The 282,856-nt window shown below is 44.3% G+C and overlaps 2 protein-coding genes, 1 long non-coding RNA gene and 1 pseudogene across 41 annotated transcripts; 1 reads left to right on the forward strand and 3 right to left on the reverse strand.

The window, feature by feature from the left end:
• Positions 1 to 20,047: 20,047 nt before the first annotated feature.
• LOC140708987 (uncharacterized) lies at positions 20,048 to 24,448 on the reverse strand. The gene is made up of 2 exons (XR_012089292.1): positions 24,316 to 24,448; positions 20,048 to 23,072 (listed from the first exon to the last, which is right to left on the reverse strand). It is a non-coding gene; the product is annotated as an uncharacterized lncRNA (long non-coding RNA).
• Positions 24,449 to 26,525: 2,077 nt separating this feature from the next.
• LOC103244205 (O-acyltransferase like protein) lies at positions 26,526 to 102,358 on the reverse strand. 9 transcript variants are annotated; one of them, XM_073006260.1, is made up of 17 exons: positions 102,084 to 102,193; positions 100,587 to 100,662; positions 97,481 to 97,597; positions 78,874 to 79,013; positions 77,186 to 77,264; positions 70,308 to 70,449; positions 67,842 to 68,068; positions 62,132 to 62,311; positions 60,920 to 61,022; positions 53,552 to 53,653; positions 45,777 to 45,942; positions 44,221 to 44,300; positions 40,288 to 40,401; positions 37,877 to 38,009; positions 34,475 to 34,661; positions 28,554 to 28,696; positions 26,526 to 28,192 (listed from the first exon to the last, which is right to left on the reverse strand). In XM_073006260.1, exons 3-17 carry the CDS (start codon positions 97,539 to 97,541, stop codon positions 28,070 to 28,072), a joined length of 1,980 nt encoding a protein of 659 aa, XP_072862361.1. In that variant the 5' UTR covers positions 97,542 to 97,597; positions 100,587 to 100,662; positions 102,084 to 102,193; the 3' UTR covers positions 26,526 to 28,069. The 9 variants fall into 9 exon arrangements, with proteins under 9 accessions (XP_072862361.1, XP_037843883.2, XP_008012119.3 ...); XM_037987955.2 differs by lacking the exon at positions 97,481 to 97,597; XM_008013928.3 differs by lacking the exons at positions 97,481 to 97,597; positions 100,587 to 100,662 and having other exon boundaries at positions 102,084 to 102,358.
• Positions 102,359 to 113,593: 11,235 nt separating this feature from the next.
• ZNF532 (zinc finger protein 532) lies at positions 113,594 to 239,190 on the reverse strand. Of its 31 annotated transcripts, none has more exons than XM_073006263.1 (12): positions 238,168 to 238,359; positions 236,467 to 236,548; positions 236,273 to 236,382; positions 204,356 to 204,553; positions 180,105 to 182,467; positions 165,829 to 166,010; positions 161,014 to 161,190; positions 152,203 to 152,365; positions 146,538 to 146,819; positions 120,164 to 120,276; positions 117,649 to 117,796; positions 113,594 to 115,560 (listed from the first exon to the last, which is right to left on the reverse strand). In XM_073006263.1, the coding sequence occupies exons 4-12, from the start codon at positions 204,423 to 204,425 to the stop codon at positions 115,066 to 115,068; spliced, it is 3,993 nt and encodes a 1,330-aa protein (XP_072862364.1). In that variant the 5' UTR covers positions 204,426 to 204,553; positions 236,273 to 236,382; positions 236,467 to 236,548; positions 238,168 to 238,359; the 3' UTR covers positions 113,594 to 115,065. The 31 variants fall into 31 exon arrangements, with proteins under 31 accessions (XP_072862364.1, XP_072862365.1, XP_072862362.1 ...); XM_073006264.1 differs by having other exon boundaries at positions 120,176 to 120,276; positions 238,104 to 238,359; XM_073006261.1 differs by having other exon boundaries at positions 238,104 to 238,359.
• Positions 174,530 to 174,699, forward strand: LOC119620541 (U2 spliceosomal RNA; annotated as a pseudogene).
• Positions 239,191 to 282,856: the final 43,666 nt, after the last annotated feature.

The raw sequence follows: 282,856 nt of genomic DNA on the forward strand, positions 1-282,856 counted from the left end.
GACATCAATTGTGTTGAAATTGGGCCCACACTACTCCAGTATGAACTTGTCTTAACGAATTTCATCTTCCATGACCCTATTTCTAAATATGGTCAAATTTTGAGGTATTGGGGGTTAGCTGTCAACATCTGAGCTTTGAGGGAAACACAAGTCACTTTGTGATATGGTTTGGCTCTGTCCCCACCCAAATCTCTTCTTGAATTGCAGCTTCTATGATTCCCACATGTTGTGGGAGGGACCTGGTGGGAGGAAACTGAATTATGGGATCAATTTCCTTTATATTGTTCTTGTGGTAGTGAATTTCACAAGATCTGATTTTTTTTGGTTTTGGCCCATGATGGTTTCACTTACCAGATTCTACTTCTGTTTTTAGAAAATGTTCTGCTGCTTAAACACAAACAAAACAAACCACTGGTCTAAGAAGTACTGATCTAAGAAGATCTAAGAAATACTGCTCTAAGAAAAGCAGCACTTTTCTGACATTAGCACTTGTCCCTGTCCCTCGCTTCAATATTCCCGCTCAGTACAACATTCCAGAATGACTCTTCTGAGTGATGGGATGATCAGAACTAGATTAACAACCAGGACTCTAGGACTGCAGAGTCCTACACAAGGTAAGAAGAGCAGGAGCCAGTCTCAACCAGCTCGGTTCTAACCAGCAGGGTGACTGAGTTTCAGGGTCCTCCTGTGTGAAGTGGGATAATTCTACCAGCCCTCTCTGCTCTATGGAAGAGCAAGCAAAAGAATTTATGTAAAAGCCCACTGTGAAGTGTATACTGTGAACAAGAATGGAACGTTCTGTCTTGCCAGGCTCTGTGATCAGAAATATGAGAAGGATTCACTCCACATGCATGCCGCTTCTCCACTATTTGTCAATTCCATGTTGTATTGATCCCAACAGCCACTAAATCCATTGCTTCACACGGATTTACAGGCTAGGAGGAGACCCATATAGCCGATATCATTCATTATACCTTATTCCACCACAAAATCAATATAAATGTGTCATAAAAGATCAAAACTCTTCTGAGTCTGCATCATACCCATAAACTAAGCAGAGTTTTGGGGTTTCTGATTTAATTTAGCCGTAAGTATCAGGAAATAGAGAACAGGAAATTGAGTAAAAAGAAACAGAACAAAATCAAAAGAAGTCAGAATCTGAACGAAACACAAGGCCTAGGGATTTCACTGCTCAGCAGTGGGTCCTGGGTGTGATAGGCTGCTGGGTTTGTGAGTCCAGTGAACCATACCTCCTGATTCATACCTTGCTTGGTTCCCTCCACTTCAGTCTCAGCTGGGCCTGTGACTAGTCGGCTTGAACCAACAAAGTGGCAGAAACGACGCTGTGTGGTTTGGAGCCTAAGCCTTAGGAGGACTTGGCAGCTTCTACTTCTGTGTACCTGGGAGCCCTGGGGTACCACATTAGAACATGGACGTCCTGCTAGAGAGGCCACATGGAGAGCACAAGCCCTGAGACTACCAGCAGAAAAACCAAAGAACCCAGGCAGTGGGAAGAACTGAGATCCCAAAGACATGACCTCAAGAGAGCCATTCCAGCCACCCCCAGCCATTTGTGCCATCCTTGCTGGGGCACTGGACATGGGGTGAAGATGCCACCCTGAACCTCCCTGTCCCAGCAGACACCACTTGGAGCAGAGAGAAGCTCAGAGGGCCTCTGAGTTACGTAGCGATGGCTCACAGAACAAGGGTTGAAGAAGCCAGGACAGGCGGTCCAGCTGAGGTCAGCTGTGCTCTGCCTCTCACAATTCCTAGTTGGAGCTGAAGGCAAGTATGGGCAAATTAAAACCCTCAAGGGGAAAGTTAGGAAGCAAAAAGAGGAGTTACTTGGGACAAAATAGAGAATTCCTAGATGCTGTACGTACAAATAGAAGAAGGAAAGATGAGGAGAGGGACTTAGAAGGAAGGAACTGAGATGCTCTAATGGGGAATTTGGTTAATTTCTTCTTCTACATTATCTCAGGAAACTTTCAATACTGTTATCCATTTCTTGTGAACACATCGTAAAGGTAGATGTTTGAGAGATGCACCTGAGAGCTGGGTGATACACTCAGGTGACACCTGCTCCTCGAAAGTTGTGTGCAAAAGCCCAGGGAACTAAGGATTTTCCTATTTGATTGGCTAAACCGTGTTAATAAACTTTTGTGATTCAAAGATTTTCCTGTTCAAAGCATCCACGTAACCCCAAAGATGCTGCAGGAAGAGGCAATCCAGTTCTAACACAACTTACCTAAATCATTTTGCATCGATAAGGCCAACCCCTCAGGTAATGTAAATCCAATGCCTTTTTCAGTGATGACCAAGGTAAGGCAGGCCCCAAAAGAGCCCTGGGAAGAGAAAGCCAAGGCAGATGTAGTCTTCAGGAGCCCATGGAATGGTCCAGAATTACAGGCAATTATTGCTCAAGAGGTCAGTATGGGTCAAACACCACGCTGCACCTTCAGAATCCACTAACTTCAGCCAGATTCAATACACATGATTTCTTACTCATATCGACACCAGCAGCAGCTATCTCTGGTCTTGGGTTTTCTTGGGGTTTTGCCATTTATTTGGCTCAGATTTTACCACTGACTGCTGGCACTCCACTACTGATCCAGGCCCTTCCATACTCATGCCCTGCTGTCCTTCAGTCCATCTGTCCAGGGCTGACATCAGCATGGGTCCCCGTCCCTAGCTTCAATATTCCCACTCAGTATAAACATTCCAGAATGACTCTTCTGAGGGATGGGATGATGAAAACCAGATTAGCAACCAGGACTCCAAGAAAGTGAGAGGGTTTGAAGCAAGCCAAGCAAGCAGTTAAGAGATAGACCCTCCAGAAGAACATGGACATTGAAGAGGAAGGTAGGGCAACCAGGAATCTGAAAAACAGCAGGAATCCCAGGCAAGCAGGAATCCAGCCATCCTTCTCTAAAGATCCAAGAGGAGCAAGTCAAGAAACGGGGGGAGAAGGCTGGCCGCAGCCCAATGCAATATCATGTGCACTGTTGTTGAAGAAAAAAATGACCCTGGAAGTGAAAAGCGAAAAACAAGAAGTCCTTGACCCTAAGGCATACATTTAAACATCAGAGGATCTTTTCCATAACTCTGTCTCAGGGACGGGAAAACAATCGAAAGAGGAGATGGGTGGCTGCACCTGCTGCATTGGGATGAAGGCAGGTTGGGGACATCACTCTTTACTTTGGTCCCTACGTTCCTTGATATTCAGTCAGGCCACATGAGTGGTACTTGAAGCAGCCTCCTATGCCCAAGGGAATGCCCAGCCTTACTCCAAACGTGGCCTCTGTGCCATCCACAGAGCCCCACATCTCCTCATCATCTCTCCTTAGACCTGAATAGTTATTTGATTGGATTTTTAGAAAGGGGTCAGTGGTGAGAACAGGAAGTTCACAATTCCCATGATATGCTGAACAGGACAAGCAAAAGGAAATGTCACTATCCTCAAAAGACAAGTCACACACCAACCCTTCCAATCAAAAATACAAGAGAGTGGCAGCTTGTCCTTTGCATGTGATCCTCAGACTCACCTTGCAGTGCATCAAGCTGAGTCACATTTGGCCATCGTTGAGGGGTGGCTGTAAAAATTGCCCATCCATGGCCCTCCAATTATGCCATGCCACAGGCCTGCCCAGTGCCATTCAGCTGCAGGGCCACTGTGTCTTCAAAGACCACACAAATAACAGACTGTCAGAAATCTGCATAAGACTGGGAGAGACTGTGAGGCCAAGCAAGAATGACTCCCTCTGCAGAACCCTGCTGCAAACCGCCCCTTAGTTGATCTGAAAGGAAGATAAGCTCCATCTATGTGGGAGGAAGAGCAAAGTGTTTTCCTTCTGGTGTCTCTGAGCAGATAATTGGAGCCAGAGTGACGGGGAGAAAGCAAATTCACACCAGAGCAGCTGTTTCTTCTGCCTGTTTTGAAACTCATTGCAAAAATATAGACTTCAAGGATGGAAGTGCAGTGAGTTTCCATGCCCAAGATGGTGGTGTCATCTCGCATAGCAAATGGAATGGTGTTCTCCCTGGCCAATTTTGCATTTTAATGCCTTGAGAGGCAGCTGTCTTGTAGACAGCAGTTTCACTGTGTTTTAAGAGAGTTTCTTTCATATATCTCCCCATTCACAGTGAAAATATTGTCTCAGAGAGCTCCTAGAAGTGCTTTATTAGAAACCTAAAGTTTTAGGCCAGGCGCAGTGGCTCACACCTGTAATCCCAGCACTTTGGCAGGCCAAGATGGGCAGATCACTTGAACCCAGGAGTTCAAGACCAGATGGGGCAATGTAATAAGACTTCATCTCTACAAAAAATAAACAAAATTAACCACATGTGGTGGCGTGCACCTGTGGTCCCAGCTACTTGGGAGGCTGAACTGGGTGGATTGCTTGAGCCTAGGAGGTTGAGGCTGCAGTGAGCCAAAATCACACCAATGCACTCCAGCCTGGGAGACAGAGCAAGACCCTGTCTCAAAAAAGGAAAAGAAACCTAAAGTTTTGAAAGGTGTTATAGATTGAATTGTGTTCCCCTCAAATTCATATTCTGAAGCCCTTACCCCCCAGTACCTCAGGATTGCGACCTTATTTGGAAAGAGGGTCATTGCAAATGTATGTAGTTAAGATGAGGCCATACTGGTGTAGGGTGGGCTTCTACTCAAACATGACAAGTATTCTTATAAATAGGGAAAATGTGGCCACAGATAGTGGGAACATGCCACATAAAGATGAAGGCAGAGATCAGGGCGGTGCTTCTGCAAGCTGAGGAGCCCTGAAGATTGCTTGCAAACCATGGACGCCGGTGGAGAGCATGGAACGGGTGCAAACCACGGACGCTGGGGGAGAGCATGGAATGGGTGCAAACCACGGACGCTGGGGGAGAGCATGGAACGGGTGCAAACCACGGACGCTGGGGGAGAGTATGGAATGGGTGCAAACCACGGACGCTGGGGGAGAGTATGGAACGGGTGCAAACCACAGATGCTGGGGGAGAGCATGGAACGGGTGCAAACCACGGATGCTGAGGGAAGAGCATAGAACTGGTGCAAACCACAGATGCTGGGGGAGAGCATGGAATGGGTGCAAACCACGGACGCTGGGGGAGAGCATGGAATGGGTTTGCTCTTGCAGCCCACAAAAGCCACCCCTGCTGACACCTTGCTCTTAGACTTTGGACCTCCCAACTGTGAGACATTACATTTCTATGGTTTAAGCCACCCTCTTTTTAGTACTTTGTCCCTGTAGCTCTAAGAAACTAATGCAAAAGACATTGCTGTATATTGATGAAAGAAAAGGACAAGTCGAATGAAGCTGATGCTACTTAAGGAATTAGGTAGATCCTAAGTGTTGAAAGGGGTTAAAGAGTACATAATTCAAGAGAAAAATATTTCACCTTCCAGGAATGTATTTTCTCACTGGAAAAACAAGATATGTATTCAGGAATCAAGCCTTGGGTTTTTTGTTTGTTTGTTTGTTTGCTTGTTTTTCAAGACGGAGTCCTGCTCTGTCGCCCAAGCTGGAATGCAGTGGTGTGATCTTGGCTCACTCCAACCTCCGCCTCCCAGGTTCAAGCAATTCTCTTGCCTCAGCCTCCTGAGTAGCTGGGATTACAGGCACACGCCACCATGCCTGGCTAATTTTTTTGTATTTTTAGTAGAGATGGGGTTTCACCATTTTGGCCGGGTTGGTCTCGAACTCCTGACATCAAGTGATCCACCCACCTCGGCCTCCCAAAGTGCTGGAATTACAGGCATGAGCCACCACACCTGGCCTCTTACTTCCTTTTTGAAAAATAGCATCACTCATGATGTGATCTCAAGTCTTATAGTCCTAGTTCCTAGTTCTTTCTTACGTGTGGGCTAAGTCTCCTGGTCCAGGAACTGTGGCCAGAGGTCCCAGGCCTGAGCTGAGGGGAAGTCCCTGGGCCTACAGCACGGAAAGCTCTGGCCCTTCCTGTACCCCCCACCCCAACCCCTTAGAGAGGTTGCAGAGAAAGGAGGGTTCAAGGACTTGTGGCATGTCTACTGGCCAAACAGGTGCCAGGGCTCTCATCACCCACTAGTCACCAGCACGGAGCCTTCTCCATGAGACGCCAATTAGAGGAAAGGGCTGGAAGGGCTGGGAGAGCCCAGTGAGCCTACCAATGAAGGACGTGAGGGAGGATCATACCCTGTAGTCAAAGGGCAGGTATCAGAAGAGGACAAAAGCAAGTGGCAAGGAGGTGCCTGATGGGCCACAGCCTCTGGTCATTGCAAAGCTTCCTTGAGCATCTCTGTTCCTACAGTCTGGAATCTCCTGTCCCAAGGACTGCCATGTAGTCTTCATCAGAGTGCTGGTTAAGGGCAGAAGCCAGGGAATCAGCTGGCCTTGGTTCAAACCCTTCTCTGTCAGTTACTAGCTGTGTGACCTTGAAAAAGTGACTTAATGTCTCTCAGTCTCCCTTTTTTCAACCATAGTATAGAAATAATAGTAGAGACTTTGGGATAGATTAAGTTAATAACCCATCTAAAGGGTTTAGTACATCATCAGCTACATGGTAAGTCCTCAATCCATGTTAACTCATTAATAAACTCACTTTTACACCTGACAAAAGCATTACCTCCTTGAAGCCCATGTGGAAAATGTCCATCTTGCTTAATCAAACCCTCTCTCTTTATTCACAGCAGCAAGTGTAGGCTTTCTCTGTTTTTTTAAGAGACAGGCTCTTGCCCTGTCACCCAGGCTTGGAGTGCAGTGGCACGATCATAGCTCATTGCAACCTCAATAAGTTCTCTTTTTGTTGTGGAAGATCAGAGCAGAGCCCATTAGATAGTGATGACTGGCTGTTGATGAGACTCATTTCTACTGTGGGATGAAAAGAAATCACATTTCTGTCTCACCGCAACCAAGTTCCAAGCTCAGCTCCCTGACAGTCTAGGGGTTAGGGAATTAGGCAGTGTGTTCCTCTGCACATGCAGAGAGAGCTTTTATTTTTATTTATTTGTTATTTATGAGATGGAGTCTCCCTCTGTTGCCCAGGCTGGAGTGCAATGGTGCAATCTCAGCTCACTGCAGCATCCACCTCCCGGCTTCAAGTGATTCTCCCACCTCAGCCTCCTGAGTACCTGGGACTACGGGCGGGCGCCACCCTGTCATAGAGACAGGGTTTCGTCATGCTAGCAAGGTTGGTCTTGAACGCCTGACATCAGGTAATCCACCCATCTCAGCCTCCCAAAGTGCTGGGATTACAGGTGTGAGCCACGGTGCCCAGCCCAGGGAGAGCATTTTTGTGCTTTAACAAAGCATGATATCAAAGTAATATGAGTAAGCTAGATGGGCAGAGAGAGAAACACTGGCAAGCTGCATTCTTTCAAAGGCAGACTGCACCTGAATTGGGAGGAGCAGACTGAGCAAGAGCAGATGAATTCAGCGATACTGAGTTCAAGTGTGGCCAGCACATCTCTGCTCACAGCACACAGCCAGCTGTCTGGTGAACTAGATTATATATAAGTAAACACATGTCTCTAATTGTTGAGTCAGGGGATATGAAGTCACATGGCTATGCCTGCAAGGGAGGCTGGGAAATAGCGCTCAGCTGGGCAACCATGTGCCTAGCTATGGTCTGCTGTTATGAAAGGAGAAGTCAGATGTTGGGGAACACACAGCAGTCTCTCTCACAAGCGGGGAAAAAGAGAGAAGATTGAGGAGGGGAGCCAGGCACAGCAGCTCAGCCCTGTAACAAGCCTCCCAAGTTGTGGCCAGGAGTTAGAGACTGTAGTGAGCTATGGTGGCACCACTGCCCTCCAGCCTAGACAACAGAGCAAGACCCCCATCTCTAAAAAACAGAGGAGGCAATTAGAAAGTGAGAACAGAGCTGAGAATGGAAAAGAAGAGTTAATTATAAGTAGAAGAAAAAATTCCAGTTGCTGAGGCAAAGCCCTGGGGTTAGATTCCAATCAGTGCCAACAGCATCATAGCAGTTGCTGAGTTGTTATTCTGGGGTTTAGGAAGAGGGTGTCTATGACTACAGTAAGGAAGGGGGGCCTATTCCATCTCCTGAGCCTCACCAGCCTCCACTTCAGGCTCATCTTGTTTCTGTTGTGATTTTGTGCTTCCGACTCTTAAAATTGTTCTGCATTTTGTTCCCTTTTATTTGCCCACTGTGGTTAAACAACTCAAGCAGACAACTTGAACAAGAGCTATGACTGAACAGGGATCAAGAAAAGAGGGGGTCCCCTAGTTCCACTATGAATGGAAAAGTAAGCACGCTTCCTTCCCTTTGCATAGTGGGCATGTTTTTTCAAAAGCTTCTTGTAGATGTCTCAATTCCTTCTGTAACAAAACTGCAAGTCAGGGACAGGCACTGTTAATAATAAGTAGTGAGGGTGCAGTCTCTGGGGTCAGACTGCCTGATTGAAATCCCAGCTCTGCCATTTATGAGCTGTGTGATCTTGGGGAACTCAACTCCTCTGAGCTTCATTTCTCTCAAGTATAAAATGGGAAGCACATGGCAAGCACTTTACAGGTAGGGAAACTGAGATTCAACTAAAGGGATTTGCTTAAAGATTCAAAATCTGGTTTTCTAACTTCCAATTCTACTCTGCCTGAAAGCATAGATTTTGTGGAGCTCAAAGCAGGTGAGTGACTTGTGGCATGAAATCAAAATTAATGTAAAATTATGAAACAGTACAAAATATATAGATCAGAGAAAAGAAACCCAAGGAATGGTGATGTAACACGGAGAAGAGCCAGGGAGGTAATGAGAGAAAAAGAATAGAGCTAGGCAGAGGGGAATCATGGCTGCCAGAAGCATGAAGAGCTGAAGCTGTCGTTTTCCAGAAAAGGAAACCGAGGCATGTGGCAGTCACATACAACTCCAGCAGACAGGACTGCAGCAATGTGGAAGGAATTACATCCCCTGAATGTCAGAGAACTTTCTCATTCTGGTGATTCAGCCTCCTGAGTTTCCGGGGAAATTCTCTGGAAGGACTTTGGAATCTTCCCACTGGCTGCCCATCACAGAGGTCAGACAAGCACAGCCAGTTGAGTGAGGAAAGCACACATCACAATGTGTTCTTCTTGCTTTTGTTTTACTTTAATCCCTCTAGGAACAGGAGACAGATAACCTTTCAATAATCTGAAATATCAATAAAAAGAAACTCTCTCTGAAAAGTACACAGTGTTTGGGAAGGCTTCAGTATTTAGTAGACTTTAAAGATTTTCATCAGCCCTCCAATTTCTCTGTGTGCTTTGGAGGCATTGAGGGGAGTAACATTAGCTGAATAAAAGGTCACCACCACAAGAATTGTTTTTAGCTAAATAAATGTGACATGGCAGGGTTGAAAGCTCTAGATAGATATTAAATTGCTGGTAATACTTGTGAGTAGGTGCAACTATCATTTTCCACACCCCCAGGCAGCAGGGGAAGCTCTTTCACTCTATGATGGCTTGTAAGTTTTTTTCCTCTCTGTTTTTGGTCTTTTTCTACATTCTTGTCCTCATTTCCTCTATGATTTTTTTCAAGCTTCACCTGGCTTTGCAGCTATAAACATTTCCACTTAAATGCTGTGTTGTTGGTTCTCAAACTTGAATCAGAATGATCTTGGGGCCTTTGGAGACACTGATTGCTGGGCCCCAGCCCCAGAGTTTCTGATGCAAGACATCTGCGTGGGAACTGAGAACCAGTGTTTCTAACAAGCTCCCAGGTGACGCCATTGCACATGGTCCAGGACACACACTAGGAGAATGGCTGGCTTAGATCACCCTCCCTTGGCTGCACCCTGGACTCTGTCCTAGCCAAGATCAGCAAATCGCTCTGCACTTTTGTCTTCCTGTGGTTCCAAGGAGACTTTCCTTGTCAATATTGTAGCACTCCATTCAAGACCCAAAAATGTACTGATGAAGCTTCCGGGGGGTGCTGTGGAAGTCAGTCTGAGAGCTGAGCAATGCCAGGGGGCACTAAGTCTTGGGCGTCTCATCCCAAAGCCATCCCAGAAAGCACCCTGCTTGTTCTTTACTCCCAAGGCAGGTGTAGATTCCACCTTAGTCCTTAAGGTTTGCGATATCTCTGGCTGGTCCCCAGGGTTGGCTTTGATCAGAGGCCCTGAAACCTGGAGCTGAGCAGTCCTCCCAGCTATCCGCTGACCCAGAAATGCCAGAGACCTCCACAGGGACCTCCCTCACCAGAAAGCCAGCACCGACCCTTAGCTGAGGGTGGGAGGACCTAGCAGGACATTTGTCTGATGCGTTGGGTCTTAAGGATCCAGGAACTTTGAAGTCCAGTCTGACCAGCAGTCTTTACCTTAAAAATTGAAAAATAAATAAAACATAAGATTCATTTCAAGTTCCTCAGAAAGAAAGCAGTGAGTCACTGAAAAAAAAAAATACTGTTTTCCATTGAAAATGATAAATTAGGGCCGGGCGCGGTGGCTCAAGCCTGTAATCCCAGCACTTTGGGAGGCCGAGACGGGCGGATCACGAGGTCAGGAGATGGAGACCATCCTGGCTAACACAGTGAAACCCCGTCTCTACTAAAAAATACAAAAAAATAGCCGGGTGAGGTGGCGAGTGCCTGTAGCCCCAGCTACTCGGGAGGCTGAGGCAGGAAAATGGCGTGAACCAGGAGGCGGAGCTTGCAATGAGCTGAGATCCGGCCACTGCACTCCAGTCTGGGCGACAGAACGAGACTCCGTCTCAAAAAAAGAAAAGAAAAGAAAAGAAAATGATAAATTAGATTAGAAATATTAGATGTATTTCCCAAAGGATTAAGTGAAAACCTTATTTGGGCATTCTAAATTCCTTAGTAGGCTGGTCATTTAAAAGGAAGCAGTGAAGGCCCTTTGATTCCTCCACTTTGCAGTCTGACAAAGACTACAGTTTTCCTAGGAGGCTTCCGGTGTGTTCAAGAAGGCAGCGGGGCCGACACTGGTCTCTTACGTGCTGCCCTCTCGTGGTCTCCCAAACACATGCAGCTAAAGTTTTCTTCAGATCCCGCTCATCTATTTGTTCAAATCAACAGGAACAGAGCTCAGGATAAAGGGGAACAGGTGATGGAGGTCGGTTACAGCACAGCTGATTCCACGGGTCTGAAACTGTTGCTATGGCTGGCGCTTTGTCAATGTGTGGGGTTCAGAGGAGCTCAAAAAAATCATAGAGGCAAGTAACAGTGATTATTCTTTAGACTTTGTTAAGACGAAATTTGGAAAGAAAACGTGTGTATGAGTGTGTGTGTGTGTGTGTGTGTGTGTGTGTTATGCATATGAATACAGGGGTGGAGAAGGAGACACACAGAGGAGAGAGAATCTGATAGAGAGAGAGAGATTTTGTTCCAGTGCGCTGCCCACGTGGTCTGGTAGAAAGAGCAGGTGGGTGAACTTGGGCAGGAGACAAAGCAGTTGCCTCACTACAAAATGATGTCCTTGAATAGATTATCTCTAAAGTCCCTTCCTATCCCAATTATGATTCTACTTAAAACAAAACAGAAAAGAAACTCCTTTCTTTCCCTGCTCATTTCACCCACCCGAGCTGATGGTTCTGGCCGCCCTGCTGCCCGCATGCTCTCTTGCTTCTCTTTCCCTGTTTTCTAGCAAAGAACTCCTTATGCCGTCACTTTGTCTCATGTACATGCTGCTTTCTTTTTGCATCCATGGGATTTTCAATATGATGTACTGAAAGTTGCATTTTTCTTTTTGAGTCTCAGTCAAGGGTATTCCAATTGTCTTGTCTCTGAGTTGTTTTCCTTCTTTTCATGCTCCCCTAAAACTTTCATGTGTATCTTACCCTGTCCTTTGTTGTTGGGAAAGATAAGTTCCTGGCCGAAAGCTGTCAGTGTCGGTCTTCAGCACAGAATCCCTCTTTTAGGTAGGAAATACACCACGGTTATTCATTCCATTGATCTGTGTATTGGCTTAGAGCGGTGATTCTCAAAGTATGATCTGGGTACCCTCCAGGAGTTTCCAAGAGACTTCCAAGGAATCCATAAGGTCTACGCTATTTTCAGAATAAAACTAAGATGCTTGCTTTTTTCCCTTCTCATTCCTTTATGAGTGAGTATATGCTGGAGTTTTCCAGAAGCCACATGATATGTGATACTGCAACAGACTGACAGCAGTGGCAGATGTAAGATCAACTATGTCTTCTATTTAGCCAGCCATTAAAGAGATTTGTGAAACTGTAGCACAATGACAATCTTCTCACTAGCACTTTTTGTTTTGAAAATATATGCACTACCCTGAGCTTAAAAAAAATTAAAAAGCCGGGCGTGGTGGCTCACGCCTGTAATCCCAGCACTTTGGGAGGCCGAGGCGGGCAGATCACGAGGTCAGCGGATCGAGACCATCCTGGTTAACACAGTGAAACCCCGTCTCTACTGAAAATACAAAAAATTAGGCGGACGTGGTGGTGGGCGCCTGTAGTCCCAGCTACTCAGGAGGCTGAGGCAGGAGAATGGTGTGAACCTGGGAGGCGGAGCTTGCAGTGAGCTGAGATCACACCACTGCACTCCAGCCTAGGACACAGAGCGAGACTTCGTCTCAAAAAAATAAATAAATAAATAAATAAAAATAGGCCAGGCATGGTGGTTCATACCTGTAATCCCAGCACTTTTGGGAGGCTGAAGCGGGCTGATCACCTGAGCTGAGGAGTTCAAGACCAACCTGACCAACATGGCGAAAACCTGTGTCCACTAAAAATATAAAAATTAGCCAGGCACAGTGATTCACGCCTGTAATCCCAACACTTTAGGAGGCCAAGGTGAGCGGATCACAAAGTCAGGAGTTCAAGACCAGCCTGGCCAATATAGTGAAACCCCATCTCTTAAAAATACAAAAACTAGCCAGGTGTGATGGCACATGCCTGTAGTCCCAGCTACTTGGGCAGCTGAGGCAGGAGAATTGCGTGAACCCAGGAGGCGGAGGTTGCAGTGAGCCGAGATCACACCACTGCACTACAGCCTGGGCAACAGAGGGATACTCTGTCTCAAAAATATATATATATATAAATTAGCTGGGCACGGTGGCATGTGCCTGTAATCTCAGCTACTCGGAAGGCTGAGGCACGAGAATCGCTTGAACCCAGGAGATGGAGGTTGTAGTGAGACAAGATTGCACCACTGCACTCCAGCCTGGGCGACAGAGCGAGACTCTGTCTCAAAATAAATAATTGGTATTTTTCCATAAAAATGTTAGCATGAAATGTATAATTTATTATATTTAAAGGAATTTATAAATATTGTCCAATTTTTTCCATTTCTAATTTCTAGCATAGTAAATATCAATAGATATATCGCACATAATAAACAAAGGCTCTTCAGGTCCCAGATAATGTTGAAGGTATAAAGAAATCTTGAGTCCAGATAGTTTCAGAATCACTGATGTAGAGGCACCGTGGGATTGTGAGATGGCTCCAAAGCTCAGTTTGCACATGTGTCCTGGGCCCTGATGTAACATGAGGAGGGATTTAGGGTGGGTACCAGTTCACTAGTTACCTGATTTTAAAGAGTGGAGGAAGGAGTGTTAGGTTCAACACCGTTCCCCAGGAATAACCTATTCTCAGGTTGCATTCAACTTTCCCTGAGCCCAGGAAAAGTGAGGCTCCTTTGCATGGCACCTGTGCTGCGCCAAAAGGATCAGTGGCCCCAGCGGAACGTGTGCTGCTATGTGATGCTAGGCAAGCTTGTTTCCTGGTGCCACTGCAGAGTCTGTGGCTGAAGATTCTAATAGGCTGGTCCTTGCAGCAGCTGTGGGTTCCATATAGGGAATGGCCTGAAACAGATCCCCACAGCTTCTCACTACTGTACTGTAGAGACCGGAAAGCTAAATGTTACATTTTTAAAAACACATTTGCAGCTAAGATACTGTTATCAGATACTCTAAATTGTGTTCCAGAAAAGCATATAGAAACTCTAATCTTGACCGGGCACGGTGGCTCACACCTGTAATCCCAGCACTTTGGGAGGCCAAGGTGGGCAGATCACGAGGTCAGGAGTTCGAGACCAGCCTGACCAACATGGTGAAACCCCATCTCTACTAAAAATACAAAAATTAGTTGGGTGTGGTGGTGGGTGCCTGTAATCCCAGCTTCTCAGGAGGCTGAGACAGGAGAATTGATTGAACCCGGGAGGCAAAGGTTGCAGTGAGCCGAAATCACACCATTGCACTCCAGCCTGGGCAACAGAGTGAGACTCCATCGAAGGAAGGAAGGAAGGAAGGAAGGAAGGAAGGAAGGAAGGAAGGAAGGAAGGAAGGAAGGAAGGAAGGAAGGAAGGGAGGGAGGGAGGGAGGGAGGGAGGGAGGGAGGGAGGGAGGGAGGGAGGGGAAGGAACTCTAACCCCCAATTTGACCTTTTTTAGAGATAAGGCCTTCAGAGAGGCAATTAAGATTAAACGAGGCCATAAGGGTGGGTCCCTAATGCGATAGGACTGATGTCTTGGTAAGAAGAGGAAGAGACACCAGTGAAGCAAGCACACAGAGAGGCTATTTGGGAACACAGCAGGAAGGTGGCTGGCTACAAGCCTCGGGAGAAACCAAGCCTGCCAGCACCCGGATCTTGGACTTCCAGCCTCCAAAACTGTGAGAAAATACATTCCTGTTGTTTAAGCCACTCTGTTGGTGATATTTTAACATGACAGTCACAGCAAACTAACACAGGCAGTGACTGAGATTTAGATTCTGCCAAGCAGGCATTCACATGGGATTTGGAAGGTAGAAGTGAGATACACACAAAACCTCTGCTGCTTCTGCTGGAAAACATCTTGCACATGTCTGGTTTTTCTGTGGCTGCTTCCTGGTCATGGCAGTGTCTGATTATATGGGCTTCCTGATCATGGTAGCTTCCTGATTATACTCCAAGTATCCGTGGCACCTCAAGTAGCTCTATGAAACCTATGACAACTCTTAAATGTCTCTGGGGTCGTGGATCAAAGCCAAGCCCTCTTTGGCTATTAATATTCTTCTAAGTAAAAGTTTCTAACTTGCGACCAGGTGCAGTGGCTCATGCCTATAATCCCAGCACTTTGGGAGGCTGAGGTGGGGGATCACCTGAGGTCAGGAGTTCAAGACCAGCCTGGCCAACATGGTGAAACCCCGTCTCTACCAGAAGTACAAAAAAAACAGCTGGGCATGGTTGTGGGTGCCTATAATCCCAGCCACTCAGGAGGCTGAGACAGGCAGAATTGCTTGAACCCAGAAGGCAGAGGGTGCAGTGAGCTGAGATCGTGTCACTGCATGGAGTCTCTCTATTGCCTGGGCAACAGAGCGACTCCATCTTAAAAAAAAAAAAAAAAAGTTTCTAACTTGCCGTTGGGCCCTTGTGAAAACAGACTACCTGGCCATGGGAAAGTAGTGGTCATGTGACTTAAGCTGTCCATAATGAATTGTTATCTAATCCAGCGAGTCTTAAGTTTGGATGCCTGCAGTGGTCTCCATCATAAGTGGTTATGGAATATGGGGGCAGGTCCTGAAAGTGCCCGTACATCACTGGAGTGGAGGCTGTACAGTCTCAGTGTACCGCCTCCTCCTGCTACAATGCCGTCTACCATGACCTCACGGCTGGTTTCCTGGGATCAGTTGACTAAGAAAACATTGAGCCTGGTTTACAGAAGGTGCCACACAATCATCTGAAAGTTGATACAATATTATGGCCCCATTCAGGGGTAGCTGTGGCAGGACAGAGAAATCCCTGTAATGGGTAGAATTTTGAATTCCTGGAAGAAGAGATGGCCAAATATATAGATCTTCCCTAATTCCCAGGCAGCAGCTAACCATTTAGCTGGATGACTAACAGCTTGGAAGAAGTGAGACTGGAGGGATTCTTGAGAAGGCCTGGGGAAAGTTGTATGGAAGGCCTTCTCAGAATAAGCCCCGAGTGTGGCAATAACTGTGTCCCTCGTTACTGTCATGGAAGAGCTCCACACATAAGCCCCAAGTGTGGCAATAACTGTGTCCCTCGTTACTGTCATAGAAGAGCTCCACACATAAGCCCCAAGTGTGGCAATCATTGTATCCCTCGTTACTGTCATGGAGGAGCTCCACACATAAGGCTCTTACTACTCAGGTGAGCAGGGTGAGCGTGATTCTTTGGCTGTGAGCCAGCATCTCCCCATGCAGCCAGCATGCCACCTTGCTGATAATCCCGCTGAGCAAGCACAGGGTGGCTGGATAAAGAGACAGAAGCAAGGCAGGCAGCAACTTTTGCTGCTTTTCTTGCTCTGGAGCAGGCACCGCCCATGGAAGTATCTGACCTTAGCAGCATCCTCATCCTCATGGCTCCCTTCTCCACATTCTGCTCCACACGATGGTACTGCTTTCATATCCTCTACCTCTAGGAGCATATTTTGGGACATCCAGGCCCTTAATGTCAATATCAGTGTTTCTTGAAGTGTAGGCATCAGAATCGCTTACTTATGTTTGTTAGTATGTAGGAGTCAGAAAATGGATTTTTATCAGAATCCCCAAGTAATCCTTGTCTTCACTAAATTTTGTAACAATCTAATCTTGAACAAAAAGAAAGTAGTTCTCTTTTTTATTCTCTCTCTGTCTCTCTCAACTATCCACAGCCTGCCCTCTTAGTTCAGTTTCGTAGGCCAAGGACTTCCTCTTCCTTAGTGTCTGGCCCCAGGAACCATCTCTTTTTAGTGGCCATAGCCACCATACCTGCAAGATGGAGCTTTAAACCTCATAAAACTCTACAGAAGAACCATATGCCAGTTCAGTGTAACCTTGGTGTTCATGTGAGAAATCTTCCCTTCCAAGAATGGAGTGGGTTGGGTCTTCCTTTTTCGCCCTGCCAGAAGTCGTCATGATGAAGAAGGCTGACAGCTGGAGAACAGAAAGCTGAAGATCATGGGTTTATCAGTCCACTCCTCACTGAGGAGGGGTTGAGATTGAGAACTCCTAAAAGGGGTGCAACTCCTAGACTGCCAGCTGGGAAGGCACAATCTGGGGCCAGAGAAGCTCCCCACTGCAGATCCATTTCCAGGGTGGAGAAAGCGTCCTCCTGTTTCCTCCAGTCTCAGCCCGTCCAGTGGTTCTCTGCAGCCTTTCAGGCAAATACAGACAATGGCATTCCCATCTGCCCTGGCCCCTCTGTTCCCACCATGCCACTTCCCCTCAGCAGAGTCCTGCTGATGTTCACCTAAGCCTCCACCCTCCCAACCCCTTTATCCTCATCATCATAGTCATCACAACCTGCTTACTTTATTCATACCAAGTAGCAACTGAAAAGTCCAATTTCTGGAGCTGGGCATGCTTAGCTTCACCAACAAAATGTCTACATGTCAGACCACAATGGAGCACAGTAGTTTGAACTTCTAAAATGTAATTAACAGCTAGATAGTGTTTCTCCAAACTCCCAATCTAGTAAGCACTGAAGTGTAGGGTATCTAAAACCTGAACAGACTTCCCCTGTTTCTTGCAGGGGTTTTATAAAAGGATATCAAGGAGAATGACTGCCCTTCTAGCCCAGAGACTGTAGTAGGGGATTTGTTTAGGGTTAAAGAAAATCTCTCATGGCACTTGGGTTCTGTTGGGTTCTGGATGCTGATTTGTTGTGTCCAACAAGACCAGATTTGCTGATTCACTTGAAGCCCATTGGTCTCAGGTTCATTCTCTGTAAAACAAGACATTTCCCAAGAAGGAGTCTCTACACGTCTCAGAAGCTTTTATGAGGCTGTGAGCCTCATCTGATACCAGAGAAAGACATCACCAGCTCACTGTTCACAAGTCCACCCCATTCCCAGTGTGGATCTGAAAACCACAGAGTGCCAGTCTCTGTAAGTGTCCTCTATTGTCTCTGGTCCAGCTCCATGAACATCCTGAACATGTTTGCATAACCAGAGGGAACAAGGGGGCCTCCTGGGGAGATACAGGGAGACTGTGTGACAATGGGGAAAAAGCAGCACATTTGGAGGAGCGCTGGGTCCCCCGGGTCTGGTTGTAAGGCCCTCTCTTAAGCTTCCTTAGTCCTCATCTTCCTTCAAGCATTGAGGAAACACAAAATACCTCACAGAATCCTCAAGCAGTGCAAACGCCCTAAGTCTTTCCCATCTTCCAAGCCCACATCACACTCCAGCTTCCAGTGATCTCTCTCCTGCTTTTCACAGTCAAACTTCTGGAAAGAATTGCTCATAAACCCCCCTGCCTGGCTAACCCATCAGGACATGGTGGCTGAGCATATGGGCTCTGGATTCAAACTGCTTGGATTTATATCCTGGTGCCCCCACCTGGCTGTGTGGCCTTGCACCAATGATGTATCTCTGTGCCTTAGTTTCTCCATGTGTAGATGAGGATGATAATAGTGCTTATGTGAGTGCTCTATTAGGAATAAATGCCTTGGTTTCTGTCAAGTGCTTAGGATGGTACCTGGCATATAATGAGCCCTCAATAAATACTAGGTATTACTGTTTTACAAATCTCAATTTAAGGCTAACTTCTCAGAAATTCCACTAGGCCTCCTAGTTAGAGTCAGGCTTTCATAGTTCTCACCTAAGTTGAAATTAGGTATTTTTGGTGTGATCGTCATGACCCTCACACAGGGCACACACTATAAGGTCAAAGGGAGCAGAAATTGCACCTGTGTTTCTCTACATTGTATGCCTACTGCTTAGCTCAATAACTGGCCCACAGCAGGAACAAATAAGTATTTCTTGAACATACAAAGGAATGAGTGAGTGCTGGTACTGGCCTAAGTCCATTTAATGAATGGAGGTTGCTGTCAGAGAGCAAGTGCCCCAAGCTCCTGGATGAACCCAAAATGAAAGACATCTTTGGCCAAAGGGTACCTAACTGCTTGAAAGAATGACTATGGCTCCCAAAAGGGGGCTATTAGGGAAGCCCTTTGGGCATAAGAAAGCTGACTTTGGGCCAAAGACTGTGCATGTCTTGGAGAAGTTGCTATTTGCATGTGAATGTCATCAATTGAGACTGTGATGTAGAACAAATCGTGTCACTCATTGAGTCCTGTGGCTCATTGAAATCCTTTTGGAAGTTTTGAAAAAATGAGTACGGATTCCTAAGCCCCACTCCAATCTGGAAATCTCCAGGAGTAGATCCTGGGAACCCAGATTTTTAAAAAGCTCTTCGGGTGATTCTGTTGCCACCAGCCTGTACAGACCAACAGGCTCTAATCTGGCCACGTTTTATCTTTTTACAAAGGAGGAAACAGAAACACACTTTTGCCCTACATCAGTAAAGACGGCATGAAGTTTTTAATAAACACGGAAATTAGCTGATAATTTGTTAGGGACTAGAAAATATGGTGTGTGCCCCTGGAAATAGCACGTAATACAAATCATTCATGGTAGGGGTCATTAGCATGGAAATGAGGTCTGATTAAAAAGCACTGACAGCACTTCCTCCTCCTCCTATTGTGATTAGAGCAAATATTAGACTGTTTGGCACACTCGGTCAAGTTTCCTCCAATAGACTCGTCTGTCTTGGCCAGGGTATGTTTGCCAAGTTTAACACAGGATGGCCCAGTGTTACTTATCTAAGAGCTAACAGCTCTTCACACCTGAGTGTTCCTGGCTGGTGTGGACTCAGCGATCCAATCATCACCATCATTCTCTAACCCAGGGTTTCTCAACTTGGGCACTATTGACATTTTTCATTGGACATTTTTTTTGCAAGGAGTGGGGGGGGTGCACTACCCTCTGCACTGTAGGATGTTTAGTAGTCTCCATGGCCTATGGTGTCTACCCAAAGAACAATAAAACATGTCCCTTGGACATTGCCAATTCTCCCCTAGGGAGGGAAAAAAGCCTCCCCTTCTCCCACCTCCACATTGAGAACTGCTTTAACCTTACAAATTCACTTAATAGAGAACTCGAAGGACCGCAGCACGACATCAGGAATTTTCACTGGAGCCTTTTTCCCCAATAGAAAAAATATAAAAGAATATTTCTATGGATTTCATGGACAAGACCCAAAAAAGGACAAAACCAGAAAGAAAGGATTGATAATTTTGCCTACATTAAACTGTAAAACTTTCATATGAAAAACATCATATATGAAGTTGCCACAGAGGAGAAAATACTTACAATACAAATAATCGATGAAAGGTTAATGTTCAGAATACACAATTTTATTAGTTCCTTCTCAAACTGCTATAAAGGACTGCCAAAGACTGAGTAATTTATAAAGAAAAGAGGTTTAATTGACTCACAGTTCCACATGGCTAGGAGGACCTTGGGAAACTTACAATCATGGCAGAAGGGGAAGCAAACATATCTTTCTTCATATCATGACAGGAAGGAGAAGTGCCAAGCAAAAAAAGGGGAAAGCCCCTTATAAAACCGTCAGATCTCGTGAGATCTCACTCACTATCACGAGAATAGCATGAAGGTAACTGCCCCCATGATTAAATTACCTCCCACTGGGTCTTTCCCATGAACTACAATTCAAGAAGAGATTTGGGTGGGGACACAGCCAAACCATATCAATAAGGGATGTCTCAGAATCAATAACAAAAAGAAAAACATCCAATAAAAAAATGGGCAAAGGATATGGTAGGCAGTCTGTGAAGAGGAAACTCTGAATGGACAATACACTTGGAAACTGGTCAACCCCATGAGTAGACAGGAAATGCAAATTGAAATGATCACATCCTACCTTACACTCATCAGAGGCAGTAAATGAACAAGTTGATAATACCAAGTATTGGGGAGCGGGCACTGAAGTGATAGTATCTACTCCCATACACCACTAGTAGAGGCACAAATTGGCAAACATCACTTTAGAAAACTGTCTAGCATTATCAGGTAAGATTGACTCTGCCATTACTCTCCCCAACAAACACCCTAAAAAACTAACACATCTCCACAAGGAAACACCATCAAAGGGTGTTTACAATAATGTTTGTAATAGTGAAAAATGAAACAAACCAAGTATCTACCAATTGGGGAATGGATAAACATTTAAGATACATGTGCACACGATAGGATATCATTAGCATTAAAAATTAATGGACTGTATGTGTAATGGGAAAATCATATTTTAAAGGATACTACAGTATGGACCCAATTATATAAAGGCTTAAAAACAGAGAGTATACCATTTATAGACACAAGCATATTGGTTTAAAAAAAAAGGTGAAACTTGGATAAAAGGGAGGAAGTAAATGGGATGCAGGGAGGTCTGCAATTGAGTTTACAATGTTTTATTTTTTAACCAAACAAAAAGAAGTACATCTGAAGGAAAAATGGCAAAATGTTAACCTGTGTTTAATTGGGATTGTGGATATGTGGGGTATGAATTGTTTCATTCTCTAGACTTGTTTGAAATTTTTAGTTTTTTAAATTAAACATTTTTAAATAAATACATCTGGAAAAGGCAAAACTATAGGGATTGAAAACAGATAGGTGGTTGCTAAGGGCCAGGGATGGGGGTAGGGGTTGACTACAAAGGGGCCCCAGGAATCTTCAGGAGTGATGGAACTGTTCTATATCCTGCTTATGGTGGTGGTTATACAACTGTATTCATCTGTCAAACCTCACAGACATGTACACTTCTTAAAAGGTGAATTTTATTGTATGAAAATTATACATTAATGAAAAAATAAAAATGAAAAAATATCTGCTAATAATGGTAGGAACAAAAGGTGCAGAATTAGACATTAATTATTTTAAGTTTCTTACCTAACAAAAAGGAAATATTATATAAAATTGGGTTGTTACTTGGAAGCATATATCAATGCATTCCTAGGTATAATCAATACATTTTAAAAATTCAATCAACATTTGAATTAATAATAATAAATGCATTTATATCACAGAATCTGCTGAAATACCCAGCACTTTACCCCTTTCTTAAACAAGAGCAAAATGCAACTTCAGCTCATTCTCCCCGCTCTGGGTGCCGGAACAGAACAGGATTTCTGACATTCATATTAATATTCTTGACGTTCTTATAATAAGTAGCTGTCAGAAATATTTGGTTATCGAATGAATGACTGAGTCAATAACCAAATGAGTGAAAGAAAGAAGAATCACTTCTCTGTCTTAACATCCTGTTTCTATTTTACTGGGGCAAGATCTTCTCTTACCTCTACAAGGATAGTGATAGTTTCATTAAGTTTTCTTCTCTCTGCATAATCTCCTGTCTCGAAATTCCTTTTTCTGTGGATTCCTTTTAGTCTTTTTTTTTTTTTTTTTTTTTTTTTTTTTTTTTGAGACGGAGTCTCGCTCTGTCGCCCAGGCTGGAGTGCAGTGGCGCAATCTGGGCTCACTGCAAGCTCCGCCTTCCGGGTTCACGCCATTCTCCTGGCTCAGCCTTCCGAGTAGCTGGGACTACAGGCGCCCGCCACAGCGCCCGGCTAATTTTTTTCTATTTTTTAGTAGAGACGGGGTTTCACCATGGTCTCGATCTCCTGACCTTGTGATCCGCCCGCCTCGGCCTCCCAAAGTGCTGGGATTCCTTTTAGTCTTACCCCTTCCAGACATCAAAGGCTTTTCTCAGGTTTGTGGTAACCCTGGTTGTGCTCATGATTAAGGATGAGGGACTTAGAAGCTGAATGGAAGCTTTGAGTCAGGGTGACCAACACTGAGGGGTGACCCGGAATGTGGGAGTTTCAGCACTAAAACCAAAAAAGTCCCAGGCAAGCCAGACTGAGTCGATCACCCTACTCTGAGCCCATGGTGTGAGCTTCACGGGAGGGGATCAGGCTGAGACTTTTCTGGAAGAGCCTTTAATGTCAATATTTTTAGGGATTTCATCTTGGGCCAGTCAGAATCCCCAAAGAAGCAGTTTCCAACCTTCTGCCTGGAGGGTCAAGGCCTGTCTGGCGGGGATCGGGCAGCCTCCAGGATGCAGTATTCACACAGCTCTCACTCCTCTGATCTCTTCTGATCTGAGCGTAGAATCCCCATCCTCCTGGCTTCCCTCAGCCTAGAGATCCTGCTCTGTCAGCCTCTGGGCATCAGCCTTGTCCTTCTTCACATTTACAGATCTAGAAGTGTGACAAGGCTGAAGGTGGTAAGGACAAGGACTTTCTCCATGATGCCACCCCCACTTCAGCCATGCCCATCTTTCCCAGAAGTCCCCAGGGCACTTCTCCTTGTGTATCATTGCTCAGAGTTGGGTCACGTGACCAAACCTGCACCAATCACAGGGAAAGAAAAAGAGGAGGAACATTATTGGTTTCTATCAAATATGATGATTTCCCTTAGTGTGGGCACATTGATAAGGGAACAACATCAGGGTTTGTGTAGTGAAAGAGGAGGGGGTGCAAATGTGAGTAGGCCACCAAAAGTGGCCACCTCTCAGCATGTACACAGTGTTGATTTAAATCCCACTTGGGGTCTAGGGACTAAAGTTCTAAAGGTTTCTCATCCTTTCAAAGGCCCTGGGGCCTCTCAACTTTAAGCTTCACTAGAAGTGTTACCAGTGCAGAGTGTCCAGGTTCTTGGTGTTTTGAACAAAGAATTGAACAAAATGCACAAAGCAAGGAAAGAATGAAGCAACAAAAGCAGCGATTTATTGAAAGCGAAAGTAGACGCTCCAAGGTGGGAGTGGCCTGAGCATAGGGCTTCAAGAGTCCCTTTACAGAATTTTCTGGGGTTTAAATACCTGTTCTAGAGGTTTCCCATTGGTTACTTGGTATACACCCTATGTAAATGAACTAATAGCACTCAATCAGTCTGATTGGTTGTGGAAAGTGAAGTTACAAAGGTTACACCCTGTGCAAGCATCTAATTGGCTGTGGAAAGCAACCAATCAGAGATACTTTCAATTTTCCATCTGCCACACAGAAAATGGCAGGTGGGGGTGGTTTGCAAAGGGACTAGCCACTGATCCTTTTGTTGCTTAGATGTGGAAAATTGGGATTTTCCTTTTGATTTAGTTCTAGGAAGTCAGTGTGAATTGGCCTTAAGTTCCCTGACTCCAGACCCTATTCTCCTGCCTCAGAAGGGGGACTGATTGGGCGGTTTGAGGGTATGATTCTTGTAAAATTGAGCATCTCTGAGACCTGATTGAGAGGAGCCTGCCCAACTGTACGAGAAGCCTCCTGGAAAAGAAATCATCTAAAGAAAGAAGGAGTCATTTCCAACATTAGTGTCAACTAATAACACCCACTGTGTATCAGTCATAGTGCAAAGAACTAGAGACATAGTGGTGAAAAGGACAAATGCAAAAGGAAAGCAATTGTCACTCCATCCAGTCACCCTCCATCTTAGCGCCCACAGACTCATACTGCATCCAAGGGAGATGAATCTATATTGGAATGAGTGAAAATTGTAAGAGCAGTTTCAATGAAAACGTGACGAGCACCCCGTGTACTGCTTCAAAGCCTGAATGAGAAAGTATAGATAGCCCAAGCGGAAGCAGAAGGGACTTACCTGCTTGTGGCATTTGTGGAGGACATTTGTGCACTGAATGGACAACATGGTCTGGGCAGGTGGCTGTCCCAGCCCACGCGGTTTCAAGCTTTGAGAGTGGAGTGGGGATGTCAGCAGGTGCTGGAAGCACCCCCACCCCACCCCCACCCCCGCCGCCTCCACCTGCAGCTCTGGGTAGCTCTGAGAGCAGAGCAGGGGTAGGGGCAGCGCTGAAGGGAGCCAGATCCAGAACGAGGAAAGAGCAGAATTCAGGTGTTCACAAGACAAGCAAGATGTCTCTGGAATCCCCCAAAATGAGTCCGGAGGAATGTAAGGAGGGTTGAAGTTCCTTTCAATCTGCTGTGGTGATTGTTTACAGTTAATGTAACCTATTTTTATCCACAGTTGATACATGGGTATAAAACATGGATTTCAGAATCTAGAAGACTTAGAGGAGGTACCCATCAACTATACTCTGAAACTGCTCTTTCTATAAATTTGTTTTCTCTTTATTATTATATGATTTTCAAACATATACAAAAGTAGAAGGCTGGGCATGGTGGCTCATGCCTGTAATCCTAGCAATTTGGGAGGCCAAGGCAGAAGAATCCCTTGAGGCCAGGAGTTGGAGACCAGCCTAGGCAACATAGTAAGACCCCATCTCTACAAAGAACTTTAAAAAATTAGCTGGGAGGTCAGGTGCAGTGGCTCACAACCTGTAATCCTAGCACTTTGGGAGGCTGAGGTGGGTGGATTGCTTGAGCCCAGGAGTTCAAGACCAGCCTGAGCAACATGACGAAACCCCATCTCTACAAAAAATACAGAAATCAGCCAAGCATGGTGGCACTTGCCTGTAATCCTAGCTACTTGGGAGGCTGAGGCAGGAGGATTGCTTGAGTCTGGTCACAGAGGTTGCAGTGAGCTGTGATCATGCCACTACACTCCAGCACTCCAGCCTGGGCGACAGAGCCAGACCTTGTCTCAAAAAAAAAAAAAAAAAAAAAAAAAAAAAAAAAATTAGCTGGGTATGTCAGCACTCACCTATAGTCCCAGCTACTTGAGAGGCTGAGGCAGGAGGATCACTTGAGCCCAGGAGTTTGAGGCTGCAGTGTGATATTGCACTGCACCCCAGCCTGGGCAACAGAGCAAGATGCTGTCTCTAAAAAAATAAAAATGAAAATAGAGAAAAAGTATAATGAGGTTCCATGGATCCATCACCCAGCTTCAAACATTAACCAAATGGCCAGTTTTATTTCATCTATGCCAGGTCCTCCCCATATTGTTTTGAGGCAAATATCAGATTTTACATCATTTTGTTTATAAATATTTTAGTATGCAACTAAAAGATAAGGGATATAAATGTATGCATATATATGTAGTAGTCTATAACTATAATACCATTATTACATAAAAAGTGCAATCAGTCCTTAGTATCATCAAATGCCTTATCAGTATTTAAATTTCCAGTCTTATAAACATCATAATTTTTACAATTTGTTTCAGGATCCAAATAAGGTACACACAATCTATAAATCTGAAACTTCGAGGGAATTCTAGATTGAAACAAGCCTAGAACAAAACTGGATTTCTCTAACCCTACCTTATGTTATATAAAATTACAACAGTGGGAGGTTTGGGTTTTTTCCCTTATTAAAAAGTCTTTCCAATGCTGTGCCAGTCATTAGCTAGCTACTTCCACGGGTCCCAGATTTCTGGTCTCATCACTGGAAGCATTTGGCAATTTGGCTGCAGAACGATGTTGGCAGGTGAGTCATTTCCCACCGGAGCCCACCCATGTGGCAGTGTTACCCTGAAAATGCCACTGGTCCTCAACAGCTCCTCGGAGGCCTAAGGAAGTGAGAGGGTTCAGGTGCCAAAGCAGCCACCAGGGGGCTCCCGAGGAACTCGATGAACTTCGGCGTTCACTGAAAAGCCAATTTGGCTGCTTTCTTAGGGCATGTCTGTTGAGCCTTGGCGCCCCACTCCCTCAGGTTGGCTTCCGCAGCAGAGGGACCAGACCTCAGGGAGATGAGGCTTGTCCCCTGTGGCTGGCTGGCAAAGCCAAGGTTAGCTGTCCATGGCCATCACAGTGTTTGAAACGTTCAGCCCTCCCCTCCCCACCCACTTCGGTCATCTTTGCAAACGCACTGGACAGCAAAGAGCACCCCCTAATGTGGTGCGTCCCACGCTAACAAGGACCCTGTAGCCTGTGGTTGTTAATACTTTAATGATTAAGTAAACAAAGAACTTTATTATAAGCGATGGAATGGACTTAATTAATCCGTAAGTATAGACAGCTAATGTGAAATTATACACCGAGAAAAAACACACACCTGAGAACCGGGATCCCAGCTTCTCTATTTGGCCTTGTGAGTCTCTCCTCATCTCTAGGTCTCATCGCTGGAAATTGAGGGGGTTGGGCTAGAAGCCACAGGCTGAGGTCTCGTCCTTCTCTGTTAGTTTTTGTTGGGGCCTTATCTTGGTGCATAGGGATATCCATCTATCTAGGGCTGCTGCTACAAAGTACCAAAAACTGGGTGGCTTGAAACAACAGACGTGAATTATCTCACAGTTCTGGAGGCCAGAAATCCAAAATCGAGGTGTGCCATGGGGCCGTGCTGTCTCGGGCAGCTCCAGGGCAGACTCTGTCCTTACCTCCCCCCACTTCTGGGGTTTGCCTTGGTGTTCCTGGGTTTGCATGTGACTGTCTTCTCCCTGGGTCTTCACCTCGTCTTCCCTGTGTGCATGCCTGTCTCCGTGACCAAACTTCTGATTATACCAGTCATATTGGATTAGAGTCTCCATCCCCAGTGACTCCATTGGACTTCATTACCTCTGTAAAGACCCTGGCTCCAAATAACGCCACATTCTGAGGCACTGGGAGTTAGGACTTCAACAGATCTTTTGTGGGAGGGGATACAATTCAGTCCAAAACAGGGACTATGGTGAAGAATAGGTGATATTTGAAAGGCCCTATAATGAAAGACCCATGAAGTATGCATGCTAGCGGGTCACACCACTGAGGTTCTACGATAAAGTTACAAGTCTGCAAAGATGCCATAATAACATATTGACAGTTATGTCGTGGGAAAGTACATACTGTAATTTTACAGAGAAAAGTGAAGAGCATAACCGAAATGAGCTTCATAACCCAAATTACATTAAATTCATATTTAGGGCCGGGCGCAGTGGCTCATCCCAGCACTTTGGGAGGCCGAGGTGGGCGGATCATCTGAGGTCTAAAGTTCGAGATCAGCCTGACCAAGATGGAGAAACCCCGTCTCTACTAAAAATACAAAATTAGCCGGGTGTGGTGGTGCATGCCTGTAATCCCAGCTACTCAGGAAGGCTGAGGCAGGAGAATCGCCTGAATTCCAGGAGGCAGAGGTTGCAGTGAGCCGAGATCGCTCCATTGCACTCCAGCCTGGGCAACAAAAAAAAAGCGAAACTCCATCTCAAAAAAAAAAATTCATATTTAATCATTTCCTGTGATAATATAGACCATCAAATACAGATTAAACCAAAAAGAAATGCAGTTTTTTTTTTTTTGCTAAAATGGTACAACAAAAGTTTATTATTGTGCTACTAAAAATTTATAGAACATCATAAGCACTAAGAACTCTTTCACATATTAAATACAAAGAACACGTATATATTAAACTTTCACAAAATGAGATTCACACCCCTTCTTAGGAACGCAAGCATTCATTGCATAAACAAGGCCACCTCATCTTTGCTCGTCATTACCAATAAGGTCCATCCATTCTTTTGTGTTTTAACCAGAACATTCGTGGCCCAGCAGGCACTGCTTCAGTTCCTGACATGGTTTCTCAATGAACAGCGTCAGGGCCAGCCCAGTGACGAAGGTCAGCACACAGTGTCCAGAGAAAAGATAGAACTGGAGACAAAGTGGGCAGGGTGAACAGAGTTTTACTCTGGGATTCCTATTGTGTTCAGATCTAAAGTGTACCATCCTAGCTCTATGAAATTTATCTGTAGGACAATCAGTGCTACATATTAAAAATAAAATAAATAAAATAAAAGATATTATCCTGTGCTGAAGCCCTCCCTCTTTCTCCCACAAATAAAGCAAAGAACAATGAAGCTCTTAAAAAAAAAAAAAAAAGCCTTCCATAAAAGCCTTCCATTTAAAAAAAGCCTTCCATAAAAGCAAATAGGTTGCCTTGTTGCTCAAGAAGAGAACAAGCTATGGTACCATAACATACCATAACAGAACTAGGAGCTGCGTGCTAACTCACCATGTTTGCGTCAGTGTAGTGAATCAGTGTTTCCTGAAGGCCATTGTAAAGGATGATCAGAATCGGATGCACCAAGTAGCAAGCATAACTGATGCTGGACAGGAAACTCCAGATGTCCCAAGAAAGCACACGGTTCACCAGACCTGGAGGGAACAAGCACTGATGCATGAAGCCACAGCCTGTCTCTGGGCTGGTGAAGATGCCCCGTTGTCCCGTTGATGATCCCGTTGCATTCTGCACCTAAGTCTGTGAACTTTTCCTAAGAAAGTCTTTATGCGTCATAATTTTAAGACAATGTACCAAACCAAAAACCACCTTTCCGTTGCAAGAATGATGATAACACAAGAGAGATACATGGTTTCAGCCCCTGAGCATAAAACATTCCATGTATAAAACAAGGTATACATTCCTCATACTCACCTGGGTTCTGGATCAAGATGTAGCCACAGGGGGGCCTTGGGATAAGGCATTTAACATTGCCAGGCCTCCAACTCTTCATCTGTCAGTGAGAGCCTTGCATTTGATCACCCTTTAGGTGCCTTTCAGGACAAATATTCTGTAACTTGGTATATATTCTAGAACTGTGTTGTCCCAGGCAATAGCCCCTAGCCACTTGTGGCTATTTAACTTAATTAAAATTAGATACAATGAAAACTTCCTTTCTGAATAGGACTTATTGCTAACCTTATTTGGAATAAGGGTCTTTGCAGATGTCATTAAGATAAGGAACCAGAGATGAAATCATCCTGGATTAGGGTAGACCCTAAACCCAGTGACAAATGTCCTTATAAGAGACAGAAAAGGAGTCACAAAAGCAGAGGAGAGATGCAAGGAAGAGAACCATGTGATGACGAAGACAGAGACTGGAGTGAAGAGTCCACGAGTCAAGGAATGCCAAGGCTTGCCAGCAGCTACCAGAGGCTAGGAGAGGGGATGGGACAGATTCTCCTTCAGAAAATCCAGAGGGAACCAATCCTGCTGACACTTGGATTTTGAACAGCTAGCCTCCAGAACTGTGAGAGAATAAATTTCTGTTGTTTTAAGCCACAGAAATAAAATATAACTTTTGTTTCTCCTCTGCCTCCTCCTCATTTAAAGTGCTCAGTAGTGCATCACAATTTGCTCATGATAAATCTTTGGAGCCATCCTAGACTCCTTTCATTCCAGACTCCATAGAGTGCTTCCAAAAATGTGTCTCAAATCAGACCACTGCTCCTCACCTCCATGGCTAACACCCTCTTGAATCTTCCATCACCTCCTGTGTGGGCCTCCGTGGGAGCTTCCTGGTGGATCTGTTGGTCTCTGCTCTTGTTCTTGCCACCCTATAGTCCCCATACCACATCCAGAGTAATCTTTTAAAATCACATATCAGGGAGAAATGGGGAAGGGGAAGATATTGATCAAAGAGTACAAAGTTTCAGTTAAACTGTTGGAGTAAGTTTTAGTAATCTATTGCACTGCAGTGACCACAGTTAATAATAATGTACTGGATATTTTTCAGTGGCTAAAAGAAAAGATTCTTAACATTCTCACCAGAGAAAAAGAGATAACTTGGCGAAGTGATACATATGTTAATTAACTTGATTTCATCTTTCTACTATGTACACATATACCAAAACATCATGTTGTACTCCATAAATACATACAGTTATTATTTGTAAATTTGAAAATAAATTTTACAAATCCACAAATCAAATCATGAGCTATGATCTGAATGTTTACATTCCCCCAAAATTCATATGTTGAGATCCTAATCCCCAAGGCGATAGTATTAAGAGGTGGAGTCTTTGGAGAGGCAATTAGTGGGATTAGTGCTCTTATAAAAGTGACCCCAGAGCCAGGTGCGGTGGCTGTAATCCCAGCACTTTGGGAGGCGGAGGCGGGCGGATCACCTGAGGTTGGGAGTTCGAGACCAGCCTGACCAACATGGAGAAACCCCGTCTCCACTAAAAATACAAAATTGGCCAGGCATGGTGGCACATGCCTATAATCCCAGCTACTATGGAGGCTGAGGCAGGACAATCGCTTGAACCCAGGAGGTGGAGGTTGCAGTGAGCCGTGATCGTGCCATTGCACTCCAGCCTGGGCAAACAAGAGTAAAACTCTGCCTAAAAAAAAAAAAAAGTGACCCCAGAGAGACCGCTCTACCCTTCCACCATGTGAGGACACATCTAGAAAATTCCATCTAAGAACCAGAAAGCAGGCCTTCCCCAAACACTAAATCTGCTGGTGCCTTGATCTTAGATCTCCCAGCTCCAGAACTGTGAGATATAAATTTCTGTTCTTTTTAAGCCACCTCATTTATGGGATTTTTGTTATAGCAGCTGAAATGGACTAAGACTTCATGTGACGTGGCATTTAAAATAAAATCCAAACTCTTCCCATGGCCTTGAAAGCTCTGCCTAACCTGGGTCCTAAATTCCTCTCTGAGTTCCCTTCCCACCTCTCTCTCCCCCTTGACCCTTGATTCCTCTCTCACTAGTCATTTTGCTCTTCCTCCAAGTCACTAAGCTCGTTTCAGTCTAGAGACCTCTGCCTTCACATTCCATCTGCCCAGAATGCTTTTGTAACACATCTATGCAAATGTACCCCTAGTCCAGTTAGTTACCCACTAATCCCTGCTTTATTTTTATTCACTGTATTTAAACTTCCCCCGACCCCACAGTAATCTCTCACAAGGATGGGATTTTTCTGATCTATTGCTGTATCCCCAGATTCTAGAACAGTACCTGGCATAGAATAAGCATTCAAGAAGTATTTTATGTAATTAAGTGAAAAAACACAGATGGACTTACAGACAAAAGACACATTTCCCCCAAGTGAAGGCTATAAAGGTAAACCACAATTTCACGGTAGAAAAAAACCAAGTAATTGTAGAAAAATGAAGTCAGCAAAGAACCCAGGCTCATGCAGATAAGCCAGACACAAAAGAATGCGCCCTAAAGCAAATAATACCGTGTTCGTGTTACGAGCCACAAGTGATTCCAGCAACTATTCATCATATCATATTAATGTTGCTAATGCGAATTTTATTGGTTTTATAGTTTTATGATTACTTCATAAATTTGCTTTGGCTTTCTGAATGCATGTGCTATAAACATAAAATTTTGTATCTAGGTTTATGTTTGTTCATGTTTAGGCAAAATTGGAACAAAAATAAGAGCATATAGTCAGGGTAACTTGAATCTATGTACCCAGGGAAACAAAATGTATTGAATAAAAAAGAATACAAATAATTTGGGCCAACACCAAGAAGCCAAAAGAATTCTTATTTCTTTGGAATAGACCCACATATACTTAAGTTTGAGGACGAAAACTGTAGGTGACAAACCACCACTGAAGGACTTTAACTGAAGGAGTAATGTGATCAGATGACTCTGGCAGCTCAACAGAAGACAACTTTGAGCATAACAAGACCAGCATGGTCTACACTGCTACCAAGCAAAGACGGTTAAAGATTCATTGAATCATCAAGATCCCTTCTAGTCCTGAGAATCTCAACTAAACATTTCTTCTTATTCAAACTTCTTATTTTTTTTTCTAAAGCGCATCAGCTAGAAACTTTTTTTTTTTTTTTTTTTTTTTTTTTTTGGAGATAGGGTCTCACTCTGTTGCCTAGGCTAGAGTGCAGTGGCACGATCTCAGCTCACTGCAACCTCCGCCTCCCAGGTTCAAGCAATTCTCCTGCCTCAGCATCCCAAGGAGTTGAGATTACAAATGCGTGCTGCCATGCCCAGTTAATTTTTGTATTTTTAATAGAGACGGGGTTTTGCCTTGTTGCCCAGGCTGGTCTTGAAATCCCAGGCTCAAGCAATCCACCTGCCTCCTCGGCCTCTCAAAGTGCTGGGATTACAGGTCAGGTAGACACATATTTTCCAAAAATGTATTTAAGCTATCACCTCCTACATTCACCTACTAATCAATCTTGATATCTCGTAGATAGTTTTGGAGATACAAATCTAGGACATCAGGTGCCCCTACAGTTGTGGATTGGCTAATGACAACACACTTTTGAATGATAAATTGTTCAAGAATAAGTAAACTGGCTTGCTCATCACCTGGGTGACGAGATCGCACCCTTTCTCAGACTAATGACGGAGAGCATTGACTTGTTCCACTGTAATAATAATGCTGCAGGCTGGACGTGGTGGCTCACGCCTATAATCCCAGCACTTTGGAAGGCCGAAGCAGGTGGATCACAAGGTCACAAGTTCGAGACCAGCCTGGGTAATATGGCAAAACCCCATCTCTACTGAAAATACAAAAATTAGCTCGGCGTGGTGGCAGGTGCCTGTAATCCCAGCTAATCAGGAGGCTGAGGCAGGAGAATCAATTGAACCCAGGAGGCGGAGGTTGCTGTGAGCCGAGATCATGCCATTTACACTCCAGCCTGGGTGACAAGAGCAACAGTCCGTCTCAAAAATAATAATAATAATGCAAATTTGTTTAATCTTCTAACTTAACCTAAGTCATTGCTCTCTAATATCATTTATGTTAGCCAGTTATTTTTGATAAACAGCAGCACCTCTCACAGTAGAGAAGAATACTGTGATGTTTGCAACATTAGAAATGACCTGTGCCAGGCCACGGGGAGCAGTTGTTTATGAGGCTCTATGACAGCACAGGGACATGATCATGGGGTGAGGTGGCAAGGTTGTGGTAATGTATCCCAGAATTTCCCATAAATGCAAATACATCCGTCAGAGAGAACGCAGTCCATTTCCTCTTTAATATCACTTTTCCATATAAGGGAAAGCTTTTAAAATTAAAATATGAAAGATCATTAAGGCTCATTTTAAAATTAAAATATTAAAGAGCATCGCTATATTAAAATACTTCTAACATTTAGGAACCGTTTTAATTAACATCCGGGAGAAGTGCTATCACTCAGGCGTGAAGAGCACTGGCTTTGGACTTCGTGCTGAGACCTGGGTTCATTTTCTAGTTCGACCACTCACCAGCTGTGGGACTTTCACTGTGTCGCTTTCTCTCCAGACACGGTTGTTCTCATTGCTAATTATAGGTCTTCCTCCCAGGGGTGTGGTCAGTGCTACTGGGGATCTGGGTGGTGTTTCCCACAAGGTCTAGTATACACCATGTGCCCAGTCAGCTGGAATTGGTTATCACGCCACTGTGTTTCTCTTTCAGTCATTATTTCCCACCACCTACCTTTGCTGAGGCTGACTGGCATGGGTTTACAGGCTAAGTTTAAACTCTTCCTGATGGGTTATTTCCCTAGAGTATGAAGTGGGCATGCCTCCTCCCAGATCCACTGCTCCTGTTCCAGGGCTTTGGGTAGCTTGAGGCCAGAACCTCTTCTGGGAGCTTCCTGCCAGCCTTGTCCTGTTGTTTGCTGACATCCCAAGCACACAGTTCCTACCTCTCGCCAAATAGAGAGGAGAGGCAGGAAAGCATCAGGTGACTTGGATACACCTTTCTAACCTGGAGAAGATTCTTTTCCATTGAAGCGTTTTATCTGCTTGGCTCTCTGCATGTTGAAAGCCAACTCAGTTATCAAAGGGGATCTTGGCAAGCATTTAGTCTACACCTTCAGGTGGGGAAACCAAGGCTCAAGGTGCTGTGACTGGAAGTCTTGCTCCTAAGCACTAATTTTTTTTTTTTTCGTGACATTACTCTGCCTGAATTCCCTTTCCAACTTCTAAACTAGCTTCATCGGAGGGGCTGCATCTTTTTCTTTCAGAACCCGCACTTGTGTATACATCCATGTAAAAATCTTATACTTAAATTCTCTGCCTTTTCCAAGGACAGAGATAAATTGATATTTTTGAATCAATATCAGTCATTCATCAACCACCCCAGAAAACAGAAGACCCTCTGGTACACTCCTTGTGTGTTCAATTTGTCACCTTTAAAGGAACAGGGTGTGAACCCAACAGCAAAGTCCGGAGCCGCTTCCATACCTCCATATCCTCCCTGGCACGCAAAAAGGACCCAGCCCACGGCCGCCGCCCACAGGGTCCGGTGGAGGGCTTGGTAGAGAGCTGCAGCTACTGGAAAGGAAGCAGAGGCGTCGTCCACCACGTATGCCAGAGCGGCCACCGCAAATAGGGTGGCCAGGGAGCAGCTCCACCCCAGCAGGACCTGCATCTGCGGGGAGAGGAGAGGTGGGGCCCAGCCCTTTTTAGCCATTGTATAATTCCCTCCTCCTACACAAACTTATTTTTTGGTGTTATTACTGTCACTTAGGTCTTTATTGGCAAACCTCAGTCAGTGCATAGATTTGACTAAAATGGAAGGTTGTAATTTAAAAGGGGTGGCCAGGCGATCTTTGTGGTGACAGAGAGTTCAGTACCTTGACTGTGGGGGCAGGGGTTGCACAAATTTGCACATGGGACAAAATTACCCAGAACCATACAGATGTACGCAGATGAGTACGTGTACAGTTGGTGGATCTGAGGTCTATTGTGCCAATGTCCATTTTCTGGCTGTGGTCAGGTACCATAGTTAGGTCACACGTTGCCTGCTGGGGAGCCGGAGCACACAGCACCTCTCTGTACTAGTTTTGCAACTTTTGGGGCATCTATAATCATTTCAAAATGAAAGTGAAAAGAAAATCAATAAGTAATGTTCTAACCCACTCCTAATCTCCCATTTTGTCCCTTAACCAAATTAAGGCTCCTTGATGGCTTCTGCCTTCACCATAAATGTGAGGGCCTCAGCGCACAGCCCCGGCCTGGGCAGCAGCCTAGTCAAGTGGAAGGAATGGGAGGATGAGAAGTCTTCAGCTCAAAGAATAGCCCCAAGAGTTAAATCCTAACACCTGACTCAGTTCAAGATCTTGACCTTGCGTCACCTGACTTGACCTTTTTAGACCCAGACCTGTCTCCCAAGTAGCTCTCTTGCTTCTCTGTGCTGTACTCAAGCTGCTGTGATGATGTCTACACTGCACTGAACCAACATCGGATCAGTCCACCGTCTTGTCTCTGAGACCTGCTTAGGCCTCAGGTTCCTGGCTGCGGGAGAGGAAAGGTACATACTCAGGGGCACTCTACTCTTTTAGCCTGGGATCTCCCTCACCCCTTTGCTACTTCCCTGGCCCAAATGGGCCTGCAGTCTCTCAAAATGCATCTTGGGTATCATGTTCTGTTTCTGTACTTGTCTGCTTATCTTTATTATGGTGCATCCTGCCTTATCTCACTCTTGGCAGCTTCCTCCAGCTTAGACCCTGTGTCTTTATTTTCTAGCTTCTAAAGCTTTGAGTTTGGTCTACCCAACTGTTTGCATTGTTTCTCCAGGTTAACGTGGCTTGTATTCCGGCTCCGGGCTTCCTGGTCCTGACCCTGGCCCTTGAAGTCATTCCCAAATGCTCTCTCTTCATGTTAAGTTTGGCCCTTTGCTGACACACATTTTCTCCCTGGGCCCCCATGTAACCTGGACTATGTTGAAGCCTCTCTTTAAAGGCATTCTGTTATAATCTACAAATGAATTATGCATTTCCTGGAAAATATCGTAACTCCAACCAAAAAAAAAAAAAAAAAAAAAAATCACATAGCTTCTGTATATTCATTCCTTTCGGTAAAATCTTATCTCCTCTTCCTCCCATGGGCAACACAAGGTTTTCCAAGGACCAGGGTCTCTTCTCTGGAACATCTAGGTAAGGTACCCACAAAGCCTAGGCAAACAAAGGTAGGACCTGGCAGAGGGGTTTGGGGCAGGAGTTGTATCCTAATTCCTGGCCCTTCTTCCATTGAGAAGAAAATTCTCTTTCATTCATTCATGTGTTGAGTACTACCTTCAGTGAGTCAGGTTCTCAGAACCAGATGCTGGTGATTCAGAGGTGAGACAAGTAGTGAACTCCAGGAGCTCACCGTCTATGGGGTGAATAAATGCTTTATCATGCGGTACAAAGCAGGGCCCAGGAATGCACAGTGCACAGAGGAACCCAAAAGAAGGACATAGCCTGGCCTGGAGGGATAAGGAAAGACTTCCTGGAGGTGAAAACTCTAGGTGAGCCCTCTAGGCAAAGCAGGAGTTAAGTCAGATGAAAGGGAGAGGTGAGTAGGGGGAAGGGGTAAGAGGCAGATTCCAGACAGAGAAGGAGACATGAGCAACTGCACAGATGCCACGAACAGCTTGTGTGTGTCAGTGGCAGCAGTCAAGGGCACTGTGAGCAGGTTGGTATCACTGACGTGCAAAGGGCAAGGCAGGGAGTGGTGAGAGAGATGACGCTAGAGAGACAGGCAGAGTGATGTCATGGGGACTCTGAAGGCCTTGTTGAACAGATCAAGCCTTATCATGGATGTCAAAGGAAGTCATTGAGAGATTTTGCATCGTTCAAGGGTATAGCCAAGGTGGTGTCTCACATAGATCACCATCTGTTTAAGACATTTAACTTAGCATGAAGAGGGAGCATTTGGAAATGACTTCAAGGGCCAGGGTCAAATCTACTCATCAAGAGTAGAGTTGAGATCAATAAGACTGGAGGCAAGGAAACAAGTGACAACATCCAGGCAAGAGCTGAGAAAAGCTTTAAGGTCAGTTCAAAAGGCTGAGAGAGGATGGCAGGAGAAACCACCGGCAGGGTGTAGGGAATGATTGACTGAGAGCGGTGGTCAGTGAGGAGGAGGCATCCAAGATGAACCCAGGTTTCCAGCTTGAGTAACGAGATTGGATGGTGAACCAGAATGATTGCCCACAAAAGAGCCAGAGAAGAAAATGAGTGTTGGGGTACATCTGGAAAAGCAAAGTAACAGCTTCTTCCCCTCTAGACACTTCATGTCCTGATTCCCACACACAACCATCAAATCTGACCAAGAATCTTGTGTATAGAAACCATTGAGAGTGTGCTGTTAAAAATCCAACCCAACTCAGTATCCTCTTCCAGAAGACAGTCTTGCCATTGTAATCTCACTGGGTAGTTTTCTCACATTGGTGGTTTCTTTGGGTCAGTACCAAGGCTCCTACTGATGGGACCACGCTGGGTTCCAAATCTGGAGCATCATAAGGAGAGCTCAGTGAAGAAAGCAGAGATTCAAGCTCTGGCAGGAAGATAAAGGCCTTCTTATCTTAAAAAAAAAAATGAAGACAGGGGTCTCAGCATGTTGCCTGAGCTGGTCCTGAACTGGACTCAGGGATCCTCCTACCTCAGCCTCCCAAAGTGCTGGGATTACAGGTGTTAACCACTGCACCTGGCCAATTCGTTCTTATTCTTTAGCATGGAGAGACATCAGTAACACGCTACAGCGCAATACAGTACCCCGCAGGCTGACTCCTTCATCCACAGCTTTGGAAGAGCCTGGCCAGGGGGGCCACACAGTCCCAGCCAGACCCATGCCCATAAAGTGAGGCACGGGAAATCATACCTTGGTTCTGAGAATGTTTTCCTGGTTGTTTTGGTGCATGTAAATGCTCAGAAAGAGGCCCACAAGAAATGGTCCGAATCGGCAGTAGGGCTTTGTGTAGTACTCCACAAAATACGATACAGTCGCCTCTTCACTGAAACATACAAGGAAATAAGGCAAAATGTTATGTTTAATCTGGACATGGCAAAGGGAATCCAAATCCCTGATGGCCATTGGGATAATCAGCAAGCCCAAAGGTACATTTAGGGCACACTTGTTCATTTCCTCAGTCATGGTGTGCAAACAGTACCTCATGGTCCCGTCTCAGCCAAAGCTGTCTTGTTTAGGTTCCATATTCCCTCAGGCCCCTCCACCCCAGATTCCAAGGAAATATGATGAGTGTGTTCATTTTAAATAGCTGTGTCTGGTGGCCAATATGTCAGAATGCTCTAAAAATGCAGCACCCAGATGTGAACCCAAGGGTCCCAAGGACAGAGACTGTCCTGAGAGAGAAGTGATGAGAGGTCCAGGCCAGGCCTTTAAAAGGATACCAGAAACTATTCTCTGAAGCTGTGTTTTTCAAGGTGTGGTCCCTTGACATCAACAGCTGCATCAGGCCAGACATGGTGGCTCACACATGTAATTCCAGCACTTTGGGAAGCCAAGGCAAGATGATCGCTTGAGCCCAGGAGTTTGAGACCAATCTGGGCAACATAGGGAGACCCCATCTCTACCAAAAAAAAAAAAATTAGCCAGGCCTGGTGGCACATGCCTACAGTCCCAGCTTCTCAGGAGGCTGAAGCAGGAGGTTTGCTTGAACTCAGGAGGTTGAGGCTGCAGTGAGCTGTGATCATGCCACTGTACTCCAGCTTGGGTGACAGAGTGAGACTCTGTTGCAATAGAATAAAAAACACATGAATGAAAACAAAACACCTGCATTACCTGAGAACTTATTAGGAACCCAGACTCATGGGCCCCACCCAGACCTACTGGCAGTGGACCCAACCATCTGTGTGTTAAGAAGCCCTGCAGGTGACCCTGGCCCCCTCAAGGCTGAGAAGCATTGCCTAAACAGTGCCCTTCACAGGAGACGTCCAGGTTATACCCAAGACCATGGAATCATCATCTCTGCATGTGGGATCCAGGGACTAGAAATTGTAAAACTCTCCTGAGCTTCCTAAATGCAGATTGAGAACCCCTGCTCTAAATTTATCACCATTAAAATTATCACCGTTCCCCACTGAAGCTAGGCACACTCTCAGCACCTAACTGCCCATGCAGGGACTGCTGGAGAAAGGGCAGGTGTTTGAGGACTAGACGTATGGTTCTTTGACTGTGGCTGCACATCTGAATACCCTGGGAGTGCTTACAAAAGTCAGCTGCCTGGGCCCCATGCCCAGAGATTCTGATTCAATTGTTTGGAGGTGGGGCTGGAAGCATCAGTGGATTTAGAAGCTCCCAAGTGACTCTAATATATGGCCAGGGTTGGAAAACGCTGGACTAGACATGAGGGAGCCTCCTCCTCGATCACTTGGCCATGCCATGAAATGGGAAGGGCATGATAGTCTCCTGGTCAGGAGGCTTGGGATGTCATCATCAATTCGTTCATTTATTCTCACATGCCACCCACTCACGGATTCACATGGAGCACTCACATGCCAGGAACGGTTCTGGCCATTTTATTTTGGAAGGTCAGCAGAGGCTGCTCTGAGAAGGTGACATTTGCACAGACACCTGAAAGATGTGAAGGAGAAACCCTGCCAAAATCTTAGATTTTAACAGAAGAGTAATTCAGGCTGAACAGCAAGTGCTGAGGCCCCGGGTTGGGGAGGGTGGGGAAGGGGGTTCGGAGAGCATGCTTGGTGTGGCTGGTCCAGTGTCAGCAGGTAGGAGGTTGACCAATGAGGCCACTGGAGGAATTCGAGCAGATGACTGACGTGATCTGATTTTCATTTGTGTCACTGCATTGAGAAAAGATTATCAGGTAATCATACCAGTTTTTCCTGTGTCATTGTCATACATGCCTCATTGGGGAGGCGAAATACCACTGTGGATTGGCTCCTAGGTTCAGATCACATTGTGCCACCTACTAGCTGTGTGACCTTGGAGAGGTAGGTTCAGTCTCTCCATCCAACAGAGCCCCCAAGCAGCAATTGGCTGCTGGAGGAGAAACACAGTGGAGCCACATGGGGGCGCTCCTTTCCTCTGAGAAGCGTTTCAGTGGGCAACGTGAGCTCAGAGAGGACCTACCAGTGCAGGCTGAAAGGTTCAGAAGTTTGGAAGCCAAGAAGGCAATCAGCTTTCCCATCCAGACCGAAAGTTTCATACCCACTTTTTCCATGAACCAAAGGGCACAGGGTGAGCAGCCTGGCATTCAGCAGCCCTCCCCGGAAGTCCTGGCCAGAGAGGGGCAGGCTGGGGAACCACGTTACCTGGCTTCTGATGGAGCCACCACAGGAAGTTTATATGCCAATGTGATCAGAGCAGTGGCTGTGAAAGATGCCAAGAACAGCATGGCTCCAAGGAGGATGAGGATTTGTGTACTCCTGCAAAGAAGAGAGGACACAGAGAGGAGTGTCCTTCAGTTTCTTGCCCCACAGATGCATTTCCTGTGGCACAAAAGGCTGGAAATCCTGACTGTCAGAGGAACTTCCTGCTGGACCTGCTTTTGAGAGGCTGATGAGGGGCAGGGAGAGCTGGGCTGGGGCTGGAGGACCTGAGGCAGCCTCGGTCTTGACCATCCATTAGCCGTGCCACACAGGGCAGAGCCTTGAACTTGAGTTTCCTGGTCTAGACAGGAACAGTAATCACATCGCTGCCTGACCACCCTGAGGCTTACAGTGTAGCTCAAAAGGAGTCCATGCCTGGGAATGCCCCTTGTCCCTTGTACGATATGGATACAAGTGGTGGTGGGTTTGGGAGAGAGGACTGTCAAAGACAGGATGGGACACAGAGTGGACCCACTCCAAGCACAGGGGAGAGAGGATCGAGAAGGAGGATAGTATGGTTTGGATCTTTGTCCCTGCCCAAATCTCATGTGGAATTGTAATCCCCAGTGTTGGAAGTGGGGCCTGATAAGAGGTGACTGGATCATGGGGGTGGATTTCCCCCTTGCTGTTCTTGTGATAGTGAGTGAATTCTCACGAGATCTGGTTGTTTATAAGTATGTAGCACCTCCCCACTTTGCTCTCTTCCTCCTGCTCCCACCATATAAGATGTGCCTGCTTCCCATTCTGCCCTGATTGTAAGTTTCCTGAGGCCTCCCCAGAAGCAGAAGCCTGTACAGCCTGCAGAACCATGAGTCAATTAAACCTCTTTTCTTTATAAATTACCCAGTCTTGGGTAGTTCTTTATAGCAGTGTGAAAATAGACTAATACAGAGGGGGAACCAGGCATGCCTTCAACTGAGGAGCAGAGCCTGAGACAAATGTCTGGGTGCAGGTAGTTCACATGGGAGTAGGAATGAGGGATAGGGTAGGAGAATAGGGAAGCAGGGAAAACCAATACCAGGATGTGCTATCAAGGTAGCCAATGCTCAATTCTTCCAGAATATTCCACAGGGCCTTATGAAATGTACCTTAAAACTGTCCTGTGAGATGAAACAGAGAAGCATTTTCCCACTGTCTTCTGTCTCACATGGGTTAAGGATGGTCCCACACAAATTAATACCTCCACACTTTGGGATCATGCATGTATAAAACTAGGATGTTCCCTGAAGCACCCAGAGTGAGGCACTGTCTGGTTGTACCTGCTCGGAAGTGTGAGAGTTGGCATTTAGAGGATCTACAGTGGGGTGGAAGAAATGCTAAACACAGGTGCAAGACCATCCAGGCACAGCCTCACCTGGAAAATGCCTTTGACAATGCAATTCTGCTAGTGGAATTTGCCATGGCGGCTCATGAGGAAGGGATAAGATAGATACTATTCAGTTATCACCACAGTGATACAGGGAGAAAATTATTTTCAGCCAGAGTACCAATGTTAGTATAATGTTTGGAAAGAAGGATGAATTCTAGCTCCATGGTGCTATGATTGATTAGTAATGTCTGCTATGAGGGTAGGCAGGGGGTTATGGTAATAATGCTGTATGTATATTTATTGTGACTTCTGCCAGACCCCTTAGCTCTTCGCTCCTTGAATTACTGAGCTCCAGAAAGACCTGATTCCACTGGCATTCCATGGAATTATATTCTCTAAAGGAAGAAAAGCCCTACTTTTATACTTCCCTCCACTTATAAGCTAAATCTTGTTGCATAGTCACAAGCTTGGACAGTGTGGGCTTTCAGCTGAAGGACTGAAATTCACCTTCTACCACAGCCTTTAGGAAAGATGTTGACATTGGGGCCAGGGCTTCTCAGTCATAAGGACACTCACATGGGTTCCCAGGGAAGTCTAGAGTGGGCAGGCATAAGAACTCAGTGTCCTAGGTAAGTGGTAGTCAGGCCATCCAATAAAAACCCACAGCCACCCAAGTAAATATGTGTTTAACTCCCTGGGGGACTTAAGACCAGTCCGTGGCACCTACTTCCAAGATCAGTATCTCCACCACAGACTCCACAACTCTCTTCCAGCTAGCACCATGTCAACTAAACTCATACATCTTCCTGACATTGAATGTTATGGGCTGAATTATATCCCCAACAAAGTCCTATCTTGAAATCCTAACCCCTAGTAATTCAGAATGTGACTGTATTTGAAGATGGAGTCTCTAAAGCAATAATTAACATTAAATGAGGTCATTGGGGTGGGCCTTAATCCAATATGACTGTGTCCTTATAAGAAGAGGAAACTTGGAAACAGAAGGAAGAACATGTAAAGACTCAGATGTTTTGTTTTATTATTAATATTCCACTCTGACAACAGTTAAATTGGATGACTAGAGGACTGAATATTGATGTTCCCTCTAAGGAAAGTGATTTATCATTATGATTCAAGAGTGCAAAAGACATTCATGCCCTTTGACCTAGTAATTCCCCTCAAAGATATATATTATACAGAAAGTTGGACACAAATCCAGGCACTGATAAATATTTCCATGAAAATATTTATCAAACCATTATTTACAAAAGCATAACATTGGAATAATCCCAGTATTAAACAATAGAAGGTATACATAAATTATATATTTTATTCATGGAATGGAATGTTATGCAGACATTTAAATTATGTTGCTTTAAAAATAAAATAATATAAGGAAATGCGTGTGTCATAAAACTATTGAAAGAAAGATACTAAGGTGTATATACAGAATGCTTTCCTGTATTAAAAGCTGGGCAGAGCCTGGGCAACATAGCAAGATCTCATCTCTTTAGAGAAGTTAAAAAATTAGCAAAGTGCAGTGGTTCATGCCCTTAAGTCCCAACCACTTGAGAGATTGAGGCAGGAAGGTCGTTTGAGCCCAGGAGTTGGAGGCTGCAGTGAGCTATGATGGCACCACTGCACTATAGCAGCCTGGGTGACAGAGTGAGACCCTCATCTTTTAAAAACAAACAAACAAACAAACAAACAAAAAACTGGGCAGAAAAAATATCAGAAGAATAAGCCCCAAAATATTAGCAGCAAATTCTCCTTCCCTTGACTGACAAAGTGGAACTGGGGTGATTTTCTCCCCCTCTCTGAACTCCTAATGTTTTCCAATGTTTCTCAAATTGAAGATATATTTTAACAAAAAAGAACAATAAATTTTTTAAATATGGCATGAATAATCCACAACTATAAGTCTCTCCATGAATTACTGAGGCCTTAAGGTGTTTCTAAAACTAACAAAAATTAAGGTGATAAATATCCAATGTGGGAAAGCCGGTGCAGCGATACATTGCTGAGGGTGTTGTAAATTACTTCACTCTTTCTGGTGGGCAATCTCACAATATGTGACAAGTGCCACAAAACTGTTCCTACCCTTTGACCTAGCAATTCCACTTGGAAGTCTGCCCCCATGGAAGTAACTAAGAGAAAAAGTAGTGTGTTCAAAGGCATGCATTGCAGTGACATTTATAATCATGAAAAATTGACCACAATCTAGACACCCAACCATAAAAATGGTAGATAAACCCTAAAACTGACAAGTATGCAGGTTATGTCAATATGTGGCAATGTTTATAAGAACAGTTAAATGGAAAAAGCTGAGCACTAGATATTACATGCACACAATGATTGTAACTCTGCAAAACACACACTGACTGGAGCAGGATCAATGTTGGAGGAGAATGCGGAAGGAGGCAAACAGTAGAGGATTTGGTATTTACTTTTCTGTAAAGTTAGTTTCCTACATTTTAAAAAGTGGCTCTGCACAGAACTGGGACACTTTCTGAGGGTTTTGTGAAAGAGGCCACATGAGGACAAAAGCTTGTCCCAATCAGACTCACTTTGCATGGATGAAGATAATCACTGGTGTGGTGAGGTGGAACTGGAAGTCATTGGCAAGGTACCAGGTCCAGCCATTGCACTGAAAAGAGAGCAGCAAAGTTCACTCTTCCTTCATTTACCAGTTCTGCTCCACACTCTCCACCTGCCTGGACTAGGAGGCAGAATTCAGTAGGGTGGGGCAAATTTCCACGGGAAGACAAAGGAAATTGAGTTAGAGATACTCATATTTCACATCCCTCATCTTGAGCCTTCTACCAAGCCTGGATGGCAGGTATTATTGCTGCCATTTTACAAAATGGAGATTCAGACACATTTTCTCTTTTCTTTAAAAAAGAAAAATGATCATAGCCCATCTCCTATGACAGTTGTGGGACATGAACTCTGTCACGTTATAGGAATGTAAGAGTTTCTCATCATTATGGTGCAGTTGGAAGTCAGAGGGGTCAACGTTTTTCTCTTTTCCTTGCCGCTCCCCATGCCCCAACTCTAGGTGGAAAGAACAGGTTCATTTAGAACCAGGGCTTGGCTCCAGATGATGTTTTGTGGAGAACCCCAGAGTTCCCATGGATGACTGACATGGGATCGCCTGGCCAAAATGAGTTCCACAGACGGTCTGCGCTTGTGCCAGATGAGATGGTTACCAGTGTTTTTTTCTTCAGTGTGAGGAAGTCCCTGAGGGCAATTCTCTCCAAAGGGCCCTGGCACTTCTGCTTTCAAGGATCAAAGGTGGACTGTACCTCAAAAAGGCCACTGGCTAGTATCCTTGCCACTGCTTCCTGCAAATGGCCCAAATCAGTTTGCATTGGGGAAAACAGCCCAGATTATCCCCCAGGGACCCCATCACAGCCAGGCGGCCCCCACCTGTGGGCAGGTAGATGGTGATGCAAGCCTGTCCATATGGCTGGGCCTTTGCAAACGGAAGGCAGCCATCTAGTTAGTGAGTTGCTATATGCAATGATTAGGGCCCTGCCACGCTTTAGCGATTCCGTTTTCAGCCTTGATTTCAAGGCATATGTGGAACTGGTGATATAATTTCATTACAGCTATTTCACTTTCACTTGCTTCAAATTCATTATGAGGAAACTGGAGCTTTGGAGAAGCCAAGACATACATAGATCTTGTTGCTCCAAAGCAACTCAGTCAGGTCTACTTTGAACTTGAGTAGAATCCAACATAGTAAGGGTGTGATGCAATGTCCCATTGCAGTATAGACAACAGACGGAGGTGAGGAATCTGTCCTTTCCCGGTTGGGCAACATGGGCTGGCACAGGAACAGTGATGGGCAGGGTCAGCTGCCTCCGGGACATGTGCCAGGATGACTGGCCCCTTGCTGGCCACTGCTATGCCCCCCTCCCTCTGCTGTTCACAGCGGCTGCCCCTGCATAGCCTGGCAGGGTTACACCCACCCCATGACCAGAAGCCATCCCCCACTCACACAGCCCACCTTCCTACAGCATCACCAGTACTCCAGAGAAAACACCAGAATCAGGCTGAAGAAATGAGACGCCAGGTTTGCACCCTTCTGCCTTTCCAAAGCCAGCAACTCGAGACTCACCGCATTCTTGACCGACACAAAGTTGTTTAGTAACAGCAGATTTGTCCACCATGCTTGCCGGCAGTTATCCCAGTGGAATTTGGGCACTTCCCAGACAGGTCCCCAGGGAACAAGAGAGAACAGTCCAACCAACAAGCACACTGAATACAGGTGAAGAGGCTGCAACCTGGCAGGAGAGAGCCGGGAGAAAGAAGGTGACTTTCCACTGGAGTCCCTCCAGTCCCCTCAGTGGGCACGTGGCGGGTGGGGCATAAGGTGCTCTAAAACAGATTGTACTGTGGGCAGCTGCCACCCAGCCACACCTCAAACGCTCAAGCATCCACAAGTTCAAGATCACTTACTGAGCACCGATCATGTACTGGCTCAGGTGCTACTGCTGCAAAAATACTGCTGTTTATTTCTTTTTTTTTAGAGACAGGGTCTCACTCACTACGGCCCTGACTTCCACCTCCTGGGCTCGAGTAATCCTCTCACCTCAACCTCCCAAGTAGCTAGAACTGCAGGCGCATGCCACCATGTTCCACTAAAAATACTGTTATTTATTGAGCAAGTCATATAGGCGAGCCACTGTGGGAGGAGCCTGCTAGAGATTTCTAAACCTCAGAACAATCCTGCAAGGTAGCTGTGACCTCCCTTTTATGAAGAAATTATAGCTAAGAGAAGTTAGGGTGACTTACCCAAGGCCACCAATCATAGCGCAGTAGACACCGGTTCATGTTCTTTGCACATGGCCTCACAAGATGAAAAACTCTTTCTCCTTCCCTCCCTCCCTCGCTTGCTTCATTTCTCCCCTCCTCACACCCTACCTCCTCCAAGCAAGATCTGAAGCAGCTACAAAGGGGAAAAATCAGGAGTAAGGTGTCTAGACCAGCACTGTTCAATAGAAACAGGATGCAAGCATGGCTGCCCCCAATTTTACACTTTCCAGTAGCCACAACTTAAAAAGAAATAGGTACAACTCATTTTACTATTATTTATTTAGACCAATATATCCAAAATATTATCACTACAAACATGTACCCAATATGAAACATTGTTAAGAAGCTATTTGACATTCTTTTCCCTTTTACTGAGTCTTCAGAGTCCAATGTGGGCTTTGCACACATAGCACATCTCAACTGGCCACTTATCTGGTGGCTATTTGCTGGACAGTGTGGGTTTAGAGTTCAGAAGTGAGATGGCAGCCTGGAGGCGCATACAATTCTGGCATGGATTCTGGATGGGCTGGGCTCAGAGCCCTCTTCTAAAAGAATATAACTAACAATCCAGGGTGGTTTTGGCTCAACTAGGGCAGAACAACGGCCCAGCAGTACCTCCAAACATCTGGGTGAGATGGGGGCTGGGGTGGCGTTGACAGATGGGAAGTGGCAGGACTTGGAGCGTCTCCACTTAGAGGCGCACCCCCAGCAGAGAGGGGCTCAGCACCAAGCCTCTGGTCTGCACCCGGGGACGGGGACCACTGATTCCCCTGTTCTCCCCACAATGACAGCGTCCTACATAGAGAGTGTCCGGTGGGTGAGAGGGTGGTCAGCATTCCAGGAGAGGGAGTGGAATTGTTGATCAATGTGATAGAGAAAAGGCAGGCAACTCTGTCAAGACACGGCTTCCCAGATCAGCTCGCCTGCACGTTTGCTCAGGCGACAACCTCCCTGGGTCCTAGGCACTGGGTCCTGCCATGTTTGCCATCTGACCGTGCTGCCCTGCAGCTGCCCCTACAAGCCTCCGGCCTCGCCTTTCTGATCATCCTTCCCACCATCTGTCGCCTCCCCTCCCTGGGGAAAGTAGTCAGCGCTGCTCCCTTCAGAAGCAGAGCAGAAGGGAGCGTTCCCCTGGCCCCCGCTCCAGGCAGCATCCCTCACCTCTGCCAAGTCCCCCCTCCCCAGGGTGCTTGTTAAAATGCAGACTTGGAGTCTGCAGGCTGTTGGGTGGGCCACGCCTTGAGTATCAAGCTTGTCTAAACTTTTCACACTAAGAAAATCATGTAATGTCTCCTCTTTCCTCTTGTCTAAAAGGGAAACGGGGGTTTCTGCTTTCTAAGATTTTTTGAAAATCGAATGAGATAAACAAGAAAACAGTTGGAAACATCTAAACCACCCTAAAATGTACACGTGCTACATTTTTGTCCAAGTTTCCAAGAGAATAAAAGTCAAAGTGGGTTTTCAAAGATTAAAATGTGGGATACTGGCCAGTGTGGTGGAGGGGTGAGAAGCAGGGATTCTCATACCTGGTGGGTGGGAAGGTAAATTGGAAAATGCACATTAAGATGTTAAATGCCCAAAACCCCTAATTCCACCTGTAGGCATTTAGCCCACAAAATGTCTACACACGTGCACAAAAATATATACAGATTGTCCCATCGTCTAAGACAGCAAAGAATTACCTCCATGCCCACTAATGCAGACAAGTTAAATACATAATGGTACACCCCACTGTGCCGTACTGATAACCTTTAACATCAGGGATGTGGGTCCTTGTGTGCTAATAGAGAAATAGGCCAATTCTGTATTATAAATGAACACATCACATGCAAACAGTGAAGTATACAGTGCAATCCTACGCGTGCAGAAGAACAGTGCTTATACACACATGGAAACTTTCTGCAAGAATTCCTAAGAAACTTAAATACAGGTGTCCTGCGGGGAGTGAGACTGGAAGGGGGACCGTTTGTTTTAGCTATAACCTTGTGTTATAATTAGACATTTTTATCACAAGGTATAAAAAAAAACACCCTAATTTTAAAAATGTAGCTGCTAGTTGACATAACCAGGCAGTTCTACGGTTCTAGAGCTTTATTCTCTTCCTTTCCTGTTAGATAATCTCTGTCCTGCCGGGCGCGGTGGCTCACGCCTGTAATCCCAGCACTTTGGGAGGTCGGATCACAAGGTCAGGAGATCGAGATCACAGTGAAACCCCGTCTCTACTAAAAATACAAAAAATTAGCCAGGCGCGGTGGTGGGCGCCTGTAGTTCCAGCTACTCGGGAGGCTGAGCCAGGAGAATGGCGTGAACCCGGGAGGCGGAGCTTGCAGTGAGCTGAGATCCGGCCACTGCACTCCAGCCTGGGCGACAGAGCGAGACTCCGTCTGAAAAAAAAAAAAAAAAAAGATAATCTCTGTCCTGACTTACCCCTAGAAGTTAAGTTTGGGGATTTTCTTATCACTTGCAATAGCTCCCAAATGGTCTCCCCGTATCTGGCCCCTACAGCCATTCTCTGCCCTGCAGCCAGAGTGAGTCTTGCAAGATGTAAATCTCCCCATGCCACTCCCTTGCTGGGATCCTTCAAAGCTTTCTGTCTCAGAACAACAGGGAGCGTCCTTAGGGCAGCCCCCGCCCATCTCTGACCTCATTCCTCCCACTGTCCACGTGGCTCGCTTCACTCCACAGAGCACCTTTGGGCTCTTTGAGGCTCTTCAGACACTGCGACGCCCCTCCTTTCCCAGGATCTTTGTGATTCGGTTTTCCCAGAATGGACCATTCTTCCCCCACAGGATTTTCTTTGCTTAGAACATTCCTTTACTTTCTTCTAGGCTCTGGCCAAAAGTCACCTCCCATGACTGCCCTTACAGAGAAAGCCTCCACCTTGCTTACTTCTATTGATTGACTGATTGATTGATTGATTGATTGAGGCAAAGTCTCATTCTATCACCTAGGCTGGAAGGCAGTGATGCAATCACAGCTGACTGAAGCGTCCACCTCCTGGGCTCAAGCACCTCCTACGGAGCTGGGACCACAGGCACGCGCCACCACACTGGGCTAATTGTTTGTATGTTTTGTAGAGATGAGGTCTCACTATGTTGGCCAGGCTGGTCTCAAACTCCTGAGCTCAAGGGATCATCCCACCTTTGCCTCCTGAAGTGCTGGGATTGTGAGGCATAAGCCACTGCAGCCTCCTCTTCTCCAAATGATCACTTTGTAGCAGCCATCCTCCCTGGCCTAGCATACATTTATTTGCATGCTGCAACTTCAAATTGCATATTCATTTATTTATTGTCTGCCTGTATTCACTGGAACGTAACCTGTGGGCTGGAAGGCACCTTTGCATGGCTTATTGAAACTCTATTCTCAGGGATTAGGACAGTGCCTGGCACAAAATGGGCCTCCAGTGAACACAGAATGAGTGAGTAAACAGATGGTCTGACCCCGTCCTCCTGGAGATAAGCAGACAAGTGATAAATGCTAACCAGGTAGCATCAGTGAGTTATACCAGCACACGTAAGAACCTCAAAATGGCCAGGAGCATGACTCTTTTGTCACTGGGGTTACCTTAGTGAGGGTGAGTTTGAGTTGTGGGTTGGTGACAGTTCCCTCCATTTTCAACACAGTTTTTTCCCAGGTTGGACTGATTGTCTCCCTAGCTGCCACTCTGACCTGCCTTCCTTCCAGAGTTCCCCAGCTCAAGAATGCCAGCACCACCTGCCATGTTGCTCAAGCCAGAAAATTCCTGAGTCCTTGATTTCTCCTCTCTCCATTCCCACTGCCAATTGCCAGTGAAAACCCTGCTCTCCTGCCCAGATACTGCAGTAATGTACTCACTGGGGTCCTTGCCTTACAAGGCCTCACTACCACCTCACTCTCACCCCGTGCTCCTCCTGCCCCCACCGCTGCTCTATCCACCTTGGAAAGAACCCCTCTCTCCTCAATCCCCAGCTCCAGACTTTTACTCTGCAGTAGGTTTCCCAAGGCTGGACGCAGTAGCTCACACCTGTAATCCCAGCACTTTGGGAGGCCAAGGTGGGCCTGAGGTCAGGCAGATTATCTGAGGTCAGGAGTTTGAGACCAGCCTGGCTAAGACAAGAAACCCTGTCTCTACTAAAAATACAAAAATGAGCCAGGTGTGGTGGTGGAACCCTGTGATCCCAGCTACTCGGGAGGCTGAGGCAGAAGAATCGCTTGAACCCAGGAGGAGGAGGAGGTTGCAGTAAGCCAAGATCATGCCACTGTACTCTAGCCTGGGCGACAGAGAAAGACTCCATCTCAAAAAATAAATAAATAGGCTGGGCATGGTGACTCACGCCTGTAATCCCAGCACTTTGGGAGGCCAAGGTGGGCCTGAGGTCAGGAGTTCAAGACCAGCCTGACCAATATGATGAAATCCCGTCTCTACTAAAAATACAAAAATTAGCTGGGCATGGTAGCGGGCGCCTGTAATCCCAGCTACTCGGGAGTCTGAGACAGGAGAATTGCTTGAACCTGGGAGGCAGAGGTTGCAGTGAGCCGAGATTGCACCGTTGCACTCCAGCAAGAGCAAAACTCTGTCTCAAAAAACAAATAAAAAAAATAAAGTTGGTTTCCCAAGCAGAACCCACCATGCCATTAGATCCCCTGCCCCAACCCCTACCTAACCCCTCTTAGTATTCATCACCATGACCCCTCAGCCTGTATGCCAGCCTCACCCCCAGAAAACCTCAGGGCAGGAGAGGCTGCTTACCCCAGTGCCACACACCCAAAATATTATTGAAATCATAAGGCTTCTGTCCTTCCCTGGAGGAGGGTTAGATTTTATAAAGCTTGGAAGAAACCACAAAGACCGTGGTGAAAAGAAACCAACAAAGGTCTATGCCTTAGCTTGTCCCCATTCTTCACCTATTTGATGGAAAGCTTAAAAGGTATAAATAACAACCACACTAATAATGATAGCTCTTACTTATTGAGGGCCTACTTAGCTTGTCCCCATTCTTCACCTATTTGATGGAAAGCTTAAAAGGTATAAATAACAACCACACTAATAATGATAGCTCTTACTTATTGAGGGCCTACTATGTGTAAAGCACGCTTCCAAGTTATTTACATACATTATCTCACTGAATCCTCACAAGAGTCCTATGACGTGTCACTATTCTTCCCATTTTAGAGAGGAGCAAACTCAAGCACAGAAAGACTGAGACACTTACTCAAGGTCACTCAGCTGCTGTGTGACTGAGCCAGAATACACGCTCAGCCGTCCAACTACAGAGTCTGCACTTGCCCACTGCATTTCACTAGCTCCAAATATTATGACAACACGCCTCTTCCTATTTTGTGACAGTGTGGAAACAAGATGAACGTGAACCGGGAGTCAGGAGTGCTGGCTTCCAGCTCAGCAAATAACCACAACGTAGAAAATATATCAATGGCAGGTTTGGATGACATGAGCTGAAGTTTCCTTTTGTCCCTTAACTTTGTTGTTTTGTTTGTTTGTTTGTTTGTTTGCTTGTTTTGAGACAGGGTCTCACTCTGTTGCCCACGCTGGAGTGCAGTGGCACAATCTTGGCTCACTGCAACCTCCACCTGTGGGGTTCAAGTGATTCTCCCACTTCAACCTCCCGAGTAGCTGGGATTACAGGCGTGTGCCACCACGCTCAGCTAATTTTTTGTATTTTTGGTAGAGAAAGGGTTTCACCATGTTAGCTAGGCTGGTCTCAAATTCCTAACCTCAAGTGATATGCCCCCCTCGGCCTCCCAAGGGCCTCCCCAAAACGCCTGGGATTACAGGCATGAGCCACTGTGCCCGGCCCTTCTGCCCTTAACTTTGGTTGTCTCATTCCATCACTGCCACTCTGCTACCACTGATTCCGTATTCTGCCCCAGTGTTGGAATCCCTTCTGCATCAACCAACTACACATTCCTAAAGAAGACCATTGATCACGTGCGGTGGCTCACGCCTGTGATCCCAGCACTTTGGGAGGCCAGGACGGGAAGATCACGAGGTCAGCAGTTCAAGACCAGCCTGGCCAACAAAGTGAAACCCCGTCTCTACTAAAAATATTATATATATATATCTCTCTTAGCCAGGCATGGTGGTGGGTGCCTGTAATCCCACCTACTTGGGAGGCTGAGGCAGGAGAATTGCTTGAACCCAGGAGGCGAAGGTTGCAGTGAGCGGAGATGGCGCCACTGCACTCCAGCCTGGGTGACACTGCGAGACTCCGTCTCAAAAAAAAAAAAAAAAGAAATCGTCATTCTTCTTGCCTCCCTCCCAGCAGAATGGCCATGGCCCAGAGCTTCGACCAAGTTCCTCTCGTGGTCATGTATCGTTTTATTTTTATCATTACCATTAGCACTCTGATTTACAGGATCCAATTACTACTAATTTGCAGACAAACAAATTTTCCTGTTGAATACAGATTCCATGGAAATCTGACAGTGCATTTATTGAACTCTGCTGCCCATCAGCTGAGGACTAAGGATGTTTTTGCCAGTGGAACATACCAGTTTTCATGGTATTTGTCCCAACAGAATTTGAACCATATTAAACCAGCTTAAATCAACTGTATTTAGGGAACAAAACTATTTCAGTTTACTTTTCTTTGGAAATTCTTTTAAAAGAAGGTTAAAGACAGAAAACTAATAAATTATTACATAGCAATGAGGAATTGAGAAATTATGTAAATAAACCTACTGTCAGGCCTCTGAGCCCAAGCTAAGCCATCATATCCCCTGTGATGACATTCCACCATTGTGATTTGTTTCTGCCCCACCCTAACTGATCAATGTACTTTGTCATCTCCCCCACCCTTAAGAAGGTTCTTTGTAATCTCCCCACCCTGTAGAAGGTTCTTTGTAATTCTCCCCACCCTTGAGAATGTACTTTGTGAGATCCACCCCTTGCCCACAAAACATTGCTCCTAACTCCACCGCCTATCCCCAAACCTATAAGAACTAATGATAATCCCACCACCCCTTGCTGACTCTGTTTCCGGACTCAGCCCACCTGCACCCAGGTGAAATAAACAGCCTTGTTGCTCACACAAAGCCCGTTCGGTGGACTCTCTTCACACGGACACACGTGACACCTACCTTGCCAGGCGACTGAGAAAGTATCTGAGTATGACTTTAGGGGTTATTCCTTTGTCTAAATTCTGATGCATCTTTAAAAACGACCTTGCACTTAACCAACCACTAAAAGAGAAAGAAGAATTGTCACAGGAATTACTTATCAATAATACAGTTCACTGATTGATTCATTTGGTTGTCCCAATCTGGATAGAATAAATTATGATGCATTAACAAAGCACCTCCAAGTCTTAAAATAATTTTTTTTTTTTTTAGATGGTGTCTAGCACTGTCACCCAGGCTGAAGTGCAGTGGTGTAATCTCGGCTCACTGCAACCTCCGCCTCTCGGGTTCAAGCAATTCTCCTGCCTCAGCTGGGATTAGAGGTGCCTACCACCACACCTAGCTAATTTTTGTATTTTTATTAGAGACGGTGTTTCACCATGTTGGCCACACTGGTCTTGAACTCCTGACCTCATGATCCGCCCGCCTCAGCCTCCCAAAGTGCTGGGATTACAAGTGTGAGTCACCGCACCCAGCCAAAAACAATTGGTTTATTCTTGCTCATGCTGCATGCCCAGGTTGACAGAGCAGCCACCGTCTGAAACCTCACCAGTGACCATGGAAGATGACAACAGCCTTCTGGAGGGCCACAAACTAGCAATGAAACTGTCTAATCTAAAAGTGTCACGTTTAAAGCTCTTAGCATAAGAGTTTAAAGCACTTAGCGTAATGGCAATATCAGGTACCACTTGGTCAGAACTAATGATGTGGCCCAACCAATCACAATGGGGCCAGGAAGTGGAATGTTGCCAGGTGCCTAAAAGGGAGGGAGACAGACAGATGTGTTGACCACTATTAACAACCACCACTGGGTCTTTTGAAATAATAACACCAAGACTTTCCATTTGTGTAGAAGCACATGACTTTCAAAGTACTTTCGCTAATAAGATTGCTTTTCCTTCTCCAGTCGTACCAAACTACTTTGCAAAAAACGTTTGTTGGCCAGACCCAGTGACTCACACCTATAATCCTAGCACTTTGGGAGATGGGTGGATCACCTGAGGTCAAGAGTTCAAGACCAGGCTGGCCAACATGGCAAAACACCACGTCTAATAAAAATATAAAAATTTGCTGAGCGTGGTGGCATATGCCTGTAGTCCCAGCTACTTAGGGGGCTGAGGCAGGAGAATCGTTTGAACCTAGGAGGCGGAGGTTGCAGTGAGCTAAGATCATGCCACTATACTCCAGCCTGGATGACATAGCGAGACTCCATCTCAAAAAAATAAATAAATAGTTGTTTGTTGAGTGAATGATTGAATAGATGAATAAACAGCTCTATTAGGTAAAAAGGAAGATACTATCATTCCTGCTTCTCTGATGGGAAAAGTGAGACCTACAGATTATTAAGAGGGTTGCCCAAGATCGCAGAATTCTTAACCAACATACCCTGATGACAAATTCATTACCCAGAATGTGCAGCTAAAGAAACCAAAGTGATGCCTTTTAATTGCAACTGGATGATAAGCAAGTATGTGAGTTTCTCAACCTTTTGATATTTGTACCAGCGATCCTTGTGGGTGTTTCCCTAAGGAGCTAATGTATTTCCTATTGCGAAACAAAGCCGTGGGTTGAGTGGGACTTGGAAGGGATCAGGCAGGGTTGGAGAATGTCTCTATTCTCTGCCTGCCACATTTTCCTTTGAAAGGCAGCAACTTGGACTCATTAAATAGGAACAAAATTTATAGAGACATCTAAAAGACAGTGCTAAGAGGGGGAAGCAGGGCAGCCAATTCTGATTCCGGCCTCCTCTTAATTTCAGGAAAGGATAAATCAGGGCAATTCTTTCTTTTCAGAGTGACTGGCTCCCGCTCTGCCAGCACGGTTGCTAAGCAAAACCTGGGCCTCGTTGTGTGTGTGGGCACGCACCTCCCGGCTTGCAAGTTCATCAAGAGAGGGCTACAGGAAAGGCTGGCAGGAAAACAGGCTGTAAGCAAGATAACTAGCTCCACGGGGCTAAGACCCAAAGACCTGAACACACTGCAACGGAGACAAGCACGCACTAGTGATAGATGAAGCCAGCCCGAGAGGTAGGAGAGGATTACAAAACAGTCGCCAACTAATTATTCTTCAGGAGAGGATTACAAAACAGTTGCCAACTAATTATTCTTCAGGATAATCAGAAGGCTTTCGTTTTGCTGTGTAAATATCAGTGACAAAGTGAGTAAGACATGGTTTCCTTGTGAAACAAGCTACACTTAAGCTCTAATTCTAACCTTACTAGCTGTGTAGACTTGGACAAATCACCTCATTACTGAACATCAAGAAGTTTCTCATCTGTAAAAATGGGGATGATATTGTACCAGCTTTATAGGTTTATTGTGAGAATTGCATGGGATAAAAGATTTCAAGCTCTTAGCATAATGGCAATACTAGGTATCACTCTTAATAATGGTTCCATTGTTCAAAAGAAAATGTGAACCTTTGAAAGTAATACAATAAAAACTGAAGGAAAAGGAGAAAAAGACAGTCACGGAGACTGATGGTGAGAAATGAAAGCAAACAGAGATAAAGAGAAAAGAAATGTACTTCTCCGTCTCTAGGCTGCTGTCAGAATCTGCCCGGCTTCCACCACCTCTGTTGGCCTCAGCTCTTCCTGCCTGGGCTCACACAGAGCTTTTCAGGCTTCAGCAGGCACAACCCGGAGAGCTTCTGACAGTCCAGACTGCTGGACCCATCCCCCCAGAAAGTCTGATTCAGTGGATCTGGGGTGGTGCCCAAGAATTTGCACTTCTACCAATTCCAGGTGATGCTGGTGAATTTGCAGTGGGATGGCTGTCTGAGGACCACTGACATAAGGCAAGGCATGGCCCTCCCTGACCCCAGACCAATCCAGGTGGCAGATACGTCATCTTTATATATTTGTAGTTTTCTGGGCTGTTTGGTATCTCAATAGCCTTGGCCTGTGCTTTAGATATCTCAGGACTGGCCTGGTGGCTTCTCTGGTGTCTCCGATTCCCACTGATGATCCAGAGATGACCAGTGGACTTTCGTGCCCTCCATCTTTCCATCCTAGTGACAGCTTTTCTAGTCTCCAGATTGAGTTTGGCTTTGGTGCCTGCCATCCTAATCTGTCTGTGCCGGTGTCCCTCCCAGGGCTTGGACCCTGCCAGTCAGTCCCATCCCAGCATACAGTCGTTTTTGCCTGGCTTATAGGGAACAGAGGTCTGGTCTTTGCCTGCTGCCCTGTGGGCAGACCTCCCCGTTCTCCAGGGGCCCACTCCCGGTCTTCTGCAGCTGGGCTTCCTCTGCCAGGTGAGACCCAGTGCTGCCCTCTTGGAAAGTCTGGAGCCCAGGGGTTCCCCTATCACTGCTGGTTTGCTGCATACTGTGGACCCTGAGCCTGGCCTGTCTGGGCTACTTGCCACCTCCTAGCATGATCCTTAATGGATAGGTCTGAGCTCATTCTGCATCCCTCTTTCTCAGCATTACCGCAAGAAACGATCACACCAGATTCTGGAGATAAGACAAGAAATCATTCATTTCAACAATGACTTATTGAACATACTCTGTGGCTAGCACTGCCTCAGTGACCTGGTGACACAGCAGTACACAAAACAGAAAAACAAACTTTATGCCTTACATTCTACCGAAAGGACACAGACAATTAATCAATCAAAAATGGCAGCTATAGTACGTGGATCAATAGAAAAAATGAAGTCTAGAAGGCTGGGTAGTTGCACTTCAAAGAGAGGGGACGAGGAAGGCTTTGCTGTGTAGAAACTTGAGGGAGAAGAGGAATCAAGCAACCAGGCTGTTAGGGAGGTGGGTGGCCCAGAAGGTGGCTGGTGATTAGTAATCCCTTACCGTTGTTCTGTGCAGCATGGGAGCTAGTTCTCCCCTAACTGGGTGGGTCACACACATTTGAATTTAATGACTTTTTTTTTTTTCCAAGACAGAGTCTCACTATTGCACAGGCTAGAGTGCGGTGGCACGATCTCGGCTCACTGTAACCTCCGCCTCCTGGGTTCAACCAATTCTCTTGCCTCAGCCTCCTGAGTAGCTGGGATTACCACACCCACCTAATTTCTATATTTTTAGCAGAAACATGGCTCCGTCATGTCGTCCAGGCTGATCTTGAACTCCTGGCCTCAAGCGATTCGCCTGCCTTGGGCTCCCAAAGTGCTGAGATTACAGGTGTGAGCCACCATGCCTGGCCTTAGTGGCCTTTTTTTTAAATAATGGGGGCACTTATGAAAACATTGCTCTGTGGCTGTTGTAGTTTGGCCAACAATAGCATCTCCAGCAGCCATCAGTTTGCCCCTTTCTCCTCAGTCATTCTCAACATACCACAGGTATGGCTTGGGTCCCTTCTCTTTTAACAGCCTTTCTTTGTGCCCCGTACAGAGTCCAGCTCCACTCCATTTCTTTGCTCCCTAAAACAGCAAAACATCTTGAAAGAGTTGTCCAAAGTCATTGTGTCTACATCCTCCCATCCTCACCCCACTCCCCAGACTTCCATGTCCACCACACCACTGACCCTGCTCCTGACAATGTCACCAAAAGGCTTCTGGTTGCCAGAGTCAAAGATTGTTTCTTTACACAATGAACTCCCGGAGCGTTGGGCCCCGCTGACCACAGCATTCCTTCTTGAGGCGCTTTCTTTTCTTGGCTTCCTGGTCCCCACAGTGTCTGACTTGTGCCCCCTTTCACTAGTCACTCATTCTCAGACTCCTTTGTGGGTTCTTCTCAGCTTTTAAAGGTTGGAACACCAGAGGTCCTGGCCTTCAGTCCCCATCGGTCATTCCATTCTCCTCTTAATGTGATCAGATTCAATACTGTGGCTTTAAATGCCTCCTATATCCCAAGGACTCCAAAATTTATGTCTCCAGCCTTGATGTTTCCACTGATCTCCCGACTTACGAATGTCAGCTACCATATCACAGTTATGATATGACTTATGAATGTCAACTACCATATCACGAGTTATGATATGACTTAAAAATGTCAGCAGTCATATCACAAGTTATAATATGACTTACGAATGTCAGCTACCATATCACGAGTTATAATATGACTTATGAATATCAGTTACCATATCACAAGTTACGATATGACTTACGAATGTCAGTTATATCATGAGTTATGATATGACTTATGAACGTCAGCTATATCACGAGTTGCGATATGACTTACGAATGTCAGCTACCATATCACAAGTTACAATATGACTTATGAATGTCGGCTACCATATCACGAGTTATGATATGACTTAGGAATGTCAGTTACCATATCACGAGTTATGATATGACTTATGAATGTCAGCTACCATATCATGAGTTATGATATGACTTACAAATAAATGTCAGCTATCATATCACAAGTTATAATATGACTTACGAATGTCAGTTACCATATCACAAGTTATAATATGACTTATGAATGTCAGTTACCATATCACAAGTTATAATATGACTTACGAATGTCAGTTACCATATCACAAGTTATAATATGACTTATGAATGTCAGTTACCATATCGCAAGTTATGATATGACTTACAAATGTCAGCTATATCACGAGTTACGATATGACTTATGAATGTCAGCTACCATATCACAAGTTACAATATGACTTATGAATGTCGGCTACCATATCACGAGTTATGATATGACTTATGAATATCAGCTATCATATCACAAGTTATGATATGATTTATGATACATCAGCTGCTCACCTGACATTTCTACATGGCTGTCTAAAAGGCCTCTTCATCTTAATTCATCCAAAACAGAAAGCTCAGTTTTCCCTCCAGACCCAGCTTCTCCTCCGATCTTTCCCATCTTAATGAATGCCATCACCATCGACTCAGACACTGAAACCAAAATCTAGAAATCATCCTCAACTCGTCTCTTTTCTCACACGTCACATCTGATGCATCAACAAGCCTCAGCAATTCCTCATCTTAAACACATCCTGAATGTGACCTTCTTTCTTGATTCCAGCCACCACCACCCCAGCCTTACCATTTCTTATCTAAAATAGGGCAAAGGTTGCCTCCTCGATCCTGCTTCCACTCTTGCCCTTCTTAGGCGCATTACTCACATAGGAGCCAGAGTGATCATGTTTCAAATAAATCAGATCACATCACTGTCCAGATTAAAACAAGCTCTCTCACTCCTTCCCGTTCCACCAAGACTGAAGTCTAAACTCCTTAGTGTTGTTACAAGGTCCCCCATGGTCTACCCTTGCCCTTCTCTTGGGTTTTCTGCCACTGTTCCTCACCTTCACTAAGCTTCACCCTTCTTTCTTCTCCCTAACAAGGCTCCCCGGCTCTTGCCTGAGCACTTTTGCACTAATTGACCCTTTGCCTGAACTTTCTTATCTCAGATTTTCCTATGGCTCCTTCTTGCCATTCTGGTTCCAGCTGAAATGGCACCTCTTCCATCAGACAAGCCTTCTCAGACCTTTGGAAGTAGATAAAAGTGGTTGCACAGGCTGGGTGCAGTGGCTCACTCCTGTAATCCTAGCATTTTGGGATGCCAAGGTGGGCAGATCACCCGAGCTCAGGAGTTCGAGACCAGCCTGGCCAACATGGCAAAACCCCATCTCTACTAAAAATATAAAAATTAGCCAAGTGTGGTGGCAAGCACCTGTAGTTCCAGCTACTCGGGAAGCTGAGACAGGAGAATCACTTGAACCCAGGAGGCAGAGGTTGTGGTGAGCCGAAATTGCGCCACTGTACTCCAGCCTGGACGACAGAGTGAGACTCTGTCTCAAAAAAAAAAAAAAAAAAAAGAGGGGTTGCGCAATATCGTAAATGTATTAAATGCCTGAAATTTTACACTGAGTGGTTAATTTTGTTATGTAAATTTTACCCCAATTTTTAAAAACAAAAATTAGAATTTTCATGAGGATTAAATGAGATACTATTTCAAAGTACTTACCACAGTGCCTGACGCTTCTCAAACAATTAAGAAATTTTACCTCTTAATAGTTCACATAAATAAACATAACTTTACGAAACATCATGCTATTTTCTGAATTTTTCCCATTTCACTATAGTGAAAATTCAGAACTTCATCAAGCGCCTGTACCACTCTGTGGGCCAGAATTTGAGACGCACCGAAATAAACAATCTTGATGAATACAATCAATGTTTGTAAAAGGCCTGTGTTATAGAGCCATCGTAACTCATGTAATAAATGGAAGGTACAGTGGAGAGTCTCTTGTGACAACAGTACCGTCTAGAAATGGACAAAGGCCCAGGTGAATAAATGTGGGTCATTCAGCTTTTCTCATTAGAGTGAGAATGGTAACACATACGCATACACACGTCCCAGAACAAACACCACAAGTCCCACAGCAGTGAAAACGTAGTTCGACCTTATTACCTGATCAGGAAAAATGTATCAACTCCAAGATAGAAGGGACCGCTCCGAGAGTAAATGTACAGTGGGTTTCTAAGCACTCTGCTTTTCCATTCAAGCACATTATCTGTAACAAACATTAAAAAGCAGTGTCTTTTTGTTTCATAGAAGAAAATCATGTGATTTCTCTTTTCAGAAAAAGCAAGAGGAACACCTTCAACTTTTGGTTGTACCGGGCAGGTTTTAAGAATCACTACAGGCCGGGCCAGTGGCTCACGCCTGTAATCCCAGCACTTGGGAGGCCAAGGCAGGTGGATCACGAGGTCAGGAGTTCGAGACCAGCCTGGCCAACATAGTGAAACCCCGTGTCTACTAAAAATACAAAAAATTAGCCAGCCGTGGTGACGGGCACCTAGAGTCCCAGCTACTTGGGAGGCTGAGACAGGAGAATTGCTTGAACCTGGGAGGTGGAGGTTGCAGTGAGCCGAGATCACGCCATTGTACTCCAGCCCAGAGGGTAACAGAGTGAGACTCCGTCTCAAAAAAAAAAAAAAAAAAAGAAAGAAAAAAGAAGAAGAAGAAGAATCACTGTAATTCATGTAGGAGGAGAAATTAGACTGGGAATAAAAGGTGGTGACTGAGGTCCCTAATGGTCGTTCAGGAGCTTTAAGCTCCTTTGTGTACTCACAGTGGCCACAACCCCCTTGGACTGTAGCACTACCTATCATGGGCTGGTACAGATCACCCAGGAGGCTTCTTCAATCTGCCCTGGGCTGTGTTTGCCCCCTGTTTAGAGAGTACCACTATTATTGATAGGAGCGCTTCAGGAAGGTAGCAGCAGGAAGAAGGTGGAGAAACACTGATTTGATATTAGTGGACCATTTTTATTTATGCTTGTCTGCTTTTCAAGGAAAAATAAATGTTAGGTCCTGGCTTCATTAACCATGATGAGAGAGAACTCGGCTTTTTGGATAACAAAAATACAATACCCAGGTATCAGTATTCACCTGGCAGCCTGGTGCCTGATTTGTACCTAGAGGGAGTAAAATGAGCCACTAGACCCTGGCCTGGAAACCTTACTGATGGGAGATCACACACAGTGTCTCTAAAACAGAAGGAAGGCTGCTCGTGGGAAGGCTGCCAGACCCTCAGCCTTTGGCCACCATGATCCCGCCATACCAAAGAGTGTCTCTTCCCTGACTGCTCCCAGAGTAAAGGCTCATCAACTCTCCGCACCCAAAGACAGCCATGCAGTCATCTGACTGGTATGTCCCGAGATGATCCACAGAAGACTCAAAACACGAATGCCATTCAGTGCAGAGCAGGTGCTGCCTGGTGTCTTTGTAGTCCAGATGGCTGGCACGTTCTTCTGCCAAGAAAAGCACTCCAGAGCATGAACCATGGCTCCTAGAAACCCTGGGCAAGAGCAAAGGTGTTACTGTCCACCCTGACTGCCAGGGTATCCACACACCACCCCACAACAAGAACCAAAGTGCAATCCACAGATCTTGGCAGTTACACGGAGGCTCTCTTGCTCTGACCGTGGGCTTCTCAGCTCAGCCTCCACGGTTCCATCTTGATCTATCTGTGGACTTTCATACTCAGTATCCCTCCCTTTTGAATCTTGACTTTCGCTAACAGACTTGACCTGAGTTTGGTGCTCCACATGCTTTGTGCAGAATACGCTGCCCAAGCTCAGGCCCCAGAGATGCCAACCCCTGACCCCAGTCCTGCTTGACGAAGAGTTGAGGGAAGGAGAATGCAGATATCAGTAAGAATCGATGTGATCCACAAAGCAAGCATTTCACGTGAAAGAACACCCCTGCAATTCTGAGGACTAGTTGCTTATGAATAATGAGCCGGGCATGGTGGCTCATGCCTGTAATCCCAACACTTTCGGAGGCCAAGGCAGGTGGATCAGTTGAGGTCAGAAGTTTGAGACCAGCCTGACCAACATGAAACCTCATGTCTACTGAAAATACAAAACAGTTAGCTGGACATGGTGCGCATGCCTGTAGTTCCAGCTACTCCAGAAGCTGAGGCAGGAGAATTACTTGAACCCAGGAGGTGGAGGTTGCAGTGAGCCAAGATTGCACCACTGCATTCTAGCCTGGGTGACAGAGTGAGACTCCATCTCAAAAATAATAATAATAATAATAATAATAATAAATAATGTAGGTCAAAGTATACGCACAAAAACAGAGGGACTGGTGGCACAGGAGCTTAGGGCACAGGCCATATAGCCAGATGCTCGTGGCTCTGATTCTGTCACTTATCAGCTCTGTGACCCTCCCCGGCAAGTGAATTAACTTCTCTGTGTCTAAGTTTCCACATCTGCAAAATAATCAAAGTAGATTTTATAGGATTATCATGAAGAACAAATGAGATAATGCTTATAAATCATATTAAATAGAGGTAACCCACAGTATGTACCCGTGAGAACACAGCTACTACTACCATGATTTTAAGCCCTATCACTTTAAGAATGGTTAGTACCATCTTCTTAATTCATTCCTGTTCTTAAAGAATTTAATGTTTACCTATTCTGAGAACCAAGCAAGTGTTTGGAATTGCAAAACAGGGGCCTCCAAGCTCAAACCGGCTCCAAGAGACTTCCATTTCTGCCTGGACAGAGCCCCATGCCTTCAACATTGTGGGCACAAAGTTTTTGCAGAATTAAAACTTATTCACAAATAAGGTCTGGCTCATAATCAAGCTCTGGAAATCTAAATCAGTTTCTTAAATTGAAGAATTTAATTACCTAACATTTTGAATTTCCAGCCGTGAAAACAAGTATTTCCATTTAAGTCACTCTTTGTGATTGCGTCTCTGTCTGAAGTCACCACACCCACCCTTTTCATTCACAGGGGTTTTCACTCAGAAATTGGCCATGAGTACAGTACAACAGTCTCCTACAGCTGATTCACCTGCTCCTCCTCAGTTTCCCGAGCAGTGAAGAGATACAGGACCCGGGCTCTGCCAGGTTTGGCCAACTTCTTTAGCCTCCCTGAGCCTCAGTTTCTTCACTTTTAGAATGGGCATAATTTTGACCAGGGTTGTAATGAGGATTCTAGAACATCAAATATCTGGTTTGATGCCTAATGTGGCAAGCTAGTGCTCAATATGTTTGTTATTATGTTTTTCTGTCTAAATTCTACTCGTGAATGAACTCACCCCTCAGCGGTTTATAAAGGCTTCTGAAAATAACTGCTCTAGAGGGAAGACAACCTCCCTGAGACTCACTTAGCTCATCTGTAAATGGAAAGTGTTATAAACCATGAGGACGTGGAGAAGATTGGATGAAACAATGCAGGCAATCACCGGTTCTCAAAGTGGAGGTCTCCCAGCCAGCAGCTTCAGCATCACCTGGGAACTTATTAGAAATGCACATTCCCAGGCCCCACCACAGACCTATGAGGTCAGAGTCTTTGGGTCAGGGCCCAGGAATCTGTGCTGTAATAGTCATCCAGGTGACTCTGATGCTCGCCAAAGTTTGAGACCCATTGGTTGTGACAATGCTCTAAAAAACCTTGCAGCCACTTCGGCTCTGTTCAATCACAGTGAACCCACCTTTTTTTTTTTTTTTTTTTTTTTTGAGACGGAGTCTCACTCTGTTGCCTAGGCTGGAGTGCAGTGGCCGGATCTCAGCTCACTACAAGCTCCGCCTCCCAGGTTTACGCCATTCTCCTGCCTCAGCCTCCCAAGTAGTTGGGACTACAGGCACCCGCCACCTCGCCCGGCTAGTTTTTTGTGTTTTTTAGTAGAGATGGGGTTTCACCGTGTTAGCCAGGATGGTCTCGACCTCCTGACCTCGTGATCTGCCCATCTCGGCCTCCCAAAGTGCCGGGATTACAGGCTTGAGCCACCGCGCCCGGCCACAGTGAGCCCACTTTAAACAACAGGCCATTAAGTAAGAGCCCTGTTGCCCAGGGTCTGAATCCATAGCTATGTATGTATGTCATGAAAACTTCCTCATACATTTGTTCATATTTTTCTCATCTAAATAGCAAAGGACAGGCTCATGTAACAGGAAACCATTCTAAGCAAATGCAATGGTTATTTGGAGGATAAAGAGTCAGGAATCCAAATACCCAACTTGGCTCCAAACTTCTAGAAGACACGGTGGTCTTATGTTGATTTGACTCACTGATTAACGTAAAAGTGGAGAGAGAAAAAAATGCTGAATCTCTGGGTCTCTCCAAATTGATTTTTATTTTCAAACATTCAGAGACGTGGTATTTTACCTTTGATGTTTTTGTTTTTTTCTTTTTGAGGCAGGGTCTGGCTCTGTCACCCAGGCTAGAATGCAGTGATATGAACTCAGTTCACACTGCAACCTCCATCTCCAGGTTCGTGCAATCCTCCTGGCTCGGCCTCCTGGGTAGTGGGGACTATAGGCACACACCACCATGCCCAGCTAATTATTGTATTTCTTTGTAGAAACGAGGTTTTGCCACGTTGCCCGTGCTGGTCTTGAACTCCTGGGTGCAAGCAATCTTCCTGCCTCAGCCTCCCAAAATGCTGGGATTATAGGCGTGAGCCACCACGCCCAGCATCCTTTGATGGTATTAAGTACAAAACTTAAAAAGTTGTTATGGCAACAGAACATGGAAAACCCCCATTTTGAGACCACAGTTAAATGTGCCAGATAAAAAAAGGTAACATAACTTTAATGTCCCAATCATAGGGTGCCTCATTTTGGGTGAGGAACCTAAAGTTTCAGTTCCTGACACCACACCAGGTGTGTCTGGCCTAAATCCTGTCATCCAGCCTTAAAAGGTTGGGCTCTGCAATCCAGCTCTGTGGATGTGGCATGTCCCTGCAATCCAGCTGACCCTGCTGGTCACTGAGCGAGGTCAGAGCAGCCCAGCGAGGTCAGGGCAGCCCAAGCCTGAAGCCTTGGCAGATTTAAGCCCCTACCCTTTCTTTCCTCTCCTGGCTTAACCGAAGAGAATGGGGAAACAAGGAATGAATTTAGGAGGAGGTGGTAAATACTTATCATCTCATTTAATTCCTTCCACAGATCCCATTATATGCCCCTGTTTTACACATGTGGAAACTGAGGTTCACAGACCACAGTCAGAGTTAGCAATCAAAGCAGGTTTGATTGGGTGACAAGATTCCTAAGCGTGTGCTCTTTCTGCCACACCAAATGTGGAACTGTCTGTAGGCTGCCAGTGCGGGAGTGCGGGAGTGCGGGAGTGCGGGAGTGCGGGAGTGCGGGAGTGCGGGAGCAGCGGCACAGAGACAGAGGTCTAGAACCACATCGTGTGAAGTAATGGAGGGATTCTGAGATTTGGACAGGGCCACCATAACTGCCCTCAACATCTGATGGGGCTGCAATAGAAACAAGAGAGCATGATTATTTTCTGGGCCCTAGAAGGCAAAACCAGGGCCCCTGGTGGGAATTACAGGACAGCAAGGATTGCCTCTCGTTTGGAAGCCTGACCGCCAGCGCTTCCCATCACAGATGGGTCCACAGGAAGCCACCTGGCTGCTAGAGCTGCTTCCAGCTTTGGGAAAGAGGTTATGCCAGAGACCTCTAGGCCTTCTTGGCTCCTTCTTATATCATATCTCTGCTTACACAAACATGTGTTTTGTTTTTATTGTTGAGCTTTTGGTTGGTGTTGCTACTGTTTTTGTTTTCGCCTTAAGACCCGAATAGGGCCGGGCACGGTGGCTCACGCCTAAAATCCCAGCACTTTGGAAGGTCGAGGCAAGTGGATCCTTTGAGCCCAGGAGCTTGGGACCAGCCTGGGCAACACATGGCAAAACCCCATCTCTACTGAAAATACAAAGATCGTTTGAGCCAGGAGGCAGAGGTGGAAGCGAGCTGAGATCATGCCACTGCACTCCAGCCTGGGTGACAGAGGGAGATCCTGTCTCTGAAAAAAAAAAAAAATCTGAGTAGGATCTGAGAAAATAATTTCTATGCCTTCCACAGTAGGCATATTCCCTGAAGCTGCTTTATCATTTCTTCCTATCCTTCTAGTTCATTCACTGAAATTTCTTTTTTCTTTTTTTTTTGAGACAGAGTCTTGCTCTGGTCATGCAGGCTGGAGTGCAGTGGCATGACTTGGCTCACTGCAACCTCTGCCTCCCGGGTTCAAGCAATTCTCCTGCCTCAGCCTCCCAAATAGCCAGGATTACAGGCACCTGCCACCACGCCTGGCTAATTTTTGTATTTTTAGTAGAGACAAGGTTTCACCATGTTGGCCAGGTTGGTCTCGAACTCTTGACCTCAGGTGATCTACCTGCCCTGGCCTCCCGAAATGCTGGGATTACAGGCGTGAGCCACTGAGCCTGGCCCTCTTACTCCACATGTTCTGAAGGTTAGAGAGAGAGATATTCTATTTGCCTTGGTGCATAGGCAGGCAGGTAGAAATGAAGGCAATGCTCTTGATTTTTCACTAAAACACAGTGCAGTCTATCTCAATGAAATCCAGCCTCTCACTACCTAGGCTGGGTTGATCTGTTTCTGGTTCACACGTACCGTACTGCGTGAATTACCTTGTGTTACAAGCTCAACACCCTCCCTTCAGTTTCTATGTAAATCATTCACCTTCCTGCGGATGGCAGGAAGCTTCTACAGGTCATGTGTGTAAGTGTGACACTGAAAGCAGACACTGTGGCCACGGAATTGTTCTCAGAGAATTGCCGCAGTGAAACCCCAAGCCCTGTTTGAACCTAGTCTTTGATCAGCACAAAAACACACTGGATAATTGTACTCACAAAATAAAGCAGCATTTTTAGTGACCTTGCCTGACCTTAGCACGCTGATGGTAAACAAAGACGGGACAGTCAAGAGCAGAGATCTAACCTCCACACTGACATTTGGAAGCTGCCGGGCGTTCACTAGGAGCCAGCACTGTAGGCATTCATATCCAACTGCACACTCGGCTAAGTCACCTCTCCTGGGTGGTCTTAGTTTCATTCAAATGCCTACTTTTTCCTCTGCTCGGGGCTGCTGACAGGGGCAGGTGTGCCGGGCAGTGCGTCCGTGGGATTCTGCTTCTTTGTTCCTTGCTCTCCGCCTTGCTCAGTGGCAGACTCCCGTAAGTGGCCAGAGGTGCCCCATGTTCCTGCGATGTCCTGCAGGCTGACCCCCATTCCCTAGCTGCCACGCAGACTGTTCCAGCCAAAGGGAGGATGAACCCCAGCAAGGTGATGAACCTGCAGGAAGAAGACGCAACAGCTACGCCTTCCCTCATCTCAGGACGCCGAAATGAGACGCCGGGAACACGGGCCTGTGAAAAGCAAACCGCGGCATACTTATGTAGAAAAACCTTCAACAATTTTAAGGATGGAGAATGATGCTCTAAGAATAAAACGAATGAAAAAAGAGAAAATATATCAAGGAACATGTTAACGGATTTCACTTAACTTGTCATAATTATTTTTAAAATCTTAAAGCAACCAAAATACTGAGGAAGATGTCTGCAGCTGATATGACTAAGAATTAATATTCTTTACATACATAATAAACTTTAAAAATTAGTAAGAACCTGGCTGGGTGCGGTGGCTCAAGACTGTAATCCCAGCACTTTGGGAGGCCTAGGCAGACAGATCACCTGAGGTCAGGAGTTTGAGACCAGTCTGGCCTACATGGTGAAACCCCCAACTCTACTGAAAATACAAAAATTAGCTGGGTATGGTGGTGTGTGCCTGTAGTTCCAGCTACTCGGGAGGCTGAGGCAGGAGAATCTCTTGAGCCCAGAAGGCAGAGGTTGCAATGAGCTGAGATCGCCCCACTGCACTGCAGCCTGGGTGACAGAGCGAGACTGTCTCAAAAAAAAAAAAAAAAAAAGAAGAAGAACCTAACTCACACATGGAAAAGGGGGTAAAGAATATGAATTTACAAGAGAAAAATACAAGTGGCAGATAAACTTAGGAAAGAAAAACCCTCTTTGCCAGTTTTTTGAAGATGTAAATTAAACCAATGTATTCACCTATCAAACTGGTTCCACTTTTTATAAAGGTAGTAGCTTTTGATGCTGGTGAGAGGGTGAAGTAACACATGAGAGTTTCCTACTGGGGACAGGAAAAATGAATTGTTCAGGAAAACAACATCAAATGATTCAAGAATTATGACCCAGCAATTATACTTCTACTTAATTTATGCTAAGAGACCGGGCACAGTGGCTCACGCCTGTGATCCTAGCACTTTGGGAGGCCAAGCAGATGGATCACGAGGTCAGGAGTTCGAGACCAGCCTGGCCAACATGGTGAAACCCTGTCTCTACTACAAAAATGCAAAAATTAGCCGGGCGTCGTGGCATGCGCCTGTAGTCCCAGCTACTCCGGAGGCTGAGGCAGGAGAATCGCCTGAACCTGGGAGGCGGATGTTGCAGTGAGCCAAGACCATGCCACTGCACTCCAGCCTGGGCAACACCCAAAAAGTATTGGGTGACTTGCTGCAATGTGTGTAGGCAAGGCAATCCCTCAAATAAAATTAATCTTCAGTGGTCACCTGACAGCAAGGAACAGGAATGTTTTGAGATAGAGTACATTTCTCAGTGGTCCTGAAACCAATCATACTGGGCGTGACCGGCCTTCCCCTTGAACACTTGTGCATTTTCTTGTTTAAGGTAAATGGTGGGCTGAGCATGGTGGCTCATGCCTGAAATGCCAGCACTTTGGGAGGCCAAGGTGGGTGGACCACCTGAGGTCAGGAGTTCAAGACCAACCTGGCCAACACGGTGAAACCCTGTCTCTACTAAAAATACAAAATTAGCCAGGTGCAGTGGTGCACGCCTGTGGTCCCAGCTACTCGGGAGGCTGAGACAGGAGAATTGCTTGAACCCATGAAGTGGAGGCTGCAGTGAGCTGAGATTACACCACTGCACTCCAGCCTGGGTGACACAGCAAGACTCTGTCTCAAAAAAAAAAAAGGTAAATGGTGATCTCCTTGTATCTCAGTCTGTTTGGCTGCTATAACAAAATACCATAGGCTAGGCGGCTTATACACCCCAGAAATTAATTTCTCACAGTTCTGGAGGGTGGGAAGCCCAGGATCAAAGTGCTGGAAGATTCGGTGTCTGTTGAGAGCCCATTTTCTGGTTCATAGACGGAGCCTTCTAGCTGTGTCCTCACACGTTGGAAGGGGCAAGACAGCTCTCTGGGGTCCCTTATCTAAGTTACCCCACCCCATTTGTGAAGGCTCTGCCCTCATGACAGGCACCTCCCAAAGGCCCCATCTCTGGAGATCATCACATTACGGGTGACATTCCAACTTAAGAACTTTGGGGGGGAAACAAAAACACTCAGACCATAATATCCTGAAACAGGCAGTACTGGCCAGACATCATGCAATGAATGAGATTTAATAGTGAAATGCAGTTGATGAGGGGAGTTGATAAAACAGTACCGACAGATCACAACCCACCCAGGTACCTCGGGTGTCCATACTCACAGACATACGGCAGCAAATGTGTCCAGGGGGAACGTTCCAGTAGCACATCTGGCCACACTCCCACCAGATGAGGAGGAAGAATTTATTGTAAAAAGAAAGAGGGAAGGGGCCAGAAATGAAGTATTTCTGAATCTTAAAGTATCTACCAAAAAAGAAAAAGAGATTGTATAAATCATTTAGCTTGTAATAATGCCTTACATTTTTCCAAGTGCTTTCATATCTATTATTTCAAAATGAAACTTTTATAGTAAAAAGGGACAGCTGGGGCTGGGCACAGTGGCTCACGCCTGTAATCCTACACTTTGGGAGGAGGCCAAGGCAGGGTGATCACTTGAGGTCAGGAGTTTGAGACCATCCTGGCCAGCATGGTGAAACCCTATCTCTACTAAAAATAGAAAAATTAGCCAGGCATGGTGGTGCTCGTCTGTAGTCCCAGCTATTTGGGAGGCTGAGACATGAGAATCACTTGAGCCCGGGAGGCAGAGGTTGCAGTGAGCCGAGATCATGCCACTGCACTCCAGCCTGGGCCACAGAGCGAGACTGTCTCCAAAAAGAAAAAGGGTGGGGACACCTGGTTTTGAATATATCTGATTTACAGTTGGAGGGAAGTAGAGCACAAAAATGTGGAAACTTAGAGAATGAGGAACTCTTAGCCCAGCTGGAAGTAAACCCAGGTCTACTGAATCAGTCTTTTCTCCTGGCCTTTCCTAGCACATGGTACTGGGAACTAAAAACCTAAACACGCGCCATTGCTGGCTCAAATCTAGTTGTGAACAAGCCCCCCGACAGAGAAATGCAATATAAGATGGAAATACACAATTGCAGCCCATAGTCTGGGGAAAGGTGCCATCTGAAATTGAAGGTAAGAAGCAGCAAGTCAGGACACAGCTGATGAGCACTGGAAGAAATTGCGTGTAAAGAGCCTACTGGTAAGACTAGGGCAGTTGTCTCCAATTTTAGCAAGCCTCAGAATTACCTTGAGGGCCTGTTGGCTCTCTGCCTCCCCTCCCTGCAAGTTTCTGATCCAGGAGGTTTGAGGCAGAACGTGACTTTGTGCTTCTGACAAGTTTACAGGTGTTCTTGCTGCGAATCCCAGGAGCACACGGTTAGAATTAAGACCAGGGGACTTCCAAAATCTCCACAAAGGATGGGCACACAGCTTTCCTCCTTCTTTAAAATGGCGATCATAATAGTACCTACCTCCTAGGGTTGTCATGAGAACTAAATGACACAATGGTTGTAAAGCCCTTAGAACAGTGCAGGACAGGCAGTAAGTTTAATAAATGTTGGGTGTTCCTCATCTCACCACACCACATTGCCTAGTCTTGCATTTAAGAGGCTCAAGTTTGAGCTAGCTTGCTGTGTGACCCTGAGCAGGTTGCTTCATCTCTCTGGGTCTCATTTCCTCATCTGTGTAACAGTGAAGGGTGGGTCAGACATGATGTATTCTTTTATTATTATTATACTTTAAGTTCTGGGATACATGTGTAGAATGTGCAGGTTTGTTACATAGGTATACACGTGCCATGGTGGTTTGCTGCACCCATCAACCTGTCATCCAGGTTTTAAGCCCCGAATGCATTAGGTATTTGTCCTAATGCTCTCCCTCCCCTTGCCCCCAATCCCCCGACAGGTCTCGGTGTGTGATGTTCTCCTCGCTGTATTCATGTGTTCTCATTGTTCAACTCCCACTTATGAGTGAGAACATGCAGCGTTTGGTTTTCTGTTCCTGTGTTAGTTTGCTGAGAATGATGGTTTCCAGCTTCATCCATGTCCCTGCAAAGGATAAAAACTCATTCTTTTTGGGGCTGCATAGTATTCCATGGGGTATATGTGCCCCATTTTGTTTATCCAGTCTATCACTGATGGGCATTTGGGTTGGTTCCAAGTCTTTGCTATTGTAAATAGTGCTGCAATAAACACAAGGGACATGATATATTCTAATGTCCTTTCCATCTCTAACCCTCAAGGTTCCCATGAGTCTGTGACCCAAGGGTTTCTAAAACGTCCAAAAATGCTGCTGTAAGACTAATAATATGTGATTAACTGTGATTCCTAATTGTAGCATGGTAAGGGTAGAAACAAGAAGGAAGGATCATCTGTGTGTCCTCAACCCTGGCCAAGAGTTGGGGTGCTTGATCGAGGTTACCAGCAGGTTCCCACAGGAGACCTGGCAGTAGAATTTTTCATAATCCAATTCCATTTGCTCTGAACCAATGCTACTTCCTGTTAGTATTTGGGTTTCCAAACTAAACTCTTCCACTGAAAACGAAGTGTACTGACCAGCCAGCACACGTCTGTTCCCTTTGGAAGTTCTATTTCTAATTTTAAAGGAATCAAATGACGTTTCTGTTTTGTTTTGGTTTTGTTGTTTTGGTTCGTTGGTTTTTTTGTCAATCAACCACAGCCCAGCTCTAAATCCTGCCATGGTAAACAAAGACAATCGGCAGCCGGCGCACATCCAATCAGCCTTAAGTAATCAGCCTGAAGTGTCTATGCTGCGCTAGATTCCAGATCTACAAGGGGAATATGAAACCTTTATTGGGGCCGGGCCCGGTGGCTCAAGCCTGTAATCCCAGCACTTTGAGAGGCCAAGACGGGCGGATCACGAGGTCAGGAGATCGAGACCATCCTGGCTAACACGGTGAAACCCCGTCTCTACTAAAAAAATACAAAAAAACTAGCCGGGCGAGGTGGTGGGTGCCTGTAGTCCCAGCTACTCCGGAGGCTGAGGCAGGAGAATGGCCTGAACCCGGGAGGCGGAGCTTGCAGTGAGCCGAGATCCAGTCACTGCGCTCCAGCCTGGGCGACAGAGCGAGACTCCGTCTCAAAAAAAAAAAAAAAAAGAAACCTTTATTGGAATCCTCTGTTGAATCTGTTTTCCAACAAATTCTCACCCCACCCCATCCTGACCTCTTCACTAACACAAGGTCAGCTCAAGCCCTGTCTAAATTCCCCACTCTTACTCTATCCAGGCTGGGCTCTGCTTCTCTAGCTTTTATGCCCAGCCCCAACACTTGAGTGAGATTGGACATTTCTTTCCTGACAGTGTTTCCTAATAGCTCAGGCACACACACTTTTCTTCCTAACTAAATTGTACATAGTTTTGAAACGAGTAACTGCCAATCATTTTTATCCCCCCGCCCCCAGCACACACAGGTGATGTCTCATACAAAGGCCAGAGACAAAATTGCTCAATAAATATTTTCTGAATTGAACTGAGAACACAAAATGGTATTCTGTGAAATGTTTTGGATTCCTTTTGAATTCTTAGCCAGAAAGGCAATTCTATGGGTAATTCAAGGAGTTACTATTAAAAGAGTTCCATTTTCTCCATTGGTGCTCAGGGAATCTGTAAGAGGGAGTTGGAGGAGAAAAATCTTCCCTTGTACTTCTAGCACCATTGTTCTGCTATGTAGGCCTAGTGATTCTCATAGGAAAAGCAAGGTGAAATTAACCTAATAGAGCATAGGAAAGAGCACAGTTTGAAGCTTATTGTAAAGGGCTGTTAAACGTCGATTCTAAGCAGCTCGGAACTCATTGCTTTTGGCCACTGCAAACTGGGACAGTGTGATCATCATAAAACGTTATAAAGTCTCCAATGGGACAGACTTAGAGTGAGTGAGTCTTAGACTTAGAGTGAGTCCCCGAGAATGGAAATGTGCAGCCTTCAGTGTTGTGTCTGGATAAAATCAGACACAACTCAGTGTTAAACAGACCTTTAGAACAAGCCCCGGGCTGGGTGTGGTGGCTCACACCTGTGATCCCAGCACTTTGTGAAGTCGAGGCAGAAGGATCACTTGACGTCAGAAGTTTGAGACCAGCCTGGTCAACATAAGGAGACCCTATCTCTACAAAACATTTACAAATTAGACAGGTGTGGTGGTGCATGCCTGATCTCAGCTATTTGGGAGGCTGAGGTGGAAGGATTGCTTGGACCCAGGAGATTCAGGTGGCAATGAGCCATGATTGTGCCACTGCACTCCAGCCTGGGGACACAGCAAGACCCTGTCTCAGAAAAACAAAAGCAAAACCAAAAACACCCAAGCCCCTTCTTTGTCAGCTCTTGTGTGGTCCCTGTGACCAGGTAGATTGCCTCTGCCTCACAATTAAACTTCAGCAAGATTATCTAACATTTGTCAAGCATATTCTAAGAGCAGGGCCCTGAGCTAAGGGGCTATGAGTTCCCATCCTCCCAACTCCCTATTGTGTTAAAGGGAACTCAGATAATCTAGCCAGCCTAGGAAGTAGGTATTAGGTAGTCTTTTGGGTTGAACTGTGTCCTCCAGAAAGGTTCAAGTCCTAACCCTTAGTACCTGCGTATGTGACCTTATTTGGAAATAGGGTCCTATTTCCTTATTTGGAAATAGGAAGATGAAGTTAGGTTGGGCCCTAAATCCAGTATGACTAGTGTCCTTATGCGAGGGAAGTTTGGATATACAGGGAAGAACTCCACATGTGGGTGGAGGTAGAGGCTGGAATGATGTGGCTACAAGCCAAGGAGTGCCAGGAAGTACTGACAACCACCAGGCATGTGGAGTAGGGCAAGGAACAGACTCTCCCTCAGAGCCTCCAAAAGGAACCAACCTCATCATCACCTTGACTTCAGATATTTAGCCTCCAGAACTGTGAGAGAATGAATCTCTGTTGTTCTAAGCCACTCAGTGTGTGGTCACTTGTTACAGCAGCGATGGGAAAGGACTATTAATGATACCAAAATGCATGGGTCTGGATTTTTAGGAAAATATCCCATAATTGGGTTTCATAATCACCACATCCAAGTTCCATCCAGGCTTTCAGCATTCTGGTGTGAAATAATTTTATTCTTAGGAATCCAGGTAAAGTATGTTGGGTGAAATTTTATAACATTCTATGACAACAACTGTGCAGTGTTTTGCCCTAGCCCTTGGTCAAAAGCAGTTATGTCCTGACCTGCCAGGATCTTGCTCTCCCTCTGCCGTACTAGGGCATTTTTTCTCGCCCAATCTACTACTGGCCCTCCCCGCTCCCCTCCTCTGGGTGAGTGCAGTCTGTGCAAACAGCTTCAGTCTGGTATGCTGAGCTGGTTGTCTCACATCTGTAGAGGAAATATTGGCAACTCCATCAAAGAGCTTTAAGGAATAGCTGACAAATCCTTTCCAGATGGGGACACTTTACCCCGGGCAAAGACCTCCAATTTCTATCTGCTGCCTCTGTGCCAGAGCTGGAAAAATGCCTGGGCAGCAAAGACTAAATTCCCCTAATCCATCCACCCACGTCAGCTCAGTTGACAACCACCAGGCCGTTTTCTTTTCCTGGTTCCTCAAAGAGAATCTCCATCTTGTTTCTCTTTGAATGCTACTTTCTTAAAATATCTTTTTATCAATGGCAATTATTTCTAATATTTTATTTTATTCTAATGTCAACTCTGGCTAGAAAGCTTGGCATTAGTCTGAAAAATTAGGCTAATTGACAAATCTCTTAAATAATAAGGACTATTAACTCTTAGACTTAGAGTCACTTAGTCACTTGAAATGCTAATTTAATAATAACTATACATTTATCTTTGTTTCTAGGATATTTATGGCTTATCCAACAAGAATTGAAATTTGCATTTGATTTGTAATGATTTATTGCTTTTTTATTTTTATTTATGTATTTATTTATTTGAGACGGAGTCTTGCTCTGTAGCCCAGGCTGGAGTGCAGTGGCACCATCTCAGCTCACTGCAAGCTCCGCCTCCCAGGTTCACGCCATTGTCCTGCCTCAGCCTACCCGAGTAGCTGGGACCACAGGCACTCGCCACCACGCCTGGCTTATTCTTTGTATTTTTAGTAGAGATGGGGTTTCACCGTGTTAGCCAGGATGGTCTCGATCTCCTGACCTCGTGATCCGCTGGCCTCGGCCTCCCAAAGTGCTGGGATTACAGGTATGAGCCACCGTGCGCAGCTGATTTATTGCTTTTTTAAACAGCACATGAAATACCTGGCTAGATAGATAATACACCCAAAGCCATAGGAATCGTCACAAATGCAGAGGACCATTTAAGATTTTAACAACTAGCTGCAATATCAATACTTTAAAGGAGAACTCTTAATAATGTATAACTTTATTATATGTTAGTTCTTCTCACTCCTAATAATGTAGAACTTTACTATGTGTTAGTTCTTCTCTGGATGACCAGAATAAATATAAAAGACACCAGTGACAAAAACCTAGGCTTAAAATTCTTGCTTTGAAAACTTTAAAAGACTTAGGGGAAGTCAAATCAGTTTCTGTGGAGACTAAAATATATTCCTTCCGCATAGCTAAGGGAGAAGTGATTAGAAGGCCATAGAGAGAGCCATGCAGAGCCACCCGTCACTGTACAGAGGAAGAGACTGAACTTGGGGAGATTAAGTGATTGGCCCAGGATCACACAGCTGGGAGGTGACAACCAGGACCAAATGCTGGGCTCTTAACACTAATCCATTACAACATGTTGACTGCACACAGTCCTCGTTCAGAATGGCCTCCGGATATGGCAGGTGGCAGATTGCCACACACGGGCCAGGGCACAGAACACTCACAATATTGAAACCAAACACCACCCACCTCCTTTCTTCAGCCTAACCAGGCAGCTGTGGGTGAGGAAAGATTGTTTAACTTCACATTTTTGTTACATAAAGATTCAGCTCTATCTTTTCCTTATTGTCTCCCTTCCTACCTACTCCATTACTATTCCACCATCTTTACCTTTGAACCCCTCAAACCTCCATGAGGCTCAGTTTATTGGATTGATCACGATGAAAGGTTGGTTCAGTCCTGAAGGAATTACCTTTCTTGGTTCTAAGGAGCTGGGGTTTTTCCAACATTACGCTGTGAGATGATAGTTTCACTAGATATTCTTTTGTACCTACCCAGCCGAGACATCAGAGTCACATCCTCTTCAGCACAAGAATCAGGGACACACACGCCCACAATGTAGTCAGTCCCATCCTGGGAAACACAGTGCCACAATGTTCTTTCATTTTGGCATTCATAACATATATGCATGATCATCCCAAGTAAGTTTGCTGCTAAACAATCAGATTGGGAGTGGGAGAGAAGGATGTTGAAAGAAGAAGTGTTCCAACTTCTTAAAAGATGACTTTTCCATTACTGAGTGGTTCAAGTGAATTTCCAGAGCATCGGACACATGCATATTTTTAAAAAAATGCCTCAAGGCTTAATGTAGGTGATTCTTTAAAAAGCAACCAGTAGTTTTGGATAATCTGCCCCACTGCCTCTCTCTTCCAAATGAAAGGTCATTAAGAGTTGCATCTCCTGCAATTTTCAATACAATTTCCAAGTTGCCATTAATTGGTGGCAGGACACACTGTATCAAATAAAGATTTTATTAACAAATCAAGCCAATAACTAGAATGCCTGTCCCAATAAAGAAAACATCAAAGTATAAATAAAACATTCTGGGATGATTCTTCTAAACACATAATTTAGAGGATTGTGTAGGCCTGACCTTTTTCTCCAGTATCAAAACCATTAATCTGCTTTGAAAATGACATTTGTATGCACTGATTAATCCCTCAAGCAATCATTATCCCAACCCTCAGCAGGACAAATGGAGCTAGGTGGTCATCTCTCTGTCTCCACGGCGAACCATTCTAAGATCATTTTATAGCATTAATATCAGAGAGCTTGGATTTCTTATTGTTAATTTATACAACTGTTATTAGCCAACTTGTAATGTAATTTTCCTTTAGTACTGTGTGACACACATCAAGTCTATCTTTGTATTTCATAACAGGCTATGCTGTTCCTAGTTTTGTTTTCTGTTTTTGTTTTTGTTTTGTTTGTTTTGTTTTGTTTCTGAGCAATAAAAGGATTAACATGCTTTGAAGATAGCCCTGCAAATTTGGTCAACTGATTTAGTAATGTTTTCATAAAAGTCATGGCCCGTCTGCTAGGATAACCTCAAATTCATGTTTAGAGCTCTCTTTCTGAGAAGAGTTAAGGGCAATGGGAAGTCCACCCTGCCTCTGGTATTCTAAAAGCTGTTGATGAGTCAGGAGTGTATGGAAAGCTCCGTGACTCAATCCACCTCATACCAAGTAATGATGCGGTTCCCTGACAGCAAGGATACAGAATGGGGACTTTGTCTGGGACCAAATCCAAATTTTGAGGTCCTTTAGTAAAGGAGAGTCCCTACTGGACCCCAGCAGAGAAGGGCAGAAGAGAGCTACCAGCAAACTCAAAATAACTCTCAAAAAGAGAGCCGTAGCGTTTGAAGCTATAGAAGCTGCTGGCCAGCGTTTGACCTTGGATTCCCTGTGAAAATTGTCCAGAGGTCTTGCTCCATACAATGTGGTAGAAGGAATATCTCAAGTCCTATGTGGTTTGTGAACAAGAGCCTCGTTTAATGTCTCACACTCGAGATGCTGAGCAGGTTTCTGCCAAGTATTTAAAATTTAGTTTTTATTTTTTGCAAAACATCGTAATAGTTTTTTTTTTTTTAATTATGAAAAGGAATCAATGGAGTTGTATTTTATTCTATATCATGACATTCACTTGTCCTTCAAGAACAAGTGTGCAGGTCCCCCATACTCACCTGCAGTATGTGAAGCTTGCAGTACTGCCCTCGGAAGTTCCCCTTGGGAGCATGGGTGGAAAGACACTCGCTGTATGATCCCAGCCTGTCCATGTTTCCATTAAGAATGTTGCTCCCAAGCTTCCCCAGAGAGTCATACACTGAATTGAAAGGCAAAAGAAGTTTGCCAAATTACCTTTCTGGAGTCACTTTTAAATAAATTGATAGGTACTAAGCTCTACCTTCTGAATCTATCAAACTTATGTGACTGAAAAAGAAGAGAAAGAGATCTAGTCAGATGCTACTCTTTGAGCCTATGTTTTGCATACATAGCCCCTCTCATCATGCTGGGAGAACAATGATGTGATTTTTTGTGCTATTACATTGTCTACCAACAGTTGCTGAAAAAGATGAAGAGTTTGATTTCTTTTAAAAAACAAATGCTTTCTGGGGAGTGAAAAGGTATAACTAAAATGTGGTAGCTTTTCTTTCTCCTCCGCATACACCCAGGAGAAAATACTCATGTTTTTTAAAATTTTTATCCAGTTTTGTGGGACCTTACTTTGGAGAGGGTTCATTTTTTCTTTTTTCATTTAACCTTGGAAGCAGAAGAGTGGAGTGATCAACTCCACAGTTCATGGCATTTTCAGCCCTGGTCCTGCAGAGTCTTTTTTGTTTGTTTATGCTTATTTATGGCCTTTATTCCTTCATTTAAAAAAATTCAATTCCTTTCATCTTTCTCCATATCTTCCTTTCCTTTTCTCAGATTCCCCTCACTCCATGTATGTGTGCTGTGTATCCTCTTACTTGTAGGTGCTCTTGTTTTATGTATGTGTATCTGCCATATGTGTGAATGGTTTTGGGCTTCCACTCTCCCACTGTTTCTATATATGTCACACAGTGCTACATTTTTACAATTTTATGTGTATCTAGTCCAGGGCCACTAACTTCTGTATAATAATGCATCACCACCTTTGACTTAACTATTCCCCTGATGATGGATGGATAGATGATTCCAACCCACAGAAACACACAGTGGTCACTCCTCATATGTGTCCCTTTATAGAACAACATGAAGATGGAGCTCAGATTCTACCTGTGAGTGGAATTGATGAATGATAAGCACACAAATACTTAGTCTGTGTTAATCCAGCGAGATTGCTCACTAGAGGGACTCCTTCAGTCTATATCCCACAGGGATGCTGGCTCTTTTTGTTGTTGTTGTTCTTTTTTGCTTTGTGCTGTTTAGCTTTTTAATTTTTGGCAGTTAATGGATATAAAATGGTATTTAATTACTGCTTTGATTTTCATTTATCTAATTACAAATGAGCCAAGGTATTTTTATTGATTAGTCAGCCATTTGAATGTTCTCTTCTGAACCCATTTGTCCTTTGCCAATTTTTTATAGATTTTTTTCTTTGTGGTTTGCCAGAGCTGCTTATTATTCTATATATTGATTCTGTCTGTCTGAGTCATTGAAAGTAGATATTCTGGCAGTTCTCTGTCAGTTGACATTTCCATGATGTCTTTCATTGAACAGAAACCCATACTTTTGGTATCATGAAATCCACCAATATTTTGCTTATTGATTGTGCTTTTGGTGTTTTCCTAAGAAATTATTCCCCATTCATAGGTCACAAAAGGATTTTCTAATATTACCTCCTGCTGTCTTTATAGTTCTACCTTGTGTATTTAGGTCTTTAATCCATCTGAGTCATGGTGCATTTTTTTTTTCCCCTCCAAAAGGTGGGCTGGTTATCCCAAAACCACCTCTAAGTAGTTTTCCCTTTCATCATGGATTCATGGAGCAAGTTTCTTCTTATATCCAGGTCTCATATATATATGGATCTGCCTCTGAGCTCTCTGGTTTATTTTGTTTATCTGAGATGACACTGCCTACAGAGCATGTACGGCCAATGCAAAATGACAACACAGGGCCGCTTGTTTAAAAATGTTTAAGAATTTGAAGATGATGACAGCAAATCACACTTCAGTCAAGCGTAAGGCTCTTTTAAGAGTAGGTCCCTGTGTGACTGCAGGAATTGCATGCCCTGGAGCCAGCCCTGATTCTAGCACTGGACTAGATACACATAAAATTGTAAAAATGTAGCACTGTGTGACATATAAAAATAGGAGAGTGGAAGCACAAAACCATTCATACATATGGCAAATGCACATACCCAAAACAAGAACACCTACAAATGAGAGGATACACAGCACAAATATATGGAGTGAGGGGAATTTGAGAAAGGGAAAGGAAGAGATGAAGACAGATGAAAGGAAATGAATTTTTTAAATGAAGGGATAAAAGGCATAAATAAGCACAAACAAAACCATATGGTTTTTATTATTATGGATTTGTAGTATATCAGGTATTCTGCCTTTAGTCTTTTTTTTTCTCAAAGTGGATCTAGTTAGTCGTGGACCATTAATCATGTATACAAATTTCAGAAAAAGTTTGCTGAGTTCTTCAAAACATGCAACTAGGCTATTGACTTAAATTTGCTTTGAATTTTTACATTAATGTTGGGGAAGAATTGACATTATTTTTATACCAAGCCATCATTGGAGACCATGCTATTTATGCAAATCTTTTTGTGTCCTTATAATTTTACTTTTTTTTGCTTGGTAAACTTAAAACAGATTACATAAAAGAACTCCTAGAGTACAGTTGGCTATTTTCTGTGGTATTTTATTTTCAGTTTATATTTTCTTTTTTTTTTTTTTTTTTTAAATGGAGTCTCGCTCATCACCCAGGCTGGAGTACAGTGGCGCTGTCTCGGCTCACTGCAAGCTCCCCCTCCCAGGTTCACACCGTTCTTCTGCCTCAGCCTCCCAAGTAGCTGGGACTACAGGCACCCGCCACCACGCCCGGCTAATTTTTTTCGTATTTTTAGTAGAGATGGGGTTTCATAGTGTTAGCCAGGATGGTCTCGATCTCCTGACCTTGTGATCCACCCACCTCGGCCTCCCAAAGTGCTGGGATTACAGGCATGAGTCACCACGCCCGGCGACTCACTTTATATTTTCTAATTGATTGTTGCTGGCATAGAAATATGCTATTGATTTTTATAATTTGTTCTGATATTTGGTGAATTTGCTGAACTTTCTTATTAGTTCTGCAGTTTTATTTCTCCCTCTCATAATCCTTATACCACATCTTTTTTCCTCTTCTAGTTTTGGAATTAAAGTTATAATCAAATTTACAAAGTGAGTTGGGCAGCTTTCACACTTTTTTGCTTTCAGGAACAGCTGTAATGATTATCGGCTGCCAGGGTTACTGATGTTGAGGGAAGTGGGTTATATATGGCTGTAAAGGTGTAACACAAAGGAGAACTTTCTAGTGATGAAATTGTTCTGAATCTTGGTTGGAATGTGGCTTACGTAAATCTACACATGCCATAATGACATAGAACTATATCCACAGATTATATCAACATCAATTTCCTTTCAAAAAAATATTGTACTATAGGTCAGGCAAGGTGGCTCACACCTGTAATTCCACTTTGGGAAGCCAAGACGGGTGGATTGCTCAAGTTCAAGACCAGCTGGGGCAATGGTGAAACCCTGTCTCTACAATACAAACAAAACAAAACAAAACAAAACAAAAAATTAGCCAAGCATGGTGGTACATGCCTATAGTCCCAGATACTCAGGAGGCTGAGGTAGGAGGATTGTTTGAGCCCAGGAGGCAGAGGTTGCAATGAGCTGAGATTTTGCCACTACACTCCAGCCTGTGTGACAGAGTGAGACCCTGTCTCAAAAAAAAAAAAAAAAAAAAAAAAAAAAAAAAAAAGCTATAATTATGTTTGACACAATTGGGGAAAACTGGATGAAAGATATGTGAAACCCTTCTTGTTCTGTGTTTTCATAGAATTTGTATTTGTCTATTTGGCATTCACTCATTCATCACTCAATTGTGTTAACTACATTTTCTTATTTTCTGTATTTGTCAAACTCTGATATGTGTGGCCTCGCTGACTGAGAAGAGACTGCCCCTCCCATGGCTACCCAATTCTTAGAAGGAGCAAAGGCTCATCCTAGGAGCATACCTTTAACATGGAAATGAATCAATCCAGAGCACATGACCCCAGCTATCGCCTTTATCAAACTCTCACACACCAAGTCAATGTTCCTCTGCCCTAAAGCACCCCAGAGCCAGGTGCCAGACAATCTGAGATCACCCATGTTACCCAGAGCCCACCTACAGTGTTCAAACCAGCCGGTCCTGCACTGTTCACCCTGCTCTGCCTGGCTTCCCTTCAGAAACCCCGACAAAGGCAGTGACCTATGCTTCTCCTTCACCCTCCTGCCTCCTGGCCAATTGTATGCTTCCCCAGGTGGCTCTGTGTGGCATGGCAGACCCCTCCTGTGTGGCATGGCAGGCCCCTCCTTCCAGGAAATGTGAGTAATAAAAATCATCTTTTTTTTTTTTTTTTTTTTGAGACAGTCTCACTCTGTTTCCCAGGCTGGAGTGCAGTGGCATGATCTCGGCTCACTGCAACCTCTGCCTCCCAGGCTCAAGCAAGTCTCTGCCTCAGCCACCCGAGTAGCTGGGATTACAGGCACCCATCCACCACGCCCAGCTAATTTTTTTGTATTTTTAGTAGAGATGCGGTTTCACCATGTTGGCTGGGCTGGCCTTGAACTCCTGACCTCATGATCCACCTGCCTGGGCCTCCCAAAGTGCTGAGATTATAAGCATGAGCCACCACGCCTGGCCTAAAAATCATCTTTCAATGGCATTGTCCTTTCAGTGGAGACACTAAGTCATTTCTATAAATTAAAATCCCATGGGTACAACTGATACATCACTGAACTATTCTTGCAACTTCCTGTGCACCTATAATTATTTAAAATAAAAGGTTTAAAAAAGTAAAGTGAGATGGGCAACTTTCACACTTTCGAAGTTTGCTGGAACAACTGGGATTGTATATTATAAGAAATTGGGTAGAATGGAACTGTTTCAACCATCATAGTCTATAATTTGGTAAGAAGGAAGGTCTTAATTTCAAATGCTTTTCCATTTTTCTATTTCTTTTTGAATCATTCAAAATTTTTAAAATTTATTCATTTTGTTTTGCTTTCCAAATATTCATTTATTATTTTTTATTCTTTGTTGTATCTATATTTACTCCTTTTTCATTCTTCAGTTTTTATTTGTATCTTTTCTCACTTGTCCTCCTTCACTATTGCTTGAGAACTCTAACAATCGGCTTTTGGTTTTGCTAATCTTGGTATTCTTTATGGGTTTGTTTCTTTTCTGTCTCATTGATTTCTGACCTTTTTTTTTTTTTTTTTTTTGAGATGGAGTCTTACTCTGTCACCCAGACTGGAGTGCAGTGGCACCATCTCGGCTCACCGCAACCTCCACCTCCTGGGTTCAAGGGATTCTTCTGCTTCAGCCTCCCGAGTAGCTGGGACTACAGGTGCCCGCCACCATGCCCAGCTAATTTTTGTATTTTTAGCAGAGACAGTGTTTCACTGTGTTGGCCAGGCTGGTCTGACCTTATTTTTATTATGTCCTTATTGTTTCTTTGAGATTGATCTGTTTGTCTTTTATAAATTTATTGAGTTGATTGCTTAGCTCATGTTTTCAACCTTTCTTACATCCTTGTAACAGGTATTGAGAGCAAGGAATTTTCCTCTAAGTACTGCTATATCTGTATCTAAATTTTGATGTCTGGTGTTTTCATTATCATTCAGCTCTAAGTGTGTGTGTGTGCACTCACACAACTTTCCAGTGCACTTTCTTTCTTTCTTTTTTTTTTTTTTACAAAGAGTTAGCTGGTAATATAATATTTAGTTTCCATACAGAGAAGGTTTCTCTTTCAGCTTTTCTTCTGTAATTTTGAAGTCTGATGTCAATCTGATTGCTGTTCTCTCCAGAAGTTTTTAGAATTTCCTCATTGCTTTTAATATTCTTAATTTTATCTCTACTGACATATACTCAGGTGTAAATTTTCTTTATTTTAGCGTACTGTAAACCCTTTCAACTTGATATTTTTAATCTTCCTTTAATTCCAGAGAAAGTATTGTCATTATGTGTTCAAATATTGCCTTCTTCCATTTGCTTTGTTACATTTCTCCTTTTGGTTTCTATTATCCAACTGTTGGCACCTTTAGCCTCAATATTTTTTGGTTTTTCTTTAACCTTCACGTCTCTTTATCCTTTCCTGCACTGGTTTGAGAGATCTTCAAACTGATCTTCCAACTCACTAATTTTTCTTGACCTCTATCCGTCTTACTATCTATCCCATCTATTTTGTTTTGATTTCAACTGTTCCTCTTGACTTTTTATGATTGTTTTTTCGCGCTTTGTATCAGTCATATTCTCCCTTATCTCTGATTACATTTATTGTGCTTTTTTATATTCCTGATGACCCACCTGTTCCAATCATTCAGCTTCACGTAGTACACATGTTCTTCAGTCCAGTGTCCCCCTTTTAGGTGCCTGCTCCTCAAGGATTTGGGTGTGTTGGCTTGTGCACTCTTACACTCTTTGTCTGGTGAAGTGCGTGTGTTCAAGAACATGTGACGCCAGCCCCCAGAGTGTGTGCTGCCTCAGAAATGGAAAGAGTGCAGAGAAGAGAGCACGACCCTCAGGGCAGAAAACCCTGGCACATGGAATCAGCGGCAATCCCAGCCCTACCAAACAACTCTCTCAGTCTGGAATTTTCCCTCAAATTATCTGAAAGAAGCAGCACTGAGAAGACATAATCTCCTGCTACTGCGATCCCCCAGCTTCTTAGGGAAGAAAGAGGACCGAAGGCAGAGGCCAGAAGGGTGAATGAATGAATGAATGACCAGGCTGGGATTACAGGCACCTGCCACCACGCCTGGCTAATTTTTGTGTTTTTAGTAGAGACGGGGTTTCACCATGTTGGTCAGGCTGGTCTCAAACTCCTGACCTCAGGTGATCCACCCGCCTTGGTCTCCCAAAGTGCAGGGATTCCAGGCGTGAGCCACTGTGCCTGGCCCAGTTGGAGTTTTCAAGCTTGATGGCTATGGTCCATTTGACTTCTTTCCCTTAAAATTACATGGCAAGACGAATGTTGCCAGGACTCAGGCAGATCTGTGCATTATGACAATAACAACTAACATGTAGGCCCTAGTGTGTGCCCGGCATGTTTTCAGTTGCTTTCTGTCCATTGTCTCATTTAACCCTCACACAATTGTGTAACGTAATGAGTTAAGTAATCATTATAGTCTCCATTTTACAGATATGGAAACTGAGGCACAGGGAGGTCATGTCACTCACTCAAGGTCACATTACCAGTAAAGGGTAGTAGAAGTGAGAAAACTGAGGCTCAGAAATGATAATATGCACAACAACAGAAACCTACCTCCTTTTAATTGCTAGCAAGAATTAGAGCTGTGTATTCAAACCCAGTTTAAGCAGAATTCATAACCTCTTACTCTTTCAAATAGACACAAGGACCCAGTTTTTACTTGTCAGTTTGGAATATAGATTCTTAGGCATAACTAAAGATAATGGTATTCCTTAGAAGGAGTGGGGAGAAAACCCCAATAAAGCTTGTGAAATGACCCTGGTCCTCCTGCATTTCTGTCTTAACTACTACAGTTGGATTTCTGAGATTTAATCTGGAAATCAGGTTGAAGGAACTGCATTTTGCTTACATATGTGCTTTAAAAAAAAAAAAAGAAAAACAAAAGGAAATATGTAGGCCGAGTGCAGTGGCTCATGCCTGTAATTCCAGCACCTTTGGGGTCTGAGGCAGGTGGATCGCTTGAGCCCACAAGCACAAGACCACTCTGGGCAATGTGGCAAAACCCCATCTCTCTACAAAAAATACAAAAAATTAGCCAGGCATAGTGGCTTGCACCTGTAGTCCCAGCTACTCAAGAGACTGAGGTGGGTTACCTTACCAGGGGAGGTCAAGGCAGCAGTGAGCCATGATCACACCACTGCACTCAAGCCTGAAAGATAGAGTGAGACTCTGTCTCAAAAAAAAAAAAAAAAAAAAAAGGGAATATGTTATTTTGAAAACCTCCTGGTCCTAACTTGACAAACAGTACTTGCTGAGTTCATCGGTTAACTGGCTTTTGAGGAGCCTTCGCCTCTTCTTCGGCCAGTTCCACTGCGTCAGACCACTTGGGCTCAGCCAGCAGGTGATTATCAGTGACCTCTTTTCCATAGGTTTTCATTATTCCAGGTTTTTGCTGGAATGAGAATTACTGACCCTCCCATTTTCCCTCCAATGAGTTTGAGTCTCCTTGTCTCTCACCACACTCAGAACCTTAGAGCTGGTGTGCAACTTGGCCGTTTATAGCCATTGGTGATCTTCTAGACTGAGATGAACCACAAGACTGACCATGTCCCTCCCCTCCTTTAAACTCTTCAAGGCCCCGTGAACATAGTTAAAAGGTAAGGAGAGAACACGGTCACTATATTTATAACTTAGATAAAGAATTGCATTCAGAATATATAAAGCACCCTTACAAAGCAAACTTTTTTTGTTTTGAGGTGGAGTCTTGCTCTGTTGCCCAGGCTGGAGTGCAGTGGTGTGATCTCAGCTCACTGCAACCTCCACCTCCCAGGTTCAAGCAATTCTCCTGCCTCAGCCTCCCAAGTTGCTGGGATTACAGGCGTGCACCACCACACCCAGCTAAGTTTTATATTTTTAGTAGAGATGGGGTTTCACCATGTTGACTAGGCTGGTCTCAAACTCCTGACTTCATGATCCACCTGCCTCAGCCTCCCAAAGTGCTGAGATTACAGGCGTGAGCTACGGTGCCCGGCACAAAGCAAACATTTTTAAAACGCCAAAGAAATGATTTAAAATCCACAAAAGCTACAAACAGGAAACCCTTGGAGAAGGAAATCCAACTGACTAATAAATAGGAGAAAGTTGTTCAGTCTTGCCAGTGAACAGCAATTAGATATTCTACTTACTGTATTGGTTGAAATTTTAAAGGTTAATACAATTAAGTATTGGTGAGTGTCCAAAATTCATGTGTTGGAAATTGAGTCCCCAATGTACCAGTATTGGAAGGTGAGGTCTAATAAGAGCTCATTAGGCTTGATAAGAGACCTAAAAATGGACTAATGTCATTATTGCAGGACCAGGTCACTTGTGTAGAGAGTGGGTTATTATAAAAGCAAGCCTGGTTCCTTATGCTTTCTCTCTCATTTACCTTTCCACCTTCCACTGCGGGATAACACAGCACAAAGTCCCTTACCAGATGCCGACACCATGCTCTTAGACTTCCCAGCCTCCAGAACTGTGAGAAAATAAATCTCTTTTCTTTATAAATTATCTAGTCTATGATATTCTGTTATAGTAGCAGAAAATGAACTAAGACGGTAAAAATATGAATACATTTATTTATTTTGATAGAAACAAGGTTTTGCCATATAGCTCAGGCTGGTCTTGAACTCCTGAGCTCAAGCAATCCACCTGCCTCAGCCTCCCAAAGTGCTGGGATCACAGGCGTGAGCCACCACACCCTGCCTGAAGAAGTTTTTTTGGTCTCCTGGAAGCCATTCTCTCTCCTAGTAAGCAACTAGATTTTCTTTTAGAGAATACCACTGCCCAGCTGTGCACAATCTTGACCAAAAAATCAAGGTGCTCTGTCCTCTCATTACAGAGGCCAAAGGGGTCCCTGGAAGCCACTCCAAGCCTTACTGCCCATCACTGTGACACACAGTCAACCCTCTGCCAGGAATATAGTGGAGGGAGAAAGGTCCCAAAGCCAAGCTTGGGCTCCACTCATCCGCCAGGAAGCAGGTCTTTAGCCTTTCCCTGCCTCCTCTGAGCTGGCCCATACTTTGCCAATAGCTTTCCTTTATGTTGAAGTTTGCCAGAGTCAGTGTCTGGGGTTTAGCCAAAGACTCCTTTCTAACTGCGAGGCACAGTGATCCAGCAAGTCAACGTCTCAGAATCTGCCCCAGGGATATACACATGAGCACACAATGCAAGATGCTTGCGGCAGTAATGCTTGTAATGGCAAAAAATTGGACACAGACTGTGAGGTTTAACCATTTCAAAATGTCATTTTGTAGGATAAAACAGTTTAATGTTCACAATTCCAAATAGTTCAACCTCTCTCAGAAAATTGTTAAATGAGCCGCGGGGCTTTCATAGTTCATATTTTATTATGCTATGCAAAAACTAAAAAGAGATACATATTTACTGCTGTGGAAATACTCCAAGACGAATTATTATGTAGGGGAAAAAGCAAGTTTAAGAAATACATACATATATATACACACACACACAATATAAACATATACTCTCTCTGTCTCTCTACATATATATATATTTGAAACAGGGCATTACTCTGTCACCCAGGCTGGAGTGCAGTGGTATGATCTCAGCTCACTACAGCCTTGACCTCCCAGGCTCAAGCAATCCTTCCACCTTAGCCTCCTGAGTAGCTAGGACTACAGGTACACACCACTACACCCAGCTAATTTTGTTTTTTTATTTTTGTATAGACAGGGTCTATACATTATGTTGCCCAGGCTGGTCTTGAACTCCTGGACTCAAGTGATCCTCCCACCTTGGCCTCCCAAAGTGCTGGATTACAGGCCACCATGCCTGGCAAGAAAAATAAATACATTTTTTAAACGTAAAAAATTATATCTTTCTAGTACATACCAAAAAGAGGAAGGAGAAAATTCTAGAAAAATTTATACCTCATTGATAACAGTTATTATCTAGGAAAGGGACTGGTATTTGAATGAGGGAATAAAAAGGTCTTGAACTTTGTCTGCATTATTTAGATTCATTTACAGTGTGAACAAATTCATGTATTATTTATGTAATAATCTGTAAAAATTTTTGAATCAATATGCTTCTTAAATTCTTAATGGCGTCCCATCATCTAGAGTAGGGGTTGGCCAACTATAACCCTGCTTGTCTTTTAAGAAAAGTTGATTTTTAATAGGGCCATGCTCATTCATTTACATATTGTCAGAGCTGCTTTCCCACAAAATGGCAGGGTGAGTAGCTGTAAGAGAGACCCTCTCGCTGACAAAGCTGAAAATATTTACTATCAGGCCCTTTAGGGAAAACCTTTGCAGACCTCTTAGCTACGGCTGTGATTCTCAGCTCTGGCGGGAATTCTGGTGGGCATTCGAATCACCTGAGACATTAAAAAAAATACACCCAGTCTCCACCCCGACAAAGAATGACTTAATTGGTCAGGGGTGAGGCTTGAGCTTTAATTGTTTTTTCAAAATGTCCCAGGTGATTATAATGAGCAGCCAGGCTTGCCTACTCTGTTTGAGGATTAATTCCAGACTCCTGAGTACGGTTTAAAAGGCCCTTCGTGACCTGACTTGCCCCTTGGGGCTCATCCTCCCAACCCACGCTCATTTCTTCTGCTCCAAGATACAGAACGCACCAGGCGACACTGTCTTTAAGCGTGGAATGTTCCCCTTTCCATCTGCCTGGCAAATGTTGAATCATCCTTTAAGTCTACTGAAGGATGTTCTTCCCTAAGAAGCATTCCAGATTCTTGCTTACATGTCACACTAAAAGGTAGGTTGACACTGTGTACGTGTCTCCCACGGTGAGGGGAGGGAGGAGGCGCTGTGTCTTCATGCATCTCTCAGAGCAGGAGCTCAATGAACATTTGCTGAATCAAATTAAACTTAAAAAAAATTAAGTTCAAATGCCCAAAATCCAGCTCCACAGAGACATTTTGAAGTCTCTTTGTGTCAGAAAAACAAAACAAACTGGATGCGTTTACTGTAACAGACTCATTTTTTTTTTTTTTTTTTTTTTTTTTGAGACAGAATCTTGCTGTCACCCAGGCTGGAGTGCAGTGGCACGATCTCGGCTCACTGCAACCTCTCTGCTTCCTGGGTTCAAGCAACTCTCGTGCTTCAGCCTCCCAAGTAGCTGGGATTACAGACATGTACCACCCACACCCGGTTAATTTTTGTATTTTTAGTAGAAATGAGGTTTCACCATGTTGGGCAGGCTGGTGTCAAACTCCTGACCTCAGGCGATCCACCTGCCTCGGCCTCTCAAAGTGCTGGGATTACAGGCGTGAGCCACCACACCCAGCCTATAACAGACTAAATGATTTTCAAATCCTCTTTTCCATCATGGAGTAGCCCCAACTCTGTAGCCTGAAGTGTAAGAAAGGGTCTGGAACCATAAGCCTTGAAGGAGACAGAAACAAAAGAGATGTCAAAACGGAGGCTGTCTCCCTCCTTAGGTAAACCCTGAAGGGCACATGAAGAATATCCCATTCTTCATTTGAGAAGGTTAAATTCTAGTTTTCTTTCCAGTTGGTATTTGCTTTCTAAGCTGATCGCATTTGCAGTTGTCTAGCTGAGCTCATATTTTGTGCAAATTTTCAAATTGCATTTGTTTCCTTTCTGAGTATGAATTCAAATGGACAAGTTGCTCTTTTCCAAACTAATCCTTAATTAGCTTCTGTCAAGAACCTGAGAGATGCCAGGGCACGGGCACCCTCCAAATCAAAATAAATTGTGATTGTCATGGGAGGGAGAAATAGAATAAATGAATGATTAATCGCACCTGCTACTTCAAATCATATGGCAGTTGTTCCAAGTTTCATTTTCAAAAGATTAAAAACAACTTGTTTCAATTCTGTGCTAATTGGCAGGCAAATTTTCTTTCTCACTTGGTGGCAATGAAATGTGGATATTAAAATGCACAGCTGATTAATTTCTGGGTTTGAATAGAGGAAAAAGGAGACCTTGGTCTACAGTCTTAAGTTTTTAAATAGGATGTGTTGACATCATGAAGTTGAAGGCAGTGGAAGCTTCTGGAATGCTAGGCCAGAAACAAATCCTGAAAGGAATTATGACGTTCAAGCTTTTATTAAGCACCTACCAGATTGCTGTGTTACATTGGAGATTTTTGAAAACAAGAATAGTCCTTGCCTTATAGTTGACGATACAGGGCATGCAGGTAAAATGCTAACTAGCAGGTGCCAGAGATTTCCTTGTGGTAAAAGAGCTGAATGTGCTCTCCGTTTCACAGCCTAGTTCCCGAGACAGGCTCTTAGCAGACACCTCCTGGCAGTCCCCCTTGTGTCTGGTCGGCTATTAATCTTAGACCAAAAGACCAAGAATAGCCTGCATATTAACTTCTTGTGGCTGCTGTAACAATTACCACAGATTTCATAGCTTAAAACTATAGAAAGTTATTTGCTCACAGTTCTGGAGGCCAGAAATCCAAAATAAATATGACTGCACTGAAACCAAGGTGTTAGCAAGGGCTGCACTCCTTGTGGAGGCTTCAGGGAAGAATCTGTTCTTTCCTTCCTCCAGCTGCTGGCCTCCCTTGGATGGTGGCCACAGCATTCCAAACTCTGCCTCTGGCCACATCGTCTCCGTGTGCATGTGTGGTGGATGCATATTTCCTCCTGTCTCCCTTTTTTTTTTTTCTTGAGATGAAGTCTCACTGTCACCCAGGCTGGAGTGCAGTGGCACGATCTCAGCTCACTCCAACTTCTACCTTTCAGTTTCAAGCAATTCTCCTGCCTCAGCCTCCCAAGTAGCTGGGATTACAAGCACCTGCCACCATGCCTGGCTAATTTTTGTATTTATAGTAAAGACGAGGTTTCACCATGTTGGACAGACTGGTTTTGAACTCTTGACCTTCAGTGATCCACCTGCCTCAGCATCCCAAAGTGTGGGATGACCAGCGTGAGCCACCATGCCCGGCCTGTCACTCTCTTCTAAGGATACATGGGGCTGCATTTAGGGCCCACCTGGATAATCCAGGACAACCCCCACATTTTAAGATCCTTAATTTAATCACTTCTGCAAGGACCCTGTTTCCATATAAGGTAATATTCACAGGCTCTGGGAATTGGGATGTCTTTTGGGGGACCGTGTTGCAGTCTACTGCAGCATGGATATTTGGTATCCAGTGAACCCAGAATTTCAGTGAAGCCCAGTTTCACCCTTTACCTTAACATTTGCTTCATTTCAGCATCTTTTCTGTCCCTTGCTCTAGTATCAGGAGAGGGTCTGGCCTTGAGTAAAATGCCCTTCAGACTAACAACTGGGTGGGAAAAGAGGCAACATTCAGAGACTGAAGATCAAGATGACCAGATCTGCCCTGGTGACAGGGGACCCAGGCTCGGCCAGGGGCCTGTGATGGGTGCTAGTCCATTCAGTGTCTGCCTGCAGACCCCTGCCTCCGACAAGGCATCAGCTGTGGCCTTGGCTTCCAGGAGAGAAGATGAGGCCCACGGACAAGAGACATGAAATAAGCATTCCAGGAGGGAAACGTGGAATCCAAAGGGAGCAGGTGGCCCGAGTAGGAAGCTCAGTACTCTGGCCAATAGGGTGGGCTCAGGGCTTGGTATAGGAACCAGGGAAGAGGGACTTAAAGGGTTAAGAAAGTCTCAGAGCAAAAGTAGCTGCTTGGGGAAATTTTCAAGAATGTGATGAGATTAGAGAAACAGGAAATGAAAAGCCCTGCAGGCTGCTTGGGATCCTGAGGCCTCCCTTCCTCCCTCATCATTCTGTCCCAGAGGAATCAAGTGCAGCAAAAAGCAGCAATCACATGAAACCTGGAGAGGAGCCGAGATCTGCTGAGGGAAGTTAAAATTCCACATCAGTAGCTTCCCCTGCAAGTTCTCTGCTGTAGACACACATGGGCTGGTTGCACTTTAAGAAAGTGCTCTGGGGCGAGGCACGGTGGCTCACACCTGTCATCCCAGCATGTTGGGAGGCCAAGGCAGGCAGATCACCTGAGGTCATGAGTTCAAGACCAGCCTGGCCAACACGGCAAAACCCGTCTCTACCAGAAAAAATACAAAAATGAGCCAGGTGTGTTGGTGTGCACCTGTAGTCTCAGCTTACTTGGAAGGCTGAGGCAGGAGAATCACTTGAACCGGTGAGGTAGAGGTTGCAGTGAGCTGAGATCGTGCAACTGCACTCTAGCCTGGTGACGGAGTGAGACTCCTCAAAACAAAAAAAAAAAAAAAAAAAAAAAAAAAAAGCTCTGCTACATCTCAAGGAAAATGAGTCCCTGGACCTACCCGAGGCACAGTGCTTTACTTTGTATTTTTCTTTTTCTCTCCATTCTGGATGATAAATACATGCTTTTGATTCTAGAGTGCATTTGAGAAGTGTTAATTCGTAGTTCTTTGTATTAGTTTGCTAGTACTGTCTTCAGAATTTTCCACAAACTGGGTGGCTTAAAACAACAGAGATGTATTATCTCACAGTTCTAGGGACTAGAAATCTGAAATCAAGGGCTGAGCAGCATTGGTTCCCTTCGGAGGCTCCGAGGAAGAACCAGTTTCATGCTCTCCTAGCTTCTAGAGGTTGCCAGCAACCCTAGGCCGGGAGGCATCACCCCAATCTCTTCTCCACCCTTATGGAACGTTCTCCCTCTGTGTCTGTGTCCAAATTTCCCTTTTATAAGGACACCAATAATGGGATTAGGGCCTACCCTAATCTACTATTACCTCCCGTTACATATCTGCAAAGACCTTATTTCCAAGTAACTTAACATTCACAGGAACCAGGGGGTTATGGTTTCAACATATCTTTTGGGAAGACACGTTCAAGCTGTAACACTCACCAGGTGGGGATTAGTATCGATTACACTGATATAAAAACCGTGTGCGACACTGGATTCATTCGCTAGGGCTGCCATAATGAAGTACCACAGACTGGGTGGCTTAAACAGCAGGAATTCATTTCTGCCAGTTCTGGAGGCTGTATGCCTGAGATCAAGGCACTGGCAGGGTTGGCTGCTTCAGAGGCCTCTCTCCTTATCCTCTAGGAGACCGTCTTCTTGTGTCCCCATGTGGTCTTCCCTCCATGTATGTCTATGTCCCAAGCTCCTTTTCTTATAAGGGGCACCAGTTATTGGTTAAGACAACCCCCACCCCAACTCAACTCATCTGGGCTTAATAATCTCTCTTTTTTTTTTTTTTTGAGATAGGGTCTTGCTCCGTCACCCAGGCTGGAATACAGTGCCACAATCACAGCTCTCTGTAGCCTCGAACTCCCAGGCTCAGGTGATCCCCCCACCTTAGACTCCTGGGCAGCCGAGATTACAGGCATGTGCCACCATGCCCAGCTAAACTTTTGTATTTTTTGTAGAGATAGTTTAGCCCTGTTGCCCAGGCTGGTCTTGAACTCCTGGGCTCAAGCAATCCTCCCACCTCGGCCTCCCAAAGAGCTGGGATTACAGGCATAAATCACCAAGTCTGGTCCAATTATCTCTTCAAAGACCCTGTCTCCAAATAGAATCCCATCCTGACATACTGGGACTTAAACACATGAATTTGAGGGAAACACAAGTCAGCCTATAACATACACAAATTACAAATAATGAAGCCTGTAGTATAATAATGAGGTCCTTAGTATCAATTCCACGTATAATGAATCGATTCTCTCAGAATACTTTCATTGATTTTTACCCAACTCTTGTGTCCGTAGCCAGTCTATGGTTTCAGTTGACTAAGTATCGTCCCACATGAATGTTGATATTTTCATTCACGTTAATGAGTAATACCGACGTGAAACAAGGAAGATGTATGTCAGAACTTATTTGTCCATGATGTGAGCAAATTTTTTGCTGAATTTTATGACAGTTGGAGTACTGAAGATACTTCCTTATCTTTTTTTGCTATTCATAATGTAATGGTTAGACATTACACACTTCTAATTTGCACTCAAGATTTTATCCATCAATTTCCTCAGTCTAGACAATAAAACAATAAATCAAGCCCTGACTTACAGCTATTGCTGACTTCCCTGATGAAGACAGGGCCCCGTGGCTGACTCCCAGCTCTCAAGGTGACATCCTTGAACACGAACTTAGAAGGCCACGCACAGTAGCACAGCAGTGACTTCCACTATACAGACACGAGAGCTGTAAATAGCTTTAAGAATACAGATAGATTTTTTTTTCTTTATTTTTTGACAGTCTCACTCTGTCACCAGGCTGGAGTGCAGTGGCGCAATTTTGGCTCTTTGCAACCTCTGCCTCCCAGGTTCAAGCGATTCTTCTGCCTCAGCCTCCTGAGTAGTTGGGATTACAGGCACATGCCACCACACCCAGCTAACTTTTGTATTTTTAATACAGACGGGGTTTCACCATGTTGGCCAGGATAGTCTCAATCTCCTGACCTCGTGATCCACCCACCTCAGCCTCCCAAAGTGCTGGGATTACAGGCGTGAGCCACTGTACCCAGCCTGTACCCGGCACAACCGGCCGGTGTTAACATAAGACATAGATTTTTTTTTCAATGTAGTAAAATAATTAGGAAGTGATGAGTTTTGAATATTTATTACTTTTGGGCTGGGCATGGTGGCTTACACCTGTAATCTCAGCACTTTGGGAGGCCAAGGTGGGCAGATCACCTGAGGTCAGGAGTTTGAGAACAGCCTGACCAACTTGGTGAAACCCCATCTCTACTAAAAATATAAACATTGGTCAGGTATGGCAGCGCACACCTGTAATCCCAGCTGCTCCGAAGGCTGAGGCAGGAGAATTGCTTGAACCCAGGAGGGGGAGGCTGCAGTGAGCCAAGATTGCCCCACTGTACTCCAGTCTGGGTGGCAGAGTGACTCAGTCTCAAAAAAAAAAAAAAAAAATCTATTACTTTCCTTCTTAATATAATTTAATTGTAAATTTGCGTGAGTTAGCCCCTAAAAATAATTATATTTAACAACCACCTTGACACTTAACAATTGGCACTCTCAAGCCAGCACAGACTGTCTGTAGCACACTACTGGGCTTTTTTTTATTTTAGGTTCTGGGTATATGTGCAGGTTTGTTGTAGGTAAACTATGAGGGTTTGGTTGGAATCCTTTAAAGTTGCTGTAGATTTCCAGAATTGAGTACACAGCCTGTCCATTTACAGGTGAGGAACCTTGTTAAAGGCAATGTGTTAAACAAGGTGATGTGGCTTGGGTGAGGCCACGCGGCTGGTGATTGGCCTAACCAGGAGGTGGTCCCAGGCCTTATTGCCAGCCTAGCACAATTTCCACTGCTTAGTATCCTGTCTCTAAACCTTGATTCGTTTACAAGAGAAGTACAATAAGGAAAGGAACAAAGTGCCTGTGGGAAGGTTCAGGGGGTCAGGCAGAGAGAGAAAGAGAAGGAGAAAAGAGACCAATTATCAACATAGAAGGACAGCCCAGACAGGGACCAACCCTGAATTGTAATAGAAATAGACAAGTATGAAGAAAGAGGAAGGCAGCTCATTCCATGGTGGTTAATGTAAACCAAAAATACGATTCTAAGACCCCCAACCATCTGAATGCACCCTTCCTTTCAGCCAAGGGCATTCCAAAGTCAACCTGAAAAACTAGTTCAGGTCACAATGGGAAGGGAGGGGGGACATCCCTCATTACACCCTCCTCCCTTTCAGAATTCAGGCACAACTGGCCAGTGTTAACATAAGACTGATAGAGGAGACTTAAGTCTGATAAGAGACATTGACTATCTATTGTCTCTGAAGCTTGTTACCTGGAGTCTTTAGATAAACTCTTTCAACCAATTGCCAATAGGAAGAGCTTTGAATCCACCTATGACCTAGAAGCCACCCCACCCCCTTCCAGTTGTCCTGCCTTTTCAGACCAAACCAATACACATCTTACGTGTATTGACTGATGTTTCATATCTCCCTGAAATGTACCAACCTGCAGTCTGGCCACCTGGGCATATGTTCTCAGGATCTCCTGGGGCTGTGTCACAGGACATCAGTCACTCATTTTGGCTCAGAATAAATCCCTTCAAGTATTTTACAGAGTTTGACTCTTTGTAGACATCAAGGAGAAAGAACATGTAAAATAATCAGGAGAGAGGATACCAGTGATCTTTTGGGATGTGGTTTTTGTTGTGTTTTGTTTTTGAGATGTAGTTTCGTTCTTGTCACCCAGGCTGGAGTGCAATGGAGTGATCTCAGCTCACTGCAGCCTCTGCCTCCTGGGTTCAAGCAACTCTCCTGCTTCAGCCTCCCAAGTAGCCAGGATTACAGGCGCCCACCACCACGCCCAGCTAATTTTTGTATTTTTAGTAAAGATGGGGCTTCACGATGTTGGCCAGGTTGCTCTTGAACTCCTGACCTCAGGTGAACTGCCTGCCTGGGCCTCTCAAAGTACTGGGATTACAGGCATGAGCCACTGTGCCTGGCCTGGATGTGGTTTTTGTACGTGATAAGAGGTTGAATGTGGGACTTCTGAGGTTTACGGAGCTTAAAACAACAGCAACAAAACCAGAAGCAGACCAGAATGCTCGCTGAGGACTGTAGCAGTAAAAAGGGACATAAAATAAAACCCCAAGATCCAGGAGGGTGGCAAAACCAAAGCATACAAAAGTATTTGGTGGATTTTATTTCTGTAAGGATGGTGGACATGAGAATGTTAGAAAGCAAATGGAAAAAGATGGTGGAAAGTTTGAAACGGAGCCTCCTTTTACAGTTAGATTACTACAGTGTTTCCTACCATGGCTGCCCCCTTTAATCTATCTTACCCACTGCTGGATTAAGTGTCTCTAAATATCAGTCTCTCTCCTGTTCTAGAACAGCCATGTTTCAAGGACTCTCTCTCCACCTTATTCCTCCGGCCCTGGCCCATTATCCAAGCTCCTACACAGCCCATGCCTGCCACAGTCTTCGTGTTTGGGGATTGGAGGTGGCATTTAAAAATGCCATCACGCAGCTGGGCATGGTGGCTCATGCTTGTAATCCTAGCACTTCAGGAGGCCGAGGTGGGCAGATCTCTTGAGGTCAGGAGTTCGAGATCAGACTGTCCAACATGGCGAAACCCCGTTTCTACTAAAAATGCAAAAATTAGCCGGGTGTGGTGGCGCATGCCTGTAATCCCAGCTACTTGGGAGGTTGAGGCAGGAGAATCACTTGAATCCGGGAGGCAGAGGTGCAGAGATCACGCCATTGCACTCTAGCCTGGGTGACAAGAGTGAAACTGTCTAAAAAAAAAAAAAAAAAAGGCTATTATGCAATATTTAATACATTAAATAGTCATAAACAATAAAACAAGTGCCTATGTTCCCACCACCCAGCTTAAAAAATAAAACTTGACCAATCATTTGAAATGTGTGTTCCTAATTGCATCCCCACCAAGGCTAGCCCTGGACTGAATTTGGAGGTTATCATTCTCATGCATTTCTGAATATTTGTACTACATATGCAGAACCACATAGAGCACGACAGCACCTTAAATTGCATTTGTTTAAACTTACGTATGTATATAACTTCCTACAGCTTCTTTTTTTCTTCTTAATGTTATTTCCATGTGATCCATATGTGTAGCTCTGCTTCACTCTTTCTGCTGCTGGGTTTTATTTTGTTTTTCTTGTTTCTCTTGTGGCTTATTTTATTTTATTTTATTGAGACAGAGTCTTGCTCTGTCACCCAGGCTGGAGTGCAGTGGAGCAATCTCGACTCTCTGCAACCTCCGCCTCCCATGCTCAAGCAATCCTCCTACCTCAGCCTCCTGAGCAGCTGGGACTACAGGCATGTTGCCACCACACCAGACTAACGTTTTAATTTTTAGTAGAGACGAGTTTCACCATGTTGGCCAGGCTAGTCTCAAACTCCTGAGCTCAAGCAATCCACTTGCCTCAGCCTCCCAAAGTGCTGGGGTTACAGGCGTGAGCCACTGTGCCCGGCCCTGTTATTGCTTATTTTATTCAACGATTAAAAGTGCAGACTCAGGAATTGGACGATGTGAGCTCAAATCTTATTTCTACCACTGTAGGCAGGATACTTTGCATTTCTGTGGCTCCATTTCCTCTTTTATAAAAGAGATGATACTAACACTGTCCTCCCCCGCATAGTGGCTGCTAGAACTAAATGGCACCGCTCCCGCCCAAGCCTCAGAATGATGCCTACTGTATTAAAGTACTCACTCACCAGTGACTCTTATTCTTTTTCCATCCACATGACTGCCAGGAAAACCAAACTGAGAACTAAGGTCAGAACGACATGCTGTGCTCAAAAATCTCAGGCAAAATGTCAGAGCAACAATGCCAAGTATTTTCTGGTACATTAGAATGAAAATCAGTTTAAAAAACTACCAAGTATTGTATTCATCTGTTACAATAAATTAAGTCATCTATCCACTTAGGTAAATCATTCAATTCTTTCCCGAACCATTTATCTTGGAAAAATCTTTTTAACTTAAAAGATTTTCAATTTTCAGGCTCCTACAGATGGAACATGGTCAGTGCATGACTAGAGCAACTTACAAGGCAAATATAGCGTTAACATGGCTGTGACTAATGATGACAATATGTGCCACCACCTCATCACCAGGAATCTGAGCCAGCCACGGCACCTTCTGGATTTTCTTGGCCCGCTTATTTGGCCCCAGTTTGTCAGAATGTTCCCTACAACATCACTAAGTGTTGGAGCAAAACACAATTTCAAAATGGGGCTTGAAGAAGATGGCTAGTAAATCAATTGGATTTGTATTCTCTTGCTATTTCATTAAGTATCCGGACATCTAATCCCGTGTGGAATGGCAACTGCTTCAAATTATATTTTTTTGTTTGTTGTTTTTTGTTTTTTTGAGATGAAGCCTCACTCTTGTCTCCCAGGCAGGAGTGCAGTGGCACGATCTTGGCTCACTGCAACCTCCACCTCCCAGGTTCAAGCGATTCTCATTACTCAACCTCCCAAGTAGCTGGGATTATAGGCGCCCACGACCATGCCGGGCTGATATTTGTATTTTTAGTAGAGATGGGGTTTCACTATGTTGGCCAGGCTGGTCCTGAACTCCTTACCTCAGTTGATCCGCTCACCTCGGCCTCGCAAAGTGCTGGGATTACAGGTGTAAGACACCGCGCCCGGCCTTATGTGCTATTTTGAAAATATCAGATGAAAGCTTTTGATTACCTTTACGATGGATATTATGCTACTAAGCATTTTTCAATACAAAGTACTTCAGTCATGCATTCAAAATGTGAATGTAAATTGCTATGTTCGTTTGTCTGGCTTTGGGAAAAGCAAGTTTTTACATTTTTCCTTGTTAGTGGTTCCCATCAGCATCAACTATGAATCATTCTTCTGAAAAAGAGGTTACCCCGGTGAAAACACATCTGATTTTTTGTCCCTTTCTGGCAGGAAAGTGTGTCTCTTTAGTTGTGGGAATGATTTTGGGAAACTAATAACAAACTTCTAACCATCCGAAGTCCATCTCTATCACATGCCAAGAAGTGTGGCTGCAGTCTCACTCCATCTAGCGTGAGCCCGCACATTTACCAACACACTCCTTAGCATGTACTATCAAGCACAGAATGGGCAAGACTTTTCCCCCCGAATAAGGAAGCAACTCATTACCAAAAGCAAACTAAATGTCTAGAAAAAGAAGCCCTCCAGGTGCAGTGGCTCATGCTTGTAATCCCAGCACTTTGGGAGGCCGAGGCAGGTGGATCACGAGGTCAGGAGTTCGAGACCAGCCTGACCAACATGGTGAAACCCCGTCTCTACTAAAAATACAAAAATTAGGCATGGTGGCAGGTGCCTATAATCCCAGCTACTCAGGAGGCTGAGGCAGGAAAATCACTTGAACCCAGAAGGCAGAGGTTACAGTGAGCCAAGATCACACCATTGTATTCCAGCCTGGGTGACAGAGTGAGACTCCATCTCAAAAAAAAAAAAAAAAAAACCAAGATATCTCATATAACAATATGAAATGTTGCCCATATTGATGACATCAATGATGTTAATAATAAGCATCATACAGTGTATAAACTATTCTCATCTTTCTTTTTTGAGAAGACTCGCTCTATTGCCCAGGCTGACATGATCTCTGCTCACTGCAACCTCTGCCTTCTAGGTTCAAGTGATTCTCCTGCTTCAGCCTCCCAAGTAGCTGGGATTACAGGTGTGTACCACCACACCTGGCTAATTTTTGTGTTTGTAGTAGAGACGGGGTTTTACCATGTTCGCTAGGCAGGTCTCGAACTTCTGACCTCAAGTGATCCACCCACCTTGGCCTCCGAAAGTGCTGGGATACAGATGTGAGCCCCCATGCCTGGCCTTTCATCTTAAGAGATTGGTCTTCATGAGATTCTTCTGACTAGACTGATCGTAGAGCCTCCTACATTAAAAATTCCTCCTCCCTTTTTGATTCCTGGCAAAATGCAAATTAAGGCTCATCTTCTCTTTCCTTTCTGGTTCTGTGTCTTCAATTCTCAAGAGTTTGTCTAGAATGCTCCCAGCACAAACCTCCACTGCCCTGTGTTCACCTCCGCAATGGGCCAGGGAAACCTACTTACTTCTTAGAGCGTATTCTTTGGGCTTCACTGAATTCAGATCAGAAAGGAATTCATCAGTATCTTGCATGCACTTCAGAGAAATGTTTCTTGCAGGAAAAACAAAAGGAAATTGAAAAGACAGCAGGCAAAATAGTAGAGTCAGGTCCATCATTGTCTCCTAACCTGTTAGGATAAGCCTCACATCTTAGGTAAACAGCCTTATATTTATGAAACACTGGTGTATGATATGTTGTGGGTAAATGGGACATGCTCGCTCTTTAATAGGCAGAGAGACAAGCTGCGTCTCCCAGCCACCTGCAAAGCAGCCAAGATGAACAAACCATGGAAACCAATTTATATACAACTTGTTATTGTTGAGTAACACAGCACTGTGGATGTGGAGGCCGCTGACCACCTGGCTTCCTTTGGTTATGCAGATTAACATTTCCAGTTGACATGGATAATGCTGGATTTTCTCTGGTTAGATGGCCTGGTGTACATCTCTGGGTTTCAAAATTATAGTGACTATGTTAAGTGGCAATATTTGGCTTTTGTCCAAGAAGGATGATGAACTTGTAAAACATTTGGAGGAATGATAAGCAAAGAAGGGCTTCTCCGTAATGGTCTGCATAGGGTATGCATCTGCTAAAGCATGTGCTGGACTTTGAGAGCGGTATCAGCGTGGGAGTGTTGAACTGCCCCGTGGGAAGGAAGTAGTTGCAGCAGGACAAATATGCACACACATCCACACATGGGAGTTTGGAAAACACATCCTGGGAAGTCAGATGCTGACAAAGGACCTTGGGAATGGTACGCAATACTTTAAGGAAACATAAAACGTGTCGATCTGGATTTCTCACGGTGTAAATATTCTTTTTCCAGAAAGACTTGCTTTAAATAGTAACTTCCATATATCTCCATTTAAAATGGGAAACAATTTCTGTAGATCTTGTTTACACTGCTGGAACACATCTGCACTTGTGGGTGGCCGTGACTTAGTTGTACTTCCTGCTGCCATTTGGCTTCAGAGCATCTTCTAGCATCCCGGACCACCCCTTTCTATGCACACACCCCGCCGACTCTGACTTTGCCCTGCCCTCTGTCTGGAGTGACCTTCTCCCAGCTCCCCTCCTGCTGGGCATCCTCATCTATTCCCACTTATTCTAAGTAGGTGTTGGCTCTTCCAGGAAGCCCTTCTGGGCTTCCCCTCTGAGAGTAGGCTATGAGAATAGCCTGTTCTCTCTGCTGCCTAATTGCTTTGCACATTCCCTTTACCTTCTCACTTTGAAGGTATCTATTTCTGCCTCCTTTTTTCTTTTAGACTGGAAGCTCCAGGAGGGTAGGCACTGTGCTCTTTTTATCATCCTGGGATGTTCTCAGGCCTTCTGGGTAGTGATTAAGAGCCAAAGCTGTTCCTTACTGGCTGTGTGACCTAGAGCAATTGTGCTGTCTCATTGATCTTATCTTGAAAATGAAGATACTAATAGTTTCTACACCTTGGAATTATGAAATTTAATATAAAGTATTAAAAGAAGGCCAAGTGTGGTGGCTCATTCCTGCCATCCCAGCACTTTGGGAGGCCAAGGCAGGAGGACTGCGTGAGCCCAGGAGTTACAGGTTACAGTGAGCTATGATTACACAACTGCACTCCAGCCTACGCATCAGAGCAAGATCCTATGTCTTAAAAAACAAAAAATGTTAAAAGTACTGAAAGAGTCTGGGTGTAGTGGCTCATGTTTATAATCCCAGCACTTTGGGAGGCTGAGCAGGAGGCTCACTTGAGCCCAGGAGGTCAACAAGCCTGGGCAACATGGTGAGACCCGTCTCTACCAAAAATTTATAAAATTAGCCAAGCAGAGTAGCACACACCTGTAGTCCCAGATATCTGGCAGTCTGAGGTGGGACGTTTGCCTGCGGCCAGGAGGTCGAGGATGCAGTGAGCTGAGTTTGTGCTATGGCACACCAGCTTGGACAACAGAGCAAGACCCTGTCTCAAAAAAAACCAAAAAGTATTGAAAGAGTTACTGGCCTATTATAAATACTCAAGAAATACTATGTATTGTCCTTATATTCTAAATGCCCACTACATACCTGGCAGATAATATACCAGATATCCTGATAATGTATCTACAAGGGGACATTAGAGTATCTGACCTTTTGTAGACTCTTAATAAACAGTAGGTACTGTGGCAGTTTAGGATTTTTTTATTGGCTTGAAAAAAACATTCAGGCACACAAGCTGAAATAGTTCACACACTATCAGGTAAATAATTCCCTGAAAAAAAAAAACAGATAATTTAGATCCAAGTTACAAAGGGAGGCAGCTTTAAAACAGAATTTTCTAGTAGTCAAAACTACTCAAAGTTGAACTGGGGCTCTTTCAAATGACATCACGGTCTCCAGCCTTGGAAGAGCTCAGCTATTGGTTGACCACGAATGAAGGCATTAGAGAGATTCAAGCCTCAGATGGTCCTTGTACAAATTACCTCTTAGGTCTCCTCCAACTTTGAAATCCTCTGCATCTACCTTCAAAAGTATTTTTGGCTGGGCACAGTGGCTCACGCCTCTATTCCCAGCACTCTTGGAGGCCGAAGCAGGCAGATTTCTTTGAGCTCAGGAGTTCAAGACCAGCCTGGGCAACATGGCAAAACCCCATCTGTACAAAAAACAAACAATACAAAAAGGATTTTTTTTTTTTTTTTTTTTTTTTACCATTCATGTGTTATTATTAAACACCTCTGAAAGTGTTGTCTAATTGAAGTAGACACTGAAATTTTGATGCAAAAATGAAAGCATCCAACTTGGAATATATAGATACATCAACAACTTGTAGGAAAAAGGAAACCAAATTTGGTGCCAGAAACCAGGGTTTAAGTCCTGGCTCTTACAGAAGCAGGTTCAGTTTCCCTATCTGTAAAATTGTGAACTCAGCCTAAAGCTCATGATACAAAAACATTTATAGAATCCCAAGTCCTAAATAAATGTTTGTTAGCATTAGAGCTCTCACTGCCAAGTTGCTTTTTGGGTTTTGTTTTGCTTAATCATATTTCTACCTTAGGAAAAGGTGAGGGAGGGGATTGAAAAAACTAGAGGTTTAGATAATTTAAATACAGTCAGTCCTTTGTATCTGCTGGTTTCAAATCCATAGATTGAAAGAAAATATTCAGAGGGGAAAAAAACAACTTTTAAAAATACAAATAAAAAGACAATATAGTGTAACAACTACTTACATCGTATTAGGTATTGTATGTACTGTAGAGATGATTTAAAGTATAGGGGAGAATGTGTGTAGATTATATGCAAATATGAGACAATTTTATATCCGGGAGTATCAGTGGGTTTTGATATTCACAGGAAGTGGTTCTGGAACTTTTCCACTGCCAATACCAAGGGAAGTCTGTATGAAAGATTAAACAGAAAAATCTCTGAAACTTGGATTTATTCCCGGGTTAGTTGCTGGTGTCATGTAGTCACTGAAAGTAAGAATGACATTGCTTTTAGAATTCAGCATTAAATACTTCATCTTTTTTCAAGTGGGGAAAAAATACAATGAGCAGAACTCACCTCTACATGTTAATCATTAGTAATAAAAACCACTTACGATGGTTTAAAAATACTACCTAAATAAAAAGGAAAAAGAGGATCTTCTGATTAATTAATAGCTCAAGATCCTTCTTTTGTCCCAACCCCAAGACAAAAAAAAATTATGACTAATCAAGGCTCAAGGAGGCTCAGTCATTTTACAAAAATATTTTAGGTACCTGTTTTGTTTTTTGTTTTGTTTGCAAGCAGTTTGCTGGGCATAAAAATAGGACATGAAAATAAATAATGCCTTCGTTTCCTGAAAGCGGGCCTCTAACGTTTCCGGAAGCAGCCGCAATCAACTGGCTGGTGCTATTATTTATGACACGGTTATGTTATTCAAGTAACTATTGAAAAGGAAAGGGCATTCGGCCTCCCATCACTTGGCAATGGGTTTGAGAAAACAAGGATCAGTCTCGACTGTCAAGAATAAGGATCACAGGGGAAAATATAACTAATACCCACTGCTCTCAGGCTGGAAAAGGAAGAATGCCTCTTGTAATGAGAGGAAATGGCAGTTTCAGATAGAAAGCAAGCAGAGAGTTCATGGAAAATCTTAGAACATTCGTCCAGGGGATGGCAGACATTTAGCACATAAGTGTATCATGTCAGGCAGTGATAAGTGCCAGGGAGAAAAAGGGGGGAGCAGAGATGGAGAGTGGCAAGGCAGGTGTGTGCTCAGTGGGGTGGGCACATTTCAGTAAGGGAATCGGGGAAGGCTCTCCAGGCAGGGGACTTCTGTGTGGACCGGATATGAAACATGTGAAAAGCCCTCATGAGGAGAACTGGGAAAGAGCATTCCAGGAGAGGGAAGAGCATGTGCCAAGGTCCTGTAACAGGAATATGAATCATGGATAGGAACGAAAAAGAGGGAGTGACGTGGGAGTGGGGGGAAGTGGTAGGAGGTGAGGTTAGGTATGGTGACGGGAGCGGGGAGGTCTTCCGGGGCTGGTCTCATAGCAATTGAAAGGCACTCACTTCCATTTATCTTGGTCTCTTCTGAAACAATGGATACTGGCACGTTGTTTAGCTGGTGTCTTATTCAGAGGGAACCAAGAGTCTAAACTTGAGGTTCTCCCCATGATGTTGGCACTGCTTGTGTCCAAGACAATACAGTAGTTGCTTAAAGACAAACTGACTTCCCTCACTTTGACAATTCACAAAGTTACTCTCAATTCAGAGTCACCACGGCCATTGCCACCATGCCACCATCATGCCACCAGACAAATGTGTTTAACTGGCCTGCTCCTTTATATCACCTACTGAAGAGTCGAGTAGGAGCATAGTTTTGGTCACCCCGTGCCTGAAGATGGGCTGCTGGGAGTCAGGGTGAGTGACCTTCTGGATTCCGCAGTGGGAAGTAAGATCCATCTCTTGCCAAGATTCGTATAATGGCAGGTGCCCCCAACACTGGAAAGGGAAGTTCAGGTGCTGAGCTGAACTGGCAAAGTAGAGACATTCATTATTCCTGCTTACAGATGCATCCGTTTCCACCGTGGAAAGGGTGGAAGATGTTGCTCTACTTCCCGTTAACTCTTGTCAACATCACACCATCCTCTCTGATCAGCAGACCTGTGCCTACCTTGTTCTTTCTTAAAAAATAACATTTGTTCTCCAAAAATAACCAATCCAATTAAGCATGACTTGACCTGAAGGTCAGGAAATGACTCATGGGCTCGGGCAAAACCCACACTTTCTGGAACTGAGTTGGACTTGGAGGTGTGCTATGGTGGACTCTAATTATAGAACTCCCCCGGGTGAAAACATGGTCTTGCCAAGGATTGTGTTTGCAAACAGATCTGCCATGGTCATGTAATGTACAGTTCTAACTATAAGAAAAGCTTGAGGATAAGCAACTTGCAATAAAATAGCATGGCAAATTTAATAATCAGTTCCCTTAAATACTGGGAAACATTATAAATAGTGCTACATGAGGAGTCAGAACTAACCTCATAAATTGAATTTAGAAACTGGTAAGGAATATCTTCTGGGAAGTGCGATTCTGTTTCCTTGCATAAAAATAACCACTAGGGAAAAGGTATAATTCCAGGAGAAACCTGGCAAGGTAATTAGAAAGGGTAAATGCAGAATCTGAAGTACTGTGCTCCATCAGAGAGCCTACCTGTAGGGGATGAGATGCATGTTGACTAAACAGGCATAGAACACGCACTGCTGAAAGTGCCTACCAGGTGTCAGTGATCATTGTAACCTTCCACTCGGAAACCCAGATCCTTCGTCCACCCTTCTTTGTCCTGTTTTGTGCCCAACACACGGACATCTATAAACTGTTACTGTGGCTGCTTTGTCCTCTAGCTTGTATTTAGCTTTGGCAGGTGGGAGGTGTGGGCAGGAAATCTTTGAGTGTGATGAGATGGCTTACCGGTGATTCCGCTCCCCACACCTTCTTGGCTTCACCGTGGCTCTGGCAGTGGCTCCTCCTGAGTGCCCTTTTCCCACAGCTCCAGCTCCCACCCCTACTCAGGCTTCTCGAGCCTTGTTCCAGCGCACAGCTCTGTGTATATAATATTTTCCTTAATTTCTTGAAAGTTAAACCTTTTTCAGTGTGCTGTACTGCATTCTGCTGGGACCGTAATTGAAACAGGATCTAGGGTATCCCCAAATCTAGATTTCCAAAGAAGGCAGCAAATATGAATGAGCAAATGCCTAGAAAAATGTAGGCTAAGATCATGAAAGCTTTATCCAATGTATTGAATCTTTACTAAAACGTTCAAAATCCATTGGGACTGTGTTAAGAAAAAATAGATGTGAAAAGAATATACTCCGAAAAGACTGAGAGAAGCCAAGTCTCAAATTCAGCCTCATACTCAAACCATGTGAATTGAGGCTGGGCTGTTCAGAATGGGTTGATTGGGGGTAACAGTGATTATAGAATGACAACTCACTACTCCAGAAACTTCTACTAGCACAAAGAGAGACTTTTTGCAGAAATACGGGCATTTCTTGCTATAAATTTCCCTCTTGGAACTGCTTCTGTTGCATCCCATAGGTTTTTGGTATGTTGTTTCTATTTGTCTCAGGATTTTTTTGATTTTCTTTTTTAGTTCTTCTTTGACCCATGTTGTTTAATTTCTACATATTTGTGAATTTTCCAAGATTTCTGATGTTACTGATTTCAAGTTTCATACCATTGAGGTCAGAAAAGATACTTGATATAATTTTGATCCCCTGAAATTTGTTTAGATTTGTATTGTGGCCTAACATATGATCCATCCTGGAGAAAGTTCTGTGTGTGCTTGAGAAAAATATGTATCCTGTTACTGTTGGATGGGATGTTCTGTATATGTCTGTCAGGTCATAAAGTATAGTTCAAGTCCAATGTTTCCTTATTAATTTTCTGTCTGGATGGTCATCCATTATTGAAAGTGGGGTATTGATGTCCCCTACTATTGTTGTATTATAGTTTCTATCTCCCTTCAGATCTATTAATATTTGCTTTATATGTTTAGGTGTTTCATTCAATGTTGGACACATTTATATTTGTTATATCCTTTTGATGAATTGACCCTTTCATTGTTATGTAATGTCCTTTGTCTCTTTTGTTGCTTTTGACTTAAAGTTGCTTTGTCTGATGTAGGTATAGCTACCCTCTGCTCTCTTCTGGTTCCATTTGCATACAGTATCTTCTCATCCCTTCATTTTCAGTCTATGTGCATCCTTAAGAGAGAGCTGAGTCTCTTGTAGGCAGCATACAGTTGGGTACTTGGGTCTTTTTTTAAAATCCATTCAGCCACTCTGTCCTCGTATTAGAAAATTTAACCCATTTACATTCAAAGTAACTGCTGATAGGTGAGAACTTATTACTGCCATTTTATAATTTGTTTTCTGGTTGTTGGGGATGTATTTTGTTTCTCCCTGTCTTGCTGGTTTGTAGTTTGCTGTAGTGGGATGTTATGAATAATCCTTTCTATTTATACTCTGTGCATCTACTATAGATTGTTTTCTGGTTACCATGATCTTTATAAAGAAAGACATTCGGCTGGGCACGGTGGCTCAAGCCTGTAATCCCAGCACTTTGGGAGGCCGAGATGGGCGGATCATGAGGTCAGGAGATTGAGACTATCCTGGCTAACACGGTGAAACCCCGTCTCTACTAAAAAATACAAAAAAACTAGCCGGGCGAGGTGGTGGGCACCTGTAGTCCCAGCTACTCAGGAGGCTGAGGCAGGAGAATGGTGTAAACCCGGGAGGCAGAGCTTGCAGTGAGCTGAGATCCGGCCACTGCACTTCAGCCTGGGTGACAGAGCGAGACTCCGTCTCAAAAAAAAAAAAAAAAAAAAAAAAGACATTCACATTGTCATATTCCAAAGGCTTACAACTAACTTGGTAAGGATGTGAGATTCAAAACTGAGAAAACAAAAACAAAAATTGTCAAAGAAAACAAGAAGTTTCAAGGATCCATTTAAGCAGAGTGTATTACACCTCCTGAGTAGGAGCCAAGTTTTTAAGGTAGCTAACTAAGGGTAGGTTCCTTATTTAGAAGATGTATGTTAAGAACTACAATCTGGAATCCTTGCAGCATCTGAAATTTGCTAAGTGTGTATGTGTGTGCATGCATGTGTGTGTGTGTGTGTAAATTAAATGGCATAAATAGCATCCTACATTTGGCACATTACTTTTTATTTTCAGACTATCCTTTGGGATAGATGAAGGGTTCCTCTGAGTCATATTTTACAAATTTCTTGGCTGCCCAAAAATTTCAAGAGGAAATTTCACTTGGTCAAAGAACCTAGGATGGAAACTCACTAGCCTGCTGACACTGGTGAGGCACGCCCACCAGAGCTTCAGGGTAGAACAGCTGTTCTTTGGACTACTTGCTGTGGTAGGAGTAAGGAATTTGCAGAAAATGTGTTTGGGAGGAAGAAGTGGTCTCTGCCATGCAGTGTAAGCCTACATTTTCCTTTTTCTCATTTTGCAAGTAACATTTTGCTGGCATTCTTCTGTATGCATTTGTTACTCAGCTATTGATGTATCACCCAAATACATATGCATTTGTTACTCAGCTATTGATGTATCACCCAAATACATAAAAACAAAAGCGTATTTTGTATGTATACCTGAAACTTAAGATCATCTTCCTGGTGATCAGCTCTTAATTTTTACTTCCATATATATAGAGAGAGGAAGTAAAAAAATATACATGATTATATATTTTATATATGTATTATATATTATCTATACATAATATATATATAATTTTTTTTGGAGATAAGAGTCTTGCTCTGTCACCCAGGCTGGAGTGCAGTGGCACCATCTCAGCTCACTGTAACCTCTGCTTCCTGGGTTTGAGCTATTCTCCTGCCTCAGCCTCCCAAGTAGCTGGGACTACAGGTGGGCGCCACCATGCCTGGCTCATTTGTATTTTCATTAGAGACAGAATTTCACCATGTTGGGCAGGCTGGTTTTGAACTCCTGATCTAGGGTGATCCACCTGCCTTGGCCTCCCAAAGTGCTGGGATTATAGGTGTGAGCCACCGTGCCCGGCCTACTTCCATATTTTTAAGTAACCTAAACCTTGAGAAAAAATGTAAGGAATCACATAAGCTTGAACTTTCAGATCAGACTTTCTCTGTATTCCACATTAAGAAACCCTCTGGAAACTGTATCTGAAATGCTACTTACAGCTGAAACCACTTCCCAAGCCTACTCCCACTACCCTAAGTCAAGTGTTCCTACTGTGTCAGCACCATAGCTATGCCAATTTAAATGTTATTCCTGTGATGGCCAAATACTTTCAGTCTCCTGCGCATGTGGGAGGATTGCACTTCCCAGCCTCCTTGTGACTAGGTGGCTCTGCATGACTGGTTTTGGCCAGTGAGTTGTGAGAAGTGGCACCTGTCACTTCTGGGCCACAGCATTTCATTGCATTTTCCCTCTGCCACACAACTGGCAGCTTTTTGATAGTGGGGTAATGGGACAAGGAGATACGGAGCCATGCCTCTAGCCAACCCACAGTGGACAATGAATGTGAACAAGAAATGTCTTGTGATAAGCTATTTAGACTTAAGGTCATAACCACAGTATAACCCGACCTATCCTGATTGATATACTCCATCCTAAACACTGCCACCCATTAATCAGGTCTTATCACTCACCTGTCCAAATGACTACCTCTATCAGTACAAACCCCTTCATTCTATCATTCACAGTGCTTTTTTTTTTTTTTTTGAGATGGAGTTTTGGTCTTGTTGCCCAGGTTGGAGTGCAACAGTGTAATCTCAGCTCACTGCAACCTCCGCCTCCCAGGTTCAAGTAATTCTCCTGCCTCAGCCTCAGAGTAGCTGGGATTACAGGCACCTGCCACTGCACCCAGCTAATTTTTTTATGTTTTTAATAGAGATGAGGTTTCACTATGTTGGCCAGGCTGGTTGTGAACTCCTGGCCTCAGGTGATCCACCTACCTCGGCCTCCCAAATTATGGGGATTACAGGTGTGAATCACCATACCTGGCCTCATTCAAGGGTTTTTCCAACTTGGCCTAAGCCTATTCTTTCAGGCTTAGCTCTCACTTCTGCACTCAAGAGTATATGGACTTCTTAAGAATTGAGCATACCTCACGTTATACTCCTCCTCAAATGCACACACCCAGCATCTACAACTAATGAATGGGCAGAATTTATGTCCCAGCATGATTTTTGTTGAGCATTCACTGTTGACCCAAGTATTAATGTCTTTCATTAATGGCTAAGATTTTCTTTTCTTTTTTTGAGACGGAGTCTTGCTCTGTCGCCCAGGCTGGAGTGCAGTGGCACGATCTCAGCTCACTACAAGCTCTGCCTCCCGGGTTTACACCATTCTCCTGCCTCAGCCTCCCGGGTAGCTGGGACTACAGGCACCCACTGCCTCGCCCAGCTAGGTTTTTTTTGTATTTTTTAGTAGAGACGGGGTTTCAGCATGTTAGCCAGGATAGTCTCGATCTCCTGACCTTGTGATCTGCTCATCTCGGCCTCCCAAAGTGCTGGGATTACAGGCTTGAGCCACCGCGCCCGGCCAATGGCTAAGATTTTCTACACTATCTTCCCAGTTCTCTCTAGTCCCCCTTTCTGGAACTTCCATTAAAATGAAGCTAGATCTTCTCATTTTGTTCTTGATTCCTAACCTCTCTTTCATATTGGAAATGTCACTTTATCTCTGTGCTGAGGCTAATTTTCTCAAGGGCTATCTTCCAGTTTACCAATTCCCTCTTCAGCTGAACAATCCAAGTTTTCCCCCAGGGTTACAGCATTATGTAGTGTTTTTCTGGAATCTAGATTTTAGTTTCTTCATTTTGGACCTCTGGATATTTTTAAAAACTTTGTTTTTTCACCTATGCATTTAACAGGTGTTAATTTTATATTAAGCATCTCTGGTTACTTAAGAGTAGAAAGACTTGCAGGTTATTTATAAAGTCATAGTGCCAAAAACAAAAATTCTGTATCATGTTTTGTACATACTTTTTATTTGTTGAATAAATGAATATTTGTCAATATGTACATAACCACATAGAGCGAGCATTAGATTTAGAAAGCAAAATATTTGGGTTCTAATATGCAAAGCCACTTACCAGCTATGAGGGCTTCGGCAAATAACTGAATCTGAGCTCAGCTTCCTCAACTGTAAAAGGTTATTCGGACCTATGTGGCTTACCACACAGGCTTATTGCAAGGTTCAAATGCAGAAACATGAAAGTGCTATGAATACAACTTAGAGCAATACAACCATAACAAGTAACAACAATGGAATTTCAAGCTGAAATTCACACCCTCGGATTGTACCGATGTACTGATGGAGTCAACGAGAAAGTGACAAAATAGCTGATTACTAATGAGAACGAATATGCCATTCTTCTGAGTGGGAAGAATTCTGCAACATCCTGTAGCTTGTCCCTGCAATTAATCACTTCCCAAGCTTCACAAAGATGTCAGAGACCCACCATCAATAACTCTCTCACAGAAGCACAAGGGCCAAATGTCCCACGTTTATTTACATATGAAATGTGTTTCATACAGTTATGATGGATGGAGCGCATAACACCTGACAGCAGCAAGACCTTTCGAGGAACCGAACGTTGACTACAGTATATCATGCAAGTATCTATATATACACAAAAGAATTCCTTTTCTTAAAAAAAAAAAAAAAAGTACAAAACATGTTCAGGGATAAATACAAGATATAAAATGCAAAAGAAAACACAAAACGAAACCAAAAAATAGAACTCTCTCAGAGAACTATAAACGGAAGGGACAGAAGAGTACCTCTGCTGCATTTTAATAAAGCAGAACTACTGACGTTAAATATACTCTTGAAATGGCTGAACTAAACCCGGGTGGCTCAGTGCTTAAGGTAACGGCCAATTGCAATACACAGGCGGCTGCATTGATAAGTCGGTGGTTGAAGTTGTGCATCCCGACTCTAAGTACCAAAACGTTTGGCAGTAGCACCCAGAACAGGAAACGCCAACTCTTTTGACAGCAAAGGGTTAAGTCAACTGATTTTTTTTCTGTCAAGAGCCAGAGAAATACTTGATATTCTTAGTTGTGTTTCTGTAATAGTTAATAAATTACATGACAAAAACCTGACTATATAAATCTATTGGTCTACCTACGTATTTGTAACTTTTATAGTAGTCCAGCCCTTTCGTTACTTTCCCTCCTTGTGCTCTTAAAGCCAGCCTTGCAGATCTGCCCAGAAAAAAAAATAGCCTTCCCCATTCCTCAAAATAGAATTGAGGAAATCAGCATTCCTTATTAGATTCCTGGCTTCAGTTTTTATCCACCCCTGGGAAAGAAGCGACCTGCAAGGCTACTTTAAACACCCTTCGGCGTGGCCTGAAGACAAAGGCACGCCCACAGTGGAGCGCAGTTGTCTCAAATGTGAACTCACTCCCTCAGGGCAGGCACATCGAGGAAGTGCTAAGACACTTAAAAGTTCCTAGTGTTTTTGAGACCCACAATTACTTACAATTTATGTAGTGAATTCTAAAAATTAAAAACACTAAAAAAGGCATTATTGTAGCCTGTAATTAGTTAACCCATTCAAAATCCAAACATACAAAATGGTTTATTTGAATTCAGGAACTGCCCCTGTTACTAAGAACTCTGTTTTAAAGAAACAGTACAAAAAGAAAAATTCTAACCCAAAACAACTCAAATGGTTTTCCACTAAATACTGATACAAACATGTAACAAAGAGTAGAGTATAAAAAGTTATTCATTTAAATATATACAAACTCTTTGAAACTCAAATACTGTTTTAATACTTATCGAGGATATATACGACGAGGTGAAGGAAGGTACGTTGAAAGAGAATATATTGCAACAGCCTAGACAGTACTGTTAACTCTATTATACTGCAAACCTTTTGTAACAAAAATGTCTTTTTTATTCCAATGTGGACAGGGATTTTCCTCATGGAGCATCTGTGGCTATTTCTCGGCTGAGCTCATCCTTTTGGATTTGATGAAGGCCATGCCGTGTGTCCGCATGTGAGTATTTAAGGCAGCTTCAGTTTCAAAAGTTTTTGCGCACACTTTGCACTTTCTGTCTGACACGGCGCCATCGGGGGATTCATCCTCGTGGCTGGGTTTGTTCTCCTGTTGGTTATCTTCCCCAGCCCCATTTTGCTTGGACACTGGCTGAGGTTCCTTTAACTTGTGTACGATGAAGAGGTGCCTGGATAAAGAGACGTGAGATGTGTAGCAGAGGCCACACTCCCGGCACTGGTAGGAAGAACCATCGGATTTGTGCTGAGGGATGTGTTCGTGGAACTGCAGCAGGTTTTCGGTGGTGAAGCCACACACAGCACACTTGTGAACCTTAAACACATTGATTTTCAGCTTTTTCAATGGTTGAGTGATTGCTCCTCGGGGAGGCCTGAACTCCAGAACTGGTTCTTCCAACTTCCGCTTGGGACTGGGGACCTTTCAGGGAAAGAGAGCAAATGATACGATTGAAAACCATTCTTCCCGATGGCTGATAAATGATCGGTTCTCTTACTTTAGAGCTGCCAGGAAAACAAGTGCTGAACGCTTTGGGATTTAGGGGCTTTAGAGCTGTGTGTCTGCCACCCCACCCGGAGGCCTGCGCCTTTCTTCCACTCCAGACAGAAACCTACCAGCTGGTGTTACCAGGCACTGCTCTGGCCAGTGGGCACAGCAGCGGACAAATGAGCTCCTAGCTTCCTGGGATTTGTTACAGCGGAGTTAGATGAACAGAAACAAATTAGAAAATATGCAGCACATCAGACCCATGACAAGCAAGCAGGGTGGGATGGAGGCCATGGGAAGCAATAGGGGTGTGTGTGCAGCTGCTAGGTGATGTAGTATGGTCAGGGACAGCCTGGTGCCAGGTGACATTGGAAAAGAGACCTGATGCAGTGTGGGGAAAGCAGTTAGGCATAGGAAGCTGTGAGTGCCAAGGCCTAAGGTGGGAACAGGCTTGTGAGTGGGGGACAGAAGGGTGGCCATGAGCCAGTAGGAAGGAGTGCTCAGGGAGCCTGCAGGAACCAGAGTCCGAGAGATGCGGAGGTGGACTGTCTGTAATGCCCCTTGTGGGAAAGAGTCAGGATTTTGCTTTTCGACTGAGAGCCACTGGACGCTTTCCCTACCCTTTCCCTCACATCATTTCCCCTGCTGCATCTGCCATTTATCCTTCCCTTCCAGGGCTCTAAATCCTACTTTGAATCCCCTTCCCAAGCCCATGTGTCCCTCCTCTCTGCCCCAGCTTTTCTGCTCTGTTCATGTGCACCTTCACATGTGGCCATGACCTGAAGCTACCTTTGCACACACTTTTTCTTTCTTCTTTTTTTTTTTTTTTTTTTTTTTGAGATGGAGTCTTGCACTGTTGCCTAGCCTGGAGTGCAGTGGCACTATCTTGGCTCACTACAACCTCTGCCTCCTGGGTTCAGGCAATTCTCCTGTCTCAGCCTTCTGCTTAGCTGGGACTATAGGTGTGCACCACCATGCCCAGCTAATTTTTGTATTTTTAGTAGAGACGGGGTTTCACCATATTGGCCAGGCTGGTCTCGAACTCCTGACCTCATGATTGTCTGCCTCAGCCTCCCAAAGTGCTGAGATTACAGGTGTGAGCCACCCAGCCTGGCTTCACACATCACCGGGAGCACTTGAAGTATTGTATTTTAATGCCACACCAGTCTGACTTGTATTCTGATGAAGTTTTACTCAATGATTAACTCCCTGAAAGCACACATAAGCTTTTACTTGGTTACACTCCAGACCTAGCACAGCACCAAAGACAGGAGGGCTTTTTAAATATCTTTTTTTTTTTTTTTTTTGAGACAGAGTCTCGCTCTTTTACCCAGACTAGAGTGCAGTGGCATGATCTCAGCATACTGCAACCTCTACTTCCCAAGTTCCAGCGATTCTTCTGCCTCGGCCTCCTGAGTAGCTGGGGATTACAGGTGAGCTCCACCATACCCGACTAACTTTTGTACTTTTAGCAGAGACGGGGTTTCACCATGTTGACCAGGCTGGTCTCGAACTTCTAGCCTCAAGTAATCAGCCTGCCTTGTCATCCCAAAGTGTGGGGATTACAGGCATGAGCCACTGTGCCCAGCCTAAACTATTTCTTTAAACTTTTTGAGAGAAAAGTCCTGCTCTTGTCCCCCAGGTTTGAGTACAATGACTTTATCTCGGCTCACTGCAACCTCCGCCTCCCGGGTTCAAATGATTCTCCTGCCTCAGCCTCCCACGTAGCTGGGATTAAGGCGCCTGCCACCATGCCCGGCTACTTTTTGTATTTTTTGATAGAGACAGGGTTTCACCCTGTTGGCCAGGCTGGTCTCGAACTCCCAACTTCAGATGATCCGCCCGCCTCAGCCTCCCAAAGTGCTGGGATTACAGGCGTTGAGCCGCTGTGCCCGGTCAGTCTGAATTTTTAAAACTGTAACTATGCAACAAAAACTTAAAAAATAAAAATAAAAAATAAATAAAAAGGGAAAAGCAGGTCAACACAATTTCACTGTAAAGCAAACATCTGCAGTGTTAGACCTTGGTGTCTTCTTTTATTTCTGTTTCCTCCTCATTGGTGGCATCTGTCATTTCTTTCAGGTCAGGGTCCTTGATGCCATGCATCAGCTGGACGTGCTTCTCCAGCATCAGTCGTTTGGTAAAGGTACGTCTGGAGTCTGGGCAGTGCCTGTGGGGTGAAAGGCAAGGAGATAACGCACTTGCTGACAAAATAAGCTCCTGTGGAAGAACTCATGGTTGAAGGGCCTCCCGAGCCATCGTTCACACAGACAGGTCTGATGAGCTCAGTTCACACCACAGTTCAACACGCAAGCAGCAATTTTGCTAGGAGTGTCCCTTAATTTACAGGTCGAGATGGCTTTCATTTTAAAGCGAAAAGGGAAAATATTGCACTTCAAAAGTTTTCAATGACTCAGTATTCTCAGAATGAGCACCATGCTGAACACGTTAGTATAAAGTCCCTCCTTGACTCCTTCGTGCTGCTGTTAATTATTCCTATCCTCTGCTGTGACAAAGACATGTGTCCAGCCCAAATGCCTCCAAGCACAAAAGCAACATGCATGTTTATACTCATGGTAGTCGAGTATGTGTGGTCACTCAGTAGATGATAAGCAGATCAAAAATCGTTTTTCTTTGAAAAATAATTGACCTCTTTTCTTTAATAAAGCAGGCCAAAGATAGTTTAGAAAACAGGTTGGCTGGGTGCAGTGGCTCACGTCTGTAATCCCAGAACTCTGGGAGGCCAAGGTGGGTGCATCACCTGAGGTCGGGAGTTCAAGACCAGCCTGCCCAACATGGAGAAACCCTATCTCTACTAAAAATACAAAATTAGCCAGGCATGGTGGTGCGTGCCTGTAATCCCAGCTACCCAGGAGGCTGAGGCAGGATAATCAGTTGAACCCAGAAGGCAGAGGTTGCAGTGAGCCGAGATCGTGTCATTGCACTCCAGCCTGGGCAACAAGAGCAAAACTCCGTCTAAAAAACAAACAAAAAAAGAGGTAATGGCCCTAGTCATTATGGATGCTATAAAACCAGGTATTAATAATGCTACTGCAGGGAAGGACAAAAAGTCTCTTGTGGTCTCAAATCTGCCTTCAAAATGGCTTCAGAGGAATTTATAATGATTGGCCCTAAACCCTGATGACCTCCTATTAGAGACCCTTGCAGGGCAGTGGCAGGAGCCAGGACCACCCACAAAGGATGGGGGCTCTCTATGAGGATGAATTTTTTGTTGGCTGTAAGTTGGTGGAACAATCCCAGCATTTTACGGTAAGTTCATGGGGAAATAAGCAAAACCTATCAGTGAAGCATTATGGGCCAGACCTCCCATTGTCATCTTGGCCCAGAGCATCCTTCTAAATTCTGATTCTTTTAATTTGGTCTCAACACATAGACTTTAAACAGCTTCAACTTCACTGAATCAGATGATTCCTACCCAATTATAACCCCCTGCAAATCTGACAGCCAAACTTCATGCCTCTCCCGATCCCTAGGGTCCACCTGGCCTGCACTGACATCCATGTAACATTTCAGTGCTTTAGCCTCAGGGTCCTTGGCTCTCTCATGAGCCATGCTTTCTTCTTATCAACCCACTCCAGGCACATTGCAGTTGAGTGAGTGATAGACTTTCACTAATGATGAGATATGTTCTGATGTTCATGTATGAAGTAGCTGCTTATGACTGTCCACTGCAGTCTGGGTTGATGTTGGCCCACCCAGTCCCTTGGATTTGGTCACAGGCTGCCCCACCTTTGGTGGTGACTGCCCCCAGCCAACCTGTTTTCTAAACTATCTTTGGCCTGCTTTATTAAAATAGGTCGATTATTTTTCAAAAATTTCATATATTCATAAATATGAAACCATATCAGTAAATAGTAAAGTGACTACTTAATTTGTGGTAGATAGGATATGCTGTGACTGCAAAGGGCCCAGCCGAGGACTGAATCTGTGACCAGCCCTGAAGCTAGCCAAATCACCTCGGTGTGTGCAGAGAGACCATGTACTGCCAATCAATCGCTCCCCCAGGACACTCAGGGATCAGGCTGGGTGCCAGGGCTCATGCCTGTAATCCTAGCACTTTACAAGGTCGAAGCAGTGGATGACCCAAGGTCAGGAGTTCGAGACCAGCCTGGCTAACAAGGTGAAACCCCGTCTCTACTAAAAATACAAACATGAGCTGGGAGTGGTGGTACGTTCCTATAATCCAGCTACTCAGGAGGTTGAGGCAGGGGAATCACTTGAACCTGGGAGGCAGAGGTGGCATTGAGCCAAAATTGCACCACTGCGCTCCAGCCTGGGCAACAGAGTGAGGCTCTGTCTGTCTCAGAAAAAATGTACATGAGATACGCAAGAAAATGCTCCTTTTTGTTTTCATATTTAAGTGTGACAACCCAATCCAAAAACTCTATGCCAAAACAATAATAGAAATGTAATCTAGCAACTGTGGAGCACAGCAAATTGATGGTACTACACTAAAAACCTTCCAGAGGTTCCTCCTGAGTCTTCTGACTGCGTCCCGTTAGAAACCAGGACTTACGAGCAGGCGTACACTTTCCTGATGCCTTTGTGCTTGATCCGGTTGTGCCGGCACAGGCTGTGGGACGAGCTGAAAGACTTGTCACACTGGCGGCAGGGATGTTTCTTCATTTGCTGGAGGAAGGAGAGAAAGTCACTTAAGAGAACGAAAACAGATGCATTCAAACAATTAAGAACTCTTTTGTAACAGTTTAAATCATTATTACAGGTCCCAAAATCCAAAACTGAGTGTTGACATGATACTACACATGGAAAATGTCATGCCTGACCTCATGTGACAGGTCACAGTCGGAACTGTCTCATGCACAAATTTAAAATTTTATAAAAGTACCTTCAAGCTATGTATATAAGGTATATATGAAACATGAACAAATATCACAATTAGAGTCCCAAGATATTATGTATATTTGAATATGCCGAGATCCAAAAACATCTAAAATTCAAAACACTTTCAGTTCAGGGATACTCAACCTGTATTTAGGAATACAGTAACAAAACCAGAAAACTTTAAAAAAATATATAGTAAAACTAAAATTGAGGACAAGGCTGAGGTAACCATGACGGGACTAATTTTAGGAGGATGGGTTAAATTATCATAAGGGTTAAAAAAAAAAATTCTCTCTCAAAAACACAGGTTTTTGATTCAACACAAACATCCACGTATTTGAAATAACATTATATAAATCTTTTACTGAAAATATATGAAAACGTATCAGTAAGTACTAAGTAAAGCCACCACCTAATTTGTGGTAGACGGAATATGCTGTTTTATTTAGTATGCCATGTTAAATGAAATCTCTGGCTACCCTTTAATGACTAAGTAATTATTCATTATATAAGGCAAGTTTTCTAGAAGGATTTTTGATCATCTCAAGAACAGATAACTTTGGAACAATTTTAAGGAGGCTGCCTGCTGGTATACTTAGCAGATGAGGGAGAGACAGACAGCAAACGCTGTCAAGTAGGTAAGCCGAATTTTCTTATATTTAAAAGTTTCCCACTCAGGCTGAGATATGTTAATTGAATGTATCTCCATGCAGAACCTTTGAGGTAAATTAGTGGCTTAACTTTAAAACAAATTCTTTGGTTATGACATGCACAGCAGTCTAGAACTAAACAATGTCATATCACAAGGAAATTAAAGAGCTGTCAAGCCTCATGAATGGAACAAAATCTGGCTCTAAACTCATTAAACACTGAAGTAGGAAGAAGTTTTCATGTGAGATAACATTAAGAAGTGATTGCAATCTACATGATAAAGAAATGATTACATTTTTTTGAGACTGAGTCTCATTCTGTTGCCTAGGCTGGAGTGCAGTGGCGTAATCTTGGCTCACTGCAACCTCCGCCTCCTGGGTTCAAGGAACTCTCATGCCTCAGCCTCCCAAGTAGCTGGGGCTAAAAGCGCCCATCACCACGCCCGGCTAATTTTTGTATTTTTAGTAGAGACCAGGTCTCACCATGTTGGCCAGGCTGGTCTCGAACTCCTGCCTGAAGTGATCCGCCGGCCTCAGCCTCCCAAAGTGCTGGGATTACAGGTGTGAGCCACTGTGCCCAGACTGACTACAATTTTCAAAATCATTTTCTCACGAACTGCTTGACAAACATGTCCTCGTTCAAACCGGCAGGCAAATCAGAGTGGCTGAGTCTGGCCGGCAGCACCTAAGATGAGCTGGCACCTGGTCTCCACCTCATGAATCACAGGACCTGGGGAAAGCCACTCAACCTGCATGAATGTCCACTCCCACCCCTGTGAGGTGGGCCTGCAACAGTGCCTGCCTCCCAGGATGCTTCGAGAACACCGGGACAATTAACAAAGGGGACAGGCAGCGTGGGACACACCAGTCAGGAAATGCTCTTGTAATAGTCAAGTTATGCATCCAACTTCCACTTAAAAAGAGTAGAAAAATACTGCCTTTTAAATAAACCAAATCAGTCTGGTAGATATTCAAAAGCATCTTGAATCCAAAGGAGAAAATTTCTTCAAGTTAAAAGTTATACCGATGCTGTTCATCTCTGGGGGAAACAACAGGAGAGAGAACAAAGCAACGAAGCTGGTGCCACCCAAAAATATTCTTAAAGATTTGATTACACAAAGTAAGCCAAGAGCAATCCCTAACCTTTTGGATTAGCATTTATGCAGCCAAAGAGTGAATAAGAGGTAACAAGCCTTTATTTTAAAGCTTTAAAGTCATGAGCAATAGTTCTGTATTTCAATAAAGATATTTAAAAATCTAGTATCTAATGCTTTCTACATTTTCTACATATAAAAATCAACTGGGGCCGGGGGCAGTGGCTCATGCCTTTAATCCCAGCACTTTGGGAGGGCGAGGCAGGCGGATCACGAGGTCAGGAGATCGAGACCATCCTGGCTAACATGGTGAAACCCCGTCTCGACTAAAAATACAAAAAATGAGCCAGGCATAGTGGCGGGTGCCTGTAGTCCCAGTTACTCAGGAGGCTGAGGCAGGAGAATGGTGTGAACCCCGGTGGGGGTGGAGCTTGGAGTGAGCTGAGATCAGGCCATTGTACTCCAGCCTGGGAGACAGAGCAAGACTCCGTCTCAAAAAAAAGAAAAAACAAAAGTTAGCCGGGCGTGATGGGGGGTGCCTATAATCCCAGCTACCCCACCCAGGAGGCTGGGGAGGAAGAATTGCTTGAACCTGGGAGGCACAGGTTGCAGTGAGCCAAGAAGATTGTGCCATTTGCACTCCAGCCTGGGAGACAGAGCAAGGCTCCATCTCAAAAAAAAAAAAAAAAAAAAAAAAAATCAACTGAAAGACAGCTTTCTAAAAGCAAGACTGCTTCACCAAAACAGATTATAAAGAAAAATGTATCTAACAATACAATAGGGCAAGAGACCCCACAGAAAGGAAAATTAGATTTCCTATTAAGGTGACGGGTTTAATATTCTATTTCTTCTTGTGTAGTAATATTAACATCAAGACAATTTTAATACAGAAATGCCAATAAGAAAACTCTAAGGTAAGAAATGAAGAGCAGCTTAGCAAATCAGTAGCTATTTTCAAAAGATGAATCAATGTGTGAGAGACATCCTTCTGTTTCAGCATCTTTATGAGAAATGCAGAAATGAACTCTGCAATTCAAAAATAAGAGCAGGGTTTCCAATTCACTGGTGACAAGAAAATGAGGTTTAAAACACCAGTTTCCAGATCAAACCTGCCTGGGTCACAATTACCTAATGACTTTCTTCCTCTGTTAGATTTTAAAAACAAACTTACTCAAAGGTGCTTTCCCAAATTTATTTTCCTAACTTCTGTTCCTCAGTATTACTAGCTCCTTCTGCTTTTGTAAGTTTAAAAAGTGGGAAAACGGCATTCCAGTGTAAATCCCGCCACCGTCATTCTAAGACTCGAGGCCGTTTGCTTCCTCCTGGCTTTACTGTACTATAAGCTGAGATTGAGGGCTTTGAGTGGACTTTTTAACAGTTAACTAAGATCAGAAAAGGAACATGTTTCATACTCAGTTCCGAGTTACTTTGTTTTTAAATAGAACTCTTTAAAGAAATAGTGAACTGATAAGCTGGCAGGGTTCCCAAAGTTTTTAAGATAAAACTTTTTGAGAGTAAAATATCAAAATAAACACTCGGGTACACTTCCTAAAATTTCTTCCTCCTCTCTCATTTTTGGCTTTCATCTTCGCAGCTTCAGGGAAGCAAGCATTAACCCCGCCTCCTTTTCTCCAGTGATGGTGCTACGCGTGCTCTACCCCGTGCTGCTTCTGTGCTTGGGATGGTATTGCCTTGGCAAGCCGTTCTTCCTGGAGGGCACTTGGTGGACGTGTCTCGGTTTGCCATGGGGCTTCCCTCACAATCAAACTTCCCATTCTCATAACTGGTCCTTTCTGTTTCCCTGCTTACGAGTCTCTGTTTCCGGTCACTTTGGGGAAGTCAGAGGGAGAAAAGTCGTAACTTCATACCCAGATCTGGGGACGCATCCACATCTCACCTTGTCCTGGGAGTCCTACCTGCATGAGGCATCTGCCTTGCGCCAACACGCAAGAGCCTCCTTAACAACCACCATGCAGCCAGAAACTCCCACAAACTTAAGACTGCAGGGTACAGGATTATCCTCCACCCTTGCTGACACATGCCCTTCAGCTCCATCATCACACCTTTTTATGAAAAAGGAAAAACCAAGCCAATTATATGATTTAAATATAGCACAGCAGCAGGCAGTCCCTCCAAAATTCACTCTTAAAGCTCTGACCCCTTCCACCGGGCAATCTATTCTAATGAAGAGACCGGCACACTTACTACAGCCCATTTCTGCTGTAAGGCAACATCTGGGCTCCTAAAAATGACCGCACTACGCAAAAATTCAACAATAAAAACAGGGTCTCTAGCAAAAATGGAGTCACAGAGACAGCACTCAAGACTTTGTCAGTGACACATCAAATGAAAATATTAACTATGTCAAATGGTTAAGAAATGCACAAAAACACTGCACTTTACCTTGAAAAAGACCTGCAGTGAGCTTGTGGAGGTCAGAGGGTTACAGCTTGTGAGTCACTGTCAAGTGGGGGAAGGAGGGCAATCTTAGTGGAAGGGAAGCTTGCAATACCAGCTGTGGACGGCTGTGACCCACAGTGAGAGGGAGGCGCTGGTGAAATCGGGGGTGTGTGTGTGGTGTGTGCTCCTACACAACTCCACAGTATTCTGTAGTCACGTAGTATTTCTCAGGGATGAAATCACACATAAGCAAACATGAAATTCAGGTTAAGCTCCCATTATTCTGATAGATCAGTGGCAGTGGAATAAATTTATATTTTCAACATAAGCATTATAGCGGAAGTGACTGTGTTCAAGGTTATTCACTGCACCATCGTGGACGGTGGGTCCATCAAAGGAGAACTGGCTAAATACACGCATGCACTCATACAAGATGCCATGCTGCTATAGAAATGGAGGGAAGATCTCAATGCACTGATATAAAAAGAACCATAACTACTAAGTGGAGAAAGTACTGGTACACAAAATTATAGACGGAAGCTGCATTCTGTATTAGAAGAACAAGAATATATATGCACATATGCTAAACAGACTTCAAGATAAGAAACTTAGGAGTTAAAACTTCACCATATTCCTTCATATTGTTTAAATTTTTAAACCATGAGAATATAGCACATATCCAAAAAAATTTTGTTACTGCAAAAAAAAAAATTGAGGTTTGAGATACAGTTTATAAAATCACTTTTTTAAAAGTAGAGTTCTATGAATAACTGCCACCACAGTCAAGATACAGAACAGTTGTGTCATCCCCCCAAATTCCCACATGCCCCTTTATAATCAACCCCGCCCCCTCGACCCCGCTCTTGGCAGCCATGGGTTTGCTTTCTGTCTCTGGTTTTGCTGTCTCCATTTGTCATATAAGTGGAACCATACAGTACACGTGAAGCTTTGAGTCTTGCTTCTTTCACTCAGCATAATACATGTATAATTCCTCCAAGCTGTTGGGTCTATTGGTATTCATTCCTTTTCTCTGGTGAGTAGTGTTCCAGTGTGGATATGCCCCACTGTGTTTACTTGCCAAGTGAAAGCCATTTAGGTTGTTTCTAGTTTTTGATATTATGAATAAAGCCACTATAAATGTTTACTATAAACATTCATCTGTGAATATGATTTCTCTTGGGTAAACACCCAGGAGTGGGATTACTAAGTCATGTGTTAAATAAGAAACTGTCCAGCTGTTTTCCAGAGCGGCTGTCCCCTGCATGTCCACCAGCAGTGGAGAGGAACTCCCACCGTTCTGCCATCTTTTAGCATTTGGCATTGCCACTTTATTTAATTCAGTCATTCTACAGGGTGGCCAGTAGTATTTTGTTGTGGTTTTAATTTGCATTTCTCTAATGACTTATTAAGGTAACAAAAAAATCTTTCTGGCCAGTCGCAGTGGCTCATGCCTGTAATCCCAGCACTTTGGGAAGCCAAGGCGGGCACATCACTTGAGGCCAGGAGTTCAAGACCAGCCTGGCCAACGTGGCAAAACCCTGTCTCTACTAAAAGTACAAAAATTAGCCAGGCATGCTGGTACATGCCTGTAATCCCAGCTACGCAGAAGGCTGAGGCACAAGAATTGCTTGAACTCGGGAAGCAGAGGTTGCAGTGAGCAGAGATAGCGCCACTGCACTCCAGCCTGGGTGACGGAGCAAGTGAGACACCATTTCAAAAAAAAAAAAAAAATATGTATTTCAATCAGTGGGTAAAACACCAACTTATAGTAAGCCTCCTTCTTCAAAGGAAAAGCCTACTACCAAAGTTTTGTTGTTTTTTAATTATTAAAGGGATGTTTGGGGCATTTTCCCTCCCCTATAAGCTCCTTGAGAACAGAAGCTAGGAACTGTTCATCTCTGCATCCTTGGCATTCAGCATACAGAAAACAGTAAATACTTACTGTGGGAATGAATAAATAAACATTAACTGAACACAATTATCTACTTGGAAAACATCAGTAGGTTCTACAAAGTAATCGCAGAGTAACGAATTTAGGATAAAGTGCTGCACACAGAGGAACTCTGCTTACTTCCAGCAAGATGGGCAAGACATGACAGTGTTTAAATACTGATTAAAAAAAAAACAGCCTGTAATAAATGAAGAGGCTGACGATAGAGGCGAGAGATGAATGAATGAGCAGGGAGACAGGGAGGGATTCAGACACAGGAAGAACAGCTCTTCCTGTGTGGCCAGAGCCAAGGCGTCATCCAGGGACAGGTGTGATGCTTATTAAAGTCAGGGGTGGGTGGGTAGGTGACGAAGGGGCCTAGATATTGAGGGAATTCCTGCCCAGCAGCTTCCATTTTCAAAGTGAAGCACGTATGGTGCATCTAGACTTCAGACTCAAATAACTGTGGCCTTCATTTTCTTATTTCTTTATCAAAGTAACAAATGCTTATTGCACAATGTAAAAGAGAAAAGATTGCTTCCAATCTCACCCATCAAAATAATCACTGTCAATTTCTAATGACACAGCCTTCCCATTTCTTTTCTGAATATACACACTGATGTGTATTTATATTTATAAAACTGATCTATATTATACATGTTGGCTTTTAACCTGATTCTTTTTCACTTGTAAAACACACATATCCACACACATTGACAGTTCTGTTTTGTTTTCTTTGTGTTGTTTTTGAGACAGAGTCTCTGTCACCCAAGCTGGAGTGCAGTACTGCAGTCTCAGCTCACCATAGCCTCTGCCCTGGGATTCACATGATTCTCATGCCTCAGCCTCCCAAGTAGCTGGGATTGCAGGCATGCACCACCACACCTGGATGACTTTTGTATTTTTAATAGAGGCGGGGTTTCACCATGTTGCCCAGGCTGGTCTCAAACTCCTTACCACAGATGATCTACCCACCTCAGCCTCCCAAAGTGCTGGAATTAAAGGCGTGAGCCACCATGCCCGGCTAGTTCTGCATTTTTTTTTTTTTTTTGAGACGGAGTCTTGCTCTGTCGCCCGGGCTGGAGTGCAGTGGCCGGATCTCAGCTCACTGCAAGCTCCGCCTCCCGGGTTTACACCATTCTCCTGCCTCATCCTCCCGAGTAGCTGGGACTACAGGTGCCTGCCACCTCGCCCGGCTAGTTTTTTGTATTTTTTATAGAGACAGGGTTTCACCGGGTTAGCCAGGATGGTCTCGGCCTCCCAAAGTGCTGGGATTACAGGCTTGAGCCACCGCGCCCAGCCTAGTTCTGCATTCTTAACAAGTGTATCGTATTCTGTTGCACAAATGAACCATGAATTGTTTAGTTTCTATTAATGATTCAGGTTGTTTCAACTTCTTAGTAACTACAGATACAAATTTCTGTAATCAATTATTTCCTTTGTATGAATTATTGAAAGCAGTTTTTCTAATATAAAGGTTGTGAAAAATGTTAAGCCTCTTTAAATGCCAAACTGCGCTAAAGAAGATTCATTCTACCACCACTAGCACGTTCACCAAGGGAGTTTCCGACACCAGCTCTAGTCTTCAACTCTACCAAAGTGATAGGTAAACAGTCAAACAACTTTTTCTCTAAATGGCCAGACAGTATGTTAGGCCAGAATCCATAAGGTTTCTGTTGCAACTACTCAACTCTGCCCTTGTAGTTTAAAACCAAGAAGAGACAATAATAATTATATCAATGGGTGTGACTGTGTTCTCATAAATTATTTCCAAAAACAGGTGGCGGGCCCATGAAACGCAGTTTGCTGATCCCTGACTGAGACCACTGTTTCACATTCAACAGAAGACAGAGACAAGTCTCAATCATTCAGAACCAAATTCATGTGAATTTATGTAGATAATCTAGCTAAAGCCAGTCATAACTATAAAGTGAAAAGAATGTTTTGTTTTTCATGTGCCATGCTCTAAACAGGTTCTGAGAACCAGCACTACCACTGTCATGCGCCTAGATTACCAAGGTGACAACTTTGAAATAAAGAGGGTTAAACCGACGTGTGCTTACCGCTATGCTTATTTAAAACAACAAAAACAAAACCAACTCTCCGAAGTTCCTGGTTCTGAGACTGTCTGGTCTGCTGATGACATTGTACAATTGAAAAAGCAATGACGCAAACAGTAACAAATGCACAAGAACAGAAGGCCAAATCCAGAGCAGATGGGAAAGAGACGGGTTGCACTGTAGTTTGAGCTTAGAGCAATGTCAGACACTCGGGCAGAGGAAAAAAGAAAGTGCTGAAGGAAGGCTACCTAAAACTTTCTAACAAGCTGCCAGCATCATGCCAATGAAACCCAGAAATGCCTGCCAGGGCACGGTGGGGCTACCAGGGGTACGCGCCTGCCACGGGCCTCTGTGTCCACCTGCACTGGTCAGTGGGGATGTGCAGCAGAGGTCGGGCTCTCACTGCAGACCCTAAACAGACCTCACATCTCTTCTCTGTCACGGGACTCTTGGGTCAATACCCTTGTGCCATCCACTGGGTACTTCTTCATTAATCCTGACTAATCTTTACTGCCTCTCCTTCACAATGATTGACGCCCCGGAAAGGAAAGGGAGCTGACAGGTGCCTTGGGGCATGCACTGCCATGGCCATAAACTCTGAAACCTTCACCAGAGACCACCTGACTATGAAAAAAATCTTTGCTGCCCTATTTGTCTGGATCTGGCGCAACTTCATTCCCCTTCTTCTACTCGCAGGCATCTGTCCTACCTTAGAAGCCTCCCCGGTTCCGAAGATGTTCATCTACAGATGGGTGACATGTTCTTTCTCTTATTATTCCTGTTCTCAAGAGAATCCAGTCTTCAAAAAGGGACCACTGGCAGGAATACACAGAATATTTTCTTCTAGTAGTTAAACAATCTTTTGGCCCTTTTTAATCACAAAGCAATTGGAACAGAAAAAGGTCACTGTGAAAGATTTTTTCCCCATTTAATAGCTAGTATTTTATAAAAGAACAAACATGGCTGGGTGCAGTGGCTCACGTCTGTAATCCCAGCACTTTGGGAGGCAGAGGCAGGAGGATCACGAGGTCAGGAGATCGAGACCATCCTGGCTAACGTGGTGAAACCCCATCTCTACTAAAACTATAAAAAAAAAAAAATTAGCCAGGCGTGGTAGCAGGTGCCTGTAGTCCCAACTACTTGAGAGGCTGAGGCAGGAGAATGGCGTGAACCCAGGAGGTGGAGCTTGCAGTGAGTAGAGATCGCGCCACTGCACCCAGCCTGGGCAACAGGGCGAGACTCCGTCTCAAAATAAATAAATAAATAAATAAATAAAAATAAATAAATAAAAATAAATAAATAAATAATAAAAAGAAACCCCATCTCTACTAAAGACACAAAAAAATTAGCCAGGAGTGGTGGCATGCGCCTGTAATCCCAGTTACTCGGGAGCCTGAGGCAGGAGAATACCTTGAACCCAGAGTGGGAGGCTGCAGTGAGCTGAGATCGCGCTACTGCCCTCCAGACTGGGTGACAAAGCGAGACTCCATCTCGGCGGGGGACGGGGGGGACAAATATTGCTACATAATAAAAATTACCGCTTGAAGACTTACACAGACTGTTTCTAGTATTTATTTCCACAAATCAAAAGACAAAAGAAACTAATCATTCCTTTTAAAGATAATTGCTGTTTTTATCAGATCAATAAGAAAATGTGTTAACAACATTAGAAAGTAAACAAGCAAACACAAATGTCAAAAAAGCTAACAGACCTAATGATGACAGGTCACTTTCTCCACAGTTCTAGCCCCAAATCATATAGAAACTTTCCAACTGCCTGAATGACCACTTTAATAAGGTCCCACCAGTACGTATAATCAACCATCATATCTGAAGGTGTAATAGAAAAAGGGCGGTGCACAAGTGACCCCTTGGAGTGTCCCAGGAAGGTGCTGTGTACCCAAGAGAGGGCCCAAGCTGCTGGGCAGCAATGAAGATGCTCCTCTGTGCTCCATGTCGGTGTTGATTGTGGTGCTGCAATGACTGGTTTTGAGGACACATGAAGAAAGGGTATGAGAGTGGAGCCCGTCTTCCTCCCTGAACCACCCTTCCAACTGGACATTAATGTGGACTTGCTGGATTTGGCAGACTGGACAGAACTTTCCTCTGTGCTGGTCTCACCCCAGGTCCCAGCTCTCCTCCTGCCAAGCAGTAAGAGTGTGTCCTCACTCACAACTCAGATGGCTGTGGAAAAGCCCACACCCCGAGGCTCAGGCACAAGGGCTAAAGTGCTCTGCAAAAAGTCCTGCAGTGCCTCTGGGTCTGAAGTTTTCCCAACTTAAAACGAAAGCAAGCGAGCATCTCCTACCTCTCAGTTACCTTCTGGTGCTGTCTATCTCACAAGTCCTTATTCATTCAACCAAGCCCGGGAATGGCCTCTTACTTCCTTTGATGTCCCCATCTGTGGCTAAATTATTTTCTAGTTGTTTTGGGTTTCAAGGTAATGTCAATTTACAGACGGAATCATGTCCTAAATTCTTAAAATCTGAAATCTGGTCTGCCAATTGGATTAAGGAACATATTTTCCTAAAGAAATTACAAATGACAGTTGCATTCTAGGCCAAGCCCATAACAGCCTCACCAGGTACTGCAGTAGAATCACAACACTGGACCAATGCAACAGAGACAAACCACCCTTTTCAGCACCGATTCAATGAAGAAACCTAGTATCAGTGCAAATCTGGGTTCTTCAAGGCATGAGTGATATGAAACTCCTCCCCGCCCCGCCACCCCAAGGGATCTATGTCTGCGCTCTGCCTGCCACAGATTCCAGGGACGGGGGGGATCCCTGGGTCCCAAGAAGGGACTTCAGTTTGAGAGAGGACAAGGGAGAAGGTTCAGGAAGGCACTGGCCTGGGTCTGCAAGAAGCCAAGGCTTTGCCATCAGTAAGCTTCCAGGTATGGGAGCACCACAGTGAGACAGCAGAACCCAATCTCCAAGCCAAAAGGAAGAGAGGGGCGAGGAGCTAGACTCGCTGCAGCCATGGGCACTGGAAGCCGAGCTGGAAGGAAGGTGCTTGTCTGTGACAGTGAGGGCGCTTAGTCTCTGCCTATGGGAATGTTTTTAATCCGAAATATTTTTGGCCAGGAAGTCCGGGTATATTCTCCCAAAGCACACAGAGACAGGCACCAAGTCTCCTATTTTTCCTGTCTCAGCAACAGCACCAGCCCAGTGTCAAGGGAGCCTCTACCTTCTGGGCCCCTTAGAGATAAACAGGAAAAGCCAGGGAAGGAAATATCTTCCTTGGCCTCCAAAATAACAGCAGCCCTGTAGGCAATGAACTACAAATGTCTGAAGTATCTGTAAACATCTTAGTCACTGTGGTGTTCTTAAGCACCATGTTCTAACCCGTTATTGCCTGCATGCCTTGTAGGGTACTGATTTTTCAGAGACGAGTACCATATGTGCTGTACTTTGTGCGCAGATACAGCTTGGTATCCACAGCTCAAGTGCTGTAAATGATTTTTTCTAACACATGTTTAATGAGCCTGCACTGAACCACTCCCTTTCAGCTGGCAATTCTGGCCAAAGGCTTGCAACTGCCGTGCAGCAAGGTAGAAGGTGCAAATCTATAGTAATAAAAAGTGGTGAGAGTAAGTAGCTACAGCCAGTCCTCAGCCAAACTGAGGTCTGAAGCAGCCTCGGCAACCCAGCAGGCCATGGGAGACCGAACGCCGTGCATTTCGATTAATTCCTTCCACGGTTTTTACTGAACTCTGACTCTAACTTGCCAGGCTCTCCATGCCCTTGAGGAGATTATAATCTGTTGAACAACGGCAGAAAAAAAGGTATGGTAGAGGCAGCCACAGGCGCGCGGAAGGGTGCACAGCGGGCAGAGTGGGCATGGAGAGACCTGCTGGCCACAACTAGCTCTCAGGCAGGCAATGCGGCAAGGAAAGGCATGTCCAGGCAAAAGGAACAGAAAGTAACAAAGACAAGGAAGAATGTGGCATGTCAGGAAACTGCAAGCAGCTCTGCACTGCTGGAACAAGCATGGGCAGGGGTCCGGGGGAGGAGGGGTGGAAAAGGAGGCAGGCTAAGATCACGGAGGGCTCCAAGGCCGCCTATGACAGCCACACTTCCAAGAGATGCTCTGGCAGCTGTGTAGGGTCTATCAGGGAAAGCTTTGTTATCTGACCATGGGTTCTGTTGGGGACCCTCCCCTGGGACCACCAGTCCCTAAATCCTAGCAGACTTTCAGAAAGAAGCCCACTGACCTGATTACTGGACTCAACACCTTTGCCTTACTATTACTTTGTGTTAATAATGTCATTGCACATCGTTCGATGTGGGGTTTTTATACTTAATATCCAATGGGATGTACATTAATATACTCTCACGCAGTGTCATAAGGTGCACACCGTTAACAATAAAAAGGGTTAATAACGCCATGGCTTTTTCCTCAGACCACATAACGGGACATATATACACACACATTTATAGCCCTTCAACCTTGTTTATAGCAACCTCGGGTGAGTTTACAGAAAAATGCCCCCGACAGACAGACACCTGACCGGGCACCAACACGTCGCACTAAAGAGCACATCTTCATAAGAACCTGAAAAAAAAAGAAAAAGAAAAAGAAAAGAAAAACACCTTTTCTGGCTATATACAAGATGTGGACTAATATTTTACAGTCTTATTTGTGTCACATTTTCAAAACACTGTGTTAGTCTGTCTTGAAAGGATTTATTTTTCTGTCCCTAATGGAAAAATAATCAGTAAATTTTAGAAATGGAAACTGGTCACTCATCATTTCATTTTCTTTCAATTTAAGAGGGCAAACCTTATGGTTCCTTCTTTGTATCTTTCAGTTTGTTTCAGTTCAGTGAAAATTGCCTGGTACTGGGGCAAGCTTGGGGCTTTCCAGATTCTTGTTCATGATCCAAAAATAAACAGGTTTGCTAAAACATATAATAGTTATAAAATATAATTTAGAAACAAATTATAAACACCAAGGCAAGTAATTTTAAGATAAACATTTTAAATGAAAGATAATACCCAAAGTAAAAATTCATGTTTTTTCTAGCTATTCTTAAAAATATGTAACACCTAAACTGAAATTATTCTCCAATCTCATCTTCCTGTGAGGCAGCTTTTATAAACTCTCCAGCATTAAGAGCAAAATCCCCTAAATAGCTGATCTCTCAGCTTAATCCCTTTACAGCAGAACTTCTCAAGGAGAAGAGAGAGGGTAGGAGAGTAGGAGGGAACGTATGTGAGTGTGAAGGTAACACAATTATCTAGAGAAATTTAAAAATAGACTTCACTCCTACCCAGGTCCTACCCACTTCTCCACATCTCAAACCCCCACAACCAGACTCAAAAAAAAAAAAAAACCTGATTCTAATTGTGCTCTCTCCCTTGAGAGCCTCTGCTTTAAGATAACTCCTGGAGTCAAGAAGGGGCCTCTCTCTGGTGCATTTCTCCAGATTTTCGAGACTCTGCAGGAAGAGGCTCTGTCCCTCATGAGGCTCAGGCCCTGCTACAATCCATGCAGCCCCCAGATACATCCCAGGCGACTGCTAAATTCAAGCCACTCTAAAACATTTCATAATTCTGCAGGAAGATTTGCCCGATTAATTAACAACACCATGGTGCTGTTAACAGCAACTGCAAGTAATTCCAGTAAAGCATCAGGCCCCAGCTAAGGAATGTAAAACCACGACACTCAGTCTTCCAGAACTACACACATATGTCCAGTTAACGATGGCATAACCAACTTTAACCAAGATCGAATACCTAAATGAAAACGACTACATCAAAAGCAGAAATAAAAACTGGATAGAAGGTCACATTTGCTAACTGTCCCACATCTATACTGAAAGATTCAAGGAGACCAAAATTAAGCAGCTTTTGAAATGTCAGCTTTCATGCTGTGCAAACTGCGGGGTCTGGGCTAGAAATCTGCTTCTGCCAGGCTGCAGAACCCTGGGGTAAGTTACTGAACCTTTCTCAGGCTTCATTTCCTCACCTGAAAGCGGGATTCGTAACTGTCTCCCCTCAGGAGCCTGCTGCAATGAGATAGTAAGTAGGGTAATCCCTCAGACAGGGTTAGCCCCACCATCCTTAACACCCCCACCTTCCAATTTAGCCACGAGCTACCAAAATCACCAGTAGTTCAATATGTATTTTAATATGCTCTGAACCAAATATTTTCAACATCCTTTTTACAACACATTTATAGCCTTACATTAAAAAAAGGTTTTTATTAAATCAAGTGAAGGACTTTAGAAAACTACATATAGTAAACCATATTAATAAAATATCAAATAAATAAAATATAAATTGTAATAAAAATAAAATTGGTATTAAAAGAATTATAGATTTATATAGTATAAGAAATATATATTATATATAAGATACATATAATTACACATAAGAAAAACATTTAGAATATAATAAAAGTATAGGCCAGGTGTGATGGCTCACATCTGTAATCCTGGCACTTTGGGAGGCTGAGGCTGGAGGATCACTTGAGGCCAGGAGTTTGAGACCAGCCTGGGCAACAAAGACGGACAACTCCCTCTGCCCCCAACTCCCTACAAAAAAATGAAAATCAATAAAAATTAGCTGGGCACAGCAGTGGTCACCTGTAGTCCCTGCTACTCAGGACGCTGAGGTTGGCAGACTGCTCATGACCCGGAGTGTGAGGTTGCAATGAGCTATGATCATGCCACTGCATTCCAGCCTGGGCAACAGAGCAAGACTCTGTCTCAAAAAAAAAAAAAAAAAAAAAAAAAAAAAAAAATATATATATATATATATATATATATATATATATACACACACACACACAAAATGTCAATTCCAGTGGCCAAAACTGATGAAAAATAAGTTTCATAAAGCCAGCAGTGATGTACATTTCTAGCATGAATATACAAACTCTAACTTATGTGCCTTTTAATCACATGTGACACAAATGCAGAATCAAGTGAAAAGCCATCATTCTCTAACAGTCAACCAGAGATAGAACATGCAACTGATTTAAAGATACTTCTCCTAAAACCTTGAGAGATCACAAATAAGTTCTAAGCCAAAAAAGATAGGAGAAACTTTTTTTTTTTAAATTTTACCTGTTGCTAGGGTAACAGGATTTTGGCAGGAAGTCAAAGTCGCCATAGCTAAAAGATGAGTTTTAGAAGGATAAAAATCTATTATCTCTCTACAATTAGATTAAATAAGAGACTTTGTAGTAAGGCATGCCTAATGACAACAGGATGAACTCTAACAGTAAAAGAATGAAAATGAAACCATCTGGTAATGAACTATGCAAACTAGATAGTATTTCAGTATTTTTATCCCCTTAACTAATGGCCATCACCACAGTACAGCAGGAAGACAGAAACAACATGGAGATTAATGTTTTCTTTACTTCACAAAGTTCTCTAAAGAAGTTTCAGGGAGATTAAGGGGGGAAATTATGCCCTACCACACATTTCATACGCATGGCTAGGTTCCAGGTCGTGTGGGTGAGCACTTCTAAAAATTTTTCTTTTTTTTTTTTGAGACAGGGTCTCACTCTGTTGCCCACACTGGAGTGCCGTGACAGAACTACGGCTCACTGCGGCCTCAAGCCCTGGGCTCTAGCAATCCTCCTGCCTCAGCCTCTGAAAGTGTTAGGATTACAGGCGTGAACCACTGCACCTGGCCAGGTGGGCACTTAAAAAATTTATATACATATACACACACACACATATACTTTTCTTTTCTTTTAAACACTGTGCAAGTGGGAGTCTGCGAAGCTCCACAGTGAATCTGACCAAGCATGGTGGTCCCACACTGGGAAATGCAAGCTGATTGCCTTGCAATTCTTTTCGAAAGTAACAACAGCACACCTGCCTCAGTGGCCTGCTCATCTCTCCACACTCTGATCCTTTCATTCTCCCACTTTCCTTCACTGCCACTGCTGTCTTGTCTTTCACCTACATCTCTGAGTGAACTGAAAGTGAATTTCAGAACGGAAAAGCCTACATAATAGCAAGTATTCCAAATCACCAAATCACATTAAGACATCCTAAAATCATTTATAATCAGGCTTTAAATTATATCGAACCGATTTATGGCCCAGCTATTCCTCTACTTACTAATGCTGTAATCTCTAACGTCCAGAGAGTTGTGTCCCCTGCCTTCACCACCAAGAGTGAACATTGGGTGGAGTCTTTAAACCAAGAGTGAACGTTGGGTGGAGTCTTTAAACAAATACACTTAGGATCAACCTTCCCCAAAACATAAACTCAGCAAAGGTGTGTCGGTGCTACAGCAGCCACAGTGAGGGCCGCAGCAATGAGCGTCAGCAGCAAGGACAGGTGCGTGGCAGATCCCAGGTGCTATGAGCGCTCCCGGCCCTGCTGCAACCCTGGAATCACCTGGAAGCTTTAAGAATGCCAGGGCCAGGTCCCATCCCTGGTGATGCCAATTAGCTGGTCTAGGGAGCACAAGTGTGCTGGGCCGTAGGCTCTCCAGGTGATTCTCGTGTGCAGCCACCGAGTCAGGCTCACTGCTCCCCCTGCAGCCTTCCTGCGGACAAGGACTTCTTCCCAGAAGTTCTGTTTGATCCACAAATTAGATTAACTGTAAAACCAAATGCTTTCTACAGAGACTTGGTTAGTCCATGGAATGACTTTTAGACTGTGACTGGTTTAAAATATCCACCTCACACCAGCAATGGCTACTACATGGATTACCACTGGTAGTTTCCTTTCATTCCAGTGTCCGAGGAGAAAGGTCACATTGGCCCTAGAATCCATTTTTTTTTCTTTAGACGCAGTCTCGCTCTGTCATTCAGGCTGGAGTGCAGAGGCGCAATCTCGGCTCACTGCAACCTATACCTCCTGGGTTCAAACAATTCTCCTGCATCAGCCTCCCGAGTAGCTGGGACTACACAGATGCCTGCCATCATGAGGTGGGGTTTCACCATATTGGCCATTTTGGTCTCGAACTCCTGACCTCAAATGATACACCCACCTCAGCCTCCCAAAAGTGCTGCGATTACAGGCGTGAGCCACCGTGCCCAGCCAACCCTAGAATCCATTCTATTCCATTCTTTTACAAGTGAGCATTTGGCCACTCCCTGAATACTTCCAGCAACAGGTAGGCAGACATTTCACTCACGCATGGCCCCAGTTGGTCTGGAATTATCACATGCTGGTCCTCACACAGAGGACATCTATCTGAAGACAGCTATCAAAGCTCCCTTTAACCGCAACTTCTCTCTTCCTCCTGCCATGGTTTCTAGACTCTCAGCATTCTGCTTACCCTCCTCTGCCAGTTGTCAGCATCCATCTTAAATTGGTGCAATGGAACCCTTCCCACCGTTTAGATTCACTGTGGCCACCTTACTGCAGGTGGCAAATAGTACTTGTCATTCCCTCCCCTTTGCGGTACACGGGGGAATATACTGGGGCTGCTCACATAGTTCATTCTGGCCAATGACATGTGTTGTGCATCACACCCAGAATGACCAGCGTGTAAAGACCAGGCATGACTCTCCAGTCTGTTTTTCAGTAACACCTACGTTGAGACAATGGGGCTGAAAGAAACAGCCTTGATCACTGAGTTACCGGTGGAAGGGATGACTGCCCCGGAGAAATGCAAACTCTGCATAGCAAACTCTGTATGTGCAAGAAATGAACTTTTATTGGATAAATCAATGGGCTTTGGGGGATTGTACTGCCACACAGACTAAGCCGGTAGTTCGCAAAGTATGGTCCCAAGATGAGCAGCATCAGCATCAGCTGGGGCTTGTCAGAAATGCAAATGACCGGGTTCCATCCCAGACCTGCTGAATCAGAAGCTGTGGGGTGGAGGCCAGCAACTAGCTGAACAAGCCCTCCAGTTAATTCTGATGCACACTCCAATTTGGGGAACCGCTAGCTAGATTATGGTGCCAAGCCAAAGGAAGGGTGTTAGCTCTCCTTGGTATGAATGCTACCTCAGCAGCCACAAAAAAGGATGGGTTGTAGCAAAATAGTCAAATAAAGACAGAATACTTTTTCATAGAACTTAGCTAAGCCATATCTATCTCACATAATATCTGTCTACTTTTATTTTTTGTTGTTGTTTAAGTGAAAAGCTCTGCATTTAAGATCTGCCTTGTAAAATCCCTCCCAGCTTCTCTTCAGAAAGACTGAGGAAAATCTGATCCGAGATGGAAGCTTTCTCTCCAACAAGGCAGTGAGCCACGAGCCAGCTATCCATGCAGTATTTCATCCAGGCTCTCCTGCACTACACTGTACAGTATCAAAACAGACAGAATCTGTCAACGGTTTTGCTGAAACCCAGTTTCTGTCCAGAGGGTTATTCCACCTACCAACTGGTCCCTCTGTAAAGAAAAGGAGATTGATCCGCAATCACATGTTTTTAGTCTTCGCCTAGTTCTTTTCCCCAGTGCTCAGGCAGGAACCAGCTACTTCACCATCTGTTCTCTGAAATGGCTGCGCTCAGTAAGTTCAGACAGACTTTATCTGAAATCTTCAGAATCTATGCAACCTTCTCCTCTCACACAAGCAGGATATCTGGCCACAGCTCATTCTCCACGACATGCATATATTTGCAATCTCCTTTCACCCCATGTAAAGATGGAAAAGTGGCCCAGTGCAATGGCTTACACCTGTAATCCTAACACTTTGGGAGGCCAAGATGAGAGGATCACTTGAGCTCAGGAGTTCAAGACCAGCCTGAGCATCAGAAGACTTCATCTCTACAAAAAAAATTTTTTAAATCAGCCAAGCAGGCCGGGCACAATGGCTCATGCCAGCACTTCGGGAGGCCAAGGCAGGTGGATCGCCTGAGGTCAGGGGTTCGAGAAAAGTCTGGCCAACCAACATGGCAAAACCCCATCACTACTAAAAATACAAAAGGCCAAGTGGAGTGGCTCATGCCTGTAATCCCAGCACTTTTGGGAGGCCAAGGCAGGTGGATCACGAAGTCAGGAGTTGAAGAACAGGCTGGCCAACATGGTGAAACCCCGTCTCTACTAAAAATACAAAAATTAGCTGGGCATGGCAGTGTGTGCCTGTAATCCCAGCTACTGGGGATGCTGAGGCAGGAGAATGAGGCTTGAACCCAGAAGGTAGAGGTTGCAGTGAGCTGAGATCGTGCCATTGCACTCCAGCTCGGGCAACAAGAGCGAAACTCCATCACAAAAAAAAAAAAAAAAAAAAAATTAGCCAAGCACGGTGGTGCCATGCTTGTGGTCCCAGCTACCTGGGAAGCTGAGGCGGGAGGATTACTTGAGCCAGGGAGGTCGAGGCTGCAGTGAACCATGACCATACCACTGTACACCAGCTTGGGCAACAGAGACCCTGTCGAGAGAGAGAGACAGAGAGAGAGACATACAAACATATAAGACAGACAGACAGATACAGATGGAAAAGCAAACTTGTTTATATTGGCTAAACCATTTCTTAGAGGCTTGCTGTCATTCTGGGACATCAATTCACCCGTAATCACATTGATTCCATTTTCTTTTGTTTTTCTTTTTTTTTTTTTTTTTTTTTTTTGAGGTGCAGTTTCGCTCTTGTCGTCCAGGCTGGAGTGCAGTGGCACAATCTCGGCTCACTGCAACCTCTGCCTCCCGGGTTCAAGCGATTCTCCTGCCTCAGCTACCTGAGTAGCTGGGATTACAGGCGCCCGCCACCATGCCCAGCTAATTTTTGTATTTTTAGTAGAGATGGGGTTTCACCATGTTGGCCAGGATGGTCTTGATCTCCTGACCTTGTGATCTGCCCGCCTCAGCCTCCCAAAGTGCTGGGATTACAGGCATGAGCCACCGCACCTGGCCCTGATTCCATTTTCGTTGGAGAAAGCAAAGCAGGAATTAAACAGCTTTGCCTTCTCTTGGCCAAATATAAACATAACTTTCCTGAAAACAATGACCTATGCCTGTCCTCTTTCTTCACATTCTACAAAATGTCTCTATTAAATATACCTTCCAATATTTGAATATATTTTACAAGCTTTGGTGTGTTCTAATTTTAACTCAAAGCATCTGATACAAATCCATTAATAGCCAAATACATCACTACCTCACACTAAATAACTGAGGAGCCACTTTGAAGCTTATTACTTTCTTCTACCTACCATTTCCCCAATTATAGTTTCCCATGCTAAGTGATGATCAAAAAAATACAGATATAGAACCTCTTTAAAATACATTTGCTATCATTCTCTAGAAAAAGATCCAGGCTCCCAGAATAAATGGTTGACTGCAGGGCTAGGGCAGGGAAAATAAAAGATGAACCAGGAACATACTATGACACCAGAAGTCCTCAGAAAGGATGCTTGTCCAGAAGACACAGGGGTCAAATGAAAGCAATTCCCAATGGACACATCAAGGACCATTTAAGCAAAAATAATAATAATAATAATGATAGCAATGGATTCCAACCCATTGGATAAAATAAACATTCATAAATGCATACAGCTGTAAATATAAAACTGAGCTCATCTTTGCAGTGGAGTTCCAACTAATAAATGCAGAAGTAGTGATGGAAGTAGAAAGTCAACATTAAGTACTGTTGCAGGCAAGAATAAAGAATGGATGTTCAGATTAGTGAGTGAAAAAATGATGAGAAACAGGTTCTATGTATAGTGTCAAAGTATCTTCCCAGAAGATTAATTACAAAGGGGAAGCAGGAAGTTACAAGGGGGATTTCTGTGGTTAGAAAGCTAGTTAGGTACCTGAACCTAGACTGCAACTTGTGTGTATCTGTGACTAACACAAAGCCCCTTCCCATATGTGCAAGTAACAATCTAAAGAGAACTGCTTCAATCAGTGACCCCAGAGATACTCTGCAAGGCACAATGCTGTAAGCCATAGAAGACTGTAATAATAAGATGGATATACAACTTGCCCTCAAAGACTTCACTATTTACAAGGACAGCTAAAATCTGGCCATAACAAAACAATAATACCAACTTTAGAAAGTGCAATAAAAATTAGACAGTACATAAGCATTTGAGAAAAAACTTTAAAAAGAGAAATTGATCAGTTTTTTACTGCTTTCTGTATATAGAATTTCTGTAACAGGAACTTCTTAAAATGCTGCTGCTTTAACTATTTTTCTTTTTTAAATAGCTAAAGTAGTAATTCAGCAAATTGTAGGTTTTAAGATGATTATGCCTTTAATATCTGAATAATATGCACTGAATATCTGTCAATTTTTTAAAAAGTATTTGACTTGATATTAGATTACGACAAATAACTGGAAAAAAGTTTAAAAACCACTGAAAGTGGATACTGACATTTTTTTTTTTTTTTTTTTTTTGAGACGGGATCTCGCTCTGTCGCCCAGGCTGGAGTGCAGTGGCCGGATCTCAGCTCACTGCAAGCTCCACCTCCCGGGTTTACGCCATTCTCCTGCCTCAGCCTCTCAAGTAGCTGCGACGACAGGCCCCTGCCACCTCGCCCAGCTAGTTTTTTTTGTATTTTTTAAGTAGAGACGGGGTTTCACCGTGTTAGCCAGGATGGTCTCGATCTCCTGACCTCGTGATCCACCCGTCTCGGCCTCCCAAAGTGCTGGGATTACAGGCTTGAGCCACCACGCCTGGCCTGCGACAATTCATTTTTTAAAAAGAGCATCAGAGACATAGAAAAGCTACTGAATAACTAGCAGAGCCAGAACTAGGTTTTGGTATCTTTTTTTTTTCTTTTTCTTTTTTTTTTTTTTTTTGACACAGAGTCTTGCTCTGTTGCCCAGGCTGGAATGCAGTGGCACAATCTCGGCTCACTGCAACCTCCGCCTCCTGGGTTTAAGCAATTCTCGTGTCTCAGCCTCCTAAGTAGCTGGGATTACAAGGCGTCCACCACCATGCCTGGCTCATTTTTGTATTTTTAGTAGAGATGGGTTTTCGTCATGTTGGCCAGGCTGGTCTTGAACTCCTGACCTCAAGTGATCGCCTGCCTGCACTGGCCTCCCAAAGTGCTGGGATTACAGGCGTGAGCCACCAGGCCTGGCCAGTTCTGAATCTTAAAGACAAAGCTACTGAATATCTTTACTTAATAAATGGAGCTGTATACAAAATATTTCTTTTTAGTAAAGTTCTGGATGGGAACTGAGAAGGGGAACAAAGGTCAAAAACAATTACTGAAACCAAAACAGCCATTTAAAATGAGTAGCAATGAATTATAATATTTTGACATAAATTTTTAACTTATGCCAGTTAAATTTACTCCTAACCTGAAATATTTATTCCAAACCTTATCAAAATAATAATCATACTAGAAGCAATAACACTAAAGTAATGACTGTACTGTGGTTGGCAGAATGCATTTAGATTATTCCTCAAGTTATATTTTATATATATGTATTTTAAGTCATAATTATGATACTAAAATCAAGTATACATTCAAAGTTCACTGGTTCAGAACACTGACATATTTATCATAATGCATAATAATATTTCATTGGGTAATCCAATACATTTGGATCTTTACAGTAACTTCTGGGCTGGTGGAAGTAAAAATGTATTCTCTCCTGAGACCTTTAGCCAAATAAAATTTTTGATCCCTTATATATGTATAGTGTATTTCATATTGATATCACATCTTAAGCCCATAAGGATTAGAGAACACTTATCACCTCATATACAGTTCTCTAGGTACTTAAACACAGGACACTGGAAGATCACTAAACATGTAACCATTTTAAAGAAGAGGAGGTTAAGTCTAAGAAGAGTTAGATGTCTTCCAAATTAGAACTCATTTTTGGTCTATTAATTCAAGAAATACTTTTCAACTAAAATGGAGACACAGATGTGGGTGCTATCCGTATATATACTGTACACGAGTAGCAAAGTTATAAGAGTGGTTGAATTTTCCCAAGAGAAGGTTAAATGTTTCTAGGACAGAAACCTGATGGGTGTTCCAGTAATGGAGAGAGAACCCAGGAGAGAGTGGTATTCCCAATAAGGGTAGAAAATGCTTTTAGAAAGAACTTCTAATCATGTGAAATACTGCTGTGAGGTGAGTGGAGGTAAAGACAGGAACACCTCCAACAGACTTAACAACAAAGGGGTCACCAGAGAACTGGGTTCAGTGACAAGGTGGCAAGCCCAGGGTAAATGGGAAGGAAAGATATAGACAGCAAGGTGCTTGCCTGGTTGTCTGAAGGAAGACAGAGAAAAGACAGCACAGGGGCTTTGAAGTCTGGGTGACTTGAGTATTCCAGGAAAGGAGAAATGAATGGAGATAGGTAAAAGAAGCTTGTAGAGGGGTGTTTGGAAGTGGGTGCTCCAGTATGATTTGGCGTGGTGGAACTCTCGCATTCAACACCATCCATTTCACTAGCTTATGAAGACGCTCCTCCCCTCTCCTTGCCCACTCATCTCCTTCATTCTCTCAGGAGGCTGAGGGAACAGGATTGAAACTACAATATAATCTGATGTGCCTTATTCCAAAGGCAGGGCCTCAACTCCTTCAAAGCTAATCCTAAAATCCTACTAAGCCAAACATTTCCATTCTGATGAACATCTCCATCAAAACCAAGGGCACAAGCATGCACACACATGCAATTCAGAGTGGGATCTCTGTGCAGGTCCAGGGCAAAGGCTTTCAATCAGTGTTACATTTCATCTCACCAACTTTTTTGAAATCATCTCCTCCTCTTATATCCTAGATCTAATCATTATCTCATATGTAAGATAAAGATAGTTTTTTTAAAAAAGGAAAAGAGTTCTGAAATGTTACAAAATAGTTACAGAAATCTCATGAAATGAAAGGACTGGACTACCGGATGATGATGAAGGCCAGCTCCTGTTTGACTCTTATGCAGTCTGGTAGGGGTGCCAAGTGAAGACTCCCTAGAACCACCACATCAGACTGACAGCACCCCTGGCAGTGTATTTATACTGTAGATTATTAAAGTACTGCTCCTGAAAAACTACCCAGTATTTACAATGAACACTGTACAATGCTAGCAGGAAAGCCTAAGACTAAGATGATTAAATAAGCAACGTGCCACTAAAGCCAAATATATTCTGTAAGTAACTACTTTTTATATCAAGACATACTGTAGTGAGACCAAATACAATAAAAACATCTTTTTGCAATTTGTGAACATTGTGATCCAGCCATGTTCACAGGCCATTTGGATAATCACAAAGTAAAACATGTCAGTTTCATGAGTACCTCAAACAAGTAGTACAAATAAATGAGATTATAGAACAGTTCTTAGCACATTTACTAGAACAAACTTCTCAAGGATGTAGTGTATACTAATTACAAAACAATTCCTATGTACTCTCTATAAAGGCTCACTATGCATGACTATTTTGTTCTATTGGCTTAAGTTAAAGCACTAAGATGACTTTCTTTAAAAATGTCATGTATCTGAACCCACTAATCAATCTCAGTATTAGGACTACAAATGAGACAAGCTGGTATTATGTTCCTCATGATGAAATACAAAAAGAATACAGCACCTATGACATATTCTTTTGTTGTTTTTTGGTTTTGAGACAGGGTCTTGCTCTATCGCCCAGGCTAGAGTGCAGTGGCATGATCATGGTTCACTGCACCCTGGAACTCCTGGGCTCAAGTAATCCTGCCTCGGCCTCCCAATGTGCTGGGATTATAGGCATGAGCCACCATGCCCAGCTGACATAGGCTTATCTAAAAAATTCAAATCTAATCAAAATTCCAGGAATATGAGATAAAGAGGAACAAGTTAAACGGTGTCAAAAAGTAGCAAATTCTGGCTGGGTATAGTGGCTCATGCCTGTAATCCCAGCACTTTGGGAGGCCAAAGTGGGTGGACTGCCTGAGACCAGGAGTTCAAGACCAGCCTGGCCAACATGGTGAAATCCTATCTTTACCAAAAATATTAAAAAATTAGCTGAACGTGGTGGTGCACATCTGTAATCTCACTACCGGGGAGGCTGAGGCATGAGAATTGCTTGAACCCAGGAGGCAGAGGTTGCAGTGAGCCGAGATCATGCCACTGCATTTCAGCCTGGACGATAAAGTGAGACACTTTCTCAAAAAAAAAAAAAAAAAAAAAAAAAAAAAGTAGCAAATTCCATGTTGGTTCCTAGTGTCAGCAAGTTAGGAAAAAAAAGTAGCAATTACCCAAATCTAGTAAAGTGAGGGACAACCTATATATAGGACAATCCAATTTTTCTAAGAAATCAACCGTACATTAAAAAATAAAATGGAAGGAGGACTACGTAAAATAATGACACAACAACCAAATGTGATATGTGGACTTTTTGGATCCTGACCATAACAAACCAACTTCGAGACAATCAGGAAATGTCAATACAGCCTAATATTGTATTTAATACAGTATTAGATAATATTGAAAAATAATTTTGCTAATGTTATTAGGTCTTGTGATAAGTATTTTTTAAATTTCTTATTAGTGGGAGACATATACTATTTATAAGAGAAAGGATATACATATGTGACTCAGATTTTTCAGCGATCTTGAGTTACAGAGCTTCTACTGGAAGTAAAAGGATGTGGTTCCTCTTCCCACTACCAAACTCAAGGAAGAATCATGAAAGTTACACAAATGCTACCGGCAGTGTTCAGCATTTCCACTGTCTTTCTCTGCTCCTTTCTCCCTTAGCTAGTACAGGGATAGAGGTAAATTCAAATGCCTTTAACCTTGGTTTACTATATTTCTCTTTCCTAAGCTATAAACATGAATGTGGTAGGTAACTTACCACATTCATGCACACCAGTCTGGAGGAGTGCATGTGAAGGCAATGACTAGGAAAACTAAAGACTGAAGGATTTGGAAAGGTCCATTTTACAGATAAAGAATTGAGACACAGAGACACCAAGTGATTTTTAAGGTCACACCACTAATTACTGATAGAGCCAAGCCAAGAGCCCACATCTTGGAAGCTTGCCAGTCCAGTGCCCTCTCTTGCACTCACCCGGAGCAGCTTTCATTCTTTACTGACCTTCCCGTGCTCCTTCCTCACGTGGGATATGTACACATCTCTCTGCATGAAGAGGCGGTCACACTCCCAACACGTCCACCCAGGACTGGCCACTTTCTTGGTTTCCATGGATTTTTTCACAGGAGATGGAGATTTCTTTTCCAATTTCTCTTTCCCATTCATGGATTTGGTGTCCTCTTTGTTCTGATTTGCTGAATTTTGAGTTGTAGGCTTAATGCTCAAAGGCAAGTTTATACCCAAGTTTGGAGGCCCTTCAATACTTTTCAATGTTCCATGCATAGACTACATTATAAAAAGAAAAGAAATATCTATCACAAATCACAACACTAAAAGAAAGCACAAGTATGCTATCTTAACACGTGGTACACATTTCAATACCATTTTATATTCATTCAGAAGTATTTCTTAATATATAAAGAAAAAAACCTAAGCTAAATATACACTTCAAAAGAGATAAAAGTCTGTTACAAGTTATGTATTTCTCTTTCCAAACGCTTTTTAAAGGCCTATCTATTTACACCATTTTAAAATTCTTTAAAGAAAGACCTCTGTATTGAACACAAATTAATCCTGGTACTTTACCCGCCTGTCACAACCCAGAGTGAGGCCTCTCTACAACCAACCATTTCGGAACAACCCTCTCCTTTCTCATCAGCCTGGAAATGTTTAAATAGGCTAATACATTATTAGGAATTCAACTAGAACAAACTGACTTGAGCAAACATCTAAGATCAACACGTTAGTAAATAGCAAGCCTTTTTCTTTTCACGCCTTTCACATTCTTGGAATACTTGTAACAATCTGGGTTTTTGCTGGGTTTTGTCAGTAATTTTCATCTCCTTACACCTATCCCAACCCATCCTTTCTTACTGATGGCAGCCAGGCTTGAGAACTACACACAGTAGATACTCACGTCTTTTTAAACTGCTTAGCTATCTATTTTCATCAACATAATAGTCACGAACAGCCATGTTCAACTTAAACTCACTGGATTTCAAATTTGAAAAGGGTAAAATTAGTGCAATTTGATTCTAAAGACCAGCTCACTTTGGTTTTTGTTTTGTATTCTAAAAGTATGGAATAAAAACAGAGGGATGGGTGTATGCAGTGGCTCACGCCTATAATTCCAACATTTTGGGACGCCAAGGCAGGAGGATCACTTGAGACCTAGAGTTTGAGACCGGTCTGGGCAAATAGAGAGACCCCATCTCTACAAAAAGATTAAGAAATAGCCGGGCATGGTGGTGCATGCCTGAAGTTCCAGTTACTCAGAAGGCTGAGGTAAGAGGACTGCTTGAGCCCAGGAGTTCAAGGTTACAGTGAGCTATAATCACGCCACTGCACTCTAGCCTGGGCAACAGAGCAAGACCCTGTCTCAAAAACTAAAATCAAAAACAAAAAAAGAGGGAGGAGGAGAGCAAAAACTAAAATCTTTGCCTCTGTATACAATATAAAATTTATCTTTGAATAGGGCCGTCTCTTCTTACTAGCAGTCAGGCTTGCAGTTAAACCATGAATTCCTGAACCTACAGAAAGACAACATGAAAAATCTTTCCTAAGAGGCTTTCCACACATCCGAGTTTCCCTGGGTCACAGAAACTGACGCTGAAAGACCTCAGCTCCACATTCCTTCTTGGATGTTTAAGCCAGCCATTCCTTCAGGACACTCTCCATCACACTTTCTCAAGGTAAGGTCTTCTCTAAACAGTGCCAAGAACTAGCTAACCTTCTTCAATACCATTTTCCCCCAGAGGGAAACAGGGGTTCCATCATCTTCTCATTGGCTGAAGTCTCAAGGTCTACCCAAACAGGCAACAGCACAAGTGGCCCATAAACCAGGGGCTGAGGCGGGCCGGGCGCAGCGGCTCACGCCTGTAATCCCCGCACTTTGGGAGGCTGAGGCGGGTGATCACGAGGTTAGGAGATCGAGACCATCCTGGCTAATACGGTGAAACCCCGTCTCTCCTAAAAATACAAAAAATTAGCCAGGCGTGGTGGCGGGTGCCTGTAGTCCCAGCTACTCGGGAGGCTGTGGCAGGAGAATGGCGTGAACTGGTGAGGCGGAGCTTGCAGTGAGCCGAGATCACGCCACTGCACTCCAGCCTGGGCAACAGAGTGAGACTCCGTTTCAAAAAAAAACAAACAAACAAACAAAAAAAACACAGAGGCGCACCGGGCTGAGGTGGATGTCTAACCATGTTCTTTGCAAAGAGAAAATCTGGAGCAAGACATGATTTCTTGATAGCCAAAAACTATGCCTTGCTTCATGCCCACCATGCAGGGTAGAAGGTTTCTGTGTTTGATTGCTCTTTTTCAAAAAAGAAGCAAAATTTTTCCATTTTTGACATTTAAAACCTAAAGAAAACAAAACCTAAATCCCTCTAGTAACTTTTTGTAAGTTTCTAGGCAAATGCATTTTTACTAACTGATAAGCTGACGAAAGGATAAAGTATTAAAGTATTCTTCTGTAAGATAACCTTAAAGTGCTATAGAAATTACAGAAAAGAAGCAACAAGTTACATTGTAAGTAAAATTAAGACTATTAAGGCCAGGTGCAGTGGCTCAGGCCTGTAAATCCCAGTACTTCAGAAGGCCAAGGCAGGAGGATCACTTGAGCCCACGAGTTTGAGACCAGCCTGGGCAACATAGTGAAACCTTGTCTCTACAAAAAATGCAAAATACAAAAACTGGCCAGGCGTGGTGGCACATGCCTGTAGTCCCAGCTATTTGGGAGGCTGAGGTTGGAGGATCACCTGAGCCCAGGATGTGGAGGCTGCCTTGAGCCCTGATCATGCCACTGCACTCCAACCTGGGCAACAGAGTGAGACCTTACCTTAAAAAAAAAAAAAAAAAAAAAAGACTCTGAAAAGCAAATACCTGGGAATGGTGGCTCACACCTATAATTTCGATGCTCTGGAAGGTCAGGTGGGAAAACCACTTGAGACCAGACATTCAGCCTGGGCAACATGGCAAGACCTGCCTCATTCATTCATTCATTCATTCATTCATTCATTCATATTGTCATTTTAAAATAAAGAAACAACTTATTTCTTTTCAAATGGATTTTTCCTTAGCTCCTATAACAATAATTAATTTGAACGAATGTTTGTAACTTGAAAGTTTACTTTAAATACAAATGGCAACATGGAGGTCCTACAAAGTAAATAAGTTTATATTTTGGTAGGAGAAGAAAATGACACAAATTGGATTAACTGGGCAAATAAGGCCCCATCTTTAAGTGAGTATGTATGTGGAGAAAACTTGTGCCTGTTCTACCTCCTCTTCCTTCCTCATGAAAAACTGCACAGAACAGGCACAGGCAATGTAAATAAATAAAAAGAGCTAAATAGATCATCTTAAAAATTTAAAAAAAAAAAACACCAATATGTCTTTAAAACTATGCTTACCCATCCCCAAACATATAAATGCAGGATATTTTTAAATGCATAGAACATACATGAAATGAGAACATAAGTGATTATTCCCACTGTTTTCATATCATGTGTCTTGATCATAGGTTCAGATTAATAAAAACAATTATTTCCTCCTTGTGGCCACAGGATTTTACCACTCCTCTTCAGTTTCTATTTCTTGTAACCTTGTATTCCTCCAAATTCACTATTAACACAAGGAAGACCCTAACCACAAAGTTGATGACCCGACTTCCAGATGCAAAGATGAGTTCCAGAAAGCAAATGCCTTAAAAGCCTCTTAAGAAGCAACTGCTCATTTCTTTTTTTGTTGTGGGCACACATATAGTATGTTAAAATATTTTGGTCTAATTCCAACATCCCTAAATTTTTCAAAGCAATTTTAAATTCTTCTTGATGTTTCATTAAATAGATATTTACTATCAAAATAATTATGTGATTTTAGCTAAAATAGTTAAAGTATCTTAAGAGGATTTTACTGTACTTCAAGTGAGAATGATGAAAGGCATCTCCCATGCATTTTATTCACCTGAGTAATGCCATCACCACCACTATCTCCACCTTGCCCAGAAGGAGACAATCTCCAAGATGTTCATTTGCATTAAGCAATTACTCTACATGAACTCACATATGTTCAATACAGGAAATGTCAAGGATTCATAATCCAGGCATTTAGCCGACATGAGACCAGAATAATTCAGGGACTTTACTTGCTCTTCAAACTGAACTTTTTTGTATAATTTTTTGTTTGTTTTTGAGACGGAGTCTTGTTCTGTCACTCAGGCTGGAGTACAGTGGCACAGTCTCGGCTCACTGCGATCTCTGCCTCCTGAGTTCAAGTGATTCTCCTGCCTCGGCCTCCCAAGTAGCGAGGATTACAGGCATGTACCACCACATCCAGCTGATTTTTGTATTTCTAGTAGAGATGGGGTTTCACCATGTTGGCCTCAAGTGATCCACCTACCGTGGCCTCCCAAAATACTGGGATTACAGGTGTGACCCACTGTGCCCAGCCTGTATAATATATTTTTAAAAGAGCAAAACTAAAAGAAAGAGATTGAGTTCCTGATAATATGGGGTCTCTTGTTTCTCTGTTTAAAAAGTAAGTCATTTTAATCTCTGAAAGCCAATGGATATTATCTTCTAATCACACAAGGAAAAAAAAAATGCTTAACATATTACAGTGGACAGTTAAGCAGCTAGAACTAAGCACTGGACTTAGTAAGCTTAAAAGGCTATAAATAGATTTCTGTGCCCCTTTTGGGGGTTGGAGAGTAAAACAGACCACACTGGATATTTATTCATTTCATTAACTGAACACCACTAGGTGCCAGGTACCATACTATATCCTAGATATTTAACAGTCCATTTACAATGCAATCTTTACAGAAAAGAAAAAAAAAAAACAAAACTAAAAGGTTTAGGGGCATTAGTTACAATGCAAACCTAACCGCTTAAATAATTTCAAGGGAAAAAACCTTCATTTTTCTAAATATACCAATATTTGTATGAATTAGCATAATTCATCAGAGCCCTTGTCTAAGTATTATACAATAGTGAATTCTCAAGAAAAGGAAAATTTCGGTGGGGCATGGTGGCTCATGCCTGTAATCCCAGCACTTTGGGATGCCAAGGCGGGCAGATCACCTGAGGTCAGGAGTTCAAGATCAGCCTGGCCAACACGGTGAAACTAAAAATACAAAAATTACAAAAATTAGTCGGGTGTGGTGGTGCACACCTGTAATCCCAGCTACTCGGGAGGCTGAGGCAGGAGAATCACTTGAACCTGGGAGGCAGAGGTTGCAGTGAGCCAAGATCGTGCCACTGCATTCTAGCCTGGGAGACAGAGGGAGACTCACTCTCTCTCAAAAAAAAAAAAGAAAGAAAGAAAAGAAAGGAAAGGAAAACTTCACAGTCACCATTTTCACATATTAAAAGAAAAAGAAAAAGAAAGAAAAAAAAAACCCTAGTACTTTTTTACTCAACATCAGGGCAGGCATTGGTTCCTTTTCACCAATCTTTTGGTAGGCAGATCAGGACTCCTGAATGAAAAGCACCCCACAGTCAAATGACCACACGATGACAGCACGTAAGTTGCTCACTGACAACGACCAGCATCCATCCCTTCCCTCGACAGTGAGACGTGCTTTAGAGTCACCTGCAGCTCAGCCTTGATTTATGACCAGTGAATGGATCTGCAATTCATTTAAAGGAGAGGTTAGACGCACACACACCTTGATATGGTCCATCATAAGTTGCTTCTGTGCATATAAAAGAGAACAGTCTGGACACTTGAAAACAGACACCTTCTGGTTTTCAATGTGTTGGTCAAAGTGGCGATACAGCAAGGTTTGCAGGGTGAACACAGTGTCGCACATGGAACACTTATATATTATTCTAAAACAGAAGAGTGCAGCGAGATCATGTCAGTCAGCCTGTTTTAAGTCAAAGGAGCTGCTATTTTATAGCTAAAGAACTCGGGAGGCAGAGGCACACTGAGAACACACAAACACAATAAATAGAACAACAATTAGCTTTGAACAAACTTTTGAAGACAACTGGCATCACTCAATCATAGATCAACCTTAACATTTTGAGTAAAGATGTATTTGGCTACATTTACTTAGAAATCTAAATTAATGACCATTTTACTACTCACAAATCTATAACTGGCACATGTTTGCACAAAGTCTTCATGTTACTTTAACACAGAGCAAAAGCATGCTTTTTTTTTAAAGATTTTTTTTTTTAAGATCAGACCAGGCAATGATGATACCCTAACTTGGAAAAGAATGTTAATCTGATTAATAAACTAAATAGGACTACTCAACTCCAAAGTTTCCATTTAGAGTCAGTAGCAATTTTACACTTGAATGTCAATATTTCTATACCTGTTCTTAACACAGGAAGCCCTACGCTAGTAAACAAATATACACTAAAATCAAGAAACAGAAAATAAAATCGATACTACTGTTATTTCAACAATGCTTAAATGTTTCTTATGCTTTGAATGATTTAAAATATTCGCTTGTCTCCTACAAACTATTTCCATGACTAATATGTTACTAACAAGCAGCCTCCTCAAATGAATTCAGCAGATCTGAAACTTCTGAACATAATATCCTTCCTGCCCATCCACACTCTCTACTGAAACGAGGGCACGAGACGTCTGGGGAGGGTAAAGGGCTGCGTCTACCCTGCCGCCAGCCTCTGCCTCTAATGGATGTGATCGGTCATTTGTGAACAGTTCTGATGGCAGCAGGTCACCATTTTTTAGTCACTGCTCTGGGTCACCCTGGCGCATAGGGGAGGGCCTATGGGCATCTGTATTTTGTCTGGAGAACTGTGAGAATGGGCACAAAGAATTCTAAAGAGCCACTTAGGAAAAGGTCAGAGAAAAGCCGACTGGATGTGAGGGTCAGAAAGGAGGAGAGAGAAGTTGAGGTTTTACCTGGTATTCCTACGGCAAAGGTGAAGAAAGGAATGCCTCCTAAACCACGTGCCTTCCCTCTCTCAGGGCCCACATAGCTTCAAACCTCACTGTGCAATTCTCTGTTCAAAATTACAGATTTAACTTTTTTTCTCTTTTTTTTTTTTATTCTACTTTAAGTTGTAGGGTACATGTGCACAACGTGCAGGTTTGTTACATATGTATACATGTGCTATGTTGGTGTGCTGCACCCATTACATTTGATGGGTACATAGCTGCACCCATCATTTACATTAGGTATATCTCCTAATGCTATCCCTCCCCCCTCTCTCCTCCCCACAATAGGACCCGGTGTGTGATGCTCCCCTTCCTGTGACTTTTTTCTCTTTTTCCCCCATAAGATTTATAAGTTTAACTGGATTGGCCTGTTTTTTAAAGGTCTTGAGATGTTACTTTACTGCAGAGCACAAGTACCCTTGGGGGCGGGGGTGCTGAGGAGCAGACGAGGTTTTCAGGATCGTACACTGCAGCACAATGTTGTACACTAATCATGTGTCATCATTAACTGTAGCAGGTGTGACAAAGATGTTCACTTTCTCCCTGTTTGAAACTGCTTAGTATTGTGAACAGTCCAAATGCCGAAGAGTATAAATGGTTAAACAGAAAACTAGGCCGGCATGGTGGCTCATGCCTGTAATCCCAGCACTTTGGGAAGCTGAGGCCGGTGGATTGCCTGAGCTCAGGAGTTTGAGACCAGCTTGGGCAACAGGGCGAAACCCTATCTCCACTAAAAATACAAAAAATTAGCCAGGCGTGGGAGCGCACACCTGTAGTCCCAGCTACTTGGGTGGCTGAGGCACAAGAATTGCCTGCGCCCAGGAGGTGGAGGTTGCAGTGAACTGAGATCACGCCACTGTACTCCAGCCTGGGCAACAGAGCAAGACTATGTCTCAAAAAAAGAAAAAGAAAAAGAAAACAAAAGAAAAGAAAAAAAGAAAGAAAGAAAACTATATGAAGATTTTTAAAAATTATGTCACAGAGCTATACCAATGGCATGGAAAGATTTTCACGCAAATTGAAACAGAAGATAACAAGACAATGTACGATGTGATCACATTTTTTAAAAGGCACAGAAAAGGAAGAGAAGGCATAGGATTGTCGTCATGTCTGCTGGATAATAGTATATGTATTTTTATTGCTTTGTTTGTCTCCATTTCCTGTTTTTTCTGTAGTTGGCATAGGACAATTTTTTTTAAAAGGATAGACTTGGCCGGGCCCGGTGGCTCATGCCTGTAATCCCAGAACTTTGAACCAGGTCAGGAGATCGAGACCAACCTGGCCAACATCGTCAAACCCCGTCTCTATGAAAATATTTTAAAAAATCAGCCGGGCGTGGTGGTGTGCACCTGTAGTACCAGCTACTTGGGAGGCTGAGGCAGGGGAATTGCTTGAACCCAGAAGGCAGAGGTTACAGTGAGCTGAGACCACACCACTATATTCCAGCCTGGCGACGGAGTGACTCCATCTCAAAAAAAAAAAAAAAGAAAAAAGATAGCTTCAAGAAAAGAACTCAGATTTACTAGCTAGGCTAAGGAACTGCTCGGAACTCAACTGGACGCAGTGGCTCACGCCTGTAATCCCAGCACTTTGGGAGGCCGAGGCAGGCGGATCACAAGGTCAGGAGATCAAGACCATCCTGGCTAACATGGTGAAACCCCGTCTCTACTAAAAATACAAAAAAATTAGCCAGGCGTGGTGGTGGGCGCCTGTAGTCCCAGCTACTCAGTAGGCAGAGGTAGGAGAATGGCGTGAACCCGGAAGGCGGAGCTTGCAGTGAGCCAAGATCACGCCACTGCACTCCAGCCTGGGTGACAGAGCAAGACTCCACCTCAAAAACTCAATTTTCACATTTTGAGAAATCATGATTCACAAGCAACACCACAACTCATTTTGTTCATGCTACATTCCTTTGGGGAGGGATCTGTTGTTTGGATGTGCTGTCTTAATAACAGAAAGTGTAAAACAGGAGACCATCTATTTACGTAGGTGTCATTCTGAGGAGGCTGAGGAACCGGTTGTTGGTGTAATATTAGGATCCCTCTCAACAAAATACGAACAGATATAAAAGGGAAAATGGTGACTTTACAATGGAGAAACCGGGCAGACACTGCCTTGCCTTGATGATGAAGGGCAGCATCACCACTACCCTGTAGGATAGGTGGACGTCGCTCTTGCCCCCAGAGTGATCCTTTGAGAAAAGCATGGCATCACAGGCCAGTCACTGCCGCCAAGAGCACATGCCCAAGTCCAGCAATGAGACCGCAGTGACAGACCAAGTGAGGGTCAGCCACAGGAGAGGCCTGGGTCCCCTTTTAGAAGGCCAAACACATGAGAGCAGGGGACACTGAGCTACTGCTTCAGACGGAAGGACACTGATAAGGCAGCACAAGTACATTCAAAATGTACACCCAGATAAGATCTCGGACCAGAGAGGAGAAAGACACGCCTAACAACTGGGAGGAATGTGGATGAAGTCAATGAACTGGACTGTATTATAATCAACAGACTTCCTGACTGGGGCCGCTGCATGGAGGTTATTTACACAAGTTCCTTTTGTGGAAGGGACCAGAACACACCAAAGTATTTACATCATGGTTCCCCTTTCCTCCTAAATACAAAGCAGGGAAGGAGACAGACCAATGATTGCAACGCTAACAACTGAGCAATCTGGGGGAAAAAGATGCACGCGTTGTCTCCATGTTCTTCCAGCTTTTTTTGAAGGATAAAATCCATTAAAAACTGCAGTTGATTTTTTTTTTTGAAGTCCAAATACGACAAACCTCACAGACATGTCTTTTAGGAGCAGAATCTGAGGATGGAGCAAACTCTCCAACAAAAATGGAAAATCCCCAGGGAGACCAGCTGCCAGGCAGAGAGGAGGGGTGGCATTCAAAATAGAGAGACCAGTCTGCACAAAGGCAGGGGTCTACTGGGCACGGTTTGCTGGGAAACAGTGAGAATCCCAGTGTGGCTGGGCTCCCAGGGGTGTGGGCGTGGCCACAGAGGGTGCTTTCGAGTTGTGCAGGGCTTTGAAGGCCAAACCTGGAAGTCTGGACCTAATCCTAAATGCAAGACTGGGTGAGTAGCAGCGTGACTACACCACAACGAAGGCAGCAGGGGAGGGAGAAGAGGGAAGAGAGAGAGAGAGGAGGAGAGGAGGAAGGGGAAAGGAAGGAGAAAGAGAAAAGAATAAAAAGCTAAAACCAAATACCCATAGTCAGTGAGGTCAAATTTATAGCAATAAACTCTCCAAAACACTTCAAACAGGTGTCACAACAAATAAATAAAAGACTCCAAGCTTTGAAATTGCTGCCATAAGCCTCCTACATTACCATCAGTTGAATCCAGCTAGGGGCAAAGCACCATCCTCCACATCATATACCTAATCCCCACAGCCCCGGTTAGGTAGATGACACTGCTGCCATTTCACAGATGGGACACCAGTACTTAGTGAGACTAGATAATCTGCTTGGTGTTAAACAGATTTCAGGGTCAAGGTTCAAATTCAGCTTCCTCTGACTCCATACTCCTCTCTCATGCCTCTATTCTAATTTTGCATGTTTTACTTCTTAGGAACATGTTCAAAAACTCTGTCTCTTATACAATTCTTATTTTGAAGTTCTCATTTCTCCACTTACATACATTTAGACATTGCCAATAAATGGAAGGCATAGCAAAAGAAACTGCTGTTAATCAGCAGTCAAGGAAAAAACAGAAGCAGACACAAAACTTCATTACCATAAGATACAGGCCAGGCGTGGTGGCTCACACCTATAATCCCAGCACTTTGGGAGGCTGAGGCAGGTGGATCACAAGCTCAGGAGATCGAGACCATCCTGGCCAACATGGCGAAACCTCATCTCTACTAAAAATACAAAAATTAGCTGGACGTGGTGGCGCATGCCTGTAATCCTAGCTACTCAGGAAGCTAAGGCAGGAGAATTGCTTGAACCAGGGAGTCGGAGGTTGCAGCGAGCCAAGATTGCACCACTGCACCACAGCCTGGCAACACAGCGAGACTCCATCTCAAAAAAAGAAAAAAAAAAAAAAGAGATACAGTAATAGACATTCAAAATGATCCCAAATTATCCAGAAAAGATTAAGGGGTACTCGAAGTATCCTTTTAAACAGCAGGGTACTATGCCTGCCCACACACTGGAAAACAAGAAACAAAGCACTTACAATAGTACCCAGCACACAGTAAACACAGTAAATCAAAGAAAAATCGCGTGCCATGCTTTTTGAACTGGGATGCTGGGACTATGGGACTTCATGGGTATATTTTCACACACCCATATATTCTCTAAGAAAAACGGGTGAGAGGTTATTTTAACACTGATCATTTAAAAAATTAATGCAAATCATTTGCATAAATTTACGTCATTTGTATAACCACCTGTTAAACAAATACTGCTGGGGGATTTCAGTGCCTGAGCTGGGACTACTTAGTCATTTTGGACTAACGTAAACAGGATAGAGATGGATTTAATGCCAAAAGAAATCTTTGGGTCAAATGTAGGCCAAACAGCCACAGGATGAAAGCTTTTACCTTAGCTTTAATTGGAAAAGGGGGTGAGGGAGGGTTATCTCGGGCACACTGCAGTACAGGCCTACTAGGCCCAATAGATCTGGTGCAGCAGCCCCCATTGCCACAGCCAGGCTGAGGGTAAGGGCTCCAGGCAGTCAGACTAGCCCTCACACTGAATCCATGCGATTAACTTATCTTTCGCTGGCTTTGGAGTTTTGTTAACCACTTCTATAAATTTGTTTCACTTTTATAATTTAAAATACAGTACCTATTTTTAGGCTTGCACTTGTTAAAGAACTGAGGAAGGAAGGAAGGAAGGAAGGAAGGAAGGAAGGAAGGAAGGAAGGAAGGAAGGAAGGGAGGGAGGGAGGGAGGGAGGGAGGAAGGGAAGGAGGGAAGGGAAGGAGGGAAGGGAAGGAGGGAAGGGAAGGAGGGAAGGGAAGGAGGGAAGGGAAGGAGGGAAGGGAAGGAGGGAGGGGAGGGAGGGAAGGAAGGAGGGATGGAGGGAGGGAGGGGCTAGGCGCGGTGGCTCACGCCTGTAATCCCACCATTTTGGGAGGCCGAGACAGGCAGATCACGAGGTCAGGAGTTCGAAACCATCCTGGCTAACATGGTAAAACCCCATCTCTACCAAAAATACAAAAAATTAGCTGGGCGTGGTGGTGGGCGCCTGTAGTCCCAGCTACTCGGGAGGCTGAGGCAGGAGAATGGTGTGAACCCGGGAGACGGATCTTGCAGTGAGCTGAGATCATGCCACTGTACTCCAGCCTGGGCAACAGAGACTCTGAGAAGGAAGGAAGGAGGGAGGGAGGGAGGGAACGAAGGAAGGAGGGAAGGAAGGAAAGAAGGAAAGAAAGAAACAGGAGAGGAGGGGAGGGGAGGGAAAAGAAAAGAGAAGGAAAGGAAAGGGAAAGGGAAAGAGAAGGAAAGGAAAGGAAGAGAATAAATACTGGGGCGGGGTGCAGTGGCTCGCACCTGCAATCCCAGCAGTTTGGGAGGACTGCTTGAGCCCAGGAGTTCGAGACAAGCCTGGGCAACACAGCAAGATCCCGTCTTTACAGGAAACTGAAAAATCAGCCAGGCGTGGTGGTGCACGTGCGCACCTGTGGTCCCAACTACTAGAAAGACTGAGGCAGGAGGATCACCTGAGCCCAGGAGGTCGAGGCTGCAGTGAGGCATGATCGCACTCCAGCCTGGATTAGAAAGAGACTTCATCTCAAAAATAGAGAGAAAGAAAAGAAAACACTGGAATAATTGCTTTCTATATAATAGCCAAATTTGAGGAATACGGTTTTAGCCTATTTTAATCATTTGCTTCCTTACATTCTGAGTAACAACTACTGTTCCAGATGTCACACACATTTCTGACAATCAAATTTTATTTATTTTAATAAAGAACCAAATAAAAACTACATTCACTCCAGGGGAAAGGCTGCATTAGTACCCAGAAGTCTAACTGTCCTGAAAACTGAAGACAGTAAAATTCACTAATCCCCATCTTCAGGGCCATCAAGCCATGTATGGATTCCTGAATTTGTAATGTGTTTCATTTTGGGATCACCCCACAAAGATCAGAATGAAGGTCCTATTAAAATAAAATTTAACTTCAACACAGTTTTTTTATATATATTAGTATTCAATCATGTTTCCTCAAAACTAAATGTTTCAACAAAAGCCAGGTGTGTGTGTGTGGGGGTGTGTGTGTGTGTGTGTGTATGTGTGTGTAAAATATGGCATATCTGCATATCTTCCCCCTAATACTTCCTTAATTATGGAGATATGGGCAAAAAAACACCAACAGATTTGGACGGCAAATCTAGCTTCTTGTAATGATCAAACTCTATGTTGCCATAACTAATCCAGGAATAAAATGAGCACAATCAGGAGCATTAATCCAGTGCTGTGTGCAGAAGGAGGGAGTGAAGACACAAAGGAACGAATGAATGCTGACAGAGCCCTCCGTACTCCAGACACAGGGACTATCGTGCTACACATTTTAAATACGTCATCTCTCTCACTGAAGCAGGACCCTCACTTCACGGGGGAGAAGATGGCGGCTGAGACAGTGCAGGCCCCAGGTCAGCCAGCCAGTGGGTGGCAGGATTCCGACTGGCTCCAGCGCCTACACTCCCTCCTCTTTGCTAAGCTGCCCCTACTGCAGGCAGCCAGCCCCTGTTTGCCAAAGAACCACTTCATTACTAAAGACTCCACAAAGCAAAAATCAATCAAATTAAGAGCAAGATTAAGGCAAAAAAAATTTTACTAATCAGGGACTTATACTGGCTATGAAGTTAAATTCAGTAACCAGTGTCTTAAGTTGCTTTCATCTTAAAAATGTTACTTTTTAAGCAAAAGTGTACCCTATAAAAAAGGAACTATGGAAAAATTTAAAGATGACAGGGTTTCTAAAAAATAGTTTTCCTAGGAGTTGTTAAATATCATCTTCAGAGGCTGGGCACGGTGTCTCACGCCTGTAATCCCAGCACTTTGGGAGGCTGAGGTGGGGGGATCACGAGATCAGGATATCAAGACCATCCTGGCTAACATGATGAAACCCCATCTCTACTAACAATACAAAAAATTAGCTGGGTGTGGTGGCATGCACTTGTAGTCCTAGCTACTCAGAAGGCTGAGGCAGGAGAATCGCTTGAACCCAGGAGACGGAGGTTGCAGTGAGCCGAGATCACACCACTGCACTCCAGCCTGGGCAACAGAGCAAGACTCTGTCTCAAAAAAAAAAAAAAAGAAAAATTCATCTTAAAAAAATATATAAATAATTTACTTGCTGAGCAAAAATTCGTGACAAGAGCATAAATAATAGGTAACATTTTTGGACAATGTCTTTACCTGGAAAGAATAGACAGATCTGGATGAGCTTTGAGCTGTATTTCGTAAAGCATCAAAATTGGCATAGCTGCGTAATTTTTCAGATCTTGGTAAATGTTATTCAATAGAACGACTACTACACCTCGCCTCTAAATTACTAATAAAGCAGTGGAGTAAAAATCGAAAGTCGGTATGACTTACTTTGGTTCTCCTATCTTGATGCCAGGATGCTGTGTGTAGGCGTGGGAATGTGTGCTTGGGGCAGACTTAAACGCCATTGGACAAATAGGACACTTGTAGAAGACTTCACAGTGAGAACCTTGAATGTGAGACTTCAGAGCAGCCACATCAGAGTACACAACATTGCAATGCACACATCTGTTAGAAAAATAAACACATGGTCATTAGCACAAGACCATAACACACGTGTAACTGCAAAAACTGGGTGAGATGAACACACTTTCATAGCCCTTTTAGGCTTTTAATGGCCCTTTGGAAGTATATTTTAGTTTTTTTCCTATTACAAATCAATTTAATTTTGTATGCCTTTTGTGGGTTGTTTTTTTTGTTTTTGTTTTTGTTTTGTTTTGGGACAAGGTCTCGCTCTGTCGCCCAGGCTGGAGTGCAGTGGTGTGATCCCGGCTCATTGCAACCTCCACCTCCCAGGTTCAAGCAATTTTCGTGCCTCAGCCTCCCAAGTAGCTGGGATCACAGTGTGCACCACCACGCCCAACTAATTTTTGTATTTTTAGTAGAGATGGAGTTTTGCTATGTTGGCCAAGCTGGTCTCAAACTCCTAGCCTCAAGTAATTCGCCCACCTCAACTTCCCAAAATGCTGGGATGATAGGTGTAAACCACCATGCCCAGCCTATTTTTATATGTTTAAGAGAAAAGATCATGAAGAAGAAAAATAAAACTCAAATGGTCTATTTTTGGAGCATCTTTAACATTTTAAGAATGGATGTCAAGTCTCCAGACTACTGTTTTTGGAGAGGCCTCCACGTGCTGGATGCTGGCACCTGGGCTCTGAATTTCCTACCCAGCCCCAGGACCTAAATGGCATTTCTAACGGAAGAAATCTTCGGTGTCTAAACCTACATGCCATGAACACAGGGGCAGAGGAGAACAAAGAAGTTCTGGCTCCAAAGCCTCGGCCCACTGTTTCCTGGTACACACTGATGTGGTCAATGTATGCAGGGTTCATGGTGGTCCACAGGATAGAGAAGGTCAACCACCTAGGTGTTCTGTCTCCTAGAAAATACATTTAAGTACACTTGCATTTGTTTAAGAAATTGCATGAATTATAAACCTCTGAAAATTCAGCATCTCTTAAAAAAAATTGTCTCTCTAGCTTATAATCTCACAATTAGCTAATTACTTGCTCAAATATAATCCAATGAAGACAAACTTTAAAACTAAAATACATTTCTCCTCTATCTCATCTTTTTCACACAAAGACTCTAAGCAACACTTATAACACCTCCACTTGATGACCAAGTCTTCCTTGTTCACACTTGAAAACTATTTAAGAGTGGTCTCTCTGCAGGTACAAAAGTCTCCAGAAATATACTTCTAATACAACTGAACATACGTGCTCCCGGATGTAAACTACCCAGGGAAGAAAGACTGCAGACAGGGCCTGGTTTCCAGGGGGAAGTATCCAAAGACGTCTATGACAATCTAAGATGCTTCTATTCTTAGAACCTCCCTTCTGAATCATGGAGATGCTTCCAAAGTTACATAGGAGTGGCATGTTCTGGATTGCATGCATTCTATTTAGGCTTTGCAAGCATTCTGTTAAAAATCATAACTAATGCATTAGCATTTCCAGTGACTTAAGGCATTATGTTCAGCAACAGCTATGTGAAAACACTAAACAACAACAGAATAAAAGGAAAGCCTCGTGAGCCTATCTACTTGAACTGGCATTTCAGGCTATAGAGCCACCCAAGCATACTGAAACCATTTTGGGTTAACTTACTGGGTGTCTTGAACAGGTTAATGCTCCTCTCTGAGCCAGTTACTCATTTGTAAAATGAGAAGAGTTAAAATAGATCATTTTTAGTTCTTCCCAAACCTAGAAGCCTACAACTCCCATGAAAGAGGAAGATTATGTAAAACAAAAGTAGATGAGTAATTAATGAAACTGAAGGACCCACCACACCATAAACTATAAACAGAAGATTTTCCCATGAAGGATAGAAAGATGGTAGTGTTCAAAGGGCAAAAGACCCAGGAAGGACAAAAAGGAATACAGAGAAAAGCAATAATAACCTAAAGTCACTCGGAGTGAGAGGAGGGTTTAATGTACAGCAAATAAAAAGGAAGTATCTAAAATAAAGATGGAATTTTTTGAAGCAAAAGGAAGTGGCTGTGACTCAACCCAGAGAACGCCATGGAGGCCAAGGGAAACCCTCTTTAATGTAAGAAACGAAAGCAGGGTATTTTAAAAAGTCATACAACATCTGCCTACAGGAAGAAGAGGAGTTTCAGGGGGCAACAGAGGCCAATGGGGGATGTAAATAAGACAAAGAAAGGCAGACTTCGAACGGCTCATACAGTATCTTAATGCTATGAAAAATCCTGTCTACTAAGAAATACGTAATATCCTGAAGTCCTGTTCTGGATCGCAATAAACTTTCTTTATTTTTTGAATTAAAAAAAAAAAAGTTTACAGTATAAAATCCTATAACCATTCCCCTTTCTAGATACAGAGTCCAGTGTATCAAGAGGCAGGAAAATTCAGAAAAAATATTTGACTTTTATCAATATATAACTTTTACCAAGTTAACCAGGAGCCAGGGATGACCCATCAATATTTGGGAGATATAATATGAGCAGGAGGAGAGACAGCAAGGCACACTACACCAAGACGAGACAAAGCGAGGCGTGGGAACCATGCTGCCACATTAGACTCCTCTGGCTAAAGAAAAGGCATATTGAAAATGAGTAACTATAAAGCCAAAGGAAGCAAAAAACATGACAAGGCCACAGGGGTACTAAGCCCCACTTAAACATGAACATGGACCATTACATGAAGCAGCAGAGGAAAAGCATTACGGTTAAAAATGTTCCTCTCCTCTAAAGGAGCAGTCAATATGAACTAAACTTCACAACACATCGTTTTTTACCAGCCCCATATATCCTCAAGTCCAGGGAGAAAAAAATCCACACTGAACACAAAATTTTTGGTTAACAACTTGAAATATGCAATTCAAAATACCAAATTTGAACAACTCTGTGAGTAGGGCAAAAGAACAGAAGGGCAAGGATGGTCTTTTCCCAAGTAAGCTGATTACTTTCAGCCTGCATGTGGAGCTTCTGTTTTAATTCAGGAAAGACAGCACCAATAGCTAAAATTGCAGAAGTCATACTTCTTTTAATCATACCAACCTAAGTTTACTTTCATTATATTAGAAAAACTAAACATTTGAGAAAAATTCCACATCAGTGCAAAGAAGAGCACTTGGGAAGTGCTGCAGAGCTGCTTTCTATTATTAAACGCAGAATCCATTAATAATAGTTTCAAAACGTGATGGCAAGAACGAAAGTATTATTCTGCATGGACTTTGCAGATCTGGGGCACCTTTGATTATCCTGTTTTACTCAGTAACATCCCAGTGGAGCTGGAGGCAGACAATGCACCAATTTTATAGACAGAGGCACCACAGTACAGAGAGAATACGTGAATTACCACATAATTAGTTACTGGCAGAAGTGGTACAAGAAAACTGGTTTCTTGATTTCCAAGCCAAAGGTTTCCACCAGGCTAGATCTCAATTCATAAAACACTTGTGCATTACAGGTTTGGAGGCATGAGATAAAATGTGAAGTAAGTCTCATAGCTTAGTGTTATTAATGGAAAACTGGGCAGAACCACCTAGGAATTGATGATACCATAACCTAAACTTAAATAAAACCATCAAATCATGCTAACTGGACTTCATTTTTATTAAACATAATTTATTACAGGTAAAAAAAAATCATTGCATATTAACAATCTAACAAAGGTACCAGGTAAGCAAATACATAATGTTAAGATAAACATATAGTACAGTAATACCTCTATTAACAAAGACAATGTGTATCAATGGACGTGTTTTCTGGTGGAATCTTCTTAGTGAAAATATAAAAGGCACCAGAAGGTCATAAGATGGAGAAAAAAGTTCAAATGTATCATCATTCAACACTAGCTAACATTAGATTTGCCAGATGATGTACAATGCACATCTGAGAATCCTAGGGGGCAGTAAAAGGGACCACAGTGAAGATACACAGAAGAGACAAGGGAGGAATGAGAGAACTCGAATGGGGAGAGGGAGGAGGAGGAAGGGGAGAAGAGGGAGGGTGGAGAAGGGAGGAGTAAATGGGGAGGAGGGAGAAGGGGAGAGGGAGGAGGAGGAGTGGGGAGGGAGAGGGAGGAGGAGGAAGGGGGAGGAGGGAGAGGAGAGGAGAAGACAGGGGAGAGAAGGGGGGAGAGGGAGGAGGAGGAGGAAGGCAGGAGGGAGAGGAGGAGAGGGGAGGAGGAGTGGGGAGGAGGAGGAAGTTATTTGGAGTGCAAGGCTAGGACATACACCCCATCCTTCAACATGGACAAAATAAAAGTAAAAGACCATCGCACTATTTCTGTTTTCATGAGAAGGGGAAATATTAAGAGGTACAGAATGTACAGTTTTCTTGCAGGGGTTAAAATGCAAAGAGTATGATAGCAAAAGTCTGCTAAAAACGGGAGAGACACAAAAAAACCTGACAGTCAAAGTCACACCTGCATACATGCAAGACTGTGCCTAAAAGGAGAGGCCCCATGACCCTCCGATTTGTGAGGACCAGCAGGGCCGACATTACATTAAGAGGATTCAAACAGATGGACTCTACAAACGAGCTAGGTTCCCAGAGGATCTGTTAATCGAGGTATCACTGTATGACCCAGAAAACTGTGTGTGTAGACCACTCAAAATGCTGTGCGGTTGTAAGTGAACGAGTTTTACTTGCACATAAGTGAATGATATACTGACCGAAAACCAACTCTCCTCGTGTAGTGCAGACAGTTCTTGGTGACGTGGGTCTGGAAGTGCACCGACCTGCAGATGGCCCCGCACTCAGGGCAGGTGTAGGGAGATTTGTGCTGATGGATTCTCTGGTGTGATGCATAACTGCACTGGTTAGGAAGCAGCATCTGGCAGATAGTGCAAGTCTTCTAAACAAACCAAAGGGGGAAACAGGGTTGGTCCTACTAAGTACTTTCTAATATGCAAAGAACCGTGGTTAAACCTCCAGATAATTATACATCCTTCATTTCAAACGCTACAGTAATTAATTCTAAGCCCAAGGGAAAAGCCAACTTGAAAGTTACATGTCCTGCGTACAATTCTTTATCCTGTAAAATCACAGTATGTGCTATGTAGTCAGGCTCCTCTCAAAGTATGAGCTAAAAACATCCATTTTAGCAGAGTTCCAATTCTGTTACTTTTGCATTTTGCTTAGGGCAAAGAAGAGAGGTATTCTTACAAATTTATGTGAGCAAACAATTTTAATACATAGTAACAAGTTTATAGGCATATGTATCTTGACAGTAGTCACAGTCCTCACAATTCATAAAAAGCTTTCTCCAAAATAATAAAAATTAATTAGAAGCTAATCTAATTGTTCCCCGACCAGTTATTTGAAATCTGAAATACAGGAATGCAAAAGAATGGCTACAGCAAAATATTTGTTCTTTTTGCACTTAAATTGGCCTTTAAATGGATGACCTGGCCATGATAAAATTTATAATTAAAACCAAGGAACTCAAGTTCAAGTATATAAATTTAGACATTAAATTAAAATTTTATAGAGCTTAAAATCTGATTATGCATAAAATAAAATTAAAGGTGAAATCCTCTTTGGAAAAGGCTCTATATCATTAACTATCCAGGAAAACTCAAAACACTATTTTTCATCCTCTTGGATATAGGCAATAAACATGGTATATTTTTAAAAACACAAAACCAAAAAAAAATTAAAGTAAACATAAACTGAGGACTTATTACTTCCACCCCAAAAATAAACCTCACATAGCATATGACATAAACTGTGTTTAAATACTTTCAGAAATTCATGCAAACACAAATTATCTACCATCTTCTAAAATGTACAATTTGTATTAAAGCCAAAGAAAGCCTCAAAATATAGATTCTTGCTAAGATTCAAAGCATTTGTTTATATTGACAACAGTTAAGAAATTTTAAAACAACTTTTTTTATTCTTCTAGTTTTTGAAGCACGCCCAAAAATTAAGGTTTAAACTTCCAAGTGACTTAGACTAAGAAAAATAGGAAACTCACTTGAAAATTCTTTCTTGATTTTCTCCTGAAAGGACTAAAATAACAATTTTATCCCACGAAATGTTTATTATAATCACAAAATAAGAACATTACAGGTAGCTTTGATGAAGTTAGCATCATTAAAAAAACAGCACTCCTTTTCTTGTAACACATATTTCAAAGGTTAAAACAAGCCACAGCAAGGAAAAGCAGTCAACAGATTCATTAATAACAGATCCTGTTAACATCTACATTACCACAGGTAATCATTTGTTTCTGTGAACTCAAGTCTTCTATCTACCTTCACACAGTCCCAGGCAGGGAATTATGATGTCTGAACTTCCACAGGCAACTTAAAATGGCTTGCACTTACTTGGGAATAAAGTTAGCATTTTCTATACTAAAAGAAGTCAAAAAACATTATATATATATACACACACACACACACATTTATATACATACATATACACACACACGCACGTGTGTATATATATGTTATATTAAAATATATAGATTGGTCCCATCCTACCATGAGTCAAATGGTAAGATTAAGCTAGGTATTTTAAATACATTAAGTAAATTGAAGTACATCATCTCATTTAATTCTCATAACCTATGAAGCAGATAACATCTCCATTTTACAGATAAGGAAATGAGGCTCAGTAAAGTTAAGAAACTCGCCCAAGGCTCCAAACCTATTAAGTGGAAGAACCAGGATTTGAACTGGAGTCTAGGAGTGGGGTGGGGATATAATGAATGAATAAACAAAAACACACAGGGAAAACCATTAGCAAATATACCAACAGTGCCCACAGTATGTCAGTGTCGACGTGAGTCCCCCTCCCCTGCTGCTTCTCTTTTATCTAAAGTAATGTGATTGTACTACTTTTAGAATGGTAGAAAATGGAAAGAAAATCTAAAAAGCAGACAGTGTTCCCTGAAAAAAATTTTCACATTTTCATCAAGATATACTACAAATGGTTATCCTTCACAATACATATAAGATGCACAAGGAATTACTTAAATTCACTGGAATGTATCATCATCATGTCTCCCCAGCTAGCTGTAGGACTCTGCACTCACTCGTTCCCATCAGCTGAGGCTCCTCACCCACTTTCGATACAGAAGCACAAGGAGAAAGAGGAAGTCATAGGGACTGCAGCCTCAAATCAAAATGCTTTCATACTTTGCAATTCCCGAAGTGGGAGAAAATGGTCACCGGGGAGTCGCGCTGGACACTAGAGACCTTGCCTTTAGTTTCTGTAGATGCATGCATATCTACGTACAGACACTTAGTTACCCCTGCATTCCTATCTTTATTTACCTGCCTCCTCTACTCCTTGACTCCATTCTGTTTGGGTTTTGTTTTTGTTCTTGTTCTGAGATAGGCTCTCACTTTGTTGCCCAGGCTGGAGTACAGTGTCGTGATCACAGCTCACTGCAGACTCCACCGCCTGGCCTCAAGCGATCCTCACTCCTCAGCCTCCCCAGTAGCTGAGACCACAGGCACACGCCACCACACTCAGCCAATGTTTGTATTTTTTTTGCACAGACAGGGTCTCACATATTGTCCAGGCTGGTCTCAAACTCCTAGCCACAAGCAATCCTCCTGCCTCAGCCTCTCAAAGTGCTAGGACTACAGGTATGAGCCACCATGCCGGCTTCATTCCATTTTGAGGAAAAAAAAAAAGCTATTTTGGTTGGAGACATCCTCCTCCTTGATGCTTGCATGGTATCAATAGTTTTAAACTCATATGACATCATTTGCTTAACTGTATTCCTTCAAGTTGTATTCACTGTTCCTGTTATAGAAAACTTGTCATCCCTGCTTCCCATGATAGTGGTGATGCATTTTCACAGCACAAAGAAGTATCTTCCATTAGCTTTTCTGGAATGCTTTGAATTCATGAAAATGATGAACATCCTCTGGGTTTGGGGGAATGTATTTCAGCATGAGGGCAGACAAGGATTTCTTTGGGGCCTGTAATTACTGACTTTCCTTACTTTTTTTAATCAAGTAAATTAAAATATATCTTAAAATTCTAACACTCTACTACACAAGCTGAAGCTACTTAGTAGAGGATAAAGCAGTTGAATGTGACAGTAACTGCCTTTTCAATAGAAGAAAGCATAAGAAAGGGCACCTACGTGGTTTTATGTGCCTCTTGACATTTTACTTATGTCATCTAAAAATGGATACACGTTTTCGGTACTTAGGTAATAAACAGTTAATTTCTATTCTACAGCAGACTTATTTGCTCGGTTGAACTGTTACTTTTTAAAGTAAACATTACTTTTCAATAGTCAGGTAATACTAGAAAGCTATAGGAAAATAAAGCTGAAAAGTACCCACATTCCACGCTTTGCAATTACAACCGACTCTGTGTATCCTGAGGTTCTGCATCTATGTATTCAGTCCACCACAGATCAAAAATATTTGGGGAAAAAAAAATAACAATACAACAATAAAAAATACAGTATAACAACTATTTACATAGTATTTACACTATTAGATATTATAAGTAATCTTGAGATGATTTAAAGGACACAGGCAGATGTGCTTAGGTTCTATGCAAATACTGTGCCATTTTATAACAGGGGCTTGAGCATTCTCAGATGTTGGTATCTGAAGGGGGTCCTAGAAACAACACCTGAGGAAACTAAGAGATGACTGTACTCATTTTTTTTAAGATACAGAGTCTCACTCTGTCGCTCAGGCTGGAGTGCAACAGCACGATCTCAGTTCACTGTAACCTCTGCCTCCCAGGTTCAAGCAATTCTCCTGCCTCAGCCTTCCAAGTAGCTGGGACTACAGGCACACACCGTCACATCCGGCTAATTTTTTTGTATTTTAGTAGAGACAGGGTTTCACCATGTTGCCCAGGCTGATCTCGAACTCCTGAGCTCAGGTGATCCGCCCATTTCGGCCTCCCAAAGTGCTAGGATTAGAGGCATCAGCCACTGCACCCTTATTGAGCCTTTGCTATCCAATCCTGGCACTGAAATCCATCAATGGCATGCAAATGCAGGCTACAGGGAAGGGGGAACCTGGTACATTCTGGCCGGTTAAGGAATCAGAGAGTGTTCAAGCTTGATATCCTCTTTCTATAGATGAGGAATTAGCTGAGTAATAAGAAAAATAATTCTACGTGTTTTTGCTCATATTTTAGGCAGAAAACAGCCTGGGAGAGGTACGTGAGAAACAGTGAGAGAGGCTAGAGAAATTAAGTATGGCCGTATACTTATGCTTAAATTTCAAACAGACCAAAAGCCTACACCAACATGAAACACTGCAGCTAAAGGCAGAAACAATGCCAGCTTAACAGTCAGCCCAGATGCTAAGTAAATTACTCTCACCTCATTAAAAGCAGTTCCATAATCTTCTGTCTACAGTATAACTATCCAAAAATAATAAAGTATACCAGTTTGTTTTGTGGCTTTCACTTTTGTCCAATTTCAGACTGAGAACACAAAGAAAGCATTTCATTTCAGATCTCACTTAAATGGAAGTCATACCAGGCAAACACAGCAGAGCTGGCTCTGTATGCCTTTCGCTCACAGAGTTAGACGGTTGTGCTGGTTTTGTCCTCAAATCATTCTGCTACACAAAACATCCCTAACAAGAATTGACAGTTAAATGAACAAATTTACAGAAAGCTATATGGCCAACACATATAATCTACTTAGATGCTTATTACCGAAGAATATAGGTAAATTAAAAGTTGATAACACTAAAATATAAACTAGGACAGGACTAGTCTTGAACAAAATTTAAATTAAACACTTAGAAGAGCAGGACCAAAAACCAAGGGTCATGAGTCTTCAGCTAATAAGGATATTTTGGGAGAAGGAGGAAGGGAGGAATTCAGGTGAGCTCCCCGGTTTCCAGAGGAAGCTGTCTGAGCAGAGCGGATCTAGAAATGAGAACCAGCAGAGGCTGCTCCCGGGAATACAGTTAGTATGTTATATTAATGATGCCCAGAAAGTTCCCGAAACTAAAGTGAACCAGCAATTCCCGAAAACGAGGACCACTTTAGATGTCACCTTTATCCACACTCCGGAAGGTGACTTGGAAGTAACCCCAAGAATCCATCCTTATGTGATTCCTAAGGTCCCTCTGGCTGTAAGAGCCTATGCTTCGACATCTTAGACAAGCAGAAAGAATGAACCAGCAATACAGAAACTTTGCCTTGAGTCCCAGTTCTGCCACCAATTGGGCATTTGCTTTTTTCAATTGTAAAATAAAAGGGCTGGTCAAAAGACCTATAGCATTCTGTGATTCTACAGCTGATATAAATTCCACAAGAAGAAAACAGGTTTTTAAAATTAAGGGGTTACAGAAAGCATTTCCAGTCTATAATTGGTTAAATTTAGACATGGTTTTAAGAGGAGTTGAAGCAATGACATCCCAACACATTAAATTGGTATTTATCAATTATTCAAACGACAGTCCTCAGCTCTTAAATACTTTATGGAGAAGAGGAAAGCTCCTCTGGTCTCTCGCCCACTCCCTTTTCTCAACATACCCCAAAGCCGGGATTATTAAGCAGACAGATCAGAATACAAACCCCTAACTGGGGCAGATTTAATGGCTAAAGAGTCAACTGCTCAGAACTCTGTTTTTATTGTACTGCTTGATTCCATGCTCCCTGGAAGGTAGTGATCCCCGCAAAGGTCCTCAGCCCTCTGGCTCTCTCCCTCTGCCACTGCCTCCCTCCAAGGGGTAAGCAGATGCATGCAGGCAGTCTAACCTCAGCCTAGCAGGCTTTCGGTTCCTGGTCCAGATCGTGTACCACAGTGTGATCAAATCCCAAGACAGCTTTGGGAATGTACGGCAAAGAGAGCCTCAAGTTAAAACCATATATTCCAACACAGCTCTTACCAGAGACCTGCTCTTGGGGGTCACTGAGCACAGGCCAGTTAATAAGGAAGCGGTGCTTTTGAGTCTCTCTGGCGATTGTTAGTTCTGCATAGATTGTCTACGGAACACTCGGAGGAGGAGCAGCAACTGGCAAAGAGAATGCACCAAATGCCACCCAAACCTTCCTTTAACCCATGGCATACTGGCAGTCTCAGAAGGCTAAAGGCATGCGTAAGGGGAGATGGTGAGGGGCACAGGAGGAACAGCCCCAGCTGGTGCTCACAGGCAGACAGACCCTTTGCTGGGTGCAGAGAAGCACCCTGGGGAAACTGAGACAGGCTCTGTTCAAAACATAAACAGAGGTCAAAATACAAAATGATACCAAGGAAAAAATAAAATATAAAAGGAAAGATTAAAAAAGGGGATAGTGACTGAGCTAAATCAAGAAAAGTGTGTTCTTAAGAGAAAGGCTGAGCTCTTAAAAGAGGCTCAGCTCACCAGACGTGAAAGGAAAAAGAAGCAATTCTCACTCCTAACTGCTTTTAAAGACGGGGCTAAGAAAGGAAATTTACACCGGGCGGAGAAAATGTCTTCAGTTCAGAGACAACAGAAATCCCAGGAAGTCAAATGGAAAGTCACCCTCCCAGGAAGCCTAATTGCAAAAACAACTGAGATTGGGGTCTGAAAGTCTCTGGCAGAGCACAATAATGCAATTCCAGAATCTCTCCTTGAAGACAGGACAGCTACATTAGGATCTTTTTTAAAAAATGGAGTAAAACGTCCACTTTCAGGAAAATGGAATAAAAGTCACTTTCCCTATTCTTCCCATTAAGTACAGCTCAAAACCCTGAACATTATATATAAAATAAACATAAAAGGACTCTGAAATGTGGAGTGAACAATTAGCTAGGGACCTCAAGACCCTACGAATGACAGGGTAGTCAGTTCCCTAGGTTTCTCTTTGCCTCATATGTACCAGATTTGGAGCTGAAGAAGCTAGTAACCCAAAATGCCAATGGGAAGAGACAAAAAAAATATCCCCAAGAAAAGCCTGTGCTCTGTAGCCGACGACCAGGAAAGGGGTGCCTAGGAAAACAGAAAACTTTTAAATGAAGACTGCTCTACTCCAGCCAAATCCTACAGAAAACACTGTGGCCCCACCCCAATCTGTGCCAAGTCGAGGTGGAGTCAAGACTTCATTCAACCCTCTTGAGACTGTAATGAGCTGTCTGTCCCAACGCCCCTACCCAGATGGTGGGTGTCAGAGAAGGCCAGTAGCGAAGGGGAATTTTCATCTCTGCCAATTCCCCCACCACCAGTCCAGCAGGTATTTTTTTTTTTAAAACCCTAAAAAAGGAATCTCCAGGTCCAGATGGTTTCACTGGAGAATGCTACCAAACAAAGAATTCTACCAAACAAAGAAAAACTAACACCAATTATACACACTCTCTTCCAGAAAAATTGAAGAGGAGGGAATACTTCTCAATTCTTTAAAAAATGAGTATCAACCTATCTCAAACCGGACAAGAACAGAACAAAAAAGGAAATCTACATGGATATAGATGCAGAACTTCTTAACAAAATAGCAGCAATTATAACTCAAAATATATAAAAAGAATGGCCGGAAAGAATGGCCGGGCGCGGTGGCTCAAGCCTGTAATCCCAGCACTTTGGGAGGCTGGGACGGGCGGATCACAAGGTCAGGAGATCGAGACCATCCTGGCTAACACAGTGATATCCCGTCTCTACTGAAAAATACAAAAAAACTAGCCAGGCGAGGTGGCGGGCGCCTGTAGTCCCAGCTACTCGGGAGGCTGAGCCAGGAGAATGGCGTGAACCCGGGAGGCGGAGCTTGCAATGAGCTGAGATCCGGCCACTGCACTCCGGCCTAGGCAACAGAGCAAGACTCCGTCTCAAAAACAAAACAAAAAAAAAGAAATATGCAGCTTAACCAAGTGGGATTCATTTCAGAAATGCAAGGCTATTTTGATATCTGAAAAATCAATATAATCTACCCAAAAAAACCCTGAAACCAATAACTGAGTTCAACAGAGTCAAAGGATACACAATATGTAAAAATTATTTGTCTCTATACATATTAGCAATCAATATGTCCTCACCAAAAAATATGATACCACTTATGATTGTTTGAAAAAATAAATCTAACAAAACATGCACAGGACTTACATGATGAAAACTACAAGGCTGGCGCAGCAGCTCACACCTGTAATCCCTGCACTTTGGGAGGCTGAGGCGGGCGAATCACCTGAGGTCAGGAGTTCGATATCAACCTGACCAACATGGAGAAACCCCGTCTCAACCCCGTCTCTACTAAAAGTACAAAATTAGCCGGGCATGGTGGCACATGCCTGTAATCTCAGCTACTCGGGAGGCTAAGGCAGAAGAATCGCTTGAACCCGGGAGATGGAGGTTGCCGTGAGCCGAGTTTGCACCACTGCACTCCAGCCTGAGCAACAAGAGTAAAATGCCATCTCAAAAAAAAAAAAAAAAGAAAACTACAAAACAAAGAATCAAAGATATAAATAAATGAAAAATCACTTCTCGGCCTTTTGGCTAAGAACAAGTGTAGTAGCTGTTCTTATTAGTATAAATAAATGAAGAATCTGTGCTCATGTTCATGGATTGAAAGGCTCAATATAGTAAAGATGTCAATTCTCCCCCAAACTGATATGTAGGTTTAATGCAATTCCTATCAAAATCCCAGCAAGTTGTTTTACAGAAATAGACAACATATGAAAGGCAAAAGAACTAGATTAGTGAAAACAATTTTGGGAAAGAAAAATCAATTGGAGGCATCCATCTACCAGATTCGAAGACTACCTACAGTACTCAGACTGCAGATACTGGTAGAGGGACAGACACAAAGATCAATGGAACAGAATAAAGAACTCAGAAACATCCCCACACAAATGCCTGACTGATACTTGACAAAGGGGCAAAAGCAATTCATTGGAGGATGACAGCATCTTCAACAAATATCCACGTATGGGGGAAAAAAAAAATGACCCTCCACCTAAATCTCACACCTGATACAAACATCAACTCAAAATGAGTCACAGACTTAAATGTAAATCACAGAATTATAAAGCGTTAAGGAAAAAAACACGGGAGAAAATGTTCAGAATCTAGAGCTATGCCTTAGACTTGACACCAAAAGCAGGGGTCATAAAATGGAAAACTGATATACTTGACTTCATGAAAATTACAAACTTTTGCTCTGCTAAAGACCTGTTAAGAGGATGAAAAGACAAGTTACAGACTAGGTGAAAACACTTGCAACCACATAGCCAACAAAAGACTAGTATCTAGGCTCTATCAAGAACTTGTGAAACTCAATGGTTTGTTGTAAAAGCAAACAACCTAATTAGAAATGGGCAAAAGATATGAAGAGACATTTCACCAAAAAGGAAAAACAGATGGCAAATTAAACCCATGAAAAGGTGTTCAACATCGTTAGCCACTAGGGAAACACAAACTGAAAACACAATAAAATAATACCACGCACCTATCAAAATGGCTAAAATAAAAAATGGTACCACCACCAAATGCTGGAGGATGCAGAGAAACTGGATCCCTTGTGTGCTGCTCCTGGGAATATAAAATGGTACAGCCACTCTGCAAAACAGTTTAAGAGTCTAAACATGCAAATACCACATAAGCCAGCAATTATATTCTGCTGATAAATAGGCATTTATCCCAGAGAAATAAAAACTTATGTCCACACAAAAACCAGTACACAATGTTAGTAACAGCTTTATCCATCATAGCCCCCAACTGGATCCAATGCAGATGTCTTTCAACAAGTGAATGGTTAAATGAACTATGGTAAACCATACAACGGAATCTACTCAGCAATAAAAAGGAATATACTATTGATATACGCAACATATATCAATATGCTGAGTGGAAAAAAAGCCAATCCTAAGGAGTTGTATACGATATTATTCCATCTATATAACATTCCTGAAATGACGAAATTATACAAATGAAAAACAGCTTAGTGATTGCCAGGGTTAAGGAGCGAGGAGAGGGTGTGGGTGGCTATAAATGAGCAATATGAGATCCTTGTAGTGCTGGAAAAGCTCTGTTATCTTGACTGAGTCAATGCCCATTCCCCAGTTGTGATACTGTTCTATAGTTTTGTGAGATGTTACCATTGTGGGGAACTGGATGAAGGGTATACAAGTTGTCTCTGTATTATTTCTTACATAGATCTATAATTATCTCAAAAGAAAAAGGGAAGGAGGTCCCTCTGCCAAAGTAGTACCTTTCTCCAGACCTGGTAAACCAAGGAGCTGAAAGGCACTGAGTGAAGAATGACGGACCTGCCAATCTAGCAAGGACCCCAGAGGCCACACCCCTTACACTTTCTGAACCATGAACAGTGGCAGCAAGGTCGGTTCAGGAATCCACTTCAGGTGACGAGACTAGACTAACTAGACACTAATGTGCAGACCCAGGGCACCCTGACTCAGAGTCGCAGGCACAGGCTTAAATTGCACTGGGTTCCTACCCTAGAAAGCACAGGCCAGGGTGTGAGCACTGAAAAGCTGTTACAATGTGGGCTGGTATACTCTTCCAATTCACCCATGAGCTACCAAGAATGTGGAGGTCAATGGGGAAATGGAAAGTTAAAGTGTTAAATAGATGGACAGGGTGGATCACATCTATAATCTCAGCACTTTGGGAGGCTGAGGCGGGTGGATCACTTGAGGTCAGGCGTTCAAGACCAGCCTGGCCAACATGGTGAAACTCCGTCTCTACTAAAAATGCAAAAATTAGCTGGATGTGATGGTGTGTGCCTGTAATCCTGGCTGCTCTGGAGGCTGAGGCAGGAGAATCACTTGAACCCAGGAGGCAGAGGTTGCCGTGAGCCGAGATTATGCCACTACACTCCAGCCTGGGCGACAGAGTGAGACTCTATCTCAAAAAAAAATATATGGAACGTGTTGGACAACAGAGCAAGGAGGGGCTCGGCACAGCCGCCGGTACCTCAGACTCCCCTGGGTCCATTTCTAGATTTGTAAGCAGTCATGTGCGTTTTAAGTGCCACCCTCAGACAGAAACCAAGTTCTGTGGGTAGATGCTTTCCCAATCGAGTTGAACAAACTATAAACTGGCCAAAAGTCATGTGACTGGCAAGTGAAAAGGATAAAACAAAGGCTACTTTCTCTTTTCTTTTCTCCCTTACTGCAGCCCACACCTCCCGCTCCCATGGCTGCTGGATGGCACCCTGGGCAACAGTAATGGGCGAGAACCCCATGGTCACATGTGGAGGCTAGGATGGCAACAGCCACAGGAATCCTACTGAGCCCCTAGAACCGAGGAAGAGACTCCAGGTTGGGTTAAACCATGAATGCTGAAGACACAGCAGCTACTCCCACTGAGGCAGAAGCCACACTCCCCGCCTGGGTCTGAGTGACACAGTCTGGCTGTGTCTGGGAAATAGGAAGCTGTGGAGAGGCATTCTGGATCCAGTGAGAAAGGAGAAACAAGGAACAGGAGGACAGCGTGCTATGGGGCCTTTTCACACTGCTGGTCCTGCAATGCGTGGCTATGCAGTGGGCTGAAGCTCACTACAAACCAACGTCTTCTGTGGTGAGCTGAGTGGCCTACATAGATGAGGGGATGGCTGCAAAAAGGACACAGAACAGGAGGAGAGTGTTTTGCTTGTGTGTATCTGGCCTGAGAGTTAAATGTACATTCTGCCCCGATTCACTCCTTGGGATTCCGCGTGAAATAGGTGACCTGCGTTATTTTACTCATCCCAGCAAGACACAAAAGTGATGCCAAAGCAACAACACACAAAAGAAAAGATGTTAATCTCTCCTCCCGGGGCAGAGCTTCACCCATTTCACCCTAGTTTGGCTGTTGAGCCTAAAAGGTTAATAAAGAACAAAAACTAGGGAAACGCAGGGAAGAAGGAAATCCTACCCACCTGCCCATGCCCTTCCTTGCTCTCAGAGAAGGAGGTCTCACACAGACACATCTGAGGGTAGCTCCAAAGGCCAGATACAGAGCACACAGCTCATAGTGAGAACCCTCCTAAACCAGGACACAGTCGACCACTCTACACAGTCCAGCAGCAGATAGACACGAGACAAGAGGAAAACAGAAATGAAGAAAGAGCTTTTTGGCGTTTTCCCCTTTTTTACTGCATCCTGTTAGGATGAAAAGAAATATTATCCTTTTGATGAAGTGGTGTCAAGATGGGAGGACATCCATGGAGACAGAACCCAGGCATTGTCACCGGGCTAGGTTAACAGCTGGAGCCATCACAGCCTTCTTAAACTAAGTCGCTGCTTTCCTGTTTTTTGAGCATTTTACTGCTGGAGTCAATGAAACATTTAACATTCAAACCTGCAAGAATGCTGTCAAAACTCTTTATTGCTTCCATTTCCACTAAACTGAAAAACCAGAGAAAAAAATTACCGGGGTATTCTTGATCTTTTGTTCCCCAAACTCGAAATGCTACAAAGAACTTAAACCAGTAATTACCCTTGAAGAACTAATCACCAAGATAGTACCAAACTTGTGAACTGCAGCACAAACATCCTAATTAACAAACTATTGGAGGGGGAAAAAAAGGAAAGCCCAGTTTACTGCTAAATCTTTATAAAGAGAAGTTTGAGGGACAGAGTATATTAGCTCAAGCTAGTGCTCCCTTTGAATTTCACAAGTGGTTTTTTGTTTGTTTGTTTGTTTTTTGGAGACAGGGTCTTGCTCTGTCACCTGAGGCTGGAATGCCATGGTATGATCTCAGCTCACTGCAACCTCCACCTCCCAGGCTCAAGTGATCTTTCCACCTCAGCCTCCCAAGTAGCTGGGACCACAGGCACGCGCTACCAAACCCAGCTAATGTTTGGTATTTTTGGTAGAGACGAGGTTTTGCCATGTTGCCCAGGCTGGTCTTGAACTCCCAAGCTCAGGCAATTCACCTGTCTCGGCCTCCCAAAGTGCTGGGATTACAGTCATAAGCCACTGTGCCCAGTCAAATTTCACAAGTTTTCTGGTTTGGACATTACGTCACATGGTCTAACTCCAATTTATTTCATTCAACATGTCTAATTACTTCCAAATAATCGTATTATAAATTTATGATAAACACATTTCTCTATTAGCTAAAAGTTGCCTCATGAAGTAGCAAATGATGGAGATAAAAGGCTGGCTGATGCCCACTGTGAAATGTAATTCACCAACATCGACCTGCACTTCACTACAAAACAAAAGCTGCAAACACATACAAAGGTATTCTGTTTAATTGGAGGTGGGTTTGCCATTTGTGGCTTAAATTCATTGCAGTGAAGGATATTACTGAACACACTTCTGGACTACCATCTTAAGTAAGCAGACATGCCATAGAAGTGGGTACTGATAAATGCATTCAACTATAAAAGAAAGATCAGCATTATAAATAACAACAGTAAGCTCAGTACGGCTGCCAGCAGATAAACAACAGTAAGTATTTTTCTAAATATCAAAATTGTCACTAACTCAGGAACTCTGATGATGAAGCGTGGCTCAAACACCTAATACAACAGGATGACACTATAATCAGCTAAATTTCAGACTTTCAATATACATTCCAATGACCAAATGATTACCAAAATCTAAAGTTCCACAACTCAATTAGTACATATATATTTCTTCCCCCAAAAAACTATTTTATTAAAATAAGATAAATGTTTCAACATTGTTTCTATTCTTTTTTTTAATAGACATGATCTCGCCCCAATGCCAGGCTATAGTGCAGTGGCTCAATCACAGCTCACCACAGCTTCGAACTCCTGGACTCAAGCAATCTTCCCATCTCAGCCTCCCCAGTATAGCTGGGGCAACAGGCACATGCCACTGCTGCCACAACCACCGCCGCCACCACCACTCCTGCTACCACCTCCATCACCGCCGCCACCACCACATCCCCAGCTAATTTTTTCTATTCTATGAAAACAATCCTTACTGGATCATGTGCCTGGCTGCACAGGCATGCATGCACACACACACCCATCCATTTCACTGCATTCCCACCCTAAAATCAAGGACATCTTATCAAGCACTCATGCCTACAGACTCATCACTGAAACACGAAAATTTAAATGATACTCTACTTGTCCACTCGTATCTGCAGCCTGCTGGAAATGTGTAGCCAGTGACGTCTCGTCCTGGAAGACTTCATTACACTCCAAACATTTTAGACTATGTCTACACAGTTTGGAGGGGTCTTCATCTAGGGGCATGGCTGGGGTGATGGGAGTGCTTGAAGGAGCCGATATGACTGTCCCAGTTATGCCAGACTGAATTTTTGTGACAGTGTGTGTGCCAGCTCCCACAGGGCTCTGAAGAGTGGAAGTTGAAGTGGAAGTATTGCTTGATGGAGAAACTATCATTTGATCTGCTGGGACTGGCTTTAAAATTAAGTGGGAGCATTGCATTACCACCCCTTTCTCCTTATGCCCACGGGCATGGGAAAGGAGGCTGCATTTGTTGTAAAAAACGAGGTTCTTTGTACAATGGTTGCACGTTACTTCGATGCGCACGCTCCGTCTGTCGTAGTGCTGGGTGAGACTCTTTTCAAGTGCAAAGGAGTCCCCACACTCCAAGCACTTGTACCCACGCGTCGGTAACGTGATCCCTGCATTGGCGGGAGGACTGAGGTTTGGGATGTAAACAGGGACTGGATTGACACTGCTCAGCACCTTGTTGAAAGCTTCCACCACAGAACTCTGCAAGGACGACACCACCTGGACTCGAGACACCTTTTTGGGGGGTTGCGAGGCTGCTGCATTGATTATTGCCTGCTTTATTTGTTGCTGAGGTTTGGTTAGCACTTGGCGGAGTTCAGAGGTGGCCTGGGCACCCTGAGGCAAAAGGTTAAGGTTGGCAAGGTGCACAGTCTTTGGCACGAGTTTGGCGTTGGCCAGGCTGGATGCCGGCACCACGACAGTTTGCTGCTGGATGGCATTGGCGGCTTTAATGATGGCGCTGCTGGCGCTCTGGACAGAGGCAGCAGATATGACCGTGGCTTTCACCGTGGTGTTGTTAGCGAGCTTCAAATTAATGACTTGGGATCCTGCCGTCTTTACAGCAGACACTGGGAGGAAAGCAGTAGCCACAGGCTTGATTGTGACCTGTTTAGGGGTGAGCTCTGCAGGGGAAACTGCATTGGTCACGACCGCGGACTGGAGAGGCGCCCTGGGGGGAGAGGAAAGGACTGCGGCTGATGCTGGAGATGACAGAAGGGATGTCACAGAGGCCATCACGGATGCTGTCTGCTCGGAAGGTTTCTTCCCAGAGTCAAGATCCACTTCTGGCAGTACCCTGGTCACTGTTCTCTTGATTTCCCCAGAAGACGTCTTAATGGTTTTTATGCGAACTTTGGGGATTGCTGGTGTGGACCCTGCGGGAGAGGACGGGGATCCCTTGCTGCTGTTCTCACTTGAGATGCTTCTGGGACTATCTGGTTGCTTTAGGGATGGTTTTTTGGTCCCGTCGATCAGATTTTGGGATTCAGGAGACTTGTCGGCGGCTCTCGGACTGTCGTTTGCTTCTTTTGGTAATGGGGAGGATTCCCTCGAATTGGCCACTGGTTCTCTGCAGGAGTCTGAAGCCGCCTTTTTGGCGCTGAGAGCCGCGATGGCCGCGATGCAGGACGACAGCTTGGAGGACGGCTTTGTCTTCGATGGCGCAGCGCCGGGAAGGCCAGCGTCGCTCTTCTCGGAGCTCGGCTTCCCATCCAGGACTCTGTTTTCCAGCACCTTGTCAGAGTTTTCCTTCAATTTATCCTCTGCTTTTCTGACTTTAAAAGGTTCATAAACGCTCAGGTTTATAGAATTGGCTTCTGCTTCTCTCTTAACAACTTTGTTTTTCTCCACATTGCCTGACGTGGAAAGTCCCGTTTTGCTGGAGTTTTCCCCTCCCAGTGCCTTTAGCTTATCGTAGTCCTGCTGGGGAGCCGACCCCGTCAACACGTTCGACCTGAAGCTTGATCGCACATCCTCCTTGTCAGGAGGGTCATCTACCTCAATCTTCTCATCGTCGTCAAACTCTTCAGCACTGGAGATCGGGCTAAACTGGCTGAACGTCGAGTCTTTCAGAGTCACCTCAGAGGCAGGCACATCTCCTTTCAAGGACTTCGCTCCATCTTTACTGTAACTGTCGAGGGAGGACGCTGTGAGAAACCCATTATGTAGGCCATTGCCGGTGGGGTTGTGGCCGTCTTTCTCCCCGCCCTCGGACGAGTCGATGTTCCGAACATTCTTGACGATAACGCTGACACCCACGTCAGAAGATGATGGTGCGTGGGAGTCGTCCTCTCCGTGAGCGTTCTGCTTCATGTGGCTTTCGTGGTCATCATGTCCAGACTCAATAGCTGCTTTAGGATCGACCATATCTGGGATGTCAAATGCTGCCAGGAGGTCATCAAAGTCTGGGGTCTTCATATCCCCCATGGTCATGAATTTGAGCAGATGTTCTGTTAAATGAGCAGAAAATAGTTCCATCAGAAATTGATATTTCCTCACGATGAGATAAAACCCCTATACAACTCGCACTAACGTAACAATAATTACCAAGAAAGAGCAAGGAGGTAACTGCATTTACGGTAACTACGAAACTCTGAGTCCAAGTGGACAAACATCAAGAAAATACATGTAAGACCTAGATAATTTTAGCTTCAAAAGTGATCCCTTCATACTGCTGTACGGCGTTACCAGCATGGCTCCCAGCTAACAAGAATGAAGTTGACTGAAACTGCTGTAGCCTAGAAAAACAGGTTCTGGTTTAGCAACTAGAAAATGTGTCATTGTCATAAAAAGCTACTTCCAACATATTTTGATCTTGACAGTATTTAATTCCGCTAGCAAAATTATCACTATCATCGTCACCATCAGATTTGGGATACCTTATTAAAAGAAACATGCCACAATCAAAAAACCCAATTACAGATTTCAATATTCATCCACAGAAAAAAAAGAAACGAGCATCCACATCCACCGCAGGATACCTGCTAATAAATTCCACTTGGGACTTTTAAAAAAACAAACCCTAAGGAGCTGATTCCGTCCATTTTTAACCCTAATTTTCCCTATTATGTTTGTTAAAAAAGAAACACTCTCAGATGATAGGAGGATAGAGAGTTTTAGAAAAATGGCTGGTCATAGCCGTTACTAAACATGAAGGATATATGAATACATGCAGTGCTTGAGGGTCTTTAAAAGGGGCCCATCCCCCCACCTGCAGAGGACAAGTGACTGTCAGGGGGAAATAAAGCCTCCACTGCAGGGGGTATGTTCTGCTCCCTGGACCCCCAGCCTTCCGTCCTGGGACTCTACTGTTTCCTGGTCTCTACTTCAGTCTGTGTGTACTTGTCTCCTCTTACAGACCGGCCTGTAAGCTGCCTGAGGACAGGCAAAGTGTCGCTCATCTTTCTAGCACAAATATCAAATAATTAACGCAATACCAAGACAGGTTCTAGCATAAATGTCAAATAATTAATGCAACACCAAGACAGGCACTGGGTTTATAACAGAAGAACAGGGCTGGACCCAGCTCTGACACTCACTAGCTCTGGGGCCCTCAGGAAGTGAGAGGATCTCTTGGATCTGTTCCTTCTGCAGCGGAGGCAAACAGCCAGGGAGAGAAGGAAAGGGAAGAGGGAACAGGAGAGAGCAAGAGAAGAGAAAGAGGAATGAAGCAAGCAGCAGTCAGTCGGAAGGGAAGAGGGTAGCAGCTGACTTCAGACAACTTTCAGTGGAAGAATTCACCTAGCCAATTTAGATGTGTGTTCCTTGACAGACTCTGTTCTTCAGTATTTACTGTGTTATTATCCTTCCTTCAAATCTGTTTTAGTGATCCCTGACACGCTGTCTCCTTCCACATCTTACTGAAGCACTTGATATTTTTTTTTTCTTGTACAATCTAGAACACATCACACATTCCTAATAAAAGTAACTATTCCAGTGTCAAGAGAGAATTTCCACTTAGTGAGAATATACATGCCTGAGAAAACTCATACACACCACGAATCTATCAACAGCTAAGACACTCAGCATATTAACTCATTCTGGGGACACATCCAAACACTGTGAAGAATTTGGTTAGGAAACACTACTGTTGAAGGCAAAACCAACGCTGAGAGTTCGATGGGAGCTGAAGAATAAATGGGTTCGATGGGAGCTGAAGAATAAATCTGCTTCTATTCACACCTGTCTCAGTTAATACCAAGCTGAAGAAGTCACACGTGCTTTTCTTTTGATGGCTTACTCAGCCTAGAGAAAACCCTCTGTGACCACTCTTCTCTCAGACGGGCGCCTGCGGAAACAGGGGGGGGAGTAACATATCCCCAGCACCAAACTACCACCAATGCAAAAAGTACACAGGATATAAAACATTAACATCTCCAAAGGGATACGGAAGTACAAATATCTATGAGAAGTCAGACCCAGTAGGAAAGTCTGTGATTATGATTTTGTTTTTTAAATGAAATTGAACATTTAAACTGCAAAATGTGGGGAATGAAAAAGCCATCTGTCAGGCACTATATCCATAAAAGAATCCACCCACTTACAAATAATCCCTGAATGTCACCACTCTTATTTCTATCCATCATCCTGGTGTCGTAAATGGAATACTCACAATAAAACTGCCATTAGTAGAGTATTCCTGTGATCTGTCTTTACCAACCATGTTGATCTAAAGTTGGAGGTCACTGTTATTAGAAAACTCAAGACACCACCCCCTACCCCACCAGGGTTGAAAGGGCCTGAAAAGAAGATTTTTAACTGATGCAAAGCTTGGGCTCAGGCTCTGGAAGTCCCCATGGTAGCGGGGCTCTGCCCTAGTCCCTCCACCTTTTCTTTCGAGCTTCACAGGATTTATGTCATTTGCCCTCTCTTTATGACTTTGGTGAGCAAAAGACTTTATACAGTTACACACTGTTCATCCCAGAGGGCAGTCGGTTCAGGAACAAAAAGAAGATAAGAGATAATTCAAATACTCAGTGGGTGGGAGGCCCAGAACATACAACCACAAGAATGAGGAAAGGTCGCCACGTGAAACCAAACTTGAGTGGTCGGCAGTGTGACTGTCTGATATTCTCAGGAACCCTGGGAAGGTTAATATGGCTCTTCTCACCTTTTTCTGCTGTTATACGTACAGGAACCTCCTGATTTATAAACGCGTGCACAGCGGCCATACTGAACCACTGAGTTAATGCTAAACTTGTTGCTCCACACCACCCCTATCTTTTCCTATCTGCCCAGCTAAAGCAGAGTTAAGGTCTAGAAGGCCCCAGAGAGGAGCTCCCATGCCTGCAAACCCCACAAGGGGTTGAGAAGCAACTCCTTCTCCACACTGATGCAGCCTCACCCTGTCCCCATCCCTCTACTGCACCTAAGGTTTACACTCTTCTCTTGGGGGATGGGGGGAAGCCCAGAGTGAGGCAGTGGCACATGGTAAGAGGTCAGAGTGAACTGATGGTAGTTGTAAAAAGTGAGTCAGCCATCCTAGTTCACCTGCAGGAAGGCCGACTATAAGCTGAAAACGCGTAATGGGCGTTTTTGAGCGCAGTGGCCACCTGAAAGCGCGTGTGTCATCTGAACCCGAGATCGCTGTGGCGGGAGGACCCCCCGTCTGAGGTTGTATAACTAATGGAATGGATGCCACTCCCTGTAACTTCACACTTCTTTTTCGGTTTATAGGAATGTTTTTCATACCCACAATCACATTGTCCTATTACCCTTTCCCTTCCCACATTCTGGAAGGCAAGAGCAAGAGTTCCATTCCACTTGGAGGGGAAAAAAATGTATAACTCCCACTTCATTTCTCAGTTATATTGAATACAAAGAGGAATGTTTATGCCTGAAAGTTTTCTTCACTTTCCACCCCAATTCCTAAGTACTACTGTCTTAAAAATAGATTCTTTTGCTTAAAAACATTACAAAAATAAATCTCAGTCCTCTTTTAAAAGATAAAATAGAACGATCTCATTTTAGCTTCCCTTTCCCTCAACAGTTTGATTTTCAAACAGAATTAGCTTTAGTTATTTTAACAATGTCTTTCACTTATGCCCTATAAAATACATCTCCCTTCAAAGGCAATAATAGTCTTTTTATTTATTTATTTATTTATTTTTTCCAAGACAGAGTCGTGCTTTGTCACCCAGGCTGGAGTGCGGTGGCACAATCTCTGCTCACTGCAACCTCCACCTCCCGGGTTCAGGCAATTCTCTTGTTTCAGCCTCCCGAGTAGCCGGGATTACAGGCGCCCGCCACCACATCTGGCTGATTTTTGTATTTTTAGTAGAGACAGGGTTTCACCATGTTGGCCAGGCTGGTCTCGAACTCCTGAACTCGTGATCCGCCCGCTGTGGCCTCCCAGAGTGCTAGGATTACAGGCATGAGCCACCGCGCCCAGCCAATTGTCGTTTAATTTAAAAGTAAACCCTATATAAATGACCTACAATTCACTAACAAGCATTTGTGCTTAATGTATAATGTTCTTTCACCTGAAGACATCAATAATATCTGAGGCAATTAGACCTGTTTACAAAAAAGGAAATTCAAAGAACTCAGGTCTGTCACATGATCACTTTATTTTCTCCTATGACACAGAGACAAAACATTTCCTTTCCTACCCAAAGCCTCTGAGAATTATAAAAAGCTATTTCATCTTTGTTGGCAGAAGTCAAAAGTTACGAAGTCAAAAGAAAAACGTAAGAAAAACCTATTCACCCCTTAATCATACTTCTCATACTTTGGAACAAAATTCTTCTTCGCAATAAAAAAAATTGTTGGTTTCCCAATTTCCAATTAGAGAATGTCAGTATTAAATGCACAGGCACAGCCTAACCATTGAATCCCAACTTGAAATAATTCTGCAACAGGAAGACACATGCCTAAATCCAGCCAAGGTCTGCCTCCTCTGACCTGTGAAAACACTGGTTCCCTATTTAATAGAGAAAGTAACATTTCCCCTAATGAAAATCAATAGCCTCTAAATCATAACAGTCCTACTTAGAGAAAAACAAATCAAAGTCTACTGACTATCTTGACAGTATTATAAAGGCTTCCCATAAAACAACTGTAATAATACAAGGTCTGCTTTAGGATTCCCAGTCCCTATTTTCTAGCATTATCTGGCCACTGAGACCTTCATTGTGTCTTTTTTTTATTCCATTGCATTTTTTTAAAATAATTATTTTTTATATATACACACACACACACACACACACACACACACACACACACACTTTTTTTTTCCTTTCCCTTTCTTTTAGGACGGTGTCTCACTATGTTGTCCAGACTGGTCTCGAACTCCTGAGCTGAAACAATCCTCCTGCCTCAGCCTCCCAAAGTGCCAGGATTACAGATGTGAGCCACTGTGCCTGATCCAAAAAAATAACTCAATAAATGAATGGATCTAGCATGGTTTCATCTTTCCTATCTTTCCTTCAAATATAAAATGTTCTTATAACACATGTTTATATTATGTAATGTTTCAAATTTAATTTCCTCCTCTTAGAAAATCTAGCTAGTATCCCGTTTTTATACATCTTCAAGAAACAGGGGTTTGACTTCTCTTGGCCGCCTACATTCAAATTCTTGCTCTTCCCATTATCCCATTATGCAAACCTTAGCTCTGCCTCCATCACCAATCTCTTATATCTTTAGAATTTCCAAGGCTCTGCACATTGTATCTCTTCCACCAAAGAAAAGAAAAAAAACCCTTCTCTCCTCTCTTCCAACTGACCTTCTGCTGCTTTTATCCCACTTCAATCTCGACTGCGTATCAGGGAAATCTATTTTCTCACTGCATTTCCATTCCAAACACCACGTCGGTTCAGCTACACAGGCTGACCTCATGGTTCTTCACTCTTCCTAAACCAGCTGGGGACAGAGGTCAGTTTGGGGGCCAAGTTTTTCTAAAAATCTGATTAGCCACACCTCTGGAGCAGTTGCCGTGGTTCACTGCCTCTCTCTAGGAAGTGCAGGCAGGGGTGGGAGAGACTGGGCCCCAAAAATGGCAGATTCTCGGATTTCAAAAAAATAGCATACACACAGACACACACGTGAAAAAGTGTGGAAAAGCAAAATAAGCAATTATGAAAAAAGCTATGGAATCTCTTAATTACTTGCCATCTGAAGATCCCATGCCAGTGACAAAATGCCAAAGAAAAGTTTCATTTTATCTTTAGCCTTCACGCTAGTCAGACCCTGATTAAGTCGAGACAGCCAGCCCAGAGCACCTTGCAGGTCTAAAGGTTCCTCTCCGGTCACAGGGAAGAAAGCTGACACAATGGGACACCAACAACTCGCCTGGACCCTCTGACCCGTCAGCACTGCTGGGCACCCTGATCACACTCTGCCCACTCTCAGCGGAAGAGCTTCATTTTCTAAGCAGCCTACACCAGGGTAACACACAGTGTACAAGTACAGTGTATATGCACAAAGAACAGAATGCACGTTTTGTTAATTCTGTGTGAGTTAACAAGAAATTAGCAAATATAGTTGTTATTATCCAAAATAGATATTTACTGGTTTCCTTAAACCTGATGATACCAATCATGGATATACAAATACTTTGCTCAAGGTAGTATGTTTTCTTCTTCAGTTAACACTCGATATTCCTGATCTGAAATTCAAACTGCTTCTGGAAATATCAACACAGGAGTCACTTACTAATGCCACGAACCAGGGCATGACCTTGGGAAAGAGAAGAGTGAAGTCAGCCCCAGCACTTTGCTGCAGTTATTCCACACTTCTCCCTCAAGGTTATAAAAGTAGGCTCCCCGCCCCCATCCATTCCCCCCTCGCACATCAGGAGCAACTAAGGGAAAGTCCCTGTCCCTACAAACCTCAGCCTTCTCTGAAAGCTCAACCTCCCCCACTCAGCCTACTTCTCACATCACAGCTCTCTAAGGAAGCTCGCTCCCCAACTCCACGCTCTCCTGAGTCAAAACGAAAGCGCAGCTACAGTGAGAGCTCCTTTGCTTTTTTCCGGAGAGAAGCTCCAGGGAAATTCAGGGCTTGCCTGTGGCCCTCCACAGCAGGTCCTCAGCGCCATTCAGCACTGCAATTTTGTTTTTCCTTATTAACTCCCATACTGCCAAGAGACAGAGACTGCTTCTTCTCTTTTCTTTTCTTTTCTTTGACACAGGACCTGGATCTTCTGCCCAGGCTGGAGTGCAGTGCCATGATCACAGCTCACTGCAGCCTTGAACTCCTGAGCTCGAGCGATCCTTACACGCACCGCCACATTCAGTTAATTCTTATTTCTTGCAGAAATGGGGTCTCGCTCTCACTCAGACTGGTCTCAGACTGGCCTCAAGTGATCTTCCAGCCTCGCCTCCCAAGTGCTGGGATTACAGGTTTGAGCCACCCTGCCTGGCCTAAGGCTGTGGCCTGCAGATGTTACTAACCTCTCTCCCTCTTCTAAACTCCATCCCCTTTCCTTTCTGAGGTTAAGTTAAAAAATCATAGTCACCAGTCAAGAGGTCTCCCACGGCTTCCTTCCTTCAAATCTTGCCTGTACCTTCACTGCTGGCTTTGCCAAGCTGATCCTCCACAGTGAGCTTGGTCTGTCCCTTCTATTTTGGGTCATTCCTATCCCATCTGCCTAGAGGCATAGAGAGACAGCCCAGAGCCTTACCCTGGAACCCTTGGTGCTCTGTCCTCTTGCCACGCAGCCTTCACGGCTCAAGTTCTCCAGTACTGGGACATATCCTGCTCCTCCCAGTATCTTCCCCAGCCCTCTGACAATCCACTCTCTTGAAACCACCATTGAAATCCAGGCAGGGCTGGGCGTGGTGGCTCATGACTGTGATTCCAACACTTTGGGAGGCCAAGGCAGGATGATTGGTTGAGCCCAGTAAGTCGAGGCTACAGTGAGCTACAATCACGCCACTGCAATCTAGCCTAGGCAACAGAGTAAGACCCTGTCTCTTAAATTAAAAAATAAAAATAAAAAAGCCAGGCTGAAGGAGAGAATTTTGGGGATCATGGAATAGTTCTATATCACAAATGTGGTAATGGAGACATGTTTCTGTGCATCTGTCAAACCCTCGAGAATTTCAGGCCGGGCGTGGTGGTTCATGCCCGTAATCCCAGCACTTTGGGAGGCTGAGGCGGGTGGATCACTTAAGACTAGGAGTTGGAGACCAGCCCAGCCGACATGATGAAACCCCCTCTCTACTACAAATACAAAAATTAGCTGGGCGTGGCGGTGCACACCTGTAATCCCAGCTACTCGGGAGGCTAAAGCGAGAGAGCCGCTTGAACCTGGGAGGCAGAGGTTGCAGTGAGCTGAGATCACGCCACTGTACTCCAGCCTGGGTGACAAAGCGAGGCTCTTTCTCAAAAAAAAAAAAAAAAAAAACACTAGAGAATTTCACTGTGTGTAAATATTAAATTTAAAAATAAAAACCAGGAATGGGAGAGGGCGTCCAAAATTAAGACCAACTGTAACAAGAACCTAAATGTATTACAAATGAATAACATTACTACACTGAAGGGTGCAGGGAAGAAAAAACTAACCTAAACAACTCGGAAAACAGAATTCTGACTGTACGCTATAAGGCTAATGAAAAAGGACTGTGCACAAACACCGTCCTCCAGTAAAAAAAAAAAAAAAAAACTGCTGAAATCTAGTTAGTAGTAGTGTACGAATGATAATTTTTAGTTTTCACAAGTGTGTTAGAATTACACAAGATGTGAGCTTTAAGCAAAGTTGGGTAAATGGGTACTTAGAAATTCTCTGTCCTATTTTTGCAGCATTTCTTTCTTTTTTTTTCTTTTTTGTAGAGAGAGGGTCTCGCTATGTTGTCTAGGCTGGTTACTCCTGGGCTCCAGTGATCCTTCTACCTTGGCCTCCCAAAGCACAGGGATTACAGACGTGAGCCACTGTACCTAGCCAAAACTTTAAGTTAAAATTACTTCAACATAAAAGTTAAAAAGGGAAAACCCAGGCTATGTGACATAATACAAAGGAGACAGCTTTGGAGATGAAATCCTTGCTGTCCTATTTACTACTATTAGCTAGTGACCTCAGGTGGCCATGGCACCTCCCCGAGTGTCCCTTCCTCCTAGGTCCAAAGGAAGGTGCATGCCGTCGCTTAACAGTGTAGTCTCACAGCAAGAAAACACTCCAGAAACGATCCATTCCCAATCCATGTTCCCGCGCGCCTGTTTTTGGTGCCAATCGCCTTTCATGTTGCCCGTGACCTTACTGCAGAATTTCATTTTCTGGTCATCCTTTCCTCTCATGGACCCCACAGCATTGCCTCAAGCTCACTTGGCTTTTCCTGACTCACTGGCTTTTCCTTTTCTCCCCTTTCATGAGTCCCTTCAGACTCTTTTTTGTTATCCACCTTTGTTCAAAGGCAACCTCACCAACTCCCATGGTCAGAACAGTCAGAACAAACAGGTTTCTACCTTTAGCCCTAATTCTGCCTTAAGAGTCGTCTTTCCATTGTTGGGATGATATTCTGCTTGGCTCTCCCCACACTAGGTCAAACTTAAAACTAAAGCCCTCATATTGCCTCCCATGTTCCTCTAAATCCTGTGTTTTGTCAATGACCTTCACCTTCTCTAGGAAAACATTAAAAATCTTCAGGCAGGGCGGGTGCAGTGGCTCATGCCTGTAATCCCAACACTTTGGGAGGCTGAGGTGGCGGATCACTTGAGGTCGGGAGTTCGAGACCAGCCTGACCAACATGGAGAAACCCCATCTCTACTAAAAATACAAAATTAGCCAAGCGTGGTAGTGCACACCTGTAATCCCAGCTACTCAGGAGGCTGACACAGGAGAATTGCTTGAACCCAGGAGGCAGAGGTTGCGGTGAGCCAAGATTGCACCATTGCACTCCAACCTGGGCGACAAGAGCAAAACTCCACCTCCAAAAAAAACATCTTCAGGTAGCATTTCACAAACCATAAAACACAGATACTAGTTCTGTAGGATGTTATTAGGTCTTTCACAAAGACAAGACTGAAATGCACATAGCAAATGCTGGATTTTCCTAAGTTAAACAGATTTCTTTCAGGCAAGACCCACTATTATGCTAATGAGCATTACAAATTTCCAAAATCAGTGATGCCAATAGCCACCAAATTTTGATCAACCTGCAGGTCATTTTTTCTGATCCACAAATACAAATGCCAAAATAACTGCCCAAAAGGCTACAAAAACTTTTGTTGTTGCAAGTTATGCATTAGTTACTTTTATTGCATCTTGTCCCCTAACTTCATAAGCTAATGTCATTATTAGCTAATATCAAAGGCAACACAAAGATGCCTTATGGTACTTTACTTTTCATATTATTTGAATGTTTACTTTTTCTCCTATGTTTTGCTAGTTACCAATTAATGAATGATGAATGAATGGATGCAGAGAGCTGATGAATTTCCTGTTTCTTTCTTTCTTCAGTTCTATGAAACAACTTACCGATCCACACTCTCGTCATTTATTAATAAGCAAGAGCATACAAAGCCTATCCATACAGTTCCCTGACTCGCTGGCTTTTCCTCTTCTATGTCCATAGACAAATCTTCATGAAGAAAAAGAGCATTTAACATCCCAGGTACACAGCACACAAACAGTAAGTGGGAGAGCACAATACCCCTGGCAACATGATTCCATTCCAGCACCAGTGTTCCCTTTGTTCCTGGCTTCTCTGTGTCCAAAAATTTTCCACTTAAAAAAATGAGGATAACAACATACGCTCAACCCCGGGGATATGGAAAGGGGCTACTGATATTTAGAGGGAGCCTTGTCATAATTAAACACACAGCACAAAACAGTGTAACATTCAAACAATGAGTGACCAGTGGTCAGAGAATGTCAAAGAACATTCCTACCCTTTTCGTTTCAGTATCACAGATAAAAGACCTACAACCAGGCAGGAGACCTATTTGGCCAGAATCACATTCGGGAGAACAGTCTGTGGTGATCTTATTTATTAACCTTCCTAGTCAGACTGCAGCTTTCAGCAAAAGGAGGAAAGAAGCTAAGTGGGCATCATCCTCACGGGGAAGGGCTGGTGCCAGAAGTCTTGTGGGGAGCTCAGGGGCTCACCTTGTCAAAAACAGAACTCACTGGTTGGGAGTGAGCCCTGGCAAAGATCAGAATTAGAGGCGGAGGCACAAATGACCAATCTACCAGGTCAGAACCTGGGAGGCAGACGGAAGAGATGCTGACTGGAAGCATAGCTGCCTGATCATCCTCTCCTGAACCCTCCTGGTCTTTGCAGCCCCCAAATGACAACAAAATTATGAATACACACAGACACAACACTTCACTGTGTATAAAACTTCTCAGCCGAAATCAGGCCACTGCACCCCAGCCTGGGCAACAGAGCGAGACTCCATCTAAAAAAAAAAACTCATAAGCAGCAGCAGCCTTAATGGTCATATCTGAAAGGACCCCTGCTTCTCTGCGTCCTGCAAAACATGAGGCTGTCTCCTCTGTAGATAGGTGGAGGAGGAGGTGAGACCTGTGAGCCATCTTTTCCGGGTCCTCAGGAACCTCACAAGTGAGTTTTCCCAAGGGCGCCCCAAGAATTATATAGAAATGCAAAACTCTGAGATTTGGGTCTTTGTTAAAATTTAACTTGAATAAGTTTTTAATTATCTCACTATGGTTCATAAATCTGTAAAGTTCCTGGATGCTGTAATAAAAGACAAATCACAGTCCCAAAACACCATCAACCCAAATTCAACCTTTACAGCCAGATTCCTATGTAGTATTAAGACTGGAATTCAGATCACAAAAAGAAGCAGCCAATTTCTCATTCAAGTAATAATAATTTTGTATTAGCTTGGTCTTCTAAAAATCTGACAGCTGTAAAAATCAGAGCTGGACAATCTATGGCAAAATTAGATAGGAAAAAGAAGAAAGTGAGGTTATGGGAGAAGGTGAACCCAGCACCGTTGCAGGTGCTTGACAACAACCAAAAGTGAAGAAGACAACCTGCCCGGAGCTGCATTTCCCACACCACTCTCCACTGAACGAAGAGACAAGCTGCCCGGAGCTGCATTTCCCACACCACTCTCCACTGAACGAAGAGACAAGCTGCCCGGAGCTGCATTTCCCACACCATTCTCCACTGAACGAAGCCAGAGCTCCACAGAAAAATGACTGATCTAGGATTGGGTGGGAAATGCACCTACCAACGAATCTCATAGTGTCAGAAAGTAAGAAAGAGCTGAATGCCCCCCGACTCCAAAAAAAACCAAAAAAACTACACTGATGGGGCGTGTCAAAGGGACATAGAAGCCCATGGAAAATTGGAACAATCTGAGCAACAAAATAAAGTGGTGTTGTGTAACAACCCAAAATATTAAATAAATACCCATGAATGCATACTGATATAAATGATGGAATAACTAAACGGGATATGCAAACCATCCCCTGTGCAGAAGTTCCAAAGTAATTTATGTAGATGCCCCACCCTTATGCAGTGAAGAACAACTCCCCGCCCCTTCAATGACTTTCTTCCGAGGACAGTAAGGAAAGCGGAGAAAAAAACAACTTTACCGTGGAGAAAGAAACCTGACGAACACAACCTCAGCCAGGTGGTCAAGGTCAGCAACAACTGCTGTTAAGTCACACGGGCAGTATGTCCCCGGACTGTGATGAGAATGGCACACTGCCCTGAGACCTTCTTCCCAGAGACACACTACCCCAGCCTGACCACAGGAGACACATCGAACAAATCCCAACGGTGGGACCTCCTACAACATCCCTGACCAGTATTCCTTACAACTGTCAATGTCATCGAAAACAAAGGAAGTCTGAGAAATGGTCATGGCCAAGTAAAGTCTGAAGGCAAAATGTAATGTGATATCCTAGATGGACTCCTGGAACAGAAAAAGGACAATAGGTAAAAACTAAGGAAATCCAAAAAAGGCACAGACTTTAGTTGTTGTTGGTTAGTTGATTTTCTTTCTTTCTTTCTTTTTTTTTTTTTTTAAGTAAGATAGAAATAGTAAATAGTTAAGATAACTGGCCAGGCATGGTGGCTCATGCCTATAATCCCAGCACGTTGGGAGGCCAAGAGTTCACAAGTTTGAGACTGGCCTGGACAACATGGCAAAACTCCATGTCTACAAAAAACACAAAATTTAGATGGGCGTGGTGGGGCGCACCTGTAGTCCCAGCTACTCTGGAGGCTGAGGTGGAAGGATGGCTTGAGCCCTGGAGGCAGAGGCTACAGTGAGCATGTTTGTGCCATCGTACATCAGCCTGGGCGATAGAGCCAGACCTTGTTTCAAAAAAAAAAAGAAAGAAAGAAAAAAAAAAAGGAGAACCTGGGAGTGTGAAAATACAGAGGAGAGCTGGGATGAGACGTTGTATACTATAATCCTTTTACTTTCAAAGAATATTGGCGAAAAGCAACCTAAAAAAAGAAGTCATTCCTAAAGGGTTTCACAGCTCTGGGTATGTAGATATTGGCTTTCCATTTTATCCTCTCATCAGTAAACTGCCTCAAGGTCAGTGACTAATCAAAATGATGCAGCAACTTTTAAACCATAGGTTATAAGAAACACAATTTTCAGGCTGGACGTGGTGGCTCATGCCTGTAGTCCTAGAACTTTCAGAGGCCAAGGCAGGTAGATCACTTGAGACCAGGAGTTCAAGACCAGACTGGTCAACATGGTGAAACCCTGTCTATACTAAAAATACAAAAATTGGGCGGCCATGGTGTCACGCACCTGTAATCCCAGCTACTTGGGAGGCTGAGGCACGAGAACTGCTGGAACCCTAGAGTTGGAAGTTGCAGTGAGCCAAGGTCATGCCACTACACTCCAGCCTGGGTGACAGAGCAAGACTCAGTCTCCAAAAAAAAAAAAAAAAAAAGAAATAGAATTTCAAAAGCTTGCATTCTCTATGCTTTCGGCACACAAAATCATTGAGATGATCTTCCACGACTACAGCCAGTCTCAGCCTGGCCAGAGATGATAAATGATTTATTTGGTTGATCTTTTTGGCCAATGGTAGGCAACACAACAATTGGATCACTGATCGCTTAATATATGAAATAACAGCTTATTCAAAAAAAAAATATAGGTCCCTCCTAAGAATTTGGTTATCGGGGTCACAAAGAAAGAAACATTTCTATCTCTCGCTCCATCCTTCAGGTATCTTCTAACAATGCCAGCCCTTCCTTCTGCAACAGCAATATAACTGGGTTTTCAATTCTAAAAATTAATACCCATAAATAGGAACTACCGCTTCCCTTTAAAATATAGCCAGGTGTAAGTTTAACTTTTTTTAATCATGGTAAAACACACAAAACATAAAATTTACCATCTTAACCATACACTTTTTTTTTTTTTTTTGAGAGAAGATCTCGCTAGGTTACCTAGGCTAGCGTGCGTGATCTCGGCTCACTGCAGCCTCCCCCTCCCAGGCTCAAGCCATTCCTCTCACCCCGGCCTCCAAAGCAGCTGGGACTATAGATGCACACCACCACACCTGACTAATTTTTGTATTTTTTGTAGATACAAGGTCTCACTATGTTGCCCAGGCTGGTCCCAAACCCCTGAGCTGAAGCAATTCGCCTGCCTCTGCCTCCCAAAGTGCTGTGATTACAGGCGTCAACCACCATGGCCAGTCACATTTAATTTTTATATGAAAAACATATTGAACGATAAAAGCAAAAAGACCACCTATTATTACTAAGGGAGAACATGCAGGGGAAGTTTTAAAATATTAGTTTAACTGTTCCCAATGTATGCTAAAAATTTCTTAGATTTCCTAAATCTCCAAAGGGCAATCTATAAATGCACACATTGTACAAGGTTTAAACTTCAGACTTCTAATTTTTTTAAAACTGTATTCACTAAACACTCCCACATCAAACCACAGTCACTTCACTTCAGAGAGGTTCAAATCTGATTTCTGTTTTTCTTGAGATATCTAGTTCCAAGTGCCTTGCGGGTATTTACAATCAGATATCCCACAACCATTTCAGCTTTCTTAAACTAACTTCGTCATCTCTTACTCACTATTAGACTCCTCTCTTTCAATACCATTATTTTCTCAAACTAAGAATTTCACCTCCAATTCTTCTCCCTAGGCCCTGCCCGCTTCCCTGGTGCTATTTTGCAGATGCACCCTCGTTCTCTTTATAATCACTGTCAGTCCTCTACCATCTCACCTCACACCGAGACCAATGCTCTGTTCTCCCTGTCTCCAGCCTCTCATTCAGAATTTCCAGACAAATCTTTCTAAAATTCCTTTTAATTATAGCTGTCGCTCCTCCTATTAAAAATCCTGGAATCACCTTCCAAATTAAGTCCAAACTCTTTGGCCTCACACCACATTCCCAATACAATCTGCCCCCAACCATGCGCTGCTGCCACTCCGCGTGCTTTTCCGCAGGCCCAGCTTTCCTTCTTGGTTTGCCCTTCTGGATAGCCCCTGACCTGGAATGCCTCCCCCAACACACACTGATCTCCATTAGCCAAGTATGAAGAACTCATTCTTCAGGTTCTCTGAAGGAAGAGCCTCAATTTCCTCATCTTCAAAAGGGGAACTAATAGTTAACAGCCGTATCACAGGGTTATTCTACAAATGGAACCAAGTAACATGGAAAGCGCCAAGCACATAGACATTAAAAGGCTGTATTTTCTTCCTTCCTTTATTTGTTCTAATAATTAAATGGGAAAAACTAAATGAATATTCTTGAGAAGAGAAAGTGAAGAAGTTGTGAGGTGATGATGGTATGATCAGAGGAAAAAGAAAAACGAGGGGATTCTTGGGTACTTTCGCAGAGTGCTGGCACTGGTTCCCTAGTGTATTTCATTCATTTCCAAAAGCACAGCCTTTCTCCTAATGTGGATGTGCCTCCAGTCCTACTCTAGGTATCAGCCACTAGAAGGATCACCTGGGGCCAGGCGTGATGGCTCACTCTTATAATCCCAGCACTTTGGGAGGCCGAGGTGGGCGGATCACCTGAGGTCAGGAGTTCGAGACCAGCCTGACCAACGTGGAAAAACCCTGTCTCTACTCAAAATACAAAATTAGCCGGGTATGGTGGCACATGCCTGTAATCTCAACTACTTGAGAGGCTGAGGCAGGAGAATCACTTGAATCCAGGAGGCGGAGGTTGCAGTGAGTCAAGATCACGCCATTGCACTCCAGCCTGGATAACAAGAGCAAAACTATCTCAAAAAAAAAAAAAAAAAAAAAAAAAAGGAGAAGGGTCGGTCACCTGGAGCTCAGAAATGAAAAAGAATGCACAGGTTTCTCTTAAAAGGCAGTAAAATGATCGCACCACTGCACACCAGTCTGGGGCAACAGAGGGAGACCCTATCTCAAAAAAAGGGCAACAAAATTTCATCAACCCACAAAACATGTCAGCATTTCTGGGTCCCTTGTGACTCTTGCTTTTGACTTTGAGACTTGTGTCTTCCCCATCAAGCATTAACCAAAGATGGGCTATGATCTCAACCACCCCCGTCTAACTCTGCCCACCCCACACCTCCACACCACGCTGACACAGATACCACTGCTGCACAGGACTGGGCTCTACAGACCAGGCCCCACAGACAGCAGAGCACTGGGATGGGCAGCCACAATGTGACATGGGCCAGGAACCCCAAACCACAGCAGTGGTACCCATACCCCGAAATAAACACTCTAAGAGAAACTGGAGAACAGGCATGGAGAAACTGCTGTTAGAGAGAAAACAAAGAAGAAGTGGACTAAGAAGTCCTCACCATGCTGCTAAGGTGTCACTCCTAGCTGTCCAGTTCTCTGCAAGGGAGGCAACCTCAGGGAAGGGCGCTAGCGGGCACCCACTGGCCAGGCCACCAGCAAGTCAGCACTAGCTAGACAGGCTGTGAGAGCAGGGTAGGGTGTGAAGCCAACACAGAAATCCTGGCACTCCAGAGGAGATGGGGACAGGGTTCCCCAGGAGCAGCCCCAATGCTAAGAGGCCAGTATCCATTCAGGGCAATCCTTAGGCCATGCTAACTGGTGACTCCACGCCCCCAGGTGCACTCATCGTCACTTGTAATAGGTACTGTTGTCTGCTTGTGTATTTGTCTTCTCTCCCCCACTGGTTTAGAGTTCCACATTCCACTTTGCAAAATTACCCACAGCAGTGCTCTCCAAAGAGCAGGTGCTGGCTAAATAGCAAACGCATCAGAGTAAAATATATTAAGGGACTAAAAGTCCTATCTATTTTCACACAGCCCACAGCCTCTACTTCTGAACCAAGAAGATATTGGAGGGGCCTGGACTCAAGCTTGCCTTCCAGCTCCCCAAGGCAACTCCTCTGCACAACTGCTCCACAGACACTTGAAAACTGCCAGGGGCCAGGCACAGTGGCTCACGTCTGTAATCCCACTTTGGGAGGCTGAGGCGGGAGGACTGACGTCAGCAGTTCAAGACCAACCTGGCCAACATAGCTAGACTCTGTCTCTAAAAAAGAAAAAAAGAAAAGTGCTAGAAGCCAAGAAGAGATGAAGGCCACTGATGCGGGCTTGGCAACGTCCAGCTCCAGAAGAGAGAAGTTCAGGTCAAGCACAGACATTAAACAAGGGCATAAAAAGGAAAAGAAAGAAAGAGACCCAGAGGAAAGGTCCCATCTCTGCCATGGGTCAATACTCTGAAGGCAGAAATAGAAACAGGCAGAATGGTTTTTGAATTTTAGTATTTTATACATGGCAAGGACTGCCCATGAAACAAGGCTGAGTGAATTCATGAGTTTCTTTCCCTTCCCTCCTGAAACCCTACGAAGATGGCATTAAAAGTATTTTTTAAGTTTAAATAGGCAAATAGAGACAGGAAGTAAGGAGTTTGCTTAGGGGGTTGGGAACTGGGCATCATAGCTAAAGGATACAGGGTTTCTTTCTGAGGTGATGAAAACATCCTAAAATTGACTGTGGTAGTGACTGCACAACTCTGTGAACATGTTAAAAACGACTGACCTGTGTGCTTTAAAGAGGCGGGTGGCATGGTATGTGAATTATATCTCATTAACGGTTACCAGAAACAATATGCTGTCAGAATGGAGTCAAAGCCACGGTGAGGCATCAACAAAGTTTGGGGAAGAGGAGGAGGACGGGGAGGGGCAGGTGACCGCCAGCTCACAAAGTTCCATCCTAAGGTCCAGTAGGGGCTGCCATGGAGGTGGGGACAGTCAGTCCTAGAGCTGCAGAGATACCCAGGCCTTGGAGCCAGCAAAGGAAGGAGGGAGAGGGGCAGGGCTGGAAACAGGGAGCCCCCGACCAGGCATCAGCTGGGGAAGCTAGGGAGGAGGGAGAGGAGAATCTCTGGGCTATCAAAGCCACAGAAGCTCAGGGTTCAGGGCCACAGGGTGAGCATGAGACAGAAACCAGAAGAGACAGGCTGGCCTCCATTTCCTCCAGCCCTACAGCCTAAAACCAAGTTTATCTCCCAGGCAGGAGTATGGACAAGTCTCCTAGGAAAACAAAAGCTCCAGTGAAAAGATTCTGGATGATGACTGCTGCGACCCTCCGATGAGTCCAGCTCCACGAGGAATCACAGAGAAGCCCCTGGAGGACAGGCCGCAGCTGCGCAGACAGAGCTCCCCGGCAGCTCTCCACAGCCTCATCCCTAAATAATCACCAGATGCATGGGAAAGCCTCTGGCACAAAAAGAGATCCGAATCAAAACAAAAATCAAAAATAAAGATGATAGAGATGCTACAAGGAGAGGAAGAAAAGAATATATATACAATTAGTATCCTCAGAGAAAAATGGACAGGAAGTTACGAAGGAACTTTTGGAAATTATAAATATTAATAACTGAAATAAAAGATAAAACAGGTGAAACAACAGAATCAAGGAAATCAGGATCTCTCTCCAAGAGTATAACTAGAAAATAAAGACAGACGATAGGAGAGAAAAGGAGACGATAGGAGAGAAAAGGCATGAAAATTAAAAGTTCAATCCAGCTGGTTCAACATCTGACTAAAAAGAGTGTTTCAGGCCGGGCACAGTGGCTCACACCTGTAATCCCAGCACCTTGGGAGGCTGAGGCGGGTGGATCATGAAGTTGAGAGATTGAGACCATCCTGGTCAACATGGTGGAACCCTGTCTCTACTAAAAATACAAAAATAAGCTGGGTGTGGTGGTGCACACCTGTAGTCGCAGCTACTCAGGGGGCTGAGACAGAAGAATCGCTTGAACCCGGGAGGCAGAGGTTGCAGTGAGCCAAGACCGCATATCACTGCACTCCAGCCTGGTGACACAGCGAGACTCCATCTCAAAAAAAAAAAAAAAAGTGTTTCGGAAAGAGAAAATGCAGAAAGGACATTATTACAGAAATAATATAGGAACATGTCCCAAGACTAAAGGAGACAATCCAATTGAAAGGGCCTCATGAGGCTGCCAGAAAAATACAGGATGCCCAGTTAAATCTAAATTTCAGATAAACAAATCATCTTGTAGTGTAAGGATGTCCCACTGTTTATCTGAGCATCTTGTATTTTTTATTTGCTAAGTCTGACAACTCTCTACCTCTGCTGGCCCAGCACAAGAGGTGGAAAGGAGTCCACACTGGAGTGAAATTACAGAGCTCCAAAAATCAAAGCAGCAGAACCAACAATCACACAGGTTCGCTGTGTCTGGGCTCTATTTTAAGAGGCTTGCTGCTGTCAGTGCATGGATCCCCACAGCAATCTACTCGCACTCAGCACCTGTGCCTCCAGACAAAGGGGGCTCTGCCCCGCCTGCGTGGTAGACAACCCATTTCTCTCCAGCACTGAAACCCAGAGACTGTGCTTCTCAGTCTCAGGGGAAAGTTTGGTTTCATTCCATTTTAATTTTGGAAACCAGCTGAAAAAGGAGGAATTCTGGGAGAGACAAGTGAGTAGAGGGGGAAGGGGCATGTATGTGCAGATCACAGCCCCTGCCTTGGGGTACCAGAGAAAAAGTGGGTGTCTAGGCAGGACAGGCTCCCTGATTTCCCCGACACAGATGGTACAGTTTTGGGGAGGTGCTTAGAAGTGCCTGGAAATCAGAGAATCGAAGTGTGAGGGAATATGATAAAATCACCCTGGATGGAGACAGGCTCCTGGGAAGCTTGAGCTGCCAAGACTACACCGGGGATCAGTGGGTCTAGTACGGCATCCACGCTGGGCTGTCCAGGCAGACACCGGGGCTGGCTCACGGCTGGTCCAAGCGTGAGACTGTCTGTTAGACTCTGGTCTTGATGGAGAGTAGGCTGCAAGGAAGGCCCTGCGTGAACACAGGGGCCAGGCCATAGACAGAGCTAGATTTGAACCCTTTAAATATTTAGGCATATCATATATACCTTGTAAATATTTAAATATACCTTTTAAATATTTAGCCATCTGGTCTCCATTAGTACTCTTGCCCCAGGCCCTACAAACGTTAAAGGTAGGCCTCAGAGCCACTGTGATGATGGTGGTGATTATTCCTATTCTACAAGACAGAGAAGTTTTAAGCGTCTTGCTCAAGGACACATGGCCAGTGAGCAAGAGGATTCTGCCTCCACAGTCCAGGCCTGTCACCTTCTCTCTGACCACACACAGTCAGCAGGTACTATCTCAAATGAACAAGTCCAAGTTTAGCGGTGTAAGCACATTATTTAGAAATAACAGAACAAACCAAAAAATTCAAATTCACTGCCTAAGGGAATTATGATGTAAAGTACTATTTGTTTAATCTATGACTTTGACAAAAAATTTTAAATTGTTGGAAGGAGTGAAGTAATAATCTTTATTCATTTATTTATTTATTTACGAGACAGAGTTCCATCGCTCTGTTGCCCAGGGTAGAGTGCAGTAGCATGGTCTCGGCTCACTGCAACCTCCGCCTCTGAGTTCAAGCGATTCTACTGCCTCAGCCTCCTGAGTAGCTGGGATTACAGACGCCCGCCAATACTCCCGGCTAATTTTCATATTTTTAGTAGAGACAGGGTTTCGCCATGTTGGCCAGGCTGGTCTCAAACTCCTGACCTCAGGTGATTCGCCTGCCTCGGGCTCCCGTGAGTCACCACGCCCAGGCAATCTTAACTTTACATCTCTTCCCTTGATGTAAACAACTTAAAAATCACTCTGCTCTTCAAGTCATTCCTCCAGAACATAAAATATACTAATCATTTTTCCTAATGCCAGTCTGTCGTGATAACTAATCCTAAGGTTGTTGCTGCATTTAGTGCATTCTCAAAACTGTTTACAGTGAAATACAGCAAATTCTATTATTTGTCAGAAAACGTTCTATAATTGAAAACCCAGAAATAGTAATTTCAGATTTTGCAAAATCAGGTTTCGCGTATATGTCGAAAGTATTATTCAGTGTATTTTTCTTTTTTAGGTCTTTTTCCCCCAACCTCAACGCATTTAGAAGAACCTTGCTCAGCCCGGTGCGGTGGCTCAAGCCTGTAATCCCAGCACTTTGGGAGGCCAAGGCGGGCAGATCACGAGGTCAGGAGATCGCGACCATCCTGGCTAACACGGTGAAACCCTGTCTCTACTAAAAATACACAAAAAAACTAGCCGGGCGAGGTGGCAAGCGCCTGTAGTCCCAGCTACTCGGGAGGCTGAAGCAGGAGAATGGCGTGAACCCAGGAGATGGAATTTGCAGTGAGCCGAGATCGAGCCACTGCACTGCAGCCTGGGCGACTGAGCGAAACTCTGTCTCAAAAAAAAAAAAAAAAAAAAGGAAGAAACTTGCTCAGTCCAACTTAAAAATAAAGGGAAAGCAGCAGGGAGAGCTTTAAGTATCCAACTACTTTATATTCCAAAAACTACAAAACTTACAAAATTATGTTTTTAATGCAGAAACAGAGCGACTGTTCTGTCAAACTGACCGTATCTAAGAGCACACCTAATGAAATGTTCGTCACAATCCCCCCATCCCTGCTGACCAAGACCAAAATCAAAGAGAAATTCCAACCCTGAGAATATTTTGTGAATCTGTTCAAGCCCTGGGAGAAAAAACAGAATGAAAAGAGCAAAGAGCTCACAACCTAAGACTAGACCCCAGAACAAAACCACAGCCCTTTGAAGAGCGCAGTCCATACAGCCTTTCACGCCTCTACCTCGCTGGGCTGCCTGCTTTCAAATGCATGGCCACATGGGACAGAGATCTTGTCTCCCTACTTTGCCGATTTATCTTCAGCTGCTCCATTTGTCAGCCTAGGCTATCTTCCTCCTGCCTAAAGCCCCCGAAAACACCTCCCTCTACTGATTCGTCCTTCCAATCAACCGGTCTTTTCAATGTTTATGTCCATCCCGTGGTGGTGGTGTTTTACTTAATAAACACCTCTACAGAAAGATGAGGTGGTTTATAAGAAGAGAAACATAAATAAGGCCCAAATAGGGTACAGAGGGAGAGGAATAGAAAAGCTGTATTGTTATACCTTGATAAACAGATAGATGAGTGGGCGGATGGACAGACGGATGGGTGGACGAACAGATGGACAGATGCATATGGCTGAAGACATCCCCAGCACGTGCAGCAGCCTCTTTCCCCACCTTCCCAGCCCAGACATGGGTGGTGGCTTGACTGGGTCACAGCAGATTGGCCAGATAAAAACTGCTGCACTTACTCGAAGTGCCTAGAATAGGCAAATTAAGAGACAGGAAGTAGAAGAGAAGTTACCACAAGCAGGAAGAAGGAGAGAAGGGAGAGTTATTTATTTGGTTCAGAGCTTTTTTTGGAGGTGATGAAAAAGTTTTACTGAGGGTAACATATTTCATTTCACTAAACTGTACACTGACGGTTAAGATGACAAATATTATGTGTATTTTACTATTAAAAAAAAAAAAAACCACACTGCTGGATTTAACAGGGAAGAAAGTTACACTGCACTGAAAAGCAAGGATCTGGCTAGGTGCAGTGGCTCACGCCTATAATCTCAACACTTTGTGAAGCTGAGGTGGGAAGATCGCTTGAGGCCAAGAGTTTGAGACCAGCCTGGACAGCAGAGTGAGACCTCATTTCTATTTTAAAAATTTAAAGTTAGTATGGCGTGGTGGCATGCACCTGTGGTCTCAGCTACTTGGGAGGCTAAGGCAGGAGGACCGTTTGAGCCCAGGAGCTCAAGGTTGCCAGTGAGCTATGATCATGCCACTGCATACAGCCTTGTTGACAGAGTGAGGCCATCTCAAAAAAAAAAAAAAAAAAAGAAAGAAAAGTGAAGATTTGAGAAATGCACTGTATTCTAATGTCTGGCACCCCTTGTGACGCCTTTAAAAGGAACATGGGCTGATAAATACCAGCAACATGCTAGCAACCTTTAGCAACAAGGAGTGTGGGGGTGGGGAACCCCAATTTTTAGCCTTTGCCCATTTCTGTGACTTAGATCCTCCCACTGGGATACATTTCAAGCTACTAACCAGATGTCCTGGTAGAGCTGGGAAGAGACACGTAGAGTACAGACGGGCAGCCAGCCTCAACCGGCTCCAACAGGCAGGCATGTCCATCACTGTCTCCCAGAATGTTTATAGACATTAGGAACAAAGGAGATCTTAGGGTCAAACGGTTAAACAAAGTTTAAACTGGTTTCTTTGCACAAGAGTTCCCCAAATCTTTATCCCCAACCCACTTTGAGAGTTTTAATATATTAAAGCACATTTTGAAATGCCAAGAAGGGCTAGAGCATAAAATATTTATCAAATCTATCTGACCTCTGGACTCTTTTCTCTAACAGCATCTGGGAGATGTGCATGCCCTTTTGGGAAATACTGCCTTAAAGACAGGCATCTGTTCCTTTGCGGCCAAACGTGAGAAGAGGCTGCAAGCACCTAGAAGACAACGCAGCTACTGCTCAGTGGGGGCCATCAATACCATCTGTGACTGGCACCCTGGCAGAAAATCCAAGTTGGGCAAGCCAATTTAGGTCAAACTTTAGCAACAATTTACACAGAAAAACCCAATTAGAGTCTCTGCCAATGGCTCTGTGCCACAGGGATGGGGGGAAAAGAAGGAGAATGCTTTCTCTTCTAAACTACAGAGACAAGGCCTGTGTAGCCCAGGCTGGTCTTAAACTCCTGGGCTCACATGATCCTCCTGCCTCAGCCTCCCAAGTGCTGGGACCACAGCCACCACCATGTCCAGCTCCCAAAACGTTCATGTACATTAATCTCTAAAATATTCCAAGTAGACAACAACATTAACCTAGAAAATATGCTAAAATACCTAGAAAAATTGGCAGGGTAGTTCGTTCATAAAATGCCAAGGAGTGCCTGAAAATCGAGGATGACTTCAAGTCTAATGAAAACAAGGTGTGTAAAAGGAAGATCGAGACCACACAAAAGGCAAATGATTAATTATTTCCTTAGGGAAGAACAAGGAGGTCAATATTCATAAAGCCTAGCAAATTAATACACACAACGAGCCATGGTTTTCTGGATTTGATTAGTAAGAACATCCTTTTCACTTATTCCATTACTTAAACTCTTCCTAGACCAAGGAAAGTCTATTTTCTTTTTTTTTTTTTTTGAGATGGAGTCTCACTGTGTCACCCAGGATGGAGTGCAGTGGTGCAATCTCAGCTCATAGCAACCTCCACCTCCCAGGTTCAAGTGATTTTCCTGCCTCAGCCTCCCGAGTAGCTGGGATTGCAGGCACATACCACCACGCTCCGCTAACACTTTTGTATTTTTAGTAGAGACAGGGTTTCACCACATTGGCCAGGCTGGTCTCGAACTCCTGACCTCAAGTTATCCACTCACCTCAGCCTCCAAAAGTGCTAGGATTACAGGCATGAGCCACCGCGCCCAGCCAGAAAGTCTACTTTCAATGGCAAGATGAAAATCATATATTTATGCTCCTGTGCATAAATGCTCTGAAGAATGTAAGACAAGTGACAGGCCATAAGGAAAGGCCACAGCAATCTACCACAAAGTTATTCCAACACAGTAACGATGCCAGACACGTCTCTTCCTTCCCTCCGTAATTTGAGTCTAGAACCAGAAGAACATGGTTCTTCTATCTCACTACCACAGACGGTAAATACAGGACAAGCAACGAGCCACAATCAGCCCAGTGAGGAGACTGAGGAACCACCCAGCTGATCCACAGTTAGGTAAAAACAGTCGCCATTCTACCCTCACGTAACCACTGCTCTCTCTGGCTTGTACCCATGAGAAGTAAAAGAAAAACCCCTAAATATCAAAACATCAAGTTAACCGTTTTACAGGTGACAAGTTAGCTCTTCAAACAGTCCTAATAATAGATCAATATAATAAGCATGTGGGTCCAAAATTCACAGAGCTTCCCAATTATCTCATTTCTTTTTCTTTTTTTTTTTTTTTTTTTGAGACAGAGTCTTGCTTTGTCACCCAGACTGAAGTGCAGTGACGTGATAATGAGTCACTGTGGTCTCAACCTCCCAGGCTCAAGCGATCCTCCCACCTCAGCCTTCTGAGGAGCCGGGATTATGGGCACGAGCCACCATGCCTGGCTAATTTGGTATTTTGTAGCAACAGGGTTTCGTCATGTTGCCCAGGCTGGGCAAGTGATCCACCCATCTCAGCCTCCCAAAGTGCTGAGACTACAGGTGTGAGTCACCACGCCAGGCAACTAGTTATCTCATTTCTAAAAGCAAACTATTAACATAAGAATAGCAAGAGATTCGCTGATATCTAAATCAACTCACAGAGACTTCTAATTATTCTTTTTTTATTCTTTAAAGTACAAAACACCCGTAATCCCAGCACTTTGGGAGGCCGAGGCAGGATCACCCGAGGTCAGGAGTTCAAGACCAGCCTGGCTAACATGGTGAAACCCTGCCTCTACTAAAAATGCAAAAATTAGCTGGGCGTGGTGGCACATGCCTGTAATTCCAGTTACTCAGGAGGCTGAGGCCGATTCGCTTGGTACTGTGAGGCGGAGGCCGCAGTGAGCTGAAATCATGCCATTGCACTCCAGCCTGGGCAAGAAAGCAAGACTCCATCTCAAAAAAAAAAAAAAAAAAAAAGTACACATCAGAAATTGCTGAGTTGATAATCCAGAGTAACTGACTTGCTCTCAGTTAACTGACAAGCATTCCTTGGGAGTTTCTTTGCAGAGTACTACAGAAACAGCAGTCACAGGTCTCATCATTTCACCCAACAGCAGCAGAAGACTAAATTCTCTTGTATGAGTTCTACTGCAGTAATGATGGTTCCCCTCCTATCTCTGCCACACCCCTACTTGGGGACCTTCAGCCAACATAACCTCTTAGATTCAAAATCTCTACTCCAACATTGCTTCTGCATTACAATCGCTCAAACTTGAATGCCAAAGTAGCATCGTTGTGAAGCGCTTTATTTAGCCAACAGGCAGCCCTTCGTTCGAATGTACCTCTTTCATTCCTGGATTTTATTGTAAGAGTATTACGTGCTCTTTGCCAATGCTCTAACACCCAGAAGTATAAGCAACAGAAACCAAAGGCCTCTGGGAGGCCTCACCAGAGATAAACTGGTAACATTTGGGATACAGATTTCTAAATGCATACATAAGCATAAATATACATACACATATACAGGCATTTTCACACTCAGCAACATATCACAGATACTGTTCTAGGTCTACAGGGCTTCCATCAAATCAGACACTCCGTGTCAATTCAACAGAGTTTTCAAGAGTACCTTTTAAATTTAGATTGTAATAGTCTCCAAAAAGAGTTTAAAGCCAAAGCAAGTAACCACAAGAACAACCTTTCTTCATAAATTCTTATAAAAATAAGAACTCGGCCGGGCGCGGTGGCTCAAGCCTGTAATCCCAGCACTTTGGGGAAAAAACCCTTTGAGACGTAGTGTTGTTTCACTCTTTTGCTTTAAAATCCTGAAGATGTATTTTTAACTCACGATAAAATGAAAGATTAGAGAAATGGAGACATTAAAATAATTTACTCATGCTCTTATACCATAATCTTTATGCTTAAAATGTCTCAAAGAACACCTTCTGTCACTCTATCCATCAAGATACTATATATTCTTGATTTCACAGTAAACCAGCCTTGCCTATGGGTGAGTGGTGGCTGGTATTTTAGTACTTTTACTTTCATTTTCCTAAAGGATCTTGGCCTGAAGGAAATGTTCTATTCCAAATAATAAACTATCTCCCCCAACTCAAGGAAAACGTGAACCCAGGAGTTTATCCAGCTTCAGAAGGGAGGGTAGACTGGCGTAGGCTGGCACTTAGTATCACACCAGGGTGGGAAAGAGGATGGCACGGTCAACAACAAAACGAGGGCTGGTCAGAACGGAGAAGGTTAACCAACTTCCTAAGAGATCCTTAGTCAAACTCATTACAAATAAATTCCTATTTTAGGTAAAAAGCCTTAAAACACATGCAAGAACACAGACCAAAACCAACAGTAAGAAGTCTTTTTAATCACACTTACAAAACATGATCCATTTTACCAGATTCTTAAATGTTCGTAAGTACAAGCGTCCCAGGTCCCATTCATTCATTCATTTTCGAGACAGTCTCTCTCTGTCGCCCAGATTGGAATGCAGTGACACGATCAAGGCTCACTGCAACCTCCGCCTCCTGGGTTCAGGCGATTCTCGTGCCTCAGCCACCCAAGTAGCTGGGATGACAGGCACGCACCACGATCCCCAACTAATTTTTGTGTTTTTAGTAGAGACAGGGTTTCGCCATGTTGGCCAAGCTTATCTCAAACTCCTGGCCTCAAGTGATCTGCCCATCTCAGCCTCCCAAAGTGCTGGGATTACAGGTGTTGAGCCACCACACCAGGCCTCCAGGTTCCTTTTAAAAGGAAAAAGAGAGGCCGGGCGTGGTGGCTCACACCTGTAATACCAGCACTTTCCGAGGCCGAGGCGGACGGATCACAAGATCAGGGAATCGAGACCATCCTGGCTAACACGGTGAAACACCGTCTCTACTAAAAATTACAAAAATCTAGCCAGGCATGGTAGCACACGTCTGTAGTCCCAGCTACTCGGGCGGCTGAGGCAGCAGAATCGCTTGAACCCGAGAGGCGGGGGTTGCAGTGAGTAGAGATCACGCCACTGCACTCCAGCCTGGGTGACACACCAAGACTCCATCTCAAAAAAAAGGAAAGAGAGAGGCTGGGCTCAGTGGCTCACACCTATAATCGCAATGCTTCAGGGAGGCCAAGATGGGAGAATCACTTCAGGCCAGAAGTTCAAGACTGGCCTGGGCAACACAGCAAGAGCCCATCTCTACAAAAATAAAAATAATTAGCCCAATATGGTGGCGTGCATGCCTGTAGATCCTGCTACTCAGGAGGCTAAGGTGGGAGGATCGCTTGAACCCAGGAGGTCAAGGCTGCAGTGAGCTATGATAGTACCACTGTACCCCAGCCTGGATGATAGAGACCCTGTATCTAAAAAATACAGTTTAAAAAGGAAAAACAAGAAAAACGGAAAGAGAGGAACACTTTCCCTACCGGGAAGCAGAGGTGGAAAGCTCTGAGGAAGAGGAAGAGGTGGAGGGGAGGAGGAGGAGGAAGCAGCTAGAGGGCAGGATGGAGAAAAAGACAGGGAAGGGAACAGAATGGGCACACAGAGTCACATTACCATGACTATTGAGAACACAGGTAGTAATAAGTAATTCACATATCCTTCCTTACATTTTAAATTTCTCAAAAAAAGGGGAGGTGAGTGCGAGGACAGGGGGAAAAGAATTCCTGTAACAGAGCAATGTAGGGTCACTGGGATTTTGGCAAGGATATATAGGTACAGTTTAAGGTTTTAAAAAAAAAATAACAGAAGTCATTAAGGAGATAATGATGGAAACTTCTTTCCATCAAAAAAAGAACAAGGATCAAACTGGAGTCAAAGGCACAATAACAGCCCTCTGGGTAGAAGAAAAGCAAATATTTAGATAAACACAGGTTGTAACAGTTAAGTACTGACCAGGGCACCTAATTTTACTTAAGAGTTTATATATATATATTTGTTATATATATAATATAAATATATCATGTATTTACATATTTATAAATTATATGTAAATATATCTTATAAATATGTATTTATAATATATATTATATAATATATATTTATTTATACATAATATATATTTATTAAAATATAATATATGCACATGTATTTTTTTTTCTCTCCCCAGGCTGGAGTGCCGTGGCAAAATCTCGCCTCACTGCAACCCCCACCTCCTGAGTTCAAGTGATTCTCCTGCCTCAGCCTCCTAAATAGCTGGGATTACAAGTGTGTGCCACCATGCCCAGCTAATTTTTTTTTTTTTTAAATGGAGTCTCATCATCTCCCAGGCTGGAATGCAGTGGCACAATCTCGGCTCACCACAACCTCTGCCTCCCGGATTCAAATGATTCTCCTGCCTTAGCCTCCTGAGTAGCTGGGACTACAGGTGCATGCCACCACACCCAGCTAATTTTTTATTTTTAGTAGAGGCAGGGTTTCACCATGTTGGCCAGGTTGGTCTCAAACTCCTGACCTCAGGTGATCCCGCCTCGGCCTCCCAAAGTGCTGGGATTACTGGCGTGAGCCACCACACCTCGCCAAATTTTTGGGTTTGTTTTTTGTTTTGAGACAGAATCACACTCTGTCGCCCAGGCTGGAGTGCAGCAGCATGATCTCAGCTCACTGCAACCTCCGCCTCCCGGGTTCAAGACAGTCTTCTGCCTCAGCCTCCTGAGTAGCTGGGATAATTTTTGTATTTTTAGTAGAGAAGGGGTTTCACCATATTTGCCAGGCTGGTCTCGAACTCCTGACCTCAAGTGATCCGCCTGTCTCAGCCTCCCAAAGTGCAGGGATTATAGGTATGAGCCACCGCACCCGGTCAAGAGTTTATACACCCACTCCACTTGTGGAAGAACATCCTTTTAAGTAGAAAGTACAAGTTAATGTAAGTGCTGTTTTCTCACTAACTGCATTTTATAGAAGAAGTAAAAATACATGGATATGTGTTATATGGCTCAAGAAAGACAACTCGATAAATTTCAGGTGCACCTGGAACAAGCATCCCTCTTTATTTGTGGCAGTTACCTGGAAACAGGAAGCGCCCAGGGAGGGTTTATTCATCTCCATCTAGCTAATTTCAGAGCTTTTTAAGTCTCTGTGTTAACTACTTTGGCATACATATCTAAAATGCATGGAAAAGAGAGAGAAATAAAGAAAATCACAGAAAGAGAAAATATGATTTGTAAGGGGTGTGGGGGAGAAGCACAGGTTGAATATTCTAAATCCGAAATGCTCCAAAATCCTAAACTTTTTGAGTGCCAAAGTAACAGTCAAATGCTCACTTGGAACTTTCAAATTTTGGATTTGATTTCCAAATTTGGATTTGAGATGCTCAACTGGTGAGTATAATGTAAATATTCCAAAATCTGGAACAAAAAAACCTAAATGCTGGCCCCAAGCATTATGGATAAGGGATACTCAGCCTGTATGAATTATATATATATATATATATTTCCCCCCCCTTGGAGACAGAGTTTCACTCTTGTTGCCCAGGCTGGAGCACAATGGTGCAATCTTGGCTCACTGCAACCTCCACCTCCCAGGTTCAAGCAATTCTCCTGCCTCAGCCTCCCAAGTAGCTGAGGTCACAGGCGTGCATCACCCCGCCCAGCTAATGTTTTGTATTTTGTAGAGACAGGGTTTCACCGTGTTGGCCAGGCTGCTCTGACTTCCTGGCCTCAGGTGATCCGCCTACCTGGGCCTCCCAAAATGCTGGGATTACAGGAGTGAGCCACTGTCCCCAGCCATATGTTCATTTTTAAAAAGAAAACTTAAAATGAAAATATTTGATTTTATAGTTATAAAATTAGGAAATGTGACATTGTACATTCTAAGTGGTTCATTACTTTCACATGGAGTTAGCAGACTTAATATTTGACTGATTTGCAGTTTGCTAAAATCACATGAAAGTTCCAAAATGTAGGCCGGGCGCGGTGGCTCACGCCTGTAATCCCAGCACTTTGGGAGGCCGAGACAGGCGGATCACGAGGTCAGGAGATCGAGACCATCCTGGCTAACATGGTGAAACCCCATCTCTACTAAAAATACAAAAAATTAGCCGGGTGCGGTGGTGGGCGCCTGTAGTCCCAGCTACACGGGAGGCTGAGGCAGGAGAATGGCATGAACCCGGGAGGTGGAGCTTACAGTGAGCCAAGATTGCACCACTGCACTCCAGCCTGGGCGACAGAGCGAGACTCCGCCTCAAAAAAAAAAAAAAAAAAGAAAGCTCCAAAATGCTCAAATTTTCCTCTATTAATGACCTATCTAAAAGTTTTATGCTGTCTGCCTATGTAAAATAAAATACCCATGAAGATTGTGGTTTATTATTCAACTAAGTAAATTCCTTTAAAATATATTAAGTTTTCATAACTTAGATTAGCGCATAATCCCAGAAAATCCTTAAAGATATGAAGTTCTGTTCTTTCCATTTTCTGAGAACTAGAATAGGAGAGCAGTTAGAATTAATTTATGAACACAAAGCTCTAATCTAACAAAAAGATGTTTGGGGAGGGCTCCTTTAATTCCGCAGGAAAAGCCATTGGCATATTATTTCTGCTCCCCTCTGCCCCGGGGGACGCAGGGATAAAGCAGCTTTCACAAAGCCCGGCTGCCTCAGTCACTTCCTCAGGAAGCGGCACTGACCGCAACTCGCCCCACTTGGTGTGGTCTCCAGCCTTCAGATAGGCCTTAGGATTGGGAAGAGGACACTAACCACAACCAGCAATACTGCCTAGTCCTGCATGACAGTCCCTCCTGTGAGCGTGGGAGTTCTGCTTTGGTTTGTGGTTTTGTGTTAAGCCCAGGTGGAGGATGACAGGTCCCACAATGATGCAGCAGACTACCCATTTTCTTCCTTTCCCTCTTCTTCCACCACACCACCCAACTGACCCCAAACACAGGAGAGGCAGAGGGCTGCATCACCCCGGAAGTAAATATGCATCAAACAATAACCAAATTAAGCAACTCCAGCCAATTCACATGACCAGTGTTTTCTTTTTCTTGCTCAAGAGTCAAAAATAGCATTGTGCTGACTTGCTGTGAGCGTGAAGGTTCTTGAACAGTGGAGTATCTACTTACTGAATATATAAAGCCTCCAAAAATACCTGCCCCCTGTTTCTTTTCAGAAAACAAAATGTACATTTAAAGGGCAAGACTGCCCTCAGGTTAGCATTTCAAAACCGTGGTTCTGCACAGAAAAATTCAAACACAGAAGAGTTTACTAAATACCAAACCACTGCATGAGACCAGAAGGCCTGGCTTCCGCCCAGGGGGGCCCCTACACAACTGTGTTAGGGAATAAGCCACCTAACAAAGCTATCAGAACTCCATCATCTGCCTGTGTTCCCTCGGGGTGTTCTTCATTTCACGGCCAGGAAAGCCTTAGGAACCAGGTAATTTACTCGAGCTGACCATCCCTGCAGGTATCTGGTAAAGGACAAGTTAAAATGAGCTCTGGGCAGGGCTTGCCCAGGAACCCAGTGAGATTACAAGCTAATGAAAGAACATCTCCAACTAAGGAGATTACTACAGGATAGTCTTTCTCTGATAGCATACCTACAATCAATAAATTCTCAAAATCCAGATAGAAAAAACCCCTACTCTTCCCTTAATTATTCCTAAAGAAAAACGGGCAAGGGCCCTATGTGCTATATCTGGATGACATGTCATTGATCCCAGGGCACAGGGGCAACATTTTAAACCACAGAAATAAAATCTCCCAATTGAGGATCACATCTATGAAAACGTTTGGTGCAGAGTTATTTGTAATGTAGCAAAGCGCCAGAAATCATGTCCCTATCCATCAACAGGGAAATGACAATGGTATAGAAATGATTATGTAACAATTATGGTACATCCTTTATTTTTCAAATTGTGGTAAAAATACTCATAGCATAAAATTTACCATCATAACCATACCTAAATGCACAGTTCAACAGTGTTAAGTGCATTCACACAGTTTTTGGTACATCCTTTTTTATGGAGTACCATGCCCTGATTAAAAGTGAGTTTAGAGTCATTGTAAGTACTGAAGTGGAACAATCAAGATTGACCATCAAGTAAAAAAAAAAAAAAAATCAATCAGGTCACAAAACAATACATATACTACTTTAAAACAAAACAAGCATATGTTTTAAGCATACAGACATGTAAAATTTAAAGATACATAAAATTCAACGAAAGGGCCAAGTGCGTGGGCCAGGTGTGGTGGCTCATGCCTGTAATCTCAGCACTTCAGGAGGCCAAGGCAGGGGGATCACTTGAGGCCAGGAGTTCGAGACCAACCTGGCCAACGTGGTGAAACCCCATTTCTACTAAAAAAAATAAATAAAAATTAGCTGGGCATGGTGACACACACCTGTAGTCCCAGCTACTGGGGAGGCTGAGGCAGGAGAATCACTTGAACCTGGGAGGCAGAGGCTGCAGCGAGCTGAGATCGTGCTACTACACACCAGCTGAGGTGACAGAACAAGACTCCATCTCAAAAAAAATAAATAAAGTAAAATTCATAGAAAGGCTCAGAAGGATGCCACCACAGATCCTGACTCCCAGCTTTAAAAGGCTATGAAACGGGATAAGGGAAATTGTAGTCATATTTTGAGCTTTTACTCTAACTTCCAACTTTTTTTTTTTTGAGACATTGTCTCGACTCAGGCTGGAGTGCAATGATGGATTTCAGCTCACTGCAACCTCCGCCTCCCGGGTTCAAGTGATTCTCCTGCCTCAGCCTCCCGAGTGGCTGGGATTACAGGTGCCTGCCACCATGCCCAGCTAAATTTTGTATTTTTGTAGAAATGGGGTTTCACCATGTTGGCCAGGCTGGTCTCGATCTACTGACCTAAAGTAATCCACCCTCCTCGGCCTCCCAAAGTGCTGGGATTACAGGCATGAGTCACCATGCCTGGTCCCAATTGTATTCTTACAACACTAAAAAGATTTTTTTTTTCAAAATTCATCCACGTAAGCGTAGGTCTGCATTTTCAGAATCTCATATGTGCACAAAAGGAAGAAGGTGGAAATTTAAATTTCCTACAAACTTTGAAGGTCATAATGTATATCTGTAAATGAAGATACTAATAAATTTCCTACAATCATCAATCCTGGCAATTCTGTCAAAGGTAGTTTTGTACAAGCTCTGTTTTCCACTGGATATATATTCTTTTAACTTAAAAAAAAAAGAAAAACACCACCACCTGAGCACGGTGGCTCATGCCTGTAATCTCAGCACTTTGGGAGGCCAAAGTGGGCAGATCACCTGAGGTCAGGAGTTCAAGACCAGCCTGACCAACAGGGAGAAACTCCGCCTCTACTAAAAACACAAAAATTAGCCAGGCGTGGTGGCGCATGCCTGCAATCCCAGCTACTCGGGAGGCTGAGGCAAGAAAATTGCTTGAACCCAGGAGGCGGAGGCTGTGGTGAGCCAAGATCGTGCCATTGAACTCCAGCCTAGGTAACAAGAGTGAAACTCTATCTCAAAAAAATATATATATATCCTTGTACTGGTAGCTTACTGATTCATCAGTGAGTTTATAGAAATACTGAAAGGGTCTAGGGCTAAACCTGTCACTTTTAATAAACTTCAGGAAAATCCATGATAGCTTCTGCTTGAAACGGGTTATTCAAATAGCTTCACAATGAGAAAACTAGAAAAAATTTATTAATGTATTTACTGTTTAGGTAGACACAAACTGCCTTTTTTTCCCTTCAATGAAGCATGTTTGATGAATTTTAGTATTCCAAAACTAAGAAGTTACTTATCTGTGTGAATACTAGTAACAAGGGGTTCCTAGTTTAGGAGTAAAACTCACACCAACTTCAGAAGCATTCCTTTGTCATTTTGTGAGTACTAGTAGCATCTCTAAAAACTGTAGCTTCAAAGTATTGATTTCCTACATTAGAAGTGATGATTTGAGTATAGAAAAAGAATAACTTCAAAGTAATTTTCCTTTGTCACCTGAGTAAGCCTTCTACATTTTTGTGCATAAGTCCTAAATCCTGCACAGAAGCTATTGTCCCTGAAATGATCTGAACCATCAGCAATAATTGCTGCTGCTTCTCATTTATTTTGTCAATTTTTAAAATTTTTTTTGAGACGGAGTCTCACTTTGTCAACCAGGCTAGCGTGCAGTGGCACAATCTTGGCTCACTGCAAACTCCACCTCCCAGGTTCAAGCGATTCTCCTGCCTTAGCCCTCCAAGTAGCTGGGATTATAAGAGCACGCCAGCACACCCAGCTAATTTTTGTATTTTTTAGTAAAGATGGGGTTTCACCATATTGGCCAGGCTGGTCTCGAACTCCTGACCTCAGATGATCTGCCCACCTAGGCCTCCCAAACTGCTGGGATTACAGGAGTAAACCACTGAGCCTGGCCAAATTTTTACATTTTAAGCACTAAATTTAAAATATTAATATTTGCAAACACTTTTTGAGACTTCCAGCATTAGAAAACATGGAAGAGAAAACTAGTAGCTGAAGGTAACGTACTTCTCTGGGGATTTCACGGGCCCACGAGGCTGACTGCCTTGCTTCCCTCAACAGAGGTCTTTCTTTGGGAATTTTCACCCCCTGAAGTTTTCAAGTATTGTTCTTACTACAAGGCTTGAAGTCAGTGGCTCTCCACTGGGGCGACCTGCAACGTCCAGAGACACTGGGTTGTTGTGACTTGGGGGAGGAGGCATGCTATTGGCATATAGTGAGTAGAGGCCAAGAATGCTGCTAAACATCCTAAGACACACAGGACAGCCCTCCCCACAACCAAGAATTACCCAGCCCCAAATGCTAATGGTGCTGAGGTTAAAAAAAAACTCTGCTTTATGTGAGCAGGGACGCCTTCCCTATATCACCCTATGCTCCTCCCACCAATATTTAATCCTACTGGAATTATAATAAACCTGCTTGCTTCGGTCATCCATGCCAGAGCCATGTCCTAGTATAGAGACAGTAGCAATTCCCTGCTCCAGCCACCCCTGACCTTGGCCCTCTCCCATCAATTGAGGGAGTGGACAAACAGGGTCCCTGCACAGGTATCACAGCTGTTCTCATCCTCCAAAATGATGCCACTGGCTAATCAGAAAACAACTGTCACTAGATACCAAATTCACTTAAAACACTTTTGGAATTCTGAAACACAGTCCTTTCATCTAAAAAATATGTCCGAGAGCATCCCCCACAGTGATCACTCACAGAATGCCCACCGCCATTGATTTTAAAAATCAATTCATGGCTGGGCACGGTGGCTCACGCCTGTAATCCCAGCACTTTGGGAGGCTGAGGTGGGTGGATCACCCGAGGTCGAGAGTTCAAGACCAGTCTGACCAACATGGAGAAACCCTGTCTCTACTACAAATACAAAATTAGCTGGGGTGGTGGCGCATGACTGTAATCCCAGCTACTCAGGAGGCTGAGGCAGGAGAATCGCTTGAACCCAGGAGACAGAGGATGCAGTGAGGCAAGATCACCCACTGCACTTTAGCCTGGGCAATAAGAGCAAAACTCGTCTCAAAAAAAATATAAAAAATAAAATAAAATAAAAATCAATTCATTTAAAAGTCCTCTTCCTGGAGTAGACAGAAAACAGGAAAAAAACACAGAGAAAGAAAATTAATTGCATCAGTATATCAATCATTATGTTATATTGAGAAGAGGATGGATGAAACCCTCTGAGTCTTCCTCACAAGGCCCTCTCTGTTTTCATTAATTTCATCAAAGACACCAACAGCTTGGAAGAATATTTACCCAGGAACATTCCTCCTGTTACTAAACTTTCCACCCAAGAAAGGGGAAGAAGGGTTTCTACAGTCTAGGAATTTGAGAAATGCTAGATTAAATACACACACACACACACACACACACACACACACACACACACACAGAGCCTGATTTCTTTTCTCAAGGCTTCTCAGAACTTTCCAGAGCTAACATGAACCTCCAATGTGAATCTTCAAAGTGGGGATCTGGGGCTTTAGCATTGCTCAAGCTTCTCTGATGCTGAAATCTTTCAGGATGAGATATCTTTGGGACAAACGTGAAGCCACATTGAAGAAATTACTGTCTTTGGAGACTGGGGATGGTGTCTCACGCCTCTAATCACAACACTTTAAGAGGTCGAGATGGGAGGATCACTTGAGGTCAGGAGTTTGAGACCAGCCTGAGCAATGAAGCAAGACCCCATCTCTACAAAAAATAAAAATAATAATTAGCCAGGAATGGTGTCGCACACGCCTGCAGTCTCAGCTACTTGGGAGGTTGAGACAGGAGGATTGCTTGAGCCTACAGGTTCAAGGCTGCCATGAGCAGAGATCACATCACTGCACTCCAGCCTAGGAAACAGAGCAAGACTCTGCCTCTTAAAAATATATTCTCGGCCAGGCACAGTGGCTCAGGCCTGTAATCCCAGCACTTTGGGAGGCTGAGGCGGGCGGATCAAGAGGTCAGGAGATCAAGACCATCCTGGCTAACACGGTGAAACCCCGTCTCTACTAAAAATACAAAAAAATTAGCTGGGCGTGGTGGCGGGTGCCTGTAGTCCCAGGCATGCATCCTAAAGTAATCACGTGAGGGAGTGAGGGAGGTGCTTCCAGCCCATTTTCCTGACAACTCTAACTCCATGCTTTTCTTGGCAGTACTTCCTCTCCAGACACACCTCTGCATCAACCCAAGATGACTTAAGGAAAGAACAAGTTAACAAATCTCCAAATATGGAGGGAGAGCAAGAATGAAGAAGTATTTCTAAAGAGACTCTGCCTAAAGTTTCATGTCATAGAAATGATTATAAAAACTTTGTTCCCAGCTTCGGCAACATGGTGAAACTCCATCTCTACTAAAAACAGGAAAATCAGCCAGACGTGGCAGCGTGCACCTAATAGTCCCAAGCTACGCAGGAGACTTAGGTGGGAGGATCACCTGAGCCCAGGAGGCAGAGGTTGCAGTAAAATGAGATTGCACCACTGCACCCCAGCCTGGGCGACAGAGCAAGACCTTGTCTCGAAAAATAAAAAATAAAAAACCTTGATGGTTCTAGAAGTATTTCCAAAAGGAAGCTACTTGTATTGTAAAATGCACACAAGTAGGCACACATATATACTGTAAAGGAAGAACAATTAATAAAAGCAGCACAAGATCTCTGTATGTTTATGGACTTTGAGTAGCCACAGCCACATCAGTCTCCCGAAGCAAGAAATACCTCATGGCTCTTGAGAATAGGAGAAATACTGGTTGACCTAGAAGCAATGGCTTTGAACCTCAAAGATATTTGAGCCTGCCACTAATTAGCTATAAAAATGACACCTATAAACCACAGGACACTGTAGGTGATTAAAAGCATAGGCTTTGTAGTAAGACAAACTGAGGTGAGCTTTGCCTTTTAGAAGTTAGAAAATTCTAACGAAGTGACTTCCATAGGTGATAATAAGATAGATGTCCTCAAAATTTACAACAACCACATGCAATATGATAAATAGCATCCTCAACTTACGTGCCCCTTGCAGATATACAACCCAGCCAGGTCTTTTAAGAAGTAAAACAGGCTCAGTGCAGTGGCTCACGCATGTAATCCCAGCATTTTGGGAGGCCAAGGCAGGATCAACTGAGGTCAGGAGTTCAAGACCAGCCTGGACAACATGGTGAAACCCCGTCATCTCTACTAAAAATACAAAAAAGTTAGCCAGGCGTAGTGGCAGGCGCCTGTGATCCCAGCTACCCGGGAGGCTGACGCAGGAGAATCACTTGAACCCAGGAGGCAGAGGCTGCAGCGAACCACTTGAAGGAGGCAGAGGCTGCAGTGAGCCGAGATCACGCCATTGCACTCCAGCCCAGGTGACAGAACGAGACTCTGTCTCAAAAAAAAAAGAAAAAAAAAAAAAGAAAACAGATGCAGAACAGATTTTTCCTATCCTCAGTGACCTGAAATTAGACCACTGTGTAACCAAAGATGTTATAGCTCAATTTGAAACTCCAACTGAAGTCAGTAATATCTTAACACTCAAGATTAAAAAGGAGAATTTTTTTTAAATTCTGAGCCCTCTAAATCAAAAGTAGTAAAGCCTAATCACAGTATTACATCAAGTGCTAAACTATGTGCTTATTAATCTTTTCCAAAATTAACATTGGCCAGATAAACCAGACTTGCATTTTGCCAGATATATACCTCTGAGGGGCCCCAAACACACACACACACACACACACACACACACACACACGCCTATGAGAGGGCTCAAATATACATCTATGTACCCATAAAATACCCTGAACTTTAGATTTGCACAACTCCACCAGTCATTTGGCCAAATTTCCTACCTTCAGTGTCTCAGTCTAATACATTACTCAGACAACCAGCATTTGCTATGCATTTATGGAGCTAATACTGCAAGCTAGACATACTGTTTTGATGATTTCTGAGTAAACAGAAAACAGAAAAAAGATTCACTTTCCACACTCAAAAGAGCTCATCCACTCTGGCAATTGTATTAAAGAATGGTAAAGGTTGTAGACTTCAGGGTCAGAAAGACCCAGGTACAAATGCCAACTCCAACTTAGCCTTAGCATATCCATTAACCTCTCTCAGCCTCAAGTTCCTCAGGAATAAAGTGGGATGATAAGATGACCCACTTTTCAGCATTGCTCTGAGGCCTAACGACTTAGGTCTCAAAAATGGCTCCAAATAAACAGAGTTTCCTTAGCTGCATTTTACCAAGGTGACCAAGTCACCCGTTAGCTCATCTTCATTGCAACTCTTGCTTTTCATCGTGTCTTAGCAAACAAATGTCTATCGAGTCAGACAGCTATGCTCAGTGGCCTCTGCAAACACTTTCTTCTCCTGCTAACTAAGTGTTCCCGCCATTCCCTCTCTGGATCACCTTTTTGTCCAACTCCATCCCTCTCTTTTTTCACACTTCCACCAAAACACCTTTTTCAGAACCTCTGTTTGGATCCAATCCTTCCCTTTTTTGTATTCGTCCTGTCCTTGCACCTAGAATCCACATAAGCATGTCAGAAAACAATGTTAAAAGTTAAGGACACAAATCCAATTTACTTACTGGTAAGTTCTTTTCTCACAATAACGAATTAAGGCAAAGCTACAAACTACACTCCCAAAACAGTACAGTCAAGTAACAACTCTGTGCTCAATGCTGTAAGGGGAACAGATGAAAGTTGGAATGAACTAAGGAAAATCCATCCCTACCACTGAAAAAAGAACCATTGGCCAACAGTGTTGTTTTTATATATGAAAAAGAGTACATGCTATAGACAAAGGCAGCTGCCAACAGCCAGGCGTGGTGGCTCACACCTGTAATCCCAGCGCTTTGGGAGGCCGAGCCAGGTGGATCACAATGTCAGGAGTTCAAGACCAGCCTGGCCAACATCGTGAAACCCTGTCTCTACTAAATATACAAAAAAACTAGCCGGGTGTGGTGGCAAGCGCCTGTAATCTCAGCTACTTGGGAGGCTGAGGCAGGAGACTCCAGGAGGCAGAGGTTGCAGTGAGCTAAGACTGCGTCACTGCACTCCAGCCTGGGCAACAGAGCGAGACTCCATCTCAAAAAAATAAAAAAGGCAGCCACCACTTGCATTGCCTTTTTGCCGCCAGCTTGTTACACTTACCTCATAAACATGCATAGCTCATTTCTCATTGACTTTATTCATTTACTTAATTGTTTTGCCAATGTCTGAACAAAGATTTTTTTTCTCACAATGACATTCTCTAGAAAGCATCGCATTTTAAAATGAGGAATGCCTTGGCCAGACACAGGAGACGCTAATGTATCAGATTTGCCTCTATGGCTCCTACTGCAGCAGGCCCCGCCGGGCATGGCTCACAAGCCCACTGGCCACCTTCACGGAAGGTTACTGTTGCCTATTTAGGCTTAAGAACAAGAACCACCCTTCCCTCCACAGCTGATGAGACCAGGTCCAGTGAGATTTTTGGCCTAGAGAACTGCAAGCAGGACAGAGGACTACAGGTGATGTCCACTAGTATTTCAAATGAGGACATGGAGACGCAGGGGCTGTGGAACAGCATTGTTTGGCCATGTGTATAGGAAAGAAATTCTACTAAGGGGGAAGCAAAAGAGACAACCAAGGGCATGTAGTCCTCAAAAGAATTCGGAGTAAGCTTAGTGCAAGATGACGCTTGAGTTCCTGATGTCCAGTCCTCCTGACAGATGCTAACCCTGGGCCTCAGAATGAGCTGCCTTTCTTACTGCAGAGCTTGATCATGTCCTACAAATCATGCAAACTCTAAACAATCTAGTCTTTCAGAGCCTTCTCGTATGAATTTTGCCAGGAAAGGAGCTACTACCTCTCCCAATGCACACCCCTCACCTCAGCCACCTGGGCCACAGGGCCCTCAGTCACCACTCCACGTGAAGGCTGGGTGAAGCTGGTTCTGCTTCAGGCTGCAGTTATCCAGTGATCACTGGAACTGGTAGCTTCATTCATTCACCAACTCACTCACTCATTCCACGGTCCTTCAGAGGGCCTCTCCTGTCAGCACCACGATCACAGATCTCTCGGACTACCAACTCCTGCCATCCTCCACTTGCACACAGCCATCTGTCCTGCATCTGTATGTGTTCCTGTCCCTGCCTATTTCACTGGACTCGTGCCCATAATCTTTGGCCTTCCGATGTCCTAGGAAGGTCTACCTGCCCAGGGTTTTTTTTTTTTTTTGAGATGGAGTCTTGCTGTGTCGCCCAGGCTGGAGTGCAGTGGCTCAATCTCGGCTCACTGCAACTTCTGCCTCCCAGGTTCAGGCGATTCTCCTGACTCAGCCTCCCGAGTAGCTGGGAATACAGGTGCACACCACCACACCTAGCTATTTTTTGTAGTTTTAGTAGAGACTGGGTTTCACCATGTTGGCCAGGCTGGTCTCGAACTCCTGACCTCTATTGATCTGCCCACCTCAGCCTCCCAAAGTGCTGGGATTACAGGCGTGAGCCACCGTGCCCAGCCAACCTGCCCAGTCTCTGACTCGTAACTTACCCTGACTCTTGGCATGCTATGGCAACATTCTGCCCTAGCTACATTCTGAACTCACCCCCTACTGTGACGAACTTCCATAATTACACTTCCTTCCTCTAGGACTGGCCCCACAGCCTTGACTATCCTTAGGACACACCCAGCCTTGTCCCTATTCTTCCAAACCCCACTCCACTCCCCTTCCGACAATCTGTGACTCCATAAGGGCCACACTCACAGGCCCAAAACAGATACTGTCACCATGCCAGGCACAGGATTCTGCATAGCACAGGGAGCTGACAGACTTAGCCAACAATTAATAAATCCAATTCAGTGTGCCAGGTTCATATAACACAGAACTCTCAGTGCCCAGATGTCCAATAAGATCTAAATTTCAACTAGAATGTCTGTGAAATGGCAGACTTTCTTGTAGAGAGATGGGGAAGGGAACTGAACTCATGCAAGACATCGTTTTATTGCTATAGCTGACTTAATCAATGTGCCTTCCCAAAGTAAAATAAACCCACTAAGTAAAATTTTCCAGTCTCTCACATAAGAGTTTAAACACATAACACAATGAACTCCTTCCTGCAACTCAATCTCCTGTTTGGTCCAGGCCCCAAGGCAACCTTCCCCAGGACAGCTTCACCCAAGGACCCAATGGTGGGTCTCCATCACATGCTGGAGAGGTGATGTGACTAGCCATTTTCCAACACTGCTACATGAAGCGGCTCTTCTAACCCCCATTCTAAGGAAAACTCCCAAGTCACCTCTATTCCTCATCAGGCAAGGGGGCAGAAACGGTGGCAGGCTAACCGCCTTCAGTCCGCATCTCTCACTGGATACTGAATCCCTGAACCAAATATGGCACAGTCACTTTTCTTTTCTGCTTTTTTTTCCTTGAGACAAGGTCTCACTCTGTCGCCTAGGCTGGAATGCAATAGTGTGATCCCAGCTCACTGCAGCCTCTAACTCCTGGGTTCAAGTGATCCTCTTGCCTCAGTCTCCTAAGTAGCTAGGACTCAGGTGCACACCACCACAGCCAGCTAATTTTATTTCTTGTAGAGACGGGTCTCACCATGTTGCCCAGGCTGGTCTCAAACTCCTGGCCTCAAGCGATCTTCCCACCTCAGCCTCAGCCTCAGCCTCCCAAAGTGCTGGGATTACAGGAGTGAGCCATTGCACTAGGCCCAAAGTCACTTGTCTGCTGATCTAAGGCCTGACAGTCTTCATGAAGTCATAACAGGCACCTCTGCCACATCTCCTGGATGTAATCATAATATTAAAATTATCTTCCATCTTATCAGACTACAAGTGTCAGAGGGATCACAATATCAAAGGTGGAGTAATGCAGGAACATAGGAAGAGGAATAAACCCAGGATCCAGTCAGATCTTGAGTACTCAGAAATCAGCATTCATGCCAGAACTGGGCATCTGTGATCAAAAAAACAGTTCTGGCCCCCATGTCTGCTCACTGCTAGCACCACATGCCAAGCTAGAGGGCAAGTCCCTGTGGTGTCAGGGAAAGCCTGGAGAATCCGATCACTTTGGAAGAAGAGAGGAAGCAGGTCCAAGACCAAGGGAGGAGCGGAGAGCCTTGCTACTCAGAGCATGACAGGCCATGAACCAGCAGGGTCAACAGCACCAGCAGGCTACTCAGAAATGCAGAGTCTTGGGCTCATCCCAGCTCTACTAAAACATTATCTATATTTTAATAAGATCCCCAAGTGATGTGTATGCAAACTAAAGTGTGGAAGTACACTCTAGACAACAAGGGCTCCTGAGAGGTACAGAACACCAGCAGCAAGCCGGAGCTTTTACACAGAAAAGATGCACAAGGTGGTGGAAAACAGAAAAGAACTTCAAAGCTGGCCAGACCCTGGTTCAAACCTAGGGTCGATCACCTACTAGTGGAACATTCTTCAGCTGGTCATTCAAGCTCTGAGTCTCAACAGGGATGTGAAGTATAACCTTACAGGGGATAGGAAGTGTAAGGCATCCAGCACACAGCAAACCTGTGATAAACACTGGTTCCCTTAGCAAACACCAACCCAGCGTGGCTGTGTAGACCCGTGATGGACACAGGTGAATTAGGAACACCTGAGAGAGAAAAAGGGACCAAACTAGCACTATCCTTGTCAACAGAAGGAGAGACTAAAGTTATCAACAAATGCGAATGCTGCAGGGCACCAGAGAAATTTCATTGCTACATTGATTTAAACGTCCACCCACTATTCCAGAACAGCATTGCCCAAGGGAAGTGTAAGTGAAAGCCACGTATCTAGTTTTACATTTTCTAGCGGTCATATTTTAAAAAGACGAAAAAAAGGACTGGGCACAGTGGCTCATGCCCATAATCCCAACACTTTGGGAGGCCGAGTGGGAAAGATCACTAGAGTCTAGAAGTCTGAGACCAGCCTGGGCAACACAGCACGACACTCATCACTAGGGAAAAAAATTTTAATTTTTTGAAAAGGAGAAAAAAAGAGGGGAAGAAGGTGAAATAGCCAAAATGTTATGAATTCAACGCGTAATCAATATAAAAAACTAACAAGATATTTTGTCTTTTTCCATTATGTCTTCAAAACCTGATATGTATCTTATATTTACAGCTTATTTCAACTAGGATTTGCCGTATTTCAAGCACTTAGTAGTCATATGTGGCTAGTGCTACCATACCACTGAACAGGGTAGTTCCAGAAATAATATAATTATCCATAGATCCTTCTCCACTCACCCTTCTATCGCCCCCAAATCCCAGTGTGCAGAATATAAGTATTTAGGCATTGTCAAACAAACGTGGGAAGCGAAGTGCCGGGGGAAAGGGTCAGAATATAGGCTTTTGCTAACCTGGCATATTTTCACAATCAAGTTTTGTTTTGAACTTTGGTCAACGCAAATTGCACCCACAGACAACGAACCTAAAGTACAGCCACTCAATGGAAAATTTTTCCAGGAGCAAAAAAAAGTTCAAGTACTAGATTATAAATACAAAATTCAAGCCGGGCGCGGTGGCTCACACCTGTAATCCCAGCACTTTGGGAGGTCGAGGAGGGTGGATCGCCTGAGGTCAGGAGTTCAAGACCAGCCTGACCAACATGGTGAAACCCCATCTCTACTAAAAACACAAAAATCAGTTGGGCATGGTGGTGAGCGCCTGTAATCCCAGCTACTCAGGAGGCTGAGACAGGAGAATCGCTTGAACCTGGAAAGCAGGGGTTGCAGTGAGCCAAGATTGTGCCATTGCACTCCAGCCTGGGCAACAAGAGCGAAACTCTGTCTCAAAAAAATATATAAAATAAAACATAAATAAATACAAAATTCAGACAAGATTCTCCAACCACAAATGAAAGTAGAGCCAAGCAGGAACAAATACACTACCCTTGTGCCTACATTTCACCCACTTTTGTTTTTTGTTTTTTTGAGACGGAGTCTCGCTCTGTCGCCTGGGCTGGAGTGCAGTGGCTGATCTCCGCTCACTGCAACCTGCGTCTCCCGGGTTCCTGCCATTCTCCTGTCTCAGCCTCCCGAGTAGCTGGGACTACAGGCGCCGCCACCATGCCCGGCTAATTTTTTATATTTTTAGTAGACACGGGGTTTGGCCGTGATCGCCAGGATGGTCTCGATCTCCTGACCTCGTGATCCACCCGCCTCGGCCTCCCAAAGTGCTGGGATTACAGGCGTGAGCCACCGCGCCCGGCCTTCACCCACTTTTAACCTGATATAGGGCAGCTGTAACTGAAGACCTAGAGACAAGGAGGGAGACACAGAGTCTGTTTTCATGGTGAAAAACAAATTTACTTGCCAAGGAGGTAAGGCAGGACAGGAGATAACACCCTCCAAGAAAGAAAAAAAAAAGTGCTGAAACTAAGGCTACTCTCCCAAAACAGAGACCAAAGACCACAAAACAACAGCTAAGATTGTAGGAAGGACTTACCACACATATTCTGCTAAACACTTTATATGCATTTAATCCTCCTAACAACCCACCCTCAGGAAGCATATGGTTTAGAATTTACGTAACCTGTTCAAGGTCCCGCAGCTAGTAAGTGGCAAAACACAGGTTTATATCATTGACATTTAGGCAATCAGGTTTTTATCATTGAGAGCTAGGCAAAGGCAAATGAAAATCTCCACGGCCTGGCCGGGCGCAGAGGCTCATGCCTGCAATCCCAGCACTTTGGGAGGCCAAAGCGGGTGGATCACCTGAGGTGGGGAGTTCGAGACCAGCCTGGCCAACACGGAGAAACCCCCATCTCTACTAAAAATGCAAAATTAGCCGGGCGTGGTGTCCGGCACCTGCAATCCCAGCTACTCAGGAGCTGAGGCAGGAGAATCGCTTGAACCCGGGAGATGGAGGTTGCAGTGAGCCAAGATCACACCACTGCACTGCAGGCTGGGTGACAAGGGTGAGACTCCGTCTCAAAAAAAAAAAAAAAAAAGGAAAAAAAGAAAATCTCAACGGCCTTTATCACCCAGATTTCACTAGAACACAAAGCAAAATCAGTTTTCAAATTACCTCTCCCATTCTTGCTAGGTTAAATCAGCAAAACCAGCCAGGTGGCGGCTCACGAACCTGTCATCCCAGCACTTTAGGAGGCTGAGGTGGGTGGATCACCTGAAGTCAGGAGATCGAGACATGGTGTTACCCCATCTCTACTAAAATTACAAAAAATTAGCCAGGCATGGTGGCAGGCACCTGTAATCCCAGCTACTTTCAGGAGGCTGAAGCAGGAGAACTGCTTGAACCCAGGAAGCAGAGGTTGCAGTGAGCTGAGATTGCGCCATTGTACTCCAGCATGGGCGACAGAGCAAGATTTCATCTCAGAAAAAAAAAAAAATCAGCAAAACCATTAAAGACCAGCTTCTCAACAAGTACCTGGGTAAAGCTTAATCAACTCGTGTTTTCAGGTTCACATAAAGATTATAAATAGAAGGTGGATTAAATACCATCAAAACAAAAGATAGCTGGGCACAGTGACTCACGCCTCTGATTCCAGCACTTTGGGAGGTCAAGGAAGGCAGATAACTTGAGCCCCGGTGTTTGAGACCAGCCTGGGCAACATAGAGAGATCTCGTCTCTACAAAAAATGAACAAAATTAGCCAGGCGTGGTGGCACATGCCTGTAATCCCAGCTACTCAGGAGGCTGAGGCAGGAGAATCGCTTGAACCGGGGAGGCAGAGGTTGCAGCGAACCGAGATCACGCCACTGCACTCCAGCCTGGGTGACAGAGCAAAACTCGGTCTCAAAAAAAAAAAACAAAGATAAATTCTGGAATGCAGAGAGAAGGTAATGATGAACTCTGTCTTGGACTAGGCTTCCAGTTCTAAACTTGCTATTGGCTACCTGATAGCCCCATCCTCCAATGTGGGCTCCCTGTAGAAAATGAGATAACTACAAATGTGTGAAGTACTTCCAGCTATGGGGTCCTTTACAACAGAGGGCTTTGAATTTTCCAACCTTATTAGGTTTTTCAATGATCTAATTCTTACTATTCAAATCCCTAGAAAGAATTTGTTCTTCACAAAAGAAAAATGATAAAATCAATACCCATTACTAGCCCCGGGAGTCAGCCTTGGGGAAAGGAGGAGTTTGTGTCCCAAAATGCAAAGGCTGATGGTAAGAAAACAGTTCAAGAACCACAACACCCTGATTTTATCTTTAGGTCTCCACGGATCACTCAAGATGTCTAAAAGCTCTAATTATGTAAAGCTGTAATAATAACTGACTGAAAACAGAAGAATACAAAATCTGCATTTGGGGCCCCTGAAGACCATCCTTAAAGAGTGATCCTTCGTAAGGAATATGTGAGACAGCTAAAAAAGCCGCTCTGTGTCTAAAAATTACTTATTTCAGTCTCCAGATTTAAACAGAATTTGCTCTCCCTCATTATAAAACAGCCAGAATTTAGAACTTCCTGCCGTAGAAGATGATTCAAAGAATTCTTTAAACTGTGTTTATTTATTGTTGGAACAAAAGATTCTTCTCGGCACCACTTTCAATTTGCTTTGATTTTCTCAGCCTTTTCAAATACATAAAACAAATACATCTTTCTAGCCCTTCTCCCTTCTAATCTGTATCCTCACCCCAGTACCCAATAAAATAAGTCTTTTCAACATGCTATTTCTAGAGCTGTCTCTGGTGCAAATACAGATGCTCTGCTCTCTGTGCTGACTACAATCAGGAAAATCTGGCTAAATACAAATGCCTTGAATGTATCTCAAACTTCTCCACTGCATATTCTCACTCTGGCAGTCATCAGCTATCACCTCCAACGTGAACGGCGTCATTGTCTTCGCCGTTTAGCACCTGCTGTGCCCTCTCTGGGCACCTCCTGGCCTCCACACCCTGAAATAGCTTCCATGCTCACCCCTCAGTCCACCAACTGTGCTCCCCCAAGGCAGAACAGCACAGTGAGAAGGAGCATGTTTCAAATCCTGTTTCCACTTCCACTTAAGAGCTGGGAGGGTCTCTGTCTGTTTCCCCACTGGTACCACAGGGATAAGCAAGCACAGCTCCTCTCATCATTTCGGTATCAAATGAGGTAACATAACAGTTGGTGCAGTGGTGCATGCCTGTGCCAAGTGCCAAGTGCCAGCTACTTGGCTACTTGGGAGGCCGAGGCAGGAGGATCCCTTGAGCCCAGGAGCTCAAGTCCAGCTAGTTTGAGTTCAATCTGGGCAACATAGCAGGACGCCATCTCTAAGAAAAGGTTTAAAAATCATAAAAAAAAAAAGGGGGGGGGGTAACAGACATAAAGTGCCATCACCTACTGCAGCATCTGCAGGTTTTAGCTACTGGTATCATTTTCTACCTTCCTGGGAATCTTCTGCCCTCCAACTTGCTAAAGCATACGTTCTAAGTTCTTCAGCCACCCTTGCCGCTTCTTTTATGGTTTTTACTACATAAGCCATTTTCTTAGGGGACCCAAACCCAGCCCCTTTTAAAAACACCTTTCTTCTATCTTCTCTGCTGTATGCTCATTACTACCAATCTTGACCTCCAGCCCAAGCAACCCTCCTAAATTCCAGGCTCACAGAGCCGGAGGCAACTGGAGCCCAAAACTGAACTCACTGTATCAAGTCCCTCCACCTCCACTCTTCCAAATCTATTCTGCCTTCGGAATTTGCTATCTCAAAGACAGGAACACCCAGTCTCCAAGCAGTCCCCAGACAGCCATCTGACAGGCAGCCTTACTCCTCCAATCAGGGACTACCTGGCCCCCTGAAGCAGCCCCCACCTACCACTCCATCCCCACAAACAACACCTGGAATGAAAGGCCCTCACCCTTTCTCTCCTGGATTGCTGGTTCCCCCTTTGGTCTCCCTACCTCCAGCCTGTACAGCCTCTATTCCATCCTCCATGGGGCTGCCACAGGACCTTTGTAACGAAAGGTCTGTCTCTCCTGCCTATACAGAAGTCCACCCTCAAGGGACTGCACCAAAAGGCCTCATCAGGTGGCCCTCAACTGCCTTCCAGCTCCATCCCCTGGCACGCCCACACCCCACTCAAAACACCAAGCTCTCCCCAGGCCTTTCCACGTGTGCTGCATGGACTTACATGCTCTCCCAGGCTCTGCCTGCCTCACATATTCCTACTGGTCTTTCACAGCTCCTCTGTGGACGCTTGGCATGAGATGGCCTATTCACATTCCTATCATAGCTTCTGGGGGCTCCTTCCACTAGATTTTTCTCCCTGGGGCCCTTTTCCCTCTGCACTCTCTGTGCTTAGCACAACGCTCAGTGCTTAAACACTCAGTAAGCTCTGTTAAATGGCAAGGCAATCCCCAGGTTAACATCATGTCGCACTTCTTGGGCTCCCCTCCCTCCTCTGTACCACCATTACCTTTGTCCGTTCTTCCCACTCTTGAAAGCTATTTTATCCTTAAAAAAAAAAAAAAAAAAAACTTGGGCTGGGCACAGTGGCTCACGCCTGTAATCCCAGTACTTTGGGAGGCTGAGGCGAGCAGATCACAAGGTCAGGCGTTCGAGACCAGCCTAACCAACATGGTGAAACCGTGTCTCTACTAAAATTACAAAAAATTAGCCGGGCATGGTGGCGCTCACCTGTAATCCCAGCTACTCAGGAGGCTGAGGCAGGAGAATCGCTCGAACCTGGGAGACAGAGGTTGCAGTGAGCCGAGATCATGCCACTGAACTCCAGCCTGGGCAATAAAGCAAGATTCCATCTCAAAAACGAAAAAAAAAAAAAAAACCAAATCTTCCAAATAAATCTTCCAAAATCTCCCCTCTTCACTGCTTTAACTGAATATTGCTTAAACATTTTCGGTTCCTAAAAACACATAAAAGCTGAAAAACTTCAAATATTAATAATAAAATGACAACAATACTTTGGCAGTCCATAAATCAAATTATAATTCAGAAGTTGTTTACACACAACTAAGATTTCAACAAAGATCTGTGGTATCACTTTCCAAAATTTCAATTCTATTATTGTTTTGTGTTTTATTGAACCTGAATGTAAAAATTAGATTGCCAAATGTTTCCGAAGAGATTAAAAATAAATGCTGCAGTAAATAAAGAATATTTTACCACTTGCAGTTTTTTGTTTCCACTTTTGGCTAATTCTGATTAGTTCAGGGTTATAAAGCATGTCATTCCATTAGAGAGTGTTCTATTATCGTGATCATCTCTCGTGTGTCTTCAGACAGTGTTCACTATGATCTCTTTCTCCGGGAGTCTTAACTGCAGCTGTCAAGACTAGATCTTTTTTGTGAGTTACAATGAGTTGAATTTCTTTTCACTGAAACTTCTAACTCTTACGTATGTACCATATGATCCCAGCCATCCCAATTCTAAGAACAGTCACGCAATACAAACCAATGTTTTGGTCAACAATGGCCCACGTACACACAGCGATCCCATAAGATTATAATACCGTATTTTTCCCGTACCCTGTATATGTTTAGATTGGTCAGAAACACAAATAGTTACCATTGTGTTAAAATTGCCTACAGTATGCAGTACAGTAACATGCTGTATAGGTTTATAACGTAAGAGCAATGGGTTATACCATATAGCCTAGGTATACAGTAGGCTATAGTAGGCTACACCATCTAGGTTTGTGTAAGTACATTCTATGATGTTTGCACAATGACAAAACTGTCTAATGATACATTTCTCAGAATGTACCCCCGCATTAATCGACATGTGACTGCATTTAGCAAAAAAAGAAATAAAAACTTATGTTCACACAAAAACCTGTTCACACAAATGTTTACAGCAACTTTACTCACAATTACCAAAAACTGGAAACAACCCTAATGTCCTTCACCCAGCAAATGAATACGCTGCGGTACATCCATACAGCAGAATACTACTCAGCAATGACAAAGAACCAAGTATTGAAACACAGAGTGATATGGATGAATCTGAAACGCATCTTGCTATCTATCTGACATTCTGGGAAAGCCCAAGCTCTAGGAAGAGAGAGCCATGTCCCTATAGTGGGACAGTGGATGCCAGGGGCAGGAGAGGCTGACTACAGAGGGGTGGCAAGAGGAAATGCTCTGGTGTGATCGGCCTGTTCTGCTTCGCCCGTGGTGGTGGATAAGTGACTCTATACATATGCCAAAACCCACAAAACTGTACACCACAGAGTAAATTTTACTGTACACAAATTTTAAAATTTTTTAAGTTAATTATTTAACCATGACTTGGTTAAAGATCAGCCCTAAAATAAAATGAACACAAAGGTGTGTGTTTCCATAATGTTTATCAAGTCAGTAGTTCTTGTTCCGATGGTCCTGGGATGAGTCGATGATGGGGAATGAAGGAGTCAGTTCCCTCGTACTGGCAACCTCCGCTCCAGGTGTGAACAGCCAGTTGGCGTTCTACCAAAGATACAGTAAAGGTTGTTCAAAGCCAACTGGAGAGCAACTGTATTGCACAGCGAAGTCCAAGAGAACATTTCAAGATCAGAAATAAATGGGAGATGGGACAACACAAACCCTAAAATTCTAACTCCTAGTCAAAGGCATCGGAAGATTCCACTGCCAAGTTGGCAACTTCCTTCCTAGACCTTCCTTCAAATGAGTCAAGGTGGGTGGGGGCAGGGAATCGCTGAGAGAAAAGAGCAGAAGAAAAAGAGAATGTGTGTGCTCCTGAACCAGGTTGCGCTGAGAGTTCCAAACGCCCTGGCTCCAATGTTCTTTAACATGGAAAAAATGACTCTGAATAGGCAAATGATAAAAACAAGAAGGGTTCAACACCCAGTTACACTTTATTTCCAGTGTGCCCTCCTCAGCCAAACCCACACATTCCTGCTCCGGAGGCGATGGACCGTAGGTCATCCTTGGAGCCTGCTACAGGCACTGCTGAGCAGGGGCTGGGCTCTGGGCTCCACAGTGACAGGAACTGCAGGCACCGGGTCCCCCCTGGCTCTCCTAGGAAGGAACATGCCCTAGCTCATCCTGCACACTCACATCCACATTCCCCAGCCCAGAAGACTCTCCCCACTCCAGGGAGGCCTGGGCCTGCTACATTGTTATACCTCAGCATGAGATCAACACCTGAGACAAGCTCCAATCCAAGATGAGCTCATGACTCCCGCCCCAGAGAACCAGCTCTCCAACCCTCAGCAGCATTTGCAGCTGGAAAGACTGGTCTAAATGCAAAAACAAATGCTATCTTCAGGAGACTTCAAGGGGGAGGGAGAGGAACAAAGCTAAAAACCACCAAGACAGAAAACCAGAACATTCCATGACACGCAATGCTCTATGAAGAGGTTTTTTTCAAACATATTCGCAGTGTATAGCCGTGGCGAGGGGTTAGCTGTCAAAGTTAAACAAAAATCACTGACTCTCAAAAGACAAGAATGAAGGACTAAATGATACAACAGCTTATTGTATTAAGCTAATTAAGGTTTATCATATTAGCCATCTGAGTTTTAGTTGCCATCAGAAACGCAGGAGCAGCACACCACGCAGCGTGGATTCGGATCTGCTTCGCAAGCATATTCCTGCCACACTCAACCACAGAACCTCTGGCAGTCAGAAATGATGGAGAATTGAAAACCAATTTTAGCACAGTGATTTGTAAAGAATTTTGTTCCATCATGTAAGCTATTTACTGGTATATCCGTCCGAGATTACATTTATCTCTATTAAATACTCCATAAAGTATCCTGAGCTAACCATGCACTCGTTTCCCTTTTGCCAGTTTTATCACACAGTGGATGTTCTGTAGCCAAATGAAAAACAGTTTAACAATAAAACCCTTGCATACTTGACGTCCTTCACTGCAGATACCCTGCCCACCAACTGCCAGCACACAACTTAACCAATTCCAAGATCCTCGGCATTGCTGAAAAGCCCCTATTCTGCTGAACACGGAGAGGAACAAAATGCCCACTTGGAAGTAGGGGAAAATTTTATTTTCAATCATGTCTTCTATGGGCTCCTCTTGACTGTACTTTTCCCAAAAACCAACAGAAAGGCAGGACCAGTTCTATCTGTTGTTGAGATCACACTGGATCCCATTCTGGAGCTGCTGGTTTCCTGTTTGGGGAAGTTGCACTTCTTTTCACAAGGAACCCAAGGCAAAATGTTGAGTGTTCCCCTGTAAGCCCCCTCAGCCTTTGTTCTTCACTTTGCCAGTCTCCTTACTCCTTCCTTCTCTCCTCTCCACTCCAACCTCTGGGTTTTGGAGGGTGCATTAAAATCCCTGCTCAAACCTAACTGCGATCTTTAAAGGCATCAGACATTTTCTACCAGCCATTCCAGTACAGCTTTGAGTTAACAGGCATCTTTTCACAGATGAAGCCAGACTACCCGGCTCCTCCTGGTATTGCATTAGTATTCCACATTAAACATATGCCACAAAGAATCCAATGGCGAACTCACCGTCAACAGCCCCCAAAATCAATAAAAGACATTCCACCACTTGACTCGGAGTGAAAAACCTTTCAGGTTAACACAAGAGAGCAAGGTAAAAGAAAGGTGATGAATGAACAAAAGGCAAATCTACCTTCAGACTCCTCAAATCCTAAAAAGGTGGCTAGGCTGCCTCGATTTGGTGAAGCCCTTCCTTTTCTTATAATCATCGGGAAAATGCCACATGTGTACTGCTTTCGTCTTATGCAAAACAGCACATTCTCCACAAGGCCCTGACGCCTACCATTCTCCACACTCGCTTCCTTCCAGGCCTGACTCTCCCAATTGCCCAGACACAGGCGATTTAATGAAGGCATTGAGATTTCGCCTTGATCGCAATACCATCATAAAGTCACTCTAATCCCATTAAACTGGGATAACATTAAGAGCATTTCTTCTCCACTCTGAACCCAATTTTATCTCCTGGGTAGCAATCCACGGTCCGTCTGTGTCTAAATGGATCTGCAAATAAATATTTAAATTCATGCTCAAAACAGCATATCTCACCTTGTGAACCTTGACCTTTTGGAAAGACTTTAGACCAATGTTCAGTTACTGTCACACGGCTGCATTCTCAGCAAATAGGAAAGGGTTAAAAGCAGCCCCAGTCAACAGGCCTACAAGGAAAAAAAAGACAGCATGTATGGCTAACAGCATCACTGGAATGCATTTATGCTCATTTCCTAGAACAATATTGTTACCTTTTGGCCTTCACAATAGTCAGAAGCATCCCCAACACCCTTTAGTAGCTTCTAAAAGAAAAAGCACAAAACAGAACATACCCTGCAAGAGAAAAAAAGCATGCAAAGTAGCATTCTCCAGCAACAAACAAACTACCATTACAAACCCCTCAGTTCACTTTGGTTTTGTTTTGTTAAAAACACCAAGAAAGAGAGAGAGAGACTGCATCAACCAAGTGTCCCCACCCTAGCAAGGCACATTTTTTTTCTCTAATAAGGGTCATAAATCTCAGCTCCTTGTCCATCCCTTAAGCAAAAGAAAAAGGCAGGAAAAGCCCAAGTAATCTCAGACCCTGCAAACCTGCACCTTTTTTTCCATCTTCTCTACCCAGAATCTTTTAGGGCTCCATTAGTCACGTACCAGTGCTGTGTGGTGTCTAAGTGTGCATTCACATACTGTGTAGGGATGGTACCTTCCTGCAAGCTCCTCTGCTTTTGGCTGCCATGAAGGGAGGAAGCTGCTATCCTACTGTAGTAGCTCAGTGACTGCATTGTGTTCAGGAGCTGATCTGCCTCAAACCAGTTTCAGCCGGTTCTGGTCACCCTACATAAAAAAGCTATGGCAACCCTCGCTGAGTTGCCAACAAGTCCCTGAAAATCATCAGCACAGGGGGGATCTCGCTGGGGGTTGCTCTTCCCTCTTAGGTCTTCCTGAGGAGGGGAAGGTCATCGTGTGTCCCCCCACCCCACGAGCACACAGCCTTGGAAATGCTCACCTCGCAAGCACCCCAGAGCCCCTCAGGGCCCATCCCCCCTCCCCTCCACCCCACAGCCCACCGCAGACACTGTTTCCCCCTCCTTCTCCTTCCCCCACTTACCTCCCACAACCTGGCTCAGATCTTTGTGTACGTGTGTGTCAGTGTGTGCTCTCTGTGTTGGTGGCTGACAAAGAGCCCCCAAGAAAGCGAGCTATGTGTGTCTGCTCACACGGGATGCGTCGGCTGCAGAGCCGGCCTGGCCTCCTAGCACAGTGGTGCTGGCTTGTTGACCAGGCTCCTCTCTGCTGTCACCCCCACCCCACCCAGCCCCCTCCTCCCTTCCGTCCCTCTCCTCTCTCTCCCAGCCCTGTCACCACCACCAGCAGCCCCCCAGTCTCCTCCTCCTCCTCCTCCAACCTTCTCTTCTTTCAAGCACCTGGGGGGAGAAGTCCAAATCCCTTCACCTCGGGGGAAGAAAACTGGGGCTGTCTGGGGAGGGGGCGGGGGGCGAAGGCAGGGCCAGTGGGAGAGGGGGCACGGAGGCCTCTGGAAACGCATCTGTGCCCGGCCGGCGCCGGCGGGGGGAGTAGGAGAGCCGCGCTCACGTGGCCCCCCTCTCGGAACCTGCGGGGCCTAGCCCGGGCGGCTCCTCCTCGGCCCCCCAAGCCAGCTGGCGGGGCGCGAAGGCCGGCTGTCCCCAAGGCCAGGGTGGGACAGGCCACTGCGGGCAGGCCCAGGGGCCTGAGCCTCACGCGCTCACCCCGCCGCAGGAGTGGGCACGAGGGGCCGCGCCCCGCCTCTGCCCGGCGCCCACCCGCGCCCCTGCGTCCGACTGCCCTGCGCCCCTCGCTCGCCCCGGCCACCCCCCGCCGCCCCGCACCCCCAGAGGCGCACACCCACCCCCTTCCCGGGGTTGGCCTTCGCGGCGGTCAAGCCTGGGCGTCTGGGCCGCAGCTCGGATGACCTTTGTTCAGCGCGGCGCCGCCGGCGGCTGCTGCTGTGGCTGCTGCTGCTGTCGTCGGAGCGGCGGCGGCGGCGGCTTCCATGTTACGGGCGTGTCATCTGCGTTCCCGCTGCCGGGGTCTGTGTGTGCGTGTGCGGTGGAGCGGCCTCGCCGCCGCCGCCGCCTCCCGGGCTCCCCGGCCGCCGCCGCCGCCGCCGGGCCTCGCCGAGCGCCCGGCCCGGGCCCCGCGCCTCCCCGGGCACCGCGCTCTAGGCCGCGCGGCGGCGGCGGCGGCCGGCCCGCCACGCCGGGGCCTACGGCTGGGGGTGCGGGCCCGGGCGGCGGCGGCGGCGGCGGCGGCTCGGCCCGGGCGGCGAGCGAACAAAAGGGAGCGCGGGCGAGGGGGAGGGGGCGGCCGGTGGGGGAAGGGAGGCTCCTGGAGCCGGGCGGCGGCAGCGCGAAGCCCCGCGGCCGGCGGGCGCCGACGCCCGGCCGCTGCGGAGCCCGGAGTCCGGCGGCGGCGAGAAGGCGCCCCGCGGACCTGCCAAGTCTCGCCCATACGGGGCCGCCGGCTCGCGGCTTCGCCCCGGGAGCGGAGAGGGGTGGTGGGGCTGGTGAGGGGGCGCAGGGAGGGCTGCTTTTTTCCAACGACATTGCGGGCTCTCACCCAGTCCTTTCCGTGGCCCCAAGCCGCGACTTACTCGAGTGGAAGGAAGCAAGGCCTCGCCAAAGATGGTTGAAAAGACCGTGAGCCTCTACCCAGGATCTTGAAGCCAAGGTGGTGTTTTGTTCTCCTCGTAATGGTGGCAAATAAGTAAGAAGAGAGCACGCTATCTTCAGACAAATTAAATCTGAAATTCTCCCTGGAGGTGGAAGAAGGGGCTCTCCTCTGGTTAGTTAGTGGTTTGGAGCCCTTTTCCCCTTCAACTGAGCCACAAAAGAATGGAAGACACCCCCTGGGGTGGGGAGAAAGCCCTGGTGTAAAAGACACGTTTGCTTTCAGAGAAAAAGCCACTGGGGCCAGATTGAAACATGGCATGTTCAGTTCATGTAGGGTTTTTTTTTTTTTCCCCCTTAATGGGGGAATGATATTGAGTAAACAAGATGTAATAGCTAGGTCTTTAAATTCTAGAAGGGAGACGGTGTACAAATGTAACAAGCACATATTGTACATACAGCAGCTGGTCATAGCCTACGGAACACAAAAAGATACATATGTAAGCCTGCTAAAGGTCACGGAGGTGTATAATCGTGACCCATGCAAGGGCGAGAGACGATAGATTTCCATTCCAGATGAGGTATGCTGTTCTCCCAGCCCCGTGTCCTGGTTCCTTTATTGTTCACAGACATGCACTCCATTGAAAGGTTTTTAAAACCAGACAGAAACCCCCAAGTCAAGCTAATTGTGCTGACACTAGAAATAGGACAAAATGGAAGGATCTGAAAAAATGTCACCATAACCTCTTAAAAAGGTTCACTCCTGTTTGATCGGAATCTGAAAACACAAAACAACACTCAAGTAGCAGTGATGACTCCAAGCATAAGAAGCATTTCTGTTTCATTTTAAATTTGATTGATTGGTTAGTATTTGCGAAGTGTGCTAAAAAGTTTTAAAAATCTCAGTATACCTCTCTACTGCGTTAACTTCCATTGAGGAAGCCATTGTTCTCTGTGATGGGAGCACTGTATGATGTAAATTGCAAGTAGCATTTTTGCTATTTAAGACTTTTCATGTAAATGACCCGAATTATTGTCTCACAGAAGAGTCGTTGGTCTTTAATTTCAAACAGCAAATTGTTTGGAATTGCACATAAATTGGAATACATATTTGCATATTTACACACGTTTAAAAAGACCTATGTAATCTGCAAATTTTGCCAGTCACAGCATCCCATTTATCAGCATTACAAGATGATGAAATTGAAACCCTTGTCTTCTTTTGGCCTGAAAACGGTGCCAGTACTCTGTGGGTTGGGTTTCAACTTTACCTGGGCTTGATTTCATTTGAAAGGGAGCCTTTTTCTTCTCCCAAAGATGGGCCTTTATTAATATGCATGTAAAAACCGTATGTGCATTGAAGAGTACACTAGGACCTGCTAATTTGAAATCTTGACATGCTACACAGTTTACAATATATGGAATTTAATAATGTGCATACCATGATAAATTCTAGGTTTCATGGATTTGGGATATTTGTTTACTTAAAATATTCTCTTGCCCCTCCCCCATTCCCTTCTCTTAAGAGTTGAAATGACAGCAAAGCAGCCTTTGAATGGTTACAAGAGTTGTACTACCAAAACTGAAGTCTGAAATGCTTATCATAAAGAGCCTTCAGCTATACAACTGCTTCGTGGCTTCATCATGCCAAATACTTTTTTGAGCAGGGCTTTGTACAAAGCCTAGTGATTTAGCCGGAGCCTCGGCTGAAAGATATTTGGTCTAGAAGCACAATTGATCATTTGCACAGATGGCAACAAATAACATTGCATCTGCTTTTAAATATCATAAACAAAAAGTAAAAGATACTTTATTGCAAGTTATCTCAGTTCTATTTTTATAAAGGATTTCAGAGAAACCCCTTTGCCAGGTAAACTAATAGTTAAGAGCAAAGCACCCGTCTTAGTCCATTTTGCAAAATCATTAAATTTCACAGCTGAAAAGACAGCATTTTAGTCTGGGTTTTTTTGTTTGTTTGTTTTAAAAAGCGGACACTACCCATCTTCCAAAAACACAATACAAAAAGGTTCATTCTATTATTCTACATATATAAGGCTCTCTTGTGCACCTCTCTGCTTTGAGCAACAATAGAACCAGTCACTTGACTGCAAGAATGAAATAAAACTATCATTTGAGTGCAGTCGATAAGGAAGGGCAGAACAAAGAAATCATATGATTCTTATGCCAAATAGAAACTAAAGGAATTCCAAACCCTTTGGGATTTTGTTGTTGCTGTTTTTATTGCTAACTCTCAATGTCTTGGCTTTTCCTCCAATCAGTGTATTGCAAAATCCTAGCTTTTTTTCTTTAATCTTTTGTGGCTGGAAGCCGGCTTTGCAGAAGCATGTAAATATCATCATACTTTCCCTCCAAATGCCCTTATGAAATTAGGAAATTCGTATGTTAGGTAGAGCACACAAAAGGTGTGTTCCTGGAGGGAAAGTGGAAGGAAAAAAGGAAACGCCTTTTCTTTATCTCACCACCCAGAGGCCCTGTAGAACTAACTACGCCTAAACCGAGCAGTCTCATGCCTTGAACTACACATTTTTAGCTCGAAACCAAGCTAAGCCTAGGAGTTTATAGAGAGATTAATAGGTTAAATGTGTTAGCTTCTTTTTAAAGAAATTATGACACTGTTCAATCCTAGCATCATAATTTAAAGATTTGTAGCAGGGTAGCCAGCAAAGAAAAAGGACAAAAAAAAAAAAAAAAAATCTACCTTTTCCTTTTAAGAACATCAAAATATGGATAGAATCAGATTTTTTTATATTCAAAAACATACCCTTGAAAGAAATCATAACCAAGTCTAAATTATTAGTAGCCTGCCAGAAATAGACTGTAAAGGATTCCCCTTATCCTTTGCTAGAGATTTCATAAATAGATTTCTGTGGCAAAACCACCTCTCCTTTTCTGAACCTCAGTTTGGAAATGCCTGCAAAGGCCATTCACCAAGAGACCCGAAGCAGGTGGGGGTTGGGCTCAGCATTGGGCATTATTTAGGAGGCCCCTAGATATTTGAATGACCTCCTAGGTCCTGGCTACTGGATGAATCCACTAATCCTTACCTCCTGCTGTCTCTTTAGGCGTAAATGCTGGAAAGCTGGCCTTGTCCAAGGAAAGAGTTGAGAAGGGTAGGGACAGAAGAAAGTGGGTAGTTTCTATGAGCCCTCCTTTCAGGAGTCAAAGGAGAGCCAGAAGTATGGGGATTCGGATCCTGGTAAAGATTCATCTGCAGAGGCCGGGCGCGGTGGCTCAAGCCTGTAATCTCAGCACTTTGGGAGGCCAAGATGGGCGGATCACGAGGTCAGGAAATCGAGACCATCCTGGCTAACACGGTGAAACCCCGTCTCTACAAAAAAAAAAAAATACAAAAAACTAGCCGGGGGAGGTGGCGGGCGCCTGTAGTCCCAGCTACTCGGGAGGCTGAGGCAGGAGAATGGCGTAAACCCGGGAGGTGGAGCTTGCAGTGAGCTGAGATCCGGCCTCTGCACTCCAGCCTGGGCGACAGAGCGAGACTCCGTCTCAAAAAAAAAAAAACAGGTTCATCTGCAGAAACTGGGCCAAAGGAGAAATCTGTAGAGAACTTCATAAGATTTCCTAACCCTTTGTAACTTTTTTGTATTACATCTGGGCTTCCTTAAAAGAAACTTGTGTTTGGGTTTGTTCTCTACTCTCTAAGTCTTAAAGGAGGGGAAGAGAAAGAAGGACCTAGGAAGGTATCTGAGAAAGGAAAAGGCTTAATCCTTGGAGGGCCTACCTGAAGGAGAAGGGAACACACAGGAAATGGAGACCCAGTTCCTCCTGAGAAGGAATACCACTGGTCTCCTGCAGTGTGGACACTACCTGAGCACTATGCATGCACTAATATTGACTTCATCTTCCCATCCTGCCCTCATCATCCCTGCCATCTCCACCACTTGGCACAATGCTTTGAACATCCCATAACTGACATTAATTATCAGTGAACTAAGGAATGGATAATGAACCCAGAGGTACCTGAAAGTAAATATATCTCCAATTAAACCTAAGCCTTTTTGCTATTGTAGTGGATACAGTAGTGTTTTGTCTAGGTTCTCTCTTCAGGGTGTACACCCCCGTCCCCTAACTGCTAAGAATGTTGGCTGCGGACTACTCACAGCTGAGTCCCTCACTGCAAATTGCTTTGGCCACTGTCTTGTGACAGTTCTTGGAAACTGTCTTGCCCGAGACTATACCCACTTCCAAGAAGCAGCCAACATCTGGCCGATGTAGAGAGAGAAAAACCTGGCCCTGTTGCCTTTATTTGGGCCAACTCTGAAGGGTCATCCCAGCCCCAGAGCTCCCTGTAAATTGGCTGAGGCCTCAATCACCATAACACTGAGGGTCAACTCCTCCTGTCTAATCCTGCCTTCCTCAGTCCCTCACAAGTGTATCTCCAAAGATTACTCAGGGTGTGTTTCCAGCACCGCAACCCAAGACGCCCACCCAACCAGATTCATCTCCGAAGTACCTGCCCTCTCAGAAAATGACCCTCATTCCCTCTCATCTGCTCCATCACCACAGGCTGGGAGGGTGCTACCTCTCAAGTGTCTATTGATCCCGATCCCTTCTTTCGGCTGACCACGCACACCCAACCTCAGGCCCGTCGTCCCAGTGTGGAACTGGTCACTGAGTCCTTGCCTCCAACCTGGCCAACTTTCAATGCATTCTGCACACTAAACCTTGAGGAATCTTTCCAATGATACCATCTTGTCACTCCTCTGCTCAAAGGTTTCCAGATGACTCAATTGTCCTTAGAATGAGGTCCAGATTGTACCTGTGATTTAGAAAGTTCTTCACAATTCGACCCATTTGCCTGCCCACGCCCCCGCCCCTCCATCCTCACCTCTCAAGATCCAGGCTTGCCTTTTTGTTCTTTGAATGACACCTACTTTCTGTCACTGTCAGGCTTGCACACAGGCCAGCCCTGCTTTCTGGAAGACTCTCCTCACCCTTCCCCACCTCCTCATCTAAGTCCTGTGTGTCAGCCAGGTGTGGTGGCTCACACCTGTAATCCCAGCACCTTGGGAGGCTAGGGCGGGTGGATCACATGAAGTCAGGAGTTCAAGACCAGCCTGACCAACATGATGAAACCCTGTCTCTACTAAAAATACAAAAATTAGCTGGGTGTGGTGGCAGGCGCCCATAATCCCAGCTACTCAGGAGGCTGAGGCAGGAGAATTGCTTGAACCTGGGAGGTAGAGGTTGCAGTGAGCTGATACCACGTCACTCCACTCCAGCCTGGGCGACAGAGACTCTGTCTCAAAAAAAAAAAAAAAAAAAAAAAAAAAATCTAAAAGTTAAGTGCTCAGAACACCGGGATTAACACCTATAAGGTTTGGGGGTTTTTTTCCAATGACAAAAGATGATCAAATACTTTAAAATTTTCTGCTAAACTTAATGATGACTATTTTGAAGTCTCTTTTGAGGTTTCTTATTTAATATCAAATGACTAGAAGTCACATGTCACTGGGAAAACAGTGGTTATTTCTGGAAAAGTTTAAAAACTAATAATAATTGACATATATAAACAAATGCTAAAATATGAAAATAATAACCAGAAAATACAGTTGCAACATAAAATGCATTCATTTGTCAACAAACAGTTGGAAGATGCTTAGAAAATATTGCTGTAGGCCGGGCGTGGTGGCTCACGCTTGTAATCCCAGCACTTTGGGAGGCCAGGGAGGGTGGATCACAAGGTCAGGAGATCGAGACCATCCTGGCTAACACGGTGAAACCCCGTCTCTACTAAAAATACAAAAAATTAGCCAGGTGTGGTGGCAGGCGCCTGTAGTCCCAGCTACTTGGGAGGCTGAGGCAGGAGAATCGCTTGAACACAGGAGGTGGAGCTTGCACTAAACTGAGATTACGCCATTGCACTCCAGCCTGGGCGACAGAGCAAGACTCCGTCTCAAAAGAAAATATTGCTGTAGATTTAAAGAAACTCACATTAGAATAGATTACACAGACACTCTGGTTTCTCTTCAAATCGTAGAATAGATTACACAGTGTGGGAGGTTTGTGCAACTGTTGAATACCCCTGCTTAAGGTATCTGCTTGCCCCGTTCACATGATGACACACCTGAAAACACTTATTTTTTATGAACCACTAAAAAAAGTGTTTAGCAGAGAAGGTATATTATCAACAATAAATGATCTCTTTAATTGAAACATTATATCATTTTATTTAGAACAGGAACAGTAACCACGAATGGAGTAGCTTCTATACAGGAATTTAAAATTCTGGAGTTAAATTACAAAAATTCCAACACACACAAAATGTATCACCGATTCAGCTAAAATATCGAAATGCAAATTCAACATTTTCCAGTTTACATTGCAGAAACAATTGAATGATATTGGCAAACAGCGACTCACCACCCAAATGTCGACTAAAACCTTTTGCATAGCTGATAGATAAGATTGAGCAATGAGCATTATGATTAAGTAAATGGTAAAAATGGCCAGGCGAGGTGGCTCACGCCTGTAATCTCAGCACTTTGGGAGGCAGAGGCAGGTGGATCATCTGCAGTCAGGAGTTCAAGACCAGCCTGGCCAACATGGTAAAACCTTGTCTCTACTAAAAATATAAAAATTACCTGAGTGTGGTGACGGGTGCCTATAATCCCAGCTACTCGGGAGGCTGAGGCCGGAGAATAGCTTGGACCAGCGAGGCAGAGGCTGCAGTAAGCTGAGATCGTGCCATTGCCATGCAGCCTGGGCAACTAGAGGAAAACTCCATCTCAAAAAATAAAAATAAAAAATTAAATGGTAAAAATAGTCTATCTCTTCCTACTGGCAGAAAACTTTGCAAGGTATCCTCTCCCACTAGGACAGCCCTTTAAACAACCAAGGTTGAAAAAAACTAAACTTACAGTAAAATCTTCAAATCATTCTATCACACTATTATGCCAAGATTTCAAAAACAAAAAAAAGAGAAGCATATTCAATCATACCTCAAATATTAAGCATTTTAGTAAGAGCAAAATATTTTCTACTGCTAGTAAATAAAATTAAATGTTAATGGTATTGTTTTGTCCATCATTTCAATGTTTATAAATTTCTATTTTTGTATATCTTTTGTAATGTACATATTAGGATAGTACTAACTATAAGCTGTAAGTTAATTTTTATAAATTATAAGTGAATAATTGAGATGAATACTCAAAAAATTTTGAGGTGTGATCAGAAGACAACAAAGGTCACTGAGTTAGAAAAATTGTCTAAGTGGACAAGCTCAAATCTGCTCTGCACTATAAAAAAACCTCTACTCTATGGTTTCACTTCACCAACAGTCTAGACTTGGGGAAATAAAACATATGTGTCCCTGAATAAACCCATTCCAAGTATCAGATAGATAACTCAACAAAATATATCGGTTGAGCACAGTGGCTCATGCCTGTAATCCAAGCACTTTGGGAGGCCGAGGCGGGCGGATCACTTGAGGTCAGGAGTTCAAGTCCAGCCTGGCCAACGTGGTAAAACCCTGTCTCTACTAAAAATATAAAAAATTAGCCAGGTGTCGTGGCGTGCAGCTGTAATCCCAGCTACTCGGGAGGCTGAGGCAGGAGAATCGCTTGAACCCAGGAGGCAGAGGTTGCAGTGAGCTGAGATCGTGCCACTGCAATCCAGCCTGGGTGACAGAGCGAGATTCCATCTCAAAAAGGAAAAAAAAAAAGGAAATACTTCATACCCATGCTATATTTGACAAGGCCATGTGAACAGCACAAGTAGTATATTCTCACCACACCCTTTTGGAATTTCCATCTCAATCTCTGACCAAATGTTCAAGAGTCTACACTGCACCATTTAAAAAGAGTTCCTAGGTCGGGCGTGGTGGCTCATGCCTGTAATCCCAGCACTTTAGGAGGCTGAGGGAGGTGGATCACCAGGTCAGGAGTTCAAGACCAGCCTGGCCAATATGGTGAAACTCCGTCTCTACTAAAAATACAAAAATTAGCCGGGAGTGGTGGCGGGCACCTGTAGTCCCAGCTACCAGGGAGGCTGAGGCAGGAGAATCGCTTGAACCCAGGAAGCAGAGATTGCAGTGAGCCAAGATCGTGCCACTACACTCTAGCCTGGGCGACAGAGCAAGACTCTGTCTCAAAAAAAACAAACAAAAAAAGTTCCTGGGTACCCCCTTCTGGCAGTGCCTCTTTTCTTTTTCCATCTTGTCCAACCAAGGCCATCCTACATAACGGTCAGTCAACTTGACTGTAGCCTGTGAAAAAATTAGTGCATAAACTACAACCAGTTAAGCTACCTCAGGCCTTAGGCACCCTGCACTGTTTATATAACTAGGTAGCGCCAAGTGCAGTGGCTCATACCTGTAACCCCAACATTTTTGGAGGCCAAGATGGGTGGGAGGATCATTTACCCAGGAGTCTGAGACCAGCCTGGGCAACATAGGGAGGCCCTGTATCTACAGAAAATACAAATAAATTAGCTGGGCCTGGTGGTGTGCACCTGTGGTCCCAGCTACTCGGAAGGCCGAGGTGGGAGGATCGCTTGAGCCCAAGAGGTGGAGGCCGCAGTGAGCTGTGATCATACCACTGCACACCAGCCTGGGCTACATAATGAGACCCTGTTTCAAAACAAAACAAAAAACTCAGGAACTTTGGGTCGGGCGCAGTGGCTCATGCCTGTAATCCCAGCACTTTGGGAGGCCAAGGCGGGTGGATCATGAGGTCAGGAGTTCGAGACCAGCCTGGCCAAAATGGTGAAACCCTGTCTCTACTAAAAATACAAAAATTAGCTAGGCATGGTGGCACGCGCCTGTAATCCCAGCTACTTAGGAGGCTGAGGCAGGAGAATCACTTGAACCCGGGAGGCAGAGGTTGCGGTGAGCCGAATTCACGCCACTGCATTCCAGGTTGGGCGACAGAGAGATTCTGTCTCAAAAAATAATAATAATACTAAGTAACTTTGAAAAGGAAGCATTAGGCCGGGCGCGGTGGCTCAAGCCTGTAATCCCAGCACTTTGGGAGGTCGAGACGGGCGGATCACGAGGTCAGGAGATCGAGACCAGCCTGGCTAACATGGTGAAACCCCGTCTCTACTAAAAAATACAAAAAAACCAGCCGGGCGAGGTGGCAGGCGCCTGTAGTCCCAGCTACTCGGGAGGCTGAGGCAGGAGAATGGCGTAAACCCGGGAGGCGGAGCTTGCAGTGAGCTGAGATCCGGCCACTGCACCCCAGCCTGGGCCACAGAGCCAGACTCAGACTCCCTCTCAAAAAAAAAAAAAAAAAAAAAAAAAGAAAAGGAAGCATTAAATAAGTCTTTGAAGGTGCTGTCCATCTGTCCATTCCTTTTTTTTTTTTTTTTTTTTGAGACGGAGTCTCGCTCTGTCGCCCAGGCTGGAGTGCAGTGGCCAGATCTCAGCTCACTGCAAGCTCCGCCTCCCGGGTTTACGCCATTCTCCTGCCTCAGCCTCCGGAGTAGCTGGGACTACAGGCGCCCGCCACCTCGCCCGGCTAGTTTTTTGTATTTTTAGTAGAGACGGGGTTTCACCGTGTTAGCCAGGATGGTCTCGATCTCCTGACCTCATGATCCGCCCGTCTCGGCCTCCCTAAGTGCTGGGATTACAGGCTTGAGCCACCGCGCCCGGCCTTTTTTTTTTTTTTTTTTTTTTTTTTTTGAGATGGAGTTTCTCTCTTGTTGCCCAGGCTGGAGTGCAATGGCATGATCTCAGCTCACTGCAACCTCCGCCTCCCGGGTTCAAGCGATTCTCCTGCCTTAGCCTCCCGAGTAGCTGGGATTACAGGCATGCACCATCATGCCCGGCTAATTTTGTATTTTTAGTAGAGACAGGGTTTCTCCGTGTCGGTTAGGCTGGTCTCCATCTCCTGACCTCAGGTGATCCACCCACCTCGGCTTACAAGTGTAAGCCACTGTGCCAGGCCTCTTTTTTTTTGAGATGGAGTCTCACTGTCACCCAGGCTGGAGTGCAGTGGCGAAATCTCGGCTCACTGCAACCTCTGCCTCCCGGGTTCAAGTGATTCTCCTGCTTCAGCCTCCCAAGTAGCTGGGATTACAGATGCATACCACCATGCCAGGCTAATTTTTGTATTTTTAGTAGAGATGGGGTTTCTCCATGTTGGCCAGGTTCATCTCGAACTCCCAACCTCAAGTGATCCTCGGCCTCCCAAAGTGCTGGGATTACAGGCGTGAGCCACCATGCCTGGCATCTGTCCATTCTTTTACCTAGTCTATCCTATACCTATCCTTTAAATACAAATTAAGTTAAAAGGAATAGAGGCCCTTTCTCTTGGGGCATAGGATAGGCCCCCGACCCCTTTTTTGGCTATCTCCCTCAGGGAAAGTACATAACTCTATAGTCTGAAAGACTCCCCCTACTTAGAGAATTTTGCAGGGAGCATTGCACACCAGCCCATTCTTAAAACTCTCTTCCCTTAGCTTCCAAGACAACTTTCTCTCTTTCCATAAAGCCATTCCTTCTCAGTCTTCCTCCTTGGCTAATGTTCCTGCATTCCTTTGTGAAATATGGACTGTTCTCCAGGATCTATCTTTGGCCCTCTTCTTTCTGAAATCTGTATTTCTTGGAGAAACACATTTGCTCTCAGGGCCTCAGGTCTATTTGATGATTCCACATCTATGTTTCCAGGTCAGATATCTCTCCTCTAATTCCAGATCACAATGAATTGCATTGTGTCCCACAACAGCTCCCAACTCAGGAGGTCCAAAAATGTAGGTCCTCCTCTTCCGTCCTCCACCACCAGCCTGTTACTCAATGGCACCACACTTCGTGGTTTGTCCCTGTCTCTGTTGTAGGAAACCCGTCACAGAAGAAGAAGAAGAAAAAAAACAAAACAAAACAAAACCTTTTTATTACTGTTCTTTAAAGAGCAAATATGCACTTTTTCCCTTCCCTCCCCCTCTTCCTTCTTTCCTTCCTCCCTCTTTCTTTTGCCTGCCTGCCTTCCTGCCTGCCTTCCTTCCTTCCTTCCTTCCTTCCTTCCTTCCTTCCTTCCTTCCTTCCTCTCTTCCTTCCTTCCTTCCTACCTCTCTCTCTTGCTTTCTTTCTGAGACACCTAGACAACAGTGTGGTGGGTGGCGTGATCATGGCTCACTGTAGCCTTGACCTCCCAGGTTCAAGCCATCCTTCTGAGTAGCCGGGAGTACAGGCATGTATCACTTCACCTTGCTAATTTAAACAAATTTTTTGGAGAGACAGAGTTTCGCTGTGTTGCCCAGGTTTGTCTCAAACTCCTGGGCTCACACGATTCTCCTGTCTTGGCATCCCAAAGTAATTGGGATTACATGTGTGAGCCACCACAGCCAGGCTTCTTTTATTTTTGTAGCCTGGAACTCCTGGGCTCAAGTGATCCTCCCACCTCAGCCTTCTGGGTAGCCAGGACTATATGCACACACCACTGTGCCCAACTGATTTTTACATTATTTTTGTAGAGATGGGTCTTGCTATGTTTCCCAGGCTGGTTCTGAATTCCTGGGCTCGAGCAGTTCTCCCTCCGGGGAGCCCAGGAATTCGAGACCAGTCTGGGCAACATGGTGAAACCCCATCTCTACAGAAAAAAAAATACAAAAATTAGCTGGACATGGTGGTGTATGCCTGTAGTCCCAGCTACTCGGGAGACTGAGATGGGAGGATTGCTGGAACTTGGGAGGTGGAGATTGCAGTGAGCGCAGATGGTGCCACTGCACTCCAGCCTGGGCAACAGAGACTGTCTCAAAAGAAAAACAAAGTAAGCGCCGGGCGCGGTGGCTCAAGCCTGTAATCCCAGCACTTTGGGAGGCTGAGACGGGTGGATCACGAGGTCAGGAGATCGAGACCATCCTGGCTAACATGGTGAAACCCCATCTCTACCAAAAATACAAAAAACTAGCCGGGCGTGGTGTCGGCGCCTGTAGTCCCAGCTACTCGGGAGGCTGAGGCAGGAGAATGGCGTGAACCTGGGAGGTGGAGCTTGCAGTGAGCTGAGATCCGACCACTGCACTCCAGCCTGGGCGACACAGCGAGACTCCGTCTCAAAAAAAAAAAAGAAAAACAAAGTAAGTTTGGTCCCCTCTTGCACTCTCACAGGCAGTCAGTCTCTCACCATGTGATGCCTTCTAACATATTATGATGCAAAATAGCCCTCAGAAGATGTGGCAAAGGTGTGGTCTTTTGGATTCACTGATCTAATCCCCAACATCTAGTGTTCTGGGTCCTTATCAGGCTGGGCACTGCTAAGTGTTAAGGAATGAAGGAAGAAAGCACAAAGCAAGACTGCACCAACAGAGGATTTAAGTGCTAACAGGGCAATTCATGCCGCATTCCCATCTGGCCTTGGCTGTCTCCTCGGAAATTTTTCAATTGTAATGGGGATTCCAAGGATGCAAACATTTGCTTTCTGGTCCAGATAGCAGATTAAGATCACCAGTACATACCACACGGCCAAACCCCAGGCAAATAACAGCTAACAAATCCTACTAACACAAATCAAAACTAAGCCATAAATTTGGAAGTAAAAATAATTTTTTAGACATACCCCTATTCATCCCTTGTCTTGCCAAGTATCCCCCACCCATAATCACTGCATTTCCTTCCTCCAACTTCATTCACTGTTACTGTCCCATTGAGCTCAGTTCCCATAAGCTAGAAAACCAAACTATATCCATCAGATATTGTCCTCAATGGCTGTCTTTAACATAGTTGGCTGTGTCTAGGGTGATAGTTTGGGCAGCTCCATCAGATGTTCTGACAACTGAGTATTGTTCGTTTTGACTCGATTACTTAGAGGAGACTTTGTAATTCTCTCTCAACCACTCATGTATATTTATTCAGCTAAGTAACTCTTGTGACCCCCGGCATTCCTCTCGTGGGCATTTTACAGAGGCAGGAAGCCAGAAAGGAGGTTAAAGCCCCAAAAGCACACCTTTTCTATCCAGCAGCAGAAAGTAAATGCTTCTTGTCAAGGTTTGAATTTTAAGAGTTTTCATGCAGAGGGAAGTCAAATTTCCTTTTTCTTTCGCCTGTCCCAAATCTCACCCCCCTGGGGGAGTAAGGGAAGCAACACATTAGAAAACATCTGCCTTCATATAAATAAATTGTGAGGTATGCCTTTTTTTTCTTTTTCTTTTTCTTTTTTTCTTTTTTTTTTTTTTTTTTGGAGACAGTTTCACTCTGTTGCGCAGGCTGGGGTGCAGTGATGCGATCTTGCCTCACTGCAACCTCCACCTCCTGGGTTCAAGCGATTCTCCTGCCTCAGCCTCCCGAATAGCTGGAACTATAGGCCCGCACCACCAAGCCCATCTAATTTTTTTTTTTTTTTTTTTGTATTATTCATAGAGGCAGGGTTTCGCCATGTTGGCCAGGCTGGTCTCTAACTCCTGGCCTCCCAAAGTGCTGGGATTACAGGCTTGAGCCACCATGCCCGGTCTGATTCCATTGTCCAACATGATGTTATTTCTCAAGTTCCTGAAACATCCTCCTACTCTAATGGGCAAGCTGGAATCTGAACAGAGCCTTTAAGTGCTCAATAATTGTACTACAATACAGTGAAGCCTTCGGTGTACTTTGAATGTATAAGACCCTTGCCCTCTGTTCTAAATGACCACCATCGGCTAGTTTGCTATACTTCTGGGGCCTTGCCTCTGTTCCTTATGGAAACTCCACAGTTTTCCTCGAGCTGTACTCCTAGAAGAAGGAATTACTACTTCTGCCATTCCTAGTGGACCTGCTTGGCAGCTTCTCCTTTCTAATCAGCTATTGAAATCAATCAACCAAATTTGCAAGGACCATGACTAAACTATTATAAAAGGAGGAGTTCACAGTTCCTGGAGTTTACGTCATCCTGCAGTTTGTAAATTTCCCTCTCCCCCTGCATTCTCCCAGGTGTTTTAAATAGCCGGCTCTGCCGAGTATGGGTATGCTAGCTCATGCCTGTAATCCCAGCACTTCGGGAGGCTGAGGCAGGCAGATCATCTGAGGTCAGGAGTTTGAAACCAGCTTGGCCAACATGGTGAAACCCCGTCACTACTAAAAACACAAAAATTAGCCGGGCGTGGTGGTGGGCACCTGTAATCTCAGCTGCTTGGTAGGCTGAAGCAGGAGAATTGCTTGAACCCGGGAGGCAGAGGTTGCAGTGAGCTAAGATTGTGTCATTGCACTCCACCTGGGCAACAAGAGCAAGATTCCGTCTCAAAACAAAAAACCCCAAAATTAGCCAGGCGTGGTGGGAGGCTGAGGCTCGAGAATCACTTGAAACCGGTAGGCAGAGGTTGCAATGTGCTGAGATCACACCACTGCACTCCAGCTTGAGTGACAGAGTGAGACTCCGTTTCAAAAAAATAAATAAATAGATAAATAAATAAATAAATAAATAAATAAAAATAGCTGGATCTGCAGAACCTGTGACTTCTGGGAACTGAGTAGAATTGATAATAGCCAACACTATGGAGTACTTAGTCCATGCCAGGTAATGTTGTAAGTAGTTCATTCTGTAATTATTTCACCCACTGTCTCTCACAAACCTACGACTTAGGGGCTGTGATGAGCCAAGTTTGCAAATGTGGTTAGGTCACTTTCTCAAGCAAGGAGTCACTCTCAATCCCAGGCAATCTAGTGCCCTGATCTGTTCCGTACGCCTGGATTTGGAGTCTGAACTTGAAAGCCCTGAGTCATGGCAGTCCTTTCCCTCTTCCTCCATGTTCCAGTTTTGTTTTCTTTTCTTAAATATATATATTTTTAGAGTCCCGCCATATTGCCCAGGCTGAACTCAAACTCTCAAACTCCTGGGCTCAAACGATTCTTCCTGAATAGTTGGGATTACCATCTTCCAATTTTTTTTTTTTTTTTTTTTAGACAGTTTCCCTCTTGTTGCCCAGGTTGGAATACAATGGCACGATCTCGGCTCACTGCCACCTCCACCTCCCAGGTTCAAGTGATTCTCCTGCCTCAGCCTCCTGAATAGCTGGGATTACAGGCGCCCGCCACCACACCCAGCGAATTTTATGTATTTTTAGTAGTGACGGGATTTCAACATGTTGGCCAGTCTGGTCTTGAACTCCTGACCTCAAGTGATCTGCCCACCTCAGCCTCCCAAAGTGCTGGGATTACAGGTGTGAGCCACCATGCCCGGCCCCATATTCCAATTTTTATTGAGCGGGTGGACCCCTATCTCCTAAACACTCCATAGCTCTTAGGATAAAATCCTAAGATTTTAGGATTTACTCAGCCCTCCAAAGTCCAGCCCTGGCTTACCTCCGCAGCCTCTTTGGCCCAAATCCCCTGGCAAGCAACATTCCTGTAGTTCCTCAGTGTCTCTTTGGTTGGAAGAAAGACTTTCTTGCCTGGAGGCCTTTGCATCAGGGCGGTCCCTTAACTATCACTCAGATCCTCCCCCTCTGCCTGGCCAACTGTTACTCACATTTGCATCATAGCTTAGAGCCCACTTCCTCCTGGGAGCTGCGGAGACCTCTACACTGGTTAGGTCCTCCTGATGGGAGCTCCAGTCAGCTCAGAATTTCCCAAGTTGTTGGCATTTGTCCCCCAGCCCTGGGATTGCTTTATTTGTCTCTATCCCTCATAGAATAGATTACAGGCTCCCTGAGGGCAAGACCTCCTGTGTCTGGTCCACCACTACTTCCCCAAAGAGTAGCACAGTGCTGGAGGCACCTTGCAGGAGTGACAGGAATCACAGGTAAAGTTTATTCATTCACCAATGGAACACATTTATCGAGTGCCTGCTAGACATCATGCACTATGGTACTCAAGCTTTTCTCATTTAATCCTTCTTCAAGGATTACTTTATTTCATTTCTTCATAATAACACACCGAAAAACCCAGTTCATGGATTAGGAAAATTAGATGGAGTTTCTTCTGTGTAAAAAAATTGGCTGGGCCGGGCGCAGTGGCTCACACCTGTAATCCCAGCACTTTGGGAAGCCAAGGCGGGTGGATCACCCGAGGTTAGGAGTTTGAGACCAGCCTGGCCATCATGGTGAAACCCTGTCTCCACCAAAAATACAAAATTAACCCGTGGTGGTGGTGTGTGCCTGAAGTTCCAGCTACTCAGGAGGCTGAGACGGGAGAATAGCTTGAATCCGGGAGGCGGAGGTTGCCCTCCAGCCTGGGCGACAGACTGATACTCCGTCTCAAAAAAAAAAAAAAAAAAAAGAAGCCTAGGGTCACAGTAGTAAGCCTTTGCTGAATGAACACGCGAATGGATGCACCAAGGTCGGGGTTGGGAATATCCGGATTAAGATACCACTAAAGAATTAGGGTTAAAAATGTGCCTCCTTAGAGGTGAACTATTAAAAAATCTAATGTAAAAGGCCTGAGATGGGTAAAGTCCCTTTAGGAGACAAAGCTTGCCGGCCAAGGCAAGCCTAGACAGTAATCTAATTGAAGGTATTAGCATATCTAAAGAAAGAATGTGTCAATCAGAAGAGGGGGGTCGGTGAGTTTAGAACCTGGGAAAATACACTGCAGTCGGAATCCTGCTTTGACCGCGAGGAACCCAGAACCTTTCCCGGCGGGAGGTGCCAGCTGATGTGGCAGGTGTATCCCCGCGTGGGGAAGCACGCAGCCGCCAGCTGAACCGCCGCCTACCGCCCCCGCCCCCTCTCCCGCGGAGCTGGCGACCCGATTGCAATTCCGCTTCCGCCGGCAGAAACTGCCTAATAATAGCTCCCTTGTGTGTGTCTGCACCCCGACTAGGCACTTGCCTACAGCTTAAGTTGCATTTCGGCCTCACACAGCCCAGTCTCCAACTGGGGAAACTTGCATAGCTAAAGGGCACGTCCAAGGTCAAACTGCAGACACTGGAAAAGGAAGAGCTGGAATGGCCCAGCTCCAGGTGCGGGATCAGCTGGCCAACCCTTGCCTGCCCCGCCCACACGAGCATGCTTGGGACTCGTGGTAGAAATTAACTAAATGGGCCTTGTGGTGTAGGCCCCTGCCTTTTGCGGGTTGATTTCAGGTACGCCTTCCCTCCGATGCAAGTCATCTCAGTATGTGAAGGTTGAAACTAATCCACTTCGGAAGTCCTGCTGCGGCCCCAGCTCCTCCCGCCCGCTGAGCTACTCACCAGGTCACAGAGATGCTCCTGTCCCTCCAGGTCTTTCCTGCTCCCCCCACTCTGCCGTCCTGCCATTTCTCCCTTCAAAACTAACATCCTGCAAGGGACTGAAGGGAAAAGAAACAAATGGCTGCTCTCCTCAAACCATTGAACAAAACAAATTACTTAAAACCCTTTTACAATTTTGCCGGTGAAAGGAGCAGCCCATTAGTAATTAAGAGTGGACAATTCCGCAACCCAGCACTGACCCTGGCAAAGGGGGCACTTCACCCCAGGCGCTTGGAAGAGACAGGGATCTGAAGGCATGGATCTGCCAATGTATAGCCATGTGACCTTGGAAAATGTTCTGCCATTGTATAGCCATGTGACCTTGCAAAATTCCCGAAACTGGAAGGCCTGAGAGGTCAAAGAAAGGGTCCGGCCGGGCGCGGTGGCTCACGCCTGTAATCCCAGCACTTTGGGAGGCCAAGGCGGGCGGATCACGAGGTCAGGAGATCGACACTATCCTGGCGAACACGGTGAAACCCCGTCTCTACTAAAAATACAAAAAAATTAGCCGGGCATGTTGGCAGGTGCCTGTAGTCCCGGCTAACTCGGGAGGCTGAGGCAGGAGAACGGCGTGAACCCGGGGGGCAGAGCTTGCAGTGAGCGGAGATCGCGCCACTGCACTCCAGCCTGGGCCACAGAGCGAGACTCTGTCTACAAAAACAAAAACAAAACAAAAAAACAAAACAAAAAAAAACAACAAAGAAAGGATCAAGGTTTTCCCTCTCTTCAAGAACAGAGTAGGCTTAGAAGAAACAGCAAAGCATTTTATCCTACGCACGGATAGGCACCCCGAGGCATGCTTTAGACATTTCCCAGCTAGTTCTTTACAGTCAGGACTTCAGGGACAAGAGGTCAGTACAGTAAGAAAATCCTGCATGAACGTTGTGACCTGCATTGTTCTTTCCCGTCTCTCTGCCCTCCCTTGCTCTTCAAACACGCGCCAATGCCTCATTAAAGACTGCAAACCATCCCATTAGGTGCAAATGCATGGAAACATATTCATGATTATTCAAATGAATCCTTGTAAAATAATCAGTACTGCCTTCATAAATATTCATCATCACTGTGCTAATCACTGTGCAATCTCACGAGGGTGTGGCCCTGTAATCCTGCACCCTTTTGCCCTCTCCTCCCTCCTCCCTTTGTCTGAGACTCTTTTTTGTCCACTCCTAAGCCTCCTAAGGTGTTCCTAGGTCTTCAAGATCTCATTCAGGGTAGAGATACTTCTGGTTGTGATCTAATGCTTGCTGTATTTATCTCTCTTGGAAGGTTATTCTTACCAGAAGGTGATTCTTTTTCTGCAAAGTGTATCTGACCATGGCTCAACAGCTGCAGATTCTCAGGCATCAATACTTCCTTGATACTAAAATGTTCTTTTCATCGCATGGGCATTGTGGCCAGAGCAGTGTGCTGGGGCTGGGAGAGCACCCAGAAGGATGACACCTTATAGTCTGGTGCAGGATAAAAACAAGGGAAACACGCTCTGCAACAATGTGTGTAATGAGGCCAGGTGCGGTAGCTCACGCCTGTAATCCCAACATGGTGGCTCACGCCTGTAATCCCAACACTTTGGGAGGCTGAGATGAGCAGATCACTTGAGGTCAGCAGTTCAAGACCAGCCTGGCCAACATGGTGAAACCCGCATCTCTACTAAAAATACAAAAATTAGCAGGGCGTGGTGGCGCAAGCCTGTAGTCCCAGCTACTTGGGAGGCTGAAGCAGGAGAATCGCTTGAATCCTGGAGGCACTGGTTGCAGTGAGCAGCGATCACGCCATTGTAGTCCAGCCTGGGCTGGCGACAGAGCGAGACTATGTCTCAAAAAAAAAAAAGAAAAGAAAAATATCAATATGCGGAATGAAATTCACACAAATAGAAGTACAAGGCAGAAGCCCTGGGAGAACATGTGGGGTTGGAGAGCAGGCACCAGGAGGAACCTGGATATGTGGAGAGGGGGGCACCTCTGGGCTGTGTGGCATTCAGAGGCTCCCTTCTAGCTATGCACCTCTTTTCCCCTCATCCTGGTTATACCCCTGTTTTTTAACTTGAAGATTTGTTATTGATGGCAGGACCATATGGAAAGTTACAGCATGCATTTGGGTGAGGCAAGGTATGAGGGAGATCCCTATAAGATGTGTGAGTAAGCAGACATTAATCCTTTAAAAGAACCCCTCTAGGAGCTTGTTCCAGTCACTAGGACTTAGCACAGTGGCAAGAAAGAGCCAAAGTAAACAAAGAAAGGCACACGCATTCATAAGCTCAAGAAACCAGAACACAGGGTCACACAGGTGCCCTTTTCTGGTAGTACCCAGTTGTGCCCAATGTAGTCTATTTAGACATTTGATGGTGAGGAAGTGTCAAAGCCATTTATATCCACTGATGGAAAAAGATACAAGGGAAGAGGAACCTTTTTACAGTTAAGAACTTTGGAAATTCTGGAATAGGACTAGAAATAACAAAATTTGCCCAGGCACAGTAGCTCACGCCTGTAATCCCAGCACTTTGAGAGGCTGAGGTGGACAGATCATTTGAGGTCAGGAGTTCGACACCAGCCTGGCCAACATGGCAAAACCCCGTCTCTACTAAAAATACAAAAATTAGCTGGGTGTGTTAGCACACACCTGTAATCCCAGCTACTCGGAGGCTGAGGCAGGAGAATGGCTTGAACCTGGGATGCAGAGGTTGCAGAGCAAGACTCTGTCTCAAACAAACAAACAAAAAGAACAGGGAAAGGAAAAAAGAAATAACAATATTAAAGGGAAAAGAAAAGATAATTAACAGCTACCACAACTTCAAGGCCCAGAAAAAATGTGTAAGTATTCTATTGTTGTAGGCTATTCTGTAAGGTACAGGGGAATCTCACTGTCGTCTTTAATTCGATATAAGAATCATTTTACTTTTCAAGCTTTTCAGGGTGTAAAGAAAACCCACTGTTGCATATGTTTTGAAGAAGAATCATTTTTCTTGTCAAATAGAAGCAAATAGCTCCTAAGTACCAAATATGTATAGCATGAAAATGAATTGAAAATACTTTCTAAGGCAATATTTTTAGTAGTTTCATTTGTCTTCTTAAAGGCCTGAAAATAAAATAGCCCATCAAGGAAAGCACTCTGTTTCCCCTTCCTATTAAACATAGAGAACACGACCAGGGTAGAGAAAGGATGCTGGGTGACAAAAACCCATTTTTCATGCTTGATTTGTTTGTGGCTTCAGAGAGATAAATAATATTACTTTCTAATCCAAAGAAGTCTCATACCTAAGATTTGCAACATTATTTCTTAAATCCACATAGCTTTCTCTTCCTAGAAATTGTCACACACAAAAACATAGGAGTCCCTGGTTTGATTTAATGAGATTTACACAAAGGGAGTTGTCAGTAACCACTGAAACAGGGCAGGGTTTTCATAATGATTGTGCTTGAATTGTGTTCCAGTCTGAAAAGAGCCTTTTTAATTATAGGGTTTTGGGGGTGGGAGAAGCAGGGTGTAGGAGAGTGGCAGGGGCCGGGGAGTGGATGTAGTTTTTCACGGTAAGAGACTGAAAAGTCTTTTATCTATTTAAAAGGATAGCAGGTGGGCTCCACTAACAAGTCTTAACCCCAGGACTTGGCTTAACCCTGGAGAAAATGTTTTTCATTTTCACCCCTATGTATTTGCTGGTTCTTCACTTCTTTAAATTGCAAGCTCTTCAAATAGAACTCAGAAGGCCTGGGGGAGTAGGCAGCAGTTCAGCCAAGGACAGTTCCGAGGGTTTGGAATACCTCTGCACAACAGAGCTCCTAGAGACCTCGACAGTTGAGCAGGCAGCCCTGAATCAGCAGCTCCCAGGCAACGCTGACCTGAGCTATTTTGAAGCTGGTGACACTAAAGCCTATGACTGTCTCCCGGATTAACAGCATGGGAGCTAGGATTTTTTATAGTGTTAGATAATTCCACCCATCTGAATTTCTCTATTTTGATTTCTCACCTCAAGCCTAAAAACATCCATGGAACTCATTCTAGAAGAAGCCCAATCTAGTTAATTTTACCAGTGAACTGTATAGGATGACATCCCTACACAAAAGGGCAGGACCAGAGCCCGCTCCATGTGGAAGCCATGCTTGGAAGTCCAGGGTCAGCTCAGCACTCTCTGGCTTCTTGTCTTCTCAGGATTTACTCCCCCTTCACCATTTTTGTCACTTTTCATTTTTTTTCTAATTATTTTTATTGCAATACAGATGAGGCCTCCTTAGGTTGCCCAGGCTAGTCTTGAACTCTTGGGCTCAAGTGATCTTCCCACCTCAGCTTCCTAAAATGCTGAGATTATAGGCATGAGGCACTGCACCAGGTCTCTTTTTACTTTTTAAATTATGTTTATTGAGGTATAATTTATATACAGCTTAAAAATTCACCCTTTTTTGGTGTATAGTTCTGTGAGTTTTGACAAACAAATGTTATGCTGTGGGCTGAACTGTGTCCGCCTCCCAAATTCACATCTTCTGGAAGCCCTAGCCCTCAATGTGATTATATTTGGACATAGAGGGTTTTTTATTTTTAATTTTTTAATTTTTTAATTTTTTATTTTTTTTTTTGAGACAGAGTCTCGCTCTGTCACCCAGGCTGGAGTGCAGTGGCACGATCTCGGCTCACTGCAAGCTCTGCCTCCCGGGTTCGTGCCATTCTCCTGCCTCAGCCTCCCGAGTAGCTGGGACTACAGGTGCCCGCCACCACGCCCAGCTAATTTTTTTGTATTTTTAGTAGAGACGGGGTTTCACTGTGTTAGCCAGGATGGTCTCGATCTCCTGATCTTGTGATCCGCCCATCTCGGCCTCCCAAAGTGCTGGGATTACAGGCTTGAGCCACCGCGCCTGGCGTTTTTTTTTTATTTTTTATTTTATTTTATTTTATTTTTTATTTTTTATTTTTTTTGAGACGGAGTCTCGCTCTGTCGCCCAGGCTGGAGTGCTGTGGCCAGATCTCAGCTCACTGCAAGCTCCGCCTCCAGGGTTCCCGCCATTCTCCTGCCTCAGCCTCCGGAGTAGCTGGGACTACAGGCACCCGCCACCTCGCCCGGCTAGTTTTTTGTATTTTTTAGTAGAGACGGGGTTTCACCGTGTTAGCCAGGATGGTCTCGATCTCCTGACCTCGAGATCCGCCCGTCTCGGCCTCCCAAAGTGCTGGGATTACAGGCTTGAGCCACCACGCCCAGCCGTTTTTTTTTTATTTTTTAAACAGAGGCTCGCTCTGTTGCCCAGGCTGGAGTGCAGTGGTGTGATCTCAGCTCACTGCAAGCTCCGCCTTCCGGGTTCACGCCATTCTCCTGCCTCAACCTCCCGAGTAGCTGGGACTACAGGCGCCCGCCACCTCGCCCGACTAGTTCTTTTTCTATTTTTTAGTAGAGACGGGGTTTCACCGTGTTAGCCAGGATGGGCTCGATCTCCTGATCTCGTGATCCGCCCGTCTCGGCCTCCCAAAGTGCTAGGATTACAGGCTTGAGCCACCGCGCTCGGCCTGCCTCATACTTTTAAAAAAGGAATTTTTTTTTTGGAGATGGGCGTCTCACTCTGTCACCCAGGCTGGAGTGTAGCAGCACAATCACAGCTCACTGCAGCCTCGGCCTCCCAAGATCTAGGGATCCTCACACCTCAGCTTCTCAAGTAGCTGGGACTACAGGTGTGTGCCACTACACCCAGCTACTTTTTAAAAATTTTTTTATTTTTTGTAGCGACAAGGTCCCACTATGTCGCCCAGACTCGTCTTGAACACTTGGGTTCAAGTGATCCTCCCACTTTGGCCTCCCAGACAAATAATTTGACCTCTTCCAAAGAGAAGTTGGGCCTTTGTTTAAGGTTTCTAGGAGGTAACCTTGACACCCTTGTAATTACAAAGTGCTGGGATTACAGGTGAAAGCCACCAGCCTGCCCCCATATTCCTTCTTGCCAAGCTACTCAAAAAGAGTTGTCCACATTTGCTATCTCTAGCTTCCCACCTTTCGTTCACACTTCAGATCCCTTCCAATCTGGCTTCTATCACTCACTCCATCAAAACTGCCCTGCTAGGTTACCAGTAACCTCCCTGATCTCAAACCCAATAAGCGCCATTTGATTTTCTCTGGGGAAACACTTCACAGACACCTCCTTTCTTGGGCTTCCCCACTACTTTTCTGACCACACCCTCTCAGTTCTCTTGCTGGTTCAACCTCAAGTTTGACCCTGAACCCTCTTCTCATTCCACATATTCTCCTCAAGTAATCTCACCATGGCTTTGAACATCACCTATATACTGAGGACTCCTAAATTTATAGGTCACAGCCACACCTTTCTTCTGAGAGCCAGACTCATGTATCCAAATGCTTTGCTGCCTTCTTCATTGAGGAGGAAGTAGAATAACGATTGTGAACTGGCCTGGGCAATCTAGCAAGACCCCACCTCTACAAAAAATTAGCCAGGCATGGTGGCACACGCCTGTGGCCCCAGGTACTCTGGGGGCTGAGGCAGGATCACTTGAGCGCGGGAGTTTGAGGCTCCAGTGAGTAAAGCTGCCAAAGTACTCCAGTCTTTGGAGTGACTGACAGAGCAATCTCTCTCTCACACACACGTAAAGACTGTGAGCCACTGGAAAGAGAGCACTGAAGGTTATTCCTAAAGTACAAATGGTACTGATGAAGAAGTGTACAAGAAATCATTATAATTTCTTTTTTTTTTTTTTTTTTTTTTTTTGAGACGGAGTCTCGCTCTATTGCCCCAGGCTGGAGTGCAGTGGCATGATCTGGGCTCACTGCAACCTCTGCCCTCCCAGGTTCAAGCAATTCTCCTTCCTCAACCTCCCAAATAGCTGGGATTACATGCCCGGCTAATTTTTTGTATTTTTAGTAGAGACAGGGTTTCACCATGCTGGTCAGGCTGGTCTCGAACTCCTGACCTCAGGCGATCCACCCTCCTCGGCCTCCCAAAGTGCTGGGATTACAGGTGTGACCCACCACTGCGCCCGGCTTATCATTTCTTAATATACTTAGTTCAAATTAATTAGTCAGATTAGTTTTATTCAAAAGCAGGAATGAGGAAATGGAAGATGAGACACGGCACATGTCAGTCTCTCATTTCTAGTTGTCTGCTGGCAGTTTTCATTTGGATATCCCACCAGCATGTCCAACCCATAAATTACCTTCCCTCAAATCAGATCTTCCTTTGGAAGGAAGGGCTGTTAACTTCACCCAATCATTGCGTTCAAAACCTCGGTGTGGGGCCGGGCACGGTGGCTCAAGCCTGTAATCCCAGCACTTTGGGAGGCCGAGACGGGCGGATCACGAGATCAGGAGATCGAGACCATCCTGGCTAACACGGTGAAACCCCGTCTCTACTAAAAAATACAAAAAACTAGCTGGGCGAGGTGGCGGGCACCTGTAGTCCCAGCTACTCCGGAGAAGGAGGCAGGAGAATGGCATGAACCCTGGAGGCGGAGCTTGCAGTGAGCTGAGATCTGGCCACAGCACTCCCGCCTGGGCGACAGAGGGAGACTCCGTCTCAAAAAAAAAAAACAAAAAAAAAACCTCGGTGTCATTTTTGTCTTTATTTTTCCTCATTCTCTGTATCAGCTTAATCTCTAAGTCCTGTTGACTTTGCCTTCATGATGTCTTACTTTTTCATAATTATCATCTTGATGAGGCTCAGAAACCAAGACCTGGCTGGGCACAGTGGCTCATGCCTGCAATTCCAGTACTTTAGGAAACCAAGGAGGGAAGATTGCTTGAAGCCGGGAGTTTGAGACCAGCCTGAGCAAGATAGTGAGACCCCATCCCTACAAATGTAAAAAACTTAGCTAGGCGTGGTGGTGTGTACCTGTAGTCTTAGCTAATTGGGAACGTGAGGTGGGAGAATCTCTTGAACCTAAAGCCTGGGCAACATAATGAGACCTCATCTCTACAAATTTTTTTTTTAATTAGCTGGGTGTGGCGCCGCATGCCTGTAGTCCCAGCACTTTGGGAGGCCGAGGTGGGCAGCTCACTTGAGGTCGGGGGTTCTAGACCAGCCTTGCCAACATGGAAAAACCCTATCTCTATTAAAAATACAAAAATGTAGCCAGGTGCAGTGGCGCAAGCCCGCAGACCCAGCTGCTCGGGAGGCTGAGGATCACACGAGCCCAGGAGTTCCAGCCTGCAGTGAGCCGTGATCATGCCACTGCACTCCAGCAAAACATCTTGCCCCACCAAAAGATTCCTTTTTTAAAAGTACTTTAAGAATACGAGACAGCGAGGCTGTCTTAAAAAAAAAAAAAAAATGAAAAAGAAAGAGACCAATACACCCAAATGTGGCGCTTTGACATGCTGAACTGAGGAGGCCTCAAGGTCTTTCTCATATCCCCCTCAACATCTCTCCCAAAACCTTTATCTGCCTAAGAACCAGACCCATCAAAACAACTGCTTTTTCTTCCCCTCCCTGTAAGACCAAGAATCCAGCCACACCAACAGAAACTTTCACAAAATACTGTCCAAATTAATCTCTGTTCCCTGATCCATTCATCCTTCCTAGTAACACCTCAACAGAATTCATCTTCCTCCCCCTTCCCATAAACTGTTTTGTCAGGATGGAGTATAAGCTTCCAAACCACCCTGGGGGGCCTGGGCGGTCACTCTGTGCTTCTCCCCGTGTACAGTTCATAAAATTTGTATGCCTTTTCTCCAATTAATCTGCCTTTTGTGAGTTGAGTTTTCAGCGAGCCTTCAGAGGGTGAAGGGGAAGTTCCCCTCGTCCCTGTAAATCTGAATCCAGGCTTAAACTTTTAGTTTTCTGGCCAGTCCCCAACTCCTGTCTATCTTTTGAGGATATAACCATTACATTTGTCAAATGACAAAATTACAACAAACTTAGTTTGAACTATCTTAATTGGCTTCATTTATGATTCTAGAATCGGGTAACACTTCATTACATAAAACAGCATAAATGTTCCAATGACCTGAGCGGTGAGGATTTTTTGTTTGTTTGTTTTTGTTCTTTCTTTTCTGAGATAGGGTCTCACTCTGCCACCACACCCAGCTAATTTTTTTTGTATTTTTAGTAGAGACAGGGTTTTGCCATGTTGGCCAGGCTGGTCTCAAACTCCTGACCACAGGGGATCCGTCTGCCTCGGCCTCCCAAAGTGCTGGGATTACAGGTGTGAGCCGCTGCATCTGGCCTCTTATGGGTTTTTTAAAACACATTTTTCCCCAGATTTGGAAGAAAGAAAGTGCATTGGATCTAAGAGGTGAAAACAAAAGGCCTACTAGTGAAGTGCAAAGGCAATCTAAATGCTGAGAAAAGAAAGAGTTGAGGGGATTATATTTAATCAGGGTACTTAATGCTCTAACTCTTGAAACAGGACCACATTTCAGTGGATTAGCAAAGTAGTTTGGCCGGGTGCGGTGGCTCATGCCTGTAATCCCAGCACTTTAGGAGACCGAGGCCGGTGGATCACTTGAGGTCAGGAGTTCGAGACCAGCCTGGCCAACATGGTGAAGCCCCGTCTCTACTAAAAATACAAAAATTACCCTGTCTTTACTAAAAATACAAAAATTATCAGGCGTCATGGCGCACACCTGTAGTCCCAGTTACTCGGGAGGCTGAGGCAGGAGAATTGCTTGAACCCGGGAGGCAGAGGTCACAGTGAGCTGAGAGCACGCCATTGCACGCCAGCCTGGACGACAGAGCAAGACTCTGTCTCAAAAAAAAAAAAAAGTTTATTTCTTTTTCACATCACAGGCTTTGCTGATGAGATGGTTCTCCAAACAGTGACTACATATACTGGCTGTTCCCACATAGACAGTAAACGAAACCCAAATGGCCGATAAGCACATGAAAAAGTGTCCATCATGGGAGATGCAAATTAAAATCATAGATCAGGGAGATGCAAATTAAAATCATAGAAGATACCATTTTATGTCCACCAGATGGCTAACATTTAAAAGGCTGACAACACCAAATATTGGAAAGGATGTGGAGCAACTGGAATGCTCATGTATTATTTAGAAAATTAATCATGGCTGGGCACAGTGGCTCATGCCCACAGTCCCAGCACTTTGGGAGGCTAAGGCAAGAGGATCTCTTGAGCCTAGGAGTTAAAGACCAGTTTGGGCAACATAGTGAGACCCTGTTTCTACAAAAAAGAAAACAATAGTGGGGGATGGCAGTGCACTCCTATAGTCCTAGCTAATCATGAGGCTGAAGTGGGAGGATCCCTTGAGCCCAGGAGGTCAAGGCTACAGTGAGCTCGATAAAAAATTAGCAGGGCATGGTGGTGCGTGCCTGTAATACCAGCTACTCAGCTACGCAGGAGGCTGAGGCAGAAGAATCGAATGAACCCAGAAGGCAGAAATTGCGGTGAGTCGAGATCATGCCACTGCACTCCAGCCTGGGTGAATAAGCAAGACTCAGTCTCAAAAAAAAAAAAAAAAGACAAAAAAAAAGAATAGATCTATTGTTTGGATGCTTCTGAGTTCAGACTCTTGAATAAAAGGTCCACTGTAGGTATGGTGACTGGAGCATAGTCTCCGTGAGGACTCAGGTGGAGGGGGATGGTCAGGAAGAAGACTGTGCTGTTGTCTGAACAGCCCCTCCTTTTGTTGGGAAGCAGTCTCCCTGGCCCTGTGTGGTTCTGATGGGACTGCTGATCAAAGTACTCTGAATGGTTGGCCCACCTGCATTTCTCCGATAAAAGCTAAAGGGAAAGACCGTTTTCAGCTTGGGGGCGGCAGCAGTGAGGAATAGGCAGTGTTTAGGTGAGAAATGGGGGCCTCTGAGCTCTGGTGCCCAAGCTGAGGCCTCTGTTTCTCCAAACATGTAGATATTCAACTCTGAACCAGTTTACATTAATAGCCCACAAACACCACCATTTAAGCACTCAGAGCAAAGATCCTCCAAACTGCAGAAAGTGGAGTCTGGCCCATCGGCTTCATTAGCACACTATTTAAATGCAGAAGTGATATCTTTATTTAATGTATTATCCCTGGACTCCTTTCTTTCCCCATCTCTTGCTGCCAAGAATTGCCACTGTGACAACTGCTACTGGGCCATCCAATGGTGTTGGCTGATTCATGCCTGGAAGAGCTCTTTTTGCTAGGTCCTTGCCTACACCGGGCAGGAGAGAGGGGTGCCACAAAGACAGCGCAGTTAGCCCCTGGGCACAGTGCTAGCCCAGAGGCTGCCAGGGAAAGGGGAAGCTTTCAGAAGCTGTGGACTCCCTCAGGGCCACCCCAGCCTCAGGAGAGGTGTGTACCAGGGCAGCAGCTTGTGGCCAATTCTGGGAGTCCTCCTGAGACTGTCAGTCATACGGAAATAAAGTCACCCTTCTGGGACCAAAGCCCATCAGAACAGATGGAATGTACACAACCCTGTCCAGGAGGGCAAGGTCACATTCTGCATTATACAGAGCACCAGGAAGATCCAGCTTTGAATCCCAACCTCAGTTCATGCAAATGTGTGTGATGAGGCCAGGCATGGTGGCTCCATCTGTAATCCTAGCACTTTGGGAGGCCAAGGCAGGCAGATCACCTGAGGTCAGGATTTTGATACCAGCCTGATCGACATGGTGAAACTGTGTCTCTACTAAAAATATAAAAATTAGCCGCGTGTGGTGGTCCTCACCTGTAGTCCCAGCTACTCAGGAGGCTGAGGCAGGAGAACAGCTTGAACCCGGGAGGCGGAGGTTGCAGTGAGCTGAGATCACGCCACTGCACTTCAGCCTGGGCGACAGAGAGAGACTCTGTCTCAAAAAAAAAAAAAAAAAGTGTTTGATGATATTAACACTCTGTAACTATGGAATCCATATCTGTGATTTTAACCAACTGTGGATTAAAAATATTCAGAAGGCCGGGTACGGTGGCTCATGCCTGTAATCCTAGCACTTTGGGAGGCCGAGGCAGGTGGATCTCCTGAGGTCAGGAGTTTGAAATCAGCCTGGCCAACATGGTGAAACCCCACCCATCTCTATTAAAAATACAAAAACTAGCCAGGCATGGTGGCAGATGCCGGTAATCCCAGCTGCTCAGGAGGCTGATGCAGAAGAATCTCTTGAACCTGGGAGGCAGAGGTTACAGTGAGCCAAGATCATGCCACTGCACTCCAGCCTGGGCAACAAGAGTGAAACTCTGTCTCAAAAAAAAAAAAAATTTTTTTTCAGAAAAAAAAGAAAAGGATGGTTGTGTCTGTACTGAACAGATACAGATATTTTCCTTGTCCTTGTTCTCTAAACAATGCAGTATAATGACTTTAGATAGCATTTACATTGTATTAAATATTATGAGTAATCTAGAGATGATTTAAAGTATAGGGGAGGATATGCATATGTTATATACCAATTACTATGCTTTTTTTTTTTTTTTGAGATGGAGTCTCATTCTGTCACCCAGGCTGGAGTGCAATGGCACGATCTCGGCTCACTGCAACCTCCGCCTCCCAGTTTCAAGTGATTCTCTTGCCTCAGCCTCCTAAATAGCTGGGACTACAGGCGCGTGCCACCAGGCCCAACTAATTTTTTTTGTATTTTTTGTAGAGACAGGGTTTCACTGTGTTGGCCATACTGGTCTCAAACTCCTGACCTCAGGTGATTCGCTGGCCTCGGCCTCCCAAAATGCTGGGATTACAGGCATGAGCCACCACGCTTGTCCTATGCCATTTTATTTAAAAGACTTGAGCCTCTGTAAATGTTGGTATCCTCAAGGGGTCCTGAAACCAACTCCCATGGATATAGAGGGATTATTCCATCTATCTCAAGGACTGCCTGGAGCACCTGATATATCATGTATATGAAAGTAATTTGTAAATAGTGCTAAATTACTTGCCATTTACCCCCAAGAAATTGGGGACACACAGAGGGCAAAGTCTAGGTCTCATACCTTTTTTAAAAATTGTGATGAAAAAATACAACAAAATTTACCATCTTAACCAAGTGTTAAGTATGTTAAGTATGTTCATATTGTTGTCAAACAGCTCTCCAGAACGTGTTTTTAATTATTATTTTTAATAGAAATGGGGACTTGCTATGATGCCCAGGCTGGTCTTGAACTCCTGGGCTCAAGCAATCTGTTCGCCTTGGCCTCCCAAAGTGCTGGAATTACAGTTAGGAGCCATCTCACTTGGCCCAAAATCTCCAGAATTTTTTCATCTTGCAAAACTGAAACTCTGTATCCTCAGTCTTCTTTTTGTCTCTATGGATTTGCCTATTCTCGACATTTCATATAAATGGAATCATATGACATGTGACCTTTATACCTGTATTCTTTCATTTAGTGTTTTCAAGGTTGATCCACATTGTAACACATATCAGTTCTTTGTACCTTTTTTATTTACTTTTTTTTTTTTTTTGAGACCGAGTCTCACTCTGTCACCCAAGCTGGAGTGCTGTGGCATGATCTTGGCTCACTGCAAACTCCACCTCCCGGGTTCAAGCGATTCTCCTGTCTCGCCCTCCCGAGTAGCTGGGACTACAGGCGCATGCCACGATACCCAGCTGATTTTTTTTTTTATTTTTAGTAGAAACGGGGTTTCACCATGTTAGCCAGGATGGTCTCGATCATACTGACCTCATGATCCGCCCGCCTGGGCCCCCCAAAGTGCTGGGATTACAGGCGTGAGCCACCGCGCCCAGCTGTTTGTTTGTTTTTAAATGAAGTCTCACTCTGTCGCCCAGACTGGAGTGCAGTGGCACGATCTCGGCTCACTGCAACTACCACCTCCCTAGCTCAAGCAATTCTCCTGCCTCAGCCACTGGAGTAGCTGGGAATACAGGCATATGCCACCACGCCCTGCTAATTTTTATATTTTTAATGGAGACAGGGTTTCACCACATTGGCCAGACTGGTTTCAAACTCCTGACCTCAAGTGATCCACCCGCCTCAGCCTCCCAAGATGCTGGGATTACAGGCATAAGCCACCACGCTGGCCTCTTTGTATCTTTTTTTTTTTTTTGAGATGGAGTCTTACTCTGTTGCCCATGCTGGAGTGCAGTGGTACAATCTTGGCTTACCACAACTTCTGTCTCCTGGGTTCAAGCGATTCTCCTGCCTCAGCCTCCTGAGTAACTGGGACTACAGGAGCGCACCACCATGCCTGGCTAATTTTTGTATTTTTGGTAGAGACAGGGTTTCACTCTGTTGGTCAGGCTGGTCTCGAACTCCTGACCTTGTGATCTGCTCACTTCGTCCTCCCAAAGTGCTAGGATTACAGGCGTGAGCCACCACGACCAGCCCTTTGTAGCTTCTTATAGGTAATATTCCATTGTATGGATATATCACATTGTGATTATCCAGTAAGTCAACAGTTGATAAATATTTGGGTTGTTTTTGCCTTTTAGCCACTGTAAATAATGCTGTGAACATTTATGTAAAATAATTGTTTGTTTCTGTTATCAATTCTTTTGGTTATGTACCTGGGAGTGGAACCACTGGCTCACGGCAATTCTGTGTTTAACTTTTTGAGGAACTGCCGTACTGTTTTCCACAGTGGCTGCAGCATTTTTCATTTCTACCCGCAATGTCTTAGGGCTCCCATTTTTCAACATGCTCAGTAACACTTATTTTCCGTTTTTAAAAATTATAGTCACCCTAGTGGGTATGAAGTGGTATCTTCTTGTGATTTCCCCCATGGTTTCCTTTCCATTTATTGACAAATTTTTTGACTTTCAAACACAACTCGATTACAATTATTTATGTAAAAAAACTATTTTTCTGATGAATAATAGTCCAAAATTAAGCATGTATTTGTGTTCATGCCTATACACATGAGTGCTATCAGCCCCTAAACATCTAAATGACAGGATACAGATTTGGGATGGTGGGAGGCCTATCTTTACACCTTCAAGGAAGCGGATTGGGCTGCTGGAAAGATCTTGGGTTGGAAGTTGAGAGACCTAGGCCTCTATCTTCTGACACTGGTGGAATTATTAATATTTTGTTCTTATATTCTTTTCTTTTCTTTTTTTTTTTTTTTGAGACGGAGTCTCGCTTTGTCGCCCAGGCTGGAGTGCAGTGGCACCATCTCGGCTCACTGCAAGCTCCACCTCCCGGGTACACGCCATTCTCCTGCCTCAGCCTCCCGAGTAGCTGGGACCACAGGGAAGCACCACCACGCCCGGCTAATTTTTTGTATTTTTAGTAGAGACGGGGTTTCACCGTGTTAGCCAGGATGGTCTCGATCTCCTGACCTCGTGATCCGCCCGCCTCGGCCTCCCAAAGTGCTGGGATTACAGGCGTGAGCCACTGCGCCCAGCGATTTTCAAAATTTTATTATCCTTTTTTACAGATGGTGTCTTACTCTGTTGCCAGACTAGACTGTTGTGGCCTAATCATTGCTCACTGTAACCTCAAACTCCTGGACTCAAGCAATCCTCCCACTTCAGCCTCCCAAGTAGCTGGGATTACAAGTGTGCGCCACTACGCCCCGCTTATTTTTGTATTTTTAGTGGAGACGGGGTTTTGCCATGTTGGTCTCGAACTCCTGACCTCAGGTGATCCACCCATCTTGGCGTCTCAAACTGCTGGGATTACAGGCATGAGCCACCACACCTGGAACCTCCCCGGAGTAATTTTTAAATTTTTTGTAGAGACAGGGTTTCACAAATTTTGCCCTGGCTGGTCTCATACCCCTCCCTCCCTTGGATTCCCAAAGTGCTAAGATTACAGGCATGAGGCACTGCATCCCGCCTCTTCCCCTTTTTTTCAGCACACTGATCTTATTGCCGTAAACCTCACCCTTATAACCTCATTTAACCATAATTCCCTCTTTAAAGAGAGCCCATCTCCAAATACAGTCACTTTGGGAGTTAGGGCTTCAAAATGTAAATTTTAAGGGGCCATCATTCAGTTCCTCTGAGCTTTGACTTTATCATCATTATAAGGAGAATTTAAACCAACATGAGAATTTTATTGGAAACTAAGAAGTAACATCTCAGCCCTCTACCATGCCACTAATTGGCTAATTGAGCCAGTGGAGACAGTGAGTTATGGCAGAAAAAACTGTATCCTCAGGGCCGGAGATGATGGCTTTCAGCTTGGAGAATAGCACCAAAGTCCTGTTATTTCTCTGGCCAAGGAGGTTATTATGAGGATCAAAAGAGAAAAAGCGTTTGAAAGTATGTTGAAATTATAAAGCACTATAAAAAGCAAGCCATTATTACTATTGCTTTTCTTGTCCTTAGGATGCTATCTCAGCTAAGCTATGTGGTTATTAATTTTGTCACTCACTGCCACCTCCTTGAGTGCTTGCTTCACTTACACCATTTGCCACTGAATTAGTAATGATTTGGCTTTTCTGCGAGTGGCAGAAAACCCCAGCTAACAGTTGTTTAACAAGATGACAAACTGAAGTATAAGCAGTCTGCTCCCAGAAGTTTTCAGGAACCATCCTTATGGTCCAATGTGGTGGCGTCAGCATTCCCAGCATCCAGGATGCAAGAAGGGACAATGAGGAAGAGAGAAGAGGTGGGTTGTGAGCCACATGAACTTTGCACCCATCCATCCTATGGGTCAGAACTCAGCCATATGGCCACACGTGGCTGCCAGAGAGGTCAGCGAATATAATGTTTACTCTGGGTACCCGTGTGCTCCAATAAATTTTTTTTTTTTTTCCTTTTGAGATGGTGTTTCACTCTGTTGCCCGGGCTGCAGTGCAGTGGTGGGATCTCAGCTCACTGTAACCTCTGCCTTTCCTGAGTTCAAGTGATTCACCTGCCTCAGCCTCTAGAGTAACTGGGATTACAAGTATGCGCCACCATGCCCGATTAATTTTTTGTATTTTTAGCAGAGATGGGGTTTCGCCATGTTGGCCAGGCTGGTCTCAAACTCCTGACCTAAAGTGATCTGCCTTCCTCGGCCTCCCAAAGTACTGGGATTACAGGCGTGAGCCACTGTGCCCGGCCTCCACTAAAACTTTATTACTGGAAACAATGAGAAAAATATTGCTGGAAACTAAGGAATCCCTGCTCCTGAAATACTCTGGGTTTTGGCAGTTACATGAATCAATCAACAAGATGTTGAATAAGGCAAGAAATATAGTAGGAAATACTTTAATGGGTATAATTTCATATTTAAAAAACTGAGTTTAATATCTTGTTTTAGAGTTTGCAGGTTCCAAATTGAGCTGAAACAGATAAATGAGTGCATGTGACTATGAAGGTATTACTGCGATAGAATAAAAGAGGAGTTTTGGAAACCATCAGCTCAGGTCTGCAGGGAGCCTCCTAAATCAGTTTCTCCCCCGATTAACTCAGGGTGTCCCATGTTTTGACATTTGTACCTGTGGAATTAGAATTTGCGGACATGGTTGAGTGATGGCACAGAGAGGCCAATGTCATTGAATGATGGCTTTTATCTGAGAGATTTCCTGAGAGAAGGGGGCATACCCTGCCACACAAGGCCACGGGAGAAGCTCCAGGTTTTGGTCAGCAGATGAAAGTGGGAGGGAGAGGAAAGCTGAGGCCAGAGCCTGTGCTGGAGTTTCCTTGGGAAAACCAGGCAGGGCAGAGTCAACAGCTTAGGGCTGGATGTCTTAAATAATTCCAGAGGGTTTGGGTCTATAGCAGTGGCCTCTAGTTGCCTGGTCCTGAGGCAGGAGAATAGGGTCTGGAGGTAGGGAACCCAAGACCAGTTAATGCTGACTGCGTACAACTCAATCAAAAGGAAAACCCCAACTTTCCACACCTAAGTAACAAAAAGACCAGAGGCTACTCCCTTTGCAAATCCCTCCCCTTTTTCTGCTGGGCAGATGGAACATTGAAAGTATCAAATGTGGCCAGTCAAGATGACTCATGCCTGTAATCCCAGCACTTTGGGAGGCCGAGGCAGGCAGAAAACTTGAGGTCAGGAGTTCGAGACCAACCTGGCCAACATGGTGAAACCCTGTCTCAACTAAAAATACAAAAATTAGCTGGGCTTGGTGGCAGGCACCTGTAATCCCAGCTACTCGGGAGGCTGAGGCAGGAGAATCACTTGAACCCGGGAAGCAGAGGTTGCAGTGAGCCGAGATCGTGCCATTGCACTCCAGCCTGGGGACAAGAGAGAGACTCTGTCTCAAAAAAAAAAAAAAAAATTTGTGCCCCCTCTGGCATTGAGGGGCCTCTGTGTTGCCACGGATCTCTGCTGCATTGGTCAAGCCATCTCTTTCTAGAACCTCTCCTAGAAAGTTGTACCTCAAAATTGATTAGACTTTGCATCTACAGAGGACTGCCTCTATCCTAATTGGGTAACTCCATTTTAACAATTGGACTCAAAGTCAGAGCTTACTCACTACGTGACTAATGTACTTCGTCTACCAAGTGTAATTTTTTTTTTTTTTTTTTAAGACAGAGTCTCACTCTTGTTACCCAGGCTGGAGTGCAATATTGTGATCTCGGCTCACTGCAACCTCTATCTACCAGGTTCAAGCGATTCTCCTGCCTCAGCCTCCTGAGTAGTTGGGATTACAGGTGCCCACCACCATGCCTGGCTAATTTTTGTATTTTTAGTAGAGATAGGGTTTCACCGTGTTGGCCAGGCTGGTCTCAAACTCCTGACCTCAGGTGATCTGCCTGCCTTAGCCTCCCAAAGTGCTGGGATTACAGGCGTGAGCTGCATCTGGCCTCTATGATTTTTAGTCTTCCCTGTTTAGCATTTTGATAAAGAAAAAAACTTATGTGTATGGCAATAAGCTGTGTGATTAATGAAATCATACTTTTGATCCCATATGAAACAGCTGTTACTGTTGATATTATTATTAATTTTGAGACAGGGTCTTGCTCTGTCATGCAGGCTGGCGTACAGTGGTGCGATCACAGCTCACTGTAGCCTCAACCTCCTGGACTCAAGCAATCCTCTCACCTCAGCCTCCCATGTAACTGGGACCACAGGCATGCGCCACCACACCTGGCTAAAGTTTTTTATTTTTTCATAAGGGCGAGGTCTTGCTATGTTGACCAGGTTGGTATTATTGATATTATTATTAGTAGTAGTAGCAGTAGCATATTTACACAATGACCTAAAAGTATGTGAAAATGGATCATTTATTTATTCAGCCCGTATTCTTTGATAGCCTCTTGGCACCAGAGATATGTAAGTGAAAAAACAGAGGTTTCTGCTGGCATGGAGTTCACATCTGATATGGTTTGGCTGTGTCCCCACCCTAATCTCATCTTGAATTCCCATGTGTTGTGGAGGGACCTGGTGGGAGGTAATTGAATCATGGGGGCAAGACTTCTCCTGCTGTTCTTGTGATAGTGAATAAGTCTCATGGGATCTGATGGTTTTATAAAGAGGAGTTCCCCTGCACAAGCTCTGTCTCTTTTCCTGCTGTCATCCATGTAAGGCGTGACTTACTCCTCCTTGCCTTCTGCCACGATTCCCCAGCCACGTGGAACTGTAAGTCCATTAAACCTCTTTGTTTTGTAAATTGCCCAGTCTCAGGTACGGCTTTATCAGCAGCGTGAAAACAGACTAATACAACATCCTAGTGGGGGAGACAGTAAATAAACACATGGATAAGTAACATGGGATTAGGGCCATGTGCAGTGGTGCATGCCTGTACTCCCAGCTACTCGGAAAATCTCTTGAACCCAGCAGTTTGAGGCCAGCCTGGGCAACATAGTGAGATGCCCATCTCAAAAAAAAAAGCAGCTCTTTGTAGTATTATGTGCTCAAGCTCTTAAACAGAATATTCCTGAAAGTCCACTTGAGCTGAATTAGGCCTATTCCTGGGAAAACTACTTAATCACCTTCTTTGCCACTAAGGCCAAAAACTCCAAGTCAGACTGCAATAAAGACTGATTTAAGGCCGGGCGCAGTGGCTCACACCTGTAGTCCCATCACTTTGGGAGGCCAAGGCGGGCAGATCACGAGGTCAGGAGATCAAGACCATCCTGGCTAACACGGTGAAACCCCGTCTCTACTAAAAATACAAAAAAATTAGCCAGGCATGGTGGCAGGTGGCAGGTGCCAGTAGTCCCAGCTACTTGGGAGGCTGAGACAGGAGAATGGCATGAACCCAGGAGGCGGAGCTTGCAGTGAGCCGAGATCGCGCCACTGCACTCCAGCCTGGACCACAGAGGGAGATACCGTCTCAAAAAAAGAAAAAAAGAAAAAGAAAAAGACTGGTTTAATCAGAGGACTCTTGAGTTTATTTTTCTCCTGAACTGAGATTCTTTGGCAGAAGACTTGGGAAACTGTCATACGTCACAGGCTGGGAACTTCTGAGCTCAAAGCCTTGGGAAAAATATAAAGAAGCACAGTTGGCCGTTGAGAACTTAAAGGGATACCTCTGGAGACCTTCATAATGCTACAAGTGTGCACATCTCCCCTCTAGCAAAGCAGTTCCCTATAAAATATCATTATGCGTTGGCTTGAACAGTTGCTGAAATGTCATTTAGCAGAGTTTGTTGTTGTTGTTGTTTGGACAAGGTCTCTCTTTGTCACTGAGGCTGGAGTGCAGTGGCATGAACACAGCTTCCTGGCTCAAAAAAACCACCCACCTCAGCCTCCCAAGTAGCTGGGATTATAGGCATATGCCACCAGGCCAGGCTAATTTTTTTTTTTTTTTTGTAGGTAGGGGACTTGCTATGTTGCCCAGGCTGGTCTTGAACTCCTGAGCTCAAGCTATCCTCATGCCTCAGCCTGCCAAAGTTCTGGGATTTCCAGACGTGAGTCCCTGCTCCTGGCAAGGGTCAAATTCGTGGCTTGGTGAAGTTGGAAATAAAAAACCTCTTGACGCTTACATTTGAACTGTGGATGAAAAGTTAAATCAGCAATGCCAACTTGCCAAGAACGTAGTTGGTATATTAATTATCTATTACTGCGTAAGAAGTGACTCCAAAACATTGTAGCTTAAAACAAAACAAAAGTCATTTATTATCTCTCTTGGTTTTTGTGGGTTAGGAATTCAGAGAGGGTACAACAGGGGTAACTGACCTCTGCTCCACGATGTCTGGGCCTCCGTGGGAAGACTTGAAGAGTGTGGGCTGAAATCATCTGAAGCCCTGTTCACTCCCGTGTATAGGGTTCACCACATGGAGCTGCTGGCTGGGGGCCCTGGGACGTTGGTCAGAGCATCCGCACAGAGCCTCTCCAAGTAGCCTGGGCTTCCTCACAATGTGGTAGTTTGGTTCAAAGGGCAAGCATCTTGAGAGGGGAAAAGATAGAAAACCAGGTGACACTGTAACTGTTTTATTACTGGTCCAGGGTGTCCAGGTTCTTGGCATTTTGAACAAAGAATTGGACAAAACGCAAAAACAAATCAAGGAAACAATGAAGTGACAAAAGCAATTGAAAACAAAAGTACACTCCACAATACGGGAGGCGGCTGAGCATAGGGGCTCAAGAGCGCCTTTATAGAATTCTCTGGGGTTTAAATACCCTCTAGAGGTTTTCCATTGGTTCCTTGGTTACACCCTATGTAAATGAAGTAGTGGCCCACAGTCAGTCTGATTGGTTGCAGAAAGGAGAGATACTTTTGATTTTCCATCTGCCACACAGAAAAAAAGTGGTCAGGGTTTGCAAAGGGAGTAGCCTGTCCTTTCATTACTTAGGTGTGGAAAGTTGGGATTTTCCTTTTGATTTAGTTCTAGGAAGTCAGCGAGAATCTGCCATAGGTTCCCTTCCTCCAGACCCGATTCTCCTGCCTCATTATTACTACCTCGCCTCAGAAATCAGGGAGCATCACTGCATCACTTCTGCTGTGTTCCCTTAGAGCAGCCACTGCCCAGATACAAGCAGTGGGGGAACCTGGGTTTCCTTTCTCTGGAAAGGGTGTCATTCCCACTGTAGGAAGGGCATGTGAGGTGGGATAAATATATAGGTGTGGCTACCTTTAAAATATGTAATCTGGGCTGGGCGCGGTGGCTCATGCCTGTAATTCCAGCACTTTGGGAGGCCGAGGTGGGCGGATCACGAGGTCAGGAGATCGAGATCGTCCTGGCTAACACAGTGAAACTCCATCTCTACTAAAAAAAAACCCAGAAAATTAGCCGGGCGTGGTGGCGGGCCCCTGTAGTCCCAGCTACTCGGGAGGCTGAGGCAGGAGAATGGCGTGAACCCGGGAGGCGGAGCTTGCAGTGAGCTGAGACGGAACCACTGCACTCCAGCCCAGGCGACAGAGCCAGGCTCCGTCTCAAAAAAAAAAAAATGTAATCTGCCGGGTGAGGTGGCTCACACCTGTAATCCCAGCACTTTGGGAGGCCAAGGTGGGAGGATCACTTGAGGTCGGGAGTTTGAGACCAGCCTGACCAACATGGCGAAATCACCTCTCTACTAAAACTACAAAATTAGCTGGGCGTGGTGGCGCATTCCTGTAATCCCAGCTACTTGGGGGGCTGAGGCAGGAGAATCGCTTGAACCTAGGCGGCAGAGGTTGCGCTGAGCCAAGATTGTGCCATTGCACTCCAGCCTGGGCAAAAAGAGTGAAACTCCGTCTCAGAAAAAAAAAAAAAAGAAAATGTAATCTGCCACAGATCGTACTCAACAAATACATACTGGGTAAGTCTGTGAATACCTGGTCTCAAACACCTGGCCTCAAAATTATAATCTAGCCAATAAAATAAAACATACAGTCATTTAACTCTTTTGCTAAATGACACCTAAGATCGACTAGTTATATGCTTCTTCGCTGTTGTTTGTTTCTCCCCAGTGGTACTGAAAGGTCGTCTAGCTAGGCCACTGGACTTTCATGACAATCAATAAGGATTTGTCGGCCAGGCATGGTGGCTTACACCTGTAATCCCAGCTTTTTGGAGGTTGAGGTGGGAGGATAGCTGGAGCCCAAGAGTTTGGGACAAGCCTGGGCAACATATTGAAACCCCATCTCCACAAGAAATAAAAAAATTAGCTGGGCATGGTGGTGCATGCCTGTAGTACCAGCTACTCAGGAGGCTGAGATGGGAGGATTGCTTGAGCCCCAGAAGTCTAGGCTGCAGCAAGCCATGATTACACCACTGTACTCCAGCCTGGGTGACGGAGAAAGACCCTGTCTCAAAAAAAAAAAAAAGTAATTTTTATCCCCTGGTTAAAAAAAAAATTCATATCCCCTGGATTCCCACATGCACACACAAGTGAGATGTGTTCTCTGCTAACTCCACTGGCCGTGGATCTTTAACCCTTTGGTATGCATTTGGAGAAGTATAAGCTATAGCCACATCGACTTAGGTTCATGTTCTAGCTCAGCTCCTACCAATTGTGTGATCTCAGATAAGTAAACTAATCTCTCCAGACTTGTATTTCCTCTTATGAAATGGGGTGACTGACCCAGTGAAAAAAAATTATCGAAAAACTTGAAAGGACTCCTGCATGTCTTTCAATATCATACTGGAGAATAGCTAGCCCAGGGCCCACCCAAGGATTATTTAATACTGGGAGATTTCAATATCATACTGGGGCATAGCTAGGCCAGAGCCCAACCAAGGATTATTTAATACTGGGAGAAACACTTTTGTTTTCTTCCTATTTACTAATGACGAAGCTCAGATTCTCTCAAGTTACATGTTAACTAGTAGATTTCCAAGAGTATCCAAGGTAACTCAGAAGGTTACCGTTGTATTGCCCGTTAGGACATTAACCAATTTTGCCTGTGATTTAGAAAATGTATTCTTGGCTTGGCTTGGTGGCTCACGCCTGTAATCCCAGCACTTTTTACAGGCTGAGGCAGGCGGATCGCCTGAGCCCAGGAGTTTGCAACTAGCCTGGCCAATATGGTGAAACCCCGTCTCTACTAAAAACACAAACATTAGCTGGGTGTGGTGCCACACACCTGTCGTCCCAGCTACTCAGGAGGCTGAGGCAGGAGAATCGCTTGAACCCAGGAGGTGGATGTTGCAGCGAGCTGAGATTGCGCCACTGCACTCCAGGCTGGATGGCAGAGCAAGACTCTGTCTCAAAAAAAAAAAAAAAAAGAAAACTTATTTTTGGCTGCCTTTCCTGTCTGACTACATAGATCTCTGTTCTTTGAATTCTCCTTTGAACTAGTTTTACATCCTCCTGGCACCCTTGTGAATTAGTTACATACATAATTGACATGTGTTCATTCTACGTTTGTATGAGGGTCAGGCTTTTATCTTTTTGAAAATTATACTTTCATAGCCCAAAGCCCTATATATCTTGGGGGGAAAAAGGTAATTAGTGTCACAGAATTCACTGGAGGAAGAGATCTGCAGAGGTCCAAGAAGACTTTCTAGAAAAGATTTTCGTGTTTTTTGTTTTTGTTTCTGTTTTTTTTTTTTTTTTTTTTTTTTTTTTTTTTGAGGCGGAGTCTCGCTCTGTCGTCCAGGCTGGAGTGCAGTGGCCAGATCTCGGCTCACTGCAAGCTCCGCCTCCCGGGTTTACGCCATTCTCCTGCCTCAGCCTCCCGAGTAGCTGGGAATACAGGCGCCCACCACCGCGCCCAGCTAGTTTTTTTTTTTTGTATTTTTTAGTAGAGACGGGGTTTCACTGTGTTAGCCAGGATGGTCTCGATCTCCTGACCTCGTGATCCGCCCGTCTCGGCCTCCCAAAGTGCTGGGATTACAGGCTTGAGCCACCGCGCCCGGCCTGTTTTTGTTTCTGTTTTGAGACAGGGTCTCACTCTGTCACCCAGGCTAGAGTGCAGTGGCGCAATCACTGGAGGTCACTGCAGCCTCGACCTCCTGGGCTCAGGTAATACTCCTGCCTCAGCCTCCCAAGAAGCTAGGACCACAGGTGAGCACCACCATGACTGGCTAATATTTTCGGATTTTTTGAAGAGACAGGGTTTTGCCATGTTGCCCAGGCTGGTTTCAAACTCCTGGGCTCAAGTGATCTACCTGTCTTGGCCTCCTAAAGCGCTGGAATTACAGGCGGGAGCCACTGTGCCCAGCCTAGAAAAGATTTTCTATGGAAGTCTTTCTAGAATCTCGATGGTTGTGGGGGATAGTTTCAGAAGCAGGGAGGGCCTTTGAGGGCTGGGAGGGCATTTGTGCAGAAGAGAGGCGAAAGAACCGGGGGAAGTAAATTGAACAAGCCAGAAAGCCACGGCCTGGAGAGGATAATAAGTTATATTTTGAAACTAACCACATGAAAAACCAATAGATAACCCCCAGCTTCATCAATCGTAAATTATTAAGATGAAAACCAGCAGTTGCTATATATTTAAATTACATTCGCTTTTGTTTTATTCTTTTGTTGTTTGCTTTTTCAACATAGAGGCAGAAGAAACATAGTTGCTTCAGTTTACAGTTAAGTTTCCCTTGCATCCACACCAGGCAGCATGGGTGGGCTTTCATGGGTTTCGTTTAGAAAGGAAATGAAATCGTACTCTTGGTCATAAAGGTTTTATTATTTTCCTGGGCTCTGCAGAGCAACTCAGCGAGGAAAGCCTGTGTCAACGCAGGAGGGCTTCAGATTACCAGCTAGACTTGTAACCTACATTAAAAAAAAAATTCTTTTCCTGGCTTTGAAATGTTCCTTTAGAACTCATGGAGTTTTTATTCTATAGATTAAAGAATGACGGACTATGAGACTTGGGATCAGCCAAGCCAATCCATTGCAGAAATCCATGGTATAGGAAGGCTGTCTGAAAATAGTCCTCCCACCTCCTTTTTCACCCTCCTTAGTTGTGCTGCAGGCATCTCTAGTATCGCCCACTACCTTAAAAATAAAAATTGTGGGCCGGGCGCGGTGGCTCACGCCTGTAATCCCAGCACTTTGGGAGGCCAAGGCGGGTGGATCACCTGAGGTCGGGAGTTCAAGACCAGCGTGACCAACATGGAGAAACCCAGTCTCTACTAAAAATACAAAAATTAGCCAGGCATGGTGTCGCATGCCAGTAATCCCAGCTACTCGAGAGGCTGAGGCAGGAGAATCGCTTGAACCCGGGTAGCGGAGGTTGCGGTGAGCTGAGATAGTGCCATTGCACTCCAACCTGGGCAAAAAGAGCGAAACTCCGTCTCAAAAATAAATAAATAAATAAATAAATAAATAAATAATAAATAAAAATTGTGGCCAGGCCCGGTGGCTCACACCTATAATCCCAGCACTTTAAGAGGCCGAGGTGGGCAGATCATCTGAGGTGAGGAGTTTGAGACCAGCCTGGCCAACATGGCGAAACCCCCGTCTCTACTAAAAGTGCAAAAATTAGCTGGGCGTGGTGGTGCACGCTTGTAATCCCAGCTACTCGGGAGGCTGAGGCACAAGAATCGCTTGAACCTGGGAGGCGGAGGTTGCAGTGAGCTGAGATCACGCTACTGAACTCCAGCCTGGGCAACAGAGCAAGACTCCATCTCCAAAACAAAAACAAAAACAAAAAACAACTGAGAAACTCTGTACCCATCAAACGATAACTCCCCACTGTCTCCTACTCAAGTCCCTGGCAACCACCACTCCACTCTTTGATTCCATGAATTTGACTATTTTATCATAGATAACGCATACAAGTGGAATTGTGCACTCTTTATCCTTCTGTGTCTGGCTTATTTCACTTAGTGTCATGTCTTCCAGGTTCATCAGTGTTGGAGCATGTGTCAGAATTTCCTTCCTTTCTAAGGCTGAATGTTCCATTGTATGTACGCACTACATTTTGTTTATTCATTCATGAATGGAAGAAACAAGGGGCGCTTGAGTTGTTTCTATCCTTTGGTTGTTGTGAGTAGTACTACTGTGAACACAGGTGTACAAAGATTGGCACATTACTTTTTGAACACTTACTTAAAAAAAGATAGACACTGTCTGAAGACTGAAACATGTTCATTACTTTTCAGGTTCACAAGGGGCTTTTGAAAATATCTTTGTCCAGGTCTAATCCAAATCAAGATTTCTACCCATTTTATTTTTCTTTCATTCTTTCTTTCTTTTTTTTTTTTTTTTTTGAGACGAAGTCTTGCTCTGTTGCCCAGGCTGGAGGGTAGTGGTGCAATCTTGGCTCACTGCAACCTCTGCCTCCCAGGTTCAAGCGATTCTCCTGCCTCAGCCTCCCAAG

Source organism: Chlorocebus sabaeus, chromosome 18, assembly GCF_047675955.1.
Source record: "Chlorocebus sabaeus isolate Y175 chromosome 18, mChlSab1.0.hap1, whole genome shotgun sequence".
Taxonomy (NCBI): Eukaryota; Metazoa; Chordata; class Mammalia; order Primates; family Cercopithecidae; genus Chlorocebus; species Chlorocebus sabaeus.

What these genes read in the sequence shown, in the direction of transcription:
- LOC103244205 (XM_008013928.3), bottom strand. Translation starts at nt 102,234, where the DNA reads ATGATGGACCTGACTCTACTATTTTGCCTGCTGTCTTTTCAATTTCCT. An exon ending in ACATTTGCTGCCGTATGTCT is followed by an intron (nt 68,069 to 70,307) that starts GTGAGTATGGAC and finishes TTCTTCCTGCAG; the next exon opens with GTTCATCACCTTGCTGGGGT. An exon ending in TTTCTCAGTCGCCTGGCAAG is followed by an intron (nt 45,943 to 53,551) that starts GTAGGTGTCACG and finishes CTCTCCTGCCAG; the next exon opens with GTTGCAGCCTCTTCACCTGT.
- ZNF532 (XM_008013936.3), bottom strand. Translation starts at nt 204,425, where the DNA reads ATGCATCTGTCCATCTGTTCGTCCACCCATCCGTCTGTCCATCCGCCC. An exon ending in CTGCAGATACGAGTGGACAA is followed by an intron (nt 166,011 to 180,104) that starts GTAGAGTATCAT and finishes TGGTTTGTTTAG; the next exon opens with AAGACTTGCACTATCTGCCA. An exon ending in AAATAAAAGAAGACACCAAG is followed by an intron (nt 115,561 to 117,648) that starts GTCTAACACTGC and finishes TTTCCCTGAAAG; the next exon opens with GTCCCCAGTCCCAAGCGGAA.